Consider the following 224,962-nt stretch of genomic DNA (forward strand, 5'->3'; position numbering starts at 1 on the left):
TGTTTCTCTTGGCTCTGTGTGTCTCTCTGTCCATCTCTCTCTCTCTCGCTCGCTCTCTCTCTCTCTCTCGCTCTCTCTCTCTCTCTCTCTTCTATCTCTCTCTCTCTCTCTCTCTCTCTCTTCCTCCCTCTTTCCTCTCTCCGAGCCGCTGTATTCACAGGCCGGGTCCATCCGGTGTCCCGTCGTATTGTGCCCTGCCACGCCGCCCCCGCTTTGAGCGGAGCACATACGACCGATCCGGGCAATGTATGGAGCCCGGGTCAGTCGTACGAAAACAGACCAACGCGTCGTCCGGACAGCTGCCGCCTAGGACAACGGAGAGAGAGGGGGAGGAGACAGAGGGATGAGAATGGGCAGCGTGGACGGTTGGAAGGTGCGGCGTGACCGGTCATGGGAGGGAGAGGAGCAGTGACCAAAGATCGACCGCCCGTACTGACCATTCAAAGGAGAGGCCGGGGGCTGCTGTTATGAGTGATGGCCTGGAAGTGTATGATGGAGCTGGGAAGGGACACGGTGACCTGCAAATGCGTAGTGTTATGAATAGATACGGCGAAAATATTGGCAAGCTGTGGTATTTAATAATCCAGGGTCTAGCTTGAAGACTCAACGTCAATCCGATGGGTACGTGATAATGAAACGTACCCAATTATTTCCGCTTTGGTTGTTTTTATGTCGGTGCAAGTCTGTAGGTACGGGGACCCGCAGTTGCTATTGTACACGAACCCCAACTCTAGCCGTCTGTCCTGTCCAGTAACAACCGATAACATTGATATCGACTGCCGGTCCCTGCACAAGAGCAGCTGAGGTTTTCTGTGCGTGCCCTCTGACAGCTTATCGTTGTTCCCTGTGAGGGTGCTGGGACAATTTACTCAGGGTCGCTGTACAGTAGCAACTGCGGGTCCCCGTACAGGTCTCGCGGGTTTTAGCGGTAGGTTTTGCACCTAGAAAATTTAGTGTACTTCAGGCTATATCTTCGTCGTCTTAAGCTTTTAAGTGTTGAAGATGCGATCGACTTGTTGGGTAACAAGCCGGCCATTATCGTGTAAAATGGCTTCATCGTAGATCGATTAGTTTCTGAGATATAACCGGAAATGTAAAAGTGCAAAACCTACCGCTTAATCTCGCGAGACCTGTACATACCTATAGTTGCTTTACGTGAAAATCAAATAAAGTGTCACTTTAAATGATTCATATGAATTTTAATTTTGGCAGTTTATGGGACAGTTTTTATTGATTAGGTTAACACCCTTGACATGTCAGACAACTGTGGCGCAAATCTTTTTTATAAACATCCCACCTTCGATCCTTGATCCACCCCGTCCTTCCCATGTCATTACTCCACTAATGTCAACATGGCTGTTGGTCCACATTATCCATGCCTTTGTATGGCCGAATAGCAGCAGACCCTCCGCAACGTCGCCGTCCTTTTACATGCGTCGTTTCGAGCGCAGCCAACAGCAATGTTTGTCGATCTAGTATCCGTCACGCCGGCTCCATGTCCTCAAACAGCGGTGAAGTGCCGGCCTCTTCAGGTCCTCCCTTCCAGCCGCCACAGCAAACACTCGACACTGAAGTCCGCGCCTGGACGGACGAGTCCGCGAACGCACACAAACGGGTAAAGAATAGCGGGGAAATGGTAGCACACAGCACACACAAACGGCCAACGGACTGCAAGGAAGTGGTGCCATACAAACGGGCGTGGAAGGTGTGCACAGTGCACACACAGACTGGCGCTCAAAAGTGGAAGCGCACACAAAGGGTCATGAAGCAGGGACCGCTAGAAGCGACAACACACTGATATACGAGCTAGAGACAAGCGATCTCTAACCCCGCGTTCGATGACTCTCGGACGGCGAAGATTTTATGTCATTCGGCCAATCACCTTCCATAACCGTAGCCAGGCCCCCACTGACCTTGAACGTGATTGGCCGGACGACGTAGAATCTTCGTTGTCCGAGAGACATCGAACGCGGAGTTAATATGTTTGGGGGGGAGGGGCAAAACGGGCAGACAAGCATCGGCAGGGCACAAATATTATATCAACGCAGATAAATGGAGACATTTATAGAGGCGAGATGAGAACTGTCAGCGGCGTGGCAGCCTCGGCGATCGGATGATGAGGAAGGGAGTGCTGGTGACTGGTGGCACGTGCCACGCATGCAGCTTTGTTGTCGTTCGGGTGTGGGAAGCGTGCGTGGACATATGAGGGGACAGGGGATTAGCTGCCTCATCGACAGCCGCTGTAATTTCTGTCAAACACACGCAAACTATTCGGGATGAGGTGGGAGGGGCAGAGGGAACAGTGGCGACCGAAAAACGCATAATGGGATGTTACATTGTCTGGAACTGGTATATTGTAATATGAAATGTTATTGGTAAGGTTATGAATGTGCCAATGCTAAGTTTACCACGGAATTGGAATTATGATGGCAATAATTTTATGCATCCTTTCTGCCGTAATTAAACGATACAAACATCTCGCCAATGCATTGCATTATCAGTTATACTTCTTCATCTTCTTCGAAGAATTAAAAAATAGTAAATGGAAAAGGACCCAAACAGACACATATTTACGGTAGCTATCAGTATTCATGCCTTGAGCAGTTGCGTGCAACACCAAAATCCGATTTCGGCGCGAGCATTAAAAGTAACAATCTTAATCACTTTTCAGTATCTTTATAAATGGTAGTGGTGCCAATTTCATGAAATTTCAATTCCAATTCCGATCCAATTCCAAGAAATTGCCAAGTAAATTTCCAATTTTGTCCAAAGCGGGGGCTATTCCAATTTTTAACGATTTTTGCATTTTTTGCATAAATTTTAAAAGTGTTTAAAAGCGTTTTAAAGGCCTCCGTTTTAAAATTTTAAATTTTAAAGGCCTTGTGTTCCGATTAATTTCCAAAAAATGTTAATAATTCCGTCCAAATTCCAAATTGGAATTGGACAAAATTGGAATTCCAAGAAAAGAAATTCCGATTGGCACCAATAATAAATGGATCTGAACACAATATCACCAGCTCTCCCCTGTCAAAATCGATGGCCAGCCCGCGCCCCTATTCACGTTTATTTCTCCACCCCACCAGAGTAGCTAATTTTGTCCCCACGAGACGTAATCTCCCTTTAAAGTCGTGTATGTTTGCGCTAGGGGGACGTTTCAATTAAGTCCCGCTCAGGATTTGCCGGATTAGCGTTTGTATCGATACAGGGCCATTAGTGGTGCTATAATATGCGGCTATGATAAGGCCCCCACGTGTGTGACAATGGTGTCCGTATTATCCGGATTAGGATAAACGGCAATATAAACTACTTACAGTGCCACCTGTTGGCTGTACGATAAACTAGACTCGCGCCGTGGAGAACAGCAGCCGTGGCAGGATCTAAAACTGACTGGAGGCTGGACTGGTATAGATGGCAAGGAATGCTGGCCAGAAATGGCATTATTGATTATGATAAACTTAATTGCGATGTCTTTACGCTTATCATTGAAACGTAATACGCTTTCAGGATCAAGTGTCATTGGTCAAGCGTGTTTCAATCTTAGCCATGTTCGTGTAAATGTGAACAGCTATGAGCCGAATCAATAAATGATTGCATTTGGATTTATTTCATGTGTTTTAATCACTCATCAGATTGTTTCTGTCTGGTCTCTGGAAACGCGGTTGATTGCGAAATTAACTGCACCTATGTACAGTCTGTCTTAAAAGTACCGCGCAAAGTGGTGGTGGATCCATCAAGCCTGACTGAGAAAGGGCCTGTTTTAATTTAAAAGTCACCGACCAATTGACCTAGGGAATGGATAAGGATGTCAGTTGCTTCAGTGACCCAAATTTAGCAGGCCCTTGCTCAGTCAGGCTCGATGGATCCACCGTCACTTTGCGCGGTACTTTTAAGACAGACTGTACATCTCACCCAAACACACACTCCTGTTTCAACCCCTTCACGGGCCCAAGAAGTAACCTATCTGCGTGACGCGACTCACCCACAAACAATTATCCCATGCAAAAAATCACTGTCGTCTAAAAACAAACAAGGGTCTGGAAGGGTGCACATTACGCGCTCTGGCGTGGCGTGGGCAGCCTGATGGCGGCTTCGAGCGAGCGCTCCAAATGCCGCCACTAATTGGAAAATGACAGGGTATCGGCCATAAACAAGGCGGAGGGCGGACACGGCAATGTCGGCCTGACGGCTCGGACGGCTGCCGACCGCAGAACTGCCCCCGGGGCGGGAGGGAGGCGCTCCCGTGGCCCGCCCAGAAGACCCAGTGGCCGCGGTGGGCCCGCACGGTCAGCGTAAGAGTAGTTACTCAAATGAATGTGGTAGAAGTTGCAAGGAACGAGCTGACATTTTTGTTGAACGGAGCCAATATTTAAATCGCTTTAGTTGTATTTATAGATTGCTACTCAATTTGTGTTTTAAATCCATTTCAGCATAGTGCGCACCAATTAAGCGACAAAGTAGTAAATACTAGGTACAGTTATCGGTAAGCAGCATAAAGTGCTATCTAATGCTATAACATGATAAGGCATCATACACTTCTGAGCTACAACCAGACACTGGGCAGCTCCCTGGTGAGGGACATTAACTGACCGTTTCATGAACTAACCTCTCCAAGACAAAGATCGACGCACTCTTATTTCTCTGCAGTTACGCTGGAAAACAGAAGCCAGAAATTGATGGGATTTACCTGGTTCACTTCGCCTTCTAAAAGATTCGATCGATCTCTAAAGGAGAAACTGAAACCTGATAAATCGCATAACCTGTGTTACGGATGTGGGCGAGCCGGTTGCCATGGTTACCATGTAGCAGGGGTCAGTCGGCTATCTCCCGCGGCGATTCGGAACTGCTACTGGATTCTACCTAGGAACAAAAACGCTCAGATAAATTGCCCATGAAAATCGCCGCAATTAATTACCATGGCTGAACAAAAACGAGCCATAAATTGTTTGGCAAAAGATGGCATGAAATCATTTGCTAGCTTTCTTTTATGGATGGGCTCGAATGCACGTCCGAAGTGCTACAATGATGCTTATTGAGATAGGCATTGCAAACCTAAGAAAGACACGTAACAATCATAATGCTATCATATACTATAGGCAGTCGAGACTCGAGATATCATGTCCCAACGTCGCGCTGCGCTCCGCCATTTAGGCCGCAACTCGAGCGAGTACAAAAACCTTAAAGGAAGACTGCCACCTTCAAAAAGTTTTATCAGATCGGCCTATGATTTATTCCCTGGACAAAACAAAATTTTATAATTCACCTGACAAAGTATCATCACGTGAATCGCGAAAAAATTGTCGATTATCATACAATTATCAATCGGTTAATGTCTAGCGACAATGTTTACACATCACTAGACTTCAAGGTCATAAGATTATTACATTTTATTTGAAAAAGTAAGGTATTTTATGATTTACTAATATATGATTTCATAAGAAATTGGCCATGTTAAATTTATTTTGCATTTAAGTTCGTAAAACATTTAAAAATCATGGCTCATTTGGAATGGGTCTGGCCCATGTTAAACCCCATTTCCCACACTTTTTTGGAAAAATGAACTACTGAATATATAAGTTTAACTTTTATTTTGACACTCCAAAATTCTTCTCTGATCTCGAAACAATCAAAGTTTTGACATATATTTACCAAAAGATAAGAAAATTCATGTTTCAAAGTTATCGATAAACAGTAGAGATGTCGGTTTTCTTGGACTAAAAAATGGCATCAAACTGAACTTTGGTCTCCGATTTCTCGCAAACGGGTTCGAATTTCGGAAAACCGACTTCAGTCTGGGACATAGGTGGCTCAGCTCTAGTGAAAACCGTTTTGTGGAAAAAAGGTGGCAGTCTACCTTTAACCGCTCTGTCCGGGCGGCTTTGCGTCGCGACCGGCGGGTAAATCTACAGAGGGAAATCGGGGAACGGGGCCCCAACAAAGTTTGGCAATGTATCAGGTCGGTGGTTGCCGGTAAGAAGGATGGTTCTGATGTTCAGCCTGACCTATCTGCCAATGACTTAAATTCTTTCTTTGTATCCGTCGGTCCTCGTATCGCTGCCGAGATCCGAGCCCAAAACGCACCTACCGATTTGAATGTACGTCTTACCCGTGTTGGCGCATGCAGTTTTCAACTTCGAGAAATCACACTTGCCGAGCTTGAGCGGACGATTTTCAGCATGCGTAGCTCGCGTGCTTGCGGTACCGACAGTGTCTGCGTTCGCATGCTGAAAGCCGGATTCCGAGCTATTGGTGGTGTCATCCTGCATATTATCAATACCTGCTTAATTCAATCCGATATCCCCGATTCATGGAAACATTCCATAGTTCACCCTCTGTTCAAAATCGGCAATCCTTCAGACCACGCAAACTTCCGGCCCATTTCCCTGGTTCCTGTAATCATGAAAGTGGTTGAGCGCATTGTCCATCAGCAGCTCTACATCTATCTCTCTCATAATCACCTTCTGGCATCCTCACAGCACGGCTTCCGCCCCCGGCACTCTACTGAAACCGCGTTGTTGTCTGTCACTGAACGCATCCTGGCCGCCACCGACAGGGGGGAGATCTCAATGCTATGCCTTCTCGATCTTAGTAAATGTTTTGACGTGATAGACCACGAGCTTCTGATGCAAAAACTTATGCTGCACGGTATCGAAATTTCCTGGTTCGCCGCCTATCTTCATGGACACACCCAGAGCGTGTCGTTGAAAAATGGGTCCGGAAGTAGAGTGCTGTCTCGGCCTCTTCCTAATACCATGGGTGTCTTCCAGGGCTCTGCGTTAGGGCCGTTACTTTTCACCATCTTCTCTAACAACTTATCGCTGTACGCGGGTGGTGCAGTAGTCTTTCAATATGCCGACGACACCCAAGTATTGGTTAGCGGTCCTGCCAGGAACCTTGGAGTTCTCATCTCGCGCATGGAGGTTTCGCTCGCGTCACTCAACGAATGGTTCTGCGCTAACGCCCTGAAGGTCAACGCCAGTAAAACACAGCTCATTGTCTTCGGCAGTCGTCAAAATTTACGCAAATTGCCAGATTTCAGGGTATCGTTCCGTGACGCAGCGTTGCAGCCGTGCGCGCAGGTGGGGAACCTGGGCGTCACTTTTGACAGTACTCTATCCTGGGACGCTCACGTCTCCGAACTCAGCCGCCGGTGTACGGGACTGTTGATCGGTCTCTCCCATGCGCGCCACAGTCTCCCGGATGGCATCATTAGAACGCTCGTGACAGCACTCGTTATCTCACGCATCCAGTACTGCCTCTCAGTTTATGGCAATGGGTCCCAAAAAAATTTCGATCGTCTCCAAAAAAAAATTGAACTTCGCTGCTAGAGTCATTTTCGGTCGCCGTAAATTTGCCCATGTCTCTGACCTGCGAAAAAAGCTCGGGTGGTTGTCCCCGCGTCATATGGCTGATTACCAAACCCTTGTTATCGCCCACAAAGCCATTCAGCGCGGCGAACCCGAGGAATTGGCAACCATGTTCGTCACAAACAGCGCTGTCCGGGAGAGACACTCCAGGCAAGACCACCTCTTTCACCTTCCGCGACCACGGCTGGAAACGGGTAGGCGGCGGTTCGGCTATCGAGCCGCTGCTCTACTCAATAGTCTCCCAACTCAGCTGTCGCAGCTGTCTCCCGCCCCCTTTGCCCGATCTGTTATTGCCGCGATAGTGGACGGGGCATCAACTGGTCGTCGCTGACCAACAGTGAGTTGTACCTGTGGTACTACGAAAGTGTCTCTGTTCGTGCTTTGACGTGAGTGAATGTGTGAATGCTGTGAATGTTTAGATTAGTAACCGCGGATACGGATTCTGAGCAGTAATCGCCACGCACTTTCAGAATGTGGATCGCTCATGATTGTTCAATACAATACAATACAATACAATACAATACAATACAGTTAAAGTGAAGCGATTTCGACATAGAAATGCCATAAAACACAATGGACGCTGTACACTATAATATACACTGTGCTGTACACAATGGACAAAAAATACTTTATTCCATCCAGACGCAAGGCTTGTTTCGGTTGCGTTTGCGGATGAGTCGCTAGCTCCTGGGGACAGCGACTGCACGAATGGTGACGCTTGGTGTGTATTATTGCATCAATGAAGCTGGACAGATGGTAAGGTTGATGGCAGCTAATTCGCCCTTTCCCGTTGATGTTTTCAGCACTGCATCATTTGTTTAGTACCCACAACCTATTAAACGGATAAGGCACTACCATTCTAGAATATAATCACTGATCACCTTGTAAACAAACGGACGCCTTTTTAGGCCAGAAGATGCACAGCCTAACCACCCGGACATATTTCACGAGTCATGACCCACTGTGTCCAATTTGGAATCTAGTCCAAACAAGGCACGGCGGTCGGAATTTGCGGGCTGATCAGGCCACTGATTACATTCCTAGGCGCGGTGGACGGTACTGGCCCGACTGACCCCTGTTTACCCGGCCATTTATACGCCGCGGCGAGCCCCTCTGTGGACGGGTTGTGTGCGAGGAGGCGCGCGTCTCCACTCGGCATGGCGTCTGCCCGGAGAATGCGTGGTGCGCGTGGCACGCGGGGTGCGGTCTCCGCTCATCTGCAAGTAAAGTAAAGCACTCAGTCGACATGTCTGTGCTCTCGCTGGTCTCTGGGAGTTGGCCGAGTAGCCACCGTGAGATGTCCGGCCGCCGTCGGACCATAGCACCGTGAGCCGCCCTCATACCCGTGGGAAGAAACCAGCACCGGCCCAGATCGTATCTCTGTGACTCGCTACGACACACTACGACACGGTACGACACGGTACGACACGGCCCGACATGGTGTGACGACGAGCGGCGCGGCGTCATATGGCAGCCGGGAGCTCAGAGACGGATATGGCAGCGTCGTTCATCACCGTAATCAGTGGGATGTGGAGCGTGGAGGAAGCTGAGTGGGTGTAGGCATGCAAATTGGTATAGGAGATAGGCCACTAGAGAAAGAGAAACTTTTAGATTCAAACAAAATGAGTTTTTATTTGATTTAGATACTCCCGAACATAAACCTCTGAATGTTAACGAGCGGGTTGCCTTTATCAGCGATGTACAAAGCGCGATCTATTTGTTAATTAATTTCAGTGACTAATCGACTTGTTTTCAGCACTAGATCAGGTCTTTTTTCATACAAGCTGGCAGCTGCCATCCTGCTCATCAGGTCAGCTGCCGTCAGTCGTCAACAAATCATCCAACATTCACAACCGCCAACGTCTACAGACTACAACGCACAGCAACCTCTGAGCTTCATGAATCCGACCCTTTACCACTCTCCACACCCCCGTGGTGACCCCCCTCGACCCCAGCCGACCTCTCTCGCTGTGCCGCCTCCCGACAACACAATACGACAAAAAATCACCTGCGACACACGCACAATGGTGTAGACGGCCGGCGCCGAGACACAATGCGGGGGCGGCACAAAGGGCACCCTGCCCTCAGGTAAATTAACTGTATCAAAAGTGTCGCCGGGACGCCGTGGGAGAGGGTAGGGGGAGGGAAGGGTGGCGGGATGGGGAGGGATGGGAGAGTGGTGGGAAGGGATGGGAGAGTGGCCACGCTTGGTGGTGAGCCAGCGCGATCGTTAGAGGAAAAGAGTAGTTAGCGTGATACTATGAAGAGTCCGCATGGGCTTAGGTCAAGGATAGGCATAAGGCACATTACGAAACAAAGTTGGAACTCTTCGGAGATGTTTTTGAAAGAGACTTCTATTTAAAAGTAAAAATAGCGGCAGACGGCTAGTTCGCTGTTGGTAAAACTGGCCTCAGGCATGGATGAGGTATTTACTGGATTGGCAACTCTCCCCCGATTCGCGACCAAATATCGCAGTGCGCATGCGCCAACTCCAGATAGGACGCCGGTGTTTGGCAGCTATGCGTTCCAATGATGGGACGGGGTGGTTGGGTGGTTTTTGAGCAGTTTACCTTCGAAGTTCAACTGATAGAGGATAACAGCACTGTTTTCCATGATCTTTATGAGCTGAGAAAGATTTAACTTGAACATCTTAACCCTCGCCGGCCGACGGGGAGGGGGCGGGTCACTCAAGGGTCGCCCAACCCTGACGGTTTTTCGCGATTGATCGGATCGCGCTGGGGATAAATAGCTGAAACTTGGAACCCCACACCAGGCCTTTGATTCAAATTGTGAAACCAACCACATTTTCAGGTCAGGTCACTGACCTATAACGTCATACGTAAACCTCTGCAATTCTGCACGGTCCTGAAATTGTAGTTCAATGCCGCAACTTCGCAACGCCCTCAGTGCCAGATCATTTTCACAGAAAGATGAAACTTAGCAGGGCTGCAGAGTGCAGAGTCCATTGGTTTTCAATGACTCCGACTCCGACTTCGACTCCCACTCCGGGCAGATCTGTCGACTCCGACCGACTTTAACTTCGACGCCGACTCTTTGCAGCCTTTCCAGGTCCATACCAAGGCTATAGAACTCCGTCCATGCAGTCTGCGGAGTCGATGGATTTTCGGCGACTAGGCTCCTGTTGGCAAAATCGACTCCGACTCCGACTCCGGCTCCGGTCAGAACTGTCGACTCCGACTTCGACTCCGCAGCCCTGTTCCCAGTCCCAAAACCTCTTCACTTGTATATATCGGATTTTTCTTAAAGGGCACCTGAGGTCAGGTCGCTAACATGACCTCACCATTATAAGTATCTAGGTAAGTCAATGCGGGGAACTATGGAAACTGTTATTTTGGCGCCGAAAAAGATCTAAGACTAGGAATCTCGCATGCGAATCGCATGAAATCTTGACTATAGGTACGGTCCGTGCAAGGTACGATGCTTAACATTTGCATTATTTATTTAACCTTGCGTGACGTCAGGAAGGCAAATAAGCTCTTCGTCAGTTAGTCCCTATCAAATCGAGTTAGCGAGTCGCGAAAGCCATCAATGGACTCAGATTAATACCTATCGAATCGAATAATAGGTATACAATACAACCTCCTTCGATCAACTTCGTGACCCAAGTGGCTTTACCCTCACCTGAGGTCAACACCCGATCGTTGACCTTACCAAAGCAAAGAATATAGCATTCGACGTGCCTAAGCAAGAAGAGCCCGTTAGTGCTGAGTCCATCCAATTGGACAGCCTGCCCAGCCCCCCAAACACTCATTGCACCCGGCTACGGGTGTGCTCCGATGGAGCTGCCGCCTGCCCGCATGGGATAAACTTGCCCGTCCAACCTGAATCAGGGGGTTGAGGCGTGGAGGAAAATGAGTTGACTATTCTTACGATGGAAAAGATGGAACGGTGTGTTTTCAAGAGATGTCCATGCGTGCATTCTACTCCGGCATAAGAGCTTGGCGACTGCGCGCGCATGTCCTCTACCCGAGGCCAAATGTCCTACTTTGATGCCCCGATTACTTCGTTAAGGACAAATATGGACTTATTGGACGTTCCCGATACCATAAGCTCGTTTTAACACACCGCACCCAGCCGTTCAATCCCTAAATTCGATCGATCCTGGCCCGCAGTTTACCATAGGGTTTGGCGTCCCACCCTCCGCCGTCCTATCTCACGAAGCTTCACCACTCCGCCGCTAGGTGGCCAGCCGTGGTCGCTTACATCAAAGGCGCCGACGGAGAGTTGCCAATCCAGGAAATCTCTAATCCATGCCTCAGGTTCCTTTCCTGGTGTGACACACTTCTGGTTCGAATAACAAAATGGTGCCATTAGGTCAGCGGTTACACGAGGTGATTACAGGTCAGACATCACGTCAGGTGGTCATGATAACCAAAGGTCTACGGTTTCCATGAAGGAGTTTACCTCTTCAATAATTGCTGCACCCACGGGTCACTTGCTTGATATTCCTGTCAAGCGGTAACTCGCGTGTATCGGAGTCCGCTCGCCCCCATGAGTCGACCCGGTGCGGCGGCGCGGCTCTTCACCTTCCCACGGCCGGACCGCCGCGCGCCGCGTCACAATCGTCACAATAGCGGCGCGGCACCATCCATCGCGGCGCGGTCACAACACGCGGCCATTTTGGCGCGGCGGCGGCAGGTGACGCGCCGCCGCGTCAAGATGGGTTCATCTGGCCAGCGCGCGGCGCCGATTCGTCACCGGTGCTTTATCCGCGCCACTATTACCGGCGCCGCGTGAATACACGGCCGCCGCGCCGGCGCGCCACTTTTGTGCCACCTTTGTGACGCGCCGCGGCCGCGACAATCGCGCCGCGGCGCCGCACCAGCCGGCCGGCGACGTCAATGGCGCACCGGTGGCAATTAATCGCCGCCGACAATCGACGCTCGCCAACGATGAAAACCGGGTCGCGATGAAACTGCGCTTTGCCGCGGCGGAAACGGAGCCGTCTCTGAAAAGTCGCCGCCCGTGGAATGTCTGCCATCGCTTCCTGCGACGTCCGCCGTCCGTATATCTCTATTCGCTGTCGGTGAGACTCGTTTGGAGCGCCACTGAATGTTTGGGGCCCGACGAGGGTGGTTTGGAGGCGAGGGGAAGGCTCACTTCACACTGAGCATTCAGGGGGTGGGACAGTCAAGGGCGAGAAGTAATGACTGTAACTGGGGAGCGAACGGTGAAATATGACTGCGTGACAGCGCTGAGCGTCACCGGACGTGGAGGCAAGCCATTCACCGGGGCAACGAAATGGGTCATCTGGATTAATTTAGACTTTTGTGGAGAAGAAACATTGGAGAAAAGTGTGAGAAAAAGTCACACATCCTGTATTGGATTTATAGACAACTGGTGATCACTAACGAACGCCTTTTAATTGTTAGGCACTCTTCATGCCATTGACAAATTGCTGACCTCGACGCATATGCAAGGTGGTCAAGTATGTAACTTTGAAATATCTTTGCGTGATGCACTGCCACTGAGCGGAGACGGCAAAATTTGTTGCGTCGAAATGCTTTTCCAAAAGGCATCTAACTTTTGTTTGTGAAATAAACATCTTATAGAAGCAATATTCTCTCCTCCGAATTGGGCACCTAAGTAACGTTAAGTATAAGTAAGTAAGGTACTTGAGTATTGATTAAGTATGGGTACGTCGATATTATCTGGTAAAAAACACAACTCTGTCTAATTCGTATGTGCGGCACTCGAAACCATTACTCCCTGAGCCAGATATTTTACAACTTCCCAAAGGAGGCGCGGGCCGTAATGGTTTGTGTCCACCGCTCTCGGGCCGCGGCACTCGGTGGCCTCAGCACCAGGGCTGCGGAGTCGGAGTCGGAGTCGGAGTCGGAGTCGGTCGGAGTCGACAGCTGTGACCGGAGTCGGAGTCGGAGTCGGAGTCGATATTGGAAACCCCAGCCGGAGTCGGAGTCGGAGTCACCGAAAATCTGTCGACTCCGCAGCCCTGCCAGGTGTGCGGAGTCGGAGTCGGGAGTTGGAGTCGATCGGAGTCGACATTTCTGCCCGGAGTCGGAGTCGGAGTCGGAGTTGGTTTTTGAAAGCTGGAGTCGGAGTCGGAGTCGGAGTCGCTGTAAATCCATCGACTCCGCAGCCCTGCTCAGCACGAAAATACGACCATCATCATTGTGCTTCCTCGGCGTCCGATTGATAGGGGGAGCGATTAGGGCGGCGGCGGCGAGTACCCAGTGGCGGGCGGCGGACGGGGACCACCCAGCGAGACACCCGCCTCCCCTCCCCGCCCCCGACCCCTCAGAGGCCCAGCGTATGGGCAGTGTGCACGCATTGGTCCGATGTGAATACTTGCAAACAACATGTTAAACACTGGACAACAGAGGGTGATGAAGCAAGGAGCTGCAAAAATTGTTGATTTATTTTTATGCATGAGAATCGACGTTGTGACAATAATCGAGACACGAAGTGGATGTCATAGGACTTGGGCCAAAGTCCCCTGCGATCCCCCGTTTCCACCAGTGCGTGCTGGAAGACATAAAGGCACGCTACTTGAAAAAGAATACCTAGCATCTACGAACCTAGCCAACCTATAGGTACTCGCACATAGGTATGGCAAATAAAATGCCGACGAACAAAATAATTCGCCGTTCGAGTAGGTTTTACAACAACTGAAGTTACAACAACATCAGTGGTTACATGACAATAGGCGACCGTGCGCCACGCTACCCAACCAACACGCCTGAGATTTGGGGGTCCCCATATCACATCAGCCGGTGTGTGTTGACCGTTCCTCTCGTGCTTCCAGCGAACAAAAGAAGCCTCAGCGCCATCTAGCTCGCTAGGCACAATTGTGCTGCCACCTGGAAAAGAGCCGGCCTCAATGCGAGGCGAGGGACCATTATAGAGTTCAGTGCGAGGGACTCACTGACTTGACTGATACATACATTTTCCAGGAATGTGTCGCAGCTAACAGCTGCATAGCTACGCGCGACTTCACTGCATTCCTCAGACGCCTTTGCATCATCGGGATCAACCAATCATGCTTTCGTTCAAGTCATTCATCTATGCATTCATTCCATCATCCATTTAGTCAATGGTTTATTCATTCAGTTCATTTATTCTGTCAGTGAGTACTGTACCTTTTTACCTACCTTATTAAGTTATGTATTCAGCAATTTGTACAATGCATGCCATCGCCGCCTTTATTTTGATGGGTACCCACTACCCATTCAACCATTTCCTTACGAGGAGGAGGCCGGTCCTATCCACAATTTTTCACGATCGCTCAAAACGGGTTGGCGATCGAGAGCTGAAAGTTAGCCGCCGAGGCAGTTTTCGCACTAGCCGCTTTTTAAGGTCTATCATTCATTTTTAGGTTAGGTCGAAGGACAGTTCACCAGAGGCCATCAAAGGTCAAATGTAGGGACGACGCGAGCTCTGCAGGCTCTGCAGGGACGACGCGACTAGTGACGTCACCGAGAGGATCAGGCTCAGCCTACCCCCTCGTCTGTCTCACCTGATCCGCCGTACCAGAGCTCACGCACACCAATCAATCAGTGTCGTATGTGGGTCCGGCCGGCAGCACCGCGCGACGACCTGCGCACCAGAGCCCAGTCACAGAACCCTCACCCTACCGGCCCGACTCACCATCTCGGAAACCCGCCGGCTGACAAAGACAGCAAACACCGGTCTTTTGATCGGCGTTTTGAACATTCAAAGCCTGAAGCCAAAACTACTAGAACTCACCGAAGAACTAAACCGTCACGATTTCGACGCCTGCCTCCTGGCGGAGACCTGGCTGCGCCCTTCTACTCCAAATCGACTTCTCGTGATTCCCGGCTATTCTCTCAGCCGAGTCGACCGACCAGACGGCAGCGGCTACGGTGGGGTCGCCGTACTGTCAAAAACGGATATGAAAACTGTGACCATCAAACCGAGCACATCCCCGCACCCCGGCAGTCTCCTGGAAACTCGGTGGATGTTGTTCAAGCTCGAACGAAATCGCCAGTTAATTGTATGCTCTGTGTACCGGCCGCCCCGACAGACCGATGCCGCTCTGCGAGCGGACTTTTCGGACCTCGAGACGCAGTTACAGCGTGTACTAATTGATTTTCCCAAGATTCCATTTATGATCTGTGGCGATTTAAACTGTGATATGTTGAAGGAGGAGAGTTTTCGTGCGCGTGTACACCTCAGTGACTTTTTATCGAATTATTCTCTTGAGCAGCTTGTAACCGTTCCAACGTACACTTCCGGCTCGTTGCTAGACGTCTGTATGGTTAAAAATAGAGAGCTTGTGCGTGATTGCTCTGCATCCTTTTGCCACTTCAGCCCACACAAACTCCTTCGTGTGTCTATTAACGTTCCGAAACAACGCAAAAATCCTACAGTTGTTCAATCCCGCTCAATCAACCGTATAGATGTCGATGCCCTGAACTCTGACCTGATGTTTGCCGATTGGGAGGGCGTGTTTAGTGCCACGAACGTAAGTGACCAGTGGGATGCTTTCCTGACCGAATTTCTGCCGATTTTTGACGATCACGCACCTATAAAGAATATTACCATCCGTAATCCTACTGCACCACCAGTTACCCCCGCCACACTTAAAATCATGGATCAACGTCGTACCGCGTTACAGCAGTTCGGTAGAAAGTCGGAGGTTTACAAAGACTTAAACCGAACTGTCCGGGCCGCAGTGCGACGAGACCGACGCGGCGAACTTCACAGAGAGATAAGTGGGCGGGGTCCCAACAAGGTGTGGAAAAGTATTAGGTCGGTTGTGGCTGGTAAGAAAGACGGACCTAGTGTTCAACCTGATGTATCGGCTGACGTTTTAAATTCTTTTTTCGTTTCTGTGGGTCCCCGCGTCGCTACAGAGATCCGTGACCAAAATCCAGTTGTTGAGCAAATTGGCCGTTTGCCGCGGGTCGTAACCGGTAGATTTAAGCCCAGACCTATCTCTCTCGGTGAACTCGGTCACACAGTTTTCAATATGCGCAATTCTGCCGCCTGTGCGTCTGATGGCGTCTGCATTCGCATGCTGAAAACTGCTTTCCCATCTATAGGTGACGTTATCCTTCACATCATTAACACCTGCATCTCAAGGTCCGATATCCCCTTTCATTGGAAACACTCTATAGTTCACCCCATCTTCAAGTCTGGAAACCCATCTGATCCCACTAATTTTCGACCTATCTCCTTAGTACCTGTCATTATGAAGGTGGTCGAGCGAGTCATTCACAAACAGCTCTATCGCTATCTCTCCCAAAACCATCTTCTGGCCAATACCCAGCACGGTTTCCGACCCCGGCACTCAACTGAGACAGCACTTCTGTCCGTCAGTGACCAAATCCTGGCCGCCACCGATAGGGGGGATGTCTCTATGCTATGCCTTATTGATTTAAGCAAATGTTTTGATGTCATCAACCATGAGTTATTACTCGCTAAATTGGCAATGCACGGCATAGAGACATCCTGGTTCGCCGCTTATCTCCAGGGTCACACACAGAGTGTGTCATTGAAGGACGAGTCCGGTCGCCGGGTATTATCACAACCTCTCCCCAACTCTATGGGCGTCTTTCAAGGCTCGGCACTTGGTCCCTTACTCTTCACGGTATTTTCCAATGATCTATCACTTTATTCTGAGGATGCAGCAGTCTTCCAGTACGCTGATGATACTCAATTGTTGGTGAGTGGCCCTTTAAACGACCTTAGGGGACTCATCTCGCGCTTGGAAGCGTCACTGGCGTCTCTCGACCATTGGTTCAGTGCAAATGCTCTAAAAGTAAACACTGCTAAAACTCAGCTCATGGCTTTCGGCAGTCGGCAAAATTTGAGAAGCATACCTGCTTTCACCGTTTCTTTTCGCGACACCAAACTAGTGCCATGCAAGCAGGTGGGCAACCTGGGCGTTATCTTCGACGGCACCCTGTCCTGGGACGCGCATGTGTCCGAGCTCAGTCGCCGGTGCACGGGTCTCCTAATTGGCCTCTCCCATGTCCGCCACTATCTCCCCGACGGTGTCACCAAGACACTAGTGGTGGCTCTCGTCATGTCACGGATCCAGTACTGTCTCTCCGTATTCGGTAATGGTAGCCAAAAGAACTTCGATCGCATTCAGAAAATTCTTAACTTTGCCGCTAGAGTCATTTTCGGTCGCCGTAAATTTGATCATGTCTCCCATCTCCGGGACCAACTCGGCTGGATGGCACCTAAAACAATGGCTGAATACCATACCCTTATCACGGCGCACAAGGCCATCCAGAGAGGTGAACCCGAGGAGATTGCGACCCTATTTTCCAAAAATTCCCAAACACGAGCAAGGTCTACTCGCCAAGACCACCTCTACCACTTACCGCGACCCCGACTAGAGACCGGAAAACGTAGATTCGCCTACCGTGCCGCGGCGCTCCTAAATACTCTCCCCCTCGAGCTAACGCAGTTGCCTCCAGCCAGATTTGCCCGTGCTGTAAAAAAGGAGCTTAAGCCTAGCCAGAGTAGCCATAGTAGCTAGCCTCATGACTCTTGGACTATGAAAGGCAAACGAGTCTGTGTGTATAGTTATGAACGCGGCTTCGTGCGGGTTACACCAAGTATGTGCGTGTTCGGCGTTCGCGTTGTGCATTTTCGTATCCGTAAGTGTGTGCGTTTTCTTGTATAGGTATTTCTTGTGTTATCTTCAACCAGCTCGGACTCGGAGTGTAATCGCCACGCCGATTGTGGATTGCTCTTGATCGTCAATACATACATACATACATACAATGTTGCCTATCTCAACTTTTTCTCTACAAAATGACGCATTATTAGGAACGAATAGAAACGAATATAGGGAACGAAAAGAGCTATATCGGCGCAGAAAATTCCATTCAATAGCTATTTTGTCGTTCTTTCTGGATTACCTAACTCTCAGATTTGGCCTGAGATAAAGAACTTGCCTTATTAGGCCAAAAGCTCTTACAATTGACGTTCTTAGGGAACAAAACTTTTTCTGCAATGCCTTTGTCTCAAAACTGGTAAGACATTGATTTCGCCGGCATCGAGTTCCTCTTGTCGAGGCGCGGCGAATACACTATAATTTGACCTTTCAAAATAATTTGGAAAATATGACTTCAGATCAAGGTCATTTTGCATATCAGTTGATCCGTATTGTCGAGCTGACCCATGCAAAGTCTCTATCAAATTTTCAATTAAAATGACGTTAACCCGCGCCGTGCTGGGAGTGGGGCGTATTTACCCCCCCCCCCCCCCGCTCTCACTCAGGTTTTTCGCGAATCTCTCAGAAACGGCGGTCTGCAGCGCCGTCGTTTTTAGTACACCTGTTTGTGTTTATACATCATCTCCGCACATGTGAAAATTTCAGACCCGGGTCGTTCAAGGTCAGGTCACCAGGTCAAGTGACCTTACCTCAGAAAAAGTAGTAAGTACAAAGGCTCGCTTTAGCTACACCGACCCAACGAGCACTTAAATACTTTCAGCGGTAAATAGGAGTAACAGTATGTATAAAATGAATGTCTCGGACTTTTAATATATGTGACCAAAGGTCAGGTCAATTTTACGACCTCTCCATCATAAGTCAATGGGGGAAACTTGAAATGCGCCTCTTTTGAACCAATGTCGTTCAAAACCCTCTCAAACATTGGTTCATGAGTAAACGTGACACACTGAACCGGAAAAATGCGCCTGAGAACCCTAGGTGTGCCTCTGAGGTCATCTCAGGCCATGAACGGTCATCAGCAGTTTTTTGGCTATAACTTTCGATAGAGACGCGCTTAAGCGGTGAAAACACGTCAGATGTGTTCAGCTCGACGATACAGTTCGACTGATATGTAACATGACACTTCCCGGTCAGGTCATGAACTTGATCTGAGGTCAAATTTTCAAAATGACCTTTCAAGATCAACAAATAATTCATTCGACGCGTCTCGACGAAAGGAACTCGATGCTGCCAAAAGTAATGTCGTGACTCTTTTGAGTCCAAAGTTATGTTCGAAAAACATTTTTCGTGAAAGCGGCTATTTTTTTACAGTTTTTGCCTTCTGGAGGCTAAACCGTTGACCTGAGGTAAAATCTGAGGGCATTGCTCAGAAAGTCTGTAAAAGGGCTATCGAATGCGCTTTTCCGCGGCGCTGTAGCTTCATTGGTTATCGAGTTAGCCGTAGGCAGTTTCCAAAATTATTGAAATGGACTAAATTTGACCTTTGATGACCTCTGGCGACCTGACTTTTGACCTGATTTAAGAAATGACCGAGGTGTTTCCGTCATTATTTTTGACACTCCTTCGATTGCCGCTCACCACGTGTCGCTGCGTGGCCCAGGAGTCGAGCTAGAGGGGGCCTGAAGACCCCCACCCCCCAGCACGACACGGAAAGCACAGGCCTGAGGCCACCAGCACGGCGCGGGCTAATTTTGAACCGGGCCTTTGCTCTGACCTGGTCTTTACCTTTGTCATACGAAAGCCAAAATCAGTCATGAACATTGAGAAAGCATATCAAATGCACTGCCACCATCTTTCTAGTTGTTTGCTCAATGCACTTCATATTGATCTTGGTCCTATGGTTGAACTACATATTGCTAGCAAAGCGCACGTTGCGCATGTTTAAGCTCAGTCGCTTGCATGGTGATGGATTTAACCCATTTCTAAAGCGGCGTGCCGAAAGGACATCTATATACGTCATAATGCATGTTCTTATGTAGTCACCTTGCTCTACATAGGTGATAAGTGGCCGCCAACGCGTTGTGTGAGGCTTTCAATAGATTCAACCTTACAAACTGTGTGTCCGTTGCACTTTTCATGGGTATTCATGAAGCTTATGTGATTTGTTATCAATTGTAGCTGTTGCAGACGTTCTTCAACTTGACTCAGTGGACTGTATAACTGTGTGTGTGTTGACGTCTCGCATCATTTGGTGTGGCGACCGGGGCCTGACAGGATATAGGTTGATATGGTAATGAGGCGAAATTGAGAATTTATAATATAAGAAGTGGAAGCTATATGAATGGATATAATTTTGGATCAAGGTTTAAGAGCACTCTTTTCAGAGCGACAAAGGAACCCTCTTTACAGAGAGCATGTTAAGATCTAAAAGGGTATGCAGAGCCCTCTTTTCAGAGAGACAAAGGAACCCTCTTTACAGAGAGCATGTTAAGACCTAAAAGGGTATGCAGAGCCCTCTTTTCAGAGAGACAAAGGAACCCTCTTTACAGAGAGCATGTTAAGACCTAAATATAGAGCCCTCTTTACAGAGAGACAAAGGAACCCTCTTTTCAGAGAGCAAGAGGTATTAGGAAAATAAGGAATCAGATAGGAATGATAAGAAGACCCGGTCACCGTGAAATAGAAGACTGTGCGAACTGACTGTGTGCCACTCTCCTCGTGCTCTTATCCGCCGCTGCACTCCACTCTTCACCATTCACAAACACAAGATTCTTCCGAACTGGTGAGTATTGCAGATGGCGAATAGGCGATGACAACACAGTATCACTGACAAGAGTTGGCCAGAGAGAGCGAGGCAGTGCTCTCTCGGCGCCGAAAAGTTAAAGAAGTGAGAGCGAGGGTTGCTCCCGCCCCGTTTATGTACTGGGTCGGGAGGACACAGATGGCGACGGAAGTGATGAAAATAACAAAGAAGCTACACACTACACAGCGTCCTGGTAACCCTACCACGCGGTCGGCACATGTCGGCCTAACGGCTCCGGTCCGCCGGGGACACAGTTCCACGTGCGACGCCACGCCAGCCCACCCCCTCCCCCGGGTCAGTCCCTCCGGTAACAGCGCATCTTTTCATACAACTGCAGCTGTAGAACACGGTCGCCGGGAGAGAGGAGCGTCCCGTCACCCGATCACTGCCATAAACTCTCTCGAGGGCGGCCCATCTGCCGGCGGCATGGCAGGGGGATGGGGGCGGCGGCGGCGTGGAGCGGCGCCGGCCGGGATCACGGTCGGCCCGGCCCGGCAGCTACGATCAGAGCCGAAATGAGCCGCAACACCAACTACCTAGTGCAGTTTGTCGGCAACAGTAGCCATTTCAGTATACCGATTGAACTATTATATAATCGTGATGAGTCATTTCATCTTTCGAAGAGCACCCATGCTCACATGATTTACAGAGCTTGTGGCAATGCTTGTCACACAAGCCCACGCAGTGCGAATATGAACGCCCGGCGGGACCGGTAAATCGGTGTACCTAAATAAGCCGGTTTGTAGACTACTCTGTTATTAAGTGCAATTTTTCAAAGTTTGCTTTTCAAACCCTCACAATACACATACTTTATTAAGCAATTCAGTGTCGATGAAAAGAAGCTCCTGCAAATACACAAACGAACTGGTGCATGGCGTTATAGATATATAGACGGCACCACTGCATTTAAGTGCCGTCCGCGGACGGGAACGCGGACACACGCTCCATCGCCGTCAGCGCGGCAGGTTGTGTCACGGGACGGCCATTGCAGCTGTAACACACGTACCAGAGGGGCGCATACTAAAAGTGTTCTCCGTCAGAGGGGGCACGCTGCGCACGTCTTCACCAGTGCATTCCAGTCCCGAGGTGATGAGTCTCCTCGCGCATGGAGCGCTGCTTTTGCTGGGGACGCTACTGGCCAGTACTGATGCCAAGTACGCTAGCGGCGCGCGTCGGTCAGGTCTCAAGCTGTTGACCGAGCCCCTGGAAGAGCGGCACGCGGCCTCTGTCACACAGTGTCTGGTGCTGTGCGGCGCACTGGCCGGCTGTGTGGCGCTCAACTCAGGCACCATCTCCGATGGGATCAACTGCCAGCTGCTCGGTCAGCGCGCCTGCGATGGCCTGCCGCTGGTCGCTGACGCCGCCGTCAACTACTACGACGTGTACGACGGGCCTCAGCACCTGACCGCCGAGACCCAGATGCCATTCTGGGACGACCCCGGCTGTGTGCAGGACGGATACTGCGCGGTGGACTGCGCGGCGAAGGAGGCCGGCGAGTTCTGCGCGGTGGACGCCCACTGCCGCGTACACCTGCCTATAGGCGTTTACGCATGCGTAAATGACAAGTGCCAGTTTTCCGGAGGAGCGTAAATAATGGGAGTTTCGCCCCGGAGTTGCACTGCCGCGCTGGCAGACCTTGGGGATGGACTTGGAAGTTAAGACCTGGAAGACACTCAAACCTGGCTTTTGCACTCTCGACATCTATGTTAAACTGGGCGGCAACGCTGAAGCAACTATTACGTCCAGGGATAGAGATGACTTGGTTGAATCTCGGCATGCATTCACGTTCGGTATGAAGTTCACCAGCCTCCATTTCTTTCACAGTAACAGCCAAGGACATTCACTGAATATGAGCATCAACGCCACAAGAATGATAAGCGATACATGCCTCACTCGCTGCGGCTCTCCTGGTGTGTAGGAAACATGGCCATCGGACCTAAAACCAACCCAAACCTGGTCACGGCAAACGCGGCACTCACTCAGTCCATCAACTTCGTGGCGGCGGTCAGTCACGGGGCAGACTGTACGTGCAGTCGTCACGGGCAGTCGTGGCTGTACGTGGACTCTGGTGTGGCCGACCGCTGGCTGTTCGAGGACATCGACCTGTCGGTGTCGTCATGGAGATTCCTCCCATTCAACTCGTATGCTTTTCGCGGGATCAGCCCTGCCAACAACGTCATCTTCAAGTACGACTGCATGGCAGGAGATGACTGCAACGTCAAGCTGCGCGGAGACGAGTCATACACACTCACGATTGTTCTCGGGCACCAGACAAATTCCCGATCGACGGTTCGCTACAGTGGAAGTGTCCAGGGAACCGCGCTGGCCGTCGTCACCGGTACAATAGTAAGCAGCGAGGAGTTCAACACGTTCACTGTGCACTACAGCAGTGGCTCCGTCACCGTGCACCACAACGAGGCCTCAACTCCGATCTACTCTGTCACGGCTCCGCACCCCATGCCTGAAATCGCGCTGATCGGCATTGGCGGCTGGGACAGCAACATGACCATCCGCACCGCCCGCTACGACCCGGCCTGAAGAACCAACACTACACTTGGCTGACCGAGGGGCGCGGCTACAGCAACGGCGACGAGCCACCGCCTTCCGAGGCGTACCTAGACGATCACATGGAACGCCGCTCGGGAGCTGAACAACGCAACGAGGCACCGAGAGGGACGGACGGACGGCGGTGGTTGTTTATGTTATTTGAAAGATGCACTCCGAGAGCACTGTTCGACCCGAGGGGGGATATTTAGGACATTCGCTTCTCCCACAGCGCCCGACATTGACGATGATTTGCAGTTTTCCTCGCGCAGAACGCTTCTATTGTGATCAACTTTGTAGTTAACTGAACAGCAAGGCACAAGGAAGCGGTAGGCGAGAAGTTTTTTTTTGGGGGGGAATTGAGGAACTTCTTTGGCGAGCATAGCTACTCCTCCCCCCCCCGTGCAACATCGGAGGCCACTTTTCTGAAGCCGCCAGTGTCCGAGAGTTATCCTAGTTTGAGTTAGGGTGTATCGCAGTGTATCCGAGGCTGACGTTTATCACTGTTACATTATAACAAGCAGGTACCTAAAGAGGCCTTTTGTATTGTTTTCAGTCGATGACTGGGCTTACGGACGTCAATGAATTGCAATGTGTCCTTAAATTCAATAACTTACCTACCTAAAGCCGCAAGCTAAATCGCTTAACCCTATTCCTGGCGGGGGGGGGCCTCAGGAGCCCCCCCCCCCCTGAGGTTTTTTGGTTATTTCTCCCAAACGCGTTGAGCTAGGAAGCTCAAATTTTCTGACTTTTCCTAAAAAGCTTCTACGCAACAGGTCTGAAAATTTTGAGTTGATCTGACCTCAGGTCAGGTCACCAGAGGCGGTTTGGTGACCCTACCTCAGAAAAGTTTGCAATCACGCCAGAGCTAGAGTTTTTGACCGATCAATTTCTTCTCTTCAGGCTTTAGTTAGGGTACCAGTATGTGCAATTTGTATATCTCGGAATTTTGATATCGGTGACCTAAGGTCAGGTCAGTTTCGCGACCTCCCCATTATAAGTCAATGGGGGAAAATCAACTCCCTGTTTTTACCACTAAAACGGGTCGGAATGGCCCCATATACCATACATGACTTCATATACGATCAACCTTCACTACCTTGAGGTCTGTTTTGCTGTTGGGCAGCTGTGAGGTCATGTGACGTCATCAAAGGTCACCAAAGGTTTTTGGCCAATAACTCCGTACAGGAACAAGATACAGACGCGTGGATGGTCTCATTGTGTTCAGCTCGTCAAGACGCATCGAATGATATACATGATGACCTCGAGGTCACGTGACCTGAGGTCAACCTTTGACCTTGACCTTTCGAGGTCAACATATATATCATTCGATGCGGATTGACGAGAGGATCACGATGATGCCCTTAGTTTGTTCCTATCTTGACTAATTCGAAAGTTATTCGAGAAAAACTCTCTCCATATCTAGCGCCGCCATTTTGACTTTTTCGACCCCTGTGACGTCATCTTTGACCTGACCTGAAAATGACCTTAGTAAAAATTGTAGATCTTGACCGTGCGTATCCGATGCTGTTTACCGTTTGTCGCTGCGATGTGTAGTTTTTGAGATCTGAAGGGGGGCCGAATCGCCCCCCCCCCCCCCCCGCCAGTTTCTTGTCCCGGCGGAGCCCGCCAGGAAACGTTTACCTATAAGAACACGAATGCGCGTTTATTTCCTTGTTGATATGAAAGACCCGCAATCTGTTCGCTGTATAAGCCAGGAAAAGAGTGACGGCTTAGACGTTCATCGTTCATAGGATGAAGAGGCCCACTCGACAGGCGCTGATAAGTGAGGAATGAGGATACTGTACTTTCGCTTTGGTCAGGTTACTTCAATCAGGCGACGCTGAAAGGTTCTGAAGAAGGTGACACTACAAGATGATACGCACAAGTAGGTAATCGTAGCTGCCTTGATTGATCCTGGAAGGTATTCGAGGTAGTGTGAACAAGTGCCCCTCAGGTCTAAGTACAAAAGCTCCTTTTTATGACTCTAGTCCGAATGTTATGCATATGGACTTCTAAGCCGACAACATAGGCATACAGAGCTTGCTGCTCACTGTTCGACCCACGAGCTGCTCGGTAGGCAATTAGGTACGCTGCCCGAACACGATCAACCCCCCCCCCCCCCAGCAATTTTGTTTCGCCTATTTACCACACTCACTCCTACCGACCTGAGACCATTAGGCATTAGCATTAGGTAGGGGTACCAACCAGAGGTGCCCTTTTTCGACCCGCCAGCCCGCAATGAGCGGGTAGACAAAACCCGCATGGTTTTAAGCGGGTTGCATCACCAGAGAATACCTTGGTGTGGGTTTTATGCGGGTACCAAAAATATCAGAAACTTCTTAACTAAAACAAAAACAAATTTCCTCTTTAACTCGCGCCGGGCCGGTGCTCCGAGACGTCCGCGCCGGGCCGGGGGGGGTGGGTGTCTGAACACCCACCCCCCTTCTAACTAGGCTCCTGGGCCACTAGCGACACGCCGTAAGCGGCAATCGAAAGAACGTCCAAAATAAGAACGAAAACACTTCAGTCATTTTCTGGGTCAGGTCAAAGGTCAAGTCACCAGAGGTCACCAAAGGTAAAATGTTGGCTATTTCAACATTTTGGAAACTGCCAACGGTTATAGCTCGGGAACCGATAGAGCTACAGGGCCGAGGAGGAGGAAAAGCGCATTCGATAGCTCTTTTAGCGCTCTTTCGCTTATAAGCCATCAGATTTGACCTCAGGTCAACGGTTTAGCCTCCAGAGGGCAAAAACTCCCTAAACAGCCGTTTTTACTAGAAGCGTTTTTTCGGCAATAACTTTTGACTAAAAAAGCCACGACATTACTTTTGCCGGCATCGTGTTCCTCTCGTCGATACGCTTTGAATGATCTATAATTTGACATTGAAAGGTCAAGGTCATGACCCGACCGGAAAAGGTCATGTTGCAATGCATATCAGCCGATCCGCATCGTCGAGCCAATTGTTCTAGCATTGGCCGCATCGAGGAGCGGCTTTCAGAATTTGTTTGCATTTTTACTAGTACATTAATAAATGCCACCTCCTGAGGCTAACAACGTCCTGCGCTGCATTCGTCCCATTCGTCTACAGTCTAGTTTTGAAAGTTTTTGTGTGTTTTGTCTTGTGATAATATGCAATTGTTTAATTGTTAGTTGACGTAGGACCCAGGATATTGCATAAAAATGAATCCCCTTACGTAAGTATTGTCCTGTGCATGCTTTTTTACCATTTTGTACCGGTGTAGACTCTGTAGAGTGTGGACTGTACTGGGATCAGGGATATCAATGTGGTCATTGCTCATTTCCCGTCCTGTTTTCACAAAAGTTGAAGTAAATCAAAATCAGTAATTAGGGTTATAGTTTCAGAGAGAACACATGATATTTATTACAGAAGAAACGGTTTATCACAACCATTGCATTCAAATGCTGCTGTCGGACATATTTAGTGATCTCAATCTGGGACTTGGGAGTGTGTGTATTTTGTTCCATATGACAATTGGATTGGTTTGTCTCAATTTTGTTTGATTTGTTTTGATTCGTGCCATTTTTCTAAGCATGCTATGTTATTTTAACAGCCAACACAAAATATATAGCAATGCATTTCTTTATTTGCCTTGATTACCTTAACTTGAACTGGCTCCAATGGTCGCACCTTGGGGCTTGGTCCCTTTGTAGGTAGGTACTTACTACGTATGCGGGTACCGCGAGGTATTATTTGAAAAATGGTTGGGGTTGTGTTAATATTGTCTGTCACAAGAATTTGATTGTGATTTTCCTTCTCTAACCCATATTTTTTCCTCAGGAATATCAAGAACATCAGGAAATTGAATGAGAGGGAAATTGAACTAGGGATTGATGAGAAGTCATCCTGGCACAACCAGTACAAAGACAGTGCCTGGATCTTCATTGGAGGACTTCCCTTTGATCTGACAGAGGGAGATGTCATCTGTGTCTTCTCACAGTAAATATTTCTATTTGCTTGCAGTTATTTTTACATGGTGATGTGCTTCAATTTTAATCTGCAGTTTGCATTGTGCTATGTTATATTTCCTTCCAGTGTGAAGTTATTCATGAGATAAATTAGAAACAAGCATTTCTTTATAGACAATGTTCTATTAAAAACTGTTTTTTGTTCTTTTTTATTGAGATAGGTAACATCAAAATAGGTACCTACCATTTAATACCATGCAACTTCCTTTCACATGTCTGCTGTGCTATTAGAAATCACTACATACCTAATTTTCTTTGATTTGATCTGTGCATTTTCCTTTCCCAACAGGTATGGTGAAATAGTAAATATCAACCTGATAAGAGATGCCAAAACAGGCAAATCTAAAGGGTACTGTTTCCTGTGCTATGAAGATCAGCGGAGCACCAACCTTGCTGTGGACAACTTCAATGGCATAAAGGTAAATAGGCTTTGCCTCAGGCCACATCACATCACAGCATTGCTTTCATTACACAATGGCATACCTACTATCAATTTTCTATTACCCACATTGTTATTCTCAATCTTTCATTCATTATTTACTTACAATAATAGTGCATACTTGTTGACTTATTATCAATGGCATTTATGCATTTATTTTTCTTCGCGATTTTTAATTTTCCTGTTTGTTTTCATTTCTATAGATTTTGAATAGATCTGTGTAAGAGTGACAGGTCAGAAAGCAAATAAAAAGGCACATTACTTGTTGGTACCTATTTGATTGTTCATAACACCCATAAATTGCTGGTGTGTGTTGATTTTCATTGTGAAATATCATAGTCCATTGTATATTTCATTTCATATCATTGTGTACCATTTCAGCAGGCATGCATCCATTTCGCAGCCTTAAGGTTACAGTTCTTATTCTTTTGTTATTGGGAATCTGGATTTGTGAACACATACACATATGTACTACATAGCTTCCTGGCTTTACATACCAATAATCAGATAATTATCAGTGCTGTTTTTGCTCGTGAATTGTCCATATATCAGAGCACATTGATACATGATTGTCAGTAAATAACAAAACCTTCTTTGCTGTCACAAAAAGTGTCTGAATTTAGCTGGACCAAGTGCACAATCAGCAGGGTGGCACACACAGTCAGTCAATTTTGCACTATTCAAGCATTGCTCAATCTGCAAAAGGATTTTACAGGGCACTCACAGCGTCATCAAATCTGAGGTGTGTAGGTAGGTATGTCCTGATTTCGTTGAGGATGCAAGCAAGCCATGTGAAAAGTTACAGGCACAAAATGGCCACTGACAGCTGCTTTGACATCCAACACACTTGGAAAGCTGGAGTTTATCACCTTGCCAGCATTACATATTTTTGTCTAATTTTTATCATGGCCAATGGTCCTCAGTGAATGAATTAAGTCTCTGTTTAGGTTATGCAAAATGTGACTGTTATGCATTTTAAGTACATCAAAAACAATGACCTCATCACTCATGGCATTGAGAAACTTGGCTGTCGGATTTAATGTGGGTGCATTTGTCTGTTTTGGAGTTGAGCCAATGGTCTGACCTTGTCCATGCTAATTTACTTGGATTTAAGCAGATCTTTGCTATTGTAAGCAGTCAGGATTTTTTATGATTTGTTCCTAAATGAACACATCAAATTGTTTGCGATGAACACCTCATAATACATTTTACTTTTGTTGGTATTTAACGTTGGTGAATAAAGGGCAGAATTTGTGATGGCTTGCATGCTATCCAGAGTCCTTCCAGTGACTTTCTCCCATTATTTGGGAGTTTGAAACCAAAGCTCATTTACGCAAGGTGGAACACTGGCTATGATGGACACAGGTCATGGCAGATTGTGTGCACTGTGCACCTTGACTATGATTTACATATGTCGCTGTCACGTTAATCTTCAAGTGTCAGACTGTCAGCAGCTGTTTGGTGTTTGCTCCGTCCCGAGCCACGAGTGACGCTGCGTCGAATCCCACAGAGGTCAAACTCCCCATTGGTGGGCCGATGCCCCCGGCAGAGCGTCCACGTCTCGGCTGCGCCCGGGCGACGACAGCCGCGGCGCGGCGCGCCCGCCACGTACGCCGCACTGGCGCGACGCCGCCGCCGCCGCGCGACCTGGCCGACCGCGTGTCGAGGCCGCCCGTCCGACCGGCACGCGCGCTGAGCCCCAGCGCAGGCCGAGGCGATGCTGCCTGGTGCGCCCGCTAAGGGAGAGCGCCCCCCGGGCTGTGCTCTCCACAGTGCGGTGCGAGGAGGCTCCTGAGAGCCCTACCGGCGCCGCACGGCGGCAGCCAGCGGCGCTGACTGCCCACAGACCCTGCTGAGGTCCGCCGTCAACGACGGAGCACCGGCTGGCTGGATGGAGCTCTCTCACACGGAGTTTGACTCCCACGGAGCTTCCGATGCAGCAGCGAGGACAACAGCAACGGCAGCAGCAGCAGCTGTGTCAGCGCGGTGGCGGTGACGGCAGCGGCGGAGGCGGTGGTAACAACACGAGGAGCACTGACAAGCTACGAGTTCGGCGGAGCATCACCTACATTCTGCAAACAGAAACTGAAGAGGGCAGCAGACCGGCAGGCAACACAGCGTTGTCTGCCTGTTCCTGAACTAGCAGCAACAGCAGAAGTGAGAGGTTCGACAGGATCCTTTTTCGTCAGCAGCTGGACCAGGCGCCTGCGGCTACCCCGGAGCCAGGCGGAGTGAGGAGCTTCCGCCCGAGCGGAGAGACTCCGCACGCTCCGCCGGAGGGCCCGCGGCGCCGCCATCTGCCGTCTCTCGCTTACCGCTCTCCGCCCGCGCCGTCCACTGCTCTCCGCTTACCGCTCTCCGCCCGCGCCATCCACCGCCCGCTGCCAAACGCCCACCGCCGCCGCCCGGCCCTGAGACGGTGGCCAGGCCTCTCCGGTCCTGGGGTGGCGGTGGTCAGTCTGCTTGGCTGGACCTGCCTCTCCGCTCATCACAGCGAGCTGTCGGCCGCCCGGCCTGCCCGAGACCGCACGGCACCACGACCGCAGTCGCCAAGGCTGGCGGCAGTCCCAGCTGCAGCTGCTGCTGAACTGATGTCACCAGAGCTGTCATAGCGGACCAACGAGTCACTGGAGCTGTTTGCTTTGACTTTGGTAGACCTACCAGAATATTGCCAGGTGTGCATAGTTTTGGTACCGTTATTTTCTTTCATTGAGCGAATTCATCAAATGATTTTAAAAGAGCATTATTTGGAAAGTTTTTTTGTAACCGTCTTACTGAATATCAAGTTATACAACGATGCGTCACCAGCGCTGTATAAAATATGCATTATTTTATGACACTGTCCTATTCAACTCAATTAAACCTCGAACGTGAACCTAAAATAATTCAGCCTCACTTTTTCATTCACCATCCCCGAAGTTTTTAAACGGGCTCAGTTAAATATTCAGAAATTTCAACTTAAGAGGTATAACCGGCTGCAGCTTCCAGTCAACATAGGATGCTGTCACCAACGCTTTTTGCCGTGGCTACCATCGCGACTAGCTTCAGTCGTTGTCACTCGACACCTTCGCCTTCATCGAGACTCCGTCACCCGTCCCGGCTGCTCTCCGGATATTCGTCTCCCCCGAGACCCGAGCTCCGGGCGTGGCTGCCGGGCCGGCGGCCTGTTCTTCGCAACTCCAAGTGGAGCACCTCGACATCAAGTCACGGAGTCGTCGTCGCCAAATAACCGCTTTCTCCAAGGATCAACACGTGCTGCCTGCTGTCCTCTCCGAGCTATGAAGCTCGGAGCGGAGGGGACTTGCCGCTCGCCAGTCTACCGCTCTAACGCGGCTGACTCCGCCATCCCGACACCGCCGTCTCCTCCGCGCCATCTCCTCCGTCGTCGCAGCTGACTGAGGCTTGGCTAGCGGCGGCACCCGATCAGCGCCCGGCCCGGCCTGGCGGTGAGACGGAGTCGCTGAGCTGAGCTCTGCGCCTGATGGTCAGTCTTCGAGGAGGACCACCACCGGCCGCCGATGAGCTTCCAGATCAACCCTGGCTACACGTCTAGCCAGACGCCGGCTTAGCCTCCCAGCGACGCTCAGCTGGCTTTTCGACCTCACGTCCCCCGGGCTGGAGGCATGCCTGGAGCGGGGCCAGCCGCGAGGGTCAAGTCCAGCTCGCCTGTTCCCGCTACGGCGGTCTGGACCGGTGGCTCCGCGGACGCCGGGTGACGCTGGTCATGCTCTGGCGAACACCAGGATTCTTCCCTGTCGTCTTGGGGCATCGTCGCCCGCCGCCGGCGTCTGGTACGCTCGGTCCTCTGGACGCAGCGGACAGCCGGCGTCAGAACAGGACTGGAGCGGAACTGGTGGACTTCAGACGGCGGAGGACGCATCTGGAGGTCACCTGATTCTTGTGCTCGAGGTGACCAGCGACAACAACTGGTGTACCCCGGCGCCCTGTCACCGCCGCCGCCGCTGGCACGCGCCGAGCCGTAGAGACCTTGTCTCCGGCCGACGCGGCGGCGACTGGACGACGCCGATGCCGGTGTCGATGCCGATGCCGGTGCGGACGCCTCCCGCCGCTGAGACTGGCCGGATGTCACGTCGGCACCGTCCCGCGCCTGTTCGCGAGCTCTACCGTCACCCCAGCCAGCTGGGTGAAACACATCGCTGAGTATCACCACTCCTGGTTGCTCAGAGTGGCGTCGGATCGGCGCGAGCCGCGTCTGAGTCGAGTCGGATGGCCTCGCCGAAGGGTGGGTAAGATGGTGAGTAGAGTCGCGCGCCAGCGACCGGTGAGTATCGTGCGTTAGATTATCCCGCGCTGTTATTCGATATGGCCCAAAATGTGGGTCCGCCCAGACCGATCCCTTGCGACCGCCCTTCTGAGGGTGGTCTAAAGCAGTCAGTCCCACACCCGCCCGGCCCGAGCGGCCCGCTGATACCGCCCGTTCTGACATCCTCCCTCGTGCTGCCGCCAGCTGCTGAAGCGGACCATCCGGGTGGACCACGTGCGAGACTACAAGCCGCCCAAAGACAACGAGGATCTGGACGACATCACGCGTCGGCTGCACGAGGAGGGCGTGGCGCCGCGCACACCGAGCCCGACGCGGCCGGCCGAGCCGCTCCCGGAGCCCGAGACGGAGCACAAGTCGCCGGCCAGCGCGCACAAAGGTGGGTTGAAAGTGGGATAGGGGCGACTGGAGGTATCTGACGGGTTAATCGCAAGGAGTCTTTTTTTATCTCATGACTAGATTATTCGAATAACTGAGGGTGGATTTATTTGAAAGCGGAAATGGCGAAGATAGACAGTGGAAGGCTCGCCGTGTTAGAATCATGCAGTTTTCATATGGGAACGTTAGTGGCTTGAATTTCATTGCGTGTCCGCTGTGCTTAGTCGGCATCAGCTACCAACATCAACGTCGTAAAGTTCATGGAGCGTGTTTAAACGTCATTTGTGTTTTACGACACATTGGCAAGTGTCCAATGATTTGATGCCTTTTTTTATGTTTTACAGTCAAAAAGGAGAAGAAGAAAAAGAAGAAAGTAAAGAAAGAGTCTGACGAGTCTTCGGACGAGGAGCGCTCCCCGAAGAAAAAGAAGTCAAAGAAGAAGAAGAAAAAGAGGGAAGTTTCATCTGATTCTGAAGACTCACTAGATTCTGACTCTGAGGAGGAGCGCCGACGGAAGAAGAAAAAGAAACAGAAGAAGAAAAAGAAGCGTCGCCATTCATCGAGCAGTGAGACAGAGTCCAGTGCCGAGCAGTCGGAGGCCGACTCCTCACAGAGCGAGGACGAGAGCCGCAGCAGCCGCCGTCGGAAGAAGAAGTCGCACCGTCGACGGCGCCACAGCTCCTCTCAGGAGGAAGAAGAGGAAGAGGAGTCCGTGTCTGAGAGGAGCGAGTCTCCCTCCCCACCGCCGCGCGAACTGGAGCGGCGCGACTCGAGTGGTGCGCGCCGCGGCCCGCCGATGCGCTCCGGCGTCCAACAGCCCAACGGAAATGGTCGGCCGTTCCCGGGCCGGCAGGCCAGAGGACGCGGCGGTGGCGGCGGTGGCGGCGGAGGAGGAGGAGGCGGAGGTGGTGGCGGTGGCGGCGGTGGCGGTGCCAAGAGACGGGCGCGAGGCGGGCGGGCGCGTTTCAGGCCCCGTGACATGCAGCAGGAGCAGCAGCGGCAGATGCGTGAGGCCCAGCTGCCTCCGCCGCGTATGCACATTGAAATGGACCAGGTGAACGCTCGTGACCGACGTCTTCTGGAGCTGGCCGAGTACGTCCCGAGCCACCCTGTGCTGGAGCGACACCGACAGGCGCCAGAATCGCTCGACCAGCTCCGCGAGGAGGTGGAGTCACTCCGGGAGCTGGTCAGCTCGCAGGCAGCGCCCTCTCCGCCTCCACCGCCGCCCAAACGCAGGATGCTGTCGCCGGAGTGGCGTGGCCGCTCCCCATCGCCGCCGCCGCCGCAGCGAGGTCGCTCGCCCCCGCCGCCGCCCCGCGGCCGGTCACCTCCGCCCAGAGGGAGATCCCCGCCGCCGCCCCCGCCGCCGCGGGGCAGGAGGGGCGGGCCGCGCTCGCCGCCGATGCCGCCGCCACCCCCTCCCAGGAGCGAGGGGAGACCCATGGAGCGCAGAGATCGCCCGCCAAAGATCAGGCCCGCGAGCCCGCCGCCGGACCGGCGCGACCGCGGCCCGGGCCAGCGGTATAGGAGTCCGGACGGACCGCCCGTTAGGAGAGACCGTGGACCAAACGGACCACCGGATCGGCGAGACCGTGGTCCCAACGGACCACCGGACCGGCGGGATCGCGGACCGAATGGACCACCGGACCGTCGAGATCGAGGACCAAACGGACCACCAGACCGGCGGGATCGAGGACCAAACGGACCACCAGACCGGCGGGATAGGGGGCCAAATGGACCACCGGACCGTCGAGACAGGGGTCGCCCCATGTCACCCGATCGTCGCGACAGAGGACGCCCAATTACTCCCGACAAACGCGACAGGGGCCGGCCAAGCTCCCCCGACAGACGCGAGCGGGAGCGTTCCCCCGTCCGGAAGAAGGCGTCTGAAAGCAGCAGGCGAGGATCAGAGGACTCTCGGCGGGGAAAGCCATCCAATGGCAGGGCAGAACACCGCTCCGGCTCCCGATCTCGGTCTCCGGTCCGACGAGAGTCGTCTGCGTCGGACGGTCGTCGTGGGCGACGCTGATCGACGCAGCGGGGCCAGAGGCGAGCCGGGAAACAAGTTTGAGACTGCCAGAACTTTTGTTGGGCCGGGGTGGAGATGTGAGTTGGGGACGTTTGCGAGTATCGTAAGTCGGAACGTTGTCGAGTGTCCGTTATAAGCGTTGCGAGTATGCAGTCGAAATGTGAATGGGATGTTCTCGACTACCGTATGTCGGGTCGATGTTTGTATGCGGGATGTTGTGCGAAGTCGAGTGTGAGAGTGCGTGGATGATCGTACTGTAGCGATCAGGTGGGGCGTCTCGATGAGGGCGGGTTTTGATCGGGGTTTGCCGGGCGGGGTGGGCGGAGTGTTCCAGAGACGCACTTCTCTTCTCCAGCTGGTGTATTTAGCCGGCGACATGAACACGACGCACGCGCTCACCACATAGGAAAACACCAAGCATGTGTGTAGGCATAAGAGTGTGTGCTACATGCAGTTCTGGGACGAATACATATGGCTTCACTGGACTAGCACTGCAATTTGGTTCGGTTTTCGGGAGAACCGTCGCGCTTTGCCCGGCACGCAACTCGCGCCGCATGACACCGGTGACCAGCAAAAGCTATGACTAGATTTCACGCGACAGTCCGGTGGGCTTCAACACATGCACGCACACAAACATACACACACAGCGCTAATCTAACGAAACAGAAACGCACACACGAGTCGGACGCGACACCCGCCGGCCGCAGCCGGCTGACGGGGCGCGGTCGACTGACTAGATACGCTACAAGGACTAGCTACGTGCATGGCGGGCGCGCCATTCGACTTCCCGCGCACACTGCGCGGACGCGACAACAAAAAGAGGTGCGACAAACACAAACACGACGCGGGCGCGACACAGGCGGCGCAATGAGTGAGAGGATCCGCCGGGCGGCACCCCCTAATTGACGATCAACGATTGACTAGTATGGGTTATTTGTGCTCGACGTCGAAGCCTCGCATTTCATGACTAGGGGTCTGTCTGACATCTCTTCAGAGTCACCGTCTCGCACATACACACACAGACAAAGGCGAGAGCGGTATGCACGGTAAACATGCGAATTAAGTTAGAAAATAAAGATTCAGAATAACTTAAGTAAGCGCGAAAGGCGACGGGCGCCAGCGATCTGAGGTGTAATCGACTACAACCCAGCATCGTGGGCGCGCTACCTGATCGATTCGTCCACTCTCCTCTCTCCAAGGCGTGCTCTGTTTTCAAGCGTCACACTCGCACGTGGGGACGCCGCGAGGTCTGCCCGCGGCAGCCGCGGCCCGAGGCTGTTTGATGATGATCTGACTGGGCCGCTCGCGCTGGCCTCTGGAACCCGTGCTAGTCCGTCTCGGCGCCTCTGACGGCCGACAGGGGCAGCGCGGCTCGTCTGTCTCCGTTCTCTCCGCGCGCTAGTTGACGTTGAGCACGTGCTCGGCGATGAGCGGCGCCTCAGCGAACACGGTGCTCTCCCCGTCCTGCAGACAGACGAACCGGTGGCCGTTGCTCTCGCCTGCCGGGTACAGGGTGACGTAGACGTCCTGACCGCCGGCCACCAGCGGCTCGGCCAGGGTCAGCGGCAGCAGTACGGTCGGCTGCTCGACGGCCACAGCGGCGGCCTCGGCGGCCGGCAGCTCGGCCGGGACAGCCGGCTCCAGCGCGTGCAGCTCGACCGCGTCTACCGGCTGCAGCTCCACGTGATCCCCGGCCGGCGCCGCCTCGCCGTAGCGCCGCGCAAACTCGGCGAACTCGTCCTCGGCCGAGGCGGCCGCGAACTCATTGGTCTCGTCGGCGTCGAGTTCCATCTCGGCGGCGGCGGCGGCGGCGGCCGGGTCGGCCTGCTCGGAGCCGGCCGGCGCCGGCTCCAGCGGCTGCAGCGGCTCCAGCTTCACCGGCTCCAGCTTGATGGTCTCGCCGGACACCCCGGTGACGGCTGTGACGGCTGTGACGCCCGTCACGACGCTGGCGGCCGGGGCGGCCACGACAGAGATCGTAGGCGCCTCCTGCAGGTCCACGCTGACGGCGGCCACGCACGACTTGGCGTCCCGGTGTCGGGTGTAGTTGCTCAGGTCGTAGAATCGACGCAGGCACGTCTCACACTGCCGAGATAAACGTACGGCTTAGAATAGTTTTCTCCGCATTCAAAACATTCCATTTATCAGAAGAAAAAATCATCAGCCTTGACAGCATAGAGTTATTCCACTCGCACACAACACAACACATCGTGGCTTCAGCCTCATCAAAACCGTGGTGGTACGCCAAACATAAATTAATCCACATAGTGTGCGTAGTCACGATATGAATATGTCTGCAGCTGCTATAAAGTCAATATAAAACTCGCGCAAGCCATGGGACACGCGCAGGTTTCCAATCAATCTATTCGTCATCACACCCCATCGCCGGCCCTGAGCATCTTTTACCATGGCATGGCACGCCCACCCAGCTCGACAACCCTTCGCCTCTAAAAAGCACAACTCACCATCCCCTCCCTCACCTGATACTGGGCGTGTCGGTGCATGCTCTGCACGTGCTTCCGCAGAGCCTCGGCCGATGAGAACGGTTTCAGGCAGAGCTGACAGTTGTGCTCGGAGGCGGTCGGCGGCGCCGGTGCCGCCGCCGGTCCCGTCGAGTGGCGCCGCTTCACGTGCCGGTTCAAACTGTGGCTGGCGCCGAACCGCTCCTGGCAGTACTGGCACACGTGCGGCTTCTCACCTGTGGGAACGGAGCGATGCAGCAGGGCATGATTGGGCTGATGAGGTATCCCAGGGCGAACTTACGAGTATAGTGCATGTTTGGGAGGAAGATTTTGTGAACTTTTTCGACAGTTATTTTGACTCTCTACAGACAGGTCAGCAAAAGCGATACTAATTGACACAATAAAATTCAACAACCCTTTTTGAGTATAACACCTTTGATTTGTCAGGTCTTTTGATTTGTCAGCGGTGCTCCACAAATATATAAATTCAAGGACCAGCTCCAAGACAACTAATGGCCTGGTCCTTTCCATGGACCGCACCGCTCCCCGTCACTCCCACTGCGTCACGTACCCATGTGGACCTGCTGTCTGTGACGGCGCAGGCTGTCCCGGGTCGGGTAGGTCTTCTCACAGTCCTCACACACATACACGCCGCCGAAATGGGAGCGGGCGTGTCGCACCAGGCTGGGGGCGGGCGGGCGGGGAGACGGTGTCACGCAGGGTAGACGTGTGGTGGTTGGTATGTGTGTGTGGGCACGCTCTGTTCAACGTATCGACATAGCGAGTGATGAAAGTGTGGTGACATCGGGCAGGTCAGAATATGATTCGGCACACTCATGAAGTCACCCAGCATATCCTGATGAGCCAAAGGAACAGACAAGATATTGTTGCATACCAAAACCATACACAAAATATCAACAAATCAGCCCAGCAAACAAAACAAGAGAAAACATCGCTGACCAGTCGAGAGACAGTGCTTCTTCAACGACCTAGCTCAGTCACATATGGGTGCACCATTCTAAGAGAATCCACTCTCATCCATCCATATTGACCGCTACAGCTACCCCACCCTCTCAGCTCCCCACTCGCCCAGCCCCTACTCACCCGGGCTTAGTCATGAACCTCTTGCCGCACGTTTTGCAGGCGTGTACCACTCCCCGATGGGTGGTCAGACGGTGGTAGTTGAGAGCGCCCAGCATCGAGTACCTCTTACCACACTCGTCGCAGTCAAACGGCTTGGTGATGCCGTGCGCCTCGCGCATGTGCTCGTGCCACGTGCTGCGCAGAGCAAACAGCTGGTGGCACACCGAGCACGGATGGCGCGGCTTCAGCTTCTGCCGAGGGAGAACAAACGTACGGGAGGGTTAGATTCAGAACCTGAGGGCAGACCGCGGGATGGTTTTTTAGGAGGCCAAGAAGGAGAATTGCGCAATGTACAGCCCTCTGCAAACTGCGTGGTAGGTATTCTTTTTCCGACAAAACCGATAATAACGCGAATACTATGATATCGGTCACTCAGAAATCGTAACAGGAAGACGCGCGAGACTCCGCACCCTAGATTGACATTATCATCGTATTCCTTTTCCATCCAGTTTGGCAACAAAACCCAAAAGTTTATATTTGCCCCAAAAACAAACTTTTGCATTTTGTTGCCACACAAGGCGTATACTTTGATTAATGATTGACCCAGTCGAACGAGTGGAGCATGGCGCATCTACTTGCAGTGAGTTTCGACCGACTGATAACATATCTTTTGAGTTAACATCGGTTTTGTCGGAAAAAGAATACCTACCACGCAGTCTGCTGAGGACTGTACGTAGAATGATACTCTGTTCGCTCTATGTGTATATGTGAAGTGTGATCAAGAAGTCTAGATTTCTGCGATACAGTCGGATGCTAACTATCTGTTGGGAAATGATGCAAATGTTTGTGAAAAGTAAGCAGTCCAATGAGCAATAAGTAGTAATTCACCCCGTAAAAATGAAAGAGGTAGCGTCAACATCTGTTCCTAAAGCCGAAACTTGCGGCTGGATGAAAGGCTCCACTGATATGTAATTGTGCTGGCAATCGTGTTGTGTGTGTTTTTTTATATTCAGATTTTTATTAAACTGTTATGTGATGGGTCGTATGCTATGTCATCGATTAACTGCGTTTAAGAACGCGGCAGGCCGGTGATGATAACTTTAATTGTCGATATAAATTGGGCATAGTTCAAACCATTTTGGCGTATTGACGAAGACTCACCAACATAATACCCCGAGCCCCCCAAAAATAACCCGAGGGTTCAGTCGTCCCGATGTCGCCCATTACGTACCGGATCCTCGGGCGTGTGCAGTGTCTTCAGGGGCCGGTCGTGGCCGTTGGAGGGCTGCGCCGGTGCCGACAGCAGCTCGTCGTCGATGGGGCCGCCGCTGTCGGCAGAGTCGGACGAGGTCGCCGGCCCCGAGCGGCAGTGTCGCACTGGTCGCATCATGTCGGCCGCTGCTGGCGCCGCCGGGCGGTCTGTTCTGTGACTAGTTTCGGGCCGCTCTCCTCCGCCGCCGCTCGCCGCCGCTCGGTCCTGACGGGTACGTGCAGCCACCGGACCACCCCCGCCCTGCGGCACAGCGGCACCATATGATCAGTTCACTGTTCAGTGCATACAGATGTGTGTATTGGGACCTTTACACTTATTTGAAATTGTTGCATACACTCAAACAATCTAGCATTGTTACTAATTATGTTGATTCTCCAAATGCTGCCTGAAAGGTAAAGCATTGGAGAAAGCAAAAGTACATGGTAATGGCCAATGGGCACATGATATCAGGCAAGCACCTAGACCAAAAATATTATAATCAAACAAGAATAGGATGGGGAAAAATAAGTGATGAGGTAAATACAAGGTGGGCAAACATTGTCACTTTTCAATTTACAGCAGTAACTTTTCGAAAGTGGTACCTAACAGGTATGAAGAAAAAACTTTCACAACATAAATCGTTTGACAAATTATATAACACACATTTTATGGAAAAGTTTTAAACGAACTGATGTCGACATCATCATTTAAAGGTAGTGTGCTACCTTTGAAAGATTTCCCATTTTATTTTTCCTAGGATAAGAAGCTTCTGTTTTTACCTAATATCGCAAAAAAAAATCAAAAATGGGCCTGGAATAGTGCCTTTTTCGCCTAAAAGTTTATCGGTTTTTCGATATGTATAACAACTGTAGTGGGCTGACCTGCAAACAGGCGTCGGCAACAATCGCGAATGGGGCGCACAGCAAAGGTCATTATAGAGTTACGACGTACGGGAATGAGTTATCAGCTGTCTAATCGTAGACAACACAATGTCGAGCCTTAAACTGTAAGCCTGTATTGGTATTGTTTCTTTTATTTGGCTGTCAAACATTATTTATGGTTTGAAATATGATTTTATGTAAAATAAATTATATGAAAAAGCCGTCTCTTAAAGGTAGTGTGCCACCTTTGAAAGATTTCCCGTTTTATTTTTCCTAGGATAAGAAGCTTCTGTTTTTACCTAATATCGCAAAAAAATTCAAAAATGGGCCTGGAATAGTGCCATTTTCGCCTAAAAGTTTATCGGTTTTTAGATATGTATAACAACTGTAGTGGGCTCACCTGCAAACAGGCGTCGGGCAACAATCGCGAATGCGGCGCACTTGTGACAATAAGCAAAGGTCATTATAGTGTTACGACCATACGACGTACGGGAATGAGTTATCAGCTGTCTAATCGTAGACAACACAATGTCGAGCCTTAAACTGTAAGCCTGTATTGGTATTGTTTCTTAAATTTGGCTGTCGAACATTAATTTGTGGTTTGAAATATGATTTTATGTAAAATAATTGATATGAAACAGCCGTCTCTTAAGTTATGACCCCATTACACCACACGCAAGTGGCAGAAATGACAATGATCAGCTGACGCATTTTTCTTGGCCGAAGTCAGAGCGCGCGGCCCGACGCACCACGCGTATTTGGAAATTCCGACCTCGACGAGCATCAGAAGCCACCTAACAGGCGTGTTCGAAACCGCAGGAGATGATGATGAACGGGTTTATCGAAACTTGATTGGATGAGCCTATCGGTAATAGCGATTTTAGTGTGTGCATTTATTGTTCATAGTGGTGTGAAATGTGGTTGGGGTACGACCGACAACCCGTCGGGGCGAATTTCGCACTGGGGTACTCAAAATTTGAAGAATTTAAGACGTTTCCATAAGTTTTGAAGGTATGGATAAGTCCTAAAAATCCGGTTCTCCTTATCCGGGTCATTAACTCCATATGGTCCAGGAAAGCTGGCACACTACCTTTAAGTTATGACCCCATTTCACCACACGCAAGTGGCAGAAATGACAATGATCAGCTGACGCATTTATCTTGGCCGAAGTCAGAGCGCGCGGCCCGACGCACCACCACCGCACCACAAAGTATGAGCAGAAGCCGCGCCCAAAGCCAGGGCCCCGCCGCCCCGGTAACGTAAGGTAGCCGAGTCGGGGCAGCGTGCGCTGACCCAAGCCGGGGCCGCAGCTTTGGGCGCGGTCTACCGCATCCCCGCGGGCAGCCCCGGGCTATCACATGACACCGGGAGGACGCGCGGCCGCAGCTTTGGGCGCGGTCTACCGCATCCCCGCGGGCAGCCCCGGGCTATCACATGACACCGGGAGGACGCGCGGCCCCGGCTTGGGTCAGCGCACGCTGCCCCGACTCGGCTACCTCACGTTACCGGGGCCCTGGCTTTGGGCGCGGTCTACCGCACCACCTAACAGGCGTGTTCGAAACCGCAGGAGATGATGATGAACGGGTTTATCGAAACTTGATTGGATGAGCATATCGGTAATAGCGATTTCAGTGTGTGCATTTATTGTTCATAGTGGTGTGAAATGTGGTTGGGGTACGACCGACAACCCGTCGGGGCGAATTTCGCACTGGGGTACTCAAAATTTGAAGAATTTAAGACGTTTCCATGAGTTTTGAAGGTATGGATAAGTTCTAAAAATCCGGTTCTCCTTATCTGGGCCATTAACTCCATACGGTCCAGGAAAGCTGGCACACTACCTTTAAAAACAGGGTCTGCGCGTCTCACTTTTATTTGCGCATGTGCGCGAAGAGGGACACCTCCACGCTCAAGGCACATCTGAACGCGCCCCAGGAAGCTGACACCCACCCTCTCCGCGTGGCAGCTGGCACTTAACGCACGTACTGCTCGACGCTGAGACGCAGCTCCTCCAGGCCACCGGGCTTGTTGTGGTGCCGCTGTCCTTGCAGGCTCCCCAAAACCAGTAGTCCAAGTGCTTGAGGTCAGGACTGTGAGGACAGCGTCTACCGCAACAGCGGTAGAACCAGGGTTGCGGAGTCGGAGTCGGAGTCGGAGTTGGAGTCGGTCGTAGTCGACAGTTCTGCCCGGAGTCGGAGTCGGAGTTGGAGTCGCCAGTCTTACCGACTCCGACTCCGGAGTCGGAGTTAACGCTGCATGTCTCAAGGACATGCACTGCACCTATTTGATTGGCGGTACTGCGCTCGAGATTAGGTTTTGTCGAAAAAATGTCATTTTGCTGTTTTGGACGAACGTTTTCAGCGATAGAACCAGAAGACGGTGAATTCCCTTCCCTAGAACCTGCTTTTTAATTCTGCATGTTATTTTTAATGCATATTTGCAACGCAAAGCCTGGGAACGCACAAGGGATCGTTTGAGGCAAAATAAGAACATCTCCAATCTCCATTATGAACTTCAATATCATGATATGGATTTTAATAGGACCGTCCGGAGTCGGAGTTGAAGTCGGAGTTGGAGTCGGAGTCAGAGTCGATTTTTTAAGGCAGAGTCGGAGTCGGAGTCGGAGTCACCCTAAAATCCATCGACTCCGCAGCCCTGGGTAGAACAGCGTCTACCGCAACAAGCCCGGTAGCCTGAAGGAGCTGCGTGTCAGCGTCGAGCAGTACGTGCGTTAAGTGCCAGCAGACACCGCGGAGAGGGTGGGCGCCAGCTTCCTGGAGCGCGTTCAGATGTGCCTTGAGCGTGGAGGTGCCCACTTCGCGCACATGCGCAAATAAAAGTGAGACGCACAGACACCATTTTTAAAATGATAATGGCAACATCAGTTCCAATGAAACTTTTCCATAAAATTGGTATCATATAATTTTTCAAACGATTTCCTTAAAGTTGTGAAAGTTTCTTCTTTGTATCTTTTACCACTTTCGAGAAATCACTGCTGAAAAGTGGCACACTTCTTTCCCACCATCTATAAGTGATAGCACAGCTGTGCCTACCTTCTTTAAGTTAGGTACTTTCGTTTTCTTTTGATAAAGCTATTGAAAAATTTTCGAGCTCCTAGAAGTGAGCAAATATCTACAGACTATCATGCAAAAAAGTGTCACCAGACAGCATCCACAGAATCAGATAACTTGACTTATAATTAAGTAAATATACTTTAAATGCAGGCATAATTTGTCAATTTTCTAAGCCAAATAATGGCTCTTAAAATTCAGGAGACAAGTGATTGAAAAGCAGAAAAAAGGTTTCAATAAAATAAATTCGTTGGAGGTGAGCTATGGCTAGTTTGAGCATAATTATGAATATTATGATGGTAGAGAATGACCTTATGCTCATGATACAATGAAGCCACAGAACATGACAACATTGTCATGTTAGCATGATAGCTCAAAATATCAAGTCATTTGTGATTTTTTAAGTTAAGGCAAGCATATATTTACCATGCAGCTAGTAGCTACAATAAGTAATTGCCATTCGTTCAGATAATTACAGGTGATTCCACATTTATTCATAAAAAAATTAACTGTTATTGAACAGAATTAATATTGTGTGTGTAATCACCGAAAACAATTACATTACCATCTGCAGAAAAGTTCAACATCTTTTAGATGAATAAGTAATAGGTGTAAAGTACCATTGGTATCTTGAAAAAACTTAGTAATGTACCTGCATATTTGATGGATAAGCTTTTCCAAAATGCAATTTCTACTTGTTCTGTTTTACATAAAAGGAGAAATATTAGCATTGTTTAACATCAAACATGTGCCATCATAGCCATATTTATTGGTTGAAAGCTTTTTAGTTAAAAAAAACTATTATGTAAGTAGGTAGTGTAGCTAGGTAGGTAGATAAATACCATGCACCCATTAACAAAATCAAACATAGTTTGCTAATGTGTCTTCTTGATTCAGCAACTGGTAAGCAGTATGAATCCCCATTACAATCATGTGTAAAAATCCTGGCTAATGTATGGATATCAATCAAATCTTTGACACCAGTATTTCTCTATGGTTTGCAGGATTCATGAACCATGAATTTCATGGTACCTAAAACTAAAGCAGAGGTCAACAATAACATGATTTTTAAAAGATAAAATTGGAACCAACATATATTTTTAAGTCCTTGTAAGTGAATGGCCACAAAGTCAAATCTTATATTTTTGTTTTCATGACTATGAGCAGTACCTACTATTAACGACCATCAAATATTGAATCAGTATGTTGAAACATAGGTACCATATCCATAGTGAATTTGAGGCTGCTGCTGACTGAATGTGGACCTCAGCTTTGGAAATTCATATCTTTCTGGGCTTACTCCAGCAATGCAAAATCATAAGCTTTGAGTGAAATGGTCCATCTAAAATTGGCCAAAGATTGTCACAAGTTTGAATAGCTCATGCAAGTCTACGGGTAAGTAACTTGCCTCTAGATTCAGCCATACGGGTTCGATTCCTGGGCAATGCACATGGCGTTGCCACTACCTGACCTCTTGGAACAGCGTGAGAGTTCCGGTTAGCACCTTGGTCCACCGGATATGGTGCTTAGCCCAAACCAACCAACCAACCAACCGAATAGCTTATGCCTTTTCAGTCCAATTGGGACACATTCAGGAAACATTCATTAAAATTACAGTTAACATTCCATCTTTCAAACACAGTACAGATAAAAAATTGAAAATTGCTCCAAAGAAAATTCAGTCCCTATATTTTTATTTGTGATGACCTATGACAAATGCATAACAAAACACGCCATCTTGCATCCAAAACAGCACCGCCAGAAAACGGCTACTTTTCAAAGCTTCAAGGCAAAGATAGTATCAACAAACTGGACAGCGAAAAAATCGTGATTTTACCCACGCATGAGAAAAATAATTAACAGATATTATCTAAAAATATAGCTAAAAACCTACCGATCCCCCGCAGCTCTCTTCGATCCCTGAGTGATTTCTCGACAAATACGACGCATATGCTCTGAATTGGATCAGCTGTCTGTTCAATAGCAGGTATCGACAGCTATCTAGCATTCGTAAGCCAACAGCGACCAATCAGAGCATCGCGTTAAGTTCTTCCCAAATTTATCTCAATATATTCAATATAATATTCATCGCTGTATTTTCCAAAGTATTTTCCTATTTACACCCAACATTTGTTCTAGCATCGCCATGGCCATTTGCCATCGTAATTTCCTTGACGCAAAGTATACTTTCATCTGTGGGCTTCGAAATAAAGTAAAGTCTAGTGCCATGGGCCATGGCAATCGGTACCGCTTGCCGACCGCCGTTACAAGACGCAGCGACTGGTTGGTCTCTGGTCTCGGATCAACCAGTGGCGGTCGCATGGGGGGCATCAGGGCCATGCCCCCCCCCCCCAAGGCAAATCAGGGGGGCAGGGGTGTCGTTTTCCGAAAATGATTGGTAGTGCCCAAAGGCGGCGGCTGGCCATATATGACGGGGCTTACAAGGTAGGGTACCCCCAAATCTGCCTTTCTCATCGGATTTCGGCCACTTATTTTTCGCCCTGGTCATTGACAAGACTAACCGAAATCTAAAAAAAAAAAACTTTGGAAATCTGGGTCCACACCGGACGCCATGCACAAAACGCGCAGTTATATAGGCAATAGTGTCGGAGGAATGCACGCCATTCTGAAAGAGGCCCACATCGACTTAAAAGGACGGCTGTGCTGAAAGGGGACAGGAACAGCTTTGAGGGCCCAAGCCGACTAAAAAAGACGGCTGCGGGGCCAGGAACGGTTTTGAAGACCCACGCCAATTGAAGGGTTCGACAACTAACAAGGACTGGAAACACAACGATGGTTAGAAAGACCTGCTTGCCAAAATAAAAGGATGACAGTACGAGGGGCGTTCAGAAAGCTACGGGCCCGACCATGAAGGAGCAGAGAGATACAGCATCGACTCATTAGACCAAAAAGTTCATTTATTCAAATAAACACCGTTAGGACAAACACATTTCGCGCAGCGCTTCGCGAGAGCCCTCAAGGCCTCCATAACCAAGTGGGTTTTGGACCCATCCTGCACGTCCAAGACGGCTGATTTCGTCTCCCTGCTGTTAGCGAGGTTGCCGCTGCTAATTTTCTTATGTTGGGGAAGAGGTGGCAACCACTAACCAGAGTGTGCAAGGTTCGGAGAGAAAAAAGTGGATGCGACAACAACTCGAAGCTCATCGCTTCACTGTTCGTCATCCCGCCCATGTACGCAGGTGCGTGGTCGCGGATCAGCCATCAGGTGCACACTTTACGTCAGCTTCCCTATAGCCTCTCCTCGATGTTTATCGAATGGACGCACATCATCAATTGTGTGCCCCTGTTTTGGAAAGTTGACGAGCGGAGGGGGGTCGCATCGACCCCTCCCCCCTGCCAGGCCGTGTTATGAAAAATGCCCAGGGCGAGGGTTAACGCTTGGTGCCTTTTCTGCACTAACTACTATGAAACGAATCACTGCTCTCTTCTGGGCGTCGCCCATCCTATCCGAAATGGCGAACTATGCTACGAATAGAAGCCCGAATCAATCACAGAAGAGACTTAATTAATGGCCACTTACTTAATTTGCGTAAGTGGACATCCCAATAACACATCATTTAACACACCGCCTTGCAGGCCAAAATTCCAACTCCTTCATTGTTCGGCCCGAAACTTTTTGAACGCCCCTCGTAGTTACGAGCTTCAGTTTTCGGGGTCTGATGCGGTAATGACCTGGTGTTGAACCCTGGGGAATCAGGCTGCATCACCCACTCAAATCAATATACCTATGGCCTATTCTGGAGCACCGCGGCACCTTCCGAAGTCGGTGTAGGGCCTCCAGCGGCTGGTGTGGAGACGGATCGGGGTCTATTAGGGGCGGTCGCGTGGTATGCGGGACTCAGAGGCAGTTATGGACCTCTATAACCAATTGCGTTTTCGAGCCTCTTAAAATCCATTAAGGACCGGAGTCCTAGACACGTGAAACCTCATTGTCAGCTACATGCACCTACTGTGGCTAGAACCTTATTTATGTACTTGCATATGTGCTTATTTAATATTTGCTTATCTGTTTATTTTGATTTTTTATCAACTGATAAGTGACAAAAGATTGGTAGGGCTCAGCGAACATTGGTAGGGCCCAAATAAACATTGGTAAGGCTCGGGCCCTACCAGGCCTATACAAAACGACGCCCCTGACTATTGTGAAACTTGGTAGGTAGGTAGGTAGGTAGGTACCACATAACTTGAAATTACTTGACGTAATGACATGATGTGGAAAGTGAAAATGATACCTAGGTATTGATGGAAATTTATGGACTTAGGTACGCTACAAGAAGATTGAATTGGTCAACCAATTCAAATTCAATCTACTTGTGGAGTAAGTCTATAGATTTTCATCAATAGTTACCACTTACCATTGAAGTTACTTGCTATCATGTTGATTTTATACATAAGAACCTCATTCATTTTATTTGTATGACATGTTTGAATGCAATTTTCTCAATAAGTGAAGAAAATGTTGGTAGTGCTCAACAACACATTGGTAGTGCTCAGCTGAACATTGGTAGTGCTCGGGCACTCCCAGGCCTATACAAAACGACGCCCCTGCAGGGGGGCCATCATATCATTTGCCCCCCCCCCCCAAAAAAAAACAACCGACAGGCTCCTATGGGCGTATGGGGCCCTCACCCTGGCCCGTATTCGATTGTCACGAGGCTCGAGAAATTCACGCCAGCTATGAACAGCTCCCATACCGGTCTTTGAGGGTCCTACACTGACCTCTGAGGGCCCTTCAGTGGCGGTCAAGCACCCACATAAATTGACCGCTGAAGACCCACGTTGACCTCTGAGGGCCCTCCACTGACCTTTGGGTGCCCCTAAACCGGCCTCAGGGGCCCAACCAGTGGCTGAGGGCCTCACACCGACCTCCGGTGGCCTCATTACTGTCTTAACTAGCCTTTAATTAAGTGCCTCTGGGGGCCCGCACTGGATTCTGAAGACCCGATGTCTGTCTCTAAGAGCACGGGTCGGCCTCTGAGGGCCCATCTTGGCCTTTGAGGGCCCTCCGCTGGTCTCTGGGGTCCAACGCCGGCCCATGCCGGTCTTTTGCCCCACACTGACCTCTAAGGGCCCCATGCTGGCCTGTAAGACTAAGGACCCACATAAGCCTCTGAGCCCCCCCCCCCCGCACTGGATTCTGAAGAGCCAATGCCTGCCTATAAGGGCCCGCATCGGCCTGAGGGCCCATCTTGGCCTTTGAGGGCCCTCTGCTGGCCTCTGGGGTCCAACGCCGGCCCATGCCGGTCTTTTAAGATCCCACCCACGCTAACTTCTAAGGGTCCCATGCTGGCCTGTAAGAACCCACATTAGCTGCAGCGCCAAGTAAATAGGTACGCATTCGATAGCTCTTTCAAAGTTCTTTCTGTTTGCTATTCCCAGATTTGATCTAGACTCAACGGTTAAGCCTCCAAGTCCAGAGTCCAGTGAGCAACAACTCAAGATTTGACGTTTTTGCGGAACACGTTTTTCTGCAGTAACTTTTGACACCAAGGTCAAGCATATTACGTTAATTTTACCGGCATCGCGGTTCTCTCGCCGACGGCCGAGACGCGTCGAAGAAACTATAAGTTGACCCTGAAAAGATCAACTTTAAGTTTGATCTTAGGTCGAGGTCACGTATGCCTAAAGGTAATGCGCATATCAGTCAATATTTGGTGACACTTGAGCTGAACGCAACTTCAAGGTGTTTTCATCGCTTTAGCGTGTTTCTACCTAAAGTTATTGTAAAGAAAACTGTTATAGACGTTGCATGACCTGAGGTGATTTCAGGGGCATAAAAGGGGTCACGGGTGTAATTTTCTGATTCAGTGTGTGTGTCATGCTGACCCTTTTCCGACAGTGTGTGTGTCATCTGACAGTGATGTTCGAGTGTCTTTTCGTCCAAAAGAAAGGGAGTTCAAATTTCTTCCATTGACTTATGCGACACTTACTATGAACGTCAAACCGCTTGAGACCCCACTTTTTTGCGATAATTTTAAAATGCGTCAACTCTCGTTGACAATATTCTGGCAATGTGTGTTTCAGAACCTGCCGAAACTTTTATTACTAAGGTATTTTGACGCCAAACGATTATGGAAGGTACTTCTCATTCACTCGTAATGCTAAGGTCAATTCAGGCCCGGGCAGAGGCTTGCGCTCGGCCACACTCGAGCCCCGCCACCAGCGCCATCTGCTCTAAATGCCATCTACTAGCGCCCGCTACCGCTACCAGCTACCGCCCACCATCAAGCCTGAATGGAGCGAGGGACGCGAGTGACCGGTCGCCGGGCAAGGAGCGCCGGAGGGGTAGGGCGGAGCTTAGCGCTGACGTCATTACGTGGCTCCGCCCCATGAGCGCGTAGCCTCTACCCAAACAGCAGATTCGTTCCGTGAAATTTAACATTACGAGTGAATGAGAAGTACCTTTCATAATCGTTTGGCGTCAAAATACCTTAGTAATAAAAGTTTCGGCAGGTTCTGAAACACACATTGCCAGAATATTGTCAACGAGAGTTGACGCATTTTAAAATAATCGCAAAAAAGTGGGGTCTCAAGCGGTTTGACGTCCATAGTAGGTATACCCATCTTATATATAGTGAAGAGATCGCAAAATTGAGGTCTAGCTTTAGGTCACCGATATCTAAATTCTAAGATAAACAAATTATTGATGATGATTCCATTGTCAATTGCCCAAGCCTTCAAACAGGATATAGTCTGTAAGAATGCCAGATTCACAAAGTTTTTAGAGGTATGGTTACTTACCTTGCCCTGGTGACATGGGTTTACTCAGAGGTCATCTGCGAAGCGCTCCAAAGACCTTGGCGGTAGCGTGCTTAAAATATTCGACCGTCAAGTAATCAGAAGGCAGTGCCGGCAGTGCGCATTTATGAGCAGTGAGCAGCAATTGTTTCTATTATCTATATACTCTGGTGGCTGGTAAGTGCAAACAGAGCGTAGAAGAAAACCCTTTATTGTACCTCACATTATTTCGCAGGGGATTTAGACAGACCCTCCGACCGCCATTGACGCACAAGTGAAGAGGGTCTCGGGCTAGCTCAGGCTTAAAAGGTCCTATCGTCGGTCCTCAAGCTCAGATAGCCCAATTTATAGTTACTACTTATTGATATTGGACACGACACGAGGTTCTTTTGTCACTCTATTGGAGAAGATAAGCAAACGCGAACTGGAGGCTAGCCTCCAGCTATTACACAGGAAGGTAATTATCTTGGATTTGGATCGATGAAAGGCGGCAGCCCACTGGCCGTCTAAAAAAAAATGATTTGGCTTTCTCACAGTTCACACTGTTCTTCTGTCGTCTTCCAGCTCGATGAATGCTATGGGGAGCCGCTAGTCAGCCGTAGTACTCTGTAGGCTTGCAGAATCGTAGGATTACTTTGATATAAGATCAGAATTTTGTGTAAATAGCGGCATAAGAGCCCGTCATAGAGTAACGCGGGTTCACATTACCTTCCTCTCATTACTCCGCACCAACTCTTGCAGGACCGACTACGCGTATGTTATTTCCATGGCCGATAGATGGCAGGGCAGTGGAGCGCCTGATACATGCTGTACCGCAATACACGGCTATGAAGTCGGCCGGTTGCCTCGGACACCGGCGATATCATTCGGTATGGACGATTGACTGGCGACTGTTCAGTTCAGAAGCTGAGCAACCTAAACCACCAGAAGAAGCGACAATATTCAGGAAAACGGGTAGAGACTATGTGATATCAGAGTCAGCATCCGTTGTCACAAGCGGTTAGCGCCACTTCGCAGTTCATCAGTCATGTCCGCTAAGAAACAGGCATTAGCACTTGTCAGATGTTATGCAGCGGCAGCATCAGTTGTCAGTTGAAGAACATTCCCACTGAATATTAACCCTATTAGTGGCAGGGGGGTTGTTTTCATCCACCCCTCAGGTTTTTCGGGAATATCTCCGAAACCGCTGAAGCTACGATGCTGAAATTTTCTGACTTTTCCTAAAACTAAATTGGGCACATTCCCTGAAAATTTCAAGCTCATAACTTTACCAGGGGCGGCTCCAGAGCACTGGGAATTGGGGGGTCCTATTCGTGAAGCGAGTCATTTGGGCGAAGATCACGATGCTGATGTATTATAACTGTATGCACCAGTTTTACGAACAGTGAATGAAACGTATCATGTGATAACATATACAAAGTTATTGTGCATCCTCTTTTGACACGTTTTTGCTATAATAGGCGGATCCAGGCGTCCAAAAAGGGGGGTTATGTTCTACCTCCCAACATAGGTGCCCTGACACCGCCTATGCATGACCAATACAATTGTAGTCGTTCTCTCATAAGAAAATTGTAACATAACAAGACCATTGCCACCCTTTTTAGAAACAGTACCAACAAAAACCTTATTTACTATACTTTTTGTGTACCCCCAATCTCAATGATCTGTATCCGCCTATGATTTTTGAAAAAGCATATTTTTAGGATCCATGTGAATTCCTGGTTCATTCTCTATCGATCGGCAAAAGTTGCGTTAAGATTGGTTCAGAAACCTGGCCGTGATAAACAGTCTAAAATGTATCTGCAATTTGCCCGTTTTTACCCCCCCCCCCCTCTACCCCCCTATTGACATTTTTTAATTTTTATTTTTAGAAATGTAGATCATGTTGAGCGAAATCGAATGCCGTTTGAATTTTGAAAATCTCGAGATAGATCTCGAGTAGAGTTGCAAAGTTTCCCTACCGCATTACCGGCATGCCGGTAATTTTTCACTACCGCAAGTTTTTTGTGGTATCTGGCATGTCTTGCCGGTAGCATGCCGGTATTTTTGGTTTTGCACAAAAAAAATTATTAGCATATGATTCAAACTTTGGGCACTAAGAGGAAAATGTGGCATCTCTTGTAGGGGTAAACTGGAATCAACAATGCAGGTTTTTTAGTATGCCGGTAATTTGGTGGTGGTTTTGCTTTGGGCGTGGTAGCATGCCGGTATCCCCCAAAAAATTTGTGGGGCGGGGCGGTGCCGGTAGCAGCCTTTGGGGGAAACTTTGCAACTCTAATCTCGAGATATCAGGGGGGGGGGGTCATAAACAGCCCCCCCCCCCTGCCACTAATAGGGGTAGCCAGGAGCCTGCCACTAATAGGGTTAAAAGGAAGTTACTTTGCTTACGGGCATATCAGCTTTGATTCGACTGTCACAATTCGACATTGAGGATTGCTAAAACGCATTGATGCATCGCTTCCATTGCCTCTTTCAGTATAGTGAAGTGGATTCAGGAGTCGACCCATAATCCTGATTACGTAACGTAACGCGGGCTGAGATCACAATCGAAAACCGTAGAAAGGCTATAACTCTAATAGAGCTGCACCCCTGCGGGGTCCGGGGTGTCCGCTTGCGTGACTGGTCCTGTCTCAACACAACCGGCCAAACAGGGCGGGCTCAGTAAATACGGTACACCCGTCGGTAGTCGACTCAGCCCAATGTCTCAGATGCTTCTATTCTCCTAATCCACGGTCCGTTACTGGTCTAAGTAGAGGGAAAGGGTCTAACCTAATAAAGGAAATAATGAAAGTCAACGATTGTGAAGCTGGGTTGGCTTAGAGGTTTAGGTGCATACAGTCGCTCTCATGAGAATACGATATCGATGTGCGATTGTGCCAAATTAGAATGCTCTGACCAGAGGGCACTTTTCATTATGAACCGCCATATGAGGTATGTTGTACAGTATGTCCGTATGACACGGACAAAACACGATAGGCGTTATCACAAGTGTATTCGCGGCCATTGGGGCGACGTAAGAAAAGAAGAAAACAACTGGCCCCAAGAACTTTAAATTATCAGTTAGCATACACCTTTTCCTTGATCTGTAGAGAATTTACCATTAATTGCTAGAGAAAATTGCATTGAAAATCTTCCATCTATGCTTTTTTCATCGTTTGCACAATATGTTCTTTTATTAAGCTAGAAACACTTATTAGAAATAGTTCCTGCATCATCAAGAACAATAGGGAAGGCTTGAAGTGAATACAACAATCTAAACGGTGTTGTAATCTATGTGAAGACACTTTAAAATTGTCTGTAGAAATATTGAAGGCAAAAGTTCAACTTTTTCACAAGACGGATGTCTATAAACCTATTCAACGTGTGACAACTCAGCCGGTATTTCGTCGCCTACAGCCCAGCTTTCCCTAGTGACCGATAGAGGCGCTGCTATCGATGTCCGCCCGTGCCGCCTAACGATCACTTTCAACAGAAACAATGTCTAGAACATGGTAAGAAGGTAAAATAACAGGTTATGTGGCAATCCTTTAACACACTTAGCTAGGATGTTTAAGTGGACGAATTGACAGAGCCGGTGCCAGCGCTAAGCAGAGCTTGTTCCGCAGGTTCCAACCCCTACTGCCCGATATGGTAATCTTTGGTTATCTGTAAATTTTAGACGCCGAAGTCTATAGCGTGCTCGTCAAGGCAAGACACGGTCCGTCGCACTTCGCGTCGCAATGAAATGACTTGAACCGGCTGCGCTGCGGCTACTCCCACCAACAGCAGACCATCCCTGTCACGAATCTCAAATGTTGAGCACCGGAGCAACTCAAACCCGGGCTCTCACCACCAGTGATCTTCTCCTTTACCAACTGAGTTATGGGACAGAAAATGGTCGTACAATTTGCATCTTTTAGGCTGAGGAACTGCAGAATGACGATAAATTTTAAGAAAAAAGGCAAAGGGCAGCAACTATCGCATGGTATCACGTAATAATGGTGATCTAACACGTCAGTGGAGGTACTCACATTTTGTAGCAATTCTCTGATCATCATTTTTCAGTCCAGCAATGCAATGCAATCAATCGTCGCGTTTTCAACTTGAGGCTATATACACTGCACGGGTCCGTATCAAAGCGTCCAAAACCGCAGCGTCCAAAGTACGCAACATCCAAAACCGCAGCGTCCAAAGTACGCAACGTCCAAAATACGTCCAAAATCGGGTTTATAGGGGGCATTCACAAAGTCCAAAACCGAAACATCCAAAACCGCAACGTCCAAAAACGTATCATCCAAAAAACGTAACATCCAAAGACGAAACATCCAAAGTACGTAACCTCCAAAACCACAACGTCCAAGACCACGACATACAAGGCACGCAACATCCAAAACCAACTTAACCTAACCTAACCTAACCTACTGATTTTTGCCTATCCCTAACCCAACCAAACCTAACCTAACCTAACCTACTGATTTTTGCCTACCGGGGATAAGGAAACCCAACCTAACCTAACCTAACCTAACCCAACCTAACCTAACCTAACCTAACCTAACCTAACCTAACCTAACCTAACCTAACCTAATCTAACCTAACCTAACCTAACCTAACCTAACCTAACCTAACCTACTGATTTATGCCTACCGGGGATAAGGAAACCTAACCTAACCTTGCCTCACCTAACCTAAACTGACGGTTTTGGATGTTGCGTACTTTGGATGTTGCGTACTTTGGATGTTGCGTCCTTTGGATGTTGCGTCCTTTGGATGATGCGTCCTTGGATGTTGCGTTTTTGGATGACACGTTTTTGGACGTTGCGGTTTTGGATGTTTCGGTTTTGGACGTTGTGAATGCTCCCTATATACCCGATTTTTGACGTATTTTGGACGTTGCGTACTTTGGACGCTGCGGTTTTGGATGTTGCGTACTTTGGATGCTGCGGTTTTGGACGTTTTGATGGTCCCCCACACTGCACAGGTATTAGGAAGGCTTCGTTCATTTGTAACCGTTTGAAACTTGACACAGTAGTGCTATTTACATGTCTATTCGCCAAAGAATCCACCACTGATCACCAGAAAATTTGAGAAGACAAAGACCAAGTATTAACGATATAACCTCGAACACTATAAGAGTTACGGTCATATTTGTGAGAACCGTTGGATCACTGAATTGCTTCCACATTCGATGGTCATAATCTATCGCCGCCGCCTTCCGTGAGGTTATGAGAGATGTTAATCCTGATTTCTTCTTTTGATGGCGGATATTTGGGACGTATCCATCAAAATACGTTTCATTGTAGGAAACAATAAATGACCGTCGAAACCTTTTGGGATCGACCGTCCACACTGATGTGTCATTGTCCAGAGCTCCATGAAGTATCACACCTCCAGTACCGATGATGCCACACAATGTCAAGCACAACGCCAAAGACAGCAGAGCACAATATATCCAAAGAGTTTGTTTATGAATGTCCTCGGCGCCTCCAAATCCAACAATGCACGAAGTCATTCCAATGTAGCAGCCGGCGTAGAAGAAACGGCTTGGATCCAATATGGGTTTCGATATAACTCCAAGATATGTCGTTACTCCACACGCGATGATAAATGATATCCAAGTAATTGCTACCGTAACCATAACAAAGTATCTAACGAGGCTTGTGCGAGCAGGCAGCGCAATAAAGTCGGCTTCTTCGGACGGAAGCTCCTCATCACTGTCATGATTTTCACCTGCCTCCTGCTTGTGTTCAGTTTCATCATTGCCATCTGTCACACCAGTCGATTTTTCTTCATCATCAGACTTGTCCATGCGTACTAAGCAGATTTAGGTTGCTGACTTGCATACTTGAATTGGTGTCTAAATATATGTTTAACACCTGTATGTTTATCGTAAACGGGAGCTCCATGTTGACATGATAATAAGGCACGTAGAATTTAACGGTAAACAGCCGGAACCCAATGCACAATATTTTGGCCGCATTTACGCATCTTGTTAGGCTATCAACGCACGTGACGTGTATGAAAAAGCTATCATCATCTTCCAGAATTTCGTCAAAAACACGCCTGGGATGAAGAAAAATAAATATAATTCGTGTTACGACAAATTATAATTGGTTATTTTTCGCCAAGGCAGCTGTTTTAATGAAATACAAGAACCCTTCCATCAGTGTTTAAAAATATGACGTATCACGTAGCGTGTGACGCTACAAACATTCTGAATGCTCAGTCACGCTGCATTTGTCAACATAAAATGATAATCATTGTCCCTCAGGCCTCAGGCGGCCAGGCCTTCCGCAAATAGTTTAGCGGCACGCCTGTTGATGCATCTTTTCGAATAAGTTACGAAAAAATCAGCCTCAAAGCAAAAATGTCACTTTTAACCCGCGCCCCGTAGGGGGAGGGGGCCAAACGGCCCCCCTCATTTTCCGTAGATATCTCCTAAACGACTGCAGATATCGTCACTAAACTTTGAGGACCACTCCGGGCATCAATTTTACATAAAGTGACCAAATATTTTTCCAGAGGCTATGATAGGTTGGCCACGAATGATGTCAGAATGACGTCGTGTTCTGCCATTTTCGACCCAAAAAAGGTTTCGCGGGAAGAACTGTCAGGCCTACAGCTTTGAAGATATACAGAAAAATGTTTTTGACTTAAACGATTTAGGGTTGATAGGACTATAAACTGCTATATCGGATTTTTATGTTTATTTTTTTTATTTTGACCCAACAAAATCAAAAAAGTAATTTTTTGGATAAAACAGCAAAAAAAATCCAAATGTTTTACTATGCAATTTCGAAAACAACGGAATATATAGATATATATATATATATTAATATATATATATATATATATATATATATATATATATATATATATATATATATATATATATATATATATATATATATATATATATATATATATAATAGTCTCTACCGTCTCCTATCCACATAACACATTTGAGATCGATGTCTCTTTTTGGCCAAGTTATGGCGAAAAAAAAACTGTTCAAAATGATGAAGTCAAGTTTTCAAAATTAATTTTTAGCAATTCTACACCACGTAGCGCAAAACAAAGGACCACCATTAGACTCCCCATGACGAGAGCTGCATCGAAACGATACCCATTTTATGCAAAAATATCAGCTTTGAAATTTGCCCTAATTTGACCTGACCTTCACCAGAAGTCAGAATATATGTAATAAAGCAGGTCTGTCACTACGTCATTGGTGTAAAGCTCCAGCGATACATCTTCGAGCGATACCCAAGCCACTTCAAATCTGTTAGTGCTCAATGCCAACTGCCAAGCGCATGGTAGAGGCCGAGGGTAATAAAAGCTCTCTAAAATAACTCGATCATGCCAACCGGCTCCCAACTAAGATTCAACTCAGCAAATAGCAAAACAATCACTACAGGTACAGATATCATAAATCGATCGGGTGGAGCCACCACCAGCACCGGCCGGACCGGGCCGAAATCAGCGGCCACCAGCCAGGCAGCTGCGGTTGCTCCCACGCTGCGATCAATGCGCATCGCCAATTAGCCCGAGGCAATCCGAAGCGGCATTGGTGTCACCACAGTCGGCATTCTGCGCATTCACCTCGCGCCGGTCGCAGTGACTGGGTTTCGGTGGTGGTTCACGCATGATTACGACCAAGAGGCAGTACTGGGTGAGATTTCGGTGAGCAGGAGTGACACTGAAGAAGATCTTAGATCCTTGGCCTTTTCGCCATCTTCAAAGAAATCGCTACTCTGCTGAATAAGTGACCATTGTCATTGATGGCAACAGAAGACAAAAACAAAGTGCCATTCTTCTATTTTCCGGTGAACATGTCGGGCGAGGCGGAGATGTCGGTGGCTGGGACGCCCGTGGCGCCGCCCTCCTTGGCTCCTCTCTCACTGCTGCCTCCGGGAGTGGTGGGTCTCAGCAGTCCGCTGGTGGCGCGGGCGCTGCAGGGCGCCGGCGCCCGACGCCCCCGGGGCGCCAAACGCGCCATCCCGGACGCCCTCAAGGACCAGAAGTACTTCGAGCGCCGCAGAAGAAACAACTTGGCCGCCAAGCGGTCGCGCGACAGTCGGAAGGCGCGTGAAGATCAGATCAACTTGCGCGCCTGCTGGCTGGACGGCGAGAATGCGGTGCTGCGAGCGCGGGTGGCCCGTCTGAGGGAGGAGGCGTTCTGCCTCCGCCGCCTGCTGGCAGCACGCCAGGCGGAGCGTCTGCGCCTGCTGAGTGAGGCGGAACGGCCGGTGCCTTCAGGTGCCACCCCGTCCACCTCCGAGTGAAGTCAGCGTAGGTTGTTGAAGTGCGCTAGCACTGAAGGACTGAAGTGTTCTATAGTTTGGATGTTTCTCCTGTACAGTTCCCACAGCGTTGGCGAAGCTTTGTTGATGTTCAACGACCCCCCTTCCCCACCCCGCCAGTGGGATTGCGAGTCGGATATTCGTTGCAAAGTATGCTGATAAATCAGCTTTTGAACAAATGTGAACTCATCATTTCTCAGGAGTGAGTATTACGGAACGATTCGAAATGCAAGTGAATCTGTGAATGACAAATACATGTGGTTACTCACGTATTGTGGCATTGTCGTTACGTCAGATAAACTATAAACATGTTCAACACCCATCTTCAGTGCATATCAAAAGCATATTACAAGTTACAACACAGCATGGCTTTTCTGTATTCATGTCATCACAATACACCACAGGAGCACCATCTGGCCATTCCACCTTCAGAAGCACCGTTTCACCGCTGTCTCATGACTCGCCCGTGCCGATCAGGTCCCCGTAGTATGCCGTGATGGTCTTGGCCCGGCCGTTGAGGAGATTCTGTTCCACCTCCACCCGACCGCCCGGGCCGGCCATCGCCGCCAGCTGAGATAAATATGGTCCGTCAGTATAGCGATAAGGGAAGGTACTAATGCTCATTCCACTGATAGCGCCGCACACTTCGACCATGATGATTTTGAACTAGAAAGAGTCCATATAGAAACCATATAGTTAGAACCTAAGTAAATTGATAAGGTTATCCGTTAACGTTTCAAAACGATCAAGAAGCATGATAAAACATTAAATAGATATGGAACCGGTCAGATTCCCAGACACTGCTAAATTTGACTACAGACTATCAGGAACAGAAGTCGATCTCACCTGATCTACATCGGCACTGCGCGGCGCCAGGAGGGCGATGTTCTTGGAGATGGAGCGGGCGGCTCGCATCATCTCGCGACCATCCATTGTACCGTCCAGTCGGTACATGTCGTACACCTCAGCATTCGAGTACTCAGGACCTGTGACAAATGGCGGAGGGTCAACGGAAAGTGAATGATACATAACAAAAATGGATGAAAAAGATGACTGTTGATACCACGTTTCTCCACATGCTCAATATTGAGCGACTACTTTGGGCCATATAGGCAGCATGTCACCGTATTTGCTATTTCATATCCAGCATGAGCCATGAGAAAATCGTTATGTTTTATATTTCACTCACCACCCCAAGGAGGCGAAAGAAACACGGCGTCGGCCCGCAGCCGCGGTGCCAGCTCGAAAAAGTCGCCGACCACAAACTGGATACGGTCCTGCACACCGTACACGCCGGCGTTAAACCGAGCCAGCTCCACACGCTCGGGACATATGTCCACCGCAATCACTGTCGGAGAAAAACATGTGTCAAAACACTTCGTCTCTGAGCACTGATCTTCGGTTCAACGGTATTTCGTTAGAAGCTAAGTCGGTAATAGCAAAACGTGGAGACTTCCACGGCTCATTTACTAACAAATGTCTGTATATAACCATTAACCATGTCAGCCCGTACGTCATTAGGATTTCGTGCCTCACGCTCTTTCATGTCTTCTCTGTCAGCCCAGGTCCCGTTGTGTGTGCGGTCTCACCGAGCCGGCAGGTGGCGGCGAACTGGATGGCGTTGCCGCCGACGCCGCAAAACGCGTCCACGATGACGTCCGAGCGACACCGGTCGGCGATGTGCCGCGCGATTCGCTCGGGCGTCACCGAGAACCAGCCCTCCCGGTCCAGACGAACTCCCTCGTCAAACCTGTCGAAGACGAGAGGTGTCACCCCTTAACATCACTCGCAATTGGGTCAGGGAAGAGTTAATCACTCGTCAACTAATCTAGTTTCCATAGCATCGGCATCCCGACTTTTGTGGAAACACTTAGCACCTATTGAGCTTATCAAAAAAAGCATGGCATTTCATCTGATACGATAAAAATGTTTTCTTCTTACCTAGAGAAGAGACGGTAGCGTTGGTGCCAATATTTTCGTAATTCCGGGCTCTTTCGAACAAGCGCAGTCATTTTCCTCTTAAAGGCATTCTTTCCGCCACTTTCTTTGACACCTTCCTCTTGTTGGGCTAGCCTTTTGTCCAACTTCGGAATGCTGACAGGTGGATGCACCGGAGAGCTGCAGCTATCCTTTATTGGGGGTTGAGCTTGTTCCGCCAGAGGCCGGCCTTCTTGCTCGGATGAATCGGACTTCCTAGCCAGGTTAAGCGCTTTGCTCTCCCTGAAAGTAGTTGACATGTTAATGGTTATGTTAAACATGTTAAATGTTAATGTGATCGTATATCGTAAAACTAAACACGTCAAAATTGGTTGGTCTTCAAAGCAAAGTTTTGTTGTTGTTTTAACCAAGACTCAAGAGCCAATTGAGATGTCCACTGTCCAGGGTTTAGTCCGACCCTTCACGCACATTCTAGGTTGGCGAAATCGTATGCAAGGACAAAAAATGTGTTAAGCTCAAACGTTTAAACGTCCTGCACTGAGAAATTGAGATGGTCTTCCCGTACCCGTTAAATGAACAGACAGAGGCACACGCAGGGCATATCACTTACAACTTCTCTGCATTGTGCGAGATTCTCTGAACAGGATCGGTTGTTTCACCCTCTAGGTGACCTGATGGTGTGGGATCCTGTCCAGCACAGCCATCTGGCTGCAGTTGCTTCAGCAAGGCACCGATGCCACGTCCCTTTAGTCGCCTGTCAATTACGGTAAATAATCAAGACATCTTTACATAAGGTAGCTAGCATAACGTATAATTTCTTTTTAAACTGTCCTAAAATCTTGATACAGCACAAGCTATTGTCTTTCATGCCTTCTTTAGCATTTCATTTCTTTAGATGGCATTGATGTCATACATCAGATAGGTATGACATCAATACTACCCAGTACCATGCAGCACATTTGAATACAATACATTAGTAGTACCTACCTGATTTTCCACGATGGCATTCGATAAGTTTTCTTCTTAGTTATTTGGGTTGAAGGCTGTCCTGGGCCTTCCTTTACAGTGCTCTCTGATGTCGATGGCATGCTACCTGTTTCCCTTGCTAGATCTGTAGGAAAAGCAGAAAGTTCACCTAGTAATTTTGACACATTTGCAAATTATAAAGAAGAAGCAGTTTTTTATCATTAGGACTTATGATCACCAGAACAAAAATCAATTTAGTGATACAAACAGGCTGGCTGGTGTGACTGACTTTTATCTAGCAATCAGCTTATCTTGGAAGGAAAAATAAATTTACATGTGAATTTACCAACAGGCAGATTCACTAAACATGAAAACCATATAGGTATTTAGTTACAATGATTGAATGCTGTTCTACAATGCATGGATTCAGAGGCTTTGTAAGCTAGGTACTTACCAGCTTTTCAATTTATATCATTTTTATTATCCATAATGATGCACATCAATATAACCAGCACTAATACAAGATATTTTTTCTGCAGATGACAATCATGGCACAAGAAAGACTTACTTGTGCTCATAAGCCATAACTATTCTCCATACCTACATGAAAGTAACTTCCAGCACCATATAACAGGAAGTATGCCATTTTATCAAGCACATCATTCTTGGCAGCTGTCATCATCACCTTTTCAGTTACACAATGTTGGGGCTTATAGGCATGTAGAACCTGGCATAGGTGAGCTGACTTCACACAAAGTTCAGCCAGCTTCATCCATGGCCCAGCTGCTGGGCATTAGGCATTGGGCCTTGCCTTGAATCTAGTAGACCCATTGACCTCTATAGTAACCTAGTTACTATAGAGGTCAATAAGTAGACTATAACTGCCAGAGCATCAGCTGAGAGCATATTATAAATTAATGGGTCATCATCAATCAGGGATTTCCCTAAACTTGGGGAAGCTTCAGCTTGAAGATTGTTTAAAACAAGCTTGAAAAGGTACTTGCCTCCAGATCCCTAATATATAGGTTAGATATCACCACTCTGGACAGCAGGATACTGAGTGAGAGGCTGCAGGGGAGACCAAAAAGAGGCCAAAGCTCCGGCACTATGCCATGTTGCAATGGTATTGGTATGGTAAGTAGCAACTAGGCTCAGTAGTGAGCTTTCACCTTTCCATCTTGCCTAAATTGGTGCACAAGATGGCTGGTTGAGAGCAAGCAGGCAGGTCAGCTATGGTCTTGAGGCTAGTTGGTTAGTGACAAGTTCATAACTGAGAAGTTGATGACTAATGCGTTGTGACCAAATATTATACAATGGGCTAATCTGATCTGCTGAAACTATTGGTAGATCTAAGTGGACATTTGAGGCATTTACCCCACCCTCAGAACAAAACAAAAATGATGAAGTTTGTAGTTGGGTATTCTCTTTCTCTCATTAGTCATTCAAACTTCATAGTCATTCAGTTATAGTCATTTATATCAAGCATTGATATATAGGTACCAAGCTCTGCTGGCGCCACCATACGGCACCAGGCACCAGCTGGCAAATAATCCAGTTAATAGTATGACCCAAAATATCTTGAAATCATGCCATGGTTGTTAATTTCTGCCAAGTTGGGAGTGCCCCGGCGTAACAAATCTGCTGCCGCCCCAACGGTAACCTTGACCTGAACAATCTGTTGAGGCTCCAAAGCCAAGCCGGCTGAACCGGCGGGGAACTTGGGCACCCCCAAACCGGCGGAAATCAACCATGAATCATGAAGCAGCACAAGTTGAACTTTGAGGTGTACATGCTAAGAATATTTCAAAATCAATCAGTTGTTTCATGCAGCAATGATGATGATTGTGATAAAAGCAAATTTGAATTATCTATGCCCCACAACAGACATCACAATAATCACATACAGCACCTACCCTTGAGATGACAGTTCAAACAGGTTCAAACGATCAACATTACTCAAAACTTGTTTTATAATTCAACAAAGCCACAATAAAACAAGGTTGTAATACAAGGTTGTGAAAAATCGTGAAAACCCCCAAAAAAGCATGCGTCCCTTCATGTGTTCTAATGACAAAGTTTTTTACGGATATGGTGTCAATATTCCTTCATTCAATCAAATGGATGCATTTTAGACAGATGTGGCGCATGTTTGCATCAAAAGTGACATTCGCGAAACACGGCGGACACGCCTAAGAGCTGGACTTTTTGATGACGTCTTCGGGTGACGTCATGTCGTGTGTGACGTTTCGTGAGCAGGTAAGGAAAGGTCACCACCGCTGGCGAACATTTGGTGCGGTAAATGGCAAACACAAATGCTGCGCAGAAAAGACAAATGTGTAACTTCAGACAACATTCGATCGGACGACAATGTCAAGGCGAATCAAGAAGTTCTTCATGCGATTGTTAGTTATCTGTCGTGCTATTTTAGTATGATTGTTATTAGCAGTTGATTTGTGAAATGTATTATCAAAATCAATGTTTATTGAACGCAGATTCAGTTTATTTTCAGATGTACCTAGGTACCCTTACATTTCACTCATCTCAAGCTGTTCAAACACCCTTGACAAAGTCGATTAAGATGAAACGTTGGGTATAATTTATACTGTGTTTTCTCTGCATTATTAACATATTCATCATATATACAATATAAGGGTTACATGCTTTTTACAGGGAGACATGTCAGACAGCCCAGTAGGATGAGGCTTCGTCAAGCGTCATTTTTAGCAAAGCTTTTCTTGCTTAAAATCCAGTCTGCAAAACATGGCAGGGCTTACACTTTGGCTTACACTTGACTCCCAGCTGTTGTGTCTTTGCTATGCGATGTTAAACATATAAAACATCTTACTATTCATGTATGCGCCATGACTCATGTAATCTTTTCACAGCCAAGACGCTCCTAAGGTACCTACTGGGAATGTGGGGAGTGCAGCAGCATCAGTGCAGCACCGATGGTCGGATGCGATGGCTGCGATAAATAAATGGTACCACTTCCGTTGTGCGGGACTGACTAAGGACTAAGGAGCCAGGTAAGCGCAAATGTTTTCTGTCTCAGTATTTTTGTTGCAGCTGTAGTGATCAATGAAATATTTTCCGCACTGTTCAGCCAAACATGTATTTCAAACAATCTGCTTCCCAACCAAGGGCGTCGCCACAGGGTGGGGGGACGGAGGGGATCTCGTCCCCTCCACTTTTTAAAATTTTAACGTTACGCCTATGGCGTTGCATGGAAAGAATCGACTTGAAATGGTCCTCGTCCCCTCCAAAATGGTCAATGTCCCCTCCAGTCGTCGCACTGTGGCGTCGCCCCTGTTCCCAACTACACAAATTTAGTCAAACAATGTGCCAATATGGAATTTTCAGGTTCAGTTGAATGGGATAGGAACAATGATAATTGTAGATTACGTATACCTGCAAGAGAGGAAAACAGAATACATTGTATTGCTTGTCCTTCACCAATACTGTTATTTTTCCATTTCTAGAAACACCGACATGGCGATGCAGGTGGTACTGCCTGGTGAGGCCGCGGTCTCCGGAATCGCCTGCAGACGAAGTCACCTGGCGTCCATCTGCACATCACTTGCAGCAGTGAGGCCTGCTGACAGCGTCTGGCAGTGTCGGCAACGTGCCAGCCAGCTATCTGGAGTCCTGCTCACCGCAGGTCGCCGACAGGAGGGGCGACGCATCGTCTCCGAGGTCGCCTCAGCAGCAGTGAGACCCCACTGGCCGTCTTCTTAGGCTTCAACTAGATTGCGAACAACCTATGCTAAGACAACGCCCATGACGTGTGATCCGGTACCGCTACCGCACTGCGCGCCTGTGCCCGCCGTGAGCCGCTAGTGCATGAGTCCGACCATGAGAATATGTGTTTATGTTGCTTTTACTATTGTTTATACGTTGAAGTGACGAATTGCTTATTTTTCGCAAGCCTCCGCTGTCCGGTTGCCTGCAGCTCCATGCAACGCCAGCTGTACTGTTGTTTTAATGTTGTCTCTCCGCTCAGCTGTACTGTTGCCTCTCCGCTCATAACAACCTATGCTGAGACAACGCCCATGACGTGTGATCCGGTACCGCTACCGCACTGCGTGCCTGTGCCCGCCGTGAGCCGCTAGTGCATGGGTCCGACCATGAGAATATGTGTTTATGTTGCTTTTACTATTGTTTATACGTTGAAGTGACGAATTGCTTATTTTTCGCAAGCCTCCGCTGTCCGGTTGCCTGCAGCTCCATGCAACGCCAGCTGTACTGTTGTTTTAATGTTGTCTCTCCGCTCAGCTGTACTGTTGCCTCTCCGCTCATAACAACCTATGCTGAGACAACGCCCATGACGTGTGATCCGGTACCGCTACCGCACTGCGTTCCTGTGCCCGCCGTGAGCCGCTAGTGCATGGGTCCGACCATGAGAATATGTGTTTATGTTGCTTTTACTATTGTTTATACGTTGAAGTGACGAATTGCTTATTTTTCGCAAGCCTCCGCTGTCCGGTTGCCTGCAGCTCCATGCAACGCCAGCTGTACTGTTGTTTTAATGTTGTCTCTCCGCTCAGCTGTACTGTTGCCTCTCCGCTCATATATGACACCCTCTATATGAATAGCACTACTGATTGTCATACCCACTGTCCGTATTGTCCGTAGTGGTGTCTACGCCCATGTTAATACAGCGTGCAGAATCCAGATTCTATTGAGGAGAGTTGAGCCAAGTCACCATAGGCTCGGGAAGAGAGCAACGTGGAGGCCCACTGCCCCTTCCCCGGCCCCCACTGGGGGCGCCAGCCACTCCAACTTTTGACTGGATGTCAAGAGCGTCGCCACGAGGGGAACGAGTCGCCGGCCAGCCAAGGTAGCCAACGGCGTGTGAAGGTTGCCTGACCTCGAGGAAACTGAGATGGCACCAACGGAGGTTTTGTTAAGTAGGCGACCAAAATTCGAGCGGCAGCAACCTGGGCACCTTCACAGATAGCAGTGCCGCGTATCAGGGCGCCTTCGACGTTGAGCTGGGCGCCGATCATCAGGACGCCGGGGGAATATGACCCAATATCCCCCGTAAATATGTGCCTCGGAAGGGAGACCCAACCATAAAACTGAAAGCTCGCCGTATTTTATCCACTATTTTTCGAGCAGGTCCATAGATTTCCGTCCTCAAAAGTGCGGGGATATTCCCCAGTGTTTGAGTTGGATGAGACTATAGTGGCGTTTACACCGACAGGAGATTCCCATTGCCGGCTGTGGGAAACTACTGTCGGTGTAAACGCCATTCATATTTCCTGCGTCACCCCTGTGGGGACGCCCTTACTCCATGGTGCCGAGCTTATCAATTTGGATATCAATGGAATCAAAATCTTATCGATCGATGAAGAACTAAATTACCCCGACCCGGAGAGCGTCTTTGGAATCAAAGCAGTAGCACATGACGCAAGACTTCAGGCAAATAAATCCTTCTTGTCTGAAATAAAACGTTTGTGTATTGATAAGCACGTTTTATAAGCAATGGTAGCAAGATTCTCTATGTATTTGGTTAAAGTGATAATTTAGTAGCAGATACTTACCGTCGCATTTCGTTATCTTTAATTAATAATTTATATTGTCAGAACTAGCAACATGTCTCTTCACTCAACAATAATTACAAAAGTGAAAAAGAAATGATAAATTGCTTATATTTTGGTGAAACTAAAAATTAATTCAGCATATATTTTTTTTACAGCGTTGAAGTCCAGCTCCAAAGGACAGCTGACGATCGTAGCCGAGCAGGCTGTTTGGTACTTCTTCACTACTTCTTAGAAGTACCCGTTAGTACCGATCATGTCTCACATAATAAGCTATTGGAACAAAAATATCCATGTTCTTCTAATTATTCTCCTTTCACACTTTAAATAAATGCTTTTGAAATGCATTTACTAATTAATTTCACAAAAACGGCTTGAAATTTTACAACGTAAAAATACTTATTCCAATTTCCACCACGAAACCACCACTATATTACTTGCTTACAGAACCGTGCGCACAGTGCGCGCAGTTTTATCGTGACGTCAGAGGGTGCTTCCTCAGTGGCGCCCCCTGGCGGGGAACGCGTGCAAAAAGTCCAGCTCTTAGGCATGTCCAACACGGCGTGCCCCGTGCGATTTGTTGGTATTATTGAAATTTGATATGTGATGCACGAGGCAGTTGAAAGGCTTTGAATCGGGTTTGCATGATGTCATCAAGTCATGCTCTTTCACTTCACCTGAAAATGTGCAAACTTGTCGTGGAGGCATCCGTTGAGGAAAGTACGAGCTGGGGAGACCTGTACAAGCTTTTGCCGCAATTGCGCCATGCGCTGGCCTGCACAGTTTGTGGGTGCATTATCGAGGAACCAAGAAGTCCATCAGATCAGCATTGTCAACATAGTGTGTGCAAGAGCTGTGTTGGCGGAAAGAAGCGCTTGAAGCCATCATGCAGTTACTGCAAGGACTACCAATTATATGTTCCGAACCTGCAACTGAAGCTCATCGTTGATGCCTTCAGGAAGACATGTCAGTATCTGCAACATACTAAAATATATGAAAGGTTAAACTCTTTTTCTCTCAATGGTGGCAAGTCAAGTCTTGTTGAACTGATCCAAGAAGGAGCAGACAATGAGCAACCAAATGAGTGGGCTGTGAAGGAAGATGGAGATACCACGAGAGAAGTCCCTGTGGTGAAAAGTGAAATTGTTGACTCAGAACATTCCTCCAACGAAGGGGTTTCCTACCATGCAAACATCCATATATCCAGCCAAGTGAGTATGCCTCTGGTCACTTCCCCTCAGATCATTCCCTCACCATCACCCGGCATTCAGTCACAATCATGTCCAAGTCCTGAGGTTCATTTTGCCCATCAGCCTGTCATGTCCCATGTGCCTCCTTCCCCACAACCTCCCTCCTTGCCTCCCCCACCCACATCAACACCAGTGTCTCATCCATTTTACTCCATGTTCTTTTCAAGTGATGGAGGAAGAACTGCAAAACTTAAAGCACCTTCAGAGCACCCTAACCACCACAGGCTTCCTGTGGCAGCGGCATTCAGCCAACCTGCAGAGCGCATCCCGAGCAGGTTGGGGCCCGTCGGTGGTATCAGTGGATCAAGGATGGTACCCAGGAAGAAGGTGCAGAGGGGCTGCCGATGTGGAAATGCAACCCCCACTCCAGGCAAGCTCACTTGCTGTGGACAAAGGTGCCCCTGCTATGTTGAGTCAAGGGCCTGTCTGGACTGCAAGTGCAGAGGATGCAGAAATCCTCACAGGCCTGGTGGGAAAAAAGTGAGACCACATATTCCAAATCAAGAAAGCATCAAGGTTCATGAGCTTCACCAACCACTGCACCAGACAGTTGTTCCAGAAGCTGTGCCCAACTCACAGCAGCCTCAGCAGCAGCAGCAGCAGCAGCAGCCTCAGCAGCCTGTGTTCCAGCCCATGAGGATAGACTCTCCCCATCACCCAGCTGGTGGGTTGCCACCAGTTCATCATGTCATTCACATGCAGCATCCCATGTTTCAAGCACCCATGTTCATCAACACAGTTCCAGTGGCAACCATTGCCAATAGTGTCTTCATGACAGACTCATCCCAGAACAGTGATTCAATAGAGGTGTGACACAGTGCATCATCCTAGGCTTTAGTCTTGCTGCTAACTTACAACATTACTCAGGCCATCTTCACTGTGGTGAGTAGATGTTTGCACTGTTGCTGTGAATTTGAGCTGTAAGGGTGGGCTGGAGGCTTGAGTAGTGGTGGCTGAATGGCTTGCTATGTACAAATTAAAACTCTGAGTGGAGTTTCTCATTTGTTATGTACCTATCTGATGTGCCACTGTGCTAGTTCAGATGCATTCTTATGTTCCCTTGTGCTAAAGATGTGTCTTGCCTGGTACCTTTTAGAAGCATGACTGAAGTGTATTGACTTGTCTGGAGAATGACAGTGGTCTTATTTGCAGGCACAGACTGAGTAGGACAAGTTTAACATTGTCAGCTCTCTGGATAATTTTAGCATTTATGCATTGATCTTCATCACATCCAGAACCTTACGTTCAAAAGGCGTCTCAGAATCCTTATCATCGTCACTGTCAAGTTATGTATTTGTGTGTGTCAAGCTGGTATACCTAGTCCATGTTATGGACTGTTGCGCACTGTCCAGAATGGCATTAGGTTCTTACAATTATGTGCATTTTTTGTCCTATGATCTTTATTTGCATTTTGTTTTCATCAGGCGGCTTTGCCGATCCATCTCATAGTTACCTTTTAAAGGCATAAGACTTCTTCCACTCAGGCATCAGTTGTGAAGAAATCGAAGTAATATATTGTGCAATTGTACTTCTGTTTTTAATGTTGACCTTACTACTGGCTATCGAGGGTCTGAGGGTGGTCGATCCGACTGACGAGCGTACTCCGTGTGCCAACGCCATCTGTGGCATTGGCCCGGCGCTGTACCGTCGCGCTGGGCGAACCGTTGGCGCTACTGAAACGGCCTTGGGCGCCTGGTGCTGATCCAACTGCAGTTATCCAGCCGGGGCGACAGATGGCACCGCAGTGCCGGCCACGGAGGCGCACCCGAGGCTGCCCATCTGTCGGTCGTAGTACTTTGGTGAATCAGCAATATCTGGCTTACGGGGTGCAAGGCAGCTAAGGCTCACATATAGCTTATGCGAAAATTATTTGATCCATGGCGTAGGAACTGGAAAAGTGTATGCGGATACTTTACTGCACACTTCTTATGCCCGAGGCCACTCAGTAGGCACCAGGAATGCGTGTTGCCAATCTATCGGCGCAGGCACGCTATGTTGATGGCAGGGATGCGGAGCCGTGGAAATTTCAGACGGCTCCGGCTCCGGCTCCGGCTCCGGAGACAAAAATCGGCTCCGGCTCCGGCTCCGGCTCCGGGTAAAATGTCATGGCGGCTCCGGCTCCGGCTCCGGCTCCGAGTAAAATGATCCGGCTCCGGCGGCTCCGGCTCCGGCGGCTCCGGCTCCGGCGGCTCCGGCTCCGGCTTCTACTCAGTACATCCCCTATGCCATCAATGAAATACGGGTGGAAGAAAAAAGGCGATGGGATTGGTACTCGGGGTTCTGCGACACCTGAGCGAACGTCATTTCAGCGAACGACATTTGAGCAAAACATTTTCAGCGATTATCAATTTAAGCGATTGACTTTTTCAGCGATTGTCAAGTCGGCGAATTCAATCACAGCGATTATCAACTTTAGCGAGGACCAGAATCAGCGAAACCAGATTGAGCGAATATATGGTGGTCATTGGGATACCAATTGAGCGATGCAGTTACAGCGAATGACCGAACGCGACGAAAGTCAATCATTTGCTACTTTTCGGAAATCATTGCACCTCTTTACGCATCATTTGAATTTTGAAGACACATATGTACATACATCGGACGACCAACAAGGGGTGCATGGGAGGGGAAGGAGGCGGGCAAAATTTGAATTGAAAATGTGGAACGTGAGAGATAGGGCGACGGAAGGAATGCCAAGGACCAATAATAAACTAGAGAGATGGCACAGGGGAATCCAGTCTATGTTTCAGGGACCTCACCCAAATATCTGGAAATTCGTACGGTGCTTGGGGCAAGAACAAATTTTACAACATGGGGAACTGATCCAAATTCAAGCGGGGCAATTTCGCGAAAAAAGCACAAGCAATATTGATCTCTGAACAAACGTTTGGTCACCATTATTGACAAAGAGCAGGGTGGGGTAGGGGGGTGAAATTGAATCGTTGGAATTTTTGACAAATGTAGCATTAAATTTGGAGCTCAATGTCTGATCTTTGAACGCACGACATCCGCCATCCAGTTCCGGATAATCATGGGAAATTCCGGAAACATTCGTACGCATACGCTCGCAAAAGAAAAAATCAAAATCACCGTTACAGGACGATGAAATGTTTCGCTGAACTGACAGTCGCTCAAATTGTAGTCGACGAACTAGATGTCGCTGAAACATAGCTTTCGCTAAAATTGATAATCGCTATATTTGATAATCGATGAACTTGATAATCGCTGAATTGCCATTCGCTGAAAATGGTTCGCTCAAATGACGTTCGCTCAAATGACACTCGCTAAAGTCGCTCGCACCGGGTACACGTTGCTTCTGTATTTGTATAACAAGGCTATTTTGAATACCACATTATTTCACGCCTTGTACTGTCAAACCGAACTAGGTAAATAATTGTTTCCTCTTAAGAAAAGGAGCCGGAGTCGCCCCGTTTTTGACGGCTCCGGCTCCGGCTCCGGCTCCGGGCTATATTGTTTCACGGCTCCGGCTCCGGCTCCGGCTCCGGGCAAAATATGCCGGCTCCGGCGGCTCCGGCTCCGGCTCCGGCTCCGGCTCCGCATCCCTGGTTGATGGGAATTCGACCCGTCGCCTTCTCTCTACTCAATATTTTGTTGGTCTTTTAAAATCCATCCCTGCCGGGATTCGAACCCGGGACCTTTGGATTAGAAGTCCAACGCGCTATCCACTGCGCTACAGGGACTACGGAACCGGCGTGGGCGCCATTTTCTATTTGATATTGCTGTTTCCTGCATTCTCACTCGAATAGTGAAGTTCTACATACCCCAATCAATATCGATTTATGCCTCCGGGTCCCGTTGCATCCGCCATTTCCTCCTCAAATGCGCCCGGTTGTCTGACACTCCGGACTTGAATTTTTTACAAATCCGGCCGCTCTACTCACGCCTGTCGCCGGGGGCGAGCGGCACGCGGCGGCACCGCGCGCTATCGCCCGGCTCGCCGGGGCCGCCACTCGCCAGTCGCCGTCGGACTTGGTGGCGTGTGGGCCGCGTCGAACGCTGCGGCGCTCCACTCGCTCAAGTTCAGCAGCCAGTTGGTAGTCGGCGGACCGGACGTAACAGATACAGGTGAGCTGCTGCTCGTAAGTGCACTGAATCGCTTGTGAAATGTACCACTTGCTAAGCTTTCAGGATCAATCTCCTTGGTTTGGACTTTCGGATGGCTCTCAAAGCCGCTATGGACCCGATCTCTTGGTTCCCGGGCTGATCAAAGATCTTATACATTTGAACTTCAATCATTTGCTGCTAACGCTATGACCATTTGGCTCCGCCACAGGGGGGGGGGGGGTACGCGGGGTCCGGACCCCCTCAATAATTTACCTGGGGGCCGGGGGGTACAGTACCCCCCAATATTAATAGGGTAAGCGTAAGGTGCCTAATTAGTGACCCCCTTAATTTGAACCGTCATTGCTCACGCTCTATGGGTGCCGCTGCTGTATTACTGGCTTGATTTTTGGACAGATCGGTCATTTTTCTTTAAAATCCATTCATTTTCTGCCCCAATATCCACTAATTTATTTGCACTGAGCATTTGAGTAAACCCTTGCAAAAACCGCTAATAGGGAACTCTTTTTAATCGTCTATTCGCGACCGTGTTGGGCGCAAATAGGAAATATATGGGTTGCGACACATTTTTGACCACCATACCTACCTACAGTGCACTTTGAACCTTGAAAGGTCATTTTGAAAATTTGACCTCAGGTCAAGGTCATGACCTGACCGGAAAGGGTAATGTTGCATATCGGTCGATCCATATCGTCGAGCTGAAGACACCTGACGTGTTTTCGTCGCTCTAGCTGAGCACGTCTTTTATCAAAAGTTAACCCTATTAGTGGCAGGGGGGTTGTTTTCATCCACCCCTCAGGTTTTTCGGGAATATCTCCGAAACCGCTGAAGCTACGATGCTGAAATTTTGACTTTTCCTAAAACTAAATTGGGCACATTCCCTGAAAATTTCAAGTTCATAACTTTACCAGGGGCGGCTCCAGAGCACTGGGAAATGGGGGGTCCTATTCGTGAAGCGAGTCATTTGGGCGAAGATCACGATGCTGATGTATTATAACTGTATGCACCAGTTTTACGAACAGTAAATGAAAGGTATCATGTGATAACATATACAAAGTTATTGTGCATCCTCTTTTGACACGTTTTTGCGGATCCAGGCGTCCAAAAAGGGGGGTTATGTTTTACCTCCCAATATAGGTGCCCTGACACCGCCTATGCATGACCAATACAATTGTAGTCGTTCTCTCATAAGAAAATTGTAACATAACAAAAGCATTACCACCCTTTTTAGAAACAGTACCAACAAAAACCTTATTTACTATACTTTTTGTGTACCCCCAATCTCAATGATCTGTATCCGCCTATGATTTTTGAAAATGCATATTTTTAGGATCCATGTGAATTCCTGGCTCATTCTCTATCGATCGGCAAAAGTTGCGTTAAGATTGGTTCAGAAACCTGGCCGTGATAAACAGTCTAAAATGTATCTGCAGTTTGCCCGTTTTACCCCCCTCTACCCCCTATTGACTTTTTTTAATTTTTATTTTTTAGAAATGTAGATCACGTTGAGCGAAATCGAATGCCGTTTGAATTTTGAAAATCGGCCCATTAGATCTCGAGATATCAAGGGGGGTCGTAAACAGCCCCCCCTGCCACTAATAGGGGTAGCCAGGAGCCTGCCAATAATAGGGTTAACTTATAGCCAAAAAACTGCTGGTGACCGTTTATAACCTGAGATGACCTCAGGGGCACACAGAGGGGTCACAGGTGCATTTTTCTGATTCAGTGTGTCATGTTTACCTATGAAACGATGTTTGGGAGGGTTTTAACATCATTCGTCCAAAAGAGGCGCATTTCAATTTTCTCTCATTGACTTACATATAATGGAGGGGTCGCAAAATTGACCTGACCTTACGTCACCGATATCAAAATTCCGAGATATACATTTTGTACATACTGTTTTTCTTATCAATCGCTGAAAGTTTCAAGGCGATCGTTCAGTCGCATGCTATGACGAGGATTGAAACTTGAGGTCACTTGACCTGACCTGGTGACCTGACCTTGAGAGTCCTGGGACTGAAATTTTCACAACATGTGCAGAAAAGTTGCATGAACATGTGTGCCTAAAACGGCGGCGCTCCGCGCCGCCTTTTTTGAGATATCTGCGAAAAATCGCAAGGGGGGTGTTGTGTTCAAACACCCCCCCCCCCGGCCCGGCGCGGGTTAAGATGCCAAATTTTTGTTTCTTAATGATGTTATAGGAACAATCTTGAAGAATCTTTATAGGAACAGCGTTATAGGAATAGACAAAAGTAAAAGTCATATCTCAAAAGTCAAAAACTGCAGGCTAAAAATTTTGGTGAAATTTGGTATTATACTTATTTCTGCTCTTCCTGAACTACGGCACATCACTTTTATGCCGGCTCGTTAAGTTTTTTGAAGGTGGGAGGGTCCCTTCAACCCAATGAGCGTGAGGGTTATGGCGTAAATCCCGTCTACGGCCCAATCTAGATTAACCCAGCCATCAGTGAACAAATTTTCACGAAGTTTTTTGGTTAAAAAAATAAATTTATCCACGAGTTGACGGCTTTATTCATCATCGCACAATATGACTACCTACAAAATGTAACTTGCACTCGCGTCACCCCCTGGCACCTGGCCCTGCCAACTGTTCACCGTCTCCACCAACCATACAACTCGAAAGCTGTGGACCGGTAGGGTCGCGACCCCGGCAGCCGGTCAATCCCCACCCGTATACCACAGTGAAAAGGTGACCGGACGGGTGCACTTCCCAACCGGAACTGGTCGGGCCGACAGCCGATTGGTGGTTAATGAGAGAGCGGGCAACCCATTTAGTCCGGGTCTGTGCCGCTCCTGTGTTCATCTTTTCCAGTGCGGTGGTCTTACGGGTCTGTCTGCACGTATGTCCGTATGACCAACTAACATGATGACACATGAAGATCCGATTAGATTGTCGGACAGTTCGATCAAATCCGCTATATCTCCTCATCTCCTGTCTTCGGATATTTGCGGCCGTCGTACAGTCCGATCACTGCTGGGGCATTCCACGATAGATCGTACCACTTTTTTCCAATTTGACACCCTCATCTCTCGGAATTTGATGAGAATTGGTCTCTGGGGTAATCAGGGGCTCTGAATCCACCTGTAACAATTTCAGGCTTATCAGATAAGTATTTTTTGAGTTATGGTGTATAACATTTTTTGGATCTTGCTTTGCAGCGCTAAGTTTGGCGGCCTGTAACTCTAAGACGGATTATTCAAATGCCGAATGTTATATAACATTGAACTTGCAATGAAACAGAGATTAATATGTATTTTTGAAATTTCGAAAAATACGCTGTTTTTGATATATGACATATCGAGTTTTCTTTCATTTGTATTTTTTGGATGTTGGGACCAAATTTTTTTGAATTTTTGTTTCTTTAAAAAAATATTTGGCTCATTGTTAAGAAGTATGCAAAAAATTAGGAAGGTGTTCTTTCTATAAATGTATTTATTTTACGTCACGATAACGGTTTCGAATTAGAGTTCTGCACGGCTGCAATTTTCCACAGCCTAGCCGCCCCGCAGCCGTGGCTCCACAGCCACAGCCGCCCACAGCCGTGGCAAACTGTGGGCAGCCAGCCGTCAGCCGGCCGTTGATACTTTCAATGAAATGCAACCAAATAGTATATACTAAGTTGTTTTTAGTTGAAACATATAGCCAAAGGCACATTGCAATGGGCTATAGATTCTCAAGCTCATGAAGCATCATAGGTTAAGTGGTTGTGTATCTGGCTTTAGGCCGAAGGCCTGAAGCCTGATGCGCAATGCATGCCTACACAATAGGGTGTGTCGACCACAAAGAATCAAGTGGAGACAGTTATATTTTATGGCCCAATAGCATGGCAAGACGATTGCCTCGAAAAATACCAGTCAAAAATGAAAAACTGAGTCCCGCGAGGCAAAATTGTTCGCCGACTTGGTCCCTTTCTGGCGATACTAGCGCCCCCAGCTTATACAGTAGCGGCCGTTCCGAAGGCTTTAGTTACATAGGTGGCGCCATAGTCGACCAGGCATTAGGTAATGCAGTCGCACACGAACGATTCTGACAGGATGCTTATTTGTTTGTTGCTAGAAGCGATACAACAGTGTAAGACGCGTGTGGTGGACGGCAGGACCCTTCGAAGTTTCAAAAGTTCCGGGTTGGGCTGTTTCAAATCGGGACCCCACATGTAGGTATGGGGGCTTTACCTACGTATACCGTACCCAATTTTTTAGGGCGGACTTCACCCACTTTATTTTTGATCGGCCTCTTTTCAATTTTTATTTAATATTTATTTCTTATAGTTTGGTTGACGTCCGAGGGACCCTCTTCAGAGCTAGTGAAGAGGCCCCTGATAGCTTGACGGGTGCCCTCTGAGCTAGAGAAAAAACCCTCTGGTTGCATTAAGGGCCCCCTGATCGCTTGACAGGGGCCCTCTGAACTACAGAAAGGCCCTCTGACCGCACGAAGGGACTGCTGATCGCTTGACGGGGGCTCTCTGAGCAACAGAAAAGCCCCTGAGCGCATAAACCCTGATTGCTTGCCAGGGGCCCTTTGAACTGCAGAAAAGCCCTCTGAGCGCATAAAGGGGCCCTGATTTATTGCCAGGAGTCCTCTAAGTTGCAGAAAGGCCCTCTGATTAGACGATAGGGCCCTCTGAACGCATGAAGGGACCCCTGAATCCTGATTGCTTGACGTGGGCCTTCTGAGCTACAGTAAAACCCTCTGAGTGCATGAAAGGGCCCCTCTTAGCTACTTAGCTCTGAACGCGTGGAGTTTTTTTTTTTCTATGCCGCCACCCGTTATCAGGTGACCAGGAGTGCCCCCTCCCTCTTTCCCAGCGCCACACACAGAACCTTACGTTAACACCAGAATAACTTAATTAAAACTGCAAGTCGCGGCACTCTCTGCTAGGAAATGAAATGTAACATAAAAAAGCAGAAGGGAGAAAGCCATACGAACTAGGGGAACGAAAAAGAAGCAAAGTAGTTAACACTGCAATCAGTGGTGACTGCCCACTACTGAAAGCCCACCCAATTTATCAGCACAGTCACACATCCATTACATTCATAACATTCATAAACGTTTGGGGAAAGTGTCCAAGTCCACTGGGGCAGGTTAGTTAGAGGGGAATTCACAGTCATAGCCAAGTCATCATCAAACTCAGGTCAGATTCAGCGTACGTCAGCAGCAAGGTAGCCCGGGCTCCCAGAGCACCCAACGAAGCGAGGCTTGTTGTCGGACGCTCAAAGCTGCCCTCTGAGGTGAGCTCATGATGGGGCTCTCTGACTAACATCTGAAGGGTCCTCTGTTAGTGTAAAGGAACCGCTATTTGCGCGAGGGGTCCTTTTTGGACCGAGAGGGCATTCCGTCAGCCTGAGGGGCTCTTTGTTCGTCCAAGGGGCCCTATATCAATCGGGGGGGGGGGGTGTTTCCCCACCTGGGGAGGTCCTCTATGGACTTGAGGGCCTCTGTCAGTCTCAGGGTCCCTCTCCCGACCTGGGACCCAACACATAATGTTCTGTTTTAGATCTGGTTTTCGGCATCGGAGATCAGCTGTGTCGCACTTATGCCATAACACACGCAAAACGGCACCCTTTTCCCCATATATCCCTCACACAGAAGGAATATTGTATCCAATATTTGTTTACTGCGTGCTTCTGCTAACGCAATAAATTCGTTTAAAGGTAGGTAATTTAAATAGAAAGTAGGATATTTATCAGTCGCATTAAACAAAACACTCGTAAAACAACATTATTTTTAATTGGATAGTAGATAATGTACGTAAAAAGAATTAAATGTCCCCTGAACTCATTTTTAGGAAAGAAAAACATTGTTTTCTAATTTTATTTGTATGTCCGTCGTAGGAAAACTGAGGTACGTCAACTATCAGTCACATCAAATACGGTTGTCCTAGGTGGCGCCACCAATAAAAATCGTCATTACAGATGTCGCTGGGGTAGATTAGGTCGGTTCGGGCCCATCCGCTAAAAATCGTTCGCGGCACTCAATTAACGCATGCTAAGTGTTCGGGTGCTGATAAATCAATTTCATAATACCATAGGCCATAAAAAATCGCTGTCTCCTCAAGATCAAAGAGAAAAACCCTTAGTATGACACACCCTACTACACAAGCCCTTGCAAGTTGTTAAGAAAGATGGGTAGGTAGGTACCTACATCAACAGAAAACATAAACAACAAACCAGAATAGAAGCACTAGCAGTGTAGACATCTAATGCCAAATCCTGAAGCATGGTTGTGGGACAGAACAACAGACCCTGATGCTTTTCATTATCAATGTTAGGTATGGAAAATGAAACTGAAGTTGATGGACTGTCAAACAGTGATTGTCTAAGTCAAAACTCTTGCTTCTTTCTTACCTTGCATATTTTCTGGGGTGTGATATGCCAGGCTTGAAGCAGCCTTCCGAGCAAGTCTCAAACTGATTTGATATGCAAGGCATCAAAACACTAGTGAGCATCCAAGAAAGAAAAACATTCATCTAGTTTGATTTTTCCAAATAATGATCTTCGCTCAAATCCCCAAGGACGTGCGAGCCACAATTACCTGTTTCAATCAAAAATTTTACTTGAGTTTTTAATGACGTCAATAGAAAGGAAGTGGCAATAAATTGTTTTGTTTCACAATAAACAGCCATAAAAATTATAATTTTTTAAATAATAACGCTATGCAGTTAAAAACTTGCTCTAAAACAAAGATCAAGTATCAAATTTTTACATTTCTAGAAGAAGACGTCATTTTGTTAGTAAAGTCAACAGCTCGCGTAAGAAATATTGTGTTCAGGGTTTTCACCGTCATGTGAATTACGTGTTCAGGGTTTTCACCATCATGTGAATTAACCGTAAGTAAGGTTCATGCTCACTTATAATCTAATTCCATTGGCTTCATTGATCGGCATTTTCTGTTAGCGGTCACTCACACACCAGTTAGAACATAAAGCGCCAGTTTTATATTTTGTAATTGGACTTGCCGAAAATCCAGAAATTCATCTAAGAGGTATTTTAGATAATATTTTATGAAGCCTTTACCTGCCTTTACCTAGGCATGATTTCTTTTTCTATTACCTGAAAGAATTATTGAACGCTCGTCTTCAATAGCTGTAAGGTGCTCTCCTAATGACCAGGTGAGATTGATTTGAGAGGGATGTGACAATGCAACATGTTGCATTTTCTGAAACTGTCAAGCTCTTGATAATGAAGGAACAATTGGTACCTATTATTAGTATTCTGTACCAGAGTGCAAACTCCCCTACAGCAAATGGTAAAACCATTACAGGTTCTCAAAGGCTTCACCACTTTCAATGTTGCTGGGCATCCTTTGCATGATTTTTACAGGCTATACTGCTTATCAGAATGTAAGATTAAGGATTTAAAATTTTATATTTGAGTACTTAAGATTGAGCTTGAAATCTCACAGCCGTGGCCACAGCCGTAGCCGTGTTCTTGGAGATATTTGCAGCCGCCCCGGCCCACAGCCGTGGGGCTGCAGCCAGCCGCGGCTGCAGCCGGCCGGTGCAGACCTCTATTTCGAATAGTGATTTCGGGAGGGGAGCTTACAAATGGCGTGAAAAAGCTGCCTAGTGACATCACGGGTTACTGAAAGTTCAATTTAAGTTTGAGTCATCTGAAAAAAGTGAAAAGAGGGTTCATCCAACCCTCTTTCCTATAAGCGCGAGGGTGAAAAAGGCTGTTTGGTTCTGACATTGTTTTGGACGCCAATGACCATAGCTGTCCGAGATAAAAGTTACAGGACGCATACATGGTGTCCTCCAGAGGTCTCACAACTTGTATATCTGGAAATTTTCAAGGTTACATGAGGTCAGGTCGGTCACGTGACATCACTGTTATAAATCAATGGGGAAATATAAAAACTGTTATTTTGGCGCCGAAAATGATCTAAAACTATCCCACGTACATGGTATCGTGATTTCATGCACTCCTCGCAAAGTCCAATGCTTTACTTTTGCCTTGTTAACCTTGCGTGACGTCATTTATGACGTCACTAGGGTCGTACGAGTTTTTCGTCAATAACTCCCGATCAAATGGAGCTAGAGAGTCGGGAAAGCCACCAATGGACTCGGGAAGACCTTCCGGATCGAATGATATGCCATATGATACCCTTTGCCCAGCTTCGTGACCTGAAGGGCTCTGACCTGACCTTGACCCGAGGTCAACTACTTAAGTTGACCTCACCCTAGCAAAAAGTATACCATTCGATGCACCTGAGCTAGGCGAACACAATGATGCCAAAATGGCGGCTCTGCGGCCATTTTTTGCGAAGTTATTTACTAAAAACCGAACCCGTAACTTCAGTCACGTGACCTGACCTCAGACGCTACCGGTTAACCTGAGACCTTAAAATCGGGTACCAATCGCTGCGACTTGTAACGGCACACACGCTCGTTTTTTTCCGCGAGGCTCTAGCTCTATTAGAAGCGAAACGGCGTGCTGGGGTCGTATCAACCCCTCCGAAACCCATTTTGTTTGCGAGAAAATGAGGGACTTATAGAAAGAACACCTTTCTAATTTTTTGCATGTCGATTTGCAATGACATGAAGTTTATTTTGAAAAAATAAAAGTGTGAAAAATTTTGGTCCCAAAAGTCATTAGAGGCAAATGAAAAAAGATTAAGGTTTTTGCTCAACAATGAAATTTTTTCTTTGGAATTTTTAAATAGTAATATTAATTTTTGATTCACCGCAAGCTTAGTGTTGTTTACTTTTTGTTGGTTGCTTAACCCGTTTTTGAGTTATAGGCCATCAAACTCACCGTTACATACCGAAGTTAAAAAAATGTAATGCAATATAACTCAAAAAGTTTTGATCTGAGAAGTCTGATATTTTGCCAGACGTCTTTGGGGCCTATGATTACCCCTAGGACCGATTTTCATTAAAATCTGAGAGATGAGGGTGACGGGCCTGGTACGATCTATCGTGGAATGCCCCTGCTGGGTCACGACATGACTGTCTTCACTATGTAAGATATATGTGGTCTCTACAGCCGTCAGGCCGTCTCCGACGAGTAACTGCTCTCGCTATGCTACACCCAACATCGCTGGTCATGTGACCGGATGTTGCTCTCCGCGTTCATTCAACATTGCCAGGGGCGGGGCAAAGACACCGTGGTTATGGTCTTGTAGGGGGGGGGGGGGGAGCAGATCGACGACACTACGACACACCGTGTGAACTTGTTTGTCTGGGTGTACGCGACAGACGGCGACACCCACGAGTATCGAGTACAGTGATGGGCCGACTCCCTCACTCCGTGCCCAGATTTGTATGGCACCGGTCACGCAAACAATCGCCACAATCGATGGCGGGCTGCAGCGCGCCGGCGGCCGCCGCAGTGATGGATGACCCGTCGGCGACAGTGGCGCGCGCGCGACGGTTCTGGCGCGCCGCCGCGCCGCATCCGTCTGACGAGCGTGCTGTACCGGTCAGCTGTCTGACGGCGGCGGGTTGAAGACGGTGACAGAGATAGAGGTGCCAGTGGAGTCCAGTGCTGGGCTGGTGTTGGCCGGATGTGTGCTGGATCGCTCACTGTGTGCGAACAGCAATGGGTAGGTAGGTATCGGCCTTCTGGTTCCTAAACATGTTTAGGCGTAATGATAAATAATGGATTTTGGGATTTTAAAATGCAGTCCTTCATTCGGAAAAGCTTATTTAAAGTGGGAGTGTGATAAACAGACCGTTATAACTTCATGGATTTTAACCCGCGCATGACTGGGGGGCTCTACAGAGCCCCCCCCCTCCCGTTTTTCGGCAATATCTTCTAAACTGTTTCACGGATCAACACGAAACTTGCAGTACCCTCAGCGGCATCAATTTGACACCTTGTGTTAAAATTTCAACTTTCTAGCTATCACAGTTTGGCCGGAAATGAAGTAAGAGTGACGTCAGGTCGGCCGATTTTGATGCAAAATATTGAATTACGACAAACGCTCTCAAGGGCTTAGTTTTAAAGTTAGATCCAATTTTTTGCATCAGTGGACTCCAAATACAAGTAGCTATCAAACCGCTGCCTCGAATTTGCGAAATTTTGAAAATTTTGAAAACTTTTTACAATTACAAAATAATATAGCTTTTTATTTTTTCAAAAAAAAAAGGTTTTTCGCAAAAACCGGAATATATGTGATAAAACACATACTGATTAACTACTCTAGCAAGTTTAAGCCGAATATCTTCAAAAATAGCCAAGTTATTTGCATTATTGTCAAAATGTTACCATTCGATATTTTTTTCAAAACCACTTTTCAGTACGTTTTTGACGTCGAACAGCAATATAAATGGCACCATCGTGTTCCTGAGCTCAAATTGCATCTGATAGGCACCTTTTTGTTGAAACATTTCATTTTCAAAATTTGACCTTTTCTGACCTGAAATTGACCTGACCTCCGGTAAATTCAGCTGAAAATGACCGCAAATGACACAGAGGACATTGTTTTCGAAATATACGTGTAAAATGGACCATAAAACATGCGTCACGTGACCGATATATTACATACAATTTTCGTGACCTAGGATGACCTGGCCTTGACCTGAAAAATTCGAAGTAAAAGTTCGGTACCCTCAGGGTATCTAAGGCATATATTAAGGAGTGCGTAAACCAAAAAATGAGCCTGATCGGACTCGTCAGTCGGCGGCCAGAGCATAGGCGGCGGAACGATTTGAGACAAGGGGGGGCACCATGGCTCAAGGAGCCAAACCTAGGGTACCCCCAAATCCTGTTTTCTCATCGGATTTAGGCCACTTATTTTTCGTCACAGCCCTGGCACAATGATTTTTTATTTTTTTTATTTTTTTTTTTACTAAACGAAAATGGCAGTTCACCCCCGTATGCAGGGGTGTAATTTTATATCTCTTTGTGGGGGCATATGCACCCACAATCCTGAATTATGTATGCCCACACAATGATGAAAATGCACCCACAAGTCTTTTACAAGGCTGCAAGCGTCCTTTCGAGAGCACGGTGTCCTTCGCATGCTCTAACGGCGTCCTCCTGACCGTCTCGCGTTCATGGATAATATAGCGTTTTTAATCACTCGGCGCCCTTCTGGGAGAATGGCGCACCTTTGACAGCACCGCGCCATTCTCATGGTCTAACGGCGCCCTCCTGACCGTCTCGCGTCCCCGCGCGGGGCTGGGGTCTCCAGCCGAACGCGCGGGGCTGGGGGGGGGGGGGGTAAATTTTACCCCCCTGTTATCTCCCGAACTAATGGTCCGATTTGGAAAATTCAAACGCCAATCGAAAGATCTCATCACGAACAACTAAAAACATGTGCTTAATTTTAAGTTTGAGGTCAAGGTCAAGGTCAGGTCAAGGGTACAAATTACAAGTTCCTACAGTATCGGCCTTGCACCGTAGTTGCCGAAGAATGGAGTCATGGACTGAGACTGATCGCCCAAAACGTGTTCTTAGGCTACCAAGACAATATTCTTTGCATACAATATCATTCAGAGGTCAAGGTCAAGGTCAGGTCAGGTCAGGTCAGGTCACCAAAAACAAAATATAGAAAAGGGCATGTGCGACACATGTTTTATGGGTCATTTTACTCATAGAATTCAATAGGCACACTCAATAAGTGATATGGACCACCTCTGGATGAATTTCAGGTCGAGGTCAGGTCAAGGTCAGGTCAAGTGAGGTCAAATTTTGAAGTTGGTTGTTAAGGCCTAAAAAAGGTGTCTATCTGATGCAGTTTTTCACGGCGAATCGAATGGTGCTACTTTTGTTTCCGTACGAGGTCTAGAACTTCCAAAAAAATCATTTTTCAAAAATTTTGTGTGTCGTGACGTCATACAATTTTGAATAACTCCCACATTTTTGAACCGATTCTTCTAAAACTTGGTATGTAGGTGCACATAGACCACTTCTCTGACATATATTCCGTTTTTTTTCGATACACTCAAAATTTTGGATTTTATTGCTATTTTCCCAAAAAAGTCAGTTTTTCGAAAAAAAATTGGCCAAAATCCAAAATTTTCAAAAAACCGAGATAGCCATTTGATAGACAAAGTAAAATTACGTATATCCTTTTTTGTTACGTCTTGATTCCTTTAAAAATGAAGACGTTAGCGGCGTTTGAACTTTTGCCGTTTTTGAGGCGAAAATGGCGAACATGACGTCACTAAAACGTCAATTTCTCAAAAATTTTCCGACGGATTTCGCTCAAATTTTCAGGGAACGTGTCAAATTGATGTAAGAAAAGGTACTGAAAGTTTGGCGGCGCTGCGCACCGCCGTTTTTGAGATATTGCAAAAATTCGCGAGGGGGGGGTAAAATTTACCCCCCCCCCAGCCCCGCGCGGGTTAGGTCTCTGTTCACCGTGCATCCCTCGACTGTTCGGCGCCCTTCTGGTCTCTCAGCGCCCCTGAACCACATATAGCGTTTTCAATCACTCGGCACCCTTTTACGAGAATGGCGCCCTTTTCATGATCTCAAGGCGCCCTCGTAACCATCTGGCGCCCCCACGTCCCCACCAACGTAGCACTACTGACTGTGCGGCGCCCTTCTGGCCTCTTAGCGCCCCTGGACCATATAGCGTTTTCAATCACTCGGCGCCCTCCTAAGAGAATGGCGCCCTTTTCACCGTCTCACGGCGCCCTCGTAAGTCGTAACCGTCTGGCGCCTCCACATTTGGTGCCCCTCCTACTGGATGGCGCCCCTCTACAGCTTTTTACGTCCTTCCGGTCAGTTTCCACTTTTAAGCGTGTATTTGCTTAGTCAGACACGTCACTTGAAGCGCCATTCGGCTAGCAATGTTATCAAATTCGGTGTTAATTTAGGCTCCCACATAAAGAATATCTATCGCGCCCCAAAACGGCCTGGCGCCGGGCGCCCCTACAGCTGGGCACCCACAATCATTTTAGGAAAATTACACCCCTGCCCGTATGTGTGGTTAACTTTAAGCTGATCCTCAAGTACCTATGTGTTTGTCTCTTCCTTATTGTCGTTTGATAAATTCCATTTATCCTACATGTATCAAATTCCCAAGAAGCCATCGCAGTACTAATCAGTGGCGAATCCCAGGGGGGAGGTCACATGGGTCGACTTAGGGCCTGGGGTCACCACATGCCTGCCAGGAGCACCACAGGCCTGACAGCCGACAGGGGCACCACAGGCCCGCCAGGGGTGCCACAGGCCTAGCAGGGGCACCACGGGCCTGTCAGTGGCACCACAGGCCTGTCAGGAGCACCATCGGCCTAGCAAAAGCACTACAGGTCTTCCAGGGGCACCACAGACCTGCCAGGGGCACCAGAGGCCTGCCAGGGGCACTATCGGCTTCGCAGGGGAACCACCGGCCTCGCAAGGGCACCATGGGCCTGTCAAGGGCACCACAAGCCTGTCGTTGGCAATTTAGGATTGTCAGAGGCACCACAAACCTGTCAAGGGCACCTGCGTTCTAACAGGGGCACCACAAACCTGCCAAGGCCCAGGGACACCACAGGCCTAGCAAGGACACCACAGGCCTGTCAGGGGCACCACGGGCCTGTCAGGGCCCATGGGCACCTAAGTCATGTCAGGGCCCACCGTAGGCTTGTCAGGGGGCAGGGTAGGTATAGGTACCAGTCTTTCCAGGGGCACCAGCGGCCTAGCAGGGGCACCAGTCATCACATGACTAACCAAAAATACAGAAAATAAAAAAAAACTGAAAATAGGGCACCACCAAAATTAAGTGGCCGAAATCCGTTGAGGTTTTAATTTTGGGTAAAGGTAGGGGCACCACTTCGATTCATGACCCTCCCCTTGGAGTTTTTCCGAATCCACCCCTGGTACTAATACATCAAATTTAAGGGGGGGGGCACCTTGCTATTGGTGCCCCCTTGCAGAATTCAAGGGGGGGCACGGTGCCCCGGTGCCCCCCCCGTTCCGCCGCCTATGGGCCAGAGCCTAAATTGTAAACAAGTAAAAATGCCGATAATTTTTACTTTGACGTGACCTGTGACGTCATCGGTGACCTCGAGGTCATTGAAAATAGGTTTCCTTGGACAGTTGTTCCAGGGCTATCAGACGCCGTTTGAATTTTGACGACAGCCCAGTAGTTTCGGAGATAGGAGGGGGCTCTGGAGAGCCCCTCCCACCCCCTCCCCTCAGTTACTCGCGTTATGGAAAATACCCCAGTCATGCGCGGGTTGAATAAGGATCACAGGGACCAAAATGTTATCGATTTTCGACTGATGACCTTGTGGCGGAACATTTAGGCGATTTAAGAGCGAAACCTAACAATGTGCACATTCTTGCCATTTATCAATATAGAAAATGAAGTAGTAGATTGGTTTTTGCGTGGTCAAATTGTGCTTTAGGTTTCGTAAAAAACTTAATTTTGTGCCTAATGCTTCAACATATACCTATGGCGCAATATGGCATATTCACTATTCAGTTTTTACGTACCTCATCTTTCACTGAATCTAGGTATGCAATACCTATCACATTGCAATGTGAAAGACATGCCTTTCATATAACTCAGAATATCTATCGTTGATTTTATCAATATTTGACTTTGTACGAAAGAATGTCACAGGCGTCGAATTTCTTATTTGGTGGATGAAGTACAACAGCAGTATAGGGCTGCAAAACACTGCAATTATTGAACATTAATTACTGTACCAACCACCATGACGGATCGTCGCTCGATGTTTGTTTATGACCCCATGTAATATGTAAGTACATAGGTATAATCGATTTGCGGGCATACGAATACCACGAAACACAGGGATTGACATTCGATACATTTGGGCAGGCCTGAGCCATTCCTGTGTCTCCCATACGCCGCCCATCCCCGTGCCGCCCCGGCCACCATATGCCGCCATGTGTGCCGTCCCGGGACGTTCGCCGGGCCGGAGTCGGCAGCCGCCCCGGGCCGGTTCAACAACCCTGGACCGCCTCCGCTGGTGGAGCGCCGTCGTCAGCCGGCTCCGGAACGGCCGGCCGGCCGGCGGAGGCGCGGAGAGCCTTGGAACGGCTACAGAGCCTGTTCTGCTGCCGCGTCGCTGGGCCAAGGGGCGTGGACCAATGCCCGGGGGTGATGGCCGTTTGGGTGTTCTTTTACGTATATAGATCGGGATGGTTGGTTTTGGTCGCGATGTGCTACGAAATTATCGCTGGAAGTGGCGGATGTGTATGCAGTTCAAAGTTTGACCGTGAGCTTTTGGAAGCCACACGTTTTCTTGTGTTCTTGAATGGGTAACTGGCAATGCGGTAGAAAACAATGACATCAAATTTAATATCATAGTCCAAGTGGTCGTGAAGGTTACGTAATGTATGGAATATGGTACGTTAAATAATGCTAAAAAGCATGTATAAATTTATATGCAAATGAGTCACCTAAAAGAACACTTGTCTTTGCCAAACCCTCTCTCGCGAAGGTCACCATCCCGGGTGCCCCTGCGCAGTCGGCAGCGCGCGCGCCTGTCGTGACCTTGACCCTGGCTGCGGCCCGGGTGCGGCGTGCGGCACCCGTCCGACCGGCACAGGCGCCGGCACTGCGGGCTGAGTGCCATGACGGGGAGTGCTGTGGGCGTCGGGCACTCCCAGACCGTGCCGGCTGTGGACTGTGGAGTGTGGAGTGTGGAACTTGATTATAGATATGTTGAGAGGGCAAGGTCAACGGCGAAGATCGGTGTTGTCGATTATTCTCAGCACTGCCATTGCCAATACAAACACCGAGTTAAACGCTTATTACAAATCCTTGGCGAAATTGATTGTCTTGTCGGCGACTCGCCTCTGACTATTAACCCTCGCCCCGTTGGGGGGGGCCATTTTGGCCCCCCCCCCCTGTGGTTTTTCCTGAATAGCAAGAAAACGGCGGCGCGCAGCGCCGCCAAATTTTCAGTACCTTCCCGGGCATCAATTTGACACCTTCACACAAAATTTCAAGTCTTAGGTCACCTTAGGTCAGGAGTTATTGAGGTCAAACTTAGGTCATGTTCGAGCGAAAATGAGCAAAAAACATGCTCTTTATATGGTCTAGTAGACAAAAAGCGACGCTACAAAACTGCTATCTCGGATTTTCAAAATTTTGAGTTTTTGACCCCCAAAAATTCAAAAATTGATTTTTTTAGAAAAACGTTTAAAAAATCCAAAAATTTTCCGAATTTCGAAAAAACTGGAATATATATGATAGCCCGTGCGCTTTTCTATATACATACCAAATTTCAGATCGATATCTCGTTTTTTGGCAAAGTTATAGCGAAAAAACTGTTCAAAAATGATGACGTCAAATTTTTGAACTCAATTTTTAGCGATTCTAGACCACGTACGGCAAAACAAAGACCACTATTGAACTCCCCGTTACGAGCTGCATCGATTCTATACCCATTTTATGCAAAAATATCAACTTTGAAATTTGACCTAATTTGACCTGACCTTGACCTGACCTTGACCAAAACGTGACCTAAGCTGGCCCCAAAGGCTGCCTGACCCACATAATCGCATTTGTCATGTAAAATGGACCATAAAACATGTATCACACGACACTTTCATATTGTGACCCCCCAGTGACCTGACCTCTGTGACCTGACCTGGTATCAGTGACCTCAAATAGCAAAATATGTGTTTGAAGAACATTCCCCCATCGATGATTTTCAATGAAATGCATTTGACTCGATTTTACAACGCATTTCTTGAAATGCCTGTAAACGGTGAAAATTGGACCTTTGACCTGACCTGTGACGTCATCGGTTTGACCTAGGTCAATAAAATTGGGTCACAAGGTAGTTCCCTGATAGGGCTATCCAACACCGTTTGCCGCTTGTCGCTAGGTTGCGTGGTTCTCGAGATCTTAGGGGGGGGGGGGCCAAAATGCCCCCCCCCCCTCCCAACGGGGCGCGTTGCTCGGCAGAGCCCAACGGGGCGCGGGTTAATAGTAAGAAATAGATTACCTAGAGCCAGTAGGTATTGTTTTCGTATAGCAGCATTCTATCTCCATTCGATCTCTTTGATCTCCTCACGTCTCTTTATTCGATCTGTATCTACCTACCAATAAAAAGCTATTGATCTGCTTGCATCATTGACTTCAATAAAAAATGAAAAACATTTAATCAAATTCAGTTGGGGCTATCCTTTTATTTTTTCTTACTTGCATAACAGTTTTTATAGGTAATAGGTATTTGTTAAAAGACTTGTGGGACTCTCTCGCATGATATTGGGTACCTAAACTCAATTTCAGTGAATGCGGCTCGTAACAACAGATGACCTGTTGTGACGACAACACTTTCCCATGGATTGGCTCGCTTGATCGATGCTTTACAACATCCATAAATCACATTTGTGTATGACGTTGTGCCTGCTTTTTACGATAATCATTGATTCAATCAACAACACTTGACCGAACCGAAATTTTATAGCGCTTACCGGGAATAGCTAAACGGTAAAGACCTTTCGTCTAGCGTGCATCTGACGAACGTTCTCTTCCTCGTTCATTTCAGCTTATTCACATCGGCCTGCTTTCTGTGACCGCTTCATCATCGTTTGACCACACTGCCAACGGCACGGACTAGCCCACCCTAGCACCGCCCGGAGCGCCGTGGGCCAGTGCGAGTGACTGCTGACTGGTGTGGACCCCCGTGGACCCCCGTGGACCCAGTGATGGCGGTGTGCCGGCGGCGCTCGTTCGTCACCAAGCTGCTGGTGGCCGTGCCGGTGGCCTGGGTGGTCGTGCTGCTGGTCCTCATGGTGGAGCGCCGGGACGCGCGGCTGGACGACTCTCCGCCGGCCGCCGCCGCGGTGCACCACCCACCGCCGATCCGCAGCGCTCGGGAGGAGATTGAGAGCGTGCTCGGACCGTCGCGCCGCCTCGTCCGTAGCCGGGTGGCCGAAAACGTGCCCTGGAGAGCTGCGGAAGCACCCGCCGCCCCTCCCCCGGCATCCGACGGTCCACACGCCGGCGAGCAGCGCGGCTTCCTGCTGCCTCCGCAGGCGCCCGACGGCCCCGGAGAGCAGGGCAAGCCGGTCGTGCTGCCCAAGAACCTGACGGCCGAGCAGCAGAAGCTGGTGGATAAGGGCTGGAAGGATAACGCCTTCAACCAGTACGTCAGCGACATGATCTCGCCCCACCGCACCCTGCCCGACGTCCGCGACGACAAGTAAGTACTCGGGGAGGCGTTGGTGGGTCCATTTTCAGGGTAGGAAGTTAGGAACAAGTAGGGACGCCCTAGGAATGCCTAATTATTTCTCGGTACTTTATCCAACGCAAACATGCCCGCCCAGTATACCTTGCGTTACATTGTGGTCACGAGGCGAATGGCCATAGTTTGATGTGGAAACACTGCTTATTCCGCTTTGAGTTGACACTAAACTAGGCGTCAGCTGCTGGAATACGCCCGCTCGTTTGAAAGCTGCATGACAACAAACTCGAAACAAGTAATCACCGCCAGCGCTGTTGCAAGCGTGACCGGGGTGGCGGCCCGGCCCCGGTTGACCCGTGTCGGGCCGCTTCGACATTTGTCTTCACTTTCCCTCGTTGGCCGGAAACCAGTCAGCATAGTTCTCTCCTGCCGCGAGGTCCGTCGGGGTCTCGGCTTCCCGCCCGCGGCACGGTGTTGGGCCGTCACCTTTGACCCCGCTCTCCCCGCGCCCCGCCCCTCTCTGCCCCGCCCGCCCCGCCGTACCGGTCTCAGGCCAGCCAAGGTCGGTTTGCTGGAGCGTGGCTCGCTGCTCTGTGCCCATACAGGCAGGCAGGCTGAGAGATTGACCGACCACAAACATGCAGTCTTATCTGATGATCGGTCCGAGCGGCGCGGCGCAACTGTGGGAGGTCAGATGCAGGTGCAGGAGCCCGCTGGCAGTGACTGTTGATTGCGCTGGTGGCCTAGTGCGAGTCATGTTAGCGATACGGTTCGGTATCACATGGATATTTTTAACTGGTTCAGTGGTTATTGTGGCACCTATCGCACCGATCATTACTTTGGATGGTGGATTAACAGATAATCGGTGATAATCCACCCCACTACATGACATAGGTGATGTTTCCGAATAAAGTCGACCGCTGAATCGCAGGGTCGGGCCGGGCCGTAGCAGGCGAAGAAGACCAAGCAGAATCAAAAATCCGATGCACTGTATTGGGGAAACGCCTCCAACCGTGCCAACAGAAAAAGCCACAATGCCACACAAAAAAACGAAAACAGCTGTCTGTGCGCGGGCGTGGCACAGCTGCTCGGGGTCAAGGCCAATCACCGCGCGCCACATACCAAAGTCGCAGCTAACAGAGCCACAGTCGGCAGCGGCCACAATCCGCACAACCCAATCCAACTAATAGATGTCGCTAGCGGTCAATCACTGTACGGTACAGGCGCTTAACGATACGGTACGGTACTGAACAATATTCAACACCCTCCCGCCGACTCTTGGCAGAGCCAATGAATAACAGAAACAGAGCCGTGAACAATGCATATGTTCACTACCTACATCAAATAAAGTGCAAACATTTCATACAGACACACCACTGAAACGTAACACGACTTGATATTTAAAATGCCTACCACTGAGGCAGTGCGCGAGGGACCTGCAAGAGGCACTCAGGCAGGACACCCGGGTGAAGGAAGAGAGGATGGAAGGACTTCAAGGTTATGAAGCCGCTGTACAGACCTCGTTCTCAGACCACCAGGGGTTCTCACCTCAGCAGACCGGACCAAGCCGTCCCTCCCAGGGAACACGCGAGTAACCACCCCCATATCCCACTTAAGCCGGGGGGTCCCCTCCTCGTGCACCAGAACAGGTGAGCCCACCTCTAGCTTACCCTGTCCCTTACCGCTCACTGCGGGCGGTAGAGTCCTCAAGTATTCATTCCTCCAGGCAGCCCAAAACTTGGACAGGCGCATCTCACAGACCCGTGCCCTGTCACTCAACGCCCGCGCAGTCACGGCAGACGGATCCTCGGCCGCCCTGGCCTGAAACCCTACACTGCGCCCAGTCAAAAAATGGTTTGGCGTCAGAGGTCCCGGACAATCTGGAGTGTCACCCTGAAAGGTGAGTGGTCGCGAGTTAATGCAAGCCTCGACCTCACTCAGCACGGTTTCCAATTCAATGCGCGTCAGACAGCGCTTTCCCAGTGACTTACGAAGCGCGACCTTGACTGAACGTATCAGACGTTCCCACCAACCCCCCCACCACGGGGAGAGGGGGGCGATGAATTTCCAACAAGGAGAGAGCCGCCCAAAGTACTTGCGAAGCTGAACGTCGGCGCCTTTGAAGGTGGTCGCGTTGTCGGAATAGACAGTGGACGGCACACCTCTCCGAGCAGCAAACCTGCGGAACGCCAGCATGAAATGCGGCAGCGACAGCGATTCGGTCAGCTCCAAATGCACGGCACGAGTGACCGCGCAGGTAAATAGACAAACGTATAACTTCTTCCGTGGGAAATCAACAGAAAACAGTGGCCCTGCGAAGTCCACGCCAGTGACTGAAAATGGCGGGGCAGGAGACACCCTATCCCGCGGCAGAGGGGCGGTCTGCTGCGAACCGGCCCTGGCATCCTGCCAACGGCACGCCAGACAGCCACGAACGACGCGGCGAGCAATGGCTCTGAGCCCCAGCACCCAAAACTCAGATCTCACAGCAGTCAGCAGGGTGGCTACACCAGCATGATGCATGAGGTGGTGCTGCTCACGAACGAGCAAGTACGACAAGTGCCCCTTGGGCAAAATAATAGGATGCTTTTCCTCATAAGATAGCTGACTAAACTGGAGTCGCCCTTGAACACGCAGCAGACCATCAGACAAGAAGGGCGAGAGCCTGTGAAGTGGCGAGCTGGCTGGAACTCTACCACCCATCCTCAGAGCTGTCATCTCAGCATGAAAACTCTCAACCTGTACAAGGCGAAACAGAGCGTTCCGCGCATCAGTCATCTCAGCACACGTCAGGTCTTGCTCGCTGCAGCGGTTCACACCACGAGCGTTCCGGACAAATCTCTGAACCCAACCCATCACTCGGGTGGCCTTGTTCAGTGATCCAAATCTGTCGAGGTCTAACAACCTCGTCTGGACAGAAGCACGGTCACTTGGACCATCGGCACGGGGCGGCGCCGCCGCACCGACTCCTCCGTCAGGGGGCGGGCTCACCCGCGGATCTGGTGCCCCATCAGCCGCCACTGCGTCGTCAGAACACAGCAACTTCCCCTCTCCGACATCAGTGGGGGCACATGGTGCAGCAGCATCCTCCGAAAGGACTGTTTGCACTCTCGCGTCACACAGGACGCCGCGGAGGTCACCGACCTCACGCGCCGGCTCACCAGAAACAGCCACCATCTCTTCTCGGATCAGAAGCTGCGCCGATTCCGAGGCGTCCACCCAGGACGCCGTCCCGTCGCTGACCTGGAGCGGCTGGGCGGCTACACGAAGCCAGTCAGGACCAGAGCGCCACAGCCGAGACACGAGCAAATCATCGGCCAACATGCCCCGCGTCAGCAGGTCTGCGGGGTTGTCGGATGAGCTGCAATGACGCCAGCACGCCACAGGCGTCAGAGACTGGATCTGGCGCACTCGGCTGGCCACGAAGGGCTTCCACCTCCGAGGATCACCTGTCAGCCATCCGAGGGCGATCATCGAGTCAGACCAGCATGTACACAAGGCACCGTCAGGCAAACGCAGAGCCTTTCGTACCAACTCAACCAGCTGACTGGCCATCAGGCAAGCCATCAGCTCCAGCCGAGGTAACGTCTGCCTCTTCAGAGGAGCCACTCTGGCCTTTGACATCACCATTGACACAGAACTGGACCCATCAGGCAGTGAGAGGCGAATGTACACCACTGCACCATAGCCCTTAGGCGACGCGTCAGCGAAAACGTGCAACTCCTTACGTGCATCAGAGGACCAGTCAGGTCCACCGCCAGCTGAGTAGCAGCGTGGGATCCGGTGCCGCTGCAGCAGCTGAAGACCGTCCACCCAGCTCCTGAACAACTCAGCATCGCCGCCCCGAAGCGGCTCGTCCCACCCAGAACCCTGCTCCCACAGGTCCTGGAAAAGGCATTTAGCGAGCATTGTGAACGGAGTCAGGAACCCGAGAGGGTCAAACAGTCTAGCAATCAGACTAAGCAGGACACGTTTCGTTGGGACAACATCATCAGGGAGGAGTTGACCTACAAAGGAGAAAGTGTCGTCGTCGGGCCACCAAGTCACACCAAGCACCTTCACGCTGTCACTGACTGAGCCACCTTCGAGCTCACCGAAGAGAACAGCAGAGTTGGACGAACACTTTGACAGCTCCATCCCAGCAGCTCCCATGATGGAGCGCGCTTCCCTGAACATGGCTACAACCTCTGCCTCCGAGTCCGCTCCTGAAAGCAGGTCGTCCATGTAGAAGTTCTCTTTCATCTCCTGCACCACAGGCTCATCACCATACTGGGACAGATGGTGTTGAACAGTTGCATTAAGCAAAAAGGGACTGCAAGCAACACCAAACGTCACGCGCTGGAAGCGCATCACCCTAACTCTGCCCTCACAGAGCCATAAGAACCTGTGCACGTCCTGGTCCTCACGTGCAAGCCTGACTTGCAAAAAAGCCTTGACGATGTCGGCGGAGAAGCCGAATCGCCATCTCCTGAACCGCAGGAGAACCTCCGGCAGACTGGGAATCAACGCCGGCCCTAGCTCCACGCAGTCATTCAATGACAAACCATTGTAGCCTCGGGCAGATGCATCAAAGACAGGGCGCACTTTCATCCCCCTACTAGTCTCTTTCACCACTGGGCGATGTGGCATGTAATAGACTGGGAATTCAGAGCACATCTCCTCAGTTGGGACCTCACAAATCACACCAGAGGTCTCCATTTCCCTCAAGGCACAATCATATCTCTCCCTCAGCAGGGGGTTCCCATCTAACTTCCTGGACAAACTGGAAAGACGAGCCTCAGCGGCCTCTCTGTTGTCACTCAGCTTTGACACCAAACCATCAGATCTCCAGGGCAGTTTCACAACGTACCTGCCATCATCATAGGTCACAGACTCCTTAAACTCCTGTATCAAATCAGGCTCAGCAGTGTCCTCCAGACCAGTGGCATCCCCCAGGCCTACAGTGTCCCCAGAGCCACCCATAGACCACAGGTTTCTACCCACAGGCACATCTGTCATGGTCAGCAGCTGGCATGAGGCCCCACCTCCAACAGACGGGCTCCCAGGGGGACCCTCAGCCCTGCCAAACAACACCCACCCAAAGACAGTCTCCTGAGCTACCAGGCCATCCGGACTGCGGAACAGGCCAGCTCTCACCAGATCCCAGTACTGGTCCTGTCCCACCAGGATGTCTACTCGTATCTGCTGGTCCTGGTCGTCTGAGTACGTATCAGCTAGCGGCAGGTGTGAGAAGGCACTCAGGAGCTGAGCTGGCACAACAGGGCGTCTCAGAGGTGCGCATATCACTGGAACGCGCACTGCCTCAATCCTGTGAACAGATGACACAGACTCATTTGCAGCAGCAAGCTGTAACTCGAACTTATCATAAACACCGTCCTGTTTCCCACCACCAAAGGCAGCATATGCCATCTCGACAGAGCCCTTCCATGTCCCCTTGACCCTTTTCAGTAGCCCCTCAGACACAAAGGAGCGATCAGCCCCAGAATCCATGATCAGTTTAGCAAACACAGGTTTCCCATCATTCCCAATCACCCGCACAGTAGCAGTGGGAAGCAACACATGATCCCCTCCCGTATGAGAAGACAGAGAGGCAGAGGCTGTGTCAGCGTCACGGGGCTGCCTCTCAGTGGGTGCCTCAGGTCCAGCCCTACTCTGATCAGAGTCCCGGACACCCTCCCTTCTAAGACAGCACATGGTGTGATGTCTACGACCACACTCCTTACATCTAACAGAGCAAGATCTAGCCATGTGGCTAGATGACAGACAGCTAAAACACAGTCTAGCCCCTCTGACCCTCTCAAATCTTTCTTCACGCGTTAACTTAAGCCAATCTTTGCACTTATCTGATAGGTGAGGTCCCTGACAGAAGCCACAGGTGGTCTCAGATGAGGCCTGCAGAGCAGCAGCTGTAGAACCAGCAGGTGATGGCTTCCCAGTGAACTGCCTGAGGCGGCCGGGAGCCCGAGCAGGGCGGCCACCCAGCCGACCACCAGGCTGTCCAGAAGACGATCGGCGGCCACCCTCAGCAGGAGCAGCAGCAGCAGAGTGATCCACCCGCTCCAGGTGGCAGTAGTTGCCAGAGCGCTCCCTCCTCTGAATCTCCGAGGCAAGGAACTGGAGGAGGTACTCCAGATCACTCTCTCTTCCCTCCGAACCTCTTGCCCACTCCAGTCGGACCTCTTCAGGGAGCTTAGAGAGCACCAAGGGGGTGAGGAATACTCCGAACTTCTCCCCTTCAACACCAAGGCCCTCCAAACTTCTGATGTGGGACATCAGTTCATCCTGCAGATGTTGCAGATCACATTGGTTCAGGCTCACATTCAGCAACGCCTCAATGTGAAGAAAGACGAGTCTCTCTGGGCGGCCATACCTCTGACGGAGGATGTCACAGGCCGCCTTGTAGCTTGAGCCAGTGAGCACCAAGCCACTGATAGCCTTCAAGGCCTCCCCCTTCAGTAGTGACCGAAGGTAAGAAAACTTAGACACGTCAGGAAGTTCAGCTTGATCCACACAAGCACAGAATGATTCCCAAAACATAGGCCAGCCCCTCACATCACCATCAAAGGTCGGCAGTGATAACTTGGGGAGCTTCATTGCCTGTCCATGTGAGGACGAGCTGAGAGCCGGCTCCTGATCAGCCGTCAGAGCCTTACGGAAGCGAGCGCGCAGACCGGTGAAGGTGTCACGGAACGCTGCACTCCGCTCGATATCTTTCATGAGCTCTTCCTCGTCGTTCAGGCTGGCTTCAAACGCGGCCTGAGCAGCATCAAACGCATCGAGCCGCTTCAGGAATTCAGATTCCACGATCTGCGCCTCCAAACGCCACTCGTCGGAACCCGCGTCTTCTCGGCATAACAACGCCTCCATCTTGGACCCAGCGCGGGTCAGCCAGCCCTTAGCCGCTATTCTGCTCCTCTCCTCCGCCATCCCGACAGTTTCGGCACCAATGTTTCCGAATAAAGTCGACCGCTGAATCGCAGGGTCGGGCCGGGCCGTAGCAGGCGAAGAAGACCAAGCAGAATCAAAAATCCGATGCACTGTATTGGGGAAACGCCTCCAACCGTGCCAACAGAAAAAGCCACAATGCCACACAAAAAAACGAAAACAGCTGTCTGTGCGCGGGCGTGGCACAGCTGCTCGGGGTCAAGGCCAATCACCGCGCGCCACATACCAAAGTCGCAGCTAACAGAGCCACAGTCGGCAGCGGCCACAATCCGCACAACCCAATCCAACTAATAGATGTCGCTAGCGGTCAATCACTGTACGGTACAGGCGCTTAACGATACGGTACGGTACTGAACAATATTCAACAGGTGATCAGGAACTTCCACGACAATAATGCTGTTATCCGGGTGGTTTTTCGTCTTTTCACACAGATAGGTTTTTCGTGACAGGCATCTTATCTAGAGGAAAGATTAAATGGCACCAAATTCATTTCGCGCTAGCAGCCCAGCTATTAGATTTTTTAGGATGAGTTTTTTATTACATAAAAATTGTCTCAAGAGAGCGAATCTCCCTGTCTACTGCTCTGCGGATCGAGTGCTTGCGTCTTGACCCCACGAACAGGGATGTTTTAGAAGGGTGTGCCCTAACCATCGGGTGACCTCACTGGTCCGGACGCGTTCTGCATAGGATAGCAGCTCGGCAGTTTTTGCCGGCAGATCTGGACTGCCATACAAGGACGTCAGGGTTAGGCACTCAGTATGAGGCATTGTTAAATAAGCGAGGTAGTTTTATCTCTCGAAGCTCACTCGATGCTTCCGATTGAATGGTTAAGCCATTCAATAACGAAGAAGCCTTGTTATGCGAAACGTTTATCGATAGCTCACTTTGGCTACATGGGCGATGCAGTGATTACGTATTGCGCCCTAGATAGGTGGCATTCGTATGGCCGTTGACGTGATTTGGTCTTGATGTCCCTTAGTCCGTTATTCACAACATTGGCACCGCAAGTCGATTGTTACCCGGGCTTCACGCCACGACACCCCGGTGATCATCGGAAAATGCTCATTGAGCGCCTACCCCAACAGTGGAGTCCGTTGTTTCCTTGCGTCGCTAACCGGAAAGTCAGTCACTCGTCCAGCCTATGTCGTGTTCACTGAGCTGGTTTCCGCCCCTTCGAAATTGGACTGCCGCCTAACTAGGCGTGTCTCGGGCGCTGTTTTCGGTTGTGCAGAAAGCTGTAGTGATTGCTGGAAGCGGGCTGGGTGGTCCCTTTCCCAACAGTTGTTAAGACAACACAATTCAAAGAGTTATTCATGCATCCTGCATTCAGGAAAATTGCCAGACCTGGCATCGACCAGCGCTTGTCATTGATCCGCTCTTGGATTCGTTCCTTTCTGCCCTTCCTGATCAAGCACATTCTTGCTCATTTGAAACTGCGCAGCATCATATTCCGACACGCACTTGCATGATCAGTTCTAAGCACGCCAGTAAGGCACTGACTCCTGCCCAAACTCTCTTCCCATAACTGTCACATACCTTTACGTCACTCCTTGATTGACTGACACCCTGTCAGACAGCGTTGCTTTCCCTCCCAGGCACACCCTCGGGACGTGTCTGGCTCCCAGACAATTCGGGTGAGTCCCAGACAGCTCAGTGAGCGGGTTGCGGCCGAGTGCGAATGTCACTCTTCCTAGACACCTCCTTCACCCTTCACCCCCCGCGGCGTGACGCCAACTGAATGGAACCGTTCCACTACCATAGGAATCTGCGTGAGTCAGATATCTGAATTACCCGAGTGACACTCATGCCACGACTATGCATATGCGGCTGTGTTAACCCATTTACGCCCTTCGTTGCGTTTTCGCAACGCAAGCAAGCGTCGACGTGATCGAAGCTTGAGAAGTGTGTAAAAGAGACTAACCGATGAGACAAGTTTCAGCGTGTGTAGCATGGTTGTGCGCATGATACTACGCAGTTACAAGTCTGTGCGGCCGGTAAGTTACTGCCTAGAGCTCCCAGAGGGAAGTCGAAGGTTTTGTGAGTGATGACGTCACGAAAACCAAGATAAGTAGGCTAAGTGCTTAATAATATCGTAATGAAAATTGTGTAAACATATTCTGCAGAGTCCCTACAATAGCGTAGATATGCATTTTGTTAAGAAATAATGCTACAAAAAGGGTTTGTGACTATTTTCAAATATGACTACGGTCGCGTTGCGGGAACGCAACGAAGGGCACATCGGAAAGACAGCGGTGTTGCGAAAACGCAACGATGGGCACATTGGCAGGGTAGCGGAAGTATGAATATCAACAGTAGACTTCACTCGTGATACGCTGTGGGTTCTCTCTTTCTCTCCCCCATCTTCCTCCCTCTCCTCCTCGTTCCCCAACTCTCTCCCCCTCTCTCTCTCTCTCTCTCTCTCTCTCTCTCTCTTTCTCTCTCTTTCTTTCTCTCTCTCATTTTGTAGCCATGAGGCTGTAGCGGCGGAACATCTTCAATTAAGGGGGGGGGGGGCACTGCTGACTTTTGGTCTCATTCTTTCCATTTCCATTTCCATGCAACGCCTATCGGGATAATGTTAAAATGGCAAAATCAAGGGGGCACGGTCAACGGTGCCCCGGTGCCCCCTCCCCCCGCTCCGTCGCCTATGCCATGAGGGACGTATATAGGTATGTTTAGTGCAAGGTGCGTTCGCACGTAAAATGTTGCGACACATTTCATATTTGCTGGCTCAAACAGCCACAAACACTCCTTTCTTTTTCTCTCGCAGATTTTCGGCCTCGGGCTGTTCGTTCACTAAGCAATGTGTTCCCATGCATCTGAAAATCGCATGGTAGGAAAAGGACCCATGCATCAAACGGTCGGCGATGCTAACGGAGCTGAGAGATAATTAGGTCCTTTGGAAATTGGATCTACTATGTACATTGTGCATAAATAATGAATAACGGGGATGTATTCTGGTATCAGGCGACAGATAGGCATCGCCATTCTCTGGATAGAATCTGCTGACTACCAGCATTTACGTTAGAAAAGATAACTGAGGGTCGGCAAATAGTGGGATAGGCCCCCTCTGAGGGTAGCTGAGCCCTTCGGCAGGGGTAATGAGGGCGGACCCATGGGAAAATAATAATTTTTAGGATTCATAACTCGCATAGATTCATAAGCTGCTTGATGTGGAGTATACGCCTGTTTTCTTACTTTGATAGGCTTTTTATCTAATCAGACCATTTTTAGAGCTAGCAGGATTATTGGAATTAGGGGAGACATTTGTCTGACCGGACACGGTCAATCGTAGACTGGAGACTGAGCCCAGCCAGTGGGCAGCCGCCACCCATGACCCACCCCCTTCCCCCCTCCCAAGCACTCACTGCACCCGGCTACAGGCGCGCTCCTATGTGAGCTGCCCGATTGCGATATACGTTGCCGGTCCAGCCCGGAACAGGGGGATGAGGCGTGGAGGAGGATTCAACTATCCTGAAGATGAAAAGGACGGATTGACGTCGAATCACCATTCTGTCCTGGCATTGTCTCGAGAAAGAGGTTACACGTGAAGGTCGCTGAGAGTGGGGCCATGAAAATTTTGGATTAGGTGTAAACATGATAAACTGGGAGTCGATTTGTTGTGATGCGCTACGCCTTACGCGGGTAATTTGTTAGAGCCGGATCGGTCCTTTTTTCTTTTTGCTGAGAGTGGGTACGACTAACCTGCAATGGAATTTAAATTTACTCAGGTAGGAGGGTGGTTAAAAATGATTGCGGATATACGCGCATACGAGAGGCACTGGTTTACTCCCAATCCTCCGTTTAATTGTATTCAGTGTGCACTGTGCAGGGTCTGATAGGTGGAGGTAATGGATCTGTCTAGCTTCCAAAAAGAAAGCATCACCCTGGATACGTGTCGACCACAAATTTAAATGAACAGCAATGGACAACGTAAATGGTTGATAATGACCGTGTTGCCATCTCCCCGTTCGCGAATCATGAAGTTATGCTTCCTCACTGAGGCTCTTAGGCGGGTTATAGAGCATGACGGATGTGGGTTCCGCATTTTCAAGCAATAGTTGTCAACAGTTGATTGATGTTTTGTCAAAATATATTAGCATATACGGCAGTTCAGTGTACTTTATGTCCGTCTGATGTGCCCGTCGTTGCGTTTTCGCAACGCTGATGGCGCCCGGTGTGCCCTTCGTTGCGATTTCGCAACGCATGTTTTTTACGTTTTTCTCGAGAAACTTTTGCTGCAGGCAAAAATTATTTTCGATTCCATACAAGGCCCTGGTAGGAGCATAACATATGTTGATTTCGTCGATTTTCATGATGGTCAATATTCCTGGGCATAAATGGGTTAAGAAAAACGGGACGAATAAGCTGGTGCTGTAATCACAGTCAGATCGGCTTTGGAAATCCCAAATTGGTTGGTACTTACTGAGAGGTTTCGAAATTTAAGCATTCGCTGTAAACGTCCAGAATAAAGATTGGACGGCCAGCATAGCTGACTTCTACATTCGCCACATCTGTTGAGGAAGAGTCACACACAGAATCGCAGCTGGTGACCTTACAAGGGACACCTGCCTGGGCACTCATCGATGCCCGCTTGGCACATCTGACCGTCTCGCTCTGCTGCCAACGTCCATTGTCTGTCCCTGGTCGGTCAGAAGGAGAGACGTCCTCTGCCATGGCCGTCACTCTGAGCCGCTCTTGTGTTCCGTCGCTCTGTCGTTCCGGATGAGTGAATAGATTCGGCCGATATGCTGATATACCCAATTGCGATTTGTATCCCACAGAAAACGTGGGATCGACCTGTTTTTGCGCCGTTTGAATCAGGCTCCATGACATAGTTCCGTCTGTTCGTCGGAAAATGTCTGATAATTTTTTGCGCTATCTTTGTCTGTCCTCTCACTCCTCCCAGTATCTCCGTCATCATTCATCGTCCATCTCGTCATGCGTGTCTCAAAAATCCCACGAAATCACACTGGACTGTCCGGTAAATCCTCTGCGCGGCACGGTACCGCCCACAGTACGAGTACGGCCGGGTACGCGTGACCCGTCCCATGTCGACGGCCCGTTACGTCTGTCAGCCGCGGTTCCTTTGCCGGTCGGTCACCACATGGTGCTGGTGGTTACTGGCAGCCTCGGTAACCTGCCAATCAGGGCCACGGGAGCGACCGGGCACCGGCTGGGTGCCTACCGGCCGCCGTCGCGTCTGTTAGAAAAATGGTGTACCCGTGGTCACCACTTAGCGAGTTGTATGTGGACTGTGAAAATGCTGGTATATGGGTCACTGGGGTCACTGAGAAAGCTGAATCCGACTCGGATCAAAGCACACCGCAGACGATGACCCGGCGGTTTTAGGGATTCACTGTGGCAAAATAAAATTCACTTTAATTTATCCTATGGTTTGTGCTGAGTTCATGCTCGGTACCGGTTGTAGGCAATCCACGGCACTGGTTCGTTTCCAAGCATTAGGTACAGCCCACCGCTAAAGTAATGTAGGGTTTTACCAATCTCAACGGTTGGCTTTGACTGGCGATTGTTTAATGCGGAGTGATCGAAAAGAAGATGTCAATAGCTGAAGTTGCAGCTGCAAGGGTGACGATACATATAAGCTACATTCAAAGTTTCATTGTAGTCTGGTTAATCGTTCCTAAGCTTCAGAAGCAGAACATACCCATGACTGAAACCTCACATTACTTCTGCTGTGGACTGTACAATCTGGTGTCAACGCCCCCGGTTTGTTGTTCGGCATATTTTCGGTAGCTAAGCCAGGCTGGATATGAATCCGATTTATGTTAACCTGGCGGGAGCCGCTTCTAAAGAAGGGCTCATCCACAGCTGTGTGCTTGTATATGACTGAAAGACCGCTGCTGGGTGCACATTTGCAAGCATATAATGGATTTGTGGACATTTACCGGTCCGCATTTTTGCTTTCCCACTTTCTATTCTTCTTTTTATGCTGAGCATCTCTTTCATCCGAACACAGACCATGCCTAACAAATATGTGATGGTTACATACCGGTAGCCCTTACTTAATTCTGAACCGTGCTTTTGAGGGCGCAGTTTTATCGTCTAAGATGGTTGTTGTAGTGAAGATGGTCGTGTAAAGTTTGCAAGTGGTAGGCATGGACTGTCTGAAAATAGCAATTTTTTATTAAAATATGCTGCTAACAATGTGTTATCATTGTCAACGTCCAACTAGCCACATTCATTCATTCATTCATTCATTCATTCATTCATTCATTCATTCATTCATTCATTCACTCACTCATATTCACGACTCACTCACGCACTCACTCACTCACTCACCCACTCACTCACTCACTCACTCACTCACTCACTCACTCACTCACTCACTCACTCACTCTTATCATATTTTCTAATTTCCTCTCTCCTTCTTCATCTTCCCCTCCCTGCCTCGTTGATTTTGCACCGAAACCATGCAGCCTGTTGTAGCCGATAACGTTCCCATAGCGGTGCTCGACCGCCCCACGGTGCAATCGACTGTCACGGAAACAAGGCATACAAAAACACCCATACTCGCATAATGATCGTGTATCACGACACTGTCGGAAATAACATCGATTGGTTGGGCCAACCGGGCCTGTAACGGCGTCTTGAGGTGCAAAGGAACAACACCGAGCTTGCAGTTTTATTCGGTTTGTTTAATTACGTTCCTAATTTGGTCGCTGGCTGCATGGTGGTGTGTGTTAGGCTGGGAATGTCCCGTAGTGATTTTTATGAATATTAGACTGCTTATGTTTCTTTTTCGATCAATGCTAGCCGATTTATGTTTCATTGCTCGTTTTATAGGCCCTTTTTCTGTTGCTCTAATATCCAGTATTGCTGTTAGTTTTTTTTGCGATGAATATTTTAATTTCCAGCAATGTCGTGGGCCTTTGAGTGATGTGCATTGTGCACTGTACCTACCACCGTTTCGCATTGATTGCCTTCATTCATTTGCCTGCTAGACCGGTAAAAAAAAAACATTTAGTATTAAAAGCGCCAACACAAACCATCATTTCTCTAGTCAGCTGCTACTAAGCTGGCCAGTGTAATGCTCCATACGGGTACTTGTGTCCGTAGAGTGCCGACTTTTATGTTCAGACAGCTAATCTGCAGCGAAATTTTGACGCCGGCAGCCGCTGAGCGGGCGTGCCGGAGTGATGGCCCGGAGAATGGACTGGCTTCATCGCCGTCTTGCGGTGTCGGATTGGGGGGCTTCTTCGCCAACTTCGCGCCGGATCAAATGGCTTCACAGCTGACTGACTGCAGACTTGTCGGCTTCTGTAGTTAATCTGGCAATGCATTATTGAAACTTCTTCTGCATGAATCGTGCCGGCTAATGATGTTTGACCTTGTTGTTCGAATGGGTTTCAGTACTTAAAGGTAAAGAAAGTCACTACCAAATAATTTACCTCGAGCTGCTCACCGATTTACAATCATTTAGTTTATCTTTAGAATATGAAAACAACGGATAATTAAGATGCTCGGGTCTTGCATTGTCTGCCGTGGCCTCGCTTATGACCCAGCCCCGGTCGTTACTGAACCTGTTTTCACCGACACCGCAGTGTGAACATAACGGGCTGTCGTGTGACGCCGGTGACCCGGCAGGGGCCGGAGGTCACAGGTCAGGGGTCGCGGGTCGGGGCCAGCCGTCGCCGGGGTCGTGTAACGGTGCCCGGTATACCGCCGGCCGCCGCCGTGGCCTGCAGTGTTCGGTGCGGCAAATGACGCTGATTCCCCCGGGCGTGCCTGACCCTCCGTGTCGCCACCTAATCTGACGGACGGTGCCCGGGGGCTGTCGGCGCGCAACGAGAACGACGAGCGCCGCGCCGCCACGGCGAATCTCGGCGCTGGATCTCGGCGGTGGATTGCGGTGTTAGTTCTTTGGGTGGATCTCAGGTGGATTGTGCGGCGGTGGATCTTAATGGGAGATCCTAGAGATGGATAATTTGTGGAGAAGCTCAACATATCGTAGCTGATGGCAAAAACGGGGAGTGTCGGGGCTTAGCATGTTTGTCGTGGAATTTTAGTCGCGGCTAAACGTCTCGACCATTCGAAACCATGAAATCAAGAAAGATGGTTATGGAAAATCGTTATCGCTCACCTGGATGACTTGCTCATGCAATGTCATGGGGACTGATTTTATTCGTTATCTGGTTCTTGAACGCAAGATCTCGAAGTGAAGCGGGATAGGGCTCCGGGAAAGATCTGAAATATGTCCGAGATGTTTTGATGCGTGGAACGAACACAAGATAAACGATGACAAAGGATGCATGGCATGAAACAATAGCATGTTTTGATGGGCATGGTGACTTGAAAATATTTACCAAATTGTTTGTGCAGCCCTCGTAGGATGGTTTGACATCGTAGAATGATAAATGGTGAGATACTGAATCTCGATGCTCATGACTGAAACGAAGAACTGGGATAAAATGACGGACTATTGGGTAACTTTAGAGTGACTTTCGTGAGATCGTATGCAATTCACAATGGTAAGTTATTCATTACAATGTAAATGTTTCATAAACACTACAATGAAAATTAATTCCCCCTATTATGCGCACAACATTGAGAATCAGTTATTGGTCTGCTTATCACAGCCCTTGATCAGGGTAAAAAATCACCGATATACTTGCACGATATATGACGTGTCATGATTGCCATTTGGAGGCTATTGACACAGCCACTGGACGGTTGGCCCGGCTGGTGGGCCGGCCTGACATTTCGCCTAACTAGCCCCCTATTGGTGACATATTGCCCGCCATAAGACAACGTTATTAGCTCGCCTGCTAAATAATGCGCATGCATCTGCTTCATTAGGCATAGTGCCTGGCCGAAGGAAATTAGCCTCCAGCTGGATGACCCTCAAACAGCCCAAGAGCGGCGGCGGTTTCATTTCTACCTACTCGCCTCCTCGCAACACCAGTGCCGGAGGCGACTGGCATAGTTGCTCCTTTATCCATCCCGGAAAGTTTTACCAGCGGGCGGTATTCTTTGAAAGTGAGCCGTTAAACTGGAAGAGCCCTGGCGTTTCACTGCATGAGATACCGTCCCGAGACGGCCTTTGGTCTTGGTGATGCCTTTCGGCAGCCGAAAAGTCCTGTATTATCGCAGCGCGCCGGGAAGTTATGATCCATATCTGGGGTCGACTGGGCGGACGCGGCGGTCCGGGCGGCGACCTGGAGCTCGTGCCTCTCTTTCCCAGCTCAGTCTCTCGATGGATGTCATCGTTCACGGACTACTTCCACCCAATGGACCTGCGGGTCGTTATCGGCCCGCGAGATGTCGCCGAAATGGTCACCGGAATTCGACGGGAATTATCCGACGCGACGGCAGATCGTCGGCTTCCGTCGGCGAGATATGACGAACGACGCGTGGCCATCGTCGGTAGCGATGATCCCTGACGGTCTGGGCCGACGGCGACCCGGTGGGATGGACCGGCAAATAGATGGCGGGTGTGAGCGAAACGCAGTGAGGATGATTGAAAGGTGCCTGAAGATCAGACTTATGAGCAGTTGGTGATAGATCAAACGAACAATCGAAGTAGCAAACTAGTAATCGACGCGGACGCTGCATCTTGCTCGACGGACCAGCAAACTTCAGCTGCCGAAGGAGCGATCCGCTGTTGCCTGAGACGCTGTGGCGCCTGAGGTCATGACCCCGGTCATGACCCGCTCGACTTCAACTGTCGGTCGTTGTTCCAGGCGATTCAACTGGAATCATCGCTGCTCGTCACCAATTGAGCTCAGATGGGCAGCAGTTTTAGGGCGAAGTGTTCGATGATTGGGTGACGTCTTGAGATGTAACTGCCCGACTTAGACCCGTTTAGCGGGTGCTGCTTCGGGGATTATGAATTGATGGTCATGTGTTAGACATTTTAGTATTTATTATTCGTTCTTTCTCTCATAACTATATTTGTTTTTAGCTTACCAAATATTCAATTATACATAGTGTTGTAGATTCATCTAATTAGAAGTCATCTAATGGAGCGCCAGTTCAATCTAGTAATGTGTAAATACCGAGTTGCCATTCAAAGGTCCATTGGCAAAGGTCTGACTCCAGCGTGTCGGACCAGTTGCCACGGTACGGGTGGTCTGACCCTGAGTCTGACTCACCCCTGATTCAGAGTCATTCGTCCAGTGTGGGCTCACCACCGACTCCTCGGCACGGCTGGCAGAGCGGTCTGTTCTCTGACCGGATACCCCCCCCCCCCCTCCACCTCCCCGGGGCACTTCCGGCCCGGTGCTGATGTTTTGGCCTTCCTGGCTCACCGCTGCGTGACTATTAGGTGCGCCACGATCGACCATTGTCCGGACAATGTGACTCGTCAGTAGGGCAGAGTAGACCAGCGCAGATCAGTCAGCATCTGGGGCTTTGTATAGCCGAATTCTCCTTACCGCGGTCATGGGAATGGTGACTGGTCAAAGACATTGTGAAATACTAGCTACCGATCGGCTGAGAATTCATGGCAGATAATTCTCACAGCGGCCGGAGACTTCCACTGTTATCGTTAGAATCTATGGAGAAATGGCTATCCTGATGAATATTGACCGTTGATCGTTTGACGGTCATCACAGAGCTGCCATGGTTCATCGTCGACGTCGACAGGTCCATCGTCGGTGTCGGCTGAGTCGACGTTCCGCGGCGGTGAGCGATTCATCTGTCACCGACGGCCGTTGTTTGGGCTGGGGCCTGCCGTGACAGTTCGACATGCACACTCATATGTCTGTGTACACAGGGTGCACGGCTGCAGTGTGCACACTGCACAGTTGCATAGTGTCCCTCTTCCGGGAGGTAAGAATTGATTATAATTGCGGGTCGGTTGAGGTGTGAGGCATTGTTTGAAGTTTGAACCACTGCGAGGCCATTCACGGCGTGAGAATAATTTTCGTGTTTTATGTTTGTGATTCTCTCGTCGTGTTCGTTTAGCTATCAGATTTTGTGAGATTACTTCATGCCCACTTCTTAGAGCCAGGTCTTTGTCAGCTGTCTAGCACCAGGATATATTAGCACTATCATGTTATCACGACTGACTGTGCATGGGTTATCTTGACCTCACGGGCGCACCCTTCTAACCTTGTCAAGCCCACCACCTCCTGCAGTACCGGGTCGTGCCATGTGGCGCCCCTACCATCGATGATACCATCCATGATTGATGCGTCCCGCAGCTGACGATGCTACAGCGTCTGCTGGAGAGCATCTCACCCACTCACATAAATCACACTCCACTGGCGCGTCCATTTCTCGGTCAACCAGCTGCGATCGCTAGCATCGCCAGCAGGGCCGTAAACCGGATTGGCACGACGGCGCCGTAGGAACGACGCGCCTTACGAGCCACTGAGGAAGTATGAATTGTCCAACAGTTCGCTTTTCGGGGTGCGAGAGGCTTCGGAATGTGCGCGTGATGCCGACGCGGCTGAGTGAGGGTGAATTATGAGTTTGACCCCGGAGCGTCGTCTGATGATGAGTGGCCCGGGACTCGGTCAAACTGTCGGCAGGAAGCGGTCCATCTGTCGCGGTCGACTCTGACCGCTGCAGTCAGTCCGAGCGACCCACTTCAGACGGAGATCTGACGTGCGGCTGCTTTTACTGTCAGTGCGGGATGTGACTGCGGCGAGTTTGGGCCGTCTGTCCATGCCGGCAACTCGCCGCGGTCACCAGCTATCTGTGTCGACATGCGCGGTCGAAATCGGTGCGTCATCCCCTCCCCTCCCCCCCGGTCCGCCCCTATGCCGCACACCGCTCACGCCCGCGGGCATGGGAGGGGCAGGGGAGGGGGGAGGGGAGCGAACGACCGTGACGTCGTGTCGCGTCGTTACGCGGTGGCCTGTGTCACGTGACCACACTGACTGCATGTATAGCCACTGAGCCGTGAAGGGTACCGGTCACTGCTGACTGTGTCATTGTTGTGGTAATCGCATTCACTTGATGAGCGGCTCAGCAGTTGGGCAAGGGAATGGTTATGATAGATTATGGTTTAGGTTGTAAGTGGTGCGGCCTTGGGTTATATGAGATTGATTGTGCTTACTGACACATTTCTTTTATATAAGCCTTAACTGTGAGTGCTTATGGCAGGTCTTTTCAGGTCACTTGTGCTCCCCAATTTTCCTCACAGTATCTTGCCACCATGTCGCGTCTTCATTTGTCACAGCTTCTTGTTATTATTCAAGACCCGCTCTGAGGACGTTGGGACAACAGGGAAGGTAATATGAATGGTCAACATGAAGAAGAAACACCGAAGATCAAAGACCGTCCCGCCGAAACTTTTTGTTAACTTCTCGCAGTGTATGTTTAAGTTTGCGAAGCTGTTCGAATTCGCCAGAACAATATGCTTCCGCTAATCAGCAGCTGCAGCCTGCAGGGGAATCATTACTATGCACTATTGCTTAATTGAAAAATTAATTTTATACATGCCTGGCTATGATAAATGCAGTACGCATTTTTACAGTGAGCGAAGGATAGTACCTTCTGCGGCCATCACGTAATAATCCGACGCTGGGAGAAGAGAAACTGCGCCTCATTTCGGCCGGCTGTGCTGCGGTCTGTGGCTGCTGCTGCACCTGAGACCCGTGGGCGGACCAGGCCCCCTCCCCCTCCTCCCTCCCCCTCCTGCAGCGTCGGCAGAAAAGCCCAGCAACAGGTCAGCCAGCCCAACTCTGCCGGGGCCGGCAGAGTTGCGCCGTAAAGTGAGACAAATGCGGTGCCCATAGGCGCTGAATGCGCCGTGCCGCGCGTAGTTTTACGACGGAGTTTGTCACTTGTAAGCGGCGACGGTTGAGCCCAAGCGGCATCCGTATTTTTGTTTGCGGGCCGGTTTTCTGTCGTGTCGACCTCACCACAGGCACGTGGGGGATGAACTGGTGCGAGTTTAGCCGGGTTAGTGTTATAGAGACGCCCCGGTAGAAGTATAAGTTCCTGAAAACAGTCGTCAATTCTTGGTGGAATGTGTTTAACGGAGGCAGCCAGTCGCAGTTATCCCAATGCCTTTAGTGCTCGCATATTCTCATAAACGCAAAGGATAATCGTGAGACGTGAACCACATACTGATGTGCATTACCATTTGCATTGTGGGTAGGCACACACGAAATTTTCGCGGCAAGTGCGTCTTTTGACTTTTGATGTGGCATGTGCTGAACAATGTTGACCGCCCTTGGTAGGTCAGGTGACGGCATTCCGTGCCCGGTCGCTCGCGACCGTGAATGCGACACTCTCGGCCGGATTTTTCGGTGTTATATCGTCAAATGACGAACACGACACGGACAGGAAACACCAGCTTTAGTCGTGCTCAGAGCAGAGCGGCTTATGGGCGCGGCCCGGCAACTCCAAACTCTGTGCAGCTAATAACTCTGAACTCAGCAGCTAATGGCTCCAAACTCGCTGTGAGTAATAAAGCATGTCTGTGCTGGACGAATGATAAAAGTTTGTTGTCAGTTGCTGAGATGTAGGTGAACGAGTTCCTGCCGTCAGTACAGCTCTGAAAACCGGCTCGGCAAAACGAACATATGTTTTTTAGCCGGTAGATATCACGCTTTTGTACTTATTTATAGACGCGGACTCGGAAATTATGATAAATTTATTTCATTGCATTGTAACTGCATTGGATTCCGCTTGAATATTGGATTTGTTGCGGGTGCAGTGAAATGTTTTTAACTGCTATGAGATTTGTACATTAATTCCGCTAGTCGCTACTAATCTTTTTTAAACCCATTTGTAATTGCAGATTGGCTCATGTAAGCTCTCAATCACGAGCCGTCGCGAAATGTCTTATCCTCCATTTACCTTCTCACGTGTGTCTCCTTTTCTCACACGTCTATCCCCTATTCTCACCATACCGCCCGGATATCCCCACGCCTCTGCATGGCGGCACCGTTTCAGAAACCTCACCTGCTCTGCATCACTGCTAGTGCTATGGGCCCACGGCTGGCGCCGGGTGTGTCCGATTCCGGTGCCACGCTGTCATCACGGCGGGAGGTCTGGCGCCGCTATCTTATCTCGGTCCCGTGGCGCACGACGTATCCGACGGACAGGCTGTATGAACTGTGAAGGGCACTGCCGGTCCGGGGAGTTCTGGAGGAGTGTCACAGGGGTGGAGAGCGGTACCTATAGTCTTGTGGGTCAGAGGGTGATGTTCCGTATATAAGGTTAACTCTCATCGGAGCTATTGGGCGGTATCTCATACAAGATATGAATAGATATTGATTGATGCTTATTGATCGACTCAGCCGCTGGAAGCTCTTTTTATCCAGTAACAATTATTTGACATGTCCATATTGACCATTTCATTTCATCCCAATTGCTTCATAAGCGGTTCTGTGCCGCTCTTAGGCCTGGCATTTCCGCTGGGCTGGTTGTGAACGTCGGCACTTTATTCGTCTGCAACGATCGCTATCTTGCAAATGCTCAATGTAAACATCGATTAGTGTGACGTGTTTTGATTGGCTATCGGAGCTGGATAGTAAACAGCACGCCAGGAGAACCGTATCGGTCACTTCCTTTGCATGAAAGACCCATTCTCTTTTGAATCAGCTATGCAGGCGCCGGTCTCCCGTTGACCAGTGACCACTCAATGAGATAACGGACAGTTGCACTTGCTGAGGTGAGGAGTCGGGCTGGCCTGCGACCACAGCCGCGCATACTCGAAACTCTGACCATTTGTGTATCCGGTCCTGCACAGGCCAGTCGGGCTTTGAATTCCATCCGTGCGACCGCCGCCGTAGGCTAAGTGACGTCACAGGTCGGCTATCAGCTGACGGTGATGGTGTCAGCTGACTGTGGTTTTGGACACTGGAGCTGCCAGATTGGTGACCGGAACGGACCCGAGACACCGGACTCCTTGGCAGAAGGGAGGGGAAGGGGAGGGCACTAGGCACTTTGCAGGCAGGTCGGGGAGAGAAGCTGCATCTCATTGCTGCGGTCTGTGAATGTTGCGTGCAACAAGCCGTCTGGAAATGAACAGAATCCAATAATAAAAATGAAAATGTTAATTGGGCACACATATCTCATGATGTGTGGGCGTGGGTAAAAAAAACTAAAAAGGTCACATGTTTTTATTTTGTTTGATTCCCTCCTCCTAGTTCCAAAATGATTTACTGGTTGAACGCATGCACTTTACATGCGACAAAGCTTATGTCATCCTCGCGTTTATTGATGATGTCCGTTCACATTACGTTTATTTACTACACGACTCGCTCTGCTCCAGCCAGAGATGACTAAACCACATAGGAAATGACATCACTTCTGACGCGATGAGATTATTTATGTTGTAGGCGTCATTCAACAACATTAGAAACTCAAAACACATCTCAAAACAAGTGACCTGACGGGAGTGACCCCAGGGCTGTAACCAACCTCTGTCCATTCTACCCTCTCCATGGAATAACGCGAGACCGATACAGCGCACACCGCCCACACAGTGGGAGAGTGGGAGTCGGGGGGGGGGGGGGGGAGGGGTGATGTTTACCCGGGGCGGCGGCTGCGCTGTTTGGTCACGTGATGGATCGGGGCGTAACGCGACCAGGGCAAACACCGCTGGACCGTGGGTGGGGTGGGGAGGGGTGGGGGTGGGGCTCGGTGCGGGTGATCAGGCTTCAGGCTTTGTGGGGCAGGTCACAGAAGGAGGCGGGCATTCAGGAGGGGGGCTGGCTTAAAAAAGGTGTTTTTTGGGTCACTTGTGTGGTACAATTTGTTCCAGGATGTCGTGGGTGATTTTTTTTTTTTTGCCGTGGCTATATGGGCGTTGGGTAGTGGAAGCCGTGCGCTTATTTTTGCCCACCCACATTGTAGTCAGGCATGAAGCAAACTCGATCAAAACTTAGCATTTTATTAACCAATTACTTTGGGCAGCTTTACATGAGCTGTAAGAAGTTATGCATCGTCAAAAAATTAACGCAATGCTATAGTTCTGCATTTCGATTCCACGAACATGTCAAGCTGTCACGTTTAATAAGGCGCGGGTTCAGAGGCCAGTTTTACCAAAAAATACCAGCCGGCCGCCGAAATAAAATATCCAGCCGAAAAAATAGACGCCACACAGCAACGAGTTTCACCAACAAAAAATTCCAGCCGACTTCGGACGGAAATTATTTGTCGCCGGTAGTCAGCTGATATTCTGTTACGATATCAAATTACGATATGTCAAGGAGATTAAGAAATCATTTAAAGCATGTTTTCAATCAAATTGAAGCGTGGTTTCTAATGCAAATGCTATATACATTTCGAAATATTATAATCGTAAATTATTACATTATTTTCAAGAGTAATAACAACAAAGTAGAGCATTATAAACTTTCATATCTATATTAACATTCTGGTGCCCAGCAAAAGCCAATACAATACAAAACTACCAAATTGTAAACGTAGGCACGTCATTCATTAAGGTGACGTAAGGAAGCTTGCATTCAAGGCAAATTTAAGATGGATCTTTTTTCCTGTCAGCCTATTATATTAATTTTTACAATACCTTCAACTTGTTATGTACCTTTTTGTCTGTTTTTAGTCGCACCTTGTAGAAAATCATCGTGTAGACCGAGAACGCAATGTGTGGACCTCCAGCTATGAGGTGGGGACTAGATGAGACCCACTCCAGTGGCAGCGGAACACCTTCTTCACAGGCACTGCCGACTTTTGGTCCCATTCTTTCCATGCAACGCCCATAGGGCTAATATTAAAATGTCAAAATCAAAGGGGGGCACGGTGCCCCGGTGCCCTACCCGTTCCGCCGCCTATGAGTCCCGCTCCCGACAGATCCGGGAGCCGCACCTCTTTCCTAGCTTTCAAAAGAGCGGCAAATAAGCGGTCAGCATTGCTCCCAGAGACGCCACCTGAAGCTGGACGGACGAAGGACAGTTCCGCTGCCGAGCGATTGAAGTTGAACTGCGGTGCTACGAGGCGGCTTCGCGTGCACTGCATTAGCACCTTCTAGCGGGAGTAAGAGGGCTAACGAACTCGCCAAGGCCTATATATGTAAAGCATTGTGCAAAGGCGAGTGTCTTACCTTAGGAAAATACCTACCCAGATTAACCCGCGCCCCGTAGGGCTACCGGCGGACCCTACCACCCGTAGGGGGGGGGCCGTTTCGGCCCCCCCCTAAGATCTCGGAAAGTTACCGGCCGATTTTCAAAATTCAAACGGCGTTCGATAGCCCCACCCGGGAACTACCTTGTGACCAAATTTCATTGACCTAGGTCAAACCGATGACGTCACAGGTCAGGTCAAAGGTCAGATTTTCACCGTTCACAGGCAATTCAAGAAATGTGCTGTGAAAGCGAGTAAATTGGTAATTTATTGAAAACCATCGATGGTACATTGTTCGTCAAACACATACTTTGCTATCTGAGGTCACTGATACCAGGTCAGGTCACAGCGAGGTCAGGTCACCGGGGGTCACAATATGAATGTGTCGTGTGATACATGTTTTATGGTCCATTTTACATGACAAATGCGATTATGTGGGTTAGGCAGCCTTTGGGGCCAGCCTAGGTCACGTTTTTGTGAAGGTCAGGTCAAGGTCAGGTCAAATTAGGTCAAATTTCAAAGTTGATATTTTTGCATAAAATGGGTATCGATTCGATGCAGCTCGTCACGGGGAGTCTAATGGTGGTCTTCGTTTTGCTCTACGAGTTCTAGAATTGCCAAAAATTGAGTTTGAAAATTTGACGTCATCATTTTTGAACAGTTTTTTCGCTATAACTTGGCCAAAAAACGAGATATCGATCTGAAATTTGGTATGTAGATAGAAGACGGTAGGCACTATCACATATATTCCGTTTTTTTCGAAACTCAAAAAACTTTTTGGATTTTTTGGCGAATATATCCAAAAAATGCTTTTTTGATTTTTGGGGGTCAAAACTCAAAAATTTCAAAAATTTGAGATAGCAGTTTTGTAGCCCTGTCAATTCTACACCTTTTATGTCTCGATCATTTTTCTGTATCTTCAAAGCTGTAGTCCTGACAGGTCTTCTCGCGAAGGTCTTTTTTCGGTCGAAAATGACAGAACATGACGTCACTCTGACGTCATTTGTGGCCAACCTATCATATCCTCTGGAAAAATTTTTGGTCACAATGTGTAAAATTGATGCCCGGAGGGGTCCTGAAAGTTTGGTGGCGATATCTCCAGCCGTTTAGGAGATATCGACCGAAAAGGACAGGGGGGGCCGTTTCGGCCCCCCCCCCCCTACGGGGCGCGGGTTAACTGCTGCACCGCGGTCATTGCAGGGCTGAGGGTACGTCGTTCGCTCCGCTTCGGCGAGGTGGAGGTCAGACTGCCCGGCTAGGTGGTTTTAGCCGATATGCAGGCCCCGTTTGCCGGGCCCGGTCGAGCAGAAGGAACGCCACACAGCAAAGAATATTTGCTCCAGGCCCGCCACACTGGTCCGGCTCGTAAGTCGTAACAAATTAACAATACCTAGCGTCGTCGACAGTCGTTCGACTGCGCCCAGTACCGCTCAGTGGAGAGTCCTGCCGAACTCCTCTGCGTGTGCCCAGATCATTCGTTGCGCGCGGACACAATCGTCCGACGGAGACCGCTGTGCATTATGATCGGGTGGTCACCACCTTGGTCGCCGGCTTTCACACCCAGCCGAGCCGTCTGGCTACGCCCCAAATGATCGTCTAAGCCTTTCGATTGGTTTGTAACTCGGGTCTAATATCGAAATGTTTGGGAGTTAGGACATGTTAAATCCGTGTTCATGAACAAACATACATTATGCAACTAAAACGCTTTACTTACTTTAACTTTTCTAGGCTGATGACAAGGCATACATCTATTTCATTGCAATATTTCTAAAATGTAAATAAATCATGAGCAATGAGCATAAAAAAACAACAGCGATCCACTACAAGCTAGTGTAGAAATCCACTGACGTAGGTCGCCTCGTACTGGCGCAGCTCGTAGCTCGTCCAGCAGCGCCAGCGTCTCCCGCACCCGGTCGCCCGCCTGCACCATCAGCCGCTGGAAATTGCTGCGCTGCCGCTCCAACATTAGCTTGACCGCCTGGCCGGCCCGGCAGATGCGCGCCGTCCGACGCACGCAGTGTACGTCTTCAACAGCGCCGGGATGTCGTACGACACGACCGCGTCCACGGCGTCCACGTCAATACCGCGCGCTATAGCCTCGAGCACACCAGCGCGGCCATCTCACCTAGCGCGCGCCGCCGCCGGCACTACCCCACAGAACTCAGTCACGCGCGCGCCCAGCACAGACAGCGGTAGCTCCAGCTGGTGCGCCACCTCGTTCCAGTTGACCAACACGAGCGAGCGTCGCCAGTCGGGCTGTCGGAGCAAATGGTGCATCACCAGCGGCTTCAGCGGCTGCGGCGCCACCACGTTGAACGACTCGCTCAGCTCGGCCGGCGTGGTGAACCTGCCGACGAACTAACCGGGCAGTGCGACGGCGGCGGCCGCCGTGCCGGCCGCCAGCAGTCGCGGCTGGAACAGCGACATTCGCTCCAGCTTCTCCGGCCTCCGGGTTCTGTGACAGGGTGGCCAAGAACGGCAGCTTCTGCAGCGGCGGGTGAGGCGCGCAGACGGCGGCGGCCGTCAGCCGGCCGGCGATGCAGGGCGGCGGGCCGTGGCCGCCGCCACCCGCTCCACCGCTTTCAGCCAGCCCGTCTCGGCCATCTCGATCACCCGGTCGGCTTCGTCGATCACCAGGTAGCGCAGGTGCGCTAGCGAGAAGCCGGAGCTGGTTATGTGATCCATCAGCCAGCCGGGAGTGCTCACCACGATCAGCCAGGGAGACCGGGCCGCGCGGCCCCACCGCCACCAGTTGGCGCCCCCTCGTGCCACTGTGTCTCCACCAAGCAGCCGGACGCAGAACGGCGTGTCGGCGTCGTACTGGCGGAACACGGCGGGCACCTGAGCGGGCAGCGCCTGTGTGGGTAGCACAGCTAGCGCGCGCACCCGGCGGCCGGCGCCGCGCCTGCACTACCGGCAGCACAAACGCCAGCGTCGTACCGCGGCCGGCCGGCGCCGAGACGCAGAGGTCGGCCGGTGGCAGCGGCGACTCTGTGGCCGCCAGCAGCTCGGGCAGCACGGTCACCTGCACCAGGAACACCTGTTCGATGCCCTCGGCGGCCAGCCGGGCGCGCAGCTCGGGGCAGAGCGCCGGCAGATTGGCCGGCGCCGGCCGCCGGTCGCCAATCGGCTGCGGGTGCGCCAGCCAGTCGGGCAGCGCACGCGGTGCACGGCCTGTCGGCTCGAGCGCTCCACCTCGTCCAGCACGGTGAAATCGTCAGCGGCGGCGTCTCCGTCCGACTCGGAGGTGTCCTCACTGTCGTTATTGGCGACGGCGGCTTCCGCTGTGCGCTCAGTCGGCCATCACAGCAACACTCGCCGATGATTAGCGTCATCGAAACCGTCGGACGACGGTGGATTCACCACCGTTTTTGCAGCAGAGACTGGAAAAACCTCAGCAATAAACAAGGAAAAACCTCACAACATGCCACAGCCTGCAATTGTGCATATTGCCATTATATTTCTCACATGACAGAAAATATTTGTTGCTTTATTCTAGGAACTGGCATGAAAAACATAAGCTAAATCAAGCTAAGTGAATTATTATTGTATTTCAACATGAGACTGAGAAAAAATCCTTGTCACTGTCAACATGACCAGTGTAACGGACGGGCTGCATGAACATTTCGGCGCATGATCTGAAAACTCTGTGTGCAGAAAGTTCAGCGCTGAGGTGAACAAATAACATTTTGGCCGCAATTTGCCTGGTGCCTCCACAATTTTCCAAAACTAACTCACAATACTTACAGCCAGTTTTAACATGATCCCTGCATGACTCAAGCATGCAAGATACACATGCATTCAATATCAGCACAGTGCACACACAACAGTTATGGATTCATTTACATTTTACAACATTACTATTATTTTCTTTCCCTTCAATATTGGCAGCATGACTTGCTGAGTTCAGTGGCACAATCTTATGACAGCAAGTTTGTTCGGGTTCGCAACCATACAAACTTTGCACGTTTTGCTTCAAAAACAAGCCTTTATACATTTCTTTCATGCTATTCAATTTCTCTTTAAAAATTTATTGTCATTTATCTTGAAAATCTTGCCAAGCAATGTCAATGCACCTTCCCTATTCCGCACAGCTCAAGCAAGTTCCACCCAAAAGTAGTAGTGGTATCAGTAGCTGGCGCCTTGCCATGTCAAATGTAGCTGAATATGTGAAAACAGTGACATATTTATTTAAAATCTTGAGTCCAATGAGCCTACCCTCTCTGCCTCTCCTTCCAGCATTTCTTCAAGCACCTTCAATTTTCGAAAATGACCTTCCATCATTATTTTCCACTTCCGTCCGAGCAATGAACTTGTAAGCTGACCACTAGTTAATGCTCTATCATCTTGCTGTTGGGTGCTTGTAGCAAAAAGATAATATTAAACGAAAAAACTAACACCACAACACCAAACACCCGTCTTGTTGGTTTCTTTTGGTCCTGCCTGGTGACAAAGGCTCTTTCTTTACGCAATATCATCAGTATTCCTCTTCTAATCTTGAAGCCCAGATGCTTTACAAATTGGCTATGAATGATACTAAATTATTATATCAACTGAGAAGCGCAAATCACGATAGTTCGCAACAAATGAAATGAGGCCAATTGTTCCAACACGACATCAAAAAAATAGACGGGGTCGCCCGTCTATTTTTTGGGCTGTTTTTCTACAAATAATGGCGCAAAATAACACTCCATTAATGCCGCATTTGCCGTTGGTGAAACTCGTTGGCTATTTTTCTGGCTGATACTTTTTCACATAGGCGTAGGAACGTTTTCGAAAGTGGGGGGGGCCAGGCTCCCAGAGGTCTAAAACCTAACCTACCCCCAAAATCCAATTTCTCCTCGGATTTCGGCCACTTTGTTTTCGCAAACATGCTCAGAGGTAAAGAAAAAAATCGAGACAAATACAAAAATAAAATTGGTTAAATTTCAGGGAGACTCCCGTCCATAAACTCAAACTGATGAACGCGTTCCCCTGTCCTCCGCAGCCGTTGGCACCCATGCAAATTCCATAGGCATCCAGCAACTTTTTATTACGAGCAAGCGTGAAATGTGTAAAGCGAGTCTTTTCAATATACCTATAAAAATTAGCATGAACGGCCCAGCTAAGCTCAGCCAGGCCTGTAACGTTTTTAAGAGATTTTATATTAGCGACCACTGCAACTGGGCTGATTGACTGTCAGAGGCCGGTGTGGGACTTTTACAGGCCGGTCTGGGCCCTCAGAGGCCAGTTTAACCCTCGCCGGCCCGTACCTATAAGTTTTCTACATACGCGCCGGCCGAGGGGGCGGGGAGCAGGTACGACCCCTCTCGCCATTTCGCCCCAGGTGGAGATAGCGCGTCGCGGAAAAACGAGCGTGTGCGCCGTTACGAGACGCAGAGATCGATACCCGATTTTAAGGTCCTAGGTCAACCGGTGACCTGAGGTCAAGTCAAGTGCCTCAAGGCACGGTTCCGTTTTTGGTGAATAGTTTCGCAAAAAACGGCCGCAGAGCCGCGATTTTGCCAGCATCGTGTTCGCCTCTCTCAGGCTCGTCGAATGATATGCTTTTTGTTTGGGTGAGGTAAACTTAGGGTGTTGACCTCGGGTCACGGTCAGGTCAGCGCCCCCAGGTCACGAAATTGGTCGAATGAGGTCATGTCTCATAGCATTCGATTCGGAAGGTCTTCTTGAGTCCATTGGTGGCTTTTCCGACTCGCTAGCTCAATTTGATCGGTAGTTATTGACGAAAAACTAATATGACCCTTATAAGGTCATAAATGACGTCGCGCAAGGTCAACATTGCAAAAGTGACGGATCAAACCTTGCAAGGAGTGCATGAAATCACGATTCGGTGTGCTTGAGATAGTTGGAGATCGTTCCCGGCGCCAGAAAAAGTTTTCAGTTTATCCCCATTGACTTATACCTAATGGTGAGGTCACGAAAATGACCTGACCTCATATGACCTATAGGAAAATCCGAGACGTACAAGTTGTGAGACTCCTAATGGATACTAGGTCCTGCAAGGTTCATTTCCCTGTGAAATCTCCTCTGGCAGCAAGGGCGTTGCGAAGTTGCGACATCTGAAGACCGTGCAGAGGTTCACTTATGACCTCATAGGTCAGTGACCTGATCTGACCCGAAAATGCGGTTGGTGTCAAAAGATCCGGCTTGATTCAAAGGTCAGATATGCCAAGCTTCAGCTCTCTATCGCCGGCGTGTTCGGAGCTATCGCAAAAAAAAAAACTATGGAGGGGCGGCACCTCCCCCCCCCTCGGCCGGCGAGGGTTAAGGCCATCAGAGACCCCAGTACAGGGCCTGCAAAGAGCAGTTTGAGACCTTTAGATGCCGACTTGGGCCATCAGAGGCTAATGTGGGTCCCTACAGGCCAGCATGGGTCCTCAGAGGTCAGTATGGGACCCTAAAATGCCGACATGGGCCGGCGTTGGTCCCCAGAGGCCAGCAGAAGGCCCTCAAAAACCAAGATGGGCCTCTGAGGCCAGCATCGGTCTTCAGAATCCAGTGCAAGGACCTCAGAGGCTAATGTGGGTCCTTACAGGCCAGCATGGGCCCTTAGAGGTCAGTGTGGGGCCGTAACAGACCGGCGTGGGCCGGCGTTGGACCCCTAAGGCCAAGATGGACCCTCAGAGGCCGATGCGGACTCTTAGAGGCCGGCATCGGGTCTCCAGAATTCAGTGCGGGGCCCTCAGAGGCACCTAAAGGTTAGTCTTGGGACCCCAGAGACAGAAATGAGGCCACCAGAGGCCGATGTGAGGCCCTCAGACGCCGGCTGGGCCCTTGAGGCCGGTTTAGGGGCCCTCAAATGCCGCCAGTGGAGGACCCTCAGAGGTCAATGTGGGTTCTCAGTGATCAATGTGGGCGCTTGACCGCCACTGAAGGGCCCTCCGAGATCAGTGTAGGACCCTCAAAGGCTGGTTTGGGAGCTGTTAATAGCTGGCGTTGGATTCTTGAGCCTCGTGGCAATCGAATAAGTGCCAGAGCCCCATACGCCCATGGGGGCCCATTGTTTGTTTGGGGGGGGGGCAAATGGAGGGGCAGACACAGACATTGCTGGCCCCCAGCCTGTTTGAACCGAGGCGGGGGCACGGTCACCCTGGCCCCCAGCTAGTACGCCTTTGACGAACTATGCCGACCCCAAGCAGATCTGGTCAAGCGTTGGTCGTTTGTATACGCATTCTCCTGCACCGTGCTAGTATTGTCTTATACCTTTTCAGTGCTCTCTGTCCCGCGCATCATTATCAACAAAATGCTGCGGCACTAGGACTCACAGTCTTGTCTCTGATATGGTTTTCTTCATTTAGTGAAGGCAATTGCGGTCAATAACGCTGTAGAAACAAAAGGGAATCTTCACTAAAGGGCAAGCTGAATAGTTGTCAAGTTCTGGTGTTTAGGGTACCGGGTGGTAGGTACAGACAGACACTTAAGTCAGCAAAAAGTGGGGGGGCCAGTTAACATTGCTGGCCCCCCCCCCCCACCTCCGAAAGTGGGGGGGCCATGGCCCCCCCGGCCCCCCCTGTTCCTACGCCTATGCTTTTTCACGCCGGCGGATATTTTTTCGCCTGGTTGGTGAAACTCGTCGGCTGGTTTTTGACAGAAAAATTGCGCCGGGCTGCTATTTTTCTGTTGGTAAAACTGGCCTCAGGTCTATCGTTGTGATCCGTTCGTGTGCACGACAAACATGACGCCCATAAATGCGTCTCTGACTATCGCCCACACCACGATTTATACTCACGATAAGGCCTGTCCCATTTACGATGGCACCATATTGCTTCGCTGAATGCCGCTAGTCGGTAGTGTTGGCGACAGGACTGCAGCCAAAATGAGAGCATCGCGATCACGCCGCAGCGTGCTGTATTCGTGGTGTGCAGCTGTTGGTTGCATTTTGCTGCACTGAATAACAGGACGTCAGTGTGGAAGTTCTCTGCGCCGTGCCGATGAAGATCAACGTGCATAGCCATCAGTGAGTGGTAATTGTTGTTCATGCCCTTTTGCAACGCCACCAAAGCTGTACAGATATCGGCGGTCGGCCTGCCTAGCATGGGTCAGTAAGGACCAAGCGCTTTGAGTTGCAAGTAGTTGGATCTGATTGGTCATAAATACGATAGTGTGAAGAGCAAAACTGCAGATGTCCGCCATGCAGGCACATGCACAAAGGAAGGTACCTACACTTTGACGGCTGACGGGTGTCTCGCAACTTTGCATTTCTGTTAGTCATCCGTCAATCGCCTCGCGATCTACCATCATTCGTCTAGAAATCACCCACGCTTCACTGTTCTCTGTGCCCCATCGATCGTCCATGCTCCACAGAGGCCACTGGTACGACGACATAAGTCACCGTCCCCGTATTTGACCCTTGCCAGTTTCTCCCTTTCTTCGCAGCGTGCAAAAGCGTGCTGAATCGGCACCCACGGTTGCATGCCGACATGAACTGTTATCCGGCCGTTCGCAATTTGAGCTCGACCTACGTTCCTTTCTTTTATGAAATGTAAAATCTTAGGTCAAAGGCAGTCGGGCACACAGCATGTTAGACCCGAGTTATGACAGGTCCTTCGGTGTGCAGCTGTAAACTAGCAAATGTTAATTTAAGTCTAGGCTGAACTAGAAACCTGGTCCGGCTCTTGGAATAGTTGGATTAATTCATTTTAGTCTGCCCTGAGACTGGACCGTAGCTGTAGGTCTGGTTTTTGGAATAGCCTGTGATCCACGGTTCAAGGTCCCGGTTTGCTGTGGGACGGTCACCCCAATGCCGGGTGCGCTGTGGCGAGGAGCTGAGGGTCGCTGTCCCCAAACGTCCATCGCTGAGGAGCGGTGCGGCTTCACGGGCGTGGGTGGACGTCCGCTCCGTGACCGTGAGCCATGCACCGTCTCTGCCGGCTTCACGGCGTTCGTGCACGCAGACCGGTGCATTGTGCTGGACCGAACACCCTAGGGGACGGCAGAGTTCCCACAGCTGCGAATGCCGGGACACCAGGTCGGGCAACCGCAAGTCTTCCGCGCATCAATAGTTCTTCCCTCCACAATTCGTGACTCACGGAGGCGGGCAGTCTTGTCTCCTCCACCCCTTATATTCCTCTCTCTCCCCCCCCCCTCTCTCTCTCTCTCCCTCCTATTTCTCTCATTCTCCCTCTTTCTCTCCCCTTTCTCTCCCTCTACTCCTTTTTCTCTTGGTGAGTCATCCTTCCAGCATTCTGCGATATAATATCAATGCGCGATCCATTGAACGTTCGCCCATCTGCCAGACTTCCTCGGACTATCAAAGACGAGCGGGCTAGCCTTGACCTTGGTGCCCAGCCATCCGAAGGCTCATTAACCTGTTATCAAACCGGAGTTACAGGCGCTGCACGGTTGACGTCATTCCGAACAGCACACGTGACTACATTTGTGGACTGCAAGACAGCTCTTCACATTGTGTGCTTTCGACCGGCATGGTTGTGAGGTGTTTTGAACAAACTTGCGAGCATGTAGAATGTGGTTGACCATAACGTGATGGCATGGAACTGTCGGTAGATAAAATGTTAACGCATGGGATCTCGACAATGTGCGTGAAGTTGGCGTCGGATTCGGATTCGTATTCAGCGTCGAGTACCGAATCACTTGAAAACGTCATATCTGGTCAATTCGGGGACGGGGAGCACGAATATGACATTAATTTTGCCCTAGCAGGTATCCCTTATCCCTTAATCGTCCCTTAAACGACGGGGCGCGCCAAAAGTGCCTCAGGGGTTCTTCCGATCGCGAAAAGAATGGTCCCAGGCGATTCCCCGGGTCGATATCTAGCCGCACCACCACTAACTTCACACGTGCCTCATATCCCTTATCCCTTAATCGTCCCTTAAATGACGGGGCGCGCCAAAAGTGCCTCAGGGGTTCTTCTGATCGCGAAAATAATGGTCCCAGGCGATTCCCCGGGTCGATATCTAGCCGCACCACCACTAACTTCACACGTGCCTCATATCCCTTATCCCTTAATCGTCCCTTAAATGACGGGGCGCGCCAAAAGTGCCTCAGGGGTTCTTCCGATCGCGAAAAGAATGGTCCCAGGCGATTCCCCGGGTCGATATCTAGCCGCACCACCACTAACTTCACACGTGCCTCATATCCCTTATCCCTTAATCGTCCCTTAAATGACGGGGCGCGCCAAAAGTGCCTCAAGGGTTCTTCCGATCGCGAAAAGAATGGTCCCAGGCGATTCCCCGGGTCGATATCTAGCCGCACCACCACTAACTTCACACGTGCCTCATATCCCTTATCCCTTAATCGTCCCTTAAGGGACGATTAAGGGCAATCGGGGCGCGCCAAAAGTGCCTCAGGGGTTCTTCCGATCGCGAAAAGAATGGTCCCAGGCGATTCCCCGGGTCGATATCTAGCCGCACCACCACTAACTTCACACGTGCCTCATATCCCTTATCCCTTAATCGTCCCTTAAATGACGGGGCGCGCCAAAAGTGCCTCAGGGGCTCTTCCGATCGCGAAAATAATGGTCCCAGGCGATTCCCCGGGTCGATATCTAGCCGCACCACCACTAACTTCACACGTGCCTCATATCCCTTATCCCTTAATCGTCCCTTAAATGACGGGGCGCGCCAAAAGTGCCTCAGGGGCTCTTCCGATCGCGAAAATAATGGTCCCAGGCGATTCCCCGGGTCGATATCTAGCCGCACCACCACTAACTTCACACGTGCCTCATATCCCTTATCCCTTAATCGTCCCTTAAATGACGGGGCGCGCCAAAAGTGCCTCAGGGGTTCTTCCGATCGCGAAAAGAATGGTCCCAGGCGATTCCCCGGGTCGATATCTAGCCGCACCACCACTAACTTCACACGTGCCTCATATCCCTTATCCCTTAATCGTCCCTTAAATGACGGGGCGCGCCAAAAGTGCCTCAGGGGTTCTTCTGATCGCGAAAATAATGGTCCCAGGCGATTCCCCGGGTCGATATCTAGCCGCACCACCACTAACTTCACACGTGCCTCATATCCCTTATCCCTTAATCGTCCCTTAAATGACGGGGCGCGCCAAAAGTGCCTCAGGGGTTCTTCCGATCGCGAAAAGAATGGTCCCAGGCGATTCCCCGGGTCGATATCTAGCCGCACCACCACTAACTTCACACGTGCCTCATATCCCTTATCCCTTAATCGTCCCTTAAATGACGGGGCGCGCCAAAAGTGCCTCAGGGGCTCTTCCGATCGCGAAAATAATGGTCCCAGGCGATTCCCCGGGTCGATATCTTGCCGCACCACCACTAACTTCACACGTGCCTCATATCCCTTATCCCTTAATCGTCCCTTAAATGACGGGGCGCGCCAAAAGTGCCTCAGGGGTTCTTCCGATCGCGAAAAGAATGGTCCCAGGCGATTCCCCGGGTCGATATCTAGCCGCACCACCACTAACTTCACACGTGCCTCATATCCCTTATCCCTTAATCGTCCCTTAAATGACGGGGCGCGCCAAAAGTGCCTCAGGGGTTCTTCTGATCGCGAAAATAATGGTCCCAGGCGATTCCCCGGGTCGATATCTAGCCGCACCACCACTAACTTCACACGTGCCTCATATCCCTTATCCCTTAATCGTCCCTTAAATGACGGGGCGCGCCAAAAGTGCCTCAGGGGTTCTTCCGATCGCGAAAAGAATGGTCCCAGGCGATTCCCCGGGTCGATATCTAGCCGCACCACCACTAACTTCACACGTGCCTCATATCCCTTATCCCTTAATCGTCCCTTAAATGACGGGGCGCGCCAAAAGTGCCTCAGGGGCTCTTCCGATCGCGAAAATAATGGTCCCAGGCGATTCCCCGGGTCGATATCTTGCCGCACCACCACTAACTTCACACGTGCCTCATATCCCTTATCCCTTAATCGTCCCTTAAATGACGGGGCGCGCCAAAAGTGCCTCAGGGGTTCTTCCGATCGCGAAAATAATGGTCCCAGGCGATTCCCCGGGTCGATATCTAGCCGCACCACCACTAACTTCACACGTGCCTCATATCCCTTATCCCTTAATCGTCCCTTAAATGACGGGGCGCGCCAAAAGTGCCTCAGGGGTTCTTCCGATCGCGAAAAGAATGGTCCCAGGCAATTCCCCGGGTCGATATCTAGCCGCACCACCACTAACTTCACACGTGCCTCACATCCCTCATCCCTTAATCGTCCCTTAAACGACGGGGCGCGCCAAAAGTGCCTCAGGGGTTCTTCTGATCGCGAAAATAATGGTCCCAGGCGATTCCCCGGGTCGATATCTAGCCGCACCACCACTAACTTCACACGTGCCTCACATCCCTCATCCCTTAATCGTCCCTTAAACGACGGGGCGCGCCAAAAGTGCCTCAGGGGTTCTTCCGATCGCGAAAAGAATGGTCCCAGGCGATTCCCCGGGTCGATATCTAGCCGCACCACCACTAACTTCACACGTGCCTCATATCCCTTATCCCTTAATCGTCCCTTAAACGACGGGGCGCGCCAAAAGTGCCTCAGGGGCTCTTCCGATCACGAAAATAATGGTCCCAGGCGATTCCCCGGGTCGATATCTAGCCGCACCACCACTAACTAAGATATCGACCCGGGGAATCGCCTGGGACCATTCTTTTCGCGATCGGAAGAACCCCTGAGGCACTTTTGGCGCGCCCCGTCGTTTAAGGGACGATTAAGGGATGAGGGATGTGAGGCACGTGTGAAGTTAGTGGTGGTGCGGCTAGATATCGACCCGGGGAATTGCCTGGGACCATTATTTTCGCGATCGGAAGAACCCCTGAGGCACTTTTGGCGCGCCCCGTCATTTAAGGGACGATTAAGGGATAAGGGATATGAGGCACGTGTGAAGTTAGTGGTGGTGCGGCTAGATATCGACCCGGGGAATCGCCTGGGACCATTATTTTCGCGATCGGAAGAGCCCCTGAGGCACTTTTGGCGCGCCCCGTCATTTAAGGGACGATTAAGGGATAAGGGATATGAGGCACGTGTGAAGTTAGTGGTGGTGCGGCTAGATATCGACCCGGGGAATCGCCTGGGACCATTCTTTTCGCGATCGGAAGAACCCTTGAGGCACTTTTGGCGCGCCCCGTCATTTAAGGGACGATTAAGGGATAAGGGATATGAGGCACGTGTGAAGTTAGTGGTGGTGCGGCTAGATATCGACCCGGGGAATCGCCTGGGACCATTCTTTTCGCGATCGGAAGAACCCCTGAGGCACTTTTGGCGCGCCCCGTCATTTAAGGGACGATTAAGGGATAAGGGATATGAGGCACGTGTGAAGTTAGTGGTGGTGCGGCTAGATATCGACCCGGGGAATCGCCTGGGACCATTATTTTCGCGATCAGAAGAACCCCTGAGGCACTTTTGGCGCGCCCCGTCATTTAAGGGACGATTAAGGGATAAGGGATATGAGGCACGTGTGAAGTTAGTGGTGGTGCGGCTAGATATCGACCCGGGGAATCGCCTGGGACCATTCTTTTCGCGATCGGAAGAACCCCTGAGGCACTTTTGGCGCGCCCCGATTGCCCTTAATCGTCCCTTAAGGGACGATTAAGGGATAAGGGATATGAGGCACGTGTGAAGTTAGTGGTGGTGCGGCTAGATATCGACCCGGGGAATCGCCTGGGACCATTCTTTTCGCGATCGGAAGAACCCTTGAGGCACTTTTGGCGCGCCCCGTCATTTAAGGGACGATTAAGGGATAAGGGATATGAGGCACGTGTGAAGTTAGTGGTGGTGCGGCTAGATATCGACCCGGGGAATCGCCTGGGACCATTCTTTTCGCGATCGGAAGAACCCCTGAGGCACTTTTGGCGCGCCCCGTCATTTAAGGGACGATTAAGGGATAAGGGATATGAGGCACGTGTGAAGTTAGTGGTGGTGCGGCTAGATATCGACCCGGGGAATCGCCTGGGACCATTATTTTCGCGATCAGAAGAACCCCTGAGGCACTTTTGGCGCGCCCCGTCATTTAAGGGACGATTAAGGGATAAGGGATATGAGGCACGTGTGAAGTTAGTGGTGGTGCGGCTAGATATCGACCCGGGGAATCGCCTGGGACCATTCTTTTCGCGATCGGAAGAACCCCTGAGGCACTTTTGGCGCGCCCCGTCGTTTAAGGGACGATTAAGGGATAAGGGATACCTGCTAGGGCAAAATTAATGTCATATTCGTGCTCCCCGTCCCCGAATTGACCAGATATGACGTTTTCAAGTGATTCGGTACTCGACGCTGAATACGAATCCGAATCCGACGCCAACTTCACGCACATATCTCATGGATGACACTGCATATGAAGTTTCGGCGCCGTTCGTGACACACAGACGGATATGCGGCGGTGATGGCGCGGCTGTGCGTCTGGAACGTCACCCGTCCGGTCGCGCGGCATTAGGTACATGCGGCGATTCTGACGCAGCTCAGCTCGGCTGGACTAGCGCTGCGCGACTCGGGCCGGCGCGGCTTCGAGCCCGAAGGCCGCCGCCGATTGTGCGCTCCCAGAGAGGTGGCCTTGGTTCCGCGCGAGCAGAGCTTTGCGCGGTGAGGACATCGGCCGCTGGTTTGGGGTAGGTACGGCGGAACCGGGGACCATCGCTGGGGATAAAGAGTGACTGGTGGGGGTCAGAGTGAAAAAGATGAGCCAAGCTGGGCTTTCAATGATATCTATTGATGTGGGCGAAGATGAAAGGATAAAACTTGGCATTGAAAACTCGATTGTCATTCTCGCACTAATCTGCAAGCTGCCCGAAGTATTTATGGCCACCACCTACGTGATGCCAATGGCCAATCATCCAGCCGCCTACCGCATCATTGTGTTATTCTGAGGTCGAATCCGTTCCCTGTGAGCCGTTCCTGGCGTCAGGGTCGGTAATGGCCGGCAGGTATGGGTCGACGGGTGGGCTTGGAAGGTCGCTCGGCATCGCCGTCGGCAGAGAGAGCGCCGGAGTGATTGCGACAGTCGTCGGTAGCGTCTGCCGATGGCGCCCCGGGGAGACGCACCCAGACGATGAGGTGTTACGTCACTGGCCCGCCGTTCGCCGCAGGCAGGTGCAGTTTGCGTATGCACTTTATGGACGCGAAGGTGCTTTCACTTCCGGGGGGCCGCTGCATATTTTTATTGTCATTCAGATCACTGCGTCATGCATATGATACTTGTCGTTGCATATAATTCATTCTTTGATGCTGGCGTGCTGGTTGGATTTGTACGATTCAAGCAAACTGGTTCTTTGTCAGATTGTCAATAGGTTTTATCAGAGGCAGAGCTTTAGCTACATTTCAATAGAGCGCTGCATCCGGGATTGGGGATCCTGCCTGCGCTGCATCCGGGATTGGGGATCCTGCCTCAGTTGATGTTTCCGCACTGGTTACCGATTCTCTGTCCGTTAACCCGCGCCCTGGTGGGGTCTGTTTATAACGCGACCTGGTGGGGGGGGGGGCTATTTTTTGCCCCCCCCCCCCCTCGTATCTCCGAAACTACTGGACGGATCCGCAAAATTCAAACGGCGTTCGAAAGGCATGTCAAATTTGTTGAGGGAAACCAAATTTCATTAACCTCTGGGTCACCGATGACGTCACAGGTCAGGTCAAAGATGAAATGTTTCACCGTTCACGGGTCTTCTAGGGAATGCGCTATAACACCGAGGAAAACGCATTTTGTCGAGAATCAGCGATAGGGCGTCTGTTGCCTAGTAGATATGTTGCTATTAGAGGTCACTGACAATACCAGGTCAGGTCACAGGTCAGGTCACCAAGGGTCACAGGTCAGGTCACATGAGCCCAACTTTACAAAGGTTGTGTGATGCATGTTTTATGGCCAATTTTTCATTTCCAACTCAATGGTGCTGGTTACAAGACTATCAGGTACGGCTTAGGTCACTTTCTGGTGAAGTTCAGGTCAAGGTCAGGTCAAGGTCAGGCCAAAAAAGGTCAAATTTTAAAGTTGATAGTTTTGCATAAAATGGGTATTGATTCGATGCAGCTCGTCACGGGGAGTCTAATGGTGGTCTTTGTTTTGCGCTACGGGGTCTAGAATTGCTAAAAATTGAGTTTGAAAATTTGACGTCATCAATTTTGAACAGTTTTTTTCGCTATAACTTCGCCAAAAAAAAGTGGTATCAATCTCAAATTTGGTATGTGGATGGAAGGCGGTAAGGACTATCACATATATTCCGGTTTTTGCGAAATTCAAAAAACTTTTTGGATTTTTCGATTATTATATCAAAAAAAAATATTTTTTGATTTTTTGGGGTCAAAATCCAAAAATTTCAAAAATCCGAGATAGCAGTTTTGTAGCCCTGTTGATTCTACAGCTTTTATGTCTTAATCATTTTTCTGTATTTGCAAAGCTATAGGCCTGACAGCTCTTCCCGCGAAACCCTTTTTTGGGTCGAAAACGGCAGAACATGACGTCACTCTGACGTCATTTCCGGCCAACCTATCATAGCCTTTGGAAAAATTTTTGGTCACAATGTGTAAGATTGATGTCCGGGAGGGTACTGAAAGTTTGGTGACGATCGGCGCAGCGGTTCTGGAGATATATCGAAAAGTCTGGAGGGGGTGGCAAAAAATAGCCCCCCCCCCCACCACGTCGCGGGTTAAGCCAGTCGCCGGCATTCCGGATTCCGCAGTCCTCTCTCTTGCGAATTTCGATTGGGTATGGTAGCGATCGTATACACGTAAACATTTAAACGCTGGACATGTCATTTTGCGATATGCTTTCCATGTCCATGGCGGCTGCTCGACTCTCACGTTTCTTGCCGATTTGCAACTTTTTAAAGAGACGATATTGATATTGAGCGAGTCCCTAATGATGGGTTTGGTTGTACATCTTAACCTCAACCACCTGCTGTTTATAGATGTCAAAACATGCTGACATTTGACAATTACCCGCAATAATCGCTCTAATTATCTGATAATTTTATTTTCGGTAATGTTTGATGACATATCAACGACATAGTCTTTAGTTTTTCTTTGTGGCCAGTCCATTGGTGCGATCGATACGAGTACATGTTTCGGGAATGATTTCAATGTTGACGGTTGTTAAGCATGCGGGATATCATTATCAAAGATGTCATGCTGCGGTCTCAGCACGACAATCTGAACTCTGTTCCGCTAAATCTGAATTATATATTCTTTTCGCCTGTCTAACATACACGTTTCAGCGGCGAGTCGTCCCTCGCCGTGTTACAATATTCACCCTCCGTGATGAAGCTACATGCTAGCACACCCCACCAAATGCTAACGTCTCCCCATGGGACTGTTTCCGCCGCTATCGGAACGGTGACCCTCGGCGGCACTCTGCGTCGATTGCCGTGTCCACACGACGTGCCGTCGGGGTCGTTAGTGACCCGCCACGTCGCCTGCGGGCATGTTTGACCGGGGCGAGAGGTCAGCCCTTGGTGGCGCCCGGGTTGTTAGCTGGTCAAACATGGAGAGTGTTTGGAGGGGCGCCACCAGCCCGGGTTTGGGGTCACACAGATATGGGTCTTGCTTGTGCCCGATGGAGCTCGATAAATGCTGGTATAGGGGTTCGTGTGCTCAGTGACGGCCATGAGGAGCTCGGCATGTGTTTCGGTTGTCGTTGTTTGATTCAGAGAACATAACTTTGGTTGTGTTTGGCATTTGTTTGTCCCATGTCAGGATCCGCTGCCTCGTGGATGTTAGCCACGCACGCTTTTTTCGTGCATCGTCGGTGGTCTTCCAAACTACGTCCGATCGATTCAACAATAAACTGATGAGTTATGCATAGTTCACTCTGTCTAAACGGCATGATAATGTGCCTTATTGCCTGATAAACAACTTGCCTATGCAATATTTGTAATGGGAAGTTAGCTCGTTTGACATTATTGATTTGGACCAAGCATTGCCAATGTTGTTTTCCTTGTTTAGTGGGTGGCGCGTTGGACAACATTTGGCAAAACGCAATTTATATTCCAGATTAAGTGCCAATTGAAGAAAAAATAAAGCAATTATTGAGTGTGAACTGTGAAGTTCTGAGTCGTGCCTGAGTCTAAGTTTTTTGTCACAATTGAAAGTGGTATCCATTTTCTTCTGCTCAGTTTATGTATTTTCCATTTTTTCCACAATTGCATGCTAACACGTAGGCTGAATTTGTACAAAGCTATTCGCAGTTTTACCATTAGGGTTAAGTCCAATGTAAGCTAATAAACTGCTCAGTCTTGACGTTTTATTCGGGCTTCTCGAGCCCGTTGGAACTACTCATGATAATTAATGTTCGCCTTTATGAAGAGTAACTTCGCCATGGGAGTGGCAACAGCGGCTTTTATCTTCATGAGATTCCTCACAGCCACTGCTCAGAGCATATACCTACCTTCCTGATGCATACGTGCATGCTTTTTTCCTTATTGAAGAGGAAGAGGTTTCGGGGCGATGTTGTATGCTCATGGCTCAATTACTCAGGGTTGTACGATATCAATAACTCAGTTGAATTAAATGAGTTATATGAACTTTCAAGCATGTTCAGTTTTATTTTTCGATAGTAACGCTGTCTCTCTCCTCGCCTTGAGATATAGACGTCGATACTAATCCCGATAGCGGACTAAGTGAACTCGCTCTCCACATTAGAGATCATTGTCTCTTTTGTGGTCGCGTTCTTTCAGTTGGCTTCGTCCAAATCGCCAGAAGAGCGCTTTGGACCGAACTTTGAATGGCGAGCAACTTCTGCTGTCAATAACCAAGAGCCTATCAATGGAATCCCATTCTCATCCAGTTATTTTTTCGCAGATGTTATGTTCTAAACTGTGGCGTTTCTGAAGCCGCAGACTGTGGGAGCGAATTAATGCATCGTTTGTCTTTCAATAATTTTGAACAACTGGCACAGTCCTGCTGCAACCATCTGTTTTAGTATTATCGAAAATAAATATTTATGTGGGGATTCGGGTATTGATTTCCAGCTTTGTTGACCGATATGACCTATATGACATATAGTATATGTGTCACATACGACACTCCTGCGATATGCAGTCTTTTTTGCTCTTGTAGCTTAAATAACTGAAGTGTCGACTGTTGCCCAGGAATCAAGTGAATTCCTTTCTTTTCGTCATATCTTATATACGAATAACGACGTCTATCAGAGCTTTTGGTTGCAGGTGTTGCTCATTAAAAATAAGCGGACTGTCCTGGTCCCCTACTGGTGTCGCATTTGTCTTTGCATATTTAATTGGTTTGAGGATGTCGCCATTTCCTTTTCGGAATGTAGGATAAAACACATCTTAGCTGTCCGTCGCTGTCTAGCTACATTCTTTAACACTTGTCATTAGAAATGACATTTTGAATTTATACGTAATTCCAACTATGAGTCGATGTCACGCAAGGAGTTGACATTCCTTCCTTTATAGACATGCTGGCGTTTGTAGGTACCCTTGTAATTCACTCTTCTGATTGTTTTGACCTTTCAATTTAGCCTCTTCTTGTCCTTGTGACTCATGCTAATTTGATGTGTGCGATTCTCCTGTAGGTAAATGACTCTAAATGCTTGCGACTCTAATGTCTACGGTCCTGATGTCCTCCCATGTCAACCGGACAGGAAGTGGACGGTCACGGGCCGATGCCACCGTCCTGGCGTGTGCACAAACGACCCAGACGCATCACTGGCCTTGGCTCTATATCGGAGACTGCTCGTAAATTTGAACAGACGGCATGCACTTTCGCCGTGACGGGCCGTGATGTGGTTAGAGTGACGGACGATTGGTTGCCCGGCATCCTGTCACGGTCCGGTGAAGTTACTCCACTTGTTCTGATCTAGATACGAGTTTAGCGGTGTATTTGTGGGATAAGTGGCTAGGGACTAGGCATTATACTTACTTACGATAGGAACATTGTCGGCGGTAGTAGTAAAGATGACAACTGATATGCGTCCAGTAAATAAATTGCAATTTATCACTACCGGGTACACAGACTGTGGTGATTCTGATATCTGAACATATCACGAATAACCACATTAGATGCAAAGCACCAGAAGTAGACTTCGCAGTGCCTTCATTCATTTTCACCCAAGTCCATTGAAATGAAACCGCTGGCCTAGTTTGTCGTGACTCTGATAACCCACCTTGACGTCACGCACATTTTTGTCACGCCCGGACCGGACGTCCGCTGTCAGCTCTGTGCGCCCCGGCCGCGCACGCGCATTCAACCCGCTTCGTGCCTCCCGTGACCCGCCCCCGTCCCTCCCTTGCAGTCACACTCAGTCACAGGGCGTGACCGACTGTGCGTGGCGCCGATTTCACGCTCTGTTCTCTATCTGTGAATATGCGGTCACGGACTGTTAGGTCCCTCCAAGCGGGACGTGAGAGCCGCTCCGATCTGGGCAGCGTGTGCAGTTTTTGTCCGGAGGGCCTGCTAGGATATCCGCTCTCGTGCGCCGCTGGCTGCGATTTCCCTGTCGATAGGGCACGGAATTGTTGGTCGTCGTGTCAGATGAATAGGGGGTGAGATAAGAGGGTAGCGGACAGAAAGTAGGAGACAGAGGGAGCACGGTCAGCACTGGAAGATGAGTAGGGTATCCAGTATTACTGTCCTGAATTCCCTGAAGGCCGAGGAGAGAACTTGTGGCTGTATCATCGTGTATCCCAAGTCGTCAGTCACTATCTGTCTATTTCGTGGAAAGGGTCACGTAAGAGTGATCCGCGCGAGTGGAAAGCGGGGTGTGATCAGGGGGTCCTTCAGAGTATCTCTTACGGTGCCATGCGACTGTGTATCTCCTGCGGTAAGACGATACTCCCGCCCTCCCCCGCGCTGTTCTCGACTAATGGACATACGGCACCACCCTTCTAGAGCAAATCATGCCTGCCGACGCGATTATTTTCGATATTTGGAGGTTTGTCTGTGTATTAGCGCAGACCAGAAGTTTCTGTATGACTTCGGAACAGCACGGTGTAAATTGCTCAGTCACAGACATCTCAAAACCAGAATGGACTCAGATCGATATTTTTGGTTGGAATGTTCTTTCATGCTCAGTACTCATCTTGATTTGTCGAATTGTTCAGACATTCGATGTGAGGTCCACCACACCAGTCCTAGATGACGTTCGCGGTCCATAAAAGCTGAACATGGACATTGGACCCAGGGTTCAGTGACCCCTCGTCGCTTCAGTTGGATGTTTGTCCTGGGTGATGCGCTTGGACGTGTTTGTCTAGAGTTTTTATCGCGTGTTTTTGGCTGTTAATGAGCTATTTTATGTTACATTTATGAGTGGTTGAAGATACGGATGGCTGGATCAGCTATCTGTGTGTTGTAAAGATTCTCTTCTTTGGGTAATGAATGGCGTACGGGCCTAAAAAATGTAAAGTATGCTTTACAAAGGTTATATTTTTCTTATTTTCTGTTACGCTTTACGGCAGCTTTCATTTGATTTTGCTTCCAACTAGGCTTCGATTTCCATCATCAATTGCCCATTTCATACCGATCACCATCACTCAGATGCCCACCTTCCATCTGTCCATGGCTGCTCAGTTCCACCTGTCCTATCTACTCCAGCGTTCCTCCGTGCCTTATTCCACGAACGGCGGCCCGGCCTCGTCGCCAGATGGGCCCAGCCGGGCCCGGCTGTCTCTCGTGGGTGCACAAATGGACGCCAGGTGACTCGCGCCGGCAGACATTTATCTAGCAGCGCGTTTGTGGATCATCTCTCGAGTGTAATCGTCCTTCACTGGGGCTGCTACTAAGGGATGGCGATGATGGATGGTGTTTCTCCGTTGGATCCTGGTCAGTGGCCTTCTGGTCATGCCAGCGAAGAATAAGATGCGAAGCCAAGTGGAAGTAGCTAATAGTTAAACGGGAACTTCAGTAAAGTGTTCTCGACCGATTATCTTTTTCTATACATTTGGCTCTAATCTTTAAATGGGTTGGAATTGTTGTTGATATGATCGAAAAAATCGATGATTGGAATACTATTTGATTTTGTCTTTCAACTATGTTGCGTTCAGTACCATACGATGAATCGTAAATCTGAGGTTAATGATAATGATACTGAAATTAGTGTCAATATATGCACGAATCCATGCTTTACACGGCTGACTTCAGTATCTCCGTCCCGAGCATCCCGCAGGAATCATTTGACGTCTGACTGGGGGCCAACTCCCAAGTACCCACATTTCACCGGCAATGTTTGCGCCGGATTAACTTGGGCCCATCTGGAGGCGCGCTGGCACGTGCTAAAGTAACACAGCGCGCCTCTGGGCCGCTCTGACCTCGGCATCACGATGTGGGCCGGCCCGCCACCACCACCGCTGCCGGGAGGTCATCATTTTCAACTGCAGACCGGGCGGCGGCCGGCGCGGCGGGAGGCTCACAGCCATGCATACCACCTTATGAGCGGACTCTCCAGCTATAAAGACGCGGCGCTCCGTCAAAACTGGAGCTACTTATTTCCCAGGGGAGCCGTGGCCACATTATCAACTTTTTCGGTGCGGCAAAGTTGGTGCCCTTCTCTCTGCGGCGGCCAACTTGGCGCTTTTAGATGCGCCGTACACTGAGAAAATGCTGGGATGTGGGTGGATTACGTGGGTGGATGTTACGTCTCCACGGAATATCACTTCCCGTTTTAATTATGTCATTGGTAATTATGGTACCATATTCGGATCACTTTACAATGATAATTATGCACCAGAAATCAGTGTTGTCGTTGATTTTCGGGCAGTCTTGACCTACGGTTACACGTGCCGCCTCGCAGGGCTTTTGTCATTCTTCACCAAATGTCATGGGTCCGTTCGATGCCCACGTAATCAATGTGTCATTTTGTTGGCGCGTTTCTTCCCGAGGTTTAGCTAAACATCAATAGACTATCTCTGGTCGGATATCGGAAATATTACCGCATTGGCTTGATGAATGTTTCTATGGACAAAAACTGAGGTAGGTAAACGTCTTGGTCTGCACTGCTATTAAGAAATCATTTTGGAAATGTTAAGTCCGCGTTAACTATTATCGATTTTGCTTAAACTTGAATGATTTAGTTGAGTATACATATTTCAATGAATCAAATTAATCAATGAGACTTTTAAAACATTAAAAATGTGATAGAGAAAAACGATTATTTTCATAAACTGAACAACGCTCCTGTTTTCAACCTTGTTGAGTTCAGTAATCAGTTCCTTCGACTGCCTGTTATTCGCAGTCGACGAATACAGCCTAAATTAAATATTTATTTTGCGTTGGGACTTTAATAAAGCTGTCATTCCAGAAGGCGGCTGTCATTTATCTTTGCTAACTTGTGGACGAAGAGCGAGTGTTATAAACTGGCAGAGTGATAGCGAAGTTTGTTTTGAAAGAGACGTTAAATATGTAGCGGCCTACAATACGACACCACATTTTGCAAGATCCCCTCTGTGGTGTCTACTGGCACGGATTTTTTCACCACCTTAGATTTATGTTTCCTGTAGTGTACACAAGCTACTCGTAAAAGCGTTAAAACTAAGCAGCTATCTGCTTCGTTATTGTCAACGTTTTTGTGTTATGGATCAAAAGTATGCTATGCATTCCATTATTAGGCTGCGCACTTCAACGTAATTTAAACAAGAACATTGAATATGTTACTTGTATCATGCTCCTATCTAGCTTTTTGCATCTTGCCATATCAACTCCACAGACGTTTGAGCACTGTCCAGTGTCCATAGGTAGGTATATATAGTATACCAGCATAGACCCTTTTTATATCGTCACCGATCGACATTATATTTTCTGCGCTAAAAAGACCCCGCCATTCGTGAGTTATTGTCCATCTGAAACATAATTTCAAGATATTTATCGACTTCACAACCTTTCAGTGCCAACGTATAATGTTCATGACCCCACGAGCCATCCACGACCTTTTGACCTCGCATTGTCTCACATTCTTTCGCAGCCTGCGTCCCATGACCCCCTCACCAAAGCGACCCCATATAACCGCTTCTGGCCGACCCCATACTGACCCATCACCTCTCTCTTCTCTTCAGGTGTCGGGAGAACCAGTACAACGCCAAGCTGCCGGATACCGCCGTCATCATTTGCTTCCACAACGAGGCGTGGTCGGTACTGCTGCGAACCGTCCACTCTGTGCTCGATCGATCGCCCGAACACCTGCTCAAGCAGATCATCCTCGTGGATGATTTCTCCGACATGGGTAAGTAGTAAGAACCTACATCGGTAGCATTGTGCTTCCATGTGTCTTTCGGGTAATATCAAGGACTTTGACCGAACGTCATGGTGAGTGGCATCGTGAACGTGTCGTTGGCTTGTGGTGCTATGAAGACTTAGCACTATGGTTTGTAGCATGGTTGCATGGACAACAAGTTACCTACGGAGCAGTTGGCTTAATATCGACATGATTTTACATAAGAAGATTGCGCCTCGATGCCCACTTTAGATATACCCACCTCAGCCGTTCTGGTCCCGTATCTTTACTGTCGAGCGCCTGCCCTACCTCGGCGGGCAGACGGAGCAGACGCCAGACGGTCGCTCGTATCCGCCTCCGTCCGACTCCGCCTGTCGCCGGTCACGGTCGGTCGATTCCGCTCCTGTCGGTCATGCTGTGAAGGGACCGACGCTTCGTCGAAGGACGAACATGTCTGATAGGTCATCACACTGACCGCTCCGGTCACTGACGGACGCGGTGGTGACCTCGAGGTCATTGAGCCCCGATCACGTGACATCCGGATGGTCCCCGATGAAAGGAGGAGACGTATGGGTGCGTAAACCGGTTGGCGCTTGCAGCAGGACACTTCCTGATTGACGTGAATGCAGAGGAGGATTGTCTTCGGAATGGTTCTATCATATCTATTTCGGAAACTGGTCTGCTGAATATGCTCATGGAAGATTTCATAGCACATATACGTACGTGATCATTTTACATAATGTTAAGATTTCATATTGCATTCCTCCTGATTTCATATTGCATTCATCCTGAGTCCTAAATGCATTCATATGTAGTTTTTAGAAGTTTCCTAACCTTTCGCCACTGACAAATCGTCCGTGACTGCCTTATATCGTCATCCCCAGCGTAACAGCGTCGGTACCATGCGGGGATAATACCAACAAACTAAACCATCACGACTATGGAAAATGCAGTGTTCCAAGGCCCAGCCTACATTCTGCCTTTTACGACGACACGACACATGCTCACGAAGCCAAACACTCAGAAACGTTTGCACATGTACACACATTTTTGTCGCGAACTTTCTCAGCTGTTTAGCCGTCTTCGAACACTTACTTTTCGGAGTTCGCCTGTATCGAAGCGAAATGTAACTCCCTCAGCTGGTCTGGTTATGGGTCACCATTGGAGCCGCCTTTTGTCAGCTGGCCTCGGCATAACGATGGAAGTGAACTTGTGACTTGATAGACGGTTATGGCCTTGACAGGTCGAGGAGGGCTAGTATGCATAATGGGATACTGTATAGTTTTTAGCAAATACTCAGACCCCAAGATGTTTATCATTCAATAAATCTTGTTGCATTAAACCGGGGCACGACTTAATCCTGAATTGGGACATCGGCGAGCGAGCAGCCTGCAAACTAATCAGAATCAGATATCTGTGATAAAATGGTGGAAAAACAACGACAAGAAGCGGTCATGCTGGCACTAGTTCGTGCAGTGTCTCGACTGAATAGTCGGTACTTTCGAAATAGATAGCGGCATAATGTCTGTTAACCGACGCTAGAAACTGATAGCAGGTCGGAATTCAACTTCAAAAGCAGGTATTGTGTGCTGTATGCATTCTGAATGCCTAAACTAAACATACCGTGCTAGTTATCAACGTTTTATCGCTGACCCTCATGGAGAAGAAAGGAAGCGTTGAGGAATCACCCCATCCATCGCCAATATCTGAACGCTTTGAAACTGGTTAAACAAATGCCATGCACATTGTGAAATGTTGAGCGATGTCAAGTTGGATATACTTATCAAATCTCAAATAGCTTCAAATTTCTGCTTCGCATATCAACATGTCTTTAGTTCAAGCATTTTCATGGTGAATAAAGCAAGGCGTCCGTTGACAAAAGAAGGTAAACGTAACCAGCACGTCTCTTTAAAGACCGCCATATGAGAGCTCTGTGCTGGTCCGCGTTAGGAATCGTCTTCTCTTCGTCCCTGAGCGCTGCTGCTATTGTTACGGACCGCCGGTCGTCTTTGTGCACTCTCTGGGTCCATCAATAACCCGCGGCTCGCCGTGAGAAGAAACCAGGATGACCGCGAGAGGCGAGCTCCCTCCCTGGCTCGCCCGCGCCCAGGTGCGCCCAGCTATCTGTCACAGAGCCTCGCTATAGCGCAGCGGTGACAGTCGCGGACCCGAAATCCCCGCGTGCCTGTCCTAATCTCCCGACACAGGTCTGACTTAGGACGCTGATTTAAGCCGAAAGCGGCCCCAAAATACCCGGCCCGACTGGCGTGCGTGACACTCGCTGGGACGGCCGGTCGCGTGCCGCCCGCTCCGGGCTGTCCGGAGGGCCGGGAGGGGTCAATATTTTGGGGGCGGCCGGGAGCCGAAGCGGCGCGTCGTCTCGGGCTTAATTCGTTCGTATTAGTACCGGCGGGAGCCTGGTGCCTGTTGTCTGGTCGATGCTGGTCGATGACCCTGCCTGCGAGTACCCCGCGCCGGCAGGCACGGCCGGCTCCGCGACAGTACAAGTGCCTCTGAGGCGAGGCCTGATTTAGCATCCCTGCGGGCATGCCCGGCCACCAGGGGTCCGTGGTTGATCGGCTTCCGTGGCCTGTCCCCTCCCCCTGATCAGTTTAGCGGTCGTGATTAGGGCTTACGACCCGGTGTGATCCAGTGTTGACACTGGGACCACGGGCTCAATTAGGAATTGTGGCCGGGTGCCGATGGGGTGTAATCAACTTTCGCACCCGCCTCTCTATTGCTTTATTCGACATAACTAGATTCATGCAAGAGTTTGTCAGTTCGTGAATTTATCTTGATGACACATGGCAAATGGGGCCTTTCGAATCACGCTGTTACTTTCGGAACTGTATTTTCCGTAATTACGGAGCGAGCGAAGCGAGCGAAGTCTTTCCTTAGATTAACGGAAATTTCTGAGTATGAGCGGCCGGCCGGCCGGCCGGCCGGCCGTGGTCACGCTTCTGCGACGCTTATATCTCAGCAACCACTTGACCGATTTACACGCGGTAATTTTTGTAGGGTAGCTTCATTCCTTCTACCAAGTATTGGACTATTCCCGATGCATGTAGGTGACCCCTTATGCACGTGCCACGTGCAAAACGAAGAGGTGTCACTTTTGTAATTGTTGCAATATCTTGGTAACTACTTGGCCGATTGCGCTGAAAGTTGGCATGTAGGTAGGCACCCACTAGGCAATGCATATCCATGTGCCAGAGTTGGGGTGCTGCTGCACGTGCGCACGTGCAGGGGTCGATTCCAGATCTCGAGAACGGCTGGACCGATGGCGCTCAAATTTGGCACATGGTTAGGGACCGGTTAGTAGGGTGCCGTGCAAAAGTCAGTTGGGACCCATTTTGCACGTGCGCACGTGCAGGGTGCCGCTTCCAGATCTCGAGAACGGCTGGGCCGATTGTGCTCAAATTTGGCACATCGCTAGAGACCGGTTAGTTGGGTGCTGTGCACAAGTCAGCTGGAGGTACCCCCTCGAAATTTCGCACGTGCAAGGCTCACCCTCTCGCTCGCTCCGTTAGTCGCCCCAAAAGGCGTTATACTGGTTTTATTAATTCCGTGACATACGTTGTTAGCGTTGAGGTTGCTGCCAGTGATCTCGTCGTGAGCTAGGGTTTATTTGGCGTTTCGAGTCCGGTTGTGACGACATTCCGCCTGAATGGTCGCCGATTAGAGCTGCGGTATATCGGACCGCGTGCCCGGCTTATGAGTACCCGCGACTGCGGTCGGTCTTCATTAGTGGGTGGCGAGAAGCGTCCCCAGGAGGCCGGCGCCGGGCCGAGTGGCGTATTAGCCGCGCTGGCCGGCTCTCGAGGGGACTCTGTGGCCACTCCAGCCGGCCAGATGGGCTTCCGCTGATCCCCTGGGATCCGCGACTCCGACGAAAAGGGGAGAGCAGAGAAAGGCCCGGTACGAGCCGTATTGTTCCGTCTTTGGAAATACGTCAGCCACTGGTGATGAACCGGGACGTGGCGACTGTAGCCGAAGTTTCAGTGGGGTGGTGATTAGTGTTATGGGAGCTGAAGGTTATTTTGAACTCGCGGATGCCTCGATTTCGCTGACCCAGATGAGGCTTGGAGTTTTGATTGCCGAATCGAGAACAATGCTGTTTTCTGCGATTGTTTGTGCCCTGCAGGGTATTGTTTAGTGCCGCTCGCTTTGCGGCAAATTTGTCGCTTTGGCGCTTAGGTGTGACGTTGTGCAGTTGTGCACCATTCGTGGTTGCCGGCTCAGTGGGTCCTGCACGATGTTGTTTACAGCGGAACCGTGCACGAGGCTGCAACTATTGCAACTCCATGTGATGCCTGCACCCGCTGCATTGTTTGCTTGCAGTGTAGGGGATGTGACTTTTTTGCGGTAACCAATATTGGCGTGAGAATTTACTACTGCCAGGGATTATCTGCCATGTATTTTTGTCAAACGTTACTATTGCAAAAGAAAGTAGTACCAAATTTAGGAGTTCGAATGGTTTTCATTGATGGTGCGGAGAGCTATATCGCGGCTTTCGCTAGAAGTGGCCTTGTGTGGTCTTAGTTCGTCTTTGGTCCAATATGGCGTCATGCCATAAACCGATTAAGATATGCATTTTCATAAGGGCAGTTAAGCATGCTGTAAATATGATGATTGATGTGATTGCTGTCATTATGACCATGCTTACATAACAATTACCAAGTACTAACAATATGGACATGCGCTTTGGCTGTAAAAAAGTAATGTTTTGTACTGACAGGAAACATTCAAGAAAAGGCAAAAGGCATGGTGATAAGAACGTCGATAAAACGTTTGACATCCTGCATGTCAGTTCTACCTTCAGATCGGTGTTTATTGGGTGCCTCCTTAGTCCCAAAATATCTGCGAATACCTACGGGTGTCCATACTGACATCAGCAGGTTCGCCAATACACGGCCGCAAATTTAAAAACCTCAAGCGGACCTGATTTTAATTATTATTCTATCAGCTGTCGGTTTAGGTCAGGTGTTGTGGCGACGTGTTGCCGATTCGGACCCTCCATCGGGGCTCCATCGGGGCACCTGTTTGGCCCGCGGTATCGGGTCACCTGTCAACTCGTCCGTCGGGGGTCGGCATTGGTTGGTCGGAGGGTAGGAGGGTCTCATTAGCGCCTCCAGGTAGCGCAGCTGCCACCCCGCGGTGAACGATCGACGCCCCGGGCTGTCGCGTGCCACGCCGCCAACTCCTCAGAAGCGGGGCTCAGGAGGCCGCACGGCAAGGTGTTGACACCGTCTGGCAGCGTCGTTTGTAGTGGTGATTCCGCGGACAGCGCGGCTTTGCTGGCCGGTTTGTGTCGACGGCCTTGCCAGAAATCTGTTTGATCATTGTGTCAGGAGTGGAATCATCGTGGGCATGCGATGTTGTAATGGGAACCGGGTGGCTAGGGGCGAACCGAAATGGAAAAATTCCTTTACGAATGCAAGTTGTTTGTCAATATTACACAAATCATTCACTTGTCCGGTATGCATTTAAAAAAGCATCGGTATTGTGTGTCCTTTCCAACAATTGCATACATTTCCTTTCTCTCTGATCAAATGCAAATCATGTTTCAATTGCTAAAGCTCCCAATATCTTCATCCTGACAGCTGACTATTCGGCATTTAAATCGCCTCGTTTATATTTTCCTCACCAACGATCGCCTTCTCTCTCCCCGACCTTTCCCAATCGCCACCGTCGTGTCGTCGTCGCCGTCGCGGCGTGTCTCGTTAGAGGCTATCGTGTCGTCGATGTCGACGGCGTCGGGGCGGAACCGTCGGCCGTCGAGGTGTGGTGTCCCGAGGGCCGCCGCTGCCGACGGCTCGACGACGGTCCAAATTGACTGCCAACCAACTGGGGTCAGTGTGAGGGTGGAGTGTCTCAGGGGAGTTTACTGCTGCCGGGGCTGTTAGGATAGACGGCGTCAGTGTCTGGGATTACCGGTTGAAAACTGTAGCCAAATGGTCGAGTTAGAGAAAGAGGAACTGGCTGCTTTGAAAAACGAGTTTGTGTTCATTTTCAGGAATTGCATTAAGAAAAGTTGTCCTTCACATACGCTAGCTATTATGTTAGACTAAATATTTTTGGTAATAGCTATGTTGTGGCTCATTGAACAATAACCGTGATGATTTCCCCTGACCTTCCAAGGTGCTTTTTGTATTTGGACGTGACACAGGAGATAACGAACATAATGCTCAGGAACAAAGTGTTATTATCATCACGTTTGTTCTTGTTATATCTGATTCAGAACTTCTCCGTATTTGCTATTCCACTTAAAAGACGAATGTCTTATCACGTTTGATAAGATTCCATCGGACTTCCAGAATAACAGCGATGCTCATTACTCGTATGTATGCCGTACAGTATGCAATGTAGTGCATGTCTCATTCTGGATTTGTTTTCCCCGGATAGCTGTATCTCAGCTGAATTGCTAGTCTTTGAGGATTACTCTTATCTGACCACGAACTTACGAGATAAAAATGTATATGTATAATTGTATAAGCTTAATCCTATAATTATCGCTGTTGGCATCGCCATGTCCTTCAAAAGGCGTGCCAGAGGGTGCTTAGTGACTCAATACCAGCAATGCTGCTCTGTGGTCAACAAACAGCCTTATTTAACGCCAATCTCTGAAACCATCGCCGGCAAAAGGGTTTCATCCATTGGATACGACCTGAGCTGCCGTGTGGAGAGTTTGTTGTGGGGCACATTCCTACATCAGCATTTTACCGACCAAATAAGACATTCTGGAAATTCCGCAGCCTGACCGCGGCCCTTGTGGTTCGGTATAGCTTTCCAAGGCTGTTCTTCTTCTCAGGGCTGTGTGTGCACCCCTTGCACCAGACAGCTTTTAGGATGCTTAAATCCTTGATCCGAAATTATCCTTTCCATTTTATACGACTGCTTTTGTTGCCGACGTTTCAAGGTATTCCTTGTTTGGTGCACATGCTATGTTTTTCCAATATTATTTCTGGCAATACTATACCTACTGGTGCAAGTCATGCTGAGTTTATTGCAAAACTGACATTCGCAAGGTAAAGCTGCTTTAATTTATCGTTAATTACCACCAACACATTTCTGCAACTCCATTTCCTTTTGCAGTTAAATACGATGTGGTTGTGACATGTTCACTTCGGTTTAGCGTTGAAACTCGTTTGATCCCCACTTATTGCCTCATTGGTTCACGCTTCGTCTACGTTGACTGGTAGCTCATAGTGTCGCCGTAATTTACGATGCCAATACCATAGAGAAAGACCGGCTGCTAGCCAGTAATGAGCGGAACAGAGCCCTGTATTTCTGCCGTGACAGATGTCCAGCGATAAATCAGAACGAATTCGCAATTAAGACGGCAACCGGAAGTGTATAACTCATCATCCCAGTCGTGGGTTTGTGACTTAAATGGAAAAATCTGTCCACTTTCCAAAAGGATATCTAATTGAAAAAGGACGCTATTTTAAGTAGTTATGTTCCCTTATTCGTTCCAGGTGTGGATGAAATGCAAGGAAAGCATTTTTGACCAGCTGCTCCGATGTTTCGACAAATTTAGCTGACGTGGGCACTGGGCATTCCATGTTGCTCGCAATGGTGCCAGTACCAGCAACTGGCTTGAGTGCGGCACAGAAATAAAGTGATGGTGGGTTATGCCAATAAGTAGCGCGGACTTATGTAGATTCAGGGGCCAGGGACTGTTCTTCACTCCATAACTCCCAACTCTTCTATCGTGTTTTAGGAGCTCCGTTCAGATTTCACCATTTGATTTTCCCTAATCAGGTCATGCCCTCATCAATTCCCCAGCTATGAACTAATCCTTCGTTCATTGTCATATCGAAACTACACGTAAATTATCCTCAGATCTCTTCATTCCACGACACCACTACTGACCCTAATGTGTAAAACTGGCTCTCGGCGGCAAATACTCCGGGGACCGTTAGGATGGACTCGTCGAACCGGCAGTCTGGACGGCCGGGTTTGCGGCAATGCCGTGCTCGATCAGATACGAAAACCTGCAGCACGGAAGCCGGACGTTACCTCCGCGGCACCGGAGCCCAGCGAACGGACCACCGACTCGCCCGCTCACCGTGAAATGACGCCACCGAGGTGCAGCGTGCCCGACTGCGCGCGCGGCCGCCGCAATTTTCGCACATTTTGTACGAGAAAACGGCTTGCCGCGCCGGTGCGACGCCTCCTTCCGGCCGCAGAGAGTCGCGGTTGAGGTGAGTGGGACCTGGAACTCCTTCCCATGGAGCGGGGAGCGGTGGGTGGGAGCGGTCGCTCGGTCGGGGTGGGACGCGTTCACGGCTCGGAGCGCGCCTCCGGTGCAGCGGTGACGGCCCGTCCCGTCTCTGAGATGCCGTGGAGGAGGCCGGCGCTGATGCGGAGCGGAGACGGAGCCGTAAATGGCCTCTGGATGTGTCGCCGGGTGGCGGAGCGGCGGCTCAGAGTTAGTAACGGGCCAGCGGACGGGCGAAGGAGCGAGCAGAGCCGCCGCCGCGGTCAACAACCGACCGCTGAGAGCGGACAGAGGAGCAGGGAACGACGAGACATCGGCACACTTCCCGCCGCCAGCGGGGATCGTAAACAGTGCGGGAATACGGGCTGAGGCGATCGTACACAGTCGAGGAATACGGACTTTGTGCGGGCTGCGACCGCTAACAGTTCTTGAAAATGGACTACCATGATAGTACATAGTTCGTGAATGCGGAATTTGTATAGGGACTATGTAGATGCAAGTCACGCCGACAGAGCAGGACGGGAATGCGTGATGAGTCGTTCCTGTTTGTGTTGGGAGACTCGGCACGGGTGGCTGAGTGCTCCAGAGGACATCAATCTCAGCGCGCACAAAAGCGGAGTTGCAGCTGAGGTGAGTGCAGTGTGCTCAGTGCACGTGCACACTGCACATTACACTTGCAAGGTCCAGATGGAAATCTGTGGTGCGGTGGATGGGTATAGATGACCTTGTTTTTGTGATGCGCACAGGTACGCGAACTGTTAGGCGATTGCTTGACTAATGTATGTATACGGAGACTGCGGTGTTGGCGGAGCAGATTGTTTTTCCCTGTTAAGAAGAATTGTGCCTTATTTGATGGGTGTGCTAGCTTCATGTTGTTGGAAACGGCCTTCGCCTGTCTGGCGACTCGCAGCTTTGACTCACAACTACTCTGTGCTCCCCCTCTATAGCTTTTGCATCTTTTGCAAAGTGACGAAAATTTCAAATCACCACAAGTTGCTGGTTATTGCAGATGTTTTGTAGGAAGGTCTCGGCCCTTAGCTTCAGGTGCCTACAAACTACTTTTGATTTATTCCGTTTGCATATTGTCATCACCTGGCATATAGCATTTCATAACCAAAGTATTCTGTCGGCCGCTTCATGTAACTTTCATTCATATTATTTTAATGCCTACCGGTGCACGCTCGCTTTGCATGCAGCATCCTGCACCGCTCTGCCGCTGCCAACAAGATGCTTCCTGAAATTGGGCTCTGACATTGCAACACCCATATCCTTAGCGCTTCACATTCACCCCTTGCGCATACCATGTGTAGGGGAGCGGTTGTCCCCGAAGCGGGCCCTCTTCTTCCGTAGTTAGCGCTGCGTTTGACGCCTTCGATTTGAAAGTGCGCGATCGGCGCCACCAGTCTGTGCGTCATAAGACTTGCAGATGACGTGGTGTAAGTCCGCTCGGGGCAGGTGCCGTCCCTTCACCGTGGCCTGGACTCGTCGCATACTGATGAAGCTGTCACGCTCGTTCCTCGCAAATCTCTTGGTTGCAGCAGGAGCTGATTGTAATGATGTGTCATGAACGGTGAATAGTTGATCACCGAACCCGTTTGACCATCCCTTTGAGTAACACGGTGTCCGTGTCACCCAACTTTTCCTTGGCGGATACGATATCGTACTCCAAGATTTCCTCTAACTGATGAGCGCTGTAAGACGGATGTTTTCCTCTCCTGGGCTAAAAACAGATCATTTTCCTGTGTTGTCCTCTAGGATGTGTAAGGCTGCTGAACGGTTTTCTTTCCTGACAACCACTTTCCGTGCGCCGTTTCCTCAACCTAAATCGGTACGACCGTGGCAAGCTTCTTCAGATAAGAATGTGGCCGGTAGCGTGCAATAGTTTTTGTCGTTTTCCGCAGCGCGCCTGACTGCTCACTGTTTTCCGTGAGCCAGCCACGGCATGTTGACTCGGGGAGGACTAGAGGTCTGCACCGGCCGGCTGCAGCCGTGGCTGGCTGCAGCCCCACGGCTGTGGGCCGGGGCGGCTGCAAATATCTCCAAGAACACGGCTACGGCTGTGGCCACGGCTGTGAGATTTCCAGCTCAATCTTAAGTACTAAAATATAAAATTTTAAATCCTTAATCTTACATTCTAATAAGCAGTCTAGCCTGTAAAAATCATGCAAAGGATGCCCAGCAACATTGAAAGTGGTGAAGCCTTTGAAAACCTGTAATGGTTTTACCATTTGCTGTAGGGGAGTTTGCACTCTGGTACAGAATACTAATTATAGGTACCAATTGTTCCTTCATCATCAAGAGCTTGACAGTTTCAGAAAATGCAACATGCTGCATTGTCACATCCCTCTCAAATCAATCTCACCTGGTCATTAGGAAAGCACCTTACTTACAGCTATTGAAGACGAGCGTTCAATAATTCTTTCAGGTAATAGAAAAAGAAATCACACCTAGGTAAAGGCAGGTAAAGGCTTCATAAAATATTATCTAAAATAACTCTTAGAAGTAATTCTGGATTTTCGGCAAGATTACATAATATAAAACTGGCGCTTTATGTTCTAACTGGTGTGTGAGTGACCGCTAACAGAAAATGCTGATCAACGGAGCCAATGGAATTAGATTATAAGTGAGCATGAACCTTACTTACAGTTAATTCACATGATGGTGAAAACCTTGAACACGTAATTCACATGACGGTGAAAACCCTGAACACAATATTTCTTACACGAGCTGTTGACTTTACTAAAAAAATGACGTCTTCTTCTGAAAATGTTTAAATTTGATGCCTAACCGTTGTTTGAGAGCAATGTTTTAACTATATAGCATTATTATTTAATAATTATTATTTTTATGGCTGTTTATAGTGACAAAAAACAATTTATTGCCACTTCTTTGCTATTGACGTCATTAAAAACTCCATTAAATTCTTGATTGAAAGAGGCAATTGTGGCTCGCACGTCCTTGGGGATTTGAGCGAAGATCATTATTTGGAAAAATCAAAATAGATGAACGTTTTTCTTTCTTGGATGCTCAGTAGTGTTTTGATGCCTTGCATATCAAAATAGTTTGAGACTTGCTCAGAAGGCTGCTTCAAGCCTGGCATATCACACCCCAGAAAATATGCAAGGTAAGAAAGAAGCAAGAGTTTTGACTAGACTATCACTGTTTGACAGTCCAATGTCCATCAACTTCAGTTTCATTTTCCATACCTAACATTGATAATGAAAAGCATCAGGGTCTGTTGTTCTGTCCCACAACCATGCTTCAGGATTTGGCATTAGATGTCTACACTGCTAGTGCTTCTATTCTGGTTCGTTGTGTATGTTTTCTGTTGATGTAGGTACCTACCTACCCATCTTTCTTAACCCCTTGCAAGGGCTTGTGTAGGCATGCGATGCGCATCAGGCTTCAGGCCTTCGGCCTAAAGCCAGATACACAACCACTTAACCTATGATGCTTCATGAGCTTGAGAAACTATAGCCCATTGCAATGCGCTTTTGGCTATATGTTTGAACTAAAAACAACTTATTATATACTATTTGGTTGCATTTCATTGAAAGTATCCACGGCCGGCTGACGGCTGGCTGCCCACAGTTTGACACGGCTGTGGGCGGCTGTGGCTGTGGAGCCACGGCTGCGGGGCGGCTAGGCTGTGGAAAATTGCAGCCGTGCAGAACTCTAGGGAGGACATTGGAGTACAGAAAAACCTCTGGCGCTTAGCGCAGCCACTGCAGGAGTAAGAGAGGGGGTGGGGAGAAAGGGAAACCGACCGATCTCGCCCGATCACCGCGCCCGTACCGACCGCGCGTCGATTTGGATCGGATCCAGAGTCAGACCTGCTGCGGCCCGCCTTCTCCTGATTGTGTCTTCCTCGCCCTCCCGTCTCCCCTCTCCCTTTGTGTTCGCGACATCTATATAGCGGATGCACCTCCAGAAGCGACTGAGCTCCTCGGAAGTAGTTCACGATCTCGGTCTAAGCTCGCGGGTGGTGACTGGTGATGAAGTCGTGCCTGGCGCTCATCACCGGACACGCCTGGAAAACCGCCACTGGTGTGTCACGCGCCGCCGAGGGAAGTAAAAAGGGCCCGGGCTGACCGAGCCGGACTGCCTGGGGCGGTTTTTGTCACTGGAGCCGCACGTCCGGCCTGCTGCGGTGTGTCTGGAAGGGCGGCCACGAGAACGGTGGGGCGGGGCTGAGCGAGGATGCAGATATCTTCTGGTGCCGCTCTGAAGTTTTTGTGACGTCTGGTGGTGGTGGAAGTGCCAGCTCTGGTCCGACCAGATACACAGTCTGTTGTTGCTGTGCACATTTTGTTAGGAACAAGGTTCCTTGAGAAGTTAGCTTTAGCGGAGTAAAATGAAAGCACTTGCGACTTGAATTAGGACTTCAGCTCGGAACAGCTAATCAGTGCATTGTATCCATTAGCGTCGCCACGGGGGGGCAAGCGGGGCAGCTTGCCCCCCCCCCCCAACCTCGGACCGGGCACCTCCTGAGATCGATACAGATCCGATGAGATTTTGGAGTCGGAAAAAAATGGGGGTACCTTTCTGAGAATGCCTGTGAGGTCAGACTCTGTTGGAGCGTGCAGTTCAAACCAAAGTCAGAGTCGCAGTCGCCAAAATCTTCAAGACTCCGACTCCAGACTCGGAAATGTCAATGCCATGATTCATGCCATGTTCCTAGTTGGTTCTGTATTACATTTTGTAGCTGATTTTCATAAATTTTGGAGTGCTGACACATAATTTTCGTTCAAAGCGTGACACGAAATCTTCGGGGCCTTTCTCAACTCTCGTCAAATGTCTGCGACAGGCACAAGTACCGTTCAAGTGCCGCAGGGCTCATGAGCCTGCTTTTCACACAGGCTCCTAAGGAGCTCCACTGAGCTCTAAGAAGCTTTCGGAGGGCCCAAACCGGCCTCTGAGAGTCCCACTGGTGTCCATGTTCTCTAGAGGGCCCATACTGATACAGGGATCTTTGAGGACATTATACATACGTAGACCTCTGAAGGGCCACACAAATATTTGAGGATGCCTTCGAAAATTTCTGAAAACCTCAACTGGCCTATGATAGTTCAGCCGAACTTTTGAGGCGACAGACTTTACTAACCCCAACCCGGCATCTGAGGGGTCACAACTCACGTGTCCCTCTGAGGGCCGAAACACATGCTTCTTATGTCCCTACCAACGTAGGGTCCTTAAGGATTCGACACAGACCCCGACGGTTCACACTGTTATTTGAGGGCTCCAGGCTCACCCTGGGCCTAGTCTCTTAGCGCCCGCCGCCCACACTGGCTTCTGAAAGCTCATGTGCCCTAAAGGGCTTTCCGGGCCCACCTTAGGCTCGGAAAGCCCTAAAGCACCACATACACGTAAATGTTTGGGGTGACCCACGCCGATCTCCGGGATCCTAAGCAAGCTTCTGAGAGTCCACACTGACCCTGAGTGGCCTGAAATGGCCTGGAAGTCGCAATCCTATCTCTAAGGGATCCCTTGTCGCTATGCCGTGCGTAACTTTTGGTTCCGTTAAATAGTTTTGGTCGCGTTTGCAGCGCTTCCCTTCACTCGAAAAACCAGAAACTTTTTGTTCACACTCGAGTGAACAAAACACTTCTTCTCACTGCAGCAAGGATGAATGATGTACTTCCGATTCACACTTCCGACATTCTCTCTCAGTCTCCGCCGAATGCCCAATTCTTAGCTACAATCGGCGGCTGGGATAAGCCCTATGCATTTCACGTAAAACCTCGGCATGCATGCGTGAATGGAGGTTTTAGCGAGGTGATCCGATTCAAATGGAGCGTTGTTCACCTTCTTCTGGGTAATGATCATGAGCGACGAGAGTCTGCACAGGGGCCCTCTGCAGTGTGTCGGCAATCGTAGCCACTGTAATTCTAACGGTCGTTTTTGTCCAGAAATTTCAAAATTTTGATTTTTTGTAAAAAAAAAAAATGCATGCTATAGCTAGAAGGAAAACTTTGTCACCATCGGATTCCTCGCACCATTGCGCGTCGAATGATATGTAAAACGAGTGAGTAACGGCTGGGGAAAGGCAAGATTTTACACAAAACTTGATTTTGCCCCCCCCCCCCAACCGAAAATGTCTGGCGACGCCTATGATTGTATCCATTCACGGCGCATAAGCTACGATCATTGCGTCCTTACCTAATTAATCCAATTATAATGAATTGGCCGAAACATTATACATGCGCTCAATTGAGATTAGAAAAGATGTGGTCTGTCGCCTCTCGTTTTGGTTGTCTACCTCACCACACCGTGGGTCGCCTCTATCAAATCTATCCTCACAAGTGTAGGCCGTCAATCGCATTTGCCCCGGCACAGATGTGAGGAACGATGACAGGAGACAAGTGTGTGAGGAATCGTGTTCGTTCATAGTGTGCACTGTCAGCAATACCTACTGACGATTGGTTCGCGTTTCGTGGTTCGCCTGGCAAACTGTATACGTGTTCACGGCTGAGGATATACAGACAAGTGAACCGCATTTTGCAATGCGTAACTTTTTAGGACAAGAGATGCACGTTTGATGGATCAACATTAGGAATGTGGCAATGCTCTTTTCGCGTAACTTTCGCGTAAACTTTTTTTACTTCTTTCGCGTGTACTTTTTCGCATAAATTGCGCAGCCCTCATATACCTATTATCAGTTTAATATATTGCATCATTGTTCAAACTCAGCTCGCTTTATTTCGGTAGGTTCTCAACCGTGTATCGTTGATTACAAACATTGCACCTAGCCTTTTGTCTGTCACAATGTCAGTGTCGCGAACAATGCCGCCCGACCGCCTCCAGCCCCTGCCTACCCCTGGGGTGTGTGGTGGGCGTTAATTTCCGCCGAGCCGGCTGCGTCGTGAACAATTCAGCACCAATCGCGGCCACGATGGCACCCATCAGACTGGGACGACCAAAGGGACAGGCAGCTGCACCCAGTGGGGAGGGAAAATTGAGAGATGGGGGTGAGAATATAGGGGAAGTTGGGGGAACGCCGAATACTTTTTTTCTGACGCCCGTAGCACGCAAGGTAGACAACATAAGCTATTCTTGTTGGCGTCATTCGAGAGGCCAGTCTTTTGCCTTTCAAACATACCAGGCGCATTTGATAAATTCGCATACCGTTAAGCGCACAAACTAAAAATATCAAAGAAGTGACTTTTTCGGCGTTGCCCCGGACTGCGGGGAAAGCCGAAAATGGGAGAAATGATCTACGGGAATGCCGAAATTGATGTTTTGCTATTTTATCTCAAATTTTATCCAGAATTCGTCAAAGCTGACACGCGTTTTAAGAGCTTGAGGACGCTTGGTGCACACTGGAAGTTATAATTGTGTGATATAATAAGAAAAGGCCAGGTAAATCATTCCTTATGGTAACAGGCTGTTGTGTCGGTTAAAAGTGTAATTTGTGTGACTAAAAATACGCGTTGCTATTCTACGGTAAAGTTAAAGTTCGGTAAAGTTCACGTAGCATGCTTTAACACGCGTAAATGCACGTTTTCGGCATTACACCAGCCAGCCATACTTTCATTTGCAGGCCCATAATTTTTCAACGTGCTGTATAAATTTCAAAAAGGCAGCACACTTATGCAAAGACGTGCTGAAGATTACTTGACCGAATTGGCCAGACAAACGGTAGCATAATGAGTAGGAAATGCAGCTTCGAAGACGCATGTAGTACAAAGGAAACGTACCTTGAAAACGCTCTTGGCGCCCTCACAGCCGAAGTATTCCGAATGACGACTGGTAACAAACATGCGATAATTGGTAGTCACTTAAGCTTCAGAGCATCACTGACAGGTGTCATCCATGTCGTACGGTTTTCGAAATATCTCGAATTTCGGCTTTGCCCCAACCCCGGCATTGCCCGGGGTAAAGTGCTTTAGGTCGTTCGCCTCCATTTGGAACATTTTAAAATCAAACCCGTTCGTTCAGTGACCTTCAGCTGATGAAGATCAGAGGCTGATTGGGTTTTTGCGTGTCGCTGATGTGCCACTAATGATTGTCACTTAGGTCCAAACGTAATGGGTGGTAGCTGACCGTGACGATTTAACATCTGGTGATAATGACTCATCTCAAGCGAATGGCGATGCTGGAGAAATTACTTGCTTGGTTTGGTAGCTTATGGATGAGATGGGGATGGAAATACTGCTGGTAATTTCGCCCGTTAGTTTGAGGTATAATTCAGCGGTCAATGTGAATGGAGTGGGCACCGCATTGCTGTAGTTATGCGTTAAAGGTGTCAATCGACCATGCATTGCCACTAAGCCAGCTCATGTGGCAAGATAGTCTAGAAATGGTGAAGACCACTTTAATTTCTGTAGGCCGCTTTAGAAGCTTTTAAACATACCTAGCAAGTAGCAGCTCCCGGTTTTTATGATAGTGACCGCTCACTGTCGCCGTTTCGTGTCCCACCGTGATCCGCTACTGCCGTGGCCGTGTTTTGGTTTCGCTCCACTAATGCGGGTGTCCTATCATGAAGATTGACCGAGTGCTCGTGATTGAACCGTCCACGGCCACAAAACGCCGTCACGAAACGCTATCACGAAACGACTCTGAAACGGGCACAGTTCATAATGCGGGCGGCGGTGAGTCGCGTGTCTGGCGGGACAGCAATAACTGTCCTGCTGGCTACAACTGGGCGTTACTAAAGGGACCACTTCACTCAGCGATCACGGATGATATGGAGGCTATACGACGCGGCAATATAAATGTTTCTTTGAAGATATACGATAGTTATTTCTAGGCATATTTATTTCGCGGCCTGCTTCCAATCCCTTCAACTAAGTATGAACAACTATTTTGAGAACAAAAATGTCGAAGGTACACTTATGTGGGACCAACGTTAAGATATTTACCGCAAAGTATGTGTTCACCACCAAATTTCCCTCAAATTTTGGAGTAAATGCAGGTCCAGTAGGTATAGGTGCCCGTCTGCTCCCGACCAAAGCATTCGGTGCCGAGACTGCCGACGGCCGAGTGTTGCCTGTCAGGCTCCGGTGACCCTGTTCCACTGACGACTCAGCCCACCCTCCGGACGTCTCGGCCCGACACAGAGCTCCAATCTCACTGAGTGTATCCGGTGTCGTGACCGATCTGAGCCGTGTCTGACACCGAACACCGAACAATGACCTCGTCCGTCCGCCGGTGACCCCTCCCCTCCCCCAGCTGTCTCGCCCCCCCCCCCCCCCCCGACGCGACGCCTGGCTTCCTTACGCTGTCTAGTGTCGAGTGACCGACCTGCTTAGTGCCCTCTGACCGAGGCTTTACCCCGAGGCGTGTGACGTGTTCGTGAACGATCGCGCTCACCACTTCTCGGCGTGTCAGCAGCCTTTGAGCGCGTGTCACACCGTGGCGGGATCCATCATCACGCGATGAAAAGGCGTCAGTGGTGGCCAAAGGTCTGCATGGTCCGTGGCGGGGTGGACAGGGGTCACGATGGGGTCAGCCGGCCCCGCCGCGAGCCTCGGGGCGGCGCGGTGTCGATGGGGACGGGGGAGGGGGAGGGGTATCAGTGACAGGCGCTGATAGCTACCGCTCATTGCGTGCAATGCTCAGGTGTGATTTAGGGTGGTCATTCGGCAATTGAGTGGGGCTGTACTGACCTGGTCGATGGTCATGCCTGATATATGGTACCGGTAATTATAGCAATATTTCTGGGGGTGGGGGCTCAAATAGTGCTTCATGGCAGTTATTGAATTGTGTGCCTACATAGATGATTGCTTGCCGTCATGTCAATAACGTTTTTAGGAACTTCAGCTACCTTTAAGCTATGCATTTCTTTCTAGGATATTATAGGTAAACAGGTTTTACATACCATGTTCCATTTTATATGGACTTAAAACTGTGGTATTCGCAATAAAATGCATTTTGCTTTATGCAAATACATCCTAGCAATTTATATTGGCCTGTCAATCTTGAGCCATTGGTAGATCCATCAATGTGTCAGGTTTCCTGACTGGACTAGCGCCGATTTTGGCGCGCCTTTAAATCTTCTCCGAGTGAAATAACTAAGAGCGAGAGCGGAATCCAAACGATACTCAATTTTTCAATCACAATAAATCGGCCGGGCACATGCCGTAGCTTCCTGAGGGCGGACGTAATTCAGCCGACATAGGTGATCAATGTTGCACCGATCCGCCATTGGCTAGTTTTGGACAGAGCTATAGCTCACTGGTTCGTAATGTAGTCGCCTGAGTGTGCCTAAGCTATATAGATGAAGTTTCCTGGCCTAGATATAAGGCTAATCTGCATATCCAGAAATAGAAGTACGTTACTGAGTTTTATTTGAGAAAACTTTTTTCATGCTTTTATATTGACGTTGAGGAACTACCACAGGTGCGAACGCTCCCTATTTGCCTTTCTTTATACTCGTATGTGTTTGGCTCAATGCATCCACGTGCTGGCTCTATTTAATCAACGCATTTCATGAAGTGGGTACTTGGTACACCATTCCCTTTACCGCTGTTAGGTTGCCTTGGTTACTTTGACAGGCAACTCAATCTCACCCTATTCGACACCGAATGTACGGTGAGTCGTGTTCGACCCTGCAACGTCCGACGAATTGGTTGCAAGGATTTTACCAATTGCGTGCCGTGAGTTTTATTCTGTTGCCATTGTAGGCTCTTCAGGTCACCATGGAGGCTGATGTACGACATGCGGAAGCACTTGCTGATATTCACCTCCTCATTTCCTAGCTGCACTGTCAGCGGCTGCATTAGTTCACTTGTAGCCATGATTTAAATAAACTTTATTCAGTTTATCTGCTAATGCATCGTGGCTGATCGAGACTGATATCGAGGTCGAACTGAGAAATGTAAGCCTGTTCTATATTTTATGTATGAAAACTGTTCGGCGAACGATGGGGCTGCAGTGCTTATTCGGATGGTTTGGTCGGCGCGATCATGCTTTTTGTGCCCTCGTCTTCATAACATGCTTATGGTCGATGAGCCACTAACGGTCGTCGGGCAACTGTTTTCAGTCACAGCTACTGTTCTGACCAAAAGCGTCTTCCCTTTGAGTAGAAAATGCCTCTTCAGACTTCCTCGGCTTCGGTTTTTACACTTCATCGCTTCTGGATCTGGATCTAAATCAATGCGGTGATCTGGATCTATAGCTCCCACCACTCCTCAGCATTATTCCTGGACACATATCTCCAGATCTGATTGTATCTGTATCTCCCCCTGGGTCCTGAGCCCCCTGCTCTGTAGGAGGGGGGGGGGGGTGGCTGGCTCAGCGGTCCGACCGTGCCGACTCTGCACACTGTTCGTAATCCGTCCATTGTGTCGGCCGGGCAATAGGTCCCGTGCTGACAATAGCCTTCGGAGACGATGGCTGTGACCGTATAGGTCGACCGGCCATGAGCTGTGGACGCTGGACTTCGGTTTTTGCATCCTTGGTCAAAGTCTGCTCCACCAGCTTTTAATCCATAGGTCTCATTTTGAAATGAGTGAACATGAAGTTTGTTTGGTGGGTTTGATGAGAAGCTCATATAAAATGCAAATATGAATACAGCTTATTTCCATCGCCAGAAACGACATATCAGAACAAATATTTATTGGTTTTCGGTACCAAAGACCTGTGCTTTTCCAACGCTGGGGGACGATTTGTAAAGGAAAGTTCTGAAACACGGACACCTGTTGGGTTTTGACCAAATAGTGTTTTCCGGGCGCGCTATTTCTGTCGGCGCTTGGCATTATTAACCGTGTTTACATAGGGTTCCCTTAATCTTCCCCTATTTGTCTCTTAAATGTCCCTTATAAAGGAATCCTCTGTCTCCTTTACCTCGCTTCACTACAAATATGGCGCAACTAAGTCATTCTAGAAGCAGTTTGCAATTGTTACTTACCTTTAGGGCTCTCCCAAATAGCTTCCAGACTAGACACTGAGGTAAAAGTGATAGCACATGAAAGCTCAAAGCAAGAAAAATCAGAAAACTATCTGGCATTTAACATACTTTAAACGGCTGAGCTATTATTCAAGTAGGTATAATCACATCCACGGCAATATCAGAACACCGCACCTGTCGAATTTCCGCCTTGACTTTGTGCCGTTTATGCGTTAATGCTACTTAAAGGGACCATCCCACCTTAACATTAGTTTTGAGTTGAGATAGCCAAGTTTGCGGCCAGGCTCAGAAACCACCATTTATCCTGGTCGCAACCCCCGCAGCTTTATGGTGTTCAAGAAATTTCTTCCCTTTACTTGCAGGGTGGGACCAGCTTAGTCCCTATCTCTTAACCATTAGCGGTTTGTTGATGACGTCAGCAGTCATTTCAACGCCCGCCATTCCTTGAACCCGAGTTTTGCTGACCTTGAGCTCACTTTTATATCAACGTGAAATCCGTCGTCGGCGCTGAGAAAGCCTATTGCTTTTCATTGTAATTTGAATATTAGAAGATACCCACCACTGGAACTTGGACTGATATTATACCAAGGCCGAAGATGATCAAGCTGCCTGCTATATCTGGAGCTTGGTGTTCAACTTCAACATGGAATGAAAAACAAAATATCAAAGCAAACTGGATATGGTACTGCAAGTTTAAGTCCAAAGAAATTTGAAGAGCTGACAATTGACATTAATTCTTTTCCCGCAAGGTTTCCATAGCAGATCACACCATGAAGAAATATTTTTGATGTTAACAGTTGAAAGGGGATTGATCTTCCAGTTTTGACGAAAGACGCTGCTGACTGTCCTTGGAAAAGGATGTCGGCATGAGGTGCAATTGTGCTTGTGAAGTGGTTATAACTGGTCTTTTCACAGTGTTAAATTAAATGTGCCATTGCAGCCAAGTGTGTTATCATGTAAGGTAAAATCAAAACTACAATGTTGGTTTTACGAGCATTGAGAAGGCTGGTAGGTAACACCTGCCTGTGCTCGTAAATCATGCTGCCAAAGTATTCTAAATTAATTTTATCATACACTTTTGTTGTCCAGAATGGTTGCACTATTGTTTGGTATCATATTATTCCATGTACATGTGGTAGTGTTAAGTCCGACCAACATGTTACCAGATTTGAAGCTGTTACGTTACCCAAGTACCTACCTGTTTTTTTTTACTGGCGTGGTGAATGTCACCTGGATTTTGTTTTGAGGTGCAGACCTAGTAACTCTGACTACATGGGTTTGAAGCTATTATCTTTTCTGTTTTTACTGGCCTGGTGAATGGCGACTGATGTTGTCCGTGGATGGCACTGAAACAAATTTTGAGTGTCAACTGCCATGTACAGTGTTTTAATACAATGCTGAGGGCTGAAAGTTGTCTTGTTTAGAGTGGTGAAAGTTCAGGATATGCCAGCCACCATGGTGGGTCAGAGTTAATGTGTTGCAGTCAGTTCGGCTTCGGCAAGCACACGGATGGGCATACGCTTCAAGACCTGCTCTGCCATACTTTCAGCCAATTTTACCTAGGCAAGTCTTTTCTTTTTTTCTGCCAAAAGCTATGACATTGTGAATTTCAGTGCTGTGGCCTGTGTGTAGCTTTCAGGAAAGCAATTCTAAATAAAGCTCTGATAAAGTGCATGAAATCAGCAATGCAGCCCTCTATTACATTTTCTACAACATCTTACTTGTTCCTTGCATGGAGAGAAAAATGCAATGTTATGAATTCGTTTATTCACATAATTTGACAAGCATGCAGTTACCTGCTACTATCACTGCACAAAACAGAGCAGAAAACATCAGTTGATCAAACACAAGACACAACAGAAGTTTACAACATAGGCCTGCCGAACCTGCTTCCTCCCACCACAGTTGATGCCATTTCCTAGCCTGGCTTGATGTGAGCACTGAATAGCTGCTTTGTCTAATTACAGCTCACTACCATTCAACTTAAACTACTCTCTTTAAAGTAAGAGTGAGAGCGTTCAGTGTTCATAGCAGCTCGACAGACGACAGACAACAAACATCTTGACAAACCAACCAGTATTTGATTTGGCTAATGATTTATGTGCCTGTTGTACCATGGCCAAACTACTTTAACAGCAATAATCCCTGTTTCATCTTGATCTTGCTTTTAATTCCATTTGAACTCAGATCTTGAAACAATCATCTGAAGTGATATCAGATACTGGCTTCTGTTTCTCTTGAAAGCAAGTTAAAACAACAATGATAAACTAAGGCAGGAGATGTGAGTTGTGGCAGTAGATTTTTGATTCAACATATGTCAACCTTATATTGCTTGAGACCTCTGTGACAGACAAACAAATATTTATAGTTTTTTGATAGTTTGGATTCTTGGCTTGATTTAGCAGATCAGCTGTGAACCTTGACTTTGAAATCACATAAATGTCATGGTACCCGAACGAATCCTCGCATGACATTTCTTCGTCCGCATTTCTTCGTCTACTAATCTTCGTCGGTGCATTTATTTGTCCATCAATGCTTACTCTTGCATATATTTGCGTTGAAGAAGAAATGCGAGCCGATTTTCATATACCCTGATGCGAGACAAAGTAATGCGATACGAATAAATGCCCTGACGAAGAGTTGCAGACGAAGAATTGCGATACGAAAAAATGCCATAAGAAGAATTGTCCTCGAATCCTTTGTTGGCCATCATATATTGACCTTGATAAGATAAACGCATCATTCGCGCAATATTTGTCGCAATTTGATACCAAATTATTGCTTCCAAATGCCGACGTAAAGAAAACCTTTATGTGACGTCATAGAAACAGCGGAGTTCCCAAAAAGTAAACAAAAATAAAAGTCTTATATCTCGAAAACGGTTGAATATTTTCCGGTAAAATTTGGTAGATGTTCATTTTCGCTCTTTGTGATTCACGCTACATCACTTTTATGCCAATTCATTAACTTTTTTGAAGGTGGGAGGGTCCCTTTAAAAATCCTCAGTCGGCGCACGTGCGCTTGTCGAGTCGGGGACCACCAGTCGGACGATTCGGAACTGCCGGCCAATCAGCACGCCGCTTTTGTGATGTGATAGTTTGAGAACCACTGGATATGGTAGCGTAGCAGCTTTTGGAAAGGTGCTACGCTACCAAATCCTCCCCTATTTGTCGCTTAAAGAGGGAATTGAAGGGCAGGATAAAATTACTTCAAAATATGAATTGTTGAATTTCGAGTATTAAATAAGCCCAATTTATATTGTTTACAGCATAAACGATACTTAGTATGCTTCTAACAACAATAGCGTCCATAGCAACGTTACACGCGAGCGCTATGATGCCTAAAATTGGATCTGAAAATAGGGGAGAAATAGGGGAAGATTAAGGGAACCCTATGTAAACACGACTAATTGAGTTGTTGACATAACTGCGTATATCCAGGTGCAAAAGGTTGGAGCACGACACTCATCTAGGAAATAATCATGGAAGATGGATATAATTGAGTGGAACTATGCAGGAAGACCTAAATATGCAATGGAATAGCCTCGCATGTTATCCTGCCGTATATGCAAGTTCGCATGCCGTTGGCCCGGAAACAGACAAAACCTGGCGATGCAGTGACCCAACAAAGTGGAGGCAAGTCGCTGGGTAAATTAAATGCACCGAAATACGTGGTTGAATAAACTCGACTTTGTCTCGGTGATTTATTCCGTCCCGAAATCGTTTGACACGCCGTTCAGTGAAACTAAAACGTTGGAAAATGCAGATTTGAACCAGAAATCGCGCCAGCTATTCGGGCTCAGACTGAATCGATGAGCGGCTTACCGTGTTTAATTGTCCGTTATCAGGATCGCGTGGGTCTAATGCATACAGTTGATGCTCCAGTTAGTCATCAAAGCTAAGCTATTCTGTGGACGGTCGGCATCCCTGGATCAAAGCTCCAGCCGCAGCGTTAGATAATTCATTATTCATGTTCATTACGGATTGTTGAACGTTACCGGCGGATCAACTGACGGGATTAGTGTCATCACTCTCAGTACAGCGTCAGTCCACACAGCCACAACAATAACCGTGTTTACATAGGGTTCCCTTAATCTTCCCCTATTTGTCTCTTAAATGTCCCTTATAAAGGAATCCTCTGTCTCCTTTACCTCGCTTCACTACAAATATGGCGCAACTAAGTCATTCTAGAAGCAGTTTGCAATTGTTACTTACCTTTAGGGCTCTCCCAAATAGCTTCCAGACTAGACACTGAGGTAAAAGTGATAGCACATGAAAGCTCAAAGCAAGAAAAATCAGAAAACTATCTGGCATTTAACATACTTTAAACGGCTGAGCTATTATTCAAGTAGGTATAATCACATCCACGGCAATATCAGAACACCGCACCTGTCGAATTTCCGCCTTGACTTTGTGCCGTTTATGCGTTAATGCTACTTAAAAATCCTCAGTCGGCGCACGTGCGCTTGTCGAGTCGGGGACCACCAGTCGGACGATTCGGAACTGCCGGCCAATCAGCACGCCGCTTTTGTGATGTGATAGTTTGAGAACCACTGGATATGGTAGCGTAGCAGCTTTTGGAAAGGTGCTACGCTACCAAATCCTCCCCTATTTGTCGCTTAAAGAGGGAATTGAAGGGCAGGATAAAATTACTTCAAAATATGAATTGTTGAATTTCGAGTATTAAATAAGCCCAATTTATATTGTTTACAGCATAAACGATACTTAGTATGCTTCTAACAACAATAGCGTCCATAGCAACGTTACACGCGAGCGCTATGATGCCTAAAATTGGATCTGAAAATAGGGGAGAAATAGGGGAAGATTAAGGGAACCCTATGTAAACACGACTATTGTCTCCTTTTCAGTGGAACCTAATGCTGCGTCGTAAAGCATTCGGCCAACCAGGTGTTCATCTATTAATGATCACCCTAAGGGCCGTATATGGGGTCTGGATGGCCCGGAGGTCGGGTCAATGTTGGTCGTCGGAATTGAATCACCCATCCCAGTGCAGCTGTCACCGACAGAAATAACGTGAACCGCCCCTCAGATAATATAATGACTGACTGGAGGGGCGCCGGTCACCAAATCACCACCTGCTTAATAATGCTGCCACGTGGTAGTTGTCGTGGTGATCCTGGCTGGTATGGGGTGGGGGAGGCTTGGGTGGGCCTGGGTGCGGTACAAGGGGAGGGGTACTGTTTAGAAACGAGGGTGTGTCGGGGAGGGGCATGCACTGAGCGTCAGCCAATGGTCGCACCGCATGGGCATTCAGTTCCGGTAGCGGTCATTAACAATTTAAAGGTGGAGTGAAATGAAATTGGTGTGAGTGGTGTGGGCATGATCAATTATTTGGTTTGTTCTAGGAAAAAGCTTGTGTGACGGACAATATGTTTTCATTCTAAGACAGTACCAGTGAGCATTGAGCATGCATACTTAGCTACGCATATTTCCTGGGCTATCGTCTGAATTTTTGAAACACACTTTGATTATGGAACCGGACGAATGTAATCCGAAGGCGTCGGAACGTGTTCGTGCGATAGGCAGCTAGCTCTGCAGCCTGACGTGAGCCTCCATTTGCAAGTTTGGTGGCATCCATTGTCTACACTATTTTTCAGACAGATGACTCTTCCTGCATTGTTATTAACCCGCGCCCCGTAGGGCTACCGGCGGACCCTACCACCCGTAGGGGGTGGGGGCCGTATCGGCCCCCCCCTAAGATCTCGGAAAGTTACCGGCCGATTTTCAAAATTCAAACGGCGTTCGATAGCCCCACCCGGGAACTACCTTGTGACCAAATTTCATTGACCTAGGTCAAACCGATGACGTCACAGGTCAGGTCAAAGGTCAGATTTTCACCGTTCACAGGCAATTCAAGAAATGTGCTGTGAAAGCGAGTAAATTGGTAATTTATTGAAAACCATCGATGGTACATTGTTCGACAAACACATACTTTGCTATCTGAGGTCACTGATACCAGGTCAGGTCACAGCGAGGTCAGGTCACCGGGGGTCACAATATGAATGTGTCGTGTGATACATGTTTTATGGTCCATTTTACATGACAAATGCGATTATGTGGGTTAGGCAGCCTTTGGGGCCAGCCTAGGTCACGTTTTTGTGAAGGTCAGGTCAAGGTCAGGTCAAATTAGGTCAAATTTCAAAGTTGATATTTTTGCATAAAATGGGTATCGATTCGATGCAGCTCGTCACGGGGAGTCTAATGGTGGTCTTCGTTTTGCTCTACGAGTTCTAGAATTGCCAAAAATTGAGTTTGAAAATTTGACGTCATCATTTTTGAACAGTTTTTTCGCTATAACTTGGCCAAAAAACGAGGTATCGATCTGAAATTTGGTATGTTGGTAGAAGACGGTAGGCACTATCACATATATTCCGGTTTTTTTGAAACTCAAAAAACTTTTTGGATTTTTTGGCGAATATATCCAAAAAAATGCTTTTTTGATTTTTGGGGGTCAAAACTCAAAAATTTCAAAAATCCGAGATAGCAGTTTTGTAGCCCTGTCAATTCTACACCTTTTATGTCTTGATCATTTTTCTGTATCTTCAAAGCTGTAGTCCTGACAGGTCTTCTCGCGAAGGTCTTTTTTCGGTCGAAAATGACAGAACATGACGTCACTCTGACGTCATTTGTGGCCAACCTATCATAGCCTCTGGAAAAATTTTTGGTCACAATGTGCAAAATTGATGCCCGGAGGGGTCCTGAAAGTTTGGTGGCGATATCTCCAGCCGTTTAGGAGATATCGACCGAAAAGGACAGGGGGGGCCGTTTCGGCCCCCCCTACGGGGCGCGGGTTAAGTCACGATTTCCAATAGACGTGAGGACACGAGTCAACCACTGGGAATGGGTGTAGGGTTTATGACTTTTAAATGCTAAACTTGCACATAGCCGTCAATATTCACGGCAATGACAGTTTCATTTCGTGATGTCGGCTTCCTTTGTGATCGCAATCATGCAATGGCTACTAGCGTGTCATCGTCTACAGTGACTTCTTTTTAGCATTACATTACTGCTGTTGACAATGCTGCTTTCATGTTATTGAGACGTCGAACCCAGGGCCTTCCGATTTACCTGCAGTGACTCGGCACAGCTAGACCAGATATTGTCTTACGACGTTCTTTCATGAAGGACGAAAACGCGTTTTGTTGATGTTGGATATTTAACTTGCCACGTGGTTGGTTGTTCAAAGATATAATTTGTGTATCAAATATTAACGATAAAACCTCCCTGAATATTTGAGCCATGGGGCAGTGATCTTCAATACCAGTGCGGTGCTGCGGCCTCCCTAACCCCAGTCCCTCCACCTTCCTATCCCCCCTAATGCGTCGTTCAGTCATTTACGCTTGGCTCGTACGTCTCGGCACGTCTCTCAATGTAAACAGTGGTGACTGGCGGTCGGCCGGCATCGGCAATGATCACGTCATCACTGCAGACAGACTGGAAAACGGTACTGGGGCGGTCTACAGTCGATTGACCTATGCTGCCCGGTCGCGGGGAAAGGTGACGAATGATGATGTGGTGTGGCGATGGTTGCTGTGTTACCGCTTCTGTTTGTGACCATACCGTGTATTGGGCTGTATTGACGCTGTCTGTGTATGATGATTGTTCGCGAGAGTCGTACAGTTCACCCGTTCAATACGGAAATGTTCGTGCGTGCTCGTGATCGTTCACTCGTTCTCTTTCGTCACCCGGAGGACCATAAAGTTATTGTTCATATAAGTAAAAGTCTATTCTTGATTGAAACGGAAACGGTTAAAATGCACAAAATACGGCGGTCACAAATGCGGTTCACTGAATCGTTCTCGTAGGGCCCCGTGGCCGCGTCGTACGTAAGGCCACGTCGGCCACGTCGTGCACCGGGCCGTCGCGCACCGGTGGAGTCCCGTCGAAGACTGTCAGGCCCCCGTCCCGTCTCAGCCCTCGTGGTACGCACAACACGTGGGCATGAGAACCAGGACAGGGGCCAGATGACACATATGTGAGCGGCGTGGCGCGGCGGACCGACCGCCGCGCTCCGAGCGCCGGCCGTCTTTGCGAAGATATCAAAAATGCCTATTTGCTCGCTAACATAGCCGGCCCGGTTTTTCGCGATCATCCGCGGAAAATCCAACAACTAGCGAGCAATCGTTCAAGCGTCCCGTACGCACGCGCACACTCGTAACGATCCGTTCAACATGCGCGATATACATACACTCACAGACAATGCACATTACGCACTACACAATGTCTGACTGAGGCAGGCATTATCCCCGCCAACAATCACCCAGTCATAAAACTGGTGACGGCGCATTCTCGGCAGCCGGGTGCCGTCACACACTGACGCATGTCGTAAACTACACACGCTGGGCCGAGAGGCATCGGCGGCAGTGACATTGCCGTCACATGGCCGACACACAACAAACACCCATCACACAAAATACAACACGACACACATTACGTTACCGAAGCGGCGAAGCAAACAAACGCGGACGTACAATAGCACTAACACGGTGCGTATCATAAACTAACATAACACTGCTAAGGTCGTAAACTACTAGCGCGTCCAAGAACTGTCACACGGCTCACAGCTGATAGCTAATGGCTGAACAGTGAACACTCAACACAAATGACCATTCGCAGCGGACAGAATGAGCGGCTCACTCTCTCACGCACACACACACACGTTAGCACCGCGAATGGTGGGCGCAGGAAACACTAATAAACGCTCCGATCTCCACACTGCTCGCCGGCGGCACAGTGCGGTCGTAGACGACTCACTTTAGCCGTCCCCCGTGCCGCACATTATCTCTCCGAGTCCGTTTACTGTTCGTCGCCGTCGCACTCGAGACGGCAGAGACGAGAGACTGGCCGCCTGTAACGACCAGTGGCAGTCGTCGCATCCACGGCGCGGATACGACCGCCTACACCGGGGTCATACACTCCGCTCGTCCCATCGGCCGGTGTCCACACGGTACGTTTACGTCGGTCAGTCGCACTAGTTCGCCAACCTTGACCTCGGTCGTGTCCATGATCGACATGCAGTGTGCGGTCGGCGTGCGCGGGGAGACACTCTCGCCGCCGGCGTCGCCAAGAGCGATCCTGCGGCTGCGTGTTCTTCCGCTTCCAGCGACGGCCACCGACTCTGAGCAGGCCGCCGGAGTCCATGAGGCAGGACGAGAAGTCACTGCCGTTTACGACCGGCTCCGCTCGCTCGGTGACGCACGCTGTCACCCTCGTCTCGTCGTCGGAGAGGGCGGCCGGGCCGGACCGCGCAGCTGGACCTCGTATCCACGGTCCGCCGGGGGCGAGGTCCGTCCCCGGGCCGCCTCTGCTGAAGATGTCGGCCGGGCCCGGCGGCTCGGCTGCGTGACACCACTGGGTCGTCTCTGATGATTCCTGGGTGTGAAGGTCAGCGACTGCACTCGTTTTATCACTGACACGAACGTGATTGACAACGTGTTCACCATCGGGCACCGAGCGTTCCGACGCCCGCCCGGTCACCGTCCATCCCAACAGCGTCCTTACGGCGCACAGCGTTCCCGTCAGTCCCTCGATCACTTCCCGCGGCACAATAAGTTCGATGACGTCGGTTCCCAGGAGCACCTCCACTGGGCCGTGGGTGGCGCTGGGGAGATCCAGGTCGGCAAGGTGCGGCCATTTCTCCTTTGCTACTGTGCAGTCCATGACCTTGGCTGACACGTTTAACGTCGGCGTCGTTTGGGCGTTTCGTATACGGTGTGCCCTGCCGTCGCCGCCCACAGCCTCGACGGCGAAGGATACGCGTCGTGACGTCGTCGTTTGGGTCCCACTCAGCGTACTCAGCACCAATTTGTCGGTGGGCCCCGAGATGCCGAGCCGGTCACACAGGTCGTCGGTGATCAGTGTGACCTGACTGCCCAGGTCGAAGAGTGCGTTCGTGGTGCGGCTACCTGCCGGCCCATTTACGGTGATGGGCACCACCTGCAGGAGAATATCACTGCGAGGCTCGGCCGATGCGGTGCCGACATGTTTGGCAGATGACGGCGTACCATCATCGGAATCGCGCAGCGGAAACACTCGTCCTCCATTGTGTAACAGCGTGTGATGACGCCTGCCGCAGTGCTCCGCGTCACATCGTGCATCACTGGGACACGTGGCGCTGATGTGATCGCGACCCAGGCAGTTAAAGCACAGTCCGTTTCTGCCGACGAACTCTGCCTTCTCACTCACAGTCAGCGCGAGAAATTCGTCACATTGCTGGAGCTCGTGTGTTTGCTGACACATGGCACACCAGTCGCTGTTCCCGTCCGCTGCAGATGACTTTATGGCAGCTGTCCTCTCCCGCTTTACAGCCGCCGGCGTGGGCCGCGCCGACGTGGTGGTAAACACGCGTCTCGGGCGGCACTCAGCGTCGTTAGCCTCGACCTTCGGCAGCTGCTTGGTGGTCACGTTCAAGGCCAACCGACCAGCTGACACATGGCGGCGTAGCCATTCGTCGAGATCGACGAGCGTCGGACGAGTGATGCCATTTTCCACCATGTGCTCGCCCCACCTCCAGGCGAGGGAGGCTGGTAGCTTCCCAGTCACAGTGGTGACGTTCGTGGCGGCAGCGAGGTCGTGCTCGTAGTGCAGACACTGTAGGACGCTCACCGCGGTGTGGAGCTCACGAGACAGCTCTGTCAGCGCTGACAGGTCGCCATCTTTCACCGGCCGCGCTGTGAGCAGTCTTTTCATCGTGGCGTGTATCACACGGGACGGGTCACCAAACTCTCGCTCCAGCTCACACAGGGCGGTGCTGTATAGACTGGCGTCGCAGAGCATGCCCCGCACAGACTCTCTCGCCGGCCCCGTCAGGTGAGTCTGCAGATAGGTCAGCCGTTCTACGTCGGTGAGGTCGGCGCGGTCGTGCACTAGCGCCTTGAAGAGGGCTATCCACCGCGGCCACTCGATGGCAGAGCCGCCGAACTTCTCCAGCGTGATGCGCGGCAGATGTGGGACCGCTCTGGTGTCGTCACGGGACGGGTGCTGCAGCCGCACCGCAGGTGGAGGCAGGGTGCCGACAGGAGCCGTATCCACTGGCGGCACATGCAGCTGAGATTGAGCCAGCCACTGTCGGGTGCGCGTGACTGACTCGTCCGTCTGTCGAGACACGTCCACCGGTGCCGGTGGCTCAGTTGCAACCACCGGTGGTCTGGCGACGGATGGTGCAGCGGAAGAACGAGGGTGCTGCGAACCCCGCTCCTCCTGCTCCAGCAGCTCCAGCTCCAGCTGACGGTATTCAGCTTCATCCATCGCCGCCTGAGCTTGCAGCGCTGCCTGCGCCTCCGCCTGCTCCGCCTGCCGCCGGGACTGCTCTGCCTGTTGTCGGGCTTGCTCCGCCTGCGCCTCCGCCTGACGCCGGGCCAGCTCAGCCTTGGCGGCGGCGGCGCGCTGGACCTGTTCCGCCTGGAGCTTGCTTAGCGCAGCTCGGCGGCGGGCTTCACTGAGGCCAGAGGACGCCGTACTGAAGCTCGCCTCACTCCTCGTGTGATATGAGCTCCGGCGACCTTGATGCGATTTTGCATCACTGTCGTGTCGTGACCGTTTGTCAGACATTGTACTCACAGCTCACAACACCGCGTCGTCACTGTAAATCCATCACACTAGTTCACTGATATCCGGCCCGGAGGGCCAGAATGTTCGCGAGAGTCGTATAGTCGGTCAAATATGTATCTTTCCCGGCCGGCCCTCCCCACGCTGGGCAGGTCGGTAACTTGGCTGAATCCGCCGGCCGCTGCGAGTACTACGGAGGGGAGGGGACAGGTTGTGCGGTTGCCGCGTCGGCCAATGAGCGCGGACCTGGCGAGCGGGCTGGGGCCACGGCGTGTTGACCTAATATGGTCAAAGGTTCATGCCCTGCGGGTATGGTCTGCGGTCAGCTGGCCCACTGATTGAGCCACAGCACCGGGTCGCGGAAAGGTTTCGATAGGTATCTGAATTGGAGAGTGGAGACCGTTAGCTTGAACTTGAGTGTAGTCGCTCTAGGTTTGAGATGCCGTATCACTGCACCGTTTTTGAAAAGGGGAGAATTATTCAGTTGAGTGATGAGGGTAGAACGGTTGCAGAAATCTTTAGGAGGGTTGGTTTAGGAGGTTGTTTTAGGAGGGGGCGGTTTTACGCCCCCCCCCCCCGTCTAACTCGACTCCTGAGCGTCGTAGAGACAAGCGGTAGGCGGCGTTCGAAAGAGCGATAAAAAACGTTTTTACTTCTGATACTTTTTCTTAAATAGCTTTTGATCCAGACAAAGATAAAGGATCGATTCGAACGTCATCGTTCTTAGCTTGTCAAAGCGCATCGAAAGCTATATCATGTGACCTCGAAAGGTCAAGTTGAAAATTTGACCTAAGGTCAAGGTCATGACCTGACTGAAATAGGTCATGTTGCATATCATTCGATCCGCATTGATCAGACAAACATGATAAACGTCGAACGGAGTCTCTATTTCTATTCACTCAAAAGTTATTGCAGAAAACCCCCGCTGGTGACCTCAGGTGACCTCGGATGACCTAGCGACACCTTCCAAAGGTCATCGGTGACATCTTTCGGTAGAATGACCACCAGGGACCTGCAACACCATGATCCTGAATATATTGTGTGGATCGGGTGGCATTCAGATGAAGTTGAAATTTATCCCATTGACTTATAATGGGGAGGTTGTGAGATTGACCTGACCTCAGGTCATAGATAAAAAAAATCCGAGACATACATTTTGTGGATATTGTCACCCTTACTAACTCCTGAAAGTTTCATATCGATCGGTCAACAGTTGTAGCTTTGGTGCAAGTTCAAACTTTTTGTGACGTTAGGTCACTCAAACCGACCTGTTGACCTGACCTTAAGTCATATAAGGTCAAAATTCGCACACAGTATGCGCAATAGATGGAAAAACAGGTATGCAAAATTTGGTGGCGCTGCACGCCGCCGTTTTTCGGCTATCTGCGAAAAACCTGGGGGGGGGGGCGCAAATCGCCCCCCCCCCCCGGCCCGGCGCAGGTTAAGATTTTCAGTAGATATGGCTTAACGCTTTCCCGTTAATGCCAAAAAAAAGAAAAAAGTTTTTGCTTTATCAAAAAATAACCGGTCATAATTCTAAATTCGATTAAATATTTCTCTTGCGCTAATCATCATATCACCAAGCATTCAATCGTATCAAGAGCAACCATCTTAATTTTTAGGTCAGCGACCCCTGTTGAAACACCAGATAATCCTTTGATAGCTCATAGCACTCAGTCTACAATTTACACGGCGCATGAAAGCACAGCCATCATTAGACCATCGCGCTGCCCTCACATTCGTTAGATTCCTAACGCATCCGCTTGCTCGCCTCTCCCGGCCAGACCCGCCGGAGCACCCGGCGGCGAGGCCGTCCAGTGCTGGTCTGCGGTCACTCTCCAGCCGGCCGCTGTGTAGCTCCGCCCCCCGCGCGTGACGTCACAGGGCCGCCAGAGCCGCCAGGGCAGCTGGGGTGTGGGCTCAGCCAACTATCGAATCCAGACCGTAGCGCCACTTGGCGGCCGGGAAAGATACATATTTGACCGACTATACAGTTCACCCGTTCAATACGGAAATGTTCGTGCGTGCTCGTGATCGTTCACTCGTTCTCTTTCGTCACCCGGAGGACCATAAAGTTATTGTTCATATAAGTAAAAGTCTATTCTTGATTGAAACGGAAACGGTTAAAATGCACAAAATACGGCGGTCACAAATGCGGTTCACTGAATCGTTCTCGTAGGGCCCCGTGGCCGCGTCGTACGTAAGGCCACGTCGGCCACGTCGTGCACCGGGCCGTCGCGCACCGGTGGAGTCCCGTCGAAGACTGTCAGGCCCCCGTCCCGTCTCAGCCCTCGTGGTACGCACAACACGTGGGCATGAGAACCAGGACAGGGGCCAGATGACACATATGTGAGCGGCGTGGCGCGGCGGACCGACCGCCGCGCTCCGAGCGCCGGCCGTCTTTGCGAAGATATCAAAAATGCCTATTTGCTCGCTAACAATGATTATGTGTATATTTCTTTCAGACGGATCGCGTTGTCGTGAAATTTACTTGTATCTTCCTGTTTGTGTGTGGCAAAACAAAATGATAAACTTCCATTGCCTTTCTTACCTTACCTATATAGCTTTTTTTACACACGTTGAGGTATGCAATTCCGTAGCCAAGTCAACACTAACCATTGTCTGTCGCTCTGACCGCCGCTCCTCTCTCTTCCAGAGCACATTGGGAAGCCGCTGGAGGACTACATGGCCCAGTACCCCAAGGTGAAGGTGGTGCGCGCCCAGAAGAGGGAGGGTCTCATCCGGGCCCGTCTGCTGGGAGCCCGTCACGCCACGGCGGATGTGCTGACCTACCTGGACAGTCACTGCGAGTGCACGGAAGGTATGTAAAAATGGAGCATCAGGATAGATGGTGCGTACTGTGTTTTACGAATACCGTGGGTTTGATATTTTAGCACTGAAAGATGCTATGCAAGAATTGGCATCAGCTGACTTTTTCAGTCTATAACCAGCAATCACCCATGCATTTTCGTTAGACGTACGTTTTTCTTCCCGCGTCCCCCCCCCCCCCCCCTCCACTGTCTGTCGACACCGTTTAGCCTCGTTACGGCCTGGGTTGGCCTCCCGTCGCGTGTGTTATCCTCAATGAACGGCGCTGTACCTGGCCCCACCGAGCCCCCACTGAGGCGCGTCGTTCGAGCTAAAGACCCCGCATTGTCCCCCGTCGGTCTCGGCGACACCCGCCGACCGACGCGACGCCGCACTGAATGCTAATGAGGTGTTGGATATAATGAAGGATCAGTGCCGGGGCTAGTCGGGGTGTGAGGTAGTTTAGGGCTGCTTTTAAGCTTTTCTGTGGGTGGTTTGTGCTCAAGAGGACTATTGTGGGCCAGTATAGTGGGCTAAAGTGGGCTAGTGGGCTAAAGGTGTTTAGGTAAAAGTATTAAGTTTGGTTGTGGCAGTGGTATATTTCTTGTGGCAGCATTTAGATATACATTATAATTTAGAGTGGAAACCTGAAAGACTTCGTAATTCCTGGCGGAAAATGATGTTTTCCTCCCACGTTTCATGTTTGCAAACAGTTGGTCATTAGATGGTAGATGGTTGGACATTCGCTATGAAAGTCAATAATTAAATAACATTTTTAGCTGTATTCATTCGTGAACTTCTGCATCACCACCACAACCATATCTCTTAGGCTTTGTTTGTCCCGAAGATGTGTATTTATCATTCATTGGCTCCCCATCTGTCCAGCAATTGATCTTCCATCCCGAACTACTGTCAGCTCTTTGATGATGACTTCTGAAAGTTTCGGCACGACTTCCTATAATTTCCGCTATCTTCTCCTCGCGGAAAATCCGTTTTCAATCGGCAGTGTTCCCCGCTATCCACAGGAGCACCGGTCGCTGCTTTATCAAACGTCAAACTTTATTGTTTTTACGCCGTCCAACTTCTAAACGTTTGTTTTGAAAGCATTAGGTGGCGGCCGCGGTGGCACACTGCGCCGGAAATGGATGTGGCGGGTGAACTGCGTCACATCTGTCTCCGCCACCGCGCCGCTCCCGGTGGAATAAAACGGCGAACCCGCGGCAGCGGACTGCCTCTCCTTTCTGTTCCTTTGAGCTTTGGTCTTAGCCTCGTATCAATGGCTGTCTTCATTTCATCTCGCTAAATTTAACTCTCATTTCCTTAATGATCTCCATTCATAATTTCATTTTACACACACTCCCTATAGTTCGCGCTCGAACTCTCATTCCCTGTGACACACAATGCTCGCTGTCATATTTTTTCGTCTCGCCCCTTGAAGAGCGGGGATAAATGAAGCGTGAAGAGCGGTGAATAGTGTCGCGATTGGAATTCCGGGACGTCGCCGGGTGGCGACTTGACGCCTGTTTGATGGAAAAGGTATAACCTATCTGCGGCGAGTTGGGTGGTTTCGGCAGCACATGTGTGCCGTTTGATGCGCCGAAGAGACGTCACACGTCTCATGCTTGGTGGGGTGGGATGATGGGGAGGTGGCGATCGAGGATGATACGAGTATGCAGACGTTTTGGTATTGATTTGTGCTGATGTGACAGGTCTGCACGGATTTCCGCTCGGGGGGAGACAGTTGGCTTGTTACAGGTGTTGTGTTTCTTTTGGAGGACGGACAACTGTAAAACCTACATGTGTGTCTGAACGTGTCATATTGTAGGTGAAGGCCCGTAAATAAAAATACTTTCTTGTCCAGTAATTTTTATTTGCATCGCTCCCATATGTTATGCGGTACAGTATACCTTCAGGCGCATACTGCAGAGACATCTAGCGGCAGCGGTATAACATAGGTTCGGAGATTGCGGTACAGCATAGCTTCAGGCGCTCACCGTAGTGACATCTAGCGTCAGCTATGTGACTGTAGATATTTTAGCAGCACTAAGCCTGTAGAACCAACAGGAAGGGCACCGAGTTAGGGTTATCTGCAACACCAACTGCGGTATTTTATTGTCCGGCCATCCACTCGGCTTCTACCTACTGGCACTGGTCATGGCTGATTATTCAAGTAATCCACCATGCACCCGCGCAGATCGTCCCACTTATCCTAAGAGCTTCGGCGATCTCGCGCTTGAATGACACAATGTTATTCGACACATGACTTTTGTTTGACGTTGTTGGGTGATCAAGCCCGTCCGTTACGCGGCGGGGAAGTGTCTCTGGCCTTCCGGGGATGATTTATGCAGTGGCGGCTGATGCTGGGGCGTGTTGGGGCCGTAAAATGTGCTCGTGGGAGTGAAATGACGCCGCGACAGAGAGGAAGACGTTCACTCGGTTCAGTGTCTCAGATGCAGTTCAAAGGCCGTGTTTGGATGACGTTGATATATGCGGATAAAGACGAACTTCATTCAACACCGTCCATGATGCAACGGCCAATTGTTACCTGACTAAGTTCAATGCAATGCAATCATGTTGTTCTTATTCGGATTGCGAGCGAAGAAATTTCATTTCCTTAATCCTATGCATTCCTGTAACCATACCAGAACTGGCTCCTAAACGGATGTCACATGCATGACATTAGCCGTCGTACAAATTGAGTAGGTATAGCGGACGTGGTGTTTAGATCTCTCTATCTATTAGCTAACATATCGACCTTTCCATCATTGCCAGGCTGGCTGGAGCCGCTGCTGGACGAGATTGCCAAAAACCGTACAACAGTGGTGTGTCCTGTAATTGACGTCATCGATGACACGACGCTGGAGTACCACTACCAGAAGGCCTCGGGAACTTCGGTGGGCGGCTTCGACTGGAACCTGCAGGTCAGTCTGACTGGGAATAGTACCTTACATTTTCGGGAAATTGGCTAGTGATATGTGTGCAATGTGCAATGTGTGTTGGGTGTTGGGTGTTGGGGGAGTGGGGCTAAGAAGATGAATCTTACAAAAGCTTGAATTGTGATAAGCGCTCTTTTTAAGATCCTAAAAAAACAATCACGATGCGAAAAAAGCTTAGGTCTCTGAAATCGGTGACATCAACTTCTCACTTCTACCGCCTTAGCCGCCCGTGGTCTATGTGTTCCATCAGCTGAGTTGCAGTTCCCCGTCCCTCAGGGAACTCATATAGCAGCGGTTCTCGGCAGGATTAGTGGGAATCATTTCTCGCCCCAGCCTCGCGGGCTCAGAATGTAAATGAAGCCTTCTTTTATCCATCGGCGCCGCGCGCTGGTTTCATCTCGCCGAATGAGAGGTATTTTTGTTCTCAGACAGTCAATGAATGCAGAAAGACGGGATTGAGTTAAGCCACGCGGCGGAAAAGTGAACTGGAATTGAATAGCATCGCTCTGAACTGTGTAATTGATTAAATGTAGTCTCTGTAGCTGGGCCCCAACTGGTGTTTTCCTGCGGCTTCAGCCGAGTATTGACTTCCCGCGCTGGCTGCCTATGTTTGGTGGTCCGCTCGGAATTATACGAAGCTGGCCGTGTTTGGTTGTTAGGCAATTTGTCGGTTTTAAGATACTGCTTTCGATCTGACTTTAATGTGTGTTGCTTTACCTTGTTTTGACCGACCCTTCTCCAACCAAGTGTCCAACTGGCTGTAATTATTCACACGCTACCTCAGGTATAACTACATACTCACAAATAAGTACCTTATACCTTAGAAATTGCGTCGCTTGTTCAACGCACTGATCAAAGTTGTTCAGAAGTGGTTTTACCAAAAATGACAGGAACGGTTTATTTTTGTGTCGGTGAAACCATGACCCCAAAAAGAACAGTAGCAGAGTGTCAATGGTTACAACATAGGTAGACGTATGGGCTCATGTATGTTTCGATGCAATTGATCCGTCAATCATAGGTCATAAGAATTATGCTGCACCTATCATAGCTTAGAGGTTGCATGTTTTCCTTATTTATTGCCTGCTGAAAGGCGTTCGTTCTAACAAATAGGTCATATTGTGTGTATAGTGTATGTAAAATGAGTTTGTCCTTGCGGGTACACTTCCTTACTTGGGTCTGTCTTGTATGGTCACTGCTTATTACCATGACTCAACTTAACTCAAACCCACCTCCTGTTTTGGCCCGCCCACCCAACAGCCGCGGCTGATTGATTGCCCAGCGAATTTCACTGACGGCGACTCTGTCAGGGAACCAAGGCTATCCCCGGGAACCCCGCCCGGCACCGCTGGCCCGTGCCCTACCCTCCGACCCACCTCGTCCTATACCCACTGCACTGACATACCCCTATTACCCGATTATATCCATTGACTAGGTTCATTGATAAGACCAAAACCATAGTCTTTTCATCGCGATATGAAGATGAGCTCGTAATTATTTTAGCAGCGACGAATCCCGATTGTCGCTTTCTGCAGATTTACCCCGTGTTTGCGTTTGTCATTTTGTATGGGATTGACTCGCGGGTAGCCGTGGAGGCAGAGCGCTACACAAACTTGGTTGGGCTGCTAGAGGCGATGTAGCATTGTTATATGAACGGTCTGCGCTGTTGGATTTGTTTTAGCCACTGCGGTGCGGAGTTGGCATTGAATTGGCTTGCCCATCGGTCGTTTTTTTAATGTTGTGGTCCTCGCTGAGTGGTGTTGCTATGGGTCTAATGGAGTTTGTTTGGGACCCTAACTTCCAAATGTACGGTAATGACTTTGTGTTGATGGTAAGTATGGGGCATGGCAAATGCACTCTGCATGCTGAATCCAACGAAGTCGTGATCGAAATTAACGTTTAATGACGTGTTTATTCGTGTCAGTGACGAGGTAAATTAAACAGCTTGAAACTTCCTTTTAGTCGACCTTTTCATGCGGAATGAACATTTGTGTGGATCTGGATTTTATCGACTGTGCAATTACGGGCGGATTAGCGTGCCCAGAATGGATTCGTCTTTAAACACCAGCTGACTTGCTGCATTTGCTTGCAGTTCGGCTCATTGCCACTGTCATTTGGCTAAATGCGTGCTCGAGTCTCTTCATAGGCATTTCTGGGAAAGTCGCAGAGTTCAACTGGTGACTGCCGGTTTATCTTCATATCTAGTCTTATATTCATCAAAGAGTAATTAATAATTACAAAACATAACCTACACATAGCGATTTACATGACGCTATTTACAGAAAGGTCCCTAGTAAGGCTTGTGTCATCGTATCTATATAAAAGCGTACTTACACACATTTGTCGTTATGTATTCGTTGCGGCGAGCTGGAGTTATTAGCTCTATGATTTGTGTCCGTCATTCAGTAAAGCTGTCCAACTGAAGCGCATCGTCCTGAAGGTCTCGTTGGTTGACGATGCGCGGTGAAGCCAGTCAGAATCCCACGACATCGGGCTCATGCCCTGTGAATGTGTTGTAAGGTGATGGTAATGGGAACGAGTTGTGTCATATCTTTACTGAACTCTGGTTTGTTACGCTAGGGCTAGTGATTACGTTCAGTGATACTCGTATACCACAAGTATGTACTATTGAGCGCAGAATCCGCGCTCATACCGGGACCGAAGCGGGACAGGTCTGGTGTATCAGAGAGTGTACCGATAGTGCGCTGCGGAACAGTATCCCATCCAGGCGGCTGCTGTCTGGTGAACTTGGGTCAGCCGCCGAACGGAAGGCAGCCGCCCCGGCCTCCCTCTCCCCGAATGGGGGAGGGAGGCCGGGGAAGGGGAGTGATTCATGCAGTCACAGCCCGCGCGGAGTTAGTGCGGCAGTGTGTACTGTGTATATTGGGATTATTTCTCCAGCAAAGTTTTGGGTTTGCTTGAAGTCCACTGATCACGGTGGCTGTTTGCGGGGAGCGGGCCCGGGCGGTGTAGCAGATAGCTGTTCCCCTACACAGGCAGGCCACAGACATGGTGAAACGGTGTATAACTGTAATATGGCCGACCAGCCGGGGAAAGACCCCTTTCTGTAGGAATGCGATTAAAGAGGCTTCTGTATTTTAAGGTGTGCCGTTACGTAGTTTCGGATCGTTCTTAAATTCCTCGCCCTCTTTGCTCTCACCGCAACGTTTTATAGAAAAACTCCTGATGTTTTTGGCCTTGCTCCTTGCTCTTAACCTTGCTCTTCCAGACCATGAGCACACTTTTCTATATTACTATAAATGGAAGTTTGCCATGTTTCTCAAAAATGCTCATCTCACCTTAACCCGCGCCCCGCTGGGCTATTCAGCCATACGCGCCCTGCTGGGGGGGGGGGGGGCAGATTCTGCCCCCCCTGTCTAACTTCCGAACCGATGGTCGTAGAAAGACGGGGAAAACGGCAATCGAAAGCTCTCAACAAGGCGGATCTTAAGAGCCCAAATTTTTTTGCTTAAGTAGGTCAGAGGTCAGGTCAAGGTCAGGTCAAGGGTACAAAATACAAGTTTCTACAGTATCGGCCTTGCACCGTAGTTGCCGAAGAATGGACTGAGACTGATTGCCCAAAACGTGTTCTTAGACTACCAAGACAATATTCATTGCACACAATGTCATTCAAAGTTCAAGGTCAAGGTCAGGTCAGGTCAGGTCAGGTCACCAAAAACAAAATATAGAAAAGGGCATGTGCGACACATGTTTTATGGGTCATTTTACTCATGGAATTCAATAGGCACACTCAATAAGTGATATGGACCACCTCTGGATGAATTTCAGGTCGAGGTCAGGTCAAGGTCAGGTCAAGTGAGGTCAAATTTTGAAGTTGGTTGCTAAGGCCTAAAAAGGTGTCTATTCGATGCAGTTTTTCACGGCGAATCGAATGGTGCTATTTTTGTTTCCGTATGAGGTCTAGAACTTCCAAAAAAATCATTTTTCAAAATTTTTGTGTGTCGTGACGTCATAAAATTTTGAATAACTCCCACATTTTTGAACCGATTCTTCTAAAAATTTGTATGTAGGTGCACATAGACCACTTCTTTGACATATATTCCGTTTTTTCGATAAACTCAAAATTTTGGATTTTATAAATATTTTCCCAAAAAAGTCAGTTTTTTGGAAAAATTTTGGCCAAAATCCAAAATTTTCAAAAAACCGAGATAGCCATTTGATAAACAAAGTAGAATCACGTATAACCTTTTTTTTGTTACGTCTTGATTCCTTTAAAAATGAAGATGTTAGCGGCGTTTGAAATTTTGCCGTTTTTGAGGCGAAAATGGCGAACATGACGTCACTAAAACGTCAATTTCTCAAAAATTATCCGACGGATTTTGCTCAAATTTTCAGGGGACGTGTCAAATTGATGTATGATAAGGTACTGAAAGTTTGACGTCGCTGGCGTAACGCGTTTAGAAGTTATTGGCGAAAAACGGGAGGGGGGCAGATTCTGCCCCCCCCCCCCCAGCGGGGCGCGGGTTAATAAGAAAATCCGTCCCTATCAAATAAGTACCGGAAGCACAAATCTCACCGTAAGTCTGAGCCGAACTATAAGCGAAAATGCCACAACTTCCCTATGGCCACCGGCATTCTGGCTGAACTAGACTTTTTGTTTCTCCAAACTATATGGTAACATAACGTCAATGTGACATAACAATTCACATTTATTGGGCATGCGTCACGAATGCGTGCCCCTCGGTATTACCGTTATGAAAGTTGCCCGAATCGGCGCTTAAGAACTTTGCAATTTAAAAATTTAACCCTCGCCCGTGGACGGCATTTCACCATCCTTTCCAGTGGAGGGGGGGGGGGGGGTACGACCCATTCTGCCGTTTCGAAACGCGTCGTCGTAGAGCCTAGCGGAAAAACAGCGTATTGCTCTCGACGAGAGCTCGCGATTGCGCATATTACTTTTGACCATAGGTCAATATTTGACCTAGGTTTGGCAGGTTAAAGATCAAAGTTCGGGAAAATCGGCATTTTTAACTTTGCGCGCCTGTAGCGTCGCCGTTATGGCAGATATCGTCATGGAATTTTCACCATTGTATTTCTGGATGAATTTGGTGCATTTTGGTGTATAGTTTGTCACATTTTACGCGATAACTTCCGGGGCAGAGCGCCCGGAAGCCGGCGGGGTCGCGTTCGCGCCCCGGGTGGTCGAAAATGCCGTCTGACAGTTGGGGTCGGAAATGTGATCTAACCTGTCGGCGACTTCTCCTCGACCCTGAGACGCTCAATAAACCAAGTGCCCGAGCTTTATTTGGCCGTCAGATTCGAATTCAGGGCCAAAAATTACCGCCGGGAAGTCAAACTTCAAGAGGTCACCAGAAGTCACTGACCTGAACTAGACCTGACCTGACCTTGACCCTACATAGGTCAATGGAGGGTGTGTCAGTGCCATGTCAGTCACTTTTGACCCAAACAATGCCAAAGTGTAACCGATATCATCGTTAAAAGCACGAAAAACTACGATTTCGTGCAAAATCGGCCTGACCTTGTTACCTTTGTGACGTCATAGCTCTGTTACCTGACCTGACCCGGTCATTTTTTCGCCAAAAACTGCGCAAAGGATGGTCCATAAGGTAGCCGGAAAGCTGGCGGCACTACGTGCCGCCTTTTGTCGCTATTCGTGAAAAACCTCAGGAGGGTGCGGCCCTTTCCACGGGCGACAATTAAAGTAAATATCACATAGTGCACCAATCTTCCTTTTCATCTTTTGCACAACCGTTTTAGGAATCCTCAATGCAAAAGATGTCGAAGCCGGAACCGTAGTCGGTCAGAGTGAACAGTTTTATTAGTAGTCGGAGTCATTCAAAATTTGTCGAAGCCCTGGGTGCTGATAAAACTCTCGCTGTCAATGAATTAGAGTTGACTAATTCATTTTTAGAGGAAATGACTGCAATAGAGGAATGACTGTATGCTAGTAGCAGCTACGTCTAAAAACGAAGCTTAACAGTTTTTCAAATAATAAAACAAGACATGCCAGGAGTGTCAACTATATCTTCAAGTGAAGTCCTGGGGTTTGTCGGATAAAAGGTTGAGTAATCAAGTCTATTCTCATTGCACATAATCCAGCGATGCTATATACAAGTGCTGCTGATCATAGCACTCCTAACTCGCACTAATAGTTGAGACGTTTCAAGCCCCCTGAATATCACATCACGAAAAAAATCAGGCATCAGCCTCTTGTCACTGAGTCACATTTGTACTAATATACATCTTGCACACTAATCACATGTAGGTAACATAAGTAAAATTTATAAACAAAACACTGTTCTTTAACATAAGATGACATACAAACAGAACGGTTTAGTAGGAGGTGTGGCCGCCCGCTGCCTCGGAGCACTGCTCCAGCCGCTGCCTCATCGAGGCCACCAGGCTCCGGAAGTAGCCGGGGCGGCGGCGGAGCTCCTCCCATTTCACCAAGACGGCGGCCCAGAGCCCGTCCTGGTTGAGCTGCCGGGCCGGCTGGCGCAGCTCCTCCTCCAGCTCATGAACCATTAGAGACCACACATTTTCGATAGGGTTCAGGTCTGGGCTCATTGAGGGCCAGGGGATGGCAAGAACCTGCGAACAAAACCATGTTTGTTACTCACTGTAACGTGATATAGGTTGACACATCGGTCATGACTATGAAGCTGGTGCAACGAATAACACCTGTTGGAAAGTGTTTGATCATTACTGAGCAATTTTGTAAGGCATCTTAAGTTCTTAACGTTTTAAATAACTTTTTAAGTAAGTTAATTGTTTAAGCTATCTCAATAAGTTTATAACAGGCGGGGACGATGCGACCAGGGGCAAAGCGGCCTCCCGCACATAGCCGTAGGCCTCGCCTCCTCTAATTGGGATGCATTGCGGTTGGGGTGAAAATGAATAAACAGATAAATAAATTAACAGCATCTCAAGATTTTTTTAAATAATGCCATCAGGTCACCGGTCACCTAGCTAAACCATACCACAACTTTAGGCCGCCCCACACTGGACCTCGCATGCGGGTTTTGAGTTTGCGGGCATAATACTAACTCATAGAGTAATTAGACCGTACCCTCATGGTCACTTCATGAATGCTGTGGAGCCGGTACACCTTCAGAAAACTACATATAGTCGCAATACCAGCATGAACGAACCAAAATTCGACTGCAACGAAAAACCCGCAAACCTCGTAGAGCTTGCAGACCTCGCAGCGAGGAAAATCGAAAGTTGACTCAAAATCAACTTTTGGAATGCGATGCAAGGTAGCTCGGAAGCTAAAAACATGCAGACTCGCTTGTTAGATAGTAGTGTGGGCCGCTCAGCTACAGATTGTATTATTTGATTTTGAAGAAACCCGAAAACCCAAAAACTCGCAACCCGCATGCGAGGTCCAGTGTGGGGCAGCCTTCAGAGTTAGCAGCCATTATAGGTTTATGATGCCACTTACTGAGTTTGCGTGGTCTTCGAACCACTGCTTGACTGCCCTCGCTGTGTGGATAGGGGCGTTGTCTTGCATTATAGTCCAGGTCGCTCCTCGTCGGGGCGCATTTCCTCCACGGAAGGCAAAAACACCTGCCGGAGTAGTGAAGACATATTTAATAACAATGAAAAATGCACATGTCACAAGGGTATACAGTCAACTCAACCAGTGACAACTTAACCAACGTGGTTTGTGACAATAGAGCCAATGCATTTAGCACACTGGTTGAGTTGTCACTGGTTGTCACTGGTTGTCACTGGTTGAAATGTCGCTGGTTGAGTTGTCACTGGCTGAGTTGTTACTGGTTGAGTTGTCACTGGTTCAGATGTCACTGGTTCAGTTGTCACTGATTGAAATGTCACTGGTTGAGTAGTTGTCACTGGTTTGACCTGCTTGAAATGTCACTGGTGGAATTGACATGCAACCGTTTGCAAGAGTGCGGGGAAGACGGCGTGCTGGGCAAAAAACGATATCTACCTGGATATGACTTGTGCAATCGAACGTTTACTGGCATTTGACCTGTTACACAAAGACCATAAAACGTTTATCTTAGGTTTTGTCTCTTAGACACCCAGAGGGCAGGAAACCGCCAACCATTGTTCAGTTGGTTCGATTTTTTATGTGCTCTGATTTTGTCTCACAAACTTTGCAAGCATTCAACATGAACATAAAGTGTTTGAGCTGTGGCTCTTGCGATATTAAAGGGACCCTCCCACCTTCAAAAAAGTTAATGAATTGGCATGAAAGTGATGTCGCTCGGTTCAGCAAGAGCAAAAACGAATATCTACCAAATTTCATCGAAAAATATTCACCGGTTTTCAAGATATTAGACTTTTACCTTTGTTTACTTTTTGGGATCTCCGCTGTTCCTAGCGACTTTATTTGAAAGTGCGGCATTTGTTGCGCGCAAAGCAGCATATACCACCGCGTGCTACAAAACGTTTTAGTCAAACATTTAAAAATCGTTAGATATCTGCGCTGACGTCACACATTCAGAGGGGTATTCCTATGCATTAGCCCCTCTGAATCAAAATGCTGCAATTTTGAAATTCAATATTTCCGATTTAAGGCATTTCTCGATGTTGTGAGTGCCGAAACCGGTAATTGTGAGCCAGGGACCCCATTTTGGCTATCTCAACTCAAATCTAATGTTAAGGTGGGAGGGTCCCTTTATTTTTTTTTTTTTTATTTTTTTTTCAGCATCAGTTTATTATATACCATTCAGCGGACACAGCTCACAATATACAGCGCCGTGGTCTTAATCCAACGTGATCAGCAAAAACCCAACGCGGTACGGGCCCGCTGTGGACACTGTCAGTGGCCGCACCGAGCATTGAGTACCGCAGGCAGCGGTACACAGTACCAAGGGTACGCAGTACTTCGGTACACAGTACACTGGCACTCAGAGATACAGACACTCAGCTCGGTACGACCCCTCGCGCGGCGGTCTTAGCTACTCCAGCTGAGCAGCGCGCACATACATACAAACAGAAATACAGCCCACCGCGGCCCGGCACTTCGGTAGAGAGATCGTCACATGCGGCCTTTGGCGCCTGTCCTCCACAAGTACAGCACATTTTCCGTGTCCGCTTCTCTCTTGTCACGCTACTATCGCGTCCGTCTAGAGTTGTCGCTCACACTAAACCCCACAGAACCCAGTGTGTGTGGGTGTGTGTGGGCGTGTGTGTGTGTGTGTGTGTAGGGGTGTGTGTGGGTGTGTGTAGGTGTGTATGCGTGTGTGTGCGTGTGCGTGTGCGTTGGTGTGTGCGTGTGCGTGTTCGTGTGCGTGTGTGTGTGTGTGTGTGTGCGTGTGCGTGAACTTGTGCGTGCGTGTGCGTACGCGTGGATGTACACACCCACACGAAAGTCAGCATGCGCGCCCACGAACACTTCGTACTTATTGTGAATGAAATGGAATTTGTAAGATATCTTGATTGCTTAGATTGATTATAGATTCAAGGTCGCTCCATTTTGCTTTGAACTTGTCAAGAGTGTTGTTCGCTTTTGCTGCGTTTCGTTCTGTTTCTACTTCTAACCTTATTATATTTATGAAGTGTGCTACCGACAGTTGTGCATTTTTAAGCTGGGTTTTATATATGGTCAGTTTGGCAATGCTAGTTATTAGTATTTCAGCTTGCGTACAATCACTTATGTTTGGAAAGAACCATGTTGCCTTTGTGATGTTGTAAGTTGTGTTGAATGCTCTTACAAGTATATTTTTCAATTCCGTAATGAACCGTTGTACATGTTCGCACCCCCAGAAAAGGTGGAACAATGTTTCGACCGAGGTAGAACAGAACGTACATCTGTTATTTTCAGATTTTTCGATTTTATGTAAAAAATATTTTGTTGGTATTATTCTAGATATTACACGAAAATGAAATGCTTGTAAGTATGTGTTCTTCGTTACCAAGCATATGTCTTTAACAGTGCCCAAGCGAAAGTGATTAATGTCGCGGTTCCACTTATATTCTAAGTTTGCATTCGTCTTTTCGTTGGCGGAGCGCAATGACGATTGAAACTCTCTGTATGCTAATCTCGAAATTTTTTGGCTTCCATTCATCAAACTTATTTTGTATGGTATCAGTGGGTATACAATCTGTGATTTGTAATTTGTATTTTTTACTATGGCTGGTAGGCTTCGTATGAGAGCTGTGTAACATAAGAAGGTCATATTTACATTATATCTACTCCTTAGCTCATCAAGTGAATACAACTTGCCTGTTTTGTTATTGATCAGGTCAGCTATAAATCGGATTCCTTTTTTATCCCAACTTGTTATTCTGCTTTTACTGAATCTGGATACATTTGTGAACCACAGTGTTTCCGTTACTATTTGTTCACTGCTAGGTTGATATAACTCGAGGAAATCTGCCCAGGCTTCGATGGCGTCTTTCCAAAATTTATTGTGTATTCCGTTACTCACGGACTTTAGCTTGCTTGGACCGAGGGTTCGAAGGTCTTCGAGAAAGGGGATGTTTTGTTTGGCTATGAGATACCATGCATGGTCACATTTGTACAGCCTTTCTATCCAAGAAATTTTCATGCTTTTTATAAACCCAAATAGGAATGTCATATTCAGCCCGTCAAAATCTTGCCGTTGTATCAGCTTCGTTCTTTTAATACGATCGTTTTTATTGTTCCAAATGAATTTGAAGAACATGCTTTGAATTCTTTCAACAACCGATTTAGGTGGATTTGGTAGTGCTATAAATATGTGCACAAGTTTGGATAGTAGAAGGGCTTTTATTACAGTTATTTTGCCTATTAAGGTAAGGTGCCTTCTATTCCATTGCAATATTTCTTTCTCAATTGAAGAAATCTTGTTGTTAATGTTATCGGTCTCTACATTTATATTGTTCCCATTAAAGTTAATCCCTAGAATCTTCAGTTCTTTAACATATTCTAAATTGTGAGAATTGGATAATTCTAGGTTGTCACTCTTTCCTAATGGTAAGCATTTTGTTTTGTCCGTATTCATTTTAAGGCCTGATGCCGAGGTAAATTTTTGTATTTCCTGTATAGCACCGCTAACGGACTGCGGCTGGCCGTCAAGAAAAAGGATGAGATCGTCAGCGTACTGGGAAAGTCTTATTTCGTTGTTGCAGGACATTGCAATACCCTTTATTAAATGTGACTTTGTAATTTGATTTGCCAGTGGCTCGACTGCCAAGTTGAATAAATAACCAGAAGCAGGATCTCCCTGTCTTATACCTCGCTTCATATAAATTTTTTCCCCGAGATATCCATCCATTTGAATCCTAGCATAGTTACTGTGATCTAGATAAATTAGATTGATAAGGAATTGATAGTATGAACCAAAATTGTACGCATCTAAAGCTTTTGATAAAAATGTCCATGAAACGGATTCGAAGGCTGCCTCGAAATCTGCTGCAAGAATCATCCCCGTTCGATTTCGCGTTTTTAGCTCTTCTATTACATCATAAACTAGTCTCGTATTTTCTCCTATAAATCGTCCTTTTATATATGCCGATTGTGTAGGTGAAATTATATCTTGCATGACGCTTTTTAATCGGTTAGTGATTGCAGACGAGATTATTTTAAAATCGACATTTAAAAGTGAAATTGGTCTCCAGTGTCTTACTGAGTTTAATGGTTTGCCCGCTTTCGGAATAAAAGTGATTACACTTTCACGGTGACTTAGTGGTAGTGTACCGTTCCGGATACTTTCTTCTAGAGTTCTAAATAAAAATATACCAATGTAGTCCCAGAAATGCCTGAAAAAATCAGCCGTGAATCCATTGGAACCCGGAGACTTTCCTTTCTTCATATTTTTTAAAGCAGTACAAAGTTCAGCAAAAGTTAAAGGTTCATCTAATTTTCTCTTTTGTGATTCGCTTAATTTGTTTGTTACATTTTGTTCAATGTATTCCGAAGCGTCGGAAGGTTCGATAAAATCATTATACCTACTGTTTAGGTGATTTGTGAATTCTGAAAGGATTTCTTCTTTTCTTGTAATGGATTGGCCGTTAACTGTTAATGATTGAATGGATTTTCGTATAGCGTTTCTTTTTTCAAGAGATAGAAAAAAGTTAGAGCATCTTTCTCCTTCTTCATGATACCTTACTCGTGACCTCGTAATTGCACCCTTAATTTTGGGCTCCCTTATTTTTTCCAGTCTTTCTTGAGCATTTAGCAAATTCTGCAAATCTGCGTTTGCACCTGTCTGCGTAAAAATTTCCTGCAAACTCGAAATTTCGCTAATAGCAGCATTCTCCTCTGCCCGGGATTCCCTAGCCTTTTGTTTCGAATATTTGACAGTTTCTCCTCTAATAAGCATTAGCAAGGTTTCATAAAATAGGCTGATATTGACAACAAAATGTATGTCTTTGAAGTTCGTTGGATCGGAAAGAAATGCTTTAGAGTAAACAGGAACAGCGTATTGTTCTATTACATTCACTATGTAGGACTTCATCAGAGTTGAGTACTTATCGTCATGTAACAATGATTCATTGAATTTCCACAGGCCAGGTCCCCGTTTGTAGTTCATCGCTTTTAAAGTCAGTGAAATTTGAGAGTGATCTGTCCTGTATCCTGCAAGTATGTTTGTTTCACTGATATGGCTTAGTAAATGCTCACTTACAAAAAACATGTCTAGCCTTCCATATTTGATTGGGCAGCGTCTCGTCCACGTATACGCTCGGTCTTGTGGATGCATATGCCTCCAGCTGTCTACTAGGCCGTATTTCGTTGTAATATGTACAAGTTCTTTTTTTGCATGAACGTTTGTTTCACTTACATAGTTTGAATCTTGTTCTCGGTCCATTACGAGGTTGAAATCACCGCCAATTATTATATTTTCTTGCGGTAATTCTTGGAGGAGAGTATCTATATGTTTGTAGAAAGATGGAGTATCATCGTTGGGGCCATAGACATTAACTAACGTCAGAATGTTGTTATTTAATTTAACTACAACCGCCACAAGGTTACCATTCTCACTACAATGTTCTGAAATCAGGTCGAATGCTAGGGTATGTTTCATCAGTATCGCTGTACCTCTACTGTTCCCGGCCTTACAAGAATGGTAGGCGTTACCAGCCCACAGCGTATTGAAATACTGGGTTCTATATTCAGTCATATGCGTTTCTTGTAAAAATATAATGTCAGCCGAGCTGTTTCGTAAATAGTTAACGACGTCTCTCCGCTTTTGTTGTTGCGCTAGTCCCCTACAATTCATCGAAATGATTTTTAGGTCAGCCATACTATTTTATTAGAAGATGCAATCGCTCTTGTGGGCACGCACGCCGACGATCGTGTGAGTGTGTAGGTGTGTGCGTGTGTGTAGGTGTGTGCGTGTGCGTGTGCGTCCGCGTGCGCGTGCGTGTGGGCGTGTACGTGTGTGCGTCTGGGAGCCCCCACCCTCCCCACCCCAGATAACCATGAGCCAACGACCAAAACGAGCAATTAACAGCGCAACACCGGACTGGGCGACCGGCGGAACGCCGGGCGGCGATCGCCTTTTCACTTAACCTAATGATATCGTTACCAAACCATTCAGGTGTGTTTGTTAACGTATGCAACGATAAGACAAACTATTGAACACTAAGATCACGTTTAGCGAAAGTACTAGTGAAGTCTCGCGGTGGAGGCTCCGGCAGGACTCACCGACCGACGCAAGGCGGCGCCACCGCAGCCGCCGGCGGCCGGGCCGAGCCGCGGCCGAGTCCGACGTGTAGAAGGCGCCCGCGCCGTAGCCAGCCCGGCCGCCGGCGCCAGCAGAGCCGCGCCACCAGACGCCAGCCGGGAGCCACCAACAATGAGGACGTACTATTTGTCTGCAAAAGACATTCATATATTAACATAACAGCACTAATTATGAGGGCAACAACAAACACAGGAGCGCGTATTCTAACTGCTGAGACTCTTATCGATGTAGTTACGAATTTAGGAAGCCTGCCGATACAAACACTTGGCAATTAGATCATTATGCACATTGGAAGCAAAACAAAAAGTGACAGAACTTATCGACCGGCGCCAGTCGCGCCGCCGCAGCCGCCATGGGAGGGTCCCTTTAAGCGAGATCCGAAAAAATACTCGCTATTATTATCAATCCTATCTTGAAGTAAATAGTTTGACACTTTTCTAATTTGAAAATGTTTGAAAAAGACCTGTGGTCGAAATAAATATTACATTCTGTCAAGTAAAGTATATATTTGTACAGCATTAGTTTTGGTAATTATCGAGGAAAAAAGGTCATGTTTTTACATTTTCTACTATTTATAAACATGTTCCTCGTACAAGCACTAACCTCATTAAATAGTTTGACACGTTTAATCAATTAGACATGCTGTTTAATCGACATATTATCATTATATGCTGGCCCGATTAGTCATTATGGCGATATTATCATTATGCTGGCCCGATTAGTCATCTGATACTACACGCTCGTCTTGACCTAGAAATGCAGAGACAACAACAAATAATAAAAGAAAAGTACGAACCTCCACCATGCGCCTGTCTTCCTCCTCCGTCGTCTTCCGTTTTCTTCCACACTTATCATAGCGCGCTTTCAAACCCCTTTCCCCTTCCTGCTCATAACGGTGTTTCCACCGTCTGGCAGTAGTTAGAGCTACACCGAGAATCTCTGCCGCCTGCTTGACAGAGTGACCTTGATCGAAAAGCAAGATGAGCCTGCCCTTGTCAAGATCACTGAGGTGTGCCATCACGCTCACGTTGACGTCTAGCCGCACACACTCCACGCGGGCTGCGGTCGCATACTGCGGCTCTCCTTCCCCGGCTTTCCGCCCCACTCGGAACAGAAACAGCCAGGTCATGTCATTCCGTGACCCTCAAAGGATACTGTGCCGCATCACACTAATCGGTACACTCTCTGACACACCAGGCCTGCCCCGCCGTGGCCCAGCCCCGGTCCCGGTATGAGCGCGGATTCTGCGCTCAATAGTACGTAGGTACCACAAAGCGAGCGGCATTGATGCTAATTGTCGGCTGCTGAGAAGGAATCATGGACATTTGCTGTTTGCACTTAACATTTTTAATGCTTTGTGACCGATATTCAAAGCTTAAGTTGTGTAGTAAACCAACGATTTTTCGTGTCCATTTGTATATGTATATCGCTTTTTAGAGCTTCGATGTATGTTGTAACGCCGGTGGAGTATATTTGAGCGTCAATCCAGCATTCTTTATTTGCTGCCTGGTTTGTTGTTTCCAGGTCGCATTTTGTAATGTTATGACTTCCCGTCCGTTCGCTTTGATTTTGTTGGCTCGGAACAAACATGATGTCGCCTTGTTTGAGTACCGCTAGACACGCAGTCTAGGATAAAATCGCCTCCGTGGAAGGGAAAACAAGACCAAGCGCGCTGTTTAAATGAATGCTGCTCTTAGGATGAACTTCTTTAAACGGGCTCTAAGAGTAAACGTATGTTACTGAAATGGGATCAGCGGCACCTATCACCGATTGACTGACCAGCCGCCCATCTCCGTCTGTTGCAGTTTAACTGGCACGCCATCCCTGACCGAGAGAAGCGGCTGCACTCTCACCCCTCTGAGCCGGTGGCGTCCCCGACCATGGCTGGAGGTCTGTTTGCCATCGATAGGAAGTGGTTCGAGACGCTGGGCACCTATGACGAGGGCTTTGACATCTGGGGAGGCGAGAATCTCGAGCTGAGCTTCAAGGTGAGAACCTGCGAGAAGAGTGTAGGTGAGACGGTGGGCTCGAGTGCGAGGAGTTAGGTGAGAAAGTGGGCTCGAGTGCGAGTATGGGTGAGACGGTTGGCTTCAGTGTGAGCACAGGTTGGCTCGAGTGCGAAGAGTTAGGTGAGGGATGGATTCGAAGGGATATTCGGGTGTGCTGGTCACCGGTGTGAGCTTGGATCCGGGCGACTTTTAGCGATGGGTGATACGAGTGAAATCAGAAATAGATAAGCTAAAACAGTCAGCTTGCAGTCGAAAGGTTTACAAAACTTCAGTGACAGGCAATTTGCGTTTTAGACGGCAAGCGAAATTGATGTTCTTTTTACTTTCTCGGATAGGTAGGTTTATTTTGCAGACCGTCTTGAATTCTCTTTATAATTAATATGGTTTGACGTTTCTACCGAAGCCTGGTCATCTCATCTCATCTGTATTTCACATATGTGCAACATATATAGGCATGACGAACGTCCTGGGATTGGTGCACAGCCCAAATGTCTGGGCTATGTCTAGGCACCTCTCCCGGTCAGCCGAACCAAGCCACCGCCGACAACAGCGCCGCCCCGCACGACCCTACCCGACAAAAAGCGCAGTTCCAGCGGCCGCCGCCAGGGAGCCCGCGAGATGCCGCCCCGCCAAAACCGAGCAATCGCTGATTAGAGTCGCCCTGTTTCTATTAAGAAAGACTGGAAGGAGGCAGCGACAGCTGCCTGTTGGCTTTCCGTTAGAAATGAGCCTGTTAAAAGTACGTCTACTTTCGTAGAATCGGTCATATTTATAAACTCAGGAAACACTGTGACTACGTTTTGAATAAGTTTAATTCTGGAGGTGGCGAATATTTGGCAAAACAAGATGAAATGCCTTGACCCCTCATTTTTATAGCCACATCTGCACTGAGGAGACTGTGTCAGTCCAATCCTGAAGAGGTGAGCATTGAGTTCGGATGTTTTTAGTCTCAGCCTTGTATGTAACTTATTACCCAATTTGGTACCAAGAAAATAGTAATGAGGAGGTTTTTGAACACCGTAGTGTTTGGTGACTGCCTTCCCAAAGGACTTAAGGTTAGGCTGATTTTGTGTCTCAGCACTGAGCGAATTCCATTTGGATATGGAGTCAGGGAAAAAGGAATTCCGGAATGATGACAGGCGGCAGTGATGTGTTGTGATGTTGTCTGCGTTTCGCAACACTCTTCGTGTGTCCTGGTTGCGTGTGGAGAGTGCGATGTGATTGAGAAATTGTGGCGTGGCGATGTGTTCGCTGTTAATCTTGTAGAATTCTGAGAGTTTGTGTACTGTACGTCTTGTTTTCAACGTTTCCCACCCAACGTCGCGCAGCAGGTCGTTCGTCGGCGACCTTCTATGAGCACATGTCACAAGTCTGGCGATTTTGAGCTGCACTCGCTCTAGTCGCATAGCGTCAGTCACAGTAATATTCGAGTCATACACCACATCGCAATAATCGAATATAGGTCGCAAATAAATTTTGTAAATCAAGTTCAGAGTGTTTCGCGGAAGATAGTCAGCTACGGCATAGAGTGGACCAAGTGACTTATTAATTTTACAAATTACATCATTGATATGCTTATGGAAGCGTAAATCTGTTGAAAAAATAACTCCCAGGTGCTTATGGCTTTCCTGTATTGATACAGGTTCCCCTGTATCATACTTAGTGTCATACTTAGCCCAATAGCCATCAATATGCTATACTCCAACCGCAGTGCTGTGAAATATAGTACGTCCAGTTGGTGCCTCTGCAGAGGGTGGACTTCTGCACCCGAGCAGGCCCAATAGGACTCAAAACACAAAGACTCGACGTCGGAACACTCTCTATTTTACTCGATCGTAATATGTATTTATGATAATTTCACGTTCAACTCTAAACGGCGCATCACATTTTCACCCAGCCTCATAGAGAGCAGATAAAATTTGTCCTTCCCACTCTTTTTACTTTCTCTTTTACTTGTTGCTTACTTGTTTACTCTTGCTTGTACGGCCCCAGGTCCCTCTTACTCTCCCACTCCCTCTCCACTCCATTCCGTTAACAAAGTGTCCACGGGGCGCCTGTTCAGCACTGGCCCCGCTGAGTTCCAGCTTATACCGCCCGTGTTTGGCTTGATCAGCATCATTGGGCAATGCTGTGCCGCCTGAGCCGCAGCTTTGGCTGAGAAGGTGTTACGGTTGATGAGGGGAGGGAAACAGGGCTGCTGCTGCAGTCAATGCTGCAGAGGCTTTATGGGATGCACCTGCTGCCTGCTTGCTTTACTCAAAAGTGCATTTTAGCCGGTACGTGGCATGGTGTAGTAAATAGGTACCTAGTGATTTGCTCTTTGATTTAGTGAAGCGGACATGAACAATAATTACACTTACCGCATCGTCTTGTCATGGCCCAATTACGGTCATTGGGTGGCTCCTTTATGGACCTGTATGACCATTGTCGCGGGCTGACTGCTTTGATTGATGCGGCGAATGAGCGGCACTTACCCATGTGTGGGTGGAGAGGTGGCACTCGGGTGACTTATGGCGGTGTAATGACGTGTGGTACGTGGTAGTTGAGTGTGCTGTGCTGTAGCTACAGGATAGAGACGGGCTGCAATGGCCACTGCGATGGTCTGGTCATGTGTTGGATAAGTGGGATTACACATCAGCATGGGAAAGGCAGTGTTACTATAGCAGATTTGGCAGCCACCTGTGGTATAATGCATGTGGAGTAACGATTATTACGTGATGAAAAAAAAAATGGTGCACGCGAAATGAAGCTCCATTTGGGGAAGATAATTGCGCAAGTAATATGATGGATACGTGGATACGTAACACGTTGCCTCAACGGCGACTTCTTTTCTAAGTTGACAGGTATACCTGATTATTGACTGACCATAACCCTGTTTGACCCGTCTCTCTCCTGTCAGACCCGTCTGACCCCATCTGATCCCATCTAACCCCTATCTGACCTCATCTGACCCCTGTCTGACCCCATGTAACCCTTCTCTGGCCCCCATCTGACCTCATCTTACTCCTGTCTGACCTCATCCCCCTGTCTGACCCCATCTAACCCTTCTCTGACCTCCACCTAACCCATGCCTCCTCCGACAGACGTGGATGTGCGGCGGCCGGCTGGAGATCGTTCCCTGTAGCCACGTGGGTCACATCTTCAGGAAGCGCTCGCCGTACAAGTGGCGCTCCGGGGTGAACGTGCTGCGCCGGAACAGCGTGCGGCTGGCCGAGGTCTGGATGGACGACTACAAAAAGTACTACTACCAGCGGATAGGTTACGATACGGTGAGTGCATGGTGAGGTGAATGCATCGGTGAGCTTTTATATACCTACAAAATTGCATCCATGAGTGGCTTCCTTGTTGTGGTGGAAGTGTGATAAAGGTGTGCTGTATGGGTAACCAGAACGTGTTTCTAAAGGATTTAACTGACATTGAAAGCATCTTTTTATGTATCTGATCAACGAACATTTGGTTTGATTTCAGTCTCACAACGAACTACCGATGTGAGGTTTAGTTCGAAAACGGTTTTGATGCGATTCTAACTTTCATGGCTTTTGATGAGTTTATTGCCGTTCCATACTCAATCTTCTCGCTTGTCCCGGTGCATTCATTGAATCCGTCCCCTTCTCTGTCCTTCAACGTAACGCATTCCGACGGCGTCCATCTATCTCTGACGGCAGGGTAACTACGGCGACGTCACGTCCCGGAAGGCCATCAGGGACCGGCTGGGCTGCAAGTCGTTCCGCTGGTTCCTCGACACCGTCTACCCGGAGCTCTTCATACCCGGAGAGGCGGTGGCCAGTGGAGAGGTAGGCCTTCTGCACTGGAGGGCGGCGGCTCAGGCGTGTGATTGGAAAGTTACATCGGCGTGACAACTGAATGGATTGGATATGAGGGCATTCGAGTTGCATCTAGAACTAAATTTTGTTATATTAGTAGCTTCGATAAAAGCGAACGTTGCTTTGTTGCTTTTGGTGTTGCGAGGTTATTTTGTCCATTTACCTTGAATGCTGTTGTCTTTTTTTGCCGTGATAAGTCGCAAGCCACGTTTACTGTTATGCTCCTGACATGAGTTTTGTTGCTGCTGTTTCCCGGAAGAAGGTCATTTGGTGCCGGCCGCTGCACTTTGCAGGCTACTTGTTTTGCGACTGCTGCTCATTTCCCCATGTTCAGCAGTAAATATTTAATTAGTTTTATGATGCATCATGGTGTGTCAAAAGTGGAAATAGCCGCCCGGCTTTAGTTCGCCAGCCTTGTCAATAGATGGCAGTACCACAATATGGGCAGCGGATCGTGCAATTGACGTCAAATTTTCGTTATCTACTAAGAATTGAATGGCGGATCTTTTCATGCAAGAATCAAGTAAATCGGTCCGCAACTTTTCTAGCAACAGAGATATGAAGTCAAACACCCTGCCAGAGCGGCGGCGCGGCGGCCGGCGGCAACCGTTACGCGCCGCCTGGTAGACTGGTGGCGCTGAACGGTTCCGAATTGGCACTGCACTAAAACCTGTTAACTGCTTGGAATAGTTATTATAGCAAAATTTGCATTCAAGTGAGGAATAACCAAGTGCAGGAAGTATGTATGCTTGTGTGCGTACTATGTAAGCCAAGAAACTGCATTAGCAGATACTCGCTAATATTAGATCCAGCCAAGTCCAAACGCATTCCAGGTGATGTGTTTCTGATGGGTCAGCAATATTTATCGTTCGAGGGCGGATACAGTTTTAACAATACAAAAAATATTTTTGCACAGCTCTATTCCTTGAACAATTCTCTTCAACGCCTCATTCCTAGTTAAGCGAATTAGCCCACCCTGGTTGAATAAATAAGGCGATTTCGCCCACAAGGTCGGGGAAAACCGACCGAAAACGGCCGCGCTCAACGTTAATTTGGGCATGCAGACTCTTAAAAACTCGCATTGGGCGGGTAGGGTTTCCCAGGTATTGGCTCCAAAACACCGTATTCGGCTCCCGAATACGTCCAAGTGACCCGCCTCGTTCCTAGTTAAGCTCTAATTAGATCAAGTGACTCATAGGGAGCGAAAAAGCGACAAAAAGCATGAATTTTCCTATGGCGGCGGGCTGCCGGGTTGCCAGACGGCGCACCGGCTATTTCCACTTTTGACACACCATGCAAGTTACTAAGCTTAGTTTTCCGGAAATCTGGGATTAATTTATGCTTTACACCAGTAGAGGACTGATTAGTGACGTCATTACAATTATCACTCCCCTCCCAAAAAGTGTATGGAAATGTGACTAGCAGTTGTCTGTGATGGCTTGGGCTTGATATGTTGCATGGGATATGAGTGATCTGTATTTTGATTTGAAAGGAACACTCCAATATGTCATATCAGAGACTTCATCCGATTGCAACGCTGAATGATGCAAGTTTACTTCAAGTTCAAACAAAATGCGTCATGTTTGCAATCCACATGGAACGTGGATCATCTTCAGAGTCTTACAATTGGACGTGTTCCTTTTGAATCTGCTTGTGGGGTCGTTGGTGCTTTGTGTTGTGCTCTGTGACATGAATGATCCTTTTTGTCAGATAGCTCTGTATTTTTTACCGGCTGATCGCTAGTATCGATCGTATTTTGAGAAGCCGTGTTGCTATTTTGAGCCGTCTTGGTTGCCACCCTGACTGGATGATCCGAGTTTGGCCCCGTTCGAAGGGACGCCGGAGGTCACGCTCTCCCCCCCCCCCCTTCCTCCCCTGCACGGTCCACGCTTTCGCCCCTCGGAGACTGTGACGTCGTTATATGACGTCACCGGTCGCTGCATGAAGTCCATCCGGAGGAAGGTGGCATCCGCCTGGCATACGCTTATGTCTTGAGTGACAACCCCTCACAAAAACGGTACTTATCCAATGCTTTCTTTTCGGAACAGCAAGTTTACGCTGTTTACGCTCGGCAGATCCTTGATGTTGGGTATGCTTCTCAACGGGTTGTCCGCTTTTAAACTGCGTCTATTTTCTTACGTTTATGAGCCCTTACGCTTGTAATGTTACGCGCCACATTCCGGCTACTAGACACTACCAGTTTTCCAATGCAGCCCCTCGCATGGCTCACGACAGCGCCCGTTTGGCTCCGAATTTAGAACGCTATCGCTGATCAGCTAGCTTGTCTGCATGCACGGTATGCGGTGAATTTGTAAACATAACATAACATCCATACGCCCGACTGGTGAACGGTGAACTCCCTGAAGCTGTTATCTCGTGTGTTGGGTGCTGCCTACCTAACTTTTCAGCTCAGTTTCTGCGGCAAAGCCTTGTAGGACTACATACTTACATACAACGAAACAGGATATCGAGCGGGGGGTTTATACGATCTTTCAACTGTGTATCAGACTACATGAATTTGAATAGGTACCTATCTAGATAAGAGTGGTCGCTGCTCGGCGCTTTGCACTTAACGTCCAATTAGCGTCTTTGACGTCTTTCTATAGTAACATCAGCAGCAATTGCAGCGCTTGCTGGGTGAAGGCACATTACTACCAACACGCCTCTTGTACATAAACTCTGAGAGCTGGCGGGCATGCTCCCGAGGTCAGCGGCACAGCCTGACCCCTGTCCTGAGCAGCGTGACCTCTGGCGTCCCCAGGTCCGTAACCTGGCGCTGGGCGGCAGCACGTGTCTGGACTCCGCGGCGCGCCGCCAGGACCTTCACAAACCTGTCGGTCTGTTCCCCTGTCACAACCAGGGTGGTAACCAGGTACGGGACTGCAGAAAATGGACCGGCAGCCACCGCGACGCCAGCGACATCTATACAGAGCTCAGAAACTCAGTCAATCACGAACTATTCGGTATAAATGTTGCAGCAGTCGCGGTGGCTGTACCGTAAGGAATGTGTTCTTACGTGAGGCGTTCATGATGTTCTTGCTAGGTGCGAAACTTGGCCACGGGCATTTGCGTGGACTCTCCATGCGACCCCAAGGATATGTATAAGGCGGTGGGGACGTATCCGTGCCACAAACAAGGCGGAAATCAGGTACGTTTTGCCGTGAACCTCGAGAAACGTGTGCTAAGTGATAAAGTTATATTGTTTTTCACTGCTCATTTTTTCTTCTTGCCCTAACTGATGTTACTCTTGAATCAATCGCCACAATTGTGTTGTCCTGCAGTAAGGGCCAATGATATCCTGATTTTGGCAAGAGCAACAGCTAATTTTATCGCTGTTTTACTACTCGGAATACCTGTTGTGTCGTTCACTTCTGAATGTCGCCCTATAACCCACAATGCCCAAATACCACACTGACCGCCCTCCGTCTCTCTCCGCGCACCAGTTCTGGATGTTGAGTAAGGAGGGCGAGATTCGCCGTGACGAGGCCTGTATGGACTACTCTGGGTCAGAGGTGGTCCTCTACCCCTGCCACGGCTCCAAGGGCAACCAGTTCTGGACGTACGACCCCAAGGTGCGGAAGAAGCGACATTCGCTGAGAAGGAGCTGTGTTTGGGATTTCGGGGCAGGGTGCCTCCAACTCCCGGGCTCCAACGGAGCCTCCAACTCCCAGGCGACTTGGGAGACTACATACTCGGCGGTTTTAAGACGTTTAGATGTTGGTTGCATTCATACAGAACGGTGAATGCTGTATTAGAAAAGGGGGACTGATCGGGTATATACTTGAGGTTCATGATTTGGTATAAGTGATTTGCAATAACAACGATGGAGAAACACATTGTTGATAATTGAGTTCCACATGATTTTTTCTGACCGTGGTGGATTCATCATGACCCCTTCGTCGACATGTTCCCATATCTCAACTAACTAGCTGCATTACACTTTTGTCCCCAGACGCACTACATCCAGCACGGATCGAGTAAGCGTTGTCTGGGCATCAGCGAAGACAAGAAGAAGCTCACCATGCAGGAGTGCTCGCCGCTTGACCAGCGGATACGCTGGACGTTCCAGAACTACGACGAGTCAAAACTGTCGTAACGTAACGGTCAGTGCGTAGTTATGTGTGTAATTTATTGCTGCCGTTGACTGTAAATCAGCTCTTACATGTGGCAGGCCGAACAGAACATTATGCATTAGTTTTCATATCAATGTAGATATCTAACCGCATTAACGTTTGTTATCAATCTTGGCTGATTTTTTTCAGATTCTGTCTTTCATTACAGAAGGCTCTATGGGGGTAGCGTTGGTTCAAGCAGTGCCTGTACATTTTGAGTTTTGCATTTACGAGTAATTTGCTCTTTTCACACCGTTCGTTCTAGGCATCGTCGTTATTCGTGTTGCCTTTCTTATGCTTGTGTGTTTACTTTTTCTTTCTTCTCCGTTTTCAGTGTATTCACTATTTATTGGCGTAGTAGGGGTACCGGTGGCTCCGCGGCCACTCAAACTCAGCGAAGGACAGTATGGGCTCCGGCTTGCCCCGCGCCGGCCCCTGTGAGTGTGTGTGCGAGTGTATGGACGAGTATGCGTATGTGTCCTGTGTTACCAGTCATCTTCGAAGCCAGTCGCCAGTCTACGGGAAATGTGACAGCGTGGGGCCGACCAGCTCAGGAAGACGACGGTGAGTTACTCACACTTTATGCTGTGCAGAGGGAAGTTTAGCTTGTAACCTTAATCTATGAGAGATACGCCCAATAAGACGATTATTTACTCGTGTTTGTGTGTCATATATCACAGACGCTCGAAGCTGTTGCTACAAAAAAAAGCATCTGCAGGACATCGTGTTTCAAAGAGAACCCCACTGATTCATTTCTCGTCCTACAGGTAGCACTGCTGTGGTCACTCGCCTCGTGGGGCTTGTCCCCGACTACTGAAACTAGTGCTGCCTCAGAAGACACCAGCGAGTGACGCTTTCACTGCACAGTGACACTCGTTTCGGTGGTTGCACTGTTGTGCCCTGGAGCTGGTCGGAAGCTGTGGCTGTTCGAGACCTGGACTTGTTACCATAAGCCTGGACTCTTTGAGGCTTGGACTCTGTGAGGCATGCAGTCATTCCGGACTCGGTGCGTTTCGAAGGACTCATAGGTGATCAGGACGCAGAGAAGGTGCTTGCGTAGCCGTGTGTTTGGGTGTTTGTGTGTTGTGGGGCTGTTGGGACGAAGTGTGCTGTTTGTCATTCACTCAGCTGGCCTGAGGTTTGTTTGGCTTGGGTTTGTTGTCGCCCTTGGTTGGTGAGCGCTGATTCAGTCAAGTCAGAAGGGGATAGTTTGGGTTTTCTGGGGTAACCTGAGAGTATGTCCAGTTATCGCGAAGATGGTGTTGAGTGTTGGGACCTACAGAAGGCCAGCATATAGATATGGGTGAGCTCGTGCTGCCTCAGGGTAGAGTATGGGTCGGGGCTCAGCGGGAGGGTAGGAGAGAGGGACGGAGGGGCCGTTGGTCCGTGGACCGCGCGCTGTCTTTCATCACGGTATGTGTATGCGTGTCTGCGTGTGTGTGGCTGAGGACAAGGCGGTGCGGTCACCACCTTTGACCGGGTCAAACCGGACCGAGCCGGTCGGAACCGGACCGCACCCGACAGGGGGCTCTGTCTCAGCTGTGATAGAAGGTTTCGGGCCCTCCGCATGGGCCCTCCGCCAGCAGCTCTGCGTCCGCTGCAGGGCGGCTCAACTCGGCTGCCGACCGTCAGGATCTACGAAATTATATCGCAAAGAGAGCGACTCGAAGTATTAGTTTTGTTTGTATTAGACATTGCTAGTAGGTTTCTACCCTTTCTGTGTTACAAAAGGACTTTGTAAGGTATTAAAGTCAATTTTTCGTTGTTTTCTATACCATTTTCGGTGCATGAATTGCTCTGTATTTGTAGCTGCTCTTTTGAGATGTGTCTGCAGACTGATGTCGACTGTTTGAATATATCTGCATTCAGGACCTACCATATCGCAGTTAACGCAGGAGCCGTCAAATGCGTACATACCAAACCCCATATCAAGCGGTGCACGCATAGGATCCTCTGAGAGCATTCCACCGAAACGTGGTTTTGTAATAAGGATTTTCTGAAATGTTCCCGAGTCGTGTACCTCGGCAACTTTAGAGACAATGCATTGTGTTAATTGAGTGTATCTGTAGGCCTGTTTAGAATGCCGGAGCGTATCTCAGTTGTGTAACCTCGCTGGTGGCCTGTTGCGCTGCCTTTTGGGGCGTGCTTTGTTCGAGCACCTGCATATGTAGAGACAGTGTTCGGCCTCGCCAGTGTTGTGGTTTGCGTTGGTCGTGACGCCGATGATGCGTATAAATTGTGGAGATTTCTCCAGCTCATTATTGTGTTTCTGTTTTGGACAACGGGGTATCACTGTGGGGATGAATAACGGAGAATAAGAAGTTTAAAAAACAGCTTCTGGAATTGCAGTTTCATCTGGTCTTATTGATTACATAATCCAGTTATAAATAGCAACAAGATAACAGAGGTGCCTAATTAACGAACGTTTCACTTTTTCAGTAGTACGATGAAAATGTAAGCAGTTCTTCTTTATGGGAAAAAAACGTTGAAGACCGGGGGTCTCTCAGTTCAGAGTCGCCGCTTAGACTGTACAAATAATATATTTCCCGCGTATGCGATACGTACTCTGGCGTCACCGCGGTTGATGACCTGTGACGTCACCACTCGGTGACCAGTGACGTCACCGCCGGCGATGACGTCACTGAGAGGACGTCAGCGCCGGCGGTGACTGGTGACACGGCCCCTGACGGTGGCTGGACGACTGAGCGACCTCGGGCCAGAGGTACGTCTGGTAGCCACTCACGAGTCAACATACGGTGAAATGCGCAGGTTTGGCAACCGGCAGCACGACAGAGAATGATACACACGAGCACAGCAATGAATAACTCTTAGCAAACGCACCCGCAAATGTCCGTGAAGCTGCGCGAGGCAGCGGGCCGAGGTCATACACTGTCTCTCGGTTGAGCGACGATCCGCATAGATGGCAGCACAGGTTTGTCTGCTCACTGGCGCTGCGGTTTGGCAAGTGGCACGCCGTCAGCTTGCTCAATGTCTCGCAACGTCCGGCGTTGCGAGGTCACGGCGCGACATGTACTTGTCGTGGCTTGGTCCCTCAGTGATCCGGATGATGGACGCGCCAACGTGCATCATTGCTCGCTCACAGAGACACAGCTTCACTCGAGGTCGCGACTGAACAGGCTCACACAAAGCGATCAGAGTGAGCAGCGAGCGACAACACATAACATCAGGGCTAGCGCCCGAGCCGCGCTGTGCCACGCCTTGTTGACCACCTGGTGAGGTCGGTCGGGTGACACTGGCGCCATCTGTAGCGCCCGCCCTGTAAAGGGGGCGCCACCGGCGCGGCGTGGCGGGCCGCTCGAATCCGGCGGCTGACTAGCTCTCGGTTGCTGGTAGTCTAGCTATCCGGGGCTGTGTTATTTCACTCCGCCGCGGTGGCCGCGCGGCCGGCGAGGGCTACTCGTCTCGTCGTCGCTCACGTAACCGGTATTGTTGTACATCTCTAGCAGCGAGAGCGGCGCCGACTTGGTGCGATGCGCGCGTCGGCCGCCGCTGGCCGACGCTGCGCTCTTGGAGGCGCCCTTGGAGAGGCTGCTCTCGATACTGTCCTCGCCAGAGGTGCCCAGACCGAGGTCCTTGTCCAGGGCGGTCTGATCCACCTTAGGCAGCGATGGCGGCGACTCCTCAGCCACGGTGAAGGCCCCGGTGGTGAGCCGGACTGACGAGTCCGTGCGCGACGTTCGGCTGGACTGAGGCCGCGGGATGCGCAGAGGCGGCATTTCACCCGCCTTCCCGTGCAGGGTGACGATCTGGCCGCCGCCGTTGACGTAGAACGTGCCGTCAGCGGTCGGCAGCGCCGCCAGGGAGTTCGGCTTCACCTCCGTGGGCTCGACGTGGATGTGGCCGCCGCCGCAGCAGTTGGAGCCGGGCCCGAAGAGCGACAGCAGCACAGGCAGCAGGAAGATGCCGTGCACCATGCCGAAGAAGATCACCAGGAAGTTCGTCTTGAAGAACGTCACGAAGATGTAGGACGGTGCAAAGTACAGCGTGGCCACGCCAAGGATGGTGGAGAAGCCTCCCTGAAGGATCGGTAGACCAAGGGCGTGCAGGCACAGACGAACCCTCTCATCGGCCGTCTTCCCGTGCGCCGCCATGTACGCGTAGCTGATGTGCGCCGAGAAATCCACCGAGAATCCGATGCACATGATGAGGTTGATCATGGAGATGCTGTCCAGGTTGACGCCCCAGAGGGTCATGTAGCCGATGACGCCGATCTCGATGCTAAGGATGCTGAAGGCCACCCAGAGCGAGCAGACCGGGTTCGGGATGAAGATGAGGGAGACGACGCACATGATGCCGGCGGCGATCGAGATGGACTGGATGGAGACGGTGCGCACCAGCACAAACTGTGGAGACAGAGAAGAAGAACGTTATGGCGGGCGGTGCAGATTACCGATGGAACCAGCTAGGCAGGGTTACTGTTTAGAACCTAACAAGACTGAAGATTTGTCGAAACAGAAAGCTGGCAAAAGCTCTTCCAACTTCTGGGAGAACATAAATAACCGACCTCGACTTTGCCTCGGATCAGCACCATAAAGCTTCAATGTTGGGGCGCCATTTAACTGTCATGGTTTGACGCTAGCTTTTTAGACTTTTACTCAGCGTGTTGCCTATACCTACACCGGACATTCTCCCGGGTCCTGACCTGGTCGAAGAAGACGAAGAGCGGATGGAAGATGGAGCACTCGAGCTCGGATTCCTCGCAGATGCGGCGCAGTTCCAGCATCATGTCCTTGTCCTCGAGCGTGTTGTTGATGTGCCGCGTCTGGATGATGAAGCGACTGGCGACAATCTCTCCCTTCTCGTTGAAAGCCGTGTCGAGTGTGATGGGGCTGGAGCCGCCCAGGAACGCCTGCCGAACAGCAAACACTCTCGGTTAGCTGATGGATAAGACGGTGAATGATAGACGAAAAGTCGTTGTGCATGCACGATTCGTCAATTTATGCGAGTTGTGGCATGATGACTTCAAGGCTCACCGATCGTCTCATCGCTTGCTTGCTTCATTCAAATTCAGAAGAGAATCAGGAAATGGCGCGCTTTGGGACCGCGCCTGACAGGCGGGATGAGTAATGCGCCTTGTTTATGTGGCTCGTGAGAGTTTAGATGGAGATAAGCATGCCGGTAAGTTAGAGATAAGCCCGCTACAATACGGCCCATCGCTGCGAGTGGTCCTTAAAATGGTCTGTCTGCACACGGGACAGTCTGGCCACGTGTCACGTGCCACCCACGACGGCTCGTGGCACGAATTCGGGATGTGATGGGGGTCGGCGGATGGCAGGAGTTTCGGGATTTCCGCGGGTCAGCGGCGGACATGCTAATGGGGTAGCTGGAGACGAGGACATCCAAGGACCGAGATGCCGTGCGAGATTGAGGGCACTTTAGAATGACAAGGGGAACGGTAGTCGGTGCCAGGTCTCATGTTCAGATAGAAGACGGTTTTATCTTTGCAGAGGCAATAACTCTAAGGAACGTTTCTGCAAGATGCGCTTAGAATGAGCTTTCGTTTACCAATAAGTTAAAAAGCATCTTCACATTGTTTCTTGGTTTTACTACAATACAAAAGGAATGCTTATCAAGCGATTTTTTACTTCAAAACTGCGCCTAAAATGCACGTAAGCTGACCCGTCGCACCACCACGTACCGTCTTGTATCCCTCCAGCCAGAGCTCAGGCGTGCTGACGTTCATGTTGAGGATGGGCGCGCTTGTCTCCACGAAGCTGACCCAGTCCCGAAGCCACGACTCGGTGTAGAAGCGGCCCTCGATGTAGGTCGAGTTCTCGAACGTCTGCAACAGCTTCTCCACCTGACGCTGCACCTCCGGGTCGGAGTAGTCCATCTTGCCCTGCACGATCACCTGAAGGGAGAGACAAAAAAGCGGGGTTAGAGACTAGGATGCAGATGTCTGATTTCACGTTTGACCGGTCCCACTGGCAGTGATGCGTATTGCCTGGCCTATGGATGCTTTCTTCGGGTGCGATGCATCACGAACGAGCGAATATGTTACTTAGCTGGCAAGGCGTACGGCAGAGTTTCCAAAGCAGGGAAGCACACATTTTCATACAGTACCGGATTGACCAGACGGCGAGATCCGGTCTCTCGCGGTGCCGTACACGGACGAAGAAGTGGCACCGTAAAGGAATGTCTGACGTGATGTTTATTCTGATAATTCACACCTCTATGCCAAAGGCTTCCTCATGCTAGACGCGGGACAAGACGTGCTCAGGAAACCAATGGACATCGACTGGGGTCTGGGAGATTCCCGCAAAAACCTGATGCAAATTCGCACTAGCGAAGCCTGACGAACTCCATAACAGGAGCGCGAGTGTCGTGACCTTTTCGATTCGTTGACAGGTGAATGAGGACCGCGAATTTTCTGAATGACGGGCCTCGCATGCCTGGTCTCTGGGTCTGTCCTTGGTCATTGCGAGGACATCTATGAAAAGTGAAACTGAGCAGCGAGTTCTGAATGCATTACTGGCGTGCCGATAGCAACATGGGAGGCACTTTGGGGGCTATATACGGTCAGTCTCATGGAGACGAGTGGCGGTTATGAATAACGATGTGACTTTTAATAAGATGCTCAATATTGCACAATGCACATTGCACATATGTTTATGCATATGCACACTTTCAATTTCAATTGTCATTGTTGCATGCGCTAATAAAATACCGATAGGTAACTTCCTAAGCGGCATCTAAACCAAAAAAAAAAAACTAGTAAAAATTGACTATTTAATTTGCTGCCTTGTCTAGGTATACCGCCATGTTTATAAGCAACACTAACCTAGCATGTGACGCATATTAGCATGCTCATCTGGTCAGTTTTATTCTTCAATTAAGCTTACCATACCCTCCGACGACATGTGTCCCCAACTATAAACATTAAGGTCCCGCCCATTCTCACGCATTAGCGCGTCGAAATGTTACGAGCCGCACCTTCAGAGCTGACAGCTATGGATGCCTGCATCTGCGCCGACAGGGCTGACCCAGACACACCTCCCGCAGACGGTGGCGTGGCGGGGTACAACGTGAGCTGCATGACCCGTCTGGCCGGCCAGTGTCATCAATGACGCCCCTCCTTGAACGTCGCCGGTGCGGTCATCATACCCCTCCCCTTCACTGCACTTTACCGCTATCATGACAGCAACTGCATACGCTCAGGGCTCGGTCACAGCGGGCGGGATTTTCCAGTCCGCTGACAGGCCGTCGCTATGCCCCGGGGCTCGAAGGAACGTTAATGGCACAGACAGTCACTGGACGGCGCACCTGGCTGTTTGAATGGCAGGTGTGTCCATGCAGGGAGTGTCACCGTGCGTATCTTGATCGGTACTGTGACAGCCGAGCCAGCTGGGTTCATACGACGGCGATGAGCAGTCTACATGACAGCTTTGTAAGTGGACTATTGACTGATAGATGAGGCAGTTTTCTTGACACCAGAACACGTTGGGGTTCGAGGGCACTTCAACCGATGCGTTATCTCCAACTGAGCTAAAGAGCAGTGACCGAGGTATCGGTGGTACGAAAGGTTATCCACCACCACTGCTTGAGTGAGATGAGCGTAAACCAGGCGGCACCTCCTCACCTGTACTCTGTACGGATGCTCTCGGAAGTACAGATCCTCGACGTCGTAGAACTGGACTGAGTACGAGTCGTCCTTGGAGAGCCTGCGTCGCTCCAGACCCTCTCTGACCATGGTGCAGCCCCAGATGGCCACGCCGAGGTACACCAGGAACACCATGATGACGAACGCTGTGGGGGAGGGCAGAGTCAGTGACAGCAACGGCCGGATGAAGTGAAGTGCAGGGAATCGGTCAAAGTAACTAGCTTGAAAGGATGCTGACGAGCATCGGTTTATTTATAACGGTGCGAAATACAGCCACTGTGTTGTGGGTTTTAAATGTGGAAATTCATCGATTCAAGAGCGACAGTTGGGATAATTTACAAATAAAAAAAAATATTTACGGCAACCAGTCGGAAGCTTTCACAAGTTTGTGTCACGAGTGCAGCCAGCAAATGCATTCTGTTATTTGGTATGCAAAGGAAACCAGATCTACAGGTGTTGCGTTGATGGCACGTCAGAGGACTTGTAAGATATTTCTCGTGTATCCAGGTGATTTTAAATTCAGATGTGCTTACTGAAACACCTGTAGCCACTACATACCGATAGATGAGGTCATCGGAGACGTTGTGAGCCTATATTTTTTTGGAACTCGTCGGTTTATTCTAAGGAGATCGGAGGCGTCGTGCATCAAACAAAATGACATTTACTGAAGATGGGCGCCGTGTTTTAATTTTTGTTATTAATTTTCAGCAATAAAATTGAAGTTATTTACTGTAGTTGGCTGAACATATGCATGTGTGAAGGGATCATGATTCTTTTGGTGATCCAGTTAGGACGCGTACCTTTGATGGCCGGGATATTGAGGAGTTGAGCCACGCCGTCCCGGAAGAAGACCATGATGATGTGATCCTTATTGTCCTTCTCGTTCCATGGGTCCGACTTGGAGATTCCTCCGGAACAGCAGAGCTGGTACCAGCACCCTCTGTCCTCTGTAAATCGGATAAATGTAAACTGTTAATTGCGACATACAAGGACCGTCATGGGTCGAGGAATACGTGATTCGTGACTACAACGTACCTTCAGTGTGGTTACCTTCCCGAGTCAACAGGCGAGAAGGCAGGAATTCAATTAACCTGTTTGAGTCAGTCGGATATGCTCGTATTCTCCGCTCCAATGCATAACAGCGACCACAAGGGTGCACTGCACCCACACAGACGAATGAACATGGTCGAACAGTCTGTGTAAAATACCTGCACAACTTACCATCCCGTTGGTACCTACCCGGCTGGCCAGGTGACCCAATCCACCCACCCGGACACGGGGCTCATCGGCACGTGCCAGGATCGCGGCGACACTAAGGTCCCTCAGTGACGCGGCCGGACGTCCCGGGTGCCAGTTTTTGCGCTCACAGCTGCAAGAACCAGCGCTCGGTCGGCCGGCCACAGTGCAGCGGCGCAGCGCCCGTGACCTCGACTGCACCACGGGCCAGGGTCGGCGAGCCGGGTCACCGGGCCGCCACCAGACACCTATCAGCCGAATCGCCCCCCGTGCCCGATGGTAGCTCGTTTACGTGCGAGCAGACAAGGCTGCGGGAATGCCGATCAAGAAACGGGTGCGATGGAGTACTGAAATCGAGCGAGGGCGGGGATGAAATGTCCCGGAAACGCGACTGAGAGTAGGAGTTTGGATGAATGAAGTACTGAAGTGGTTCTTATGAGCGTATGATCTTCTTAGGGTGCATGCGACAAGGCCGTAAGGGATAATTAGCGGAGATATGGTTAGAAAGTGTAGGTAGTGCCAGGAATCGACAGCTCTTTCGTTTCTTCCAAACGCTTACCGTTCACCCTATTACGAAACAATTGCTCGAATTGCATGTGCATAATGAATTAAATGAATGGTTTCCGGAACTTGCTCGAACTGAATAGAAATGGATCATTAGCCAACTTCCTGTACGGTCCGAAGAGATAGCTCAAGGATCTTTACAAACGTATGGTCCTGTGGGACAGGCACTGCCTCGGGGGATGAGAGGGGAACATCATACCTACCGGAATTTATCACCACTTGTACAGGGTGGTCTTTGGCAGTCGCCCGTACGCACATCAAGGCCCTCATTTCTTAATATGCGTAGGCTTCGGTATCAATTCGTTATTTAAAGGTGGTACTTAATTATGTGGAAGGTGTCTCGTCATTAATCTGTGAACAATTACACGAGTGGGTATGTTCGCAGGGGCAGTCCATCATATGAAGGGATCCCTTTGTGCTTTGCACGTCCTGACGGGAGAAGCTGCAGCTAAATGATGCTGATGTATCACAGCGCTCACTTTGCATAGATTTATATTTGACGGTGGGTGGGGGTAAGTGGCATAATGGTGGGGCTGGGGAGGACGAACATGGAAAACGGTGTAAGCTTTTCGCCAGCCTCCATCGTCCATCTATTGCGAGATGAACATAATCCCACAACAGCTTAATGGCTCTTTATTGTATAGCCAACATCGTGACGGCAAAAACTCGAGTCAGGTAAGCCGAGTAGAAGGAGGGTCACGGAGAATGAGAGAGCTCTGTGCATTGGAGGATGACGGGTAGGATGTTTACATAGACGCAAATATGCTTGGAGACAGTGGGTGCGCGCAGTGAATGAAAAAAAAAACGAAGGAATCAAACTACAATGAAATAGAGATAAAAAATAATTATCGGGGTAAAGTACGGGCATATCCTGCCAGTCCCGAACTATCCTGCCCGTCCCTTCCCGACTCATCTTTGCGCCTTTGCCCACTCCGGTGGTCCCTCCCCTCCTTATATCCCCCTACCCCGCCCCGTCACCATCCCCGTGTCCGGCAGACCCTCACCTGACTGGGAGACGGGCAGCACGGGACGACAGGTCACTCCATGACGACCCTGCTCCTCCAGATAGCCGAACACGGCCATACAGCCGCCGAAGAACGTCACGTGCCACAGGTAGGTGAACACCACAGACATGCCTGTAACGGAACAAAGGGGGTTGCCATGGTTACCTGAGATGTTTACAGACGATTTCGTAATTTTTTGACGTCATGATGAATCAGAACGTCCGAATATTCGTCACGTGATGCATGAGGACTTCTTGCCACGGGCTTATTTTGCCGGCCGGGGCTTCACAACAATGTTATCAAAACTGAGCTTTGCTTGCAAGCTGGCAGTCGCGTTTATTACAAGTTGGCTTTTAACGGTAGCCTAAAATATCAAAGGATTGCCAAGACGTGTTTTAATGACAACAAAATGGCTGCATATATGAGAGTTCCCGCTAACGGGCTATGACGTCAACTGAAATCAATACTGCAACGGCGTGCAACGTACGAGCAGCTGTTCATAATTTATTAAGCACACCCGGGCGAGCCTCTTCGCCCAGGAAAACACGTCGGAACGACCAGCGTTCGTCTTGCCGTAGCAGCTATCCCTGAGGGTTCGAAAGCCTGTTGACAGCCGTTTGTACCCAACGGCATCGTGGCATGCTACATCATCGATCGCCCTTGAACGACGGCGAGCATTGGATGTGACATCAGAGACCGGAGAGGATATGACAACAGTCTGAGCGGCAAGCGACAGGCAAAGAAGCCGTGTCCCAGCGGGTCATTGCGTTACTCGGTGATCTACGGGCGTCCACGGGTGTCCACGGCTGTCCACGGCCCTCACACGGGCGAGGCGACATATGGCCAGTGAAGGCCTGTCCACAGCACAGACCTCCCTTCTCAGTTTCGCCACCCATGTGGTGCAAGCGCCGGCGGTGTTACCTCGAACGCCACTTCTTCGGACAGCTGCGCCTAATGAGACACTACAGGCGAGAATACACACATAATTACCGTCACTAATGTAGCCATTCATCAGGCTATTCAGGCTTCTGGCCATCGGAGGACCGCGCTGCAACTTGGGCTCGTGTTCTGTAGCCCATCAATTCTACACAGAGTGCTCGCGGGGACCACCGTCATGGCCAAGTTGCGATCGCGGTCGCTTCGATTCCGGAGCCAGCTGTCGCACTAGACCGGCCATCCGTCAGGTCGGTCCGCCGGTGGTCTGGTCAGGGACAGGACCGTCAGTTTGGTCCGAGAACTGGTCCGAACGCCGCCGGAAAGGTCAGGCGGACTGGTGGGGGAGGGGGGTGAAGGTTTTCCAGGGACCGCTGTAACTGTAATTTGGCTCCTGGTCGCCTTTATCTCTCAGCTGTTTGACGTCCACGGCCGAATGCGTGTTTGGTAATTCAGTCCCAGTGTCCTTTATCTACTTTTTTGTGTTATCAGTTTATCGTTTACTGTTCACCGTCTTCGTCTACTTCCGTCGTCTAACGCCAACTATTTATTAATCCGAAACGAATTAATTATCTGCTGTCCGGTCCCAATAGGCTGAAAAACTGTATAACAGCCTCTCACAACTAGCATGCCACATGGCGACATGATTGTCTGCAATGCTGGGTCGCCACCGCACCCTGTCATAAAAGGCGTCTTTAGCAGTGGGAACTGAGCCCGAAACATTTCCAACTATTCCTTGCGGTGCGGGCGAATTTCTCTTTTAAAATAGATATTCTCCCACAAATCGGCCATGACCTAGACAATACCAATCAACCATGTAGGCATTCAGGTTCAACCATGCCATGTAGGTTCATCCGTCAGCATCAGGTAGTCCAATCTCCGAAATGTCTCGGTTACACCCTGCCCATTCCCGCGGCCTCCTGCGTTTGTCTCCGTAAGCCAGTCCCGTACTCGCTCCTGGCGCTCCTCCCCGTTGCCAGGCGCGCTGCAATGACCCCAATCTGACCCCGATCTGACCCCGTGCTGACCCGGCCCCTCCCGTTAGTAAGCGGGCCACCCCCAGGGGTCATGACCCGCCTGCCATTCATTCATGGGGACCCGAACGCTGCCCTGAACTGTAGTGCCCCAAGCTGCGCGAGCTAAATCGAACGCCCTCTTACGCAATCCCACGGCGGTTGGGCTCGATCTCAGGTGACCTTGACCTTCAGACAGGCCTGGGAATGGAGGGGGTCCGGGGAGGGGTGCCCGGGAGGGGCGGGGTCAGACGGCCGGGCAAGTTCGTGCAGAAGTGCTGCCCCACCCCACTGTCTGTGGCCGAGTGCTCGAACGAGCGATGGACAGCCCAGTCAAGGGCAGACACGTCGGAAGGGCTGACCGGTGCTCGGTCAAGCGTGGCAGACCTCAGCCCCGGTGGCGTGATTGCCCTCCTAGTGGCGGACATGCAGGACTTCATTCTGAGGGAGTGACGAGCAATGGAACGTGGAAGCAGGGTGGCCACAGCATTGTAACAGTTAGCGATGATATGCCAGGTGCCAGGACAGCTCGAGACTGAATTTAGGTATCGTTGGCCGACAAAATACTTTTTTTTGCATCAAAGCAGTAGGACGTGAAGCGTCGATCAAAGCAAGAAACGGCGGTAAACAAATCCCAAATGCTGTTTAAGCAGCGCTGTTGCGTAAGCTTTCGACCAAAAAAAAAGATACGAAGACGATGCTATATGGCGTTTGGTAGCGGTTTAACGTCAAAAAACCGCCGCATACTGGATTCCCTCCGTGCTTCGTGCACTTGAGTCGTGCAATTACATCATCGCACAACGCAGCTCCTCGTACCGGTACGGAAAACCGGAAAGCAACAATGCCAGTCAGAAGCAAAGTCCCGGCCAGGGTTGTATACCAATCAAGTCGATTGAATTGATTGATTTGATTCAACGCGTATTTTGAGTTGATTGGATTGAGTCGATTGACTTTTCGAGATGACTGGTTGACTGACTCGTTTGACTTTAGCGACTGGTTGACTGATTTGATTCCCGAAAATTAGAGTGACTCGTATGATTGAGTCGATTGAATGGAAAGTTCAAATAAGTTTTAGTTGACGAAAAATAATGACACCAATTGATGACATCAAAGATCACAAAACTACACTGAAAACTGCTTGTCATCACAACTGCAATATGGGGTAGATGGCCAAATAAAGAACAGGGCCTAAACATGAACAGCCAACTTTGACTTTCAACTGCAATAACTGCTCCAATCCTGGTGATAGAACCTGGCGATGCACCTACCTACCTTTCTGCACTCAGCAGGGAACGTTTTTTTTTTAAATCTAGATAATAAAGTGCAAGGCCCTATATACTAATAAAGTGTGATTAATTAATAATCCACATCTCCACATCTCATCAGAAACAACCAGGGCCTTGAAACAACCCACTGAACTCTATAAATATCTGAAACCCCTACAAAAATAACTGAAACAAAAGCGCCGTTTTCGTCTCGCTAAATTTGCTGCATTGTTTAATTTGCAGCAGAACGTTTGTTGATCCTTTTCTCCATGGCCTAAGCATAACATATTTAATATATTTCATTTTCCTTAAAATATTTTACCGAATATTACAAAGTGGTTTTATTTCAAATGAAATAATAATTAAAACGAAATTGGTGTTGTACAACCGATTTATTTTATGATAATCTACCATACTACATGATTATCAATGACGTCATCTTACCAAAAAAATCAAAGACGTAGAATAAGCATTTATAAAAGCTTAGCATACTTGTTGGCAAAACCAAGGCAAAACGTTTTCTTTGTTTTTTCGCAGTCGCACCGTGTCGTTTTCGCCTACTTCCTTTGTCCTTAACTTATCCTGTGGTTCCAGAGTCCCTGCCCTCTCCATTTCCTTTTAAATATATTTTTAATCCTCATCCCTATCCCCCAGTCCTAACAGTTTCAAATTGTATTGCAATAAAATGTTTTGAATTCTTCACATATAACCTATCTACCTTCGTTGATACTGTTGGTAGCCAGTGACACATCTATGCAGGTAAGTAGGTACCTACCTGCTTTCCTGCTGTCTTCATAAAGCATACCTAATGAAGTTGTCAAAATTGTAGCACATTTTCAACACTTTCATATGGTGTCAGTGTGGCATGAAACCTAGCTAGGTTCATTATGTCTAGGGTTCATTTCAGAAGAGCTCAGCATAACTCACATAAGAGACAGACAGGGGCTTTACATGGGGTAGATGGCCTGATGACTTAGCTGGAATATGGCCAAAATTAAATTGACAACTTTTAGGTGAAAGGTGGTATTTGGGTTAAGGGGCGAATCAACTACTGGGTTATTTTGCACCCATTAAATGAAACTTCTGCTCCAATTCTACCCATTGAACCTCAATATCATGATCCACCTGTCCATCACTAGGTATCCTTCCTTATAACATAGAATCTTTGAATGGCATGGCAATTTATAATTTTAAAGACAATATTTTTATGTTTCTTCTGTAAGTAGGTAGGTAGGTAGGTAGGTAGGTAGGTACACCAGACTGCTATGGACACTTTTCCAAGTTGGTTGGGCAAAAAACCTAATGTATGTCTTGGTTTGAGTCGTTTGATTGAGTTGATTGATTCCTTTCATGGTCGCGTTTGAGTCGATTGAATCAATTCCCGAAAACTGCTCTGACTTGATTGATTTGATTGGTTTCCCAAATTTGTCGTGATTGAATTGATTGCTATTGATTGAGTCGTATACAACCCTGGTCCCGGCCGATGGATTTACGAAGATCGGTGCCCTGGCTTAGTCGGGCTAAGCTCCGAAGACGGGTTACGTTGGGGCAATGTTCCTTCCTTGACCCGGTGGCAGACACTAGGGAGCCAAATCCTAACAGAGCGACGTCCGACTAACATCCTCGCTTGCATGATTCTGCGCCAGCCGCGTGACAGCCAGATTTGCTCACGAAGCGGCGCAGAGACGAAAACAGCGCACCGGGCCGTTCTCTGGACCCATCGTGGGAGCTCCGGACTCCGGCCGACCAGGCTCAGAGTAGGGTGGGGAGGGTAGGAGGTTGAACCCTGCATTGCTGAGGTGAAGGATACAGGAAAGACGAAACGCTACGTCTCAGCCGGTTTTCAGAGGTCATTGCCTACAGTATGATGACAGTATTGTTGTCGAGTTGGATTCAAGGCTTTTCTGTTTAATGTCAGTCAGACGATGACGAAACAGCGCGCGGCTCGTACACAATAAATGGAGAGGATTGACGCAGGAGGCGTGCCGGACGAATGCGGATGAAGGAAAGGGTCCTCCAGCTCTGGGCGCACCTCAAAACAAACGCTTAACGCCACTTCAGCAGCGATGACACAACATATCGGCGCGCTACTCGGATGATCCTCCCTGTTTCCAAGCTAGCCCGACGCGTATTCGTCGAAAACAAAGCGGTTTTGTGACGTCAGGAGAGCAAAAAGTCGGTTTTCCCGCCGCTCACGGATCTCAAACGGCTGCATATGCAGTCGAGCGGCACTCGTCATCTGCTCAAACATTGCCCCCGGCACCGCCATGCCCTCTGTAACCGGCACGGGGTGGTGGGAAGGAGACCCTGAGTGCTGGTCACGGCGGGGAGGGAGGCAGCTCTGCAGCATGGGCGACTGACCGCTGCTGCCCTTGGAAATACCCTCTGCAGGCTCACAGACCTCATAGGCGGCCTGGTCTGCCCTTTATTGCCCGATTGATGAATGGGTTTTGAGCAGCGCAATAGAAGGGGAGCGGAGATGCAAGGAAGGATCCTTCTTGAAGACGAGACCGAAAGGAGAAATATATCACCATTCGCCTTCATTTAAGCCGAAGGCTGATTGGTTTTGGATCTTGCTCTAGCGTGACGACGGTAACCTGGTTGTGACATATTGTACCAGATGATATTTCGTTCAAGTGACACCACAGACGGCAGAAACACTTACGTCATTCACGACGTCACACAGACAACATCGGTGCCATTAAAGGAAAGATTTCATGCTCGCGACTAGGAGGGATTAACACCTGATGCACTTGCCTTCCATGTGCGAAGTTGTGTTTCACGACACATTTGGAAGTCAAGGAATGTTATGTTTACATACCATCTGACATGCAGGAATGCCTGAAAATCCCATAGAGGTCAGCTGTGTACATGCAGTTATCGGCTTCACCGTATAGATATCACTGATGTCGTCTATTCAGGGACGCATAACGATTTGGCTATCTAACGTAACAAATCACGGTTGTCACTGAGAAGGACGACCAGAAATGGTTCTGATAATGGAACGGGAAGCTGCCCATGCCTGGTCAGGCGCGGATACAAGGGGGGGCCATGGGGGCCATGGCCCCCCCCTTGGCCGATCTTTTTTCAAAAATAAAATAAAAAGTTAAAAAGTTAAAAAGCTGAAAAGGGGGCCTCCTGAAAATAAAGTGGCCGAAATCCGATGAGTTTTTTTTTTTACCTACCACTTAGTTATTTCTTAGAAGACTAGCTGAGAAGACTTCTTTGTTAGAAGATTGGTAAAGCTTTTCATAACTTGGAGGTCTCTTATACTCACAGAGATGACCACTTTTACAGGGCCTCCTAACCTGCACAGAGGGCCTCCAAGCCTGCACAGATGTTGAGATGTTGCCTGAACAGCTAGATAAGCTGCTCAATAGACGCAGTTTTTTTTGGGGGGCCCCAACAAGTGGTAAGATGGGGCCTCCAACAGGTGGGATTATGGGGGGGCCTCCTGGTTTCTAATGGCCCCTCCCTTGGAGATTTTCTGGATCCGCCCCTGTGCCTGGTTGATGTAGTGCGGGTGATACGATCGTCTATAAAAAGCAGGTCATCTAAAAGCTTTTAAACGGGTTCCGAAGCAAAACATATCAAAATTTGTCGATAGCATATTGACCTGGTAATAAAACAGTCCTTAATTAACTTTGAGGTTTCAAACTAAGTAACATAAAATTAGTTCGGAGTCAATCGAAACCGTTTAAGGTGCAAGCAGGGAATCCGACACCAAATGAGCCCAGAGCCACGGACTGAACGGAATGACTGAGGCTCTTATGAAACTCTCAGTTTCTTCGCTACAAAAAAGCATGAAACGCTTCGTTTCTTCGCACCAAAAGGTCCGAAACTCTCCGTTCCTTCGCACCGAGAGCTCCACATGCCTACCGCTCTCCGGGAGGCCGGATGGCCGTAATGCGCCCATTTACCCCTGCTGGGTCCAGCACCCGACACCGCAGGAAGCCGCCACATCGGTACAGAGGTCACAAATGTCTCTCTGCAGTCAGACAGACACGATTCTGCAGCGGACAGCCGCATCGGAGGGCTGCCCAGACAATCAGACACGAGGGTCAACACACCCGCAGAGCATGCACAGACAGTCCCTAATCCTGCAGACAGGGCAGAATATAAATCGACGCTGTGGGAGCCAGACGTAATCGGACAGGGTCAAACGGGGTCACGCAGGGTCAGACAAAGCTAGACGGGCTCAGATGGGGTTAGACGGGGTCAGATGTGGTTAGTCGGGTCAAATAAACGGAGACGGGGTCATACGAGGTCAGACAGCTATAGACAAAAAGTAAACTTTGCACAGGCATAGGAAATGGCGTGCAATGCATGTGTAAATGAGCGTTGACGGCGCGTTGACGGACAGGATACTGATTCGACCGCCAGCCATGCGATTCGCATTGACCAGCCGCGCAGCCGGCGCTAGGCCATGACACACATATGTAAATTAGTCTGACATCCTCAAGGACAGACGCATTTTAAGTGCAATGCCCAGCGTAACAATGATGTACAGCAAGCTGCTCAGACGGCAGAGAGGGAAGTTCATGAATTGCATATACGCTTAAACAGAATGGCGAAAGTGGCTGGTTTGACTACTGTTGCCGAAGCAGAATACTGAACCCAGTTGCACCTATGTAAGGAAGTGTGGGACTGGTGTTCGTCCCCTGTTGGACTGCCGTAAAGAACACCATCAATGCAACACATTGAGTGCTCAAATGTCTTCCAGCTGCGGATGTTACAAATAACGGGAAGCATTGTTAGTACAGTTCAAATTTCTTGCAGTTACTGCATGGTGTAGACTCCACATCAAAATGACAGATGGTTGCGGTTCTACCATTGAAGGAAGCATCGCAGAATCATAATTACCATCCGTACCTATATATATCCACGATTCGCCTCACCGTTTCTCCTTGAACCTACATCGGCTATAGCAGACACCTATTCGGCGTTCCCGGACCATCTGGCGTGATGTATGCTCCATCCGTAACCGACACCACGGGCGTCGGAAATGGCCGCCTGACAGAACCAGGCCAGCATAGCCAAGGACAATCCATGTATAACTATCACAGAGGGAGGGGGCACCATGGCGCGCGCCTGGGGGTGCAGTCTGTCTGTCTGAGTACCGCTCTGGTATGTCCGGGTGGCCAGACTGTGCCGGGGGTGCAGTCTGAGTATCGCAAACGGTATGCGAGTGGCCTAACTGCGTCTTCAATCTTAGATACCGCGAATGGTATATCCGAGAGCGGAAATGTCTGCGGAAATGTGCGTATATGAGAGCCACCCAACCGTACTAGACGCGTTTGACTCGTAAGAGACGCAACAAGGTGACTCCAGGAAGTGGTTTCGCAGGTGCCGCGCAGAGCCTACAATCTATGGTTGGTGGTTGTAGCTTGCAAGGTCGCGGCATTGCAGATCGGTTTGCTGCGTACAACGTAATTAGGTCCTTGGCGTTAGCGTAGGCACTCACACTAAGGCGAGTCTAAGAAACTTTTAAAAGCAAATTTGTGTGTAACCAATTGATGCTATTGTATGTAAGAAATTGACAGGCCGCACAAGAGTAAAATGTCTTATTTTGATGCTGAATTTACAAAGAGAAAAAGCGTAGCCGTACAACTGGAGGACAATTGAGCAGGCAACTGATGGGAAAATTATTCAACGTAATTCTATACACCACTGGTTACGAATATCGTCAGCTCATCTTCATTCTTCCTCGCTGGGCGTCCTAAATCACACTGCCTCATACACGCACGCCGCACAACAGACACTCGGCACCACTTCAATCGGAAAATGACGACTTTCTATACGAGGCAGAGCACAAACAACTCCGCAACTCAGCGTCAGCAGTCAGCCGGCAGTTTGGGGCTCACCTCACTGGCTACGATAACACGCACCTACCCGTCTACAATCGACAGGCCGTGTCGAAACTGCAAGGGCGAGTAACTTCACCAACGAAGGACCCTGTTCTTAGGCTGCGGTTACGTGAAAACTGTGACCGCTAAGTGACGTCTAATTTTGGAAGTCTGCCAGTAAGCAGTGTGTTGAAAGGTGGAGAAGAATATAAACGGGGCAAGAGGTAAAAAAAAAGAGAAGTAGAAGGGAGGCTACAGAAAAGGGAAGAGATGAAAAGGAAATGAATAAAAAGAAAATGGACAGAGAAATTGATAAAAAAGGGAAATATTGACATGGGTTAACAGACAGGTAGACAGAATGTCATATAACTAGTTAGGTACTCACCGGTGTAGACGCAGAAGATCTGCACACTGGGGAAGGGCGTGACGGCGCCCACCCAGAAGGAGAACATGTCGGTCAGCGAGGTGATGGTGATGGAGACAGCCGCCTCCTCGTAGGCGTGCGACAGCCGCACCGGCACCGGGTCCTGCAGGCGCGTCCGGCGCCACGCCGCCAGCATCACGAACGTGTCGTCAATGCCGATACCTGCCGGGCGAGAGGTGGAGAGGTGGTTTGATATGGTTGTTTTTAAATCAAACAAATATTTTGTACGATGTCTGCATTTGCAAGAACATGCGCTGGGGTAAACGAATGCCGCAGCTGTTGTTATGCTGCTCGCCCGTGGCTCAAAAATTGTGTTCAACATAAATAGAACTCGGATGTTGCGTTGTTACGTAACCATGCTTATTTTTGGTGTTTTGGTGCAGAGGCACTCTACATGCAGTCTCTTATTACGCATCATATTGCTATCAGCAGACAGAAAATAGCTGGTCCAACTGGTTTTCAGTATAATTACCCTTGTTTGTTTCGCAACGTATGAGCTAATAGGTACAGGCAGGGAAGACATTCGCCAACACATTACATAACGCGAAACTCAACAGTCATCCTGCGCGCACAAAATACCTACCTGTCCGTAACTAATGCTGCAAAACATTGGAATCTACTCCTTTATACGCTTGCCAGCTGACAAGTAATCTTATCCTTGCGATTTATGTTTCCCGAGCCAGGGTATCCGTATGCCTTTTTCGTATTATCGTGGATAACGTAAGGTAGTGAAAATATTTGTACTCCTGTCGAAGACTTTCGCAATTTTTTCTTTGGAACTCGACAGTGGACAATGTACAAACGAACCCATTGATTACATTGTCCAGGGGTGTTGCGTCGCGACAGGCCCCTCTCTACTCCACAAATGCGCCTGTTTTCTGTACCCTCACCACATCTGTACCGTTCTATGGCGGCCGGCCTGTGTCGGTAAGACCGGCACACGCGTGATTGCGCCTTTACCAGGCCGCGCTGTTGTGGGAGGCTCTGTCCTACCACAAGACCGCCGACGGATGGACAGATAATCCCTGCCAGACAGGCGGCGGCAAAACACTGCGCTCACGGCACAGGGTAATTCCAGACAAGGCCGGTCGGCCCTGTCGCTGGGCAGCACTGCAGTGGCCGCGCTGCCCGCGGTCTCTCATTGCCCGGCCAAGGACAGCAGGTTCAGTCCCAGGTGCTCCGATTCCGGCCGGAGATGACGCGTGTCTGAGCTGGGGAGCAGCTTCGGAGGCGGCGGTGGAGGGTGACTCAGCTCCCAGAGTCGTGACACGCTCGGTCATTGGTCGCAGACTCGGCAGGAGTTCGTAGTAAGCGGAGGGTCTCGGCGCGGACTAGGTGACGTGGTTGGAGACGGTGCTGCAGCGCTCCAGACAGACTGGCTCCGCGTCTGTGACATGGTCTCGGCTGGCACCACGCGAGGCGGGGAGGAGCTCAGGCGGCGGAGGAGACGGGATGCCATGGGACGACGCCTCGAAGGCCGGCCCTGCCGCATCAATGGCGCTCGCCGCTCGCCCCAGTGCGCCTGTCATGGCCGGGGTGCGACGGACGGCCGACGAGGTGGTCTCGGGTCGACGACCCGCCGCCGCAGCGGGCTGGCCAGACAGCGCCCCGGGCGCTCCCTCGGGCCCGCCCGCCCGGCGCTCACGCATGTGCGTGCCTCCAATCGGAATTTATGGCGTGAGGAGCGGTCGACGCACATTAAAAGTACAATGCGTTGGTTATAATTCCACGCACCTCCTAAACACCTCAATTTATGAGCCGTCAGTTCATCATTTGGCCGAAGGGGAGTGGGCAGTAGACTGCTCGTCTGGGAGATGGGAGGAATTATCAGGAAAGTTGCCCGAGGGGTCACAGGTGGCCGAGCGCTGAAATAGACTGCTGAAACCTGCCACATCACAGGGAAGTGGAGTAGAGCGCGCATGGAATAAAGTGGACCAGAGTATGGCTAATGCTGTCCATAAAAATAAATTATGCTAAAGCTTAAGTGCCCGGTTCAGTGATGAGGGCGAATAATTCACAGCCGATGAAGCATGAGCGTCTGTTCTGCCAGGCATTCAGAGATATTTGACAAATTTCGTATAAAAAGAGACCATAAAATAAAACAAAACTAGTAAGGAGAAGGTCGAAACTCTAAACCCATGACATCTGCAACACATATGCAAATATACGATCTAACACACATTTGGCTTCAGCATCAATTATGTACAAGGTAAATGTGATGGGCCATATCAAATTTCCTATTCCGTATCTCTTTCCATACCCGTCCCCTACCTATAAATAGGCAAAGCTGCTAGTAATCGTTCCCATCTATACCACACCCTGGTCAAATTCTGGATAAAGCACTGCTGTCAACATTCCAGTGTTACTTGGAATCATAAAGACAAATCGCAGGCTGCTTTATCGTATATTTGTTTAATTGCTGTGTTATGTAAGGAGTTGCCATAGATTGCAAAAGTACAGTGTTTGCGATAAGCTGCGCAGGAAGGCTCACTATAGTGTTTCGTTTACGTAATTGACGATATTGTCTGCACCAAAATGAGCTCCTTTCAATTAAAGATCGGTCAACAAGAGCCGTCTTTCACTTCCCAGTGATATTAATATATCTCCGCACAGCAATAGCTATTGCGTTTAAGCAATGTAGTGCAAATGTTTTAATATTCTATCGTAATTGCAGTAAGCATAGGTGGAGAATTGTGACCAGCTGGGGGTGCTCGGGCGCAGCAAATCCGCCGCCGCCTAGCGGTGACCTTGACCCGCGCCGCCCGGCCGCGGCTCCAAAGCCAAGCCGGCGTGGCCGGCGTGGAATTGGGAGAGCTCGAGCACCCCCAGTCCAGCACAATTCTCCACCCGTGGCAGTAAGTACCGGTAGCTATAATACCAAAATTGATAGCCTTATGATATTCCTCCTTGACTTTCCCACGTAGAAGTCCGAGAAAAGGTTAACATTCAAAGTTAACCGAAGCAGTTCATTAGTCTGAACTACCCAGGCTAAGCTACTTTACGGGGATATATAGTACGTGGCAATAAACTCGGATATGAGGTATCGCGACCTGATTATGAATCATGCAGCCGCTACATGGCCAGACAGCCTTCAAATAGAAACCGCCTGCTTCTGGTCATAGCCAGACGCATAAAGCGGCCCTAATCCGACCTGATAGTGGGTAACCGGCCTGAGAAGACTGAGGCGCTCCTAGAAGGCAGTTTCGTCCGGCAGACAGCGCCGCGTTTCACAAGATGTGCTGCATTTCGGCACATGAACCCACCATGCCAGACAGGTTGGACGGTGTCTGGTGAAATGAGAAAGTGCTTTGACCCGGCCTTGCATGATGCTTTGACCCGGGTCGCATGGTGACAGCGATGACAAATTGCTCACCGACGATCTAAGAAAATCGATTTGGATCGCGTGCAGATGAAGAAAACGGAAAATCCTAGTTTTTACAATGTCAATGCATCTACAGCTTATTCGTGAATTCAGCTGTCTATTCACCCGATTTACATTGACATCTCCATTCAGCGCTGCCGGAGCTGGGGTTCAGTATTCCGGGTAGTCTCTTGCGGCCGACTTCACTCGGTAATAATCCATCATTTCATGCAGGAGCGCTCGGGGCGACCGTGACCGCCGGCGTGGGCCACAGATCACCTGGACGGCTCTCATCAAGGGAACAGTGGTTACCGGGTCCGTATGTGTCCGATACGGGTCGTCAGTGGAGCCGCAGGGTACACGGCGCGCCGGTCAATGACCACAGAATGCTCAGGGAGAGGGTTTGATTAATTGGCGGTATCCGTATATAACCATGCCCGATGGCCAATATTGAACAGTTACTCAGAAGACTGATGACCGTGCAAGCATACTGTTTTCCATTGCTGCATTGGCTCAAGGTCTAAGCAAGAGCAAACACCCACTACAAAGTTCTGGTCAGCATACGTCATAACCGAGACGCGCAGTGGCTGCCACTTAGTGGCGCTGCGCACTGCGCGGGCTTTCCGAGGCCGGAGGGGCGAGTGAGAAGGGGACATCCTGCCCCTGCGGTGGCCCCCGGCTGCGGCCCCTCTGCAAAGGGCAGCCGCCATCCAACCGCCGACCGAAGCGGCAGCGGTTTGATGACCCGTCAACGACCACTTGCTTTCAATGTCACTCGTGCCCTCCGGACTGAAAATGACGGTGCAAAGGCTCGTTCCGGTACCTTGCCATCATCCTGCTGCCTAAGGCGAGCCCATTCCACGCTGCGAGAAAGTTGAGTGACCGGATGGATGTTAGTTTTTCGCACACGCATGCAGTACGCACATTCATGTTCACCTCGCCCCTGCACTGACGACGAGTGCATTGAGCTGACCGATGTGTGCACAGAGCACTGAAAACGTGACCCTGGCTGCCAACCATTGGAACAGAGGGATGGAAGCCGGAAGAAGGCTGACATTCAAGGCTATCCGCCCATATGCCAGTGACCTGAGTTGTTTGTATTTCAACGAGCTCTCTTATGCCTAACTCAGAAAGCGAATCAAAACGCAAGAGAAGAATGCTAATGTATGCGTAACGGCTACTCCACAGAATAAACAAGTGCGAACAGAGTTCACACAACTCTACCAACATGCCACACCTCCTTTTGAAAAAGCGGCTGCGAACGAACGTCGGTCCCAGATCCGGCGGAAATTCTGACTCATAAATATTCCGCAAACGCACAGAGTGCAGCGGGCACCTATTCACCAGGCTCACGGAGCGCCACGCATACCATTCACAACACCCTTGTTCTCAGCCCTCTCACGTGCAGGGGTGCAGTGCAGTGCCGTCAGCGGCCTTGGCATCGTTGGGCTGTCCTGTCGCCGACTGGACAGTCCGCAGGAAACGTCGTCGCCTTGCAATGCCGAGATGTCGCGGAAAGGATCTCCAAGTCTGCTGACTTTACGAGACTCACCAGCGGCTTGCTCGGAATCGTCTGGACTCGTCAATCCATGTTGGAGTCGAGAGGAGTCAATTTCCGAGTCAAACCATACGAATTTCCTAGTCAGACCACATCAATTTCCGGGCCAGCCCATTCGATTCGGTCGCACCTGGCAAGCCAGGACACTTCCTGTCCTGCTATCAGTCCCTGTCGAGGCTGGTGCGCTCGGTCGGCAGGCTGCAACACCTGCTGTCCGGTCAGATCGGTCAGGGTCGGGCTCGTCTCCTCTGTCGGACATAACCGAGCCGACAGCCGGCCCCGGAGGCGCCGCGAATTTACATCCCTCATCGCGAACCATTGCAATGTGTCACGCGTGACGGCACCGGAAAGTGACGGTGCCAGCTGCAGACGTCACGTGCGGTGTGACGTGACCTTCCCACCAAGGTGGTGAGTCTGTCTTCTGCCAGCAAGTTACATGACACCGGGAAATCTCCGAGAGTTTGTCACCTGCGGAGCTGCGATTTGCATCTCTGATTGGTCTCGCCTGCATGAAAACGACGCACCTGCCAGACCGGAAGACGGTGGGAGTGGAATATGATGGTGCATTTCCATCTCGGTGGCTGCGATCCCAGCTCCCCGGACGTTGACAGGTGAACGGTTCGTGACGAGGTTCCAATCAGGGAGTGGGCCGAACACTGATGGAGGAGCGGTGAGACAGACAGGTGGCGCTCTCCTGGGTCACGACCTCCCAGCTGATTAGGAGACTCGCCGCGTGACAGGTCACACGGGTCACGGGTGCCACAGCGTGTCCTGAGAACGGCACATCCGGCGCCCAAGGACTGGCTTTTTTTGTCAGCTGCTATTGTTTGTCTTTTGTGTAGTCTGTTATTGTGAGTTGCGACGGCTTTCCTCGCCTCGCAGTGTCTCACTCCTCCTCTCTCTCTCTCTCTCTCTCTCTCTCTCTCTCTCTCTCTCTCTCTCTCTCTCTCTCTCTCTCCTCTCTCTCTCTCTCTCTCTCTCTCTCTCTCTCCTCTCTCTCTCTCTCTCTCTCTCTCTCTCTCCTCTCTCTCTCTCTCTCTCTCTCTCCTCCTCTCTCTCC

General features: G+C 49.3%; 8 protein-coding genes and 1 non-coding gene across 26 annotated transcripts; 4 read left to right on the forward strand and 5 right to left on the reverse strand.

Moving 5' to 3' along the window:
- The first annotated feature begins 26,424 nt into the window (after nt 1–26,424).
- LOC122370665 (basic salivary proline-rich protein 2-like) lies at nt 26,425–34,954 on the forward strand. Of its 2 annotated transcripts, XM_043346455.1 has the most exons (5): nt 26,425–26,545; nt 27,151–27,309; nt 27,628–27,757; nt 32,246–32,438; nt 32,782–34,954. In XM_043346455.1, exons 1-5 carry the CDS (start codon nt 26,532–26,534, stop codon nt 34,464–34,466), a joined length of 2,181 nt encoding a protein of 726 aa, XP_043202390.1. In that variant the 5' UTR covers nt 26,425–26,531; the 3' UTR covers nt 34,467–34,954. The 2 variants fall into 2 exon arrangements, with proteins under 2 accessions (XP_043202390.1, XP_043202391.1); XM_043346456.1 differs by lacking the exons at nt 26,425–26,545; nt 27,151–27,309; nt 27,628–27,757 and adding an exon at nt 29,373–32,032.
- Nucleotides 34,812–54,071, reverse strand: LOC122370666 (zinc finger protein 764-like). 3 transcript variants are annotated; one of them, XM_043346457.1, is made up of 6 exons: nt 53,982–54,071; nt 39,243–39,524; nt 38,033–38,262; nt 37,500–37,612; nt 36,947–37,164; nt 34,812–36,551 (listed from the first exon to the last, which is right to left on the reverse strand). In XM_043346457.1, exons 1-6 carry the CDS (start codon nt 54,006–54,008, stop codon nt 35,865–35,867), a joined length of 1,557 nt encoding a protein of 518 aa, XP_043202392.1. In that variant the 5' UTR covers nt 54,009–54,071; the 3' UTR covers nt 34,812–35,864. The 3 variants fall into 3 exon arrangements, with proteins under 3 accessions (XP_043202392.1, XP_043202394.1, XP_043202393.1); XM_043346459.1 differs by lacking the exon at nt 53,982–54,071 and adding an exon at nt 45,107–45,209; XM_043346458.1 differs by lacking the exon at nt 53,982–54,071 and adding an exon at nt 44,621–44,983.
- Nucleotides 54,072–57,778: 3,707 nt separating this feature from the next.
- Nucleotides 57,779–58,231, forward strand: LOC122370663 (hepatic leukemia factor-like). Its single transcript, XM_043346452.1, has one exon. The coding sequence runs from the start codon at nt 57,779–57,781 to the stop codon at nt 58,229–58,231; it is 453 nt and encodes a 150-aa protein (XP_043202387.1).
- Nucleotides 58,232–58,595: 364 nt separating this feature from the next.
- On the reverse strand, nt 58,596–63,263 carry LOC122370667 (trimethylguanosine synthase-like). Of its 12 annotated transcripts, none has more exons than XM_043346469.1 (9): nt 63,067–63,213; nt 61,758–61,825; nt 61,175–61,298; nt 60,798–60,941; nt 60,191–60,469; nt 59,839–59,999; nt 59,439–59,597; nt 59,096–59,235; nt 58,596–58,819 (listed from the first exon to the last, which is right to left on the reverse strand). In XM_043346469.1, exons 3-9 carry the CDS (start codon nt 61,273–61,275, stop codon nt 58,703–58,705), a joined length of 1,101 nt encoding a protein of 366 aa, XP_043202404.1. In that variant the 5' UTR covers nt 61,276–61,298; nt 61,758–61,825; nt 63,067–63,213; the 3' UTR covers nt 58,596–58,702. The 12 variants fall into 12 exon arrangements, 11 of the variants coding, with proteins under 11 accessions (XP_043202404.1, XP_043202396.1, XP_043202403.1 ...); XM_043346461.1 differs by having other exon boundaries at nt 60,191–60,474; nt 60,800–60,941; nt 61,608–61,825; XM_043346468.1 differs by having other exon boundaries at nt 61,608–61,825.
- Nucleotides 63,264–67,254: 3,991 nt separating this feature from the next.
- LOC122370668 (E3 ubiquitin-protein ligase MSL2-like) lies at nt 67,255–69,471 on the forward strand. Its single transcript, XM_043346472.1, has one exon. The coding sequence runs from the start codon at nt 67,338–67,340 to the stop codon at nt 68,754–68,756; it is 1,419 nt and encodes a 472-aa protein (XP_043202407.1). The 5' UTR covers nt 67,255–67,337; the 3' UTR covers nt 68,757–69,471.
- A 2,100-nt stretch (nt 69,472–71,571) lies between these two features.
- Trnar-ucu lies at nt 71,572–71,644 on the reverse strand. Its single transcript has one exon. It is a non-coding gene; the product is annotated as a tRNA-Arg (tRNA).
- A 222-nt stretch (nt 71,645–71,866) lies between these two features.
- On the forward strand, nt 71,867–201,335 carry LOC122370670 (putative polypeptide N-acetylgalactosaminyltransferase 9). Of its 4 annotated transcripts, none has more exons than XM_043346476.1 (13): nt 71,867–72,029; nt 89,459–90,115; nt 137,967–138,133; nt 172,423–172,587; nt 175,347–175,495; nt 190,938–191,120; nt 194,225–194,410; nt 194,807–194,935; nt 197,727–197,837; nt 198,409–198,537; nt 198,918–199,068; nt 199,412–199,641; nt 199,845–201,335. In XM_043346476.1, the coding sequence occupies exons 2-11, from the start codon at nt 89,619–89,621 to the stop codon at nt 199,059–199,061; spliced, it is 1,860 nt and encodes a 619-aa protein (XP_043202411.1). In that variant the 5' UTR covers nt 71,867–72,029; nt 89,459–89,618; the 3' UTR covers nt 199,062–199,068; nt 199,412–199,641; nt 199,845–201,335. The 4 variants fall into 4 exon arrangements, with proteins under 4 accessions (XP_043202411.1, XP_043202412.1, XP_043202414.1 ...); XM_043346477.1 differs by lacking the exon at nt 197,727–197,837 and adding an exon at nt 198,009–198,113 and having other exon boundaries at nt 71,882–72,029; XM_043346479.1 differs by lacking the exons at nt 190,938–191,120; nt 197,727–197,837 and adding an exon at nt 198,009–198,113 and having other exon boundaries at nt 71,890–72,029.
- LOC122370669 lies at nt 91,070–97,368 on the reverse strand. Its single transcript, XM_043346475.1, has one exon. The coding sequence runs from the start codon at nt 97,022–97,024 to the stop codon at nt 91,547–91,549; it is 5,478 nt and encodes a 1,825-aa protein (XP_043202410.1). The 5' UTR covers nt 97,025–97,368; the 3' UTR covers nt 91,070–91,546.
- A 263-nt stretch (nt 201,336–201,598) lies between the features above and the next one.
- LOC122370664 (patched domain-containing protein 3-like) lies at nt 201,599–219,145 on the reverse strand (the record flags this gene model as incomplete). Its single annotated transcript, XM_043346453.1, has 7 exons — nt 201,599–203,441; nt 203,741–203,947; nt 204,737–204,949; nt 206,678–206,844; nt 207,499–207,645; nt 209,503–209,634; nt 218,945–219,145. Coding segments are annotated over 7 exons (2,057 nt in total), but the record flags the coding sequence as incomplete, so codon positions are not given.
- Nucleotides 219,146–224,962: the final 5,817 nt, after the last annotated feature.

This window comes from Amphibalanus amphitrite, unplaced genomic scaffold, assembly GCF_019059575.1.
Source record: "Amphibalanus amphitrite isolate SeventyFive unplaced genomic scaffold, NRLGWU_Aamphi_draft 001158F_arrow, whole genome shotgun sequence".
Lineage (NCBI taxonomy): Eukaryota > Metazoa > Arthropoda > Thecostraca > Balanomorpha > Balanidae > Amphibalanus > Amphibalanus amphitrite.

What these genes read in the sequence shown, in the direction of transcription:
- LOC122370665 (XM_043346455.1), top strand. An exon ending in ACAACTTCAATGGCATAAAG is followed by an intron (nt 27,758 to 32,245) that starts GTAAATAGGCTT and finishes TGCTGCCGCCAG; the next exon opens with CTGCTGAAGCGGACCATCCG. An exon ending in GCCGGCCAGCGCGCACAAAG is followed by an intron (nt 32,439 to 32,781) that starts GTGGGTTGAAAG and finishes TATGTTTTACAG; the next exon opens with TCAAAAAGGAGAAGAAGAAA.
- LOC122370666 (XM_043346457.1), bottom strand. Translation starts at nt 54,008, where the DNA reads ATGATGATCAGAGAATTGCTACAAAAT. An exon ending in TGCACACGCCCGAGGATCCG is followed by an intron (nt 38,263 to 39,242) that starts GTACGTAATGGG and finishes CTCCCTCGGCAG; the next exon opens with AAGCTGAAGCCGCGCCATCC. An exon ending in AGGTTCATGACTAAGCCCGG is followed by an intron (nt 37,613 to 38,032) that starts GTGAGTAGGGGC and finishes GCCCGCCCCCAG; the next exon opens with CCTGGTGCGACACGCCCGCT.
- LOC122370663 (XM_043346452.1), top strand. Translation starts at nt 57,779, where the DNA reads ATGTCGGGCGAGGCGGAGATGTCGGTGGCTGGGACGCCCGTGGCGCCG.
- LOC122370667 (XM_043346465.1), bottom strand. Translation starts at nt 61,275, where the DNA reads ATGCCATCGACATCAGAGAGCACTGTAAAGGAAGGCCCAGGACAGCCT. An exon ending in CGCTACCGTCTCTTCTCTAG is followed by an intron (nt 60,000 to 60,190) that starts GTAAGAAGAAAA and finishes CGTCTTCGACAG; the next exon opens with GTTTGACGAGGGAGTTCGTC. An exon ending in GCAGTGCCGATGTAGATCAG is followed by an intron (nt 58,820 to 59,095) that starts GTGAGATCGACT and finishes TATTTATCTCAG; the next exon opens with CTGGCGGCGATGGCCGGCCC.
- LOC122370668 (XM_043346472.1), top strand. Translation starts at nt 67,338, where the DNA reads ATGATGTCATCAAGTCATGCTCTTTCACTTCACCTGAAAATGTGCAAA.
- LOC122370670 (XM_043346476.1), top strand. Translation starts at nt 89,619, where the DNA reads ATGGCGGTGTGCCGGCGGCGCTCGTTCGTCACCAAGCTGCTGGTGGCC. An exon ending in GGATGATTTCTCCGACATGG is followed by an intron (nt 138,134 to 172,422) that starts GTAAGTAGTAAG and finishes TCTCTCTTCCAG; the next exon opens with AGCACATTGGGAAGCCGCTG. An exon ending in GCTTCGACTGGAACCTGCAG is followed by an intron (nt 175,496 to 190,937) that starts GTCAGTCTGACT and finishes CGTCTGTTGCAG; the next exon opens with TTTAACTGGCACGCCATCCC.
- LOC122370669 (XM_043346475.1), bottom strand. Translation starts at nt 97,024, where the DNA reads ATGGCGGAGGAGAGGAGCAGAATAGCGGCTAAGGGCTGGCTGACCCGC.